Raw genomic sequence first — 288,358 nt, forward strand, 5'->3', positions numbered from 1 at the left:
CAAGCAAGGAAAGGTTCCCTGTCTGCGACTGCTAAGGAAGCATGGTATAGGGACGATGTGTGTGCTGCCAATGTCTGCCCTAACAAGTCTGTCCCGTATGTTTGGGGGTCTTTTTGTGCACATCAATGGTGGAGTCCTAAAGGACTCAATATCGGGGTATGCTTTAGCGAGAAGAGGCCAGTGTTTTCTGATGGTGACGGTACACATGTACAAAAGGGACCCTGTCTAAATGGGCTGGAGGGGAGGAAGACTGTATTATTGAGACTCTGTTAGCTTCCTGTTCTAACAAGGTTGTGGGATAGCGACTGTCCTTAAATTTTCATAACGTGTCCTGTATCCTGACAGGTAGTGTGTTATGGTCTGAGACAATAAGTGAGACTCTCTGGAATTGTGAGCTTGGGAAACAATTTTGGTTGCTTTTAGATGGCAACTGAAATAACATAGACTGTTGCAATCTGTCGGTTTGGAAAATATATCGGTAGTGGGTCGACCATGTGGATCCTTGACAAACAGTGTAACTGTGTGGATCCTTGATATAAAGAATAAATAGTGCTACATACACTATCATATCTCTTTTTTTCACTCTTATCAGCATGTACGGTATATATCACCTTGTTTATTTTTCACATCAGCATATTGTGAATTAATATTCTGTGATTATTCTCATGCATTGTATTTTCTTTTGCAGCAACATAATGATTGTGACCCAGGATGGGTCGAAACGTCTATTAATGCTATATACTGTAGCTGCTTTGCATTATAATTTTTCCTCCCCTGTTACACGGACTTGTTTCCCAATAAACTTGTGCATCATCTAAACTCAAGAGTGTGTGGTGAAGTTTTACTATGTTGTACTGGGGCGAAAGAGTCTCAGTGGGCCTCCCCCTTAACACATACCACGATTCATGATGCCCAGATACAGCAGAGAAATATAGCTATAGTACAATGCCAGATTTCACTTCTTACATGAGTGATAGCTATTGAAAATTCTGCAGTGTATATATACAGGACAGGGGGAGTGGTAGTGTGCAGTGTATATATACAGGACAGGAGGAGTGGTACTGTGCAGTGTATATATACAGGACAGGAGGAGTGGTATGTGCAGTGTATATATACAGGACACGAGGAGTGGTACTGTGCAGTGTATATATACAGGACAGGAGGAGCGGTACTGTGCAGTGTATATATACAGGACAGGAGGAGCGGTACTGTGCAATGTATATACAGGACACGAGGAGTGGTACTGTGCAGTGTATATATACAGGACAGGAGGAGTGGTACTGTGCAGTGTGTATATATATATATATATATATATATATATACATACAGGAGGAGTGGTACTGTGCAGTGTATATATACAGGACAGGAGGAGTGGTACTGTGCAGTGTATATATACAGGACAGGAGGAGTGGTACTGTGCAGTGTATATATACAGGACAGGAGGAGTGGTACTGTGCAGTGTATATATACAGGACAGGAGGAGTGGTACTGTGCAGTGTATATATACAGGACAGGAGGAGTGGTACTGTGCAGTGTATATATACAGGACAGGAGGAGTGGTACTGTGCAGTGTATATATACAGGACAGGAGGAGTGGTACTGTGCAGTGTATATATACAGGACAGGAGGAGTGGTACTGTGCAGTGTATATATACAGGACAGGAGGAGTGGTACTGTGCAGTGTATATATACAGGACAGGAGGAGTGGTACTGTGCAGTGTATATATACAGGACAGGAGGAGTGGTACTGTGCAGTGTATATATACAGGACAGGAGGAGTGGTACTGTGCAGTGTATATATACAGGACAGGAGGAGTGGTACTGTGCAGTGTATATATACAGGACAGGAGGAGTGGTACTGTGCAGTGTATATATACAGGACAGGAGGAGTGGTACTGTGCAGTGTATATATACAGGACAGGAGGAGTGGTACTGTGCAGTGTATATATACAGGACAGGAGGAGTGGTACTGTGCAGTGTATATATACAGGACAGGAGGAGTGGTACTGTGCAGTGTATATATACAGGACAGGAGGAGTGGTACTGTGCAGTGTATATATACAGGACAGGAGGAGTGGTACTGTGCAGTGTATATATACAGGACAGGAGGAGTGGTACTGTGCAGTGTATATATACAGGACAGGAGGAGTGGTACTGTGCAGTGTATATATACAGGACAGGAGGAGTGGTACTGTGCAGTGTATATATACAGGACAGGAGGAGTGGTACTGTGCAGTGTATATATACAGGACAGGAGGAGTGGTACTGTGCAGTGTATATATACAGGACAGGAGGAGTGGTACTGTGCAGTGTATATATACAGGACAGGAGGAGTGGTACTGTGCAGTGTATATATACAGGACAGGAGGAGTGGTACTGTGCAGTGTATATATACAGGACAGGAGGAGTGGTACTGTGCAGTGTATATATACAGGACAGGAGGAGTGGTACTGTGCAGTGTATATATACAGGACAGGAGGAGTGGTACTGTGCAGTGTATATATACAGGACAGGAGGAGTGGTACTGTGCAGTGTATATATACAGGACAGGAGGAGTGGTACTGTGCAGTGTATATATACAGGACAGGAGGAGTGGTACTGTGCAGTGTATATATACAGGACAGGAGGAGTGGTACTGTGCAGTGTATATATACAGGACAGGAGGAGTGGTACTGTGCAGTGTATATATACAGGACAGGAGGAGTGGTACTGTGCAGTGTATATATACAGGACAGGAGGAGTGGTACTGTGCAGTGTATATATACAGGACAGGAGGAGTGGTACTGTGCAGTGTATATATACAGGACAGGAGGAGTGGTACTGTGCAGTGTATATATACAGGACAGGAGGAGTGGTACTGTGCAGTGTATATATACAGGACAGGAGGAGTGGTACTGTGCAGTGTATATATACAGGACAGGAGGAGTGGTACTGTGCAGTGTATATATACAGGACAGGAGGAGTGGTACTGTGCAGTGTATATATACAGGACAGGAGGAGTGGTACTGTGCAGTGTATATATACAGGACAGGAGGAGTGGTACTGTGCAGTGTATATATACAGGACAGGAGGAGTGGTACTGTGCAGTGTATATATACAGGACAGGAGGAGTGGTACTGTGCAGTGTATATATACAGGACAGGAGGAGTGGTACTGTGCAGTGTATATATACAGGACAGGAGGAGTGGTACTGTGCAGTGTATATATACAGGACAGGAGGAGTGGTACTGTGCAGTGTATATATACAGGACAGGAGGAGTGGTACTGTGCAGTGTATATATACAGGACAGGAGGAGTGGTACTGTGCAGTGTATATATACAGGACAGGAGGAGTGGTACTGTGCAGTGTATATATACAGGACAGGAGGAGTGGTACTGTGCAGTGTATATATACAGGACAGGAGGAGTGGTACTGTGCAGTGTATATATACAGGACAGGAGGAGTGGTACTGTGCAGTGTATATATACAGGACAGGAGGAGTGGTACTGTGCAGTGTATATATACAGGACAGGAGGAGTGGTACTGTGCAGTGTATATATACAGGACAGGAGGAGTGGTACTGTGCAGTGTATATATACAGGACAGGAGGAGTGGTACTGTGCAGTGTATATATACAGGACAGGAGGAGTGGTACTGTGCAGTGTATATATACAGGACAGGAGGAGTGGTACTGTGCAGTGTATATATACAGGACAGGAGGAGTGGTACTGTGCAGTGTATATATACAGGACAGGAGGAGTGGTACTGTGCAGTGTATATATACAGGACAGGAGGAGTGGTACTGTGCAGTGTATATATACAGGACAGGAGGAGTGGTACTGTGCAGTGTATATATACAGGACAGGAGGAGTGGTACTGTGCAGTGTATATATACAGGACAGGAGGAGTGGTACTGTGCAGTGTATATATACAGGACAGGAGGAGTGGTACTGTGCAGTGTATATATACAGGACAGGAGGAGTGGTACTGTGCAGTGTATATATACAGGACAGGAGGAGTGGTACTGTGCAGTGTATATATACAGGACAGGAGGAGTGGTACTGTGCAGTGTATATATACAGGACAGGAGGAGTGGTACTGTGCAGTGTATATATACAGGACAGGAGGAGTGGTACTGTGCAGTGTATATATACAGGACAGGAGGAGTGGTACTGTGCAGTGTATATATACAGGACAGGAGGAGTGGTACTGTGCAGTGTATATATACAGGACAGGAGGAGTGGTACTGTGCAGTGTATATATACAGGACAGGAGGAGCGGTACTGTGCAGTGTATATATACAGGACAGGAGGAGCGGTACTGTGCAGTGTATATATACAGGACAGGAGGAGCGGTACTGTGCAGTGTATATATACAGGACAGGAGGAGCGGTACTGTGCAGTGTATATATACAGGACAGGAGGAGCGGTACTGTGCAGTGTATATATACAGGACAGGAGGAGCGGTACTGTGCAGTGTATATATACAGGACAGGAGGAGCGGTACTGTGCAGTGTATATATACAGGACAGGAGGAGCGGTACTGTGCAGTGTATATATACAGGACAGGAGGAGCGGTACTGTGCAGTGTATATATACAGGACAGGAGGAGCGGTACTGTGCAGTGTATATATACAGGACAGGAGGAGCGGTACTGTGCAGTGTATATATACAGGACAGGAGGAGCGGTACTGTGCAGTGTATATATACAGGACAGGAGGAGCGGTACTGTGCAGTGTATATATACAGGACAGGAGGAGCGGTACTGTGCAGTGTATATATACAGGACAGGAGGAGCGGTACTGTGCAGTGTATATATACAGGACAGGAGGAGCGGTACTGTGCAGTGTATATATACAGGACAGGAGGAGCGGTACTGTGCAGTGTATATATACAGGACAGGAGGAGCGGTACTGTGCAGTGTATATATACAGGACAGGAGGAGCGGTACTGTGCAGTGTATATATACAGGACAGGAGGAGCGGTACTGTGCAGTGTATATATACAGGACAGGAGGAGCGGTACTGTGCAGTGTATATATACAGGACAGGAGGAGCGGTACTGTGCAGTGTATATATACAGGACAGGAGGAGCGGTACTGTGCAGTGTATATATACAGGACAGGAGGAGCGGTACTGTGCAGTGTATATATACAGGACAGGAGGAGCGGTACTGTGCAGTGTATATATACAGGACAGGAGGAGCGGTACTGTGCAGTGTATATATACAGGACAGGAGGAGCGGTACTGTGCAGTGTATATATACAGGACAGGAGGAGCGGTACTGTGCAGTGTATATATACAGGACAGGAGGAGCGGTACTGTGCAGTGTATATATACAGGACAGGAGGAGCGGTACTGTGCAGTGTATATATACAGGACAGGAGGAGCGGTACTGTGCAGTGTATATATACAGGACAGGAGGAGCGGTACTGTGCAGTGTATATATACAGGACAGGAGGAGCGGTACTGTGCAGTGTATATATACAGGACAGGAGGAGCGGTACTGTGCAGTGTATATATACAGGACAGGAGGAGCGGTACTGTGCAGTGTATATATACAGGACAGGAGGAGCGGTACTGTGCAGTGTATATATACAGGACAGGAGGAGCGGTACTGTGCAGTGTATATATACAGGACAGGAGGAGCGGTACTGTGCAGTGTATATATACAGGACAGGAGGAGCGGTACTGTGCAGTGTATATATACAGGACAGGAGGAGCGGTACTGTGCAGTGTATATATACAGGACAGGAGGAGCGGTACTGTGCAGTGTATATATACAGGACAGGAGGAGCGGTACTGTGCAGTGTATATATACAGGACAGGAGGAGCGGTACTGTGCAGTGTATATATACAGGACAGGAGGAGCGGTACTGTGCAGTGTATATATACAGGACAGGAGGAGTGGTACTGTGCAGTGTATATATACAGGACAGGAGGAGTGGTACTGTGCAGTGTATATATACAGGACAGGAGGAGTGGTACTGTGCAGTGTATATATACAGGACAGGAGGAGTGGTACTGTGCAGTGTATATATACAGGACAGGAGGAGTGGTACTGGGCAGTGTATATATACAGGACAGGAGGAGTGGTACTGGGCAGTGTATATATACAGGACAGGAGGAGTGGTACTGGGCAGTGTATATATACAGGACAGGAGGAGTGGTACTGGGCAGTGTATATATACAGGACAGGAGGAGTGGTACTGGGCAGTGTATATATACAGGACAGGAGGAGTGGTACTGGGCAGTGTATATATACAGGACAGGAGGAGTGGTACTGGGCAGTGTATATATACAGGACAGGAGGAGTGGTACTGGGCAGTGTATATATACAGGACAGGAGGAGTGGTACTGGGCAGTGTATATATACAGGACAGGAGGAGTGGTACTGGGCAGTGTATATATACAGGACAGGAGGAGTGGTACTGGGCAGTGTATATATACAGGACAGGAGGAGTGGTACTGTGCAGTGTATATATACAGGACAGGAGGAGTGGTACTGTGCAGTGTATATATACAGGACAGGAGGAGTGGTACTGTGCAGTGTATATATACAGGACAGGAGGAGTGGTACTGTGCAGTGTATATATACAGGACAGGAGGAGTGGTACTGTGCAGTGTATATATATATACAGGAGGAGTAGTACTGTGCAGTGTATATATACAGGACAGGAGGAGTGGTACTGTGCAGTGTATATATATACAGGAGGAGTAGTACTGTGCAGTGCATATACACAGGACAGGAGGAGTGGTACTGTGCAGTGTATATACACAGGACAGGAGGAGTGGTACTGTGCAGTGTATATATACAGGACAGGATGAGTGGTACTGTGCAGTGTATATATACAGGACAGGAGGAGTGGTACTGTGCAGTGTATATATACAGGACAGGAGGAGTGGTACTGTGCAGTGTATATATACAGGACAGGAGGAGTGGTACTGTGCAGTGTATATATACAGGACAGGAGGAGTGGTACTGTGCAGTGTATATATACAGGACAGGAGAAGTGGTACTGTGCAGTGTATATATACAGGATAGGAGGAGTGGTACTGTGCAGTGTATATATACAGGACAGGAGGAGTGGTACTGTGCAGTGTATATATATATACAGGAGGAGTGGTACTGTGCAGTGTATATACACAGGACAGGAGGAGTGGTACTGTGCAGTGTATATACACAGGACAGGAGGAGTGGTACTGTGCAGTGTATATACACAGGACAGGAGGAGTGGTACTGTGCAGTGTATATATACAGGACAGGATGAGTGGTACTGTGCAGTGTATATATACAGGACAGGAGGAGTGGTACTGTGCAGTGTATATATACAGGACAGGAGGAGTGGTACTGTGCAGTGTATATATACAGGGGAGTGATGGTACTGTGCAGTGTATATATACAGGACAGGAGGAGCGGTACTGTGCAGTGTATATATACAGGACAGGAGGAGCGGTACTGTGCAGTGTATATATACAGGACAGGAGGAGCGGTACTGTGCAGTGTATATATACAGGACAGGAGGAGCGGTACTGTGCAGTGTATATACAGGACAGGAGGAGCGGTACTGTGCAGTGTATATATACAGGACAGGAGGAGCGGTACTGTGCAGTGTATATATACAGGACAGGAGGAGCGGTACTGTGCAGTGTATATATACAGGACAGGAGGAGCGGTACTGTGCAGTGTATATATACAGGACAGGAGGAGCGGTACTGTGCAGTGTATATATACAGGACAGGAGGAGCGGTACTGTGCAGTGTATATATACAGGACAGGAGGAGCGGTACTGTGCAGTGTATATACAGGACAGGAGGAGCGGTACTGTGCAGTGTATATATACAGGACAGGAGGAGCGGTACTGTGCAGTGTATATATTGTCATGATCCCAATGGCAGGGGATCACAAAAAGGACAAGCACAGATACAAACAAGCTCTAGGGCGATGGAACCTGAGCTGACCGCGACCCTGAACCTAACACACAAATAAAAGTAGCCGGGGAACGTGCCTACGATGATCCTAGACGTCTCGCTCCAGCCGAAGATCTAACTTCCCCTATCAGAAGAAACACAGACCTCTCTTGCCTCCAGAGAAATACCCCACAGCAAATAGCAGCCCCCCACATATAATGACGGTGAAATGAGAGGAAAGCACATACGTAGTATGAAAACAGTTTCAGCAAAATGAGGCCCGCTAAAGCTAGATAGCAGAGGATACAAAAGTGAACTGCGCGGTCAGCGAAAAACCCTTCAAAAAACCATCCTGAAATTACTTAAACTCATGTGCCAACTCATGGTACATGAAAAGCAATTTCAGCCCACTAGAGCAACCAGCAGCAGAGAATCATATATCTGCAGGCTGGACTAAAAACCAAATTAAGCAAAACACAAAACAGGAAAATCCAAACTTAGCTTGTCCAGAAGGTTCTAGGAGCAGGGAGCAGAGGTAACAAGACACACTGGATACATTGATAACCGGCGAGGAAATGCCAGCAAAGCCAGGTTAAATAGGAAACTCCCATATGCTGATGGAACAGGTGGAACCCAGAAACCCAGGAAAGACAAGTCACCCAGTACCATCAGTAACCACCAGAGGGAGCCCAAAAACAGAACTCACAACAGTACCCCCCCCTTGAGGAGGGGTCACCGAACCCTCACGAGAACCACCAGGGTGACCAGGATGAGCCCTATGAAAAGCGCGAACCAAATCATCAGCATGAACATCCGAGGCAACCACCCAAGAATTATCCTCCTGACCATAACCCTTCCACTTGACCAAATACTGGAGTTTCCGTCTGGAAACACGAGAATCCAAGATCTTCTCCACAACATACTCCAATTCTCCCTCCACCAGCACTGGAGCAGGAGGCTCAAGAGAAGGAACAACAGGTACCTCATACTTCCGCAACAACGACCGATGAAACACATTATGAATAGCAAACGATGCCGGGAGATCCAAACGAAACGACACAGGGTTAAGAATTTCCAAGATCCTATAGGGACCGATGAACCGAGGCTTGAACTTAGGAGAAGAGACCTTCATAGGAACAAAACGAGAAGACAACCACACCAAGTCACCAACAAGAAGTCGAGGACCCACGCGGCGACGGCGATTAGCAAACTGCTGAGCCTTCTCCTGGGACAACTTCAAATTGTCCACCACATGACTCCAAATCCGATGCAACCTATCCACCACCATGTCCACTCCAGGACAATCAGAAGGTTCCACCTGACCAGAGGAAAAACGAGGATGAAACCCCGAATTACAAAAGAAAGGAGAAACCAAGGTAGCAGAACTAGCCCGATTATTAAGCGCAAACTCGGCCAGCGGCAAAAAGGTAACCCAGTCATCCTGATCAGCAGAAACAAAACACCTTAAATAAGTTTCCAAGGTCTGATTAGTTCGTTCAGTCTGGCCATTCGTCTGAGGATGGAATGCAGACGAAAAGGACAAATCAATGCCCATCTTAGCACAGAAAGTCCGCCAAAATCTAGACACAAACTGGGATCCCCTGTCAGAAACGATGTTCTCAGGAATCCCATGCAAACGAACCACATTCTGAAAAAACAGAGGGACCAACTCAGAGGAGGAAGGCAACTTAGGCAAGGGTACCAGATGAACCATTTTAGAAAAGCGATCACACACAACCCAGATGACGGACATTTTTTGAGAGACAGGGAGATCCGAAATAAAGTCCATGGAAATGTGCGTCCAAGGCCTCTTCGGGATAGGCAAAGGTGACAACAATCCACTGGCCCGAGAACAGCAAGGCTTAGCCCGAGCACAAACCTCACAAGACTGCACAAAAGAACGCACATCCCTCGACAAGGAAGGCCACCAAAAAGACCTGGCCACCAAGTCTCTAGTACCAAATATTCCAGGATGACCTGCCAACGCAGAAGAATGGACCTCGGAGATGACTCTACTGGTCCAATTATCCGGAACAAACAGTCTCTCAGGCGGACAACGATCAGGTTTAGCCACCTGAAACTCCTGCAAAGCACGTCGCAAGTCTGGGGAGACAGCAGACAAAATCACCCCATCCCTAAGGATACCAGAGGGCTCAGAATTTCCAGGGGAGTCAGGCACAAAACTCCTAGAAAGAGCATCCGCCTTCACATTCTTTGAACCTGGCAGGTATGAAACCACAAAATTGAAACGAGAGAAAAACAGTGACCAACGAGCCTGTCTAGGATTCAGACGCCTGGCAGACTCAAGGTAAATCAAATTTTTGTGATCAGTCAAGACCACCACACGATGTCTAGCACCCTCTAGCCAATGACGCCACTCCTCAAATGCCCACTTCATGGCCAAAAGCTCCCGATTACCAACATCATAATTCCGCTCAGCCGGCGAAAACTTTCTAGAAAAAAACGCGCATGGCTTCATCACTGAGCCATCGGAGCTTCTCTGTGACAAAACCGCCCCCGCTCCAATCTCGGAAGCATCAACCTCAACCTGAAAAGGGAGCGAAACATCTGGCTGACGCAACACAGGAGCAGAAGAAAACCGGCGCTTAAGTTCCTGAAAGGCCTCCACAGCCGCAGGAGACCAGTTAGCAACATCAGCACCCTTCTTAGTCAAATCCGTCAAAGGCTTAACAACACTAGAAAAATTAGTTATAAAACGACGATAGAAATTAGCAAAGCCCAAGAACTTCTGTAGACTCTTAAGAGATGTAGGCTGCGTCCAGTCACAAATAGCCTGAACCTTGACGGGATCCATCTCAATAGTAGAAGGGGAAAAATATACCCCAAGAAAGAAATCTTCTGGACTCCAAAGAGACACTTTGAGCCTTTTACAAACAAGGAATTGGCCCGCAGGACCTGAAACACCTTCCTGACCTGCTGAACATGAGACTCCCAGTCATCAGAAAAAACCAAAATATCATCCAAATACACAATCATAAATTTATCCAGATATTCACGGAAAATATCGTGCATAAAGGACTGGAAGACTGAAGGAGCATTAGAAAGTCCAAAAGGCATTACCAAATACTCAAAATGGCCCTCAGGCGTATTAAATGCGGTTTTCCACTCATCACCTTGCTTTATTCGTATAAGATTATACGCACCCCGAAGATCAATCTTAGTGAACCATTTAGCCCCCTTAATGCGAGCAAACAAATCAGTCAACAATGGCAAAGGATACTGATATTTTACGGTAATCTTATTCAAAAGACGATAATCTATACAAGGCCTCAAGGAACCATCTTTCTTGGCCACGAAAAAAAAACCTGCTCCCAAAGGGGACAAAGATGGACGGATATGTCCCTTTTCCAAGGACTCCTTAACATAATCCCGCATAGCAGTATGCTCTGGCACTGACAGATTGAACAAACGACCTTTAGGAAATTTACTGCCCGGAATTAAATTTATAGCACAATCGCAATCCCTGTGAGGAGGAAGCGAACTGAGCTTAGGCTCCTCAAAAACATCCCGATAGTCAGACAAAAACACAGGAATCTCAGAAGGAGTAGATGAAGCGATAGAAATCGGAGGTGCATCATCATGACCCCCCTGACAACCCCAGCTTAACACAGACACTGATTTCCAGTCAAGGACTGGATTATAAGTTTGTAACCATGGCAGACCAAGTACTGGAACATCATGCAAATTATACAGTACCAGGAAGCGAATCACCTCCTGATGAACGGGAGTCATACGCATGGTCACTTGTGTCCAGTACTGAGGTTTATTCATAGCCAAAGGTGTAGAGTCAATTCCCTTCAAAGGAATAGGGACTTCCAGAGGCTCCAGACTAAACCCACAGCGATTGGCAAATGACCAATCCATACGACTCAGGGCAGCGCCTGAATCCACATAGGCATCGACGGAAATGGATGATAATGAACAAATCAGAGTCACAGACAGAATGAACTTAGACTGTAAAGTACTAATGGCAACAGACTTATCAACCTTTTTTGTGCGTTTAGAGCATGCTGATATAACATGAGCTGAATCACCACAATAAAAGCACAACCCTTTTTTCCGCCTATACTTTTGCCGTTCACTTCTGGACTGAATTCTATCACATTGCATTATCTCAGGTGACGGTTCAGACGACACCGCCAAATGATGCACAGGTTTGCACTCCCGTAAACGCCGATCAATCTGAACAGCCATAGTCATAGACTCATTCAGACCAGCAGGCGCAGGGAACCCCACCATAACATCTTTAATGGCCTCAGAAAGGCCATCTCTAAACTTTGCAGCCAGAGCGCACTCATTCCACTGAGTAAGTACCGACCACTTCCGAAATTTTTGACAATAAATTTCTGCTTCATCTTGCCCCTGAGAGAGGGCCAACAAAGATTTTTCAGACTGAATCTCTTGGTTAGGTTCCTCATAGAGCAAACCCAATGCCAGAAAAAACGCATCTGCATTAAGCAACGCAGGGTCCCCTGGTGCCAAGGCAAATGCCCAATCCTGAGGGTCACCCCGCAGGAAAGATATAATTATCTTGACTTGCTGAGCAGGGTCTCCAGAGGAGCGAGATTTCAAAGAAAGAAACAACTTGCAATTGTTCCTAAAATTCAGAAAACGAGATCTATCTCCAGAAAAAAACTCTGGGACAGGAATTCTAGGTTCAGACATAGGAGCATGTACAACAAAATCCTGTATATTTTGAACCTTAGTGGCAAGATTATTCAGGCTGGAAGCCAAACTCTGGACGTCCATGATAAACAGCTGAGATCAGAGCCATTCAAAGATTAAGAGGAGGAGGAAGTAGCCAGGCTGCAATAAGGCTAGGCAGCAAACTGAGGGGAAAAAAAAAAAAAAAAACTTCCTCAGACTACTTATCCTCCTACTTCAGCCAATACAATTAACACTTTGTGGGCCGGTTATACTGTCATGATCCCAATGGCAGGGGATCACAAAAAGGACAAGCACAGATACAAACAAGCTCTAGGGCGATGGAACCTGAGCTGACCGCGACCCTGAACCTAACACACAAATAAAAGTAGCCGGGGAACGTGCCTACGATGATCCTAGACGTCTCGCTCCAGCCGAAGATCTAACTTCCCCTATCAGAAGAAACACAGACCTCTCTTGCCTCCAGAGAAATACCCCACAGCAAATAGCAGCCCCCCACATATAATGACGGTGAAATGAGAGGAAAGCACATACGTAGTATGAAAACAGTTTCAGCAAAATGAGGCCCGCTAAAGCTAGATAGCAGAGGATACAAAAGTGAACTGCGCGGTCAGCGAAAAACCCTTCAAAAAACCATCCTGAAATTACTTAAACTCATGTGCCAACTCATGGTACATGAAAAGCAATTTCAGCCCACTAGAGCAACCAGCAGCAGAGAATCACATATCTGCAGGCTGGACTAAAAACCAAATTAAGCAAAACACAAAACAGGAAAATCCAAACTTAGCTTGTCCAGAAGGTTCTAGGAGCAGGGAGCAGAGGTAACAAGACACACTGGATACATTGATAACCGGCGAGGAAATGCCAGCAAAGCCAGGTTAAATAGGAAACTCCCATATGCTGATGGAACAGGTGGAACCCAGAAACCCAGGAAAGACAAGTCACCCAGTACCATCAGTAACCACCAGAGGGAGCCCAAAAACAGAACTCACAACAATATATACAGGACAGGAGGAGTGGTACTGTGCAGTGTATATATACAGGACAGGAGGAGTGGTACTGTGCAATGTATATATACAGGACAGGAGGAGTGGTACTGTGCAGTGTATATATACAGGACAGGAGGAGTGGTACTATGCAGTGTATATATACAGGACAGGAGGAGTGGTACTGTGCAGTGTATATACAGGACAGGAAGAGTGGTACTGTGCAGTGTATATATACAGGACAGGAGGAGCGGTACTGTGCAGTGTATATATACAGGACAGGAGGAGTGGTACTGTGCAGTGTATATATACAGGACAGGAGGAGTGGTACTGTGCAATGTATATATACAGGACAGGAGGAGTGGTACTGTGCAGTGTATATATACAGGACAGGAGGAGTAGTACCGTGCAATGTATATATACAGGACAGGAGGAGTGGTACCGTGCAGTGTATATATACAGGACAGGAGGAGTGGTACTGTGCAGTGTATATATATAGGACAGGATGAGTGGTACTGTGCAGTGTATATATACAGGAGGAGTGGTACTGTGCAGTGTATATATACAGGACAGGAGGAGTGGTACTGTGCAGTGTATATATACAGGACAGGAGGAGTGGTACTGTGCAGTGTATATATACAGGACAGGAGGAGTGGTACTGTGCAGTGTATATATACAGGAGGAGTGGTACTGTGCAGTGTATATATACAGGACAGTAGAAGTGGTACTGTGCAGTGTATATATACAGGACAGGAGGAGTGGTACTGTGCAGTGTATATATACAGGACAGGAGGAGTGGTACTGTGCAGTGTATATATACAGGACAGGAGGAGTGGTACTGTGCAGTGTATATATACAGGACAGGAGGAGTGGTACTGTGCAGTGTATATATACAGGACAGGAGGAGTGGTACTGTGCAGTGTATATATACAGGACAGGAGGAGTGGTACTGTGCAGTGTATATATACAGGACAGGAGAAGTGGTACTGTGCAGTGTATATATACAGGATAGGAGGAGTGGTACTGTGCAGTGTATATATACAGGACAGGAGGAGTGGTACTGTGCAGTGTATATATATACAGGAGGAGTGGTACTGTGCAGTGTATATACACAGGACAGGAGGAGTGGTACTGTGCAGTGTATATATACAGGACAGGATGAGTGGTACTGTGCAGTGTATATATACAGGACAGGAGGAGTGGTACTGTGCAGTGTATATATACAGGACAGGAGGAGTGGTACTGTGCAGTGTATATATATAGGACAGGAGGAGTGGTACTGTGCAGTGTATATATACAGGACAGGAGGAGTGGTACTGTGCAGTGTATATATACAGGACAGGAGGAGTGGTACTGTGCAGTGTATATATACAGGACAGGAGAAGTGGTACTGTGCAGTGTATATATACAGGATAGGAGGAGTGGTACTGTGCAGTGTATATATACAGGACAGGAGGAGTGGTACTGTGCAGTGTATATATATATATATACAAGAGGAGTGGTACTGTGCAGTGTATATATACAGGACAGGAGGAGTGGTACTGTGCAGTGTATATACACAGGACAGGAGGAGAGGTACTGTGCAGTGTATATATACAGGACAGGATGAGTGGTACTGTGCAGTGTATATATACAGGACAGGAGGAGTGGTACTGTGCAGTGTATATATACAGGACAGGAGGAGTGGTACTGTGCAGTGTATATATACAGGACAGGAGGAGTGGTACGGGGCAGTGTATATATATACAGGAGGAGTGGTACTGTGCAGTGTATATATACAGGACAGGAGGAGTGGTACTGTTCAGTGTATATATACAGGACAGGAGGAGTAGTACTGTGCAGTGTATATATACAGGGGAGTGATGGTACTGTGCAGTGTATATACAGGACAGGAGGAGTGGTACTGTGCAGTGTATATATACAGGACAGGAGGAGCGGTACTGTGCAGTGTATATATACAGGACAGGAGGAGTGGTACTGTGCAGTGTATATATACAGGACAGGAGGAGTGGTACTGTGCAATGTATATATACAGGACAGGAGGAGTGGTACTGTGCAATGTATATATACAGGACAGGAGGAGTGGTACTGTGCAGTCAGTGGCGTAGGAAGGGGGGTGCGGGGGGGGCGGTCCGCCCCGGGCGGCACAATGCTGGGGGCGGCCGGCGCTGCAGGAGAAGAAGATTAAAAAAAAAAAAAAAAAAAAAAAAAGACGCCCCTTTAAATCTTCGTGTGGCGCCGTCCGCCGCCACGACCAGGGCCAGCTCCCCCCACCCCCGGGTCCCGCCCCCGCCCCCGCCCCCCGCTCTAATACTCACCTCTCCTGGTTCCTGCGGCTTCAGCGTCCTCTGACTCTGCGACGTATCAGAGCAGAGGGCGCGATGACGTCACTACTGTGCGCGCCGCTCTGCCTCTCTGTCCTGAGCGTCGCAGAGCCGGAGAGACGCTGACTGCACCGGACCTGCGCTGGGAACGGGAGAGGTGAGGATTTTACTTTTTTTTTTTTTTTCTTTATGTCTGACTGTCTGGGGCTGGGGCAATGCTGGAGACCATGGGGCAGATTGCTGGACACACTGGGGCAGTACTGGAGACCATGGGGCAGAATGCTGGACACACTGGGGCAATACAGGAGACTATGGGGCAGATTGCTGGACACACTGGGGCAATACAGGAGACCATGGGGCAGATTGCTGGACACACTGGGGCAATACAGGAGACCATGGGGCAGATTGCTGGACACACTGGGGCAATACAGGAGACTATGGGGCAGATTGCTGGACACACTGGGGCAATACTGGAGACCATGGGGCAGAATGCTGGACACACTGGGGCAATACTGGAGACCATGGGGCAGAATGCTGGACACACTGGGGCAATACTGGAGACCATGGGGCAGAATGCTGGACACACTGGGGCAATACTGGAGACCATGGGGCAGAATGCTGGACATACTGGGGCAATACTGGAGACCATGGGGCAGATTGCTGGACACACCGGGGCAATACTGGAGACCATGGGGCAGAATGCTGGACACACTGGGGCAATACAGGAGACCATGGGGCAGATTGCTGGACACACTGGGGCAATACTGGAGACCATGGGGCAGAATGCTGGACACACTGGGGCAGTACAGGAGACTATGGGGCAGAATGCTGGACACACTGAATACTGGAGACCATGGGGCAGATTTCAGGACACATTGAGGCAATGCTGGAGACCCTGGGGCAGACTTCTGGACATACTGGGGCAATACTGGAGACCATGGGGCAGATTGCTGGACACACCGGGGCAATACTGGAGACCATGGGGCAGAATGCTGGACACACTGGGGCAATACAGGAGACCATGGGGCAGATTGCTGGACACACTGGGGCAATACTTGAGACCCTGGGGCAGATTGCTGGACACACTGGGGCAATACTGGAGACCCTGGGGCAGATTTCTGGACACATTGAGGCAATGCTGGAGACCCTGGGGCAGACTTCTGGACACACTGGGGCAGACTTCTGGACACACTGGGGCAATGCTGGACACTGGGGCAGATTGCTGGACACACTGGGGGTAATATACTGGACACACTGGGGCAATGCTGGACACTGGGGGTAATATGCTGGACACACTGGGGCAGACTGCTGGACACACTGGGGAAAGGCTGGACACTGGGGCAGATTGCTGGACACACTGAGGGCAGATTGCTGGACACACTGGGGGTAATATGCTGGACATACTGGGGCAGATTGCTGGACACACTGGGGGTAATATGCTGGACACACTGGGGCAGATTGCTGGACAACATGGGGGTAATATGCTGGACACACTGGGGCAGATTGCTGGACAACATGGGGGTAATATGCTGGACACACTGGGGGCAGGACTTGAGGCATGGGCAGAATGTAGATACGGTGCATGATTGGAGACACGGGGCAGGATTGGATCATGGGGCAGGACGGATACGATGGAGGCTGGTGGGGCAGGATGGGGAGATCATATGGGGTAGAATGGATACTCATGAGGGCAGGATACGACAACATATGGCTGGAGCCAGGAATGAGATAAACGGGGCCATGGTGGGGAATATTATTACCATAGGGGATAATTAAGGGATATTGTTACTGCAGTGATGTATTTATTTTATTTTTTGAGTATACTGTTTTAAATGGGGGGGCGGTCCTGTTACTGTGCAGAGTGACACTATATCACCTTTTTTTCTTCATGTGGTGTAATGTAGAAGTTGTGAAAAATTAAGTAATGTGTTCTGCAAGCGGAGCTCGAGATAACTGTGTTATTTCCTGCAGAAACGAGTCCTGGCTGGAAGGAATGATGGCGGTCTGTGCTGGATGAAAGATGAAGGACTTCACCTAGAGACGTCACTGGTGAGTCAGTGTTACCTATACACTGACACTATACACTGTATACTATATAGAGGTCCTGTGTATAATGTCACCAGTGATCTCTGTATTACCTCTACACAGACACTGCTTACTAAGTACAGATCTCCTGTGAATACTGGCACTTATGGTGATAGTATTGTGGTTTTTTTTTTATTACTGATCAGTATTGTAGTATTCAGTCACTATGTGGTGGTAATATGTGGTCTGGAAATGGTGCGGTGGTATTTGTCCCTTGTATGTAGTATTATTCGGTCACTGTGGCCTGGTCATGGTGTGGTGGTATTAAGTCACAGGTGTGGCATGTGGGGGTGACACCATTAGGCCCAGTTTAAGTTCTACAAAACAGGAAAACCATTTTTGGTAACCTTTGTGTGTATTGAGCTGGGGGGGGGGATGGGGGGGGGGGGGGGGGGCGCCAAACTCGGGATCAGCCCCGGGCGGCAAAAGCTCTAGCTACGCCTCTGTGTGCAGTGTATATATACAGGACAGGAGGAGTGGTACTGTGCAGTGTATATATACAGGACAGGAGGAGTGGTACTGTGCAGTGTATATACAGGACAGGAGGAGTGGTACTGTGCAGTGTATATATACAGGACAGGAGGAGCGGTACTGTGCAGTGTATATATACAGGACAGGAGGAGTGGTACTGTGCAGTGTATATATACAGGACAGGAGGAGTGGTACTGTGCAATGTATATATACAGGACAGGAGGAGTGGTACTGTGCAGTGTATATATACAGGACAGGAGGAGTAGTACCGTGCAATGTATATATACAGGACAGGAGGAGTGGTACTGTGCAGTGTATATATACAGGACAGGAGGAGTGGTACTGTGCAGTGTATATATATAGGACAGGATGAGTGGTACTGTGCAGTGTATATATACAGGAGGAGTGGTACTGTGCAGTGTATATATACAGGACAGGAGGAGTGGTACTGTGCAGTGTATATATACAGGACAGGAGAAGTGGTACTGTGCAGTGTATATATACAGGACAGGAGGAGTGGTACTGTGCAGTGTATATATACAGGACAGGAGGAGTGGTACTGTGCAGTGTATATATACAGGACAGGAGGACTGGTACTGTGCAGTGTATATATACAGGACAGGAGGAGTGGTACTGTGCAGTGTATATATACAGGACAGGAGGAGTGGTACTGTGCAGTGTATATATACAGGACAGGAGGAGTGGTACTGTGCAGTGTATATATACAGGACAGGAGGAGTGGTACTGTGCAGTGTATATATACAGGACAGGAGAAGTGGTACTGTGCAGTGTATATATACAGGATAGGAGGAGTGGTACTGTGCAGTGTATATATACAGGACAGGAGGAGTGGTACTGTGCAGTGTATATATATACAGGAGGAGTGGTACTGTGCAGTGTATATACACAGGACAGGAGGAGTGGTACTGTGCAGTGTATATACACAGGACAGGAGGAGTGGTACTGTGCAGTGTATATATACAGGACAGGATGAGTGGTACTGTGCAGTGTATATATACAGGACAGGAGGAGTGGTACTGTGCAGTGTATATATACAGGACAGGAGGAGTGGTACTGTGCAGTGTATATATATATACAGGAGGAGTGGTACTGTGCAGTGTATATATACAGGACAGGAGGAGTGGTACTGTGCAGTGTATATATACAGGACAGGAGGAGTGGTACTGTGCAGTATATATACAGGAGGAGTGGTACTGTGCAGTGTATATATACAGGACAGGAGGAGTGGTACTGTGCAGTGTGTATATACAGGACAGGAGAAGTGGTACTGTGCAGTGTATATATACAGGATAGGAGGAGTGGTACTGTGCAGTGTATATATACAGGACAGGAGGAGTGGTACTGTGCAGTGTATATATATATACAGGATGAGTGGTACTGTGCAGTGTATATATACAGGACAGGAGGAGTGGTACTGTGCAGTGTATATATACAGGACAGGAGAAGTGGTACTGTGCAATGTATATATACAGGACAGGAGGAGTGGTACTGTGCAGTGTATATATACAGGACAGGAGGAGCGGTACTGTGCAGTGTATATATACAGGACAGGAGGAGCGGTACTGTGCAGTGTATATACACAGGACAGGAGGAGTGGTACTGTGCAGTGTATATATACAGGACAGGAGGAGTGGTACTGTGCAGTGTATATATACAGGACAGGAGGAGTGGTACTGTGCAGTGTATATATACAGGACAGGAGGAGTGGTACTGTGCAGTGTATATATACAGGACAGGAGAAGTGGTACTGTGCAGTGTATATATACAGGATAGGAGGAGTGGTACTGTGCAGTGTATATATACAGGACAGGAGGAGTGGTACTGTGCAGTGTATATATATATACAGGAGGAGTGGTACTGTGCAGTGTATATGTACAGGACAGGAGGAGTGGTGCTGTGCAGTGTATATACACAGGACAGGAGGAGTGGTACTGTGCAGTGTATATATACAGGACAGGATGAGTGGTACTGTGCAGTGTATATATACAGGACAGGAGGAGTGGTACTGTGCAGTGTATATATACAGGACAGGAGGAGTGGTACTGTGCAGATGATATATACAGGACAGGAGGAGTGGTACGGGGCAGTGTATATATATACAGGAGGAATGGTACTGTGCAGTGTATATATACAGGACAGGAGGAGTGGTACTGTGCAGTGTATATGTACAGGACAGGAGGAGTGGTACTGTGCAGTGTATATATACAGGACAGGAGGAGTGGTACTGTGCAGTGTATATATAAAGGACAGGAGGAGTGGTACTATGCAGTGTATATATACAGGACAGGAGGAGTGGTACTGTGCAGTGTATATATACAGGACAGGAGGAGTGGTACTGTGCAGTGTATATACAGGACAGGAGGAGCGGTACTGTGCAGTGTATATATACAGGACAGGAGGAGTGGTACTGTGCAGTGTATATACACAGGACAGGAGGAGTGGTACTGTGCAGTGTATATATACAGGACAGGAGGAGTGGTACTGTGCAGTGTATATATACAGGACAGGAGGAGCGGTACTGTGCAGTGTATATATACAGGACAGGAGGAGTGGTACTGTGCAGTGTATATACACAGGACAGGAGGAGTGGTACTGTGCAGTGTATATATACAGGACAGGAGGAGTGGTACTGTGCAGTGTATATATACAGGACAGGAGGAGTGGTACTGTGCAGTGTATATATACAGGACAGGAGGAGTGGTACTGTGCAGTGTATATATACAGGACAGGAGAAGTGGTACTGTGCAGTGTATATATACAGGATAGGAGGAGTGGTACTGTGCAGTGTATATATACAGGACAGGAGGAGTGGTACTGTGCATTGTATATATATATATACAGGAGGAGTGGTACTGTGCAGTGTATATATACAGGACAGGAGGAGTGGTACTGTGCAGTGTATATACACAGGACAGGAGGAGTGGTACTGTGCAGTGTATATATACAGGACAGGATGAGTGGTACTGTGCAGTGTATATATATATACAGGACAGGAGGAGTGGTACTGTGCAGTGTATATATACAGGACAGGAGGAGTGGTACTGTGCAGTGTATATATACAGGAAAGGAGGAGTGGTACGGGGCAGTGTATATATATACAGGAGGAGTGGTACTGTGCAGCGTATATATACAGGACAGGAGGAGTGGTACTGTGCAGTGTATATATACAAGACAGGAGGAGTAGTACTGTGCAGTGTATATATACAGGGGAGTGATGGTACTGTGCAGTGTATATATACAGGAGGAGTGGTATTGTGCAGTGTATATATACAGGACAGGAGGAGTGGTACTGTGCAGTGTATATATACAGGACAGGAGGAGCAGTACTGTGCAGGATATATATACAGGACAGGAGGAGTGGTACTGTGCAGTGTATATATACAGGACAGGAGGAGTGGTACTGTGCAGTGTATATACAGGACAGGAGGAGCGGTACTGTGCAGTGTATATATACAGGACAGGAGGAGTGGTACTGTGAAATGTATATATACAGGACAGGAGGAGTGGTACTGTGCAGTGTATATACAGTGGGGCAAAAAAGTATTTAGTCAGTCAGCAATAGTGCAAGTTCCACCACTTAAAAAGATGAGAGGCGTCTGTAATTTACATCATAGGTAGACCTCAACTATGGGAGACAAACTGAGAAAAAAAAATCCAGAAAATCACATTGTCTGTTTTTTTATCATTTTTTTTGCATATTATGGTGGAAAATAAGTATTTGGTCAGAAACAAACAATCAAGATTTCTGGCTCTCACAGACCTGTAACTTCTTCTTTAAGAGTCTCCTCTTTCCTCCACTCATTACCTGTAGTAATGGCACCTGTTGAAACTTGTTATCAGTATAAAAAGACACCTGTGCACACCCTCAAACAGTCTGACTCCAAACTCCACTATGGTGAAGACCAAAGAGCTGTCAAAGGACACCAGAAACAAAATTGTAGCCCTGCACCAGGCTGGGAAGACTGAATCTGCAATAGCCAACCAGCTTGGAGTGAAGAAATCAACAGTGGGAGCAATAATTAGAAAATGGAAGACATACAAGACCACTGATAATCTCCCTCGATCTGGGGCTCCACGCAAAATCCCACCCCGTGGGGTCAGAATGATCACAAGGACGGTGAGCAAAAATCCCAGAACCACGCGGGGGGACCTAGTGAATGAACTGCACAGAGCTGGGACCAATGTAACAAGGCCTACCATAAGTAACACACTACGCCACTATGGACTCAGATCCTGCAGTGCCAGACGTGTCCCACTGCTTAAGCCAGTACATGTCCGGGCCCGTCTGAAGTTTGCTAGAGAGCATTTGGATGATCCAGAGGAGTTTTGGGAGAATGTCCTATGGTCTGATGAAACCAAACTGGAAATGTTTGGTAGAAACACAACTTGTCGTGTTTGGAGGAAAAAGAATACTGAGTTGCATCCATCAAACACCATACCTACTGTAAAGCATGGTGGTGGAAACATCATGCTTTGGGGCTGTTTCTCTGCAAAGGGGCCAGGACGACTGATCCGGGTACATGAAAGAATGAATGGGGCCATGTATCGTGAGATTTTGAGTGCAAACCTCCTTCCATCAGCAAGGGCATTGAAGATGAAACGTGGCTGGGTCTTTCAACATGACAATGATCCAAAGCACACCACCAGGGCAACGAAGGAGTGGCTTCGTAAGAAGCATTTCAAGGTCCTGGAGTGGCCTAGCCAGTCTCCAGATCTCAACCCTATAGAAAACCTTTGGAGGGAGTTGAAAGTCCGTGTTGCCAAGCGAAAAGCCAAAAACATCACTGCTCTAGAGGAGATCTGCATGGAGGAATGGGCCAACATACCAACAACAGTGTGTGGCAACCTTGTGAAGACTTACAGAAAACGTTTGACCTCTGTCATTGCCAACAAAGGATATATTACAAAGTATTGAGATGAAATTTTGTTTCTGACCAAATACTTATTTTCCACCATAATATGCAAATAAAATGTTAAAAAAACAGACAATGTGATTTTCTGGATTTTTTTTTCTCAGTTTGTCTCCCATAGTTGAGGTCTACCTATGATGTAAATTACAGACACCTCTCATCTTTTTAAGTGGTGGAACTTGCACTATTGCTGACTGACTAAATACTTTTTTGCCCCACTGTATATAGGACAGGAGGAGTGGTACTGTGCAGTGTATATATACAGGACAGGAGGAGTGGTACTGTGCAGTGTATATATACAGGACAGGAAGAGTGGTACTGTGCAGTGTATATATATATACAGGAGGAGTGGTACTGTGCAGTGTATATATACAGGGCAGGAGGAGTGGTACTGTGCAGTGTATATATACAGGACAGGAGGAGTGGTACTGTGCAGTGTATATACACAGGACAGGAGGAGTGGTACTGTGCAGTGTATATATACAGGACAGGATGAGTGGTACTGTGCAGTGTATATATACAGGACAGGAGGAGTGGTACTGTGCAGTGTATATATACAGGAAAGGAGGAGTGGTACGGGGCAGTGTATATATATACAGGAGGAGTGGTACTGTGCAGTGTATATATACAGGACAGGAGGAGTGGTACTGTGCAGTGTATATATACAGGACAGGAGGAGTAGTACTGTGCAGTGTATATATACAGGGGAGTGATGGTACTGTGCAGTGTATATATAAAGGACAGGAGGAGTGGTACTGTGCAGTGTATATATACAGGACAGGAGGAGTGGTACTGTGCAGTGTATATATACAGGACAGGAGGAGCAGTACTGTGCAGGATATATATACAGGACAGGAGGAGTGGTACTGTGCAGTGTATATATACAGGACAGGAGGAGTGGTACTGTGCAGTGTATATATACAGGACAGGAGGAGCGGTACTGTGCAGTGTATATATACAGGACAGGAGGAGTGGTACTGTGAAATGTATATATACAGGACAGGAGGAGTGGTACTGTGCAGTGTATATATATAGGACAGGAGGAGTGGTACTGTGCAGTGTATATATACATGACAGGAGGAGTGGTACTGTGCAGTGTATATATACATGACAGGAGGAGTGGTACTGTGCAGTGTATATATATATACAGGAGGAGTGGTACTGTGCAGTGTATATATACAGGGCAGGAGGAGTGGTACTGTGCAATGTATATATACAGGACAGGAGGAGCGGTACTGTGCAGTGTATGTATACAGGACAGGAGGAGTGGTACTGTGCAGTGTATATATACAGGACAGGAGAAGTGGTACTGTGCAGTGTATATATACAGGATAGGAGGAGTGGTACTGTGCAGTGTATATATACAGGACAGGAGGAGTGGTACTGTGCAGTGTATATATATATACAGGAGGAGTGGTACTGTGCAGTGTATATATACAGGACAGGAGGAGTGGTACTGTGCAGTGTATATATACAGGACAGGAGGAGTGGTACTGTGCAGTATATATACAGGAGGAGTGGTACTGTGCAGTGTATATATACAGGACAGGAGGAGTGGTACTGTGCAGTGTGTATATACAGGACAGGAGAAGTGGTACTGTGCAGTGTATATATACAGGATAGGAGGAGTGGTACTGTGCAGTGTATATATACAGGACAGGAGGAGTGGTACTGTGCAGTGTATATATATATACAGGATGAGTGGTACTGTGCAGTGTATATATACAGGACAGGAGGAGTGGTACTGTGCAGTGTATATATACAGGACAGGAGAAGTGGTACTGTGCAATGTATATATACAGGACAGGAGGAGTGGTACTGTGCAGTGTATATATACAGGACAGGAGGAGCGGTACTGTGCAGTGTATATATACAGGACAGGAGGAGTGGTACTGTGCAGTGTATATACACAGGACAGGAGGAGTGGTACTGTGCAGTGTATATATACAGGACAGGAGGAGTGGTACTGTGCAGTGTATATATACAGGACAGGAGGAGTGGTACTGTGCAGTGTATATATACAGGACAGGAGGAGTGGTACTGTGCAGTGTATATATACAGGACAGGAGAAGTGGTACTGTGCAGTGTATATATACAGGATAGGAGGAGTGGTACTGTGCAGTGTATATATACAGGACAGGAGGAGTGGTACTGTGCAGTGTATATATATATACAGGAGGAGTGGTACTGTGCAGTGTATATGTACAGGACAGGAGGAGTGGTGCTGTGCAGTGTATATACACAGGACAGGAGGAGTGGTACTGTGCAGTGTATATATACAGGACAGGATGAGTGGTACTGTGCAGTGTATATATACAGGACAGGAGGAGTGGTACTGTGCAGTGTATATATACAGGACAGGAGGAGTGGTACTGTGCAGATGATATATACAGGACAGGAGGAGTGGTACGGGGCAGTGTATATATATACAGGAGGAATGGTACTGTGCAGTGTATATATACAGGACAGGAGGAGTGGTACTGTGCAGTGTATATATACAGGACAGGAGGAGTGGTACTGTGCAGTGTATATATACAGGACAGGAGGAGTGGTACTGTGCAGTGTATATATACAGGACAGGAGGAGTGGTACTGTGCAGTGTATATATATATACAGGAGGAGTGGTACTGTGCAGTGTATATGTACAGGACAGGAGGAGTGGTGCTGTGCAGTGTATATACACAGGACAGGAGGAGTGGTACTGTGCAGTGTATATATACAGGACAGGATGAGTGGTACTGTGCAGTGTATATATACAGGACAGGAGGAGTGGTACTGTGCAGTGTATATATACAGGACAGGAGGAGTGGTACTGTGCAGATGATATATACAGGACAGGAGGAGTGGTACGGGGCAGTGTATATATATACAGGAGGAGTGGTACTGTGCAGTGTATATATACAGGACAGGAGGAGTAGTACTGTGCAGTGTATATATACAGGGGAGTGATGGTACTGTGCAGTGTATATATACAGGACAGGAGGAGTGGTACTGTGCAGTGTATATATAAAGGACAGGAGGAGTGGTACTATGCAGTGTATATATACAGGACAGGAGGAGTGGTACTGTGCAGTGTATATATACAGGACAGGAGGAGTGGTACTGTGCAGTGTATATACAGGACAGGAGGAGCGGTACTGTGCAGTGTATATATACAGGACAGGAGGAGTGGTACTGTGCAGTGTATATACACAGGACAGGAGGAGTGGTACTGTGCAGTGTATATATACAGGACAGGAGGAGTGGTACTGTGCAGTGTATATATACAGGACAGGAGGAGCGGTACTGTGCAGTGTATATATACAGGACAGGAGGAGTGGTACTGTGCAGTGTATATACACAGGACAGGAGGAGTGGTACTGTGCAGTGTATATATACAGGACAGGAGGAGTGGTACTGTGCAGTGTATATATACAGGACAGGAGGAGTGGTACTGTGCAGTGTATATATACAGGACAGGAGGAGTGGTACTGTGCAGTGTATATATACAGGACAGGAGAAGTGGTACTGTGCAGTGTATATATACAGGATAGGAGGAGTGGTACTGTGCAGTGTATATATACAGGACAGGAGGAGTGGTACTGTGCATTGTATATATATATATACAGGAGGAGTGGTACTGTGCAGTGTATATATACAGGACAGGAGGAGTGGTACTGTGCAGTGTATATACACAGGACAGGAGGAGTGGTACTGTGCAGTGTATATATACAGGACAGGATGAGTGGTACTGTGCAGTGTATATATATATACAGGACAGGAGGAGTGGTACTGTGCAGTGTATATATACAGGACAGGAGGAGTGGTACTGTGCAGTGTATATATACAGGAAAGGAGGAGTGGTACGGGGCAGTGTATATATATACAGGAGGAGTGGTACTGTGCAGCGTATATATACAGGACAGGAGGAGTGGTACTGTACAGTGTATATATACAAGACAGGAGGAGTAGTACTGTGCAGTGTATATATACAGGGGAGTGATGGTACTGTGCAGTGTATATATACAGGAGGAGTGGTATTGTGCAGTGTATATATACAGGACAGGAGGAGTGGTACTGTGCAGTGTATATATACAGGACAGGAGGAGCAGTACTGTGCAGGATATATATACAGGACAGGAGGAGTGGTACTGTGCAGTGTATATATACAGGACAGGAGGAGTGGTACTGTGCAGTGTATATACAGGACAGGAGGAGCGGTACTGTGCAGTGTATATATACAGGACATTAGGAGTGGTACTGTGAAATGTATATATACAGGACAGGAGGAGTGGTACTGTGCAGTGTATATACAGTGGGGCAAAAAAGTATTTAGTCAGTCAGCAATAGTGCAAGTTCCACCACTTAAAAAGATGAGAGGCGTCTGTAATTTACATCATAGGTAGACCTCAACTATGGGAGACAAACTGAGAAAAAAAAATCCAGAAAATCACATTGTCTGTTTTTTTATCATTTTCTTTGCATATTATGGTGGAAAATAAGTATTTGGTCAGAAACAAACAATCAAGATTTCTGGCTCTCACAGACCTGTAACTTCTTCTTTAAGAGTCTCCTCTTTCCTCCACTCATTACCTGTAGTAATGGCACCTGTTGAAACTTGTTATCAGTATAAAAAGACACCTGTGCACACCCTCAAACAGTCTGACTCCAAACTCCACTATGGTGAAGACCAAAGAGCTGTCAAAGGACACCAGAAACAAAATTGTAGCCCTGCACCAGGCTGGGAAGACTGAATCTGCAATAGCCAACCAGCTTGGAGTGAAGAAATCAACAGTGGGAGCAATAATTAGAAAATGGAAGACATACAAGACCACTGATAATCTCCCTCGATCTGGGGCTCCACGCAAAATCCCACCCCGTGGGGTCAGAATGATCACAAGGACGGTGAGCAAAAATCCCAGAACCACGCGGGGGGACCTAGTGAATGAACTGCACAGAGCTGGGACCAATGTAACAAGGCCTACCATAAGTAACACACTACGCCACTATGGACTCAGATCCTGCAGTGCCAGACGTGTCCCACTGCTTAAGCCAGTACATGTCCGGGCCCGTCTGAAGTTTGCTAGAGAGTATTTGGATGATCCAGAGGAGTTTTGGGAGAATGTCCTATGGTCTGATGAAACCAAACTGGAAATGTTTGGTAGAAACACAACTTGTCGTGTTTGGAGGAAAAAGAATACTGAGTTGCATCCATCAAACACCATACCTACTGTAAAGCATGGTGGTGGAAACATCATGCTTTGGGGCTGTTTCTCTGCAAAGGGGCCAGGACGACTGATCCGGGTACATGAAAGAATGAATGGGGCCATGTATCGTGAGATTTTGAGTGCAAACCTCCTTCCATCAGCAAGGGCATTGAAGATGAAACGTGGCTGGGTCTTTCAACATGACAATGATCCAAAGCACACCACCAGGGCAACGAAGGAGTGGCTTCGTAAGAAGCATTTCAAGGTCCTGGAGTGGCCTAGCCAGTCTCCAGATCTCAACCCTATAGAAAACCTTTGGAGGGAGTTGAAAGTCCGTGTTGCCAAGCGAAAAGCCAAAAACATCACTGCTCTAGAGGAGATCTGCATGGAGGAATGGGCCAACATACCAACAACAGTGTGTGGCAACCTTGTGAAGACTTACAGAAAACGTTTGACCTCTGTCATTGCCAACAAAGGATATATTACAAAGTATTGAGATGAAATTTTGTTTCTGACCAAATACTTATTTTCCACCATAATATGCAAATAAAATGTTAAAAAAACAGACAATGTGATTTTCTGGATTTTTTTTTCTCAGTTTGTCTCCCATAGTTGAGGTCTACCTATGATGTAAATTACAGACACCTCTCATCTTTTTAAGTGGTGGAACTTGCACTATTGCTGACTGACTAAATACTTTTTTGCCCCACTGTATATAGGACAGGAGGAGTGGTACTGTGCAGTGTATATATACAGGACAGGAGGAGTGGTACTGTGCAGTGTATATATACAGGACAGGAAGAGTGGTACTGTGCAGTGTATATATATATACAGGAGGAGTGGTACTGTGCAGTGTATATATACAGGGCAGGAGGAGTGGTACTGTGCAGTGTATATATACAGGACAGGAGGAGTGGTACTGTGCAGTGTATATACACAGGACAGGAGGAGTGGTACTGTGCAGTGTATATATACAGGACAGGATGAGTGGTACTGTGCAGTGTATATATACAGGACAGGAGGAGTGGTACTGTGCAGTGTATATATACAGGACAGGAGGAGTGGTACTGTGCAGTGTATATATACAGGAAAGGAGGAGTGGTACGGGGCAGTGTATATATATACAGGAGGAGTGGTACTGTGCAGTGTATATATACAGGACAGGAGGAGTGGTACTGTGCAGTGTATATATACAGGACAGGAGGAGTAGTACTGTGCAGTGTATATATACAGGGGAGTGATGGTACTGTGCAGTGTATATATAAAGGACAGGAGGAGTGGTACTGTGCAGTGTATATATACAGGACAGGAGGAGTGGTACTGTGCAGTGTATATATACAGGACAGGAGGAGCAGTACTGTGCAGGATATATATACAGGACAGGAGGAGTGGTACTGTGCAGTGTATATATACAGGACAGGAGGAGTGGTACTGTGCAGTGTATATACAGGACAGGAGGAGCGGTACTGTGCAGTGTATATATACAGGACAGGAGGAGTGGTACTGTGAAATGTATATATACAGGACAGGAGGAGTGGTACTGTGCAGTGTATATATATAGGACAGGAGGAGTGGTACTGTGCAGTGTATATATACATGACAGGAGGAGTGGTACTGTGCAGTGTATATATACATGACAGGAGGAGTGGTACTGTGCAGTGTATATATATATACAGGAGGAGTGGTACTGTGCAGTGTATATATACAGGGCAGGAGGAGTGGTACTGTGCAATGTATATATACAGGACAGGAGGAGCGGTACTGTGCAGTGTATGTATACAGGACAGGAGGAGTGGTACTGTGCAGTGTATATATACAGGACAGGAGAAGTGGTACTGTGCAGTGTATATATACAGGATAGGAGGAGTGGTACTGTGCAGTGTATATATACAGGACAGGAGGAGTGGTACTGTGCAGTGTATATATATATACAGGAGGAGTGGTACTGTGCAGTGTATATATACAGGACAGGAGGAGTGGTACTGTGCAGTGTATATATACAGGACAGGAGGAGTGGTACTGTGCAGTATATATACAGGAGGAGTGGTACTGTGCAGTGTATATATACAGGACAGGAGGAGTGGTACTGTGCAGTGTGTATATACAGGACAGGAGAAGTGGTACTGTGCAGTGTATATATACAGGATAGGAGGAGTGGTACTGTGCAGTGTATATATACAGGACAGGAGGAGTGGTACTGTGCAGTGTATATATATATACAGGATGAGTGGTACTGTGCAGTGTATATATACAGGACAGGAGGAGTGGTACTGTGCAGTGTATATATACAGGACAGGAGAAGTGGTACTGTGCAATGTATATATACAGGACAGGAGGAGTGGTACTGTGCAGTGTATATATACAGGACAGGAGGAGCGGTACTGTGCAGTGTATATATACAGGACAGGAGGAGTGGTACTGTGCAGTGTATATACACAGGACAGGAGGAGTGGTACTGTGCAGTGTATATATACAGGACAGGAGGAGTGGTACTGTGCAGTGTATATATACAGGACAGGAGGAGTGGTACTGTGCAGTGTATATATACAGGACAGGAGGAGTGGTACTGTGCAGTGTATATATACAGGACAGGAGAAGTGGTACTGTGCAGTGTATATATACAGGATAGGAGGAGTGGTACTGTGCAGTGTATATATACAGGACAGGAGGAGTGGTACTGTGCAGTGTATATATATATACAGGAGGAGTGGTACTGTGCAGTGTATATGTACAGGACAGGAGGAGTGGTGCTGTGCAGTGTATATACACAGGACAGGAGGAGTGGTACTGTGCAGTGTATATATACAGGACAGGATGAGTGGTACTGTGCAGTGTATATATACAGGACAGGAGGAGTGGTACTGTGCAGTGTATATATACAGGACAGGAGGAGTGGTACTGTGCAGATGATATATACAGGACAGGAGGAGTGGTACGGGGCAGTGTATATATATACAGGAGGAATGGTACTGTGCAGTGTATATATACAGGACAGGAGGAGTGGTACTGTGCAGTGTATATATACAGGACAGGAGGAGTAGTACTGTGCAGTGTATATATACAGGGGAGTGATGGTACTGTGCAGTGTATATATACAGGACAGGAGGAGTGGTACTGTGCAGTGTATATATAAAGGACAGGAGGAGTGGTACTATGCAGTGTATATATACAGGACAGGAGGAGTGGTACTGTGCAGTGTATATATACAGGACAGGAGGAGTGGTACTGTGCAGTGTATATACAGGACAGGAGGAGCGGTACTGTGCAGTGTATATATACAGGACAGGAGGAGTGGTACTGTGCAGTGTATATACACAGGACAGGAGGAGTGGTACTGTGCAGTGTATATATACAGGACAGGAGGAGTGGTACTGTGCAGTGTATATATACAGGACAGGAGGAGCGGTACTGTGCAGTGTATATATACAGGACAGGAGGAGTGGTACTGTGCAGTGTATATACACAGGACAGGAGGAGTGGTACTGTGCAGTGTATATATACAGGACAGGAGGAGTGGTACTGTGCAGTGTATATATACAGGACAGGAGGAGTGGTACTGTGCAGTGTATATATACAGGACAGGAGGAGTGGTACTGTGCAGTGTATATATACAGGACAGGAGAAGTGGTACTGTGCAGTGTATATATACAGGATAGGAGGAGTGGTACTGTGCAGTGTATATATACAGGACAGGAGGAGTGGTACTGTGCATTGTATATATATATATATACAGGAGGAGTGGTACTGTGCAGTGTATATATACAGGACAGGAGGAGTGGTACTGTGCAGTGTATATACACAGGACAGGAGGAGTGGTACTGTGCAGTGTATATATACAGGACAGGATGAGTGGTACTGTGCAGTGTATATATATATACAGGACAGGAGGAGTGGTACTGTGCAGTGTATATATACAGGACAGGAGGAGTGGTACTGTGCAGTGTATATATACAGGAAAGGAGGAGTGGTACGGGGCAGTGTATATATATACAGGAGGAGTGGTACTGTGCAGCGTATATATACAGGACAGGAGGAGTGGTACTGTGCAGTGTATATATACAAGACAGGAGGAGTAGTACTGTGCAGTGTATATATACAGGGGAGTGATGGTACTGTGCAGTGTATATATACAGGAGGAGTGGTATTGTGCAGTGTATATATACAGGACAGGAGGAGTGGTACTGTGCAGTGTATATATACAGGACAGGAGGAGCAGTACTGTGCAGGATATATATACAGGACAGGAGGAGTGGTACTGTGCAGTGTATATATACAGGACAGGAGGAGTGGTACTGTGCAGTGTATATACAGGACAGGAGGAGCGGTACTGTGCAGTGTATATATACAGGACAGGAGGAGTGGTACTGTGAAATGTATATATACAGGACAGGAGGAGTGGTACTGTGCAGTGTATATACAGTGGGGCAAAAAAGTATTTAGTCAGTCAGCAATAGTGCAAGTTCCACCACTTAAAAAGATGAGAGGCGTCTGTAATTTACATCATAGGTAGACCTCAACTATGGGAGACAAACTGAGAAAAAAAAATCCAGAAAATCACATTGTCTGTTTTTTTATCATTTTTTTTGCATATTATGGTGGAAAATAAGTATTTGGTCAGAAACAAACAATCAAGATTTCTGGCTCTCACAGACCTGTAACTTCTTCTTTAAGAGTCTCCTCTTTCCTCCACTCATTACCTGTAGTAATGGCACCTGTTGAAACTTGTTATCAGTATAAAAAGACACCTGTGCACACCCTCAAACAGTCTGACTCCAAACTCCACTATGGTGAAGACCAAAGAGCTGTCAAAGGACACCAGAAACAAAATTGTAGCCCTGCACCAGGCTGGGAAGACTGAATCTGCAATAGCCAACCAGCTTGGAGTGAAGAAATCAACAGTGGGAGCAATAATTAGAAAATGGAAGACATACAAGACCACTGATAATCTCCCTCGATCTGGGGCTCCACGCAAAATCCCACCCCGTGGGGTCAGAATGATCACAAGGACGGTGAGCAAAAATCCCAGAACCACGCGGGGGGACCTAGTGAATGAACTGCACAGAGCTGGGACCAATGTAACAAGGCCTACCATAAGTAACACACTACGCCACTATGGACTCAGATCCTGCAGTGCCAGACGTGTCCCACTGCTTAAGCCAGTACATGTCCGGGCCCGTCTGAAGTTTGCTAGAGAGTATTTGGATGATCCAGAGGAGTTTTGGGAGAATGTCCTATGGTCTGATGAAACCAAACTGGAAATGTTTGGTAGAAACACAACTTGTCGTGTTTGGAGGAAAAAGAATACTGAGTTGCATCCATCAAACACCATACCTACTGTAAAGCATGGTGGTGGAAACATCATGCTTTGGGGCTGTTTCTCTGCAAAGGGGCCAGGACGACTGATCCGGGTACATGAAAGAATGAATGGGGCCATGTATCGTGAGATTTTGAGTGCAAACCTCCTTCCATCAGCAAGGGCATTGAAGATGAAACGTGGCTGGGTCTTTCAACATGACAATGATCCAAAGCACACCACCAGGGCAACGAAGGAGTGGCTTCGTAAGAAGCATTTCAAGGTCCTGGAGTGGCCTAGCCAGTCTCCAGATCTCAACCCTATAGAAAACCTTTGGAGGGAGTTGAAAGTCCGTGTTGCCAAGCGAAAAGCCAAAAACATCACTGCTCTAGAGGAGATCTGCATGGAGGAATGGGCCAACATACCAACAACAGTGTGTGGCAACCTTGTGAAGACTTACAGAAAACGTTTGACCTCTGTCATTGCCAACAAAGGATATATTACAAAGTATTGAGATGAAATTTTGTTTCTGACCAAATACTTATTTTCCACCATAATATGCAAATAAAATGTTAAAAAAACAGACAATGTGATTTTCTGGATTTTTTTTTCTCAGTTTGTCTCCCATAGTTGAGGTCTACCTATGATGTAAATTACAGACACCTCTCATCTTTTTAAGTGGTGGAACTTGCACTATTGCTGACTGACTAAATACTTTTTTGCCCCACTGTATATAGGACAGGAGGAGTGGTACTGTGCAGTGTATATATACAGGACAGGAGGAGTGGTACTGTGCAGTGTATATATACAGGACAGGAGGAGTGGTACTGTGCAGTGTATATATACAGGGCAGGAGGAGTGGTACTGTGCAGTGTATATATACAGGACAGGAGGAGTGGTACTGTGCAGTGTATATACACAGGACAGGAGGAGTGGTACTGTGCAGTGTATATATACAGGACAGGATGAGTGGTACTGTGCAGTGTATATATACAGGACAGGAGGAGTGGTACTGTGCAGTGTATATATACAGGACAGGAGGAGTGGTACTGTGCAGTGTATATATACAGGAAAGGAGGAGTGGTACGGGGCAGTGTATATATATACAGGAGGAGTGGTACTGTGCAGTGTATATATACAGGACAGGAGGAGTGGTACTGTGCAGTGTATATATACAGGACAGGAGGAGTAGTACTGTGCAGTGTATATATACAGGGGAGTGATGGTACTGTGCAGTGTATATATAAAGGACAGGAGGAGTGGTACTGTGCAGTGTATATATACAGGACAGGAGGAGTGGTACTGTGCAGTGTATATATACAGGACAGGAGGAGCAGTACTGTGCAGGATATATATACAGGACAGGAGGAGTGGTACTGTGCAGTGTATATATACAGGACAGGAGGAGTGGTACTGTGCAGTGTATATACAGGACAGGAGGAGCGGTACTGTGCAGTGTATATATACAGGACAGGAGGAGTGGTACTGTGAAATGTATATATACAGGACAGGAGGAGTGGTACTGTGCAGTGTATATATATAGGACAGGAGGAGTGGTACTGTGCAGTGTATATATACATGACAGGAGGAGTGGTACTGTGCAGTGTATATATACATGACAGGAGGAGTGGTACTGTGCAGTGTATATATATATACAGGAGGAGTGGTACTGTGCAGTGTATATATACAGGGCAGGAGGAGTGGTACTGTGCAATGTATATATACAGGACAGGAGGAGCGGTACTGTGCAGTGTATGTATACAGGACAGGAGGAGTGGTACTGTGCAGTGTATATATACAGGACAGGAGAAGTGGTACTGTGCAGTGTATATATACAGGATAGGAGGAGTGGTACTGTGCAGTGTATATATACAGGACAGGAGGAGTGGTACTGTGCAGTGTATATATATATACAGGAGGAGTGGTACTGTGCAGTGTATATATACAGGACAGGAGGAGTGGTACTGTGCAGTGTATATATACAGGACAGGAGGAGTGGTACTGTGCAGTATATATACAGGAGGAGTGGTACTGTGCAGTGTATATATACAGGACAGGAGGAGTGGTACTGTGCAGTGTGTATATACAGGACAGGAGAAGTGGTACTGTGCAGTGTATATATACAGGATAGGAGGAGTGGTACTGTGCAGTGTATATATACAGGACAGGAGGAGTGGTACTGTGCAGTGTATATATATATACAGGACAGGATTAGTGGTACTGTGCAGTGTATATATACAGGACAGGATGAGTGGTACTGTGCAGTGTATATATATATACAGGACAGGAGGAGTGGTACTGTGCAGTGTATATATACAGGACAGGAGGAGTGGTGCTGTGCAGTGTATATATACAGGAAAGGAGGAGTGGTACGGGGCAGTGTATATATATACAGGAGGAGTGGTACTGTGCAGCGTATATATACAGGACAGGAGGAGTGGTACTGTGCAGTGTATATATACAAGACAGGAGGAGTAGTACTGTGCAGTGTATATATACAGGGGAGTGATGGTACTGTGCAGTGTATATATACAGGAGGAGTGGTATTGTGCAGTGTATATATACAGGACAGGAGGAGTGGTACTGTGCAGTGTATATATACAGGACAGGAGGAGCAGTACTGTGCAGGATATATATACAGGACAGGAGGAGTGGTACTGTGCAGTGTATATATACAGGACAGGAGGAGTGGTACTGTGCAGTGTATATACAGGACAGGAGGAGCGGTACTGTGCAGTGTATATATACAGGACAGGAGGAGTGGTACTGTGAAATGTATATATACAGGACAGGAGGAGTGGTACTGTGCAGTGTATATACAGTGGGGCAAAAAAGTATTTAGTCAGTCAGCAATAGTGCAAGTTCCACCACTTAAAAAGATGAGAGGCGTCTGTAATTTACATCATAGGTAGACCTCAACTATGGGAGACAAACTGAGAAAAAAAAATCCAGAAAATCACATTGTCTGTTTTTTTATCATTTTTTTTGCATATTATGGTGGAAAATAAGTATTTGGTCAGAAACAAACAATCAAGATTTCTGGCTCTCACAGACCTGTAACTTCTTCTTTAAGAGTCTCCTCTTTCCTCCACTCATTACCTGTAGTAATGGCACCTGTTGAAACTTGTTATCAGTATAAAAAGACACCTGTGCACACCCTCAAACAGTCTGACTCCAAACTCCACTATGGTGAAGACCAAAGAGCTGTCAAAGGACACCAGAAACAAAATTGTAGCCCTGCACCAGGCTGGGAAGACTGAATCTGCAATAGCCAACCAGCTTGGAGTGAAGAAATCAACAGTGGGAGCAATAATTAGAAAATGGAAGACATACAAGACCACTGATAATCTCCCTCGATCTGGGGCTCCACGCAAAATCCCACCCCGTGGGGTCAGAATGATCACAAGGACGGTGAGCAAAAATCCCAGAACCACGCGGGGGGACCTAGTGAATGAACTGCACAGAGCTGGGACCAATGTAACAAGGCCTACCATAAGTAACACACTACGCCACTATGGACTCAGATCCTGCAGTGCCAGACGTGTCCCACTGCTTAAGCCAGTACATGTCCGGGCCCGTCTGAAGTTTGCTAGAGAGTATTTGGATGATCCAGAGGAGTTTTGGGAGAATGTCCTATGGTCTGATGAAACCAAACTGGAAATGTTTGGTAGAAACACAACTTGTCGTGTTTGGAGGAAAAAGAATACTGAGTTGCATCCATCAAACACCATACCTACTGTAAAGCATGGTGGTGGAAACATCATGCTTTGGGGCTGTTTCTCTGCAAAGGGGCCAGGACGACTGATCCGGGTACATGAAAGAATGAATGGGGCCATGTATCGTGAGATTTTGAGTGCAAACCTCCTTCCATCAGCAAGGGCATTGAAGATGAAACGTGGCTGGGTCTTTCAACATGACAATGATCCAAAGCACACCACCAGGGCAACGAAGGAGTGGCTTCGTAAGAAGCATTTCAAGGTCCTGGAGTGGCCTAGCCAGTCTCCAGATCTCAACCCTATAGAAAACCTTTGGAGGGAGTTGAAAGTCCGTGTTGCCAAGCGAAAAGCCAAAAACATCACTGCTCTAGAGGAGATCTGCATGGAGGAATGGGCCAACATACCAACAACAGTGTGTGGCAACCTTGTGAAGACTTACAGAAAACGTTTGACCTCTGTCATTGCCAACAAAGGATATATTACAAAGTATTGAGATGAAATTTTGTTTCTGACCAAATACTTATTTTCCACCATAATATGCAAATAAAATGTTAAAAAAACAGACAATGTGATTTTCTGGATTTTTTTTTCTCAGTTTGTCTCCCATAGTTGAGGTCTACCTATGATGTAAATTACAGACACCTCTCATCTTTTTAAGTGGTGGAACTTGCACTATTGCTGACTGACTAAATACTTTTTTGCCCCACTGTATATAGGACAGGAGGAGTGGTACTGTGCAGTGTATATATACAGGACAGGAGGAGTGGTACTGTGCAGTGTATATATACAGGACAGGAGGAGTGGTACTGTGCAGTGTATATATACAGGGCAGGAGGAGTGGTACTGTGCAGTGTATATATACAGGACAGGAGGAGTGGTACTGTGCAGTGTATATACACAGGACAGGAGGAGTGGTACTGTGCAGTGTATATATACAGGACAGGATGAGTGGTACTGTGCAGTGTATATATACAGGACAGGAGGAGTGGTACTGTGCAGTGTATATATACAGGACAGGAGGAGTGGTACTGTGCAGTGTATATATACAGGAAAGGAGGAGTGGTACGGGGCAGTGTATATATATACAGGAGGAGTGGTACTGTGCAGTGTATATATACAGGACAGGAGGAGTGGTACTGTGCAGTGTATATATACAGGACAGGAGGAGTAGTACTGTGCAGTGTATATATACAGGGGAGTGATGGTACTGTGCAGTGTATATATAAAGGACAGGAGGAGTGGTACTGTGCAGTGTATATATACAGGACAGGAGGAGTGGTACTGTGCAGTGTATATATACAGGACAGGAGGAGCAGTACTGTGCAGGATATATATACAGGACAGGAGGAGTGGTACTGTGCAGTGTATATATACAGGACAGGAGGAGTGGTACTGTGCAGTGTATATACAGGACAGGAGGAGCGGTACTGTGCAGTGTATATATACAGGACAGGAGGAGTGGTACTGTGCAGTGTATATATACAGGACAGGAGGAGTGGTACTGTGCAGTGTATATATACAGGACAGGAGGAGTGGTACTGTGCAGTGTATATATACAGGACAGGAGGAGTGGTACTGTGCAGTGTATATATACAGGACAGGAGGAGTGGTACTGTGAAATGTATATATACAGGACAGGAGGAGTGGTACTGTGCAGTGTATATATACAGGACAGGAGGAGCAGTACTGTGCAGGATATATATACAGGACAGGAGGAGTGGTACTGTGCAGTGTATATATACAGGACAGGAGGAGTGGTACTGTGCAGTGTATATACAGGACAGGAGGAGCGGTACTGTGCAGTGTATATATACAGGACAGGAGGAGTGGTACTGTGCAGTGTATATATACAGGACAGGAGGAGTGGTACTGTGCAGTGTATATATACAGGACAGGAGGAGTGGTACTGTGCAGTGTATATATACAGGACAGGAGGAGTGGTACTGTGCAGTGTATATATACAGGACAGGAGGAGTGGTACTGTGAAATGTATATATACAGGACAGGAGGAGTGGTACTGTGCAGTGTATATATATAGGACAGGAGGAGTGGTACTGTGCAGTGTATATATACATGACAGGAGGAGTGGTACTGTGCAGTGTATATATACATGACAGGAGGAGTGGTACTGTGCAGTGTATATATATATACAGGAGGAGTGGTACTGTGCAGTGTATATATACAGGGCAGGAGGAGTGGTACTGTGCAATGTATATATACAGGACAGGAGGAGCGGTACTGTGCAGTGTATGTATACAGGACAGGAGGAGCGGTACTGTGCAGTGTATATATACAGGACAGGAGGAGTGGTACTGTGCAGTGTATATATACAGGACAGGAGGAGCGGTACTGTGCAGTGTATATATACAGGACAGGACGAATGGTACTGTGCAATGTATATATACAGGACAGGAGGAGTGGTACTGTGCAGTGTATATATACAGGACAGGAGGAGTGGTACTGTGCAGTGTGTATATACACTACAGGAGGAGTGATACTGTGCAGTGTATATATATACAGGAGGAGTGGTACTGTGCAGTGTATATATACAGGACAGGAGGAGTGGTACTGTGCAGTGTATATACACAGGACAGGAGGAGTGGTACTGTGCAGTGTATATACACAGGACAGGAGGAGTGGTACTGTGCAGTGTATATATACAGGACAGGAGGAGTGGTACTGTGCAGTGTATATATACAGGAAAGGAGGAGTGGTACTGTGCAGTGTATATATACAGGACAGGAGGAGCGGTACTGTGCAGTGTATATATACAGGACAGGAGGAGCGGTACTGTGCAGTGTATATATACAGGACAGGAGGAGTGGTACTGTGCAGGATATATATACAGGACAGGAGGAGTGGTACTGTGCAGTGTATATATACAGGTCAGGAGGAGTGGTACTGTGCAGTGTATATATACAGGACAGGAGGAGTGGTACTGTGCAGTGTATATATACAGGACAGGAGGAGTGGTACTGTGCAGTGTATATATACAGGACAGGAGGAGTGGTACTGTGCAGTGTATATATACAGTACAAGAGGAGTGGTACTGTGCAGTGTATATATACAGGACAGGAGGAGTGATACTGGGCAGTGTATATATACAGGACAGGAGGAGTGGTACTGTACAGTGTATATATACAGGACAGGAGGAGCGGTACTGTGCAGTGTATATATACAGGACAGGAGGAGCGGTACTGTGCAGTGTATATATACAGGACAGGAGGAGCGGTACTGTGCAGTGTATATATACAGGACAGGAGGAGCGGTACTGTGCAGTGTATATATACAGGACAGGAGGAGCGGTACTGTGCAATGTATATATACAGGACAGGAGGAGTGGTACTGTGCAGTGTATATATACAGGACAGGAGAAGTGGTACTGTGCAGTGTATATATACAGGGCAGGAGATGTGGTACTGTGCAGTGTATATACACAGGACAGGAGAAGTGGAACTGTGCAATGTATATATACAGGACAGGAGGAGTGGTACTGTGCAGTGTATATATACAGGACAGGAGGAGCGGTACTGTGCAGTGTATATATACAGGACAGGAGGAGTGGTACTGTGCAGTGTATATATACAGGACAGGAGGAGTGGTAATGTGCAATGTATATATACAGGACAGGAGGAGTGGTAATGTGCAATGTATATATACAGGACAGGAGGAGCGGTACTGTGCAGTCTATATATACAGGACAGGAGGAGTGGTACTGTGCAATGTATATATACAGGACAGGAGGAGTGGTAATGTGCAGTGTATATATACAGGACAGGAGGAGCGGTACTGTGCAGTGTATATATACAGGACAGGAGGAGCGGTACTGTGCAGTGTATATATACAGGACAGGAGGAGCGGTACTGTGCAGTGTATATATACAGGACAGGAGGAGCGGTACTGTGCAATGTATATATACAGGACAGGAGGAGTGGTACTGTGCAGTGTATACATACAGGACAGGAGAAGTGGTACTGTGCAGTGTATATATACAGGGCAGGAGATGTGGTACTGTGCAGTGTATATACACAGGACAGGAGAAGTGGAACTGTGCAATGTATATATACAGGACAGGAGGAATGGTAATGTGCAATGTATATATACAGGACAGGAGGAGTGGTACTGTGCAATGTATATATACAGGACAGGAGGAGTGGTACTGTGCAGTGTATATATACAGGACAGGAGGCGTGGTACTGTGCAGTGTATATATACAGGACAGGAGGAGCGGTACTGTGCAGTGTATATATACAGGACAGGAGGAGTGGTACTGTGCAGTGTATATATACAGGACAGGAGGAGTGGTAATGTGCAATGTATATATACAGGACAGGAGGAGTGGTACTGTGCAATGTATATATACAGGACAGGAGGAGTGGTACTGTGCAGTGTATATATACAGGACAGGAGGAGTGGTGCAGTGCAGTGTATATATACAGGACAGTAGGAGTGGTGCAGTGCAGTGTATATACACAGGGGAGTGGTACTGTGCTGTGTATATATACAGGACAGGAGGAGTGGTCCTGTGCAGTGTATATATACAGGACAGGAGGATTGATACTGTGTGTCACGATTCCCCTGACCGCTGTCACCACTGGGTCAGGATTCACACCGTGACCGTCACCCCTACGTCACGGATCAGGGTGACTTTAGGCCAACAGACGGCTATCACATGTGCAGGGGGGCTTATCTTAGTTATCCCTCCACTGCTAACAATGTGATGAAAAACCACACACAAGGCTATTGACCTCTTAGTTTACAGCAGGGGCTTATTCTAGGTATACCACTGCTTTTCTATATACCACGAACTGCAGGGATTTATGTATATCCCGCTTACAGTTCCACTTAACACTTGCAGCTCTCTGGCGCCCCCCTTACTCTCAGGTCAGATTAGGTACTGCACCCTGGGTAATTAGTCGCCAGAAAGGCTGCCTGCTATGTACTGGCTATTGGGCACGCTGCAGCGACGCGATAACTACTCCCACACAGGCAGGAACAATAATTATCAAACCCGCAGTTGCTTCAGCATAATCCAACCGTCAGCACACTTTCGCTGCCACCAGCTTCGATTAAACGGATCCGAAGCTAACCCAACTCAACAGTAACAGTAGCGAATTTTCCCTTCAAGAGACTTAGGGTACAGTTTAGAGCAGGAGAACGAACTAATATATAATAGTATATCCCATTCAAAATAACTAGGCAGTGCGTTATCAAAAATAGTTTATAAAGATGTTATACATGAGACAATTGCAAATATGTACAAGGGTAATTATAACATAAAGGGAATAAATGAGAAAAGATAACACTCACATATTAAAAGCATTGCAGGCATCCAGGCTAGTGCAGTTTCCATACATCCCAGTCCATGGGATGTACTCAGCTCTTCCAGGACAATAGGACAAAACAGTCCAGAAGGAGAAATCAGCAGAAAGAGACTCCTCAGAGCCTGCCAGACACTTAAAACATTAAGGCTGTGACATCACAGAAAGGCTGGCTTATCCAGACCCTCCTCTCTCTACATTCTGAGGAAACTTTAAACTATTTCCTCTGATTTCTATAACTTCACTACAAAACATGTCAGCGTCCTAAAAAGCTCATCATTCATCTCAGATTAACGTGAGCATTCTAATGAGATCAAATATGTCCTATCTGTGATACCTATTTACAGAGAAATCCCTACTTCTTTACCAGATGGAGTTAGAAACCCGAGTTTAAAGGGATGGGTACCTACACCGAGTGGGACTACGAATATATATTTTCGTATTTCTAGCTTAAATCGTTTGCCTAATATCTAACAAAAACTAAACAAAGAATCTTTCATGAATTTTTGGAGCCATTTTTCCTGTTCTAGCTGGACAAGAGCTTACACAGGAAATGCCAGTCGTAAATTCCGTTCGGCCATAAAACTTCTAACCCCCACACTCTCTGAGAAGGAAAGCCAGGAATTTGCAGCTACAAACTGTTACTCCAAGAAGGGGGGCTTAGCCCACACAGGCTAGAGAACTACTTATGATATTTCATACCATATCGTGACACCTCCCCCTTTTGGTGTGCGCTAGGGAGGCAGTACCCCACGGTATGCCTCCATGGGCACCTCAGTAGGTTCACCCTGGCGGGAGAGTCCATCTGCATTCCCATGCTCTTTGCCCGTTTTATGTTCAATGGTGAAGTCAAACTGCTGAAGGGCAAGGCTCCCGCGTAGCAACCTGCCGTTGGTTCCACACATGGCGTTTAGCCAGCGAAGAGGGTTGTGGTCGGTCACCACAGTGAAAGTGTGACCATACAAGTAGGGCTGCAAGCGCTGCAGGGCCCAGACTATGGCCAGGCACTCCTTCTCAATTGTGGAGTAGGCCACTTCCCTCGCCAAAAGTTTCCGGCTCAGGTATAACACGGGGTGCTCTTGGTCCTCCGAGTCAACCTGGCTGAGCACAGCACCAAGGCCAAACTCGCTGGCGTCGGTCTGCACCAAGAACGGTCGACTGCTGTCGACTGCTTTCAACACAGGGGCGTTGCACAGTGCGGTTTTCAACGCCTGGAAGGCCCCCTCACAGCCATCTGTCCAGTTGACAATGTGAGGTAGCTTCTTCCTGGTGAGGTCCGTCAAAGGTTTTGCCAGGCTACTATAGTGCTTTACGAAGTGCCTATAGTACCCTGCAGTGCCCAAGAAGGACATCACCTGTTTCTTGGTCACGGGAGTGGGCCAGTTCACGATCACTCCCACTTTGTCAGGCTCTGGCTTCAGGGTGTTCCCGCCTACCCTGTGCCCCAGGTAGTGAACCTCCCTCATGCCCGTCTGGCACTTTCCCGGCTTGATAGTCAGTCCTGCCTGGTGGATTCGCCTGAGCACCTCCTCGAGATGCTGCAGGTGTTCCTCCCAGGAGAGACTGAAGATGGCAATGTCATCCAAGTACGCCACGGCGTACTTCTCCAGTCCCTGAAGCAGGAGGTTGACCATCCGCTGGAAAGTGGCAGGGGCATTCTTCATGCCGAAAGGCATGACCGTGGACTCGTACAGTCCAAAGGGTGTGATAAAGGCGGACTTTTCCTGCGCCTCGGGGCTCAGGGGAATCTGCCAGTATCCTCGACTCAGATCCATTATTGTTAGGTAATTTGCGCCAGCTAACTTCTCAAGCAGCTCCTCGATGCGCGGCATTGGGTGCGCATCCGAGGCTGTGATGGCGTTGAGCCCCCTGTAGTCCACGCAGAACCGTGTGGTCCGGTCCTTCTTTGGCACGAGAACTACAGGCGATGCCCACGCGCTCTTTGACCTTCGAATCACCCCCAGCTGTAACATCTCATCGATCTCTTGGCGCATAGTCTGCTGCACCTGGTCAGAGATTCGATAGGGTGTTCGCCGTAGTGGGGCGTGATTCCCGGTGTCCACCTCGTGGACTGCTAACTCGGTCCTCCCAGGTCGGTTGGAGAACACGACCCGGAAAGGTTCCAGTGTGGTTTGCAACTGCACCCGCTGGGGTTCAGTTAACGAGGCGCTTACCTCTACATCCTCGATGGACCCATTGGCCTTGGCTTGGGCCAGCAAGTCCAGGAGGGTGTCTTCCTCACCGTCTTCGGGCAAGCTGCAGACCGGTAGAACGAAAGGTTCACGTTCGTGATGAGCCTTCATCATGTTGACGTGAAAGGCCTTTCGCCTACCCCGAGCGTGGTCAAGCGTGACCACGTAAGTGACCGGGTTGAGCTGTTGGTGGACGACGTATGGGCCCTCCCAGGCTGCCTGAAGCTTATCCGTTGGTACGGGGACCAGCACCCACACCTTTTGACCCACGTGGTAGGTCCGCTCCCGGGCGTTCTGGTCGTACCAGTGCTTCTGATCAGCCTGAGCCTGCGTCATGTTGTCATGCACCAACTGCGTCAAGGTCTGCATCTTGTCACGGAAGCGCATGACATACTCCACTATGGACACTTCAGAAGGGTTCGGCTCCTCTTCCCAGGATTCTCTTACCAACCCAAGGGGTCCCCGAACTCGCCTGCCATACAGGAGCTCGAAGGGGGAGAACCCCGTCGAGGCCTGCGGAACCTCTCGGTAAGCGAACAACAGGTGTGGGAGGTACCGCTCCCAGTCGCGCCCTTGAGTCTCAACCAGCATGCGTAGCATCTGTTTGAGGGTACCATTGAAGCGTTCACACAAGCCATTGGTCTGTGGGTGGTACGCACTCGATACCAGGTGCTTCACCTGCATTTTCTTACAGAGAGCCTCCATTAGGCGAGACATAAATTGGGTCCCTTGATCAGTAAGCATTTCCCTGGGAAATCCTACACGTGAAAAGATGGCCAACAGGGCATCCGCCACCTTATCTGCCCTAGTGGACGACAGAGCTACTGCCTCTGGGTACCGGGTAGCGTAGTCTACCACAGTAAGGATGTATTGCTTTCCAGAGCTGCTGGGGACGGCCAGCGGGCCCACAATGTCCACCGCGATCCTCTGGAAAGGCTCCTCTATCACTGGCAAAGGGATCAGGGGAGCCTTAAGAGCAGGCCCTGCCTTCCCCACTCTTTGACAGGTGACACAGGAGCGGCAGTAGTTTGACACATCTGTCCCCATCTTAGGCCAATAGAAGTGTTGAGACAGCCGGGCCTTAGTTTTGCTGATCCCCAAGTGTCCAGCTAGCGGGATCTCATGGGCAATCCGCAACAACTCACCCCGGAATTGCTGCGGGACGACCAGCTGTCTTTCCCTCAACCACTCCTTTTGTGATTCTCCGGGTACTGTCTCCCGGTACAACCTTCCTTGTTCCCAGAACACCTTCTCCTTATCAGTCTCGGAGAAGCGCGTCCCGGCGAGTTGTCTCAAACTCTCTAGGCTCGCATCTGTGTGCAGAGCGGCCTGAAACTCCTGGCTAGGGGAAGCCAAAAGCGACGTCAGGGTCCCTTCCCCACGGGAACCCTCTTGGACCTGCTCTGGGTCCACCTCTGGTTCAGTCACAGTGATGACTGAGGAGGGTCCGGAAGGCAGACAGTTATCTGCGTTCCGGGCACTCTGACTGCGGGTGACAGCAGCTACATAGGCTGTCTCCCCGGGGGTTTCTACAGGCCCATCAGCCGGCGCTGCTATGGGCTCTACCTCCCCATCCACCCCCAACACTCCAGGGGCTGTGCTACTTATGGGCCAGTTACCTTCCTCGGTGGCACTGGTCACTTTCATGGCGTCACCTTCCTCACGGTTCCCATGCATCTCCCCATTTCCTGTAGCACCGACACTTGCCCCTGTTAGGGGTTCCTCAGCCGTCTCACTCCGCAGAGCGACGTGGCTGGGCACACCTGTACCTATGGACACATTAACCTTCACAGAAAAATCATTATCAGGTTCAGCTGGCACAGGTACAACATTTTCACCATCAATCCTAGGGAAAAAATGGTTATTAGATGCATCATTACAAGATAAAGCATGGTCAGGTAACACATGCGATTTCCCATCATCATCATCATCAGGGTTAACTTTACCCTCATTAGTAGATTGGGGAGGGGTGTCAGGGACGTAGTATGCATACATCCTCCCCAAATCAGTCCCCAACAAAACATCAGTGGGCAAATTATCAGACAGCCCCACTTCCTTCACCCCGCTCCCAGCACCCCAATCAATAAAAACCCGGGCCATTGGTAAGGGACAGCTGATGCCCCCAATCCCAGTGACAGTTAGGGTTTTCCCCGGAATGATTTCTTCAGGGGCCACCAGTTCGGGTCGGATGAGGGTTCGTTCAGCCCCGGTGTCCTTGAGGCCTGTAGCAACATGGCCTCCCACAGTGACGGGCTGTACGTTGTCACACACCCTCCCAACCACACCACCCACAAAAAGAACTGCTGCATTAGGCCCTGGGGCCTTGGCTGGGGTGTTCTTCGGCCTGTCTGGACAGAAGGTACTGATATGCCCAGGCCGCTTGCAGGTGTAACACGCGCGAGGTTCGGTGGTAGGTCTGGTGCTGTTGGCCACAGTGACAGGACCTCTGGTGTGTTGGCTGGCAGGGGTACTGGCGTTGGTTGCAGGCTTACCCCCTCTCCAGCTGGTGGTGACTGGCTTCCGCACTTCCGATCTACGGTTGGCCTCATAGGCATCGGCAATCTGTGCTGCTTTCGTCACGTCTTTGGGTTCTCTGTCCATCACGAACTGTCGTACCTCAGCTGGGCAAAGATGAAAGAACTGGTCTTTGATCATCAGGTCTCGCAGCTGTGCAAAGGTGGTCACTGACAGTCCTTGGGTCCACTGGTCAAAGTGGGTCCCCAGTCCATGCACCACATCACTGTAACTGTCGTGTGGGCCACATTGGAGGGTCCGGAACTTTCTACGGTACACCTCGGGTGTAAGCTGGTACTTGGCTATCAGGGCCTGCTTGATGGCCTCATAGTCTCCATCTTGTTCTTGAGGGAGGGCAGCAAACGCCTCCAGAGCTTTACCTTTCAGCCCTGGTGTCAGGTATCGGGCCCATTCATCTGTAGGCAGCCGGTACTGTCTGCAGGCTTTCTCAAAGGCCCGCAGAAAAGTGTCCAAATCTCCGTCCTTCTCCATAACAGGAAAGTGATCAGGCCGGGGCTTCGGTGTCTGAGCGCTGCTAGGCTCACGGTTGGTCTGAGACAACCCCTGCATTTGCAGTCGGGCTAACTGCAGCTGGTACTCCCGCTCAGCTTGCCGCTCGGCTTGCTGGGCCTGTGCCTCTCTCTCAGCTCGGGCCTCTCTCTCAGCTCGGGCCTCCTGCCGGTATTGCTGAATCAGCTGCCGACGTCCCTCATGGTCGTCAATGGGGAATTCTTTCAAGGCCGCCTGCAGGTGGGGGTCCAATTCGCCCGGATTGCTAACAGGGCCAGCATTCAGTGGTTGGACCTCTGCTGCAGCACCATGTTCGCTGGTGCTGGCTTCTGCGGCCTCTGAGCTCTGAGATTGGTCTCGAGCGGCTTCCCATTGCACCAGATCTGCGACCAGTTGGGCTTTGTTTTTGCTTGCAGAGTCAATGTGCTGTGACTTGCATAAGGTGACAAGGGTGTCTCTGGTCTGCTGCTCATAGAAGGTTTCTCCCAGCACAACCATGGTTGCCAAATAAAAGATAGGATAGAAAAACGAAGAGAAAGGGAGGGGATAATTACCAGTACACAATTGTCTCACAACTAAAAAGCACTGAGTTCGTTCTCCAAACTTATTTGCGCAGAGTCCTCGCAAGAACTTTCTGCAAGTTTTTAGTGAGAGGAATGATTACTCAAACCAAATCACTAATGCTCTAAGATATCCCACCGCCTTGCCACCAATTGTCACCAATTTGTCACGATTCCCCTGACCGCTGTCACCACTGGGTCAGGATTCACACCGTGACCGTCACCCCTACGTCACGGATCAGGGTGACTTTAGGCCAACAGACGGCTATCACATGTGCAGGGGGGCTTATCTTAGTTATCCCTCCACTGCTAACAATGTGATGAAAAACCACACACAAGGCTATTGACCTCTTAGTTTACAGCAGGGGCTTATTCTAGGTATACCACTGCTTTTCTATATACCACGAACTGCAGGGATTTATGTATATCCCGCTTACAGTTCCACTTAACACTTGCAGCTCTCTGGCGCCCCCTTTACTCTCAGGTCAGATTAGGTACTGCACCCTGGGTAATTAGTCGCCAGAAAGGCTGCCTGCTATGTACTGGCTATTGGGCACGCTGCAGCGACGCGATAACTACTCCCACACAGGCAGGAACAATAATTATCAAACCCGCAGTTGCTTCAGCATAATCCAACCGTCAGCACACTTTCGCTGCCACCAGCTTCGATTAAACGGATCCGAAGCTAACCCAACTCAACAGTAACAGTAGCGAATTTTCCCTTCAAGAGACTTAGGGTACAGTTTAGAGCAGGAGAACGAACTAATATATAATAGTATATCCCATTCAAAATAACTAGGCAGTGCGTTATCAAAAATAGTTTATAAAGATGTTATACATGAGACAATTGCAAATATGTACAAGGGTAATTATAACATAAAGGGAATAAATGAGAAAAGATAACACTCACATATTAAAAGCATTGCAGGCATCCAGGCTAGTGCAGTTTCCATACATCCCAGTCCATGGGATGTACTCAGCTCTTCCAGGACAATAGGACAAAACAGTCCAGAAGGAGAAATCAGCAGAAAGAGACTCCTCAGAGCCTGCCAGACACTTAAAACATTAAGGCTGTGACATCACAGAAAGGCTGGCTTATCCAGACCCTCCTCTCTCTACATTCTGAGGAAACTTTAAACTATTTCCTCTGATTTCTATAACTTCACTACAAAACATGTCAGCGTCCTAAAAAGCTCATCATTCATCTCAGATTAACGTGAGCATTCTAATGAGATCAAATATGTCCTATCTGTGATACCTATTTACAGAGAAATCCCTACTTCTTTACCAGATGGAGTTAGAAACCCGAGTTTAAAGGGATGGGTACCTACACCGAGTGGGACTACGAATATATATTTTCGTATTTCTAGCTTAAATCGTTTGCCTAATATCTAACAAAAACTAAACAAAGAATCTTTCATGAATTTTTGGAGCCATTTTTCCTGTTCTAGCTGGACAAGAGCTTACACAGGAAATGCCAGTCGTAAATTCCGTTCGGCCATAAAACTTCTAACCCCCACACTCTCTGAGAAGGAAAGCCAGGAATTTGCAGCTACAAACTGTTACTCCAAGAAGGGGGGCTTAGCCCACACAGGCTAGAGAACTACTTATGATATTTCATACCATATCGTGACACTGTGTAGTGTATATAAACAGGACAGGAGGAGTGGTACTGTGCAGTGTATATATACAAGACAGGAGGAGCGGTGCAGTGCAGTGTATATACACAGGGGAGTGGTACTGTGCAGTGTATATATACAGGACAGGAGGAGTGGTCCTGTGCAGTGTATATATACAAGATTCAAGATTCAAGATTCAAGATTCAAAGAAGCTTTATTGGCAGGACCAAATACACATCAGTTTTGCCAAAGCAAGTGTATAGAGGCAATAGGGATAGGGACTGAGGGGATGTTGGGTAGGAGCTGTGGGGGGAGGTGGATGGGGCAGATCCAGGGTGGGGGCTATAGTCCATGGCATAGGGGAGATGGATGGGGCAGATACAGGACAGGAGGATTGATACTGTGTAGTGTATATAAACAGGACAGGAGGAGTGGTACTGTGCAGTGTATATATACAAGACAGGAGGAGTGGTGCAGTGCAGTGTATATATACAGGACAGGAGGAGTGGTGCAGTGCAGTGTATATACACAGGGGAGTTGTACTGTGCAGTGTATATATACAGGGGAGTGGTACTGTGCAGTGTATATACACAGGGGAGTGGTACTGTGCAGTGTATATATACAGGGGATTGGTACTGTGCAGTGTATATATACAGGGCAGTGGTACTGTGCAGTGTATATATTTCAACAGCCGCCCAGCCCAGGCCCCCAGCACCTGTCCTGTATATATATTATATATACTGTCATGCAGGCTGTATAGATACAGTATATATATATACATATACAGGACAGGTGCTGGGGGCCTTGCTGGCTGCTGAAGTATATAATATACAGTGTATCAGCTGTGGCCACCCCAGGTCACCCAGACTGTCAGAATACAGCGATACATCGCACTCACTCAGGGCGGGTAGGAGCTCCTCCAGAATCTGCCTGAATCTGATAAGTAGCAGTCAGTGAGTGCAGCCAGCGAGGGCCGGGAGAGCAGAGCAGGAGAAAGTGCTCTCTCCGCCCACAAACAATGTCACGCTGGCTGCGTTCTTAACCCCTATGTGCCTGGCCCTGCACTGACTGAGAAGATGCTTGTGCCAGTGCAAATTGAACAGCCAGATGGATCTATGACAGCGTGAGTGGGCCCCCCCCCCCCCATCTCGCCAGGGCCTCGGCACTTGCCCGGGTGCGCCGGGTGCTGACGCCGGCCCTTACTTAACCCATTACACCAGCACCTCCCATCTGACTGAGTGCAGGCTATAACACCTCTACAAGGCCATCAGAGTGACATGCACAGTTCAGAGGAGGAGGTCACGCTACCCCTGCTGCACAGCAAAAGAAGGAGCAGGGTGCAAACTGTGCTGACATTAAGACATGGGTTGTTTGCATGCTATGCTGACAGAGAATGAAGTAAGGCATAAAAGAGAAGCTGAATCCAAAGAGTTATCTCTTAGATTACTGCCATTCTGACACAACCAGAGCTTTTAGATTTTGCAATAAAACAGAGCTGAAAAGCTGACCCTGCCCACACCAGGCTCTGTAGATACAATGTCCATAGACTGTGATCTGCCTGGCACAGGAAATGCCAGGCAAGGAGGGTCAAACTCCCAAGTCACAGTAATGATAAGCTCCTGGTGCTAAAACAATCATTGAAGACAAACAAAACCCTGGAGATTGCTCAAGGAGGCAGTGATTGTTGAAATCTGTGTTTTAGCGGCTGCAACATGTCAGGGTGTGTGTGTCATTAGGACCTGGTAGCACCTTAACGTACAGATCTCCATTGCTAATTTTGGCACTATTCACAATGCACTTTGAGTACTACACTGAGGTTTGGTTGCTTATTTTGTGACACTGTTGCACTTTGGTTTTTGATAAGGATTTTTTTCTCCTTTTTTATACTAATGAATGTGATTCAATATTTAATTTATTGTTTTTTATTAAGTTTGTTTCACCTAAACTGTGATTTCCAATACCCTTAAGAGCCCATTCATTTCCGTCCTATGGGTCCACCATTCACTACATTTGTTCTTAATATTATTTTTTATATAATGTCTGTATAAAGTGTCTTGATACATGCACACAATTTAAGTATAACTGTTGCTATTAAATAAAGATATATATCTTGAATTATATTATCTTGTCCGGACTTTCATGGTTTAATCTAGAGTTCTGGTGGTTGGTTTCTCAAATGCTTAAAATTGAAGGGCATTTCGCTTGGTAGCAAAGGAATGCACGGAATGAAAACATTTGCTTCCTTAGAGTTTCCCATAAGAATAGTGGCTTCAATAACATTGGGCATGAGCCTCTTAATGCACAATCTTGTGCCGTTACACATTTTTGGTGAGTCAAGGTTCCGAAGCAAAATTATTGTGGCTCCTATTTTTAAAGTGAGCTTATGCTGTGGCGTTCCAGGAGGCTCCAAAGAATTCAGGAACTCCAGTGGATATATTACGGCTTCTTCACTCTCATGACTGAATCAATGGACATGTATTTGGTCGCTAGACCAGGCAGCCTTCTCTGAATTAGTAGATTTATGGAGCTGACACTATCATTTTTTAGGCGCTAGGATTGCACGTTCATAAAGCCACTGATGGTGGTTAAAATTGTTACAAATATCAGGGAAAGCTTGGTCAATACGTTCCATTACCGAAGATGTCATTTCACAAAAATTTTCTGGAAAGAAAATTAGACCAGTAGTGGAATCAGTAGGGAACCTGCCATTTCTAAGGCATAGTAGCTGGTGTGTAAATTTGTCCGCAGTTGTATTTCCCATCAAATGAAACTAGACCGCTTTCTTGTGCGCCACGGTAACTTCATCCCAAACAATTACTTTGCAAGTTTGTAATACCTTAGCTTTCCCAGAGCCCTTAGTGATATTACAGACAGGAGTTTCTGACAGCACTAGATTAAAGGGCAATCCTAGTGCTGAATGATCCATGCGCCCTCCATCTAAAAGAGTGGCCACAATCCCAGATGATGCAACAGCCAAGGCAATGTCATTGTTTGAGCGAATTTCTACAAGTGACAATTAATTAAAAATGTTTTACCAGTACCTTCTGATGCATCTAGGGAAAATAGTCCCCCATTTCTACTGGAAATCTGAGCCATAATTGCCATTTAGGCCGCTCTTTGGTCATCAACCAAAAAAGGCTTATTTAATATGACAATTTTTTTACATTTTTCCAAATCATAGCTTTTGTCTTGCAGAATATCTCTGTTCATAATATCAAAGTCTGGTCGATTTGGTGCTGATAAACCTAATTCTATTAGAGTTTTACTATTGATAGATATGCACCTTTCTTCTAACATCAAGTATTCTTTGTATTTGTCCCAAAGTGCACAAGGATTGGAAGGTGCACAGGTTGTAATTATTATAGTGAACACTTCTCTTAGTTGAGGTGGAAAGCGAGTGAGAGATGCTTCCTGCAATGTCATGTCCCAGTGTTGATCAGACCACACTTTTGGCATGCTTCCTTGTAAGTTTGACACAGCTCTCTAACCATTTTCAAATCTGTGAAAGAAGTTGGCCCACGGACAGTGTGAAGCAGTAATCGGAGGTAGTAACACTCTGTGTTTGGATGCACTGTATACACACATCCAAGAACTTCACTGGAATGTCTGTCCTTTCCTGGGACCCTTGCACCTTGTTTCCTCTTGCAAAATACTTTACTCGATTTATCCCATTTATAATATTTTGGAACATCTGAATATAATAAAGTCCTTGCAAATGGATCTGCTTCACAGAGGAGAAAGAAAGCTGTCAATGTTGTATTGGGTGATCGAGCAGCTCTTTCCTCTGCATTGTTGGGAGTAAAATAAACTCATCCATTTTCAAGATGGACACTGAGATGAACTACTGTCTTTCATGGATGGGTAAATTTAGTAATCGCCACACGGCTTCATTACTACTTGTATACCTTCCCATCTGATACAGAATAATCTCATCAGAGGTACATTTTGGATTCTCTAGCTGGAATACTGCCATATCACTGCCCTTGTTAACATATTTGCAAATGTATTTAATTGACTTAACAGAGTTACAATATTCTATTTTAATGTGTGCATCAAACATTTTTGAAAGCAGTGGAGAGTAAGGTACAATCCATCGATTATCTATTTCAATATCTGTGTTTTGTTTAACCCTTTTTAATCTGATTGTTGCAGTATATCCTCCCTGTTCAGGTTTCTGCCTTCTGTAAAGAGGATAACCATCATCTCCTGTTTGTGTTTCTACAATCAAGTTGCGAGGATACTTTTAGTACATTTTCCTTCCTTCATACATGGCGATCTTGGGTTAAGTGGCCCATATGGGCCATGGATCATATTTTTTGAAATAGTTTCAAAAAGTACAGGGTCCTCTTCTGAATTTGGAAGCTCAGCAGAAATAACTTTGTCAATTTGATCAGGGTGTATCTTATCCTTTAGGCATATCAGTAAATGAGCATGTGGAAGACCTCTTTTTTGCCACTCAATTGAATACATCCAACATTGACTTTCACCAAAAATGTAACACTTTGTAATTATGTCCATGAGCTTGATCAGTTTTTGTTTAAAAACCCTTGCTGTTAAATTTTGTTGATCAGAGGGGCCCTGACCATTCAGAAGCTCTTCCCTTATCTCTGGCCAAGTTGGATTACATGTAACTATAATAAACAAATCAGGATGACCATATATTCGAACATATGTCATGACGTCTTGAGCATACTCATATATATGTCTGGGACTTCCAGTAAATGTAGCCGGTAAATTAAACATACGCCCAATGTCAGCCACGTTGCCATCATTAGCAACAGCATCCCTTAAATTAATGTATTCATCCACTCTAAGTTTTTGTTGGTTCAATCGTATATACAAAAGACGCTCACTTTCCACCTTGGCATACATATCAACTATAAATTGATGAAAAAGTTGCCTACATTGTAAAATGTGGTTAGAAGACCCATGTCTGATCATTATTTGGTAGGCATTAAAGTCCATAGCTGATATTCTTTTATTGGTTGGCCTAGCATTCTTGGGATTAGTCTGTGTTAGATTAAAGTGATGGCCATCTTGGCCATTCCAAAATATTATTGGCTATTGCAGAGCATCATATGATCTATGTGTTTCTGCAATACATTCAAAATTGTCGCTTTGCCGCTCAATAATTATATCTCGGCTTTGAAAGTCCTGTCCAACCATTACAATAGCTACTTTGTTAACAGTGGGAGAATTAAATCGCCTTTCATGCTCACCAACCGGAGTCTTGTCTGCTCTTATTACAACTTGATATTCATCACTTGGCATTCTTTCTAAGGCTATTTTGAAAAGGTTTACTGTGCTGATGGAAAAAATCTTTGCAAATTGAACACATACTCTTTTTTTGTCTCAAGTATAGCTTCACAACGTCTATCAACTTGCGTTTGTTCATCTCCCAAAAAATACATTTGTAAAATCTTTGGATCTTCATTTTATACAGGAAACATTGAACCCATTTTGTGATACATTTGACCCTGTACCTTAAAAGTTGGCATAAATCCTGCTTCCTGGAGTACAGCTGTCATGCCAAAGGATGTAATCTGGAAAGATGAATTGTATCTCCCAATATTTTGCAGAAAATGCTTGGACTCGGGAGTTGTTCCTGACATGTATGAAAGGAGGTAGATCTAAAGGTGGCAAACTGACTTTGCCATTTGGGCAGAACATACCAAGCGATTCCAAGTTAAACTTCTTTGCTTGACAAATGTTTGCATATTATGTCCATTTTGCCAATTATGACTTTCTGATGTGACCTATAGTCTTGAATTACCCAATATCAACATGGGTTTACTAGGGACCATTCCTGTCAGACTAATCTGATCAGTTTCTATGAAGAGGTAAGTTCCGGACTGGACCAAGGGAACGCAGTGGACGTAGTGTATATGGACTTTTCAAAAGCTTTTGATATGGTGCCACACAAAAGGTTGATACATAAAATGAGAACAATTGCGATAGGGGAAAATATGTGTAAGTGGGTTAATAACTGTCCCAAGGATAGGAGCACACTCCTATTATTAATGGAGCACACTCGGACTGGGTCGTGGTTAGCAGTGGGGTACCACAGGGGTCAGTATTAGGCCCGCTTCTTTTTAACATATTTATTAATGACCTTGTAGGGGGCATTCAGAGTAGAATTTCAATATTTGCAGATGACACTAAACTCTGCAGGGTAATCAATACAGAGGAGGACAATTTTATATTACAGGATGATTTATGTAAACTAGAAGCTTGGGCTCATAAATGGCAAATGAGCTTTAATAGGGATAAATGTACGGTCATGCACTTGGGTAGAAGTAATAAGATGTATAATTATGTGCTTAATTCTAAAACTCTGGGCTAAACCGTCAATGAAAAAGACCTGGGTGTATGGGTGGATGACAAACTCATGTTCAGTGGCCAGTGTCAGGCAGCTGCTACAAAGGCAAATAAAATAATGGGATGCATTAAAAGAGGCATAGATGGTCATGAGGAGAACATAATTTTACCTCTATACAAGTCACTAGTTCGACCACACTTAGAATACTGTGCACAGTTCTGGTCTCCGGTGTATAAGAAAGACATAGCTGAACTGGAGCGGGTGCAGAGAAGAGCGACCAAGATTATTAGAGTACTTAGTACTTAGTACTTCATGATGCTCTCTGTGCTTGAAACAGAACCCTAAGGCCATGTGCACACGCTGCGGATTCCGTTGCGGAATTTTCCGCAGCGGATTTGATTAAATCCGCAGTGCAAAAAGTACTGCGGATTTATCGCGGTTTTTTGTGCGGTTTCCACTGCGGTTTTAGACACCTGCGGATTTTTAATATGGAGCAGGTGCCAAACCGCTGCTGATTCCGCACAAAGAATTGACATGCTGCGGAAAATAGACCGCAGCGTTTCCGCGCGTTTTTTTCTGCAGCATGTGCACAGCGGTTTTTGTTTTCCATAGGTTAACATTGTACTGTACACCACATGGAAAACTGCTGCGGGTCCACAGCGTCAAAACCGCTGCGGATCCGCAGCAAAAACCGCAACGTGTGCTCATACCCTGAGACTATAACAGAGCAGTTGCATTTACAGTATACGGAGACTTGATTACACACAGGTGGATTATATTTATCATTATTGGGCATTTAGGACAACATTGGATCATTCAGAGGTCTGCAATGAACTTCTGGAGTGAGTTTGCCGAAGAGGCTGAATAATATTGCATGCCCCACTTTTCAGTTTTTGATTTTCCACAAAAATTTAAAATAACCAATAAATTTTGTTCAACTTCACAATTGTGTTCCACTTGATGTTGATTCTTCACCAAAAATTTACATTTCGTATCTTTATGTTTGAAGCATGATATGTGGGAAAAGGTTGAAAAGTTCCAGGGAACTGAATACTTTCACAAGGCACTGTATATAGATTATATTATTTAATCATTGTGCGAGTCTCCTGATTGCTGCTGTACCCCTCGTCCTGTTTCCGTCCCTCATCCGTGTTTCATATGAGGCCCATTATACTGTGTGGAGCATTATATGGGTCCCATTATACTGTATGGAGCATTATGTGGTGTTAGGGCTAGCGGAACGCACCAAGTAAATAGATGAAGTTATTGGTGCGTTCGCAGCCTGGGGTCCACCGTGCAGGAGGAACCTGCTGCTAGCAAATGGCACTATATGGCGGTATAAGCGAACTCTGTTACTTCACAGAGTCGTCGACAAAAGAAAGCACTGTGCCCTGTTAGACTCACAGGAGTACACAGCTAACTGCTGAGCTGATAGTAGTCAGTGGTCTTGCACACACGCAAACTCCTCACCGGAGGTACTGGTATACTAGGGGCTTATTTCAGCCAGGACCCTGAAAACATACACACAAAACTCCTCAATGGAGGTGCCGGTATTCTAGAGGCTTATTTCAGCCTGGGCACTAAATACACACACACAAGACCACACTGGCACAAAGCACATAATATAGATTGATACTAGCGCATGGTCGTGCAGTCATGCAAACCTTTTATAGCTGCAGCACCTTCAGGACCTTCCAAGAGGGACCAATGGGAGGCTTCTACAGAACTTGAGCAACTTCAGGACCTTCCTAGAGGACTAATGGGAGTTGCTGCAGTACCTGAGCATGTGACCCTTGATCTCCAATGAGAGATCTTACCCTGGGCATGCTCAGAAGGGGAAAAGTAGGACTTAGTCCCAAAGACATCTGCTCCCCGCTGACCAGCACTGGCTACAATGGCAGAAGCTGGAAAGGTAGCAGTAACCCTTTGCACGGTATCAGACTGAGCGAGATGCTGGGACCGACGCCTCCGCTGAGCAGGCTCCACTGTTGCAGGAGAAGAATGGGAGACTGCAGCGGAGATGACTCGAGATTCCCCCTGCGCAGAGGCGGGAACTCGACCCCTAACAATGTGGGGCCCATTATCCTGCATGGAGCAATATATGGGTACCATTATTTTGTATGGGGCCAATATACTGTATAGAGCATTACATGGGGTCAATATACTGTATGTACCATTATGTGGGGCCGATAATAGTGCACACATGTGGTCAAAATTGTTGGTACCCCTTGTTTAATGACAGAAAAACCCATAATAGTCACAGAAATAACTTGAATCGGACAAAAGTAATAATAGATAAATCTATGAAAATGAACAAACGAAAGTCAGACATTGCTTTTCAACCATGCTTCCACAGAATTTAAAAAAAAATAAATCTCATGAAATAGGCCTGGACAGAAATGATGGTACCCCTGAAAATAATGTGACAAAAGGGACCTGTAAAATCAAGGTGTGTCCACTAAGGCTACTTTCACACATCAGGTTTTTGCCATCAGGCACAATCCAGCGACTAAAAAAAAAAAACGGATCCGTTTTTTTTCCGCCGGATCCGTTTTTTCTCATAGATTTGTATTAGCGCTAGATTGTGCCTAATGGCCACACATTTCATCCGTTTTTGCCGGATCCATCCAAAAAGCTATTTCTGGTGGACGGAGAAAACATTCAGAGGAACGTTTTTTCTGTCTGGCGACAAAACTGCCAGCGACTGATCCGGCAAAAAATGGTTGAAACTGACATGTGAAATGATGATTCCGGCCACCGAATCCAGTTTTCCATGGATTCTCCATCCAAATCATACATATTTTCCATTTCTTTCCCTCTCTCTCTCTCTCTCTTTCTCCTCCCTGGAACAGGAAGTCACTGAAATCCTGGGTGAAAAACAAAAAAACAGATCCAGCAAAAAACAGGATTCGTCGCATCAGTTTTTCACTATTTGCGACGGATCCAGTGTCTACAAAATGGCCGGATTGTGCCTGAAGGAAAAAACTGACATGTGAAAGTAGCCTTACTAGCATCACAGGTCTCTACAATCTTGGAGTCAGTTAGTGGGCCTGTATATAGGGCTACAGATACTGTACTCACTGTGCTGTTTGGTGATATGGTGTGTATCACACTCAAGCTGGACCAGAGGAAGTGAAGGAAACAGTTGTCTCGGGATAAGAAAAAAAATTATAGACAAACATGTTAAAGGTAAAAGTTATAAGACCATCTCCAAGCAGTTTGATGTTCCTGTGACTATAGTTGCACATATTATTAAGAAATTTGAGATCCATGGGACTGTAGCCAACCTCCCTGGACATGGCTGCAGGAGGAAAATTTATGACAAATCAAAGAGATGGATAATACAAATGGTAGCAAAAAAGCCCAGAAAAACTTCTAAACATATTAAAGGTGAACTTCAAGCTCAAGGAACATCAGTGTCAGATCGCACCATCCGCCAAAGCCAAAGTGGACTTCATGGGAGACGACCTTGGAGGACACCATTGTTGAAAAAAAAATCATAAAAAAGCCACAATGGAATTTTCCAAACTACATGTTGACAAGCCACAAAGCTTCTGGGAGAATGTCCTATGCACAGCCGAGGCACATCTATATTCTGGGGCTGCTTTTCTGCATCTGACACAGGGTTTCTAGAATGTGTGCAGGGTACAATGAAATCTCAAGACTAACGAGGGATTCTAGAGAGAAATGTGCTGCCCAGTGTCAGAAAGCTTGGTTTCAGTCGCAGTTCATGGGTCTTGCAACAGGATAATGACGCAAAATACATAGCTAAAAACACCTAAAAATGGCTAAGAGGAAAACATTGGACTATTCTGAAGTGGCCTTCTATGAGCCCTGACCTAAATTCTATCTTGCCCCCTGAAGAAGGTGTGAGAACCGAAACGCGCGTCGGGGTGGGCGCACGGACCCCGGGAGTTTTACACTCATCACTTCACTAAGAGGTAACCTTTATCTTGGATTTCTCCATAAATTTCGGGACTATGCCTCTTATGGTATTTTCTATATGCTGGACCATGACCCCATATTGGATATAGTAAGGTGTGTTCTACGGTTGTAATTATAGAAGGCATGTATTTAAATGTTTTTGCTATTTACACACACTTTCTCTATATATGGGGAGTACTAGCCTTTTTGGAGGCTTACTGATAAGTGCAGGTGTTTCTCGTCCCTGGCTCCGTGTGCCCCTGGTACATTTACCCGTCTGTGCAGTGTCTATGCACACCATGTGGCACTATACCTCACCTATTTTTTGTAATTCTCTGCATTTCCTGAATTTTAATGTTTAATAAAGGTTATTTATATATATTGTTTCATATGGACTTGATGATCGTTTTTTCTGGGCCCTTGTCACCCATATTTTTTGCCTAAATTCTATTGAGCATCTTTGGAAAGAGGGGAAATATGCTGTCTGGAAAAGACAACCTTCAAACACAAGACAACTGGAGCAGTTTGCTCTTGAGGAGTGGGCCAAGATACCTGTCGAGAGGTGCAGAAGTCTCATTGACAGTTACAGGAATAGTTTGATTCCAGTGATTTCCTCAAAAGGTTGTGCAACAAAATATTACATTAAGGGTACCATCATTTCTGTCCAGGCGTATTTCATGAGTTTTATTTTTTTTTGTGGAAGAATGGTTGAAAAGCAATTGGAGACTTTCATTCGTTCATTTTCATAGATTTTTTTAAATGTATTATTACAATTGTCAGATTCAAGTTATTTCTGTGACCATTGTGTGTTTTTCTGTCATTAACTGAGGGGTACCAACAATTTTGACCACGTGTGTATGTAGAACTATGTGGTGGCCACAATACAGTATGATCAGAACCTCCCACTCCCGTCTCCAAGACTTTACACGTGCTGCGCCGATTCTTTGGAATGCACTACCTAGGTTAATGCGATTAATCCCCAATCCCCACAGTTTTAAGCGTGCCCTAAAAACTCATTTGTTCAGACTGGCCTACCGCCTCAATGTAAGGATCCCTGTGTGGCCTATTTAAAAAAAAAAAAAAATTGTTCTCATTCACTTTATGCAGTTAATAGCCCTCTGTGTCTGTACTGTTACATACTTAGGCAGTTAACTGGTTCATGCAGCTTTACATGAACACCCGAGCCTTACACTATGGCTGGTCCGAATAACTATAGCATTTGTTACCATCCACCTCTCGTGTCTCCCCTTTTCCTCATAGTTTGTAAGCTTGCGAGCAGGGCCCTCATTCCTCCTGGTATCTGTTTTGAACTGTATTCCTGTTATGCTGTAATGTCTATTGTCTGTGCAAGTCCCCTCTATAATTTGTAAAGCGCTGCGGAATATGTTGGCGCTATATAAATAAAAATTATTATTATTATTATCATTATTATGAAAGACTATGTGGCGCCCAAAGTACTATGTAGAGGACTATGTGGTGCCCATAATACTATATGGAGGACTATGTGGTGCTCATATTACTGTACAGAGGACTATATAGTGCCCGTGCCCATAATACTGTATGGAGGACTATACTGACTATAATGTCCAGTCTAAAATGAAAATTCTGAAGTCACTCTGTGTGACTGCAGACTTTTGAATCCCCCCAGCTCACACACTGTGCGCTGCGAGGATTCACCGGTTTCTCAGCTATTGTAGAATTTACAATAGGTATCACTCATGTAATGTAAGAAGCAAGTGAAATATTTGGCATTGTACTATACCTATGTTCAGGGGTGAACCTAGCCACACTGCTGCCTGAGGCGAACTTCAAAACGGCACCCCCCAAACACCTATACAGTACAGCCCCCCTATAGGGCTCCCATCTTATTTACAGTCCCCCCCCATACATTACATGAGTGATAACTATTGTACATTCTACAATAAGTCATAAATCAGACAGTACAGTATTCTGGGCACCACAGTGCTCCTTACAGAATAATGAGCCCCATATATTGCTCCATACAGTATAATGAGCCCCATATATTGCTCCATACAGTATTGTGAGCACCGCACAGCACCCCATACAGAATAACATGCCCCATATATTGCTCCATACAGTATAATGAGCCCCACATATTGCTCCATACAGTATAATGAGCCCCACATGATGCTCCATACTGTATAATGGCCACACAGTGTTCCATACTGTATAATGGCCACACATGATGCTCCATAATGTATAATGGCCACACATGATGCTCCATACTGTATAATGGCCACACAGTGCTCCATACTGTATAATGGGCACACTGTTGTGAATTCTGTGATCAAGCTCCCTCCTGTGGTCACGAGTGGTACTGCGGCTTCTGAGTTTCCTTCCTCAGGTGATGAGGTTAAGTCGTTAGGTGCTGCTCTATTTAACTCCACCTAGTGCTTTGATCCTGGCCTCCAGTCAATGTTCCAGTATTGGTCTTGCTGCATCCTGGATCGTTCCTGTGGCCTGTCTGCTCAGCATAAGCTAAGTTCTGCTTGTGTTACTTTTGTTGCTATATTTTCTGTCCAGCTTGCTTTTTTGGTTTTGCTTGCTTGCTGGAAGCAATAACACGCAGAGGGAGCACCTCCGTACCGTTAGTCGGTGCGGAGGGTCTTTTTGCCCCTCTGCGTGGTTTGTAGGTTTTTGTGTTGACCGCAAAGCTATCTTTCCTATCCTCGGTCTATTCAGTAAGTCGGGCCTCACTTTGCTAAATCTATTTCATCCCTGTGTTTGTATTTTCATCTTAACTCACAGTCATTATATGTGGGGGGCTGCCTTTTCCTTTGGGGAATTTCTCTGAGGCAAGGTAGGCTTATTTTTCTATCTTCAGGACTAGTTAGTTTCTCAGGCTGTGCCGAGTTGCATAGGGAGCGTTAGGCGCAATCCACGGCTACCTCTAGTGTGGTTTGATAGGTTTAGGGATTGCGGTCAGCAGAGTTTCCACGTCTCAGAGCTTGTCCTATGTTTTGTGGTTTTTGTCAGGTCACTTGTGTGCTCTGAACTTCAAGGTCCATTGTGGTTCTGAATTACCTATTCATAACAGTACTGGAGGCCCAAAGTACTATGCTTCTCAATAGAGGGAAAAAAGAAGTTCTGAGACCATTTTTTTTTCTTTGCACTGTGTTTTGCCTTTTTTTTCCCTAGACATTTGGGTGGTTCAGGACACAGGTGTGGTGATGGACATTAAAGGTCTGTCTTCATGTGTGGATCTTCTCACTGCAAGAGTACAAAATATTCAAGACTTTGTGGCTCAGAATTCTATGTTAGAACCAAGAATTCCTATTCCTGATTTGTTTTCTGGAGATAGAGCTAAATTTCTGAGTTTCAATAATAATTGCAAACTGTTTTTGGCGTTGAAACCTCGCTCCTCTGGTGACCCAGTTCAACAAGTTAAGATCATTATTTCTTTATTACCTGGCGACCCTCAAGACTGGGCATTTTCCCTTGCGTCAGGAGATCCTGCATTATGTAATATTGATGCGTTTTTTCTGGCGCTCGGATTACTGTATGATGAACCTAATTCAGTGGATCAGGCAGAGAAAAATTTGCTGGCTCTGTGTCAGGGTCAGGATGAGATAGAGATTTATTGTCAGAAGTTTAGAAAGTGGTCTGTGTTCACTCAATGGAATGAATGTGGTTTGGCAGCAATCTTCAGAAAGGGTCTCTCTGAAGCCCTTAAGGATGTCATGGTGGGATTTCCTATGCCTGCTGGTCTGAATGAGTCTATGTCTTTGGCCATTCAGATCGGTCGACGCTTGCGTGAGCGTAAATCTGTGCACCATTTGGCGGTATTATCTGAGCATAAACCTGAGCCTATGCAGTGCGATAGGACTTTGACCAGAGCTGAAAGGCAGGAACACAGACGTCAGAATGGACTGTGTTTCTACTGTGGTGATTCCACTCATGCTATCTCCGATTGTCCTAAGCGCACTAAGCGGTTCGCTAAGTCTGCCACCATTGGTACGGTACAGTCGAAATTTCTTTTGTCCGTTACTTTGATCTGCTCTTTGTCTTCCTATTCTGTCATGGCATTTGTGGATTCAGGCGCTGCCCTGAATTTGATGGACTTGGAGTTTGCTAGGCGCTGTGGGTTTGTCTTGGAGCCCTTGCAGTGTCTTGTTCCATTGAGAGGAATTGATGCTACGCCTTTGGCCAAGAATAAGCCTCAGTATTGGACCCAGCTGACCATGTGCATGGCTCCTGCGCACCAGGAGGATATTCGCTTTCTGGTGTTGCAAAATCTGCATGATGTGGTCGTGTTGGGGTTGCCATGGTTACAAGTCCATAACCCAGTATTAGATTGGAAATCAATGTCTGTGTCCAGCTGGGGTTGTCAGGGGGTACATGGTGATGTTCCATTTCTGTCTATCTCATCATCCACACCTTCTGAGGTCCCAGAGTTCTTGTCTGATTACCGGGATGTATTCGATGAGCCCAAGTCCAATGCCCTACCTCCGCATAGGGATTGTGATTGTGCTATCGAGTTGATTCCTGGTAGTAAGTTTCCTAAGGGTCGCCTGTTTAATTTATCTGTACCTGAGCACGCCGCTATGCGGAGTTACGTAAAAGAATCCTTGGAGAAGGGTCATATTCGGCCGTCGTCATCGCCATTGGGAGCAGGGTTCTTTTTTGTGGCCAAGAAGGATGGTTCGCTGAGACCTTGTATTGATTACCGCCTTCTAAATAAAATCATGGTCAAATTTCAGTACGCCTTGCCGCTGCTATCTGATTTGTTTGCTCGGATTAAGGGGGCTAGTTGGTTCACCAAGATAGATCTTCGTGGTGCATATAATCTTGTGCGTATTAAACGGGGCGATGAATGGAAAACTGCATTTAATACGCCCGAGGGCCATTTTGAGTACCTAGTTATGCCATTCGGACTTGCTAATGCTCAATCAGTATTTCAGTCCTTTATGCATGACATCTTCCGAGAGTACCTGGATAAATTCCTGATTGTATACTTGGATGATATTTTGGTCTTCTCGGATGATTGGGAGTCTCATATGAAGCAGGTCAGAATGGTGTTCCAGGTCCTGCGTGCTAATTCTTTGTTTGTGAAGGGATCAAAGTGTCTCTTTGGTGTTCAGAAGGTTTCATTTTTGGGGTTCATTTTTTCCCCTTCTACCATCGAGATGGACCCTGTTAAGGTCCAGGCCATTTATGATTGGACTCAGCCGACATCTCTGAAGAGTCTGCAAAAGTTCCTTGGCTTTGCTAATTTTTATCGTCGCTTCATCTGTAATTTTTCTAGTATTGCTAAACCATTGACCGTTTTGACCAAGAAGGGTGCTGATGTGGTCAATTGGTCTTCTGCTGCTGTGGAAGCTTTTCACGAGTTAAAGCGTCGTTTTTCTTCTGCCCCTGTGTTGTGTCAACCAGATGTTTCGCTTCCGTTCCAGGTTGAGGTTGATGCTTCTGAAATTGGAGCGGGGGCTGTTTTGTCGCAAAGAGGTGCTGATTGCTCGGTGATGAAGCCATGCGCCTTCTTTTCCAGGAAGTTTTCGCCTGCTGAGCGAAATTATTATGTTGGCAATCGAGAGCTGCTGGCCATGAAGTGGGCATTTGAGGAGTGGCGTCATTGGCTTGAAGGAGCTAAGCATCGCGTGGTGGTTTTGACTGATCACAAGAACTTGACTTATCTCGAGTCTGCCAAACGGTTGAATCCTAGACAGGCTCGTTGGTCGCTGTTTTTCTCCCGTTTTGACTTTGCGGTTTCGTACCTTCCGGGCTCTAAAAATGTGAAGGCGGATGCCCTGTCTAGGAGTTTTGTGCCCGACTCTCCGGGTTTGCCTGAGCCGGCGGGTATTCTCAAAGAGGGAGTAATTGTGTCTGCCATCTCCCCTGATTTGCGGCGGGTGCTGCAAAAATTTCAGGCTAATAAACCTGATCGTTGCCCAGCAGAGAAACTGTTTGTCCCTGATAGGTGGACCAATAAAGTTATCTCTGAGGTTCATTGTTCGGTGTTGGCTGGTCATCCTGGAATCTTTGGTACCAGAGATTTGGTGGCTAGATCCTTTTGGTGGCCGTCTCTGTCGCGGGATGTGCGTTCTTTTGTGCAGTCCTGTGGGATTTGTGCTCGGGCTAAGCCCTGCTGTTCTCGTGCCAGTGGGTTGCTTTTGCCCTTGCCGATCCCGAAGAGGCCTTGGACACATATCTCTATGGATTTTATTTCGGATCTCCCCGTCTCAAAAAATGTCGGTCATTTGGGTAGTTTGTGATCGCTTCTCTAAGATGATCCATTTGGTACCCTTGTCTAAATTACCTTCCTCCTCTGATTTGGTGCCATTGTTCTTCCAGCATGTGGTTCGTTTACATGGCATTCCAGAGAACATCGTTTCTGACAGAGGTTCCCAGTTTGTTTCGAGGTTTTGGTGAGCCTTTTGTGCTAGGATGGGCATTGATTTGTCTTTTTCCTCGGCTTTCCATCCTCAGACAAATGGCCAGACTGAACGAACCAATCAGACCTTGGAAACATATCTGAGATGTTTTGTTTCTGCTGATCAGGATGATTGGGTTTCCTTTTTGCCGTTGGCTGAGTTCGCTCTTAATAATCGGGCCAGCTCGGCTACCTTGGTTTCACCGTTTTTCTGCAATTCTGGGTTCCATCCTCGTTTCTCTTCAGGGCAGGTTGAGTCTTCGGACTGTCCTGGTGTGGATACTGTGGTGGACAGGTTGCAGCGGATTTGGACTCATGTAGTGGACAATTTGACATTGTCCCAGGAGAAGGCTCAACGTTTCGCTAATCGCAGACGCGGTGTGGGTCCCCGACTTCGTGTTGGGGATTTGGTGTGGTTGTCATCTCGTTATATTCCTATGATGGTTTCCTCTCCTAAGTTTAAGCCTCGTTTCATTGGTCCGTATAGGATTTCTGAGGTTCTTAATCCTGTGTCTTTTCGTTTGACCCTTCCAGATTCTTTTTCCATCCATAACGTATTCCATAGGTCATTGTTGCGGAGATACGTGGCGCCTGTGGTTCCATCTGTTGATCCTCCTGCCCCGGTTTTGGTGGAGGGGGAGTTGGAGTATATAGTGGAGAAGATTTTGGATTCTCGTGTTTCGAGACGGAAACTCCAGTATCTGGTTAAGTGGAAGGGTTATGGTCAGGAAGATAATTCCTGGGTCTTTGCCTCTGATGTCCATGCTGCCGATCTTGTTCGTGCCTTTCATATGGCTCATCCTGGTCGGCCTGGGGGCTCTGGGGAGGGTTCGGTGACCCCTCCTCAAGGGGGGGTACTGTTGTGAATTTTGTGATCAAGCTCCCTCCTGTGGTCACGAGTGGTACTGCGGCTTCTGAGTTTCCTTCCTCAGGTGATGAGGTTAAGTCGTTAGGTGCTGCTCTATTTAACTCCACCTAGTGCTTTGATCCTGGCCTCCAGTCAATGTTCTAGTATTGGTCTTGCTTCATCCTGGATCGTTCCTGTGGCCTGTCTGCTCAGCATAAGCTAAGTTCTGCTTGTGTTACTTTTGTTGCTATATTTTCTGTCCAGCTTGCTTTTTTGGTTTTGCTTGCTTGCTGGAAGCTCTGAGACGCAGAGGGAGCACCTCCGTACCGTTAGTCGGTGCGGAGGGTCTTTTTGCCCCTCTGCATGGTTGTTTGTAGGTTTTTGTGTTGACCGCAAAGCTATCTTTCCTATCCTCGGTCTATTCAGTAAGTAGGGCCTCACTTTGCTAAATCTATTTCATCCCTGTGTTTGTATTTTCATCTTAACTCACAGTCATTATATGTGGGGGGCTGCCTTTTCCTTTGGGTAATTTCTCTGAGGCAAGGTAGGCTTATTTATCTATCTTCAGGACTAGCTAGTTTCTCAGGCTGTGCCGAGTTGCATAGGGAGCGTTAGGCGCAATCCACGGCTACCTCTAGTGTGGTTTGATAGGTTTAGGGATTGCGGTCAGCAGAGTCTCAGAGCTCGTCCTATGTTTTGTGGTTTTTGTCAGGTCACTTGTGTGCTCTGAACTTCAAGGTCCATTGTGGTTCTGAATTACCTATTCATAACAGCACACATAATGCTACATAATATATAATGGCTACACATGATGCTCCATACTGTATAATGTCCACACATGATGCTCCATACTGTATAATGGCCACACAGTGCTCCATACTGTATAAAGGCCACACATAATGCTCCATACTGTATAATGGCCACACAGTGCTCCATACTGTATAATGGCCACTCATGATGCTCCATACTGTATAATGGCCACACAGTGCTCCATACTGTATAATGGCCACACATGATGCTCCATACTGTATAATGGTCACACATGATGCTCCATACTGTTTAATGGCCACACAGTGTTCCATACTGTATAATGGCCACACATGATGCTCCATAATGTATAATGGCCACACATGATGCTCCATACTGTATAATGGCCACACAGTGCTCCATACTGTATAATGGGCACACATAATGCTCCATACTGTATAATGGTCACACATGATGCTCCATACTGTATAATGGCCACACATGATGCTCCATACTGTATAATGGTCACACATGATGCTCCATACTGTATAATGGTCACACATGATGCTCCATACTGTATAATGGCCACACAGTGTTCCATACTGTATAATGGCCACACATGATGCTCCATAATGTATAATGGCCACACATGATGCTCCATACTGTATAATGGCCACACAGTGCTCCATACTGTATAATGGGCACACATAATGCTCCATACTGTATAATGGTCACACATGATGCTCCATACTGTATAATGGCCACACATGATGCTCCATACTGTATAATGGCCACACAGTGTTCCATACTGTATAATGGCCACACATGATGCTCCATAATGTATAATGGCCACACATGATGCTCCATACTGTATAATGGCCACACAGTGCTCCATACTGTATAATGGGCACACATAATGCTACATAATATATAATGGCTACACATGATGCTCCATACTGTATAATGTCCACACATGATGCTCCATACTGTATAATGGCCACACAGTGCTCCATACTGTATAATGGCCACACATGATGCTCCATACTGTATAATGGCCACACAGTGCTCCATACTGTATAATGGCCACACATGATCCTCCATACTGTATAATGGCCACACAGTGTTCCATACTGTGTAATGGCCACACATGATGCTCCATAATGTATAATGGCCACACATGATGCTCCATACTGTATAATGGCCACACAGTGCTCCATACTGTATAATGGCCACACATAGTTACTCCTACACACGCGGCTGCGCTCCGTACACCTTGCACACACGGCTCCACTCCGTACTCACGCCGCTCCGCTCTACACCTTGCACACACCCGGCTCTGCTCTGTACACCTCATACACACCCGGCTCTGCTCCGTACACCTCATACACATTCAGCTCCGCTCCGTACACCTCATACACATTCAGCTCCGCTCCATACACCTCATACACACACGGCTCGGCTCCGTACACCTCTTACACACTCAGCTCCGCTCCATACACCTCATACACGCACAGCTCCCCTCCATACACCTCATACACGCATGGCTTCGCTCCATACACACATAGCTCCGCTCCATACATCTCTTACACACACGGCTCCGCTCCATACACCTCATACACACACGGCTCCACTCCATACACCTCATACACACATGGCTGTGCTCCATACACCTCGTACACACACGGCTCCACTCCATTCACCTCATACACATTCAGCTCCGCTCTATACACCTCATACACACGGCTCCGCTCCATTACACCTCATACACACACAGCTCCGCTCCATACACCTCAAACACACACGGCTCTGCTCCATACACTTCATACACACACGGCTACACCCCATACACTTCGTACACACTCAGCTCGGCTCCGTACATCTCATACACATATGGCTCCGTTCCATACACCTCATACACACACGGCTCGGCTCCATACACCTCATCATAGACACATTTACCATGGCAACCAGCACAGCAGAGTCCTGCAATCCATGGTCCTGATCATGTGACCTCTGACTCCTCCCCTCCTGTGACCTCATCACAGGTCCTGTTTGCACAGAGCAGCCAATATGTGGTGTGGTGTGCTGCTCTGTGGGTGCAGGGATGACCGGCTGATATTGCACACCATGGGTTGCGAGCACAGGCGCGCGCACCACACTATTGACACTCAGCAAATGTCAGGGATTATGGAGAGTCAGCACCAGGTGTTCTGACCGCCGCTCCTCCGCCCCCTGTCTTTCAGTGAGGACTGCCGCCTGAAGCAAAGGGCTCAACTTGCCCCATGATAGCGGCGCCCCTGCCTATGTTTCTTAATTGTGCATCATGAATCGTGGTATGTGTGAAATGGGTGCACTGAGACTCCTTTGCCCGGGGCCCATGAAAACCTGGAGCTGGCCTGTTTACAGGTACATAAGATTTGGACCACCTGCTCCCAGCACTGCGTTGTCAGATCACTTTTATTCTCTGTGTAAACTGCAAATTTGTTTACGGCAAATCCACCTTTGCCTTATTCTCAAAATTGCTGTGAATGTGTTGTAAAATTGTTTTTATTACTTTCAGGTTTTGCAGTGAATTTAGTTGCTGAATTATTGACGGTTTCACTCTATGAATTTCAAGATGAAGTCTGTAATGAATCTACAAAAAGAATTGAAACACAACAAAATTTGATATCACAAAAAATACAAAAACATGTTGTTGAAATGTATTTAATCTCATCTATTTTGCTATTACATTATTATGTGGCGGATTTGCTCTGGAAAATCAATCTGACAATTTTAAAATTAATATACTACGTGTACATTTATAACCCTTAGCCTAACTTCACACAACAGTGTAAAAAAATTGTCATCTCAATTTTTCATCTATTTTCACTTCAAATAGGATTCATTTTTGTAAATCTACCAGAAAAAACGTACATGATCAAATATAGCTTGCGAGGTTTATAATAGAAAAGTACAGTGGCATGTAAAAGTTTTGGCACCCTTGGTCAAAATTACTGTTATTGTGAACAGTTAAGGAAGTTGAAGATGAAATGATCTCTAAAAGGTCTAAAGTTAAAGATGACACATTTCTTCGTATTTTAGGCAATATAAATTGTGAGACAGTGAGGGGGATCATATGCGAGGATCGATATGCAACCCCCAGGATTTGCATAGAAGCGTATTGAGGCCACTGGAGGGCATTGCAGTCATAGGCATAGCTGTGGTTGCAGTGCAAAATATAAGTAAGTGTGGACCTGGTCAAATTATTTGGCCAAGGCAATGTTTAGGAAAACCCATTAAGGGCTTTTTTTTTTGGAGTGAACTACATGATGTTAGTGGTGCAGTTTGCTCCCTCCAGCCGGGTCTTACAAGTTGCCCATGGCCGCGGGTTCCATTTAAAAAACCCTGCAGCAAAGGGTTGGGTGTGTCATTGTTAGTTTGCAAACTGCAGAGCCGGTTGCGCTGCAACATCCAGCTTTTGTGAAGTAACATGGAGCCAAGGGAAGCAAAATCTCCTGGCACCCCTCAGCGTGATGGTGGTGCAGTCACCCACGGTAACAGTCTCGGATACGGACTGTCATGATGCTTTCCATTTGTGAGATTCTTTGGACAGTAAAGACATTTGCTTTGAATTCTTATGTCTTATGTGATCCCTACCTGTCTGTTGCACTGCACCAACCTTGTGCACTACTATATTCATCTTTTACATTTTAAAATTATAAAAAGGAAAATGGGCCGATGCAAGAGTTTGGGCTCCTTTGGAGAATTGTGTACTCAGATAATATTAACGATCGTTTCAGACCTTAATTAGTCTGTGAGGGTTATGGTCGTTTATTATCTTTGCTATGAAAGGCTTCTCTAAACTTGTGCCAGAAAACAGCAGCTATAGGTTCTTCTAAGTAGCTGTCTAGCACTCTGAAAATTAAAATGGTGGAGGCCCAAAAACCAGGAGAAGGCTGAAAGAAGGGATCAAAGCATTTTCAAGTTGCCCTTTCCACTGCTTGAAATGTAATTTGAAATTGCAGTTAACAGGAACAGTGGAGGTCAAGATAAGATCTGGAAGATCAAGCAAAATTTCAGTAAGGGTACCGTCACACAGTGGCATTTTGATCGCTACAACGGCACGATTCGTGACGTTCCAGCGATTTAGTTACGATCTCGCAGTGTCTGACACGCTCCTGCGATCAGGGACCCCGCTGAGAATCGTACGTCGTAGCAGATCGTTTGAAACTTTCTTTCGTCGTCTAGTGTCCCGCTGTGGCGGCATGATTGCATGGTGTAACACAGGTGTGCACGATATTGTATACGATGTGCGCATAGTAACCAACGGCTTCTACATCGCACATACGTCATGAAATTATTGCTCCAGCGTCGTACATTGCAAAGTGTGACAGCAGTCTACGACGCTGGAGCGATATTGTTACGATGCTGGAGCGTCACGAATCGTGCCGTCGTAGCGATCAAAATGCCACTGTGTGACGGTACCCTTAGAGCTGCTCATAGGATTCCTAGAGATGCAAATCAGAACCCCCGTTGTTCAGAGACATCTGTGCAAATATGGCCTTTGTGGAAGAGTCAACAGAAGAAAACCTCTCCTGGGTCCTCGCCATAAAATTCAGCATTTAAAGTATGCAAAAGAACAGCCAAACAAGCCGGATGCATTTTGGAAACAAGTCCACAATGTTCAAACTATGGGTGGAGAAAAAAACGGCACAGGATTTCAGAAAAAGAGCATCTTGCCAATCATTAAGCATGGGGAAATATCAATCATGCTTTGGGATTGTGTTGCAGCCAATGGCACAGGGAACATTTCATGGGTAGAGGGAAGAATGGATTGAATGAAATTTCAAAAATTTCTTGATGCAAACATAACACTATCTGTAAAAAAAGCTGATGTTGAAGAGAGGATGGCTTCTACAAATGGATAATGATCCTAAACACACATCAAAATCCACAATAGACTACCTCAAAAGATGCAAGATGGAGGTTTTACAATAGCCCTTACTGTCCCCAGATCTGACATCATTGAAAATCTATGACTGGACCTCAATAGCAGTGCCTGCAAGACGACCCAGGAATCTCACAGAACTGGAAGAATTTTCCAAGGAAAAATGGATGAAAATCCCCCAAACGACAAATGAAAGGCTCTTGGCTGACTATAAAAATTGTTTACAAGCTGTGATACTTGCAACAAAAGGGGGTGCTACTAGGTAATAACCATGCAGGGTGCCCAAACTTTTGCATTGGCCCATTTTCCTTTTTGTAATTTTTAAAATGTAAAAGATAAATAAATATATAATTATATATTTTTTTCTAAAATACAAAGCAAATGTGTCATCTTTAACTTTAGCCCTTTTAGAGATCATTTCATCTTCAATTTGCTTACCTGTTCACAATAACTGAAACTTTGACAAGGGGTGCTCAAACTTTTACATGCCACTGTATCTGTAAAAATCTGATGCTACACGGATATTATATGTCGGATGTGATTTTTTTTTTTCTCACAGTCGGACGAAAGAAAAATCTTTTATCTGAACATCCTATTGAATAATATTTGTCAGCTGTCCGTGTGCAATGTGATAAAAAATCAGACAGCACACGTCCAATTTTTGCTTAAGGCCGGCGTCACACTGGCGTATTGCATCCGATGCGAGATCATCGGATGCGATATGCTAATCAGAGCAGGAGCCGATTGTCATGCGTCTGTTCTCCGATTCTCTCGCACAGGGAGGATAGGAGCACAGCTGTGGAAGAGGCGGAGAATGAATTTCTCCATCTCTATTGCTGGGGTCCACTTATAACACACAGCACTTGGATGATATCCGAGTGGTGTGCGCTGTTTCACTGGCACCCATGGGCTTATATGGGTGCGAGTGAGCCGAGAGTTTTCCTCGGTCTGAGACAATCGCAGCATGCTGCGATTGTCTCGGACTGAGGAAAATGGCCGACAAAAAGTCGACTGGTAGGAGCTGCCCCATAGCTTATCATTGTTCAGAGTGCCATGAGATTTTTTATCGCATTGCACTCGGCCGTTTAAAATGCCAGTGTGACGCCGGCCTAATTTTCTGCAACTAAAGATCTGCTCCGTTCCTCTGAATGGGTTGTTTCAGATGAATGGGACACTTACAAAACTTTCTGCAACAAAATCAGCAGTATGAAAATTCACATAAAGGTGCAGATGAGCATATTTGCTGTCTAAGTGCGATCCGGCAAAACATTGGATCACACTCGGACGAAAGTTAGTCTATGGGGCTGAGCTTAGGACAGAGACTGTCTTGGGAAAAATTGCTTCATTCCTGAGTTTAATCCGATATTCGGATCGCTCTTGACCATGCAAGTCAACGAGTGTGTAGGAAACATCAGACTGCACTCGGATGATATCTGAGTGGAGTCTAATTTCCGCACACTCACAGAATTTAGAAAATGGAGATTTTTTTATCTCCATTTTCTCTTTACCTGAGAATGTCGGATCGCACTATACTCACACTCTATGCAAATTACAGTTTAATCAAATTCTGATCAATCGACGCGACTCTCTTGGAAGATAGAATCTATGGCTGCCTGCATCGGCCCAAAGGCTCCATTCACACGTGTTTGCTGCCCATTTTTTTTTTAAATAAATAGCACATAGACCCACAGGCTCATCTCTAATAATTTGCACTTCAGTGTTCCATTCATGTTTCATCTATTTTTCACTGATTCGTTTTTAAGAATCAATAAATGGGAAAAAAACAAATGCAACATGTAGGCAAAATGGTTGACACATGAGCGAAAAATGGCTCTTTTTAAAACGACCTAAAAATAAAATTGATTGAATGAATACAGCTAAAGTAATATTCCATCAGATTAACTGTTGCCGATTTGCATACAGAAAATCTTCTGTGTATTGCAGTTTAAGCTAAGAAATCTCATTCACATGTGTTGTGGGGAAAAAACTGAAGAAGTTTACCTGAAGTGTAGATTTGAAATGCAAAAGGCAAAATGTGTGGCAAATCCACAGCATAAGTACAACATAATTTTTAACAAAAAATGCACAATTTGGTAACATTTTTACTAAATGGCCGGAGTCACACTACCGTAGAATATGGACGAGTGCTACGCGAGAAGTGTTAATCTATAGGGCAGCTCACATCACTGTTTATTTTCTGGGGCGTATTAAGTGTGCGTGTAAAATCACAGCATGCTGCGATTGTCACAAGATTTGGCCGAGACTCGCCAATGCAAGCGTAAGGCTGCCGTCATGCTATCAGTACTTGGTCAGTATTTTACATCAGTATTTGTAAGCCAAAACCAGGAGTGGGTGATAAATGCAGAAGTGGTGCATATGTTTCTATTATACTTTTCCTACATAGTAACATAGTAACATAGTTAGTAAGGCCGAAAAAAGACATTTGTCCATCCAGTTCAGCCTATATTCCATCATAATAAATCCCCAGATCTACGTCCTTCTACAGAACCTAATTGTATGATACAATATTGTTCTGCTCCAGGAAGACATCCAGGCCTTTCCTCTATTTGTTCCACTGCTGGTTTTGGCTTACAAATACTGATGTAAAATACTGACAAAATACTGCTAGTGTGACGGCAGCCTAAAGGTACCGTCACACTTAGCGACGCTGCAGCGATACCGACAACGATCCGGATCGCTGCAGCGTCGCTGTTTGGTCGCTGGAGAGCTGTCACACAGACCGCTCTCCAGCGACCAACGATCCCGAGGTCCCCGGTAACCAGGGTAAACATCGGGTAACTAAGCGCAGGGCCGCGCTTAGTAACCCGATGTTTACCCTGGTTACCAGCGTAAAAAAACAAACAGTACATACTTACATTCAGCTGTCTGTCCCTTGCCGTCTGGTTCCTGCACTGACTGCTGGCCGTAAAGTGAAAGTGAAAGCACAGCACAGCGGTAAGTCACACAGCGGTGACTCACCGCTGTGGCTGTGCTCTGCTTTCACTTTACGGCCAGCAGTCAGTGCAGGAACCAGACGGCAAGGGACAGACAGCTGAATGTAAGTATGTACTGTTTGTTTTTTTACGCTGGTAACCAGGGTAAACAGCGGGTTACTAAGCGCGGCCCTGCGCTTAGTTACCCGATGTTTACCCTGGTTACCAGTGAAGACATCGCTGAATCGGTGTCACACACGCCGATTCAGCGATGTCTACGGGGAGTCCAGCGACGAAATAAAGTTCTGGACTTTCTTCCCCGACCAGCGATCTCCCAGCAGGGGCCTGATCGCTGCTGCCTGTCACACTGGACGATATCGCTAGCGAGGACGCTGCAACGTCACGGATCGCTAGCGATATCGTCTAGTGTGACAGTACCTTAAGAGTGCGAGAGAAAAAAAATAGCACAGCACTCGGACCATGTGTGTGCTGTCCGATTTTTGCGCACCAGTGTCCTTTGAAAAGCCAGCAATTCATGTGCCGCATACAGCAAAAATCACACTGACAGGTTAGAATAGAATAGATAGAATAGATACAGTACAGACCAAACGTTTGGACACACCTTCTCATTTAAAGATTTTCTGTATTTTCATGCCTATAAAAATTGTACATTCACACTGAAGGCATCAAAACTATGAATTAACACATGTGGAATTATGTACTTAACAAAAAAAGTGTGAAACAACTGAAATTATGTCTTATAATCTAGGTTCGTCAAAGTAGCCACCTTTTGCTTTGATGAATGCTTTGCACACTCTTGGCATTTTCTTGATGAGCTTCAAGAGGTAGTCACCGGGAATGGTCTTCCAACAATCTTGAAGGAGTTCCCAGAGATGCTTAGCACATGTTGGCCCTTTTTCCTTCACTCTGCGGTCCAGCTCACCCCAAACCATCTCAATTGGGTTCAGGTCTGATGACTGTGGAGGCCAGGTCATCTGGCATAGCACCCCATCACTCTCCTTCTTGGTCAAATAGCCTTTACACAGCCTGGAGGTGTGTTTGGGGTCATTGTCCTGTTGAAAAATAAATGATGGTCCAACTAAACGCTAATGGATGGAATAGCATGCCGCTGCAAGATGCTGTGGTAGCCATGCTAGTTCAGTATGCCTTCAATTTTGAATAAATCCCCAACAGTGTTACCAACAAAGCACCCCCACACCATCACACCTCCTCATCCATGTTTCACGGTGGGAACCAGGCATGTAGAGTCCATCCGTTCACCTTTTCTGCATCGCACAAAGATCTTAAATTTGGACTCATCAGACCAAAGCACAGATTTCCACTGGTCTAACGTCCATTCCTTGTGTTCTTTAGTCCAAACAAGTCTCTTCTGCTTGTTGCCTGTCCTTAGCAGTGGTTTCCTAGCAGCTATTTTACCATGAAGGCCTGCTGCACAAAGTCTCCTCTTAACAGTTGTTGTAGAGATGTGTCTGCTGCTAGAACTCTGTGTGGCATTGACCTGGTCTCTAATCTGAGCTGCTGTTAACCTGCAATTTCTGAGACTGGTGACTCGGATAAACTTATCCTCAGAAGCAGAGGTGACTCTTGGTCTTCCTTTCCCGGAGCGGTCCTCATGTGAGCTAGTTTCTTTGTAGCGCTTGATGGTTTTTGCAACTGCACTTGGGGACACTTTCAAAGTTTTTCCAATTTTTTGGATTGACTGGCCTTCATTTCTTAAAGTAATGATGGCCACTTGTTTTTCTTTACTTAGCTGCTTTTTTCTTGCCATAATAAAAATTCTAACAATCTATTCAGTAGGACTATCAGCTGTGTATCCACCAGACTTCTGCTCAAAACAACTGATGGTCCCAACCCCATTTATAAGGCAAGAAATCCCACATATTAAACCTGACAGGGCACACTTGTGAAGTGAAAACCATTTCCGGTGATTACCTCTTGAAGCTCATCAAGAGAATGCCAAGAGTGTGCAAAGCAGTCATCAAAGCAAAAGGTGGCTACTTTGAAGAAACTAGACTATAAGACATATTTTCACTTTTTTGTTAAGTATATAATTCCACATGTGTTAATTCATAGTTGTGATGCCGTCAGTGTGAATTTACAATTTTCATAGGCATAAAAATACAGAAAAATCTTTAAATGAGAAGGTGTGTCCAAACTTTTGGTCTGTACTGTATGTACACACAAAATACATAGATATATAGATGTCAGTGACACGCACATATTATATATATATATTTAAATTACATAGATACATGGATAGAAGAAAAGCCGACAAGTCATCTGCTGTGTTCTGTAAAATCACTGCAAGAGCCAATAGGATAGAAGAGATGGCTAACATACAATTAATACAAATGGAATAGGTAGATATATAGATGTCAGTGACAAATACACATGGTGCTCAGTGTCGATTGGATGACAGGCTGTATGGACGCATCATGCATCCATGCAGCCTGCCATCTAGATGTAGCACAGATGGACCCGTCGTGGAATAAATGGATTAAAAGCATCTCTGCGGAAAGGTAAGGAATACTGCTCTTTGTTTTTTTACCTCTTTTGCAGATGACAAAGGCATCAGGGGAATGGGCGAAGTTGTAAGTATGGTTTAATTAAGAATATTAAAGGAGTGTGTGTCATTCTTTCAATTAAAAGACTTTTTTCTGGGTGTATGTGTTTTCTAAAATGTCACTATGGGGTTAGTAAAGGGGCATCTTATTGACACCTCTCCATTACTAACCTCTGGTCCTGACAATACAAAGGTGACATCAACCCCCCAACTATCACCCCACTTGCCACCGCTACAGGGCAAGTGGGAAGAGCAAGGCCAAGTGACTGAATTGGGGCATTCTGGAACAGTTGAGAGGTGATGTTTTTAGCCTGGGGGGCCAGTATCCATGGCCCCTTCCTAGGCTATTAATATTAGCTTGCAGCTGTCTGCATAGCCTTTGCTGATTATTAACTATAGGGGGACCCTATGTCATTTTTTTTAGGGTCCCCCATTTTAATAGCCAGTAAAGGCTAATTATACAGCTGTGAGCTGACATTATTAGCCTGGGAAGCTCCATGGGTATTACCCCCTTCCCAGGCTATAAACAACTGCCCCGAGTCATTAGCTTTCCCTCTGCTGGCCATTTAAAAAAAAAAAAATGTAATAAATAATTACATATACAGTAAGCTGCACACGCACTGTACTAATTGTTTTTGTCACTGACATCTGTATATCTACCTATTCTATTTGTATCTACTATATGAAATCTCTTCTATCCTGTCTGCTCCTGCAGTGATTTTACAGAACATGGCAGATGAATTACCAGCTTTTCTTCTATGTATCTATGTAATTTAAATACACATTATATATATATATATATATACATATATATATACAGTGGGGCAAAAAAGTATTTAGTCAGTCAGCAATAGTGCAAGTTCCACCACTTAAAAAGATGAGAGGCGTCTGTAATTTACATCATAGGTGGACCTCAACTATGGGAGACAAACTGAGAAAAAAAATCCAGAAAATCACATTGTCTGTTTTTTTAACAATTTATTTGCATATTATGGTGGAAAATAAGTATTTGGTCAGAAACAAAATTTCATCTCAATACTTTGTAATATATCCTCTGTTGGCAATGACAGGGGTCAAACGTTTTCTGTAAGTCTTCACAAGGTTGCCACACACTGTTGTTGGTATGTTGGTCCATTCCTCCATGCAGATCTCCTCTAGAGCAGTGATGTTTTTGGCTTTTCGCTTGGCAACACGGACTTTCAACTCCCTCCAAAGGTTTTCTATAGGGTTGAGATCTGGAGACTGGCTAGGCCACTCCAGGACCTTGAAATGCTTCTTACAAAGCCACTCCTTCGTTGCCCTGGCGGTGTGCTTTGGATCATTGTCATGTTGAAAGACCCAGCCACGTTTCATCTTCAATGCCCTTGCTGATGGAAGGAGGTTTGCACTCAAAATCTCACGATACATGGCCCCATTCATTCTTTCATGTACCCGGATCAGTCGTCCTGGCCCCTTTGCAGAGAAACAGCCCCAAAGCATGATGTTTCCACCACCATGCTTTACAGTAGGTATGGTGTTTGATGGATGCAACTCAGTATTCTTTTTCCTCCAAACACGACAAGTTGTGTTTCTACCAAACAGTTCCAGTTTGGTTTCATCAGACCATAGGACATTCTCCCAAAACTCCTCTGGATCATCCAAATGCTCTCTAGCAAACTTCAGACGGGCCCGGACTTGTACTGGCTTAAGCAGTGGGACACGTCTGGCACTGCAGGATCTGAGTCCATGGTGGCGTAGTGTGTTACTTATGGTAGGCCTTGTTACATTGGTCCCAGCTCTCTGCAGTTCACTCACTAGGTCCCCCCGCGTGGTTCTGGGATTTTTGCTCACCGTTCTTGTGATCATTCTGACCCCACGGGGTGGGATTTTGCGTGGAGCCCCAGATCGAGGGAGATTATCAGTGGTCTTGTATGTCTTCCATTTTCTAATTATTGCTCCCACTGTTGATTTCTTCACTCCAAGCTGGTTGGCTATTGCAGATTCAGTCTTCCCAGCCTGGTGCAGGGCTACAATTTTGTTTCTGGTGTCCTTTGACAGCTCTTTGGTCTTCACCATAGTGGAGTTTGGAGTCAGACTGTTTGAGGGTGTGCACAGGTGTCTTTTTATACTGATAACAAGTTTAAACAGGTGCCATTACTACAGGTAATGAGTGGAGGAAAGAGGAGACTCTTAAAGAAGAAGTTACAGGTCTGTGAGAGCCAGAAATCTTGATTGTTTGTTTCTGACCAAATACTTATTTTCCACCATAATATGCAAATAAATTGTTAAAAAAACAGACAATGTGATTTTCTGGATTTTTTTTTCTCAGTTTGTCTCCCATAGTTGAGGTCTACCTATGATGTAAATTACAGACGCCTCTCATCTTTTTAAGTGGTGGAACTTGCACTATTGCTGACTGACTAAATACTTTTTTGCCCCACTGTATATATATATATATATATATATATATATATATATATACATATATATGCCACTGACATCTAAATATCTACATATTCTATGTGTATATATCTATTCCCTGTCAGTGTGATTTTACTGTACGCGTCACATGAATTGCACTAATATTTCCTTTGTAAATAATCTCTAAATGACATAGAATTGCTGTATGTAAATGCGCATGTTAGAATCAGATAGCAATCACACTGCATTCTGATGTATATCGGATGCAAGGTGTGAAAAATCGGAATGTACTCGCATGACACTCGTGCGACTCATGGCAGGGAGACTCGGACCGATTTTCCATACGTTTATTGTGACTCCGGCCTTATGTAGCATTATGAAGGTTATTATGAAGATAGCAGAACTCTAGTTTGTTGATTCTTCATCAAGGTCCCACAAAAACTTGATTGGCAGATCTCCCATCTTTTCTTTGTACACTTTATCAAACATCTCACTTTGTGCCACCGTCATGATATTTTTCCAGTCACCAACAACACCTGGTATGAAATATAAAGTGAATATAAATGCTGAGATAATGCACTGGCTTTTGCTACTAAATGAAATATCTGTGACCTTCAGCAGCTGCTAGGTAAATACTTAGTTTGATCTGACCTATTATTGCACTCCTACTATTTAAGACGCCTTCTCTCCTCCACCTTTTCCCCCCCAGATGAAGTAGGGTCAAAACATGTTGGAATGTGATGTGGGGGCTGATAGTGGTGACACACCATACCCTCCACTGTTGATAGGAAACACATGTAAAATTTTATAAAATCAGTAACATTTGGTAAAAGTGCGGGAAAATATTTGCGTTGCCACAAAAGTATTTTCAGCACTTCAGCAATGATAATGGTGGTTCATGAGCATTTGGTACGTGTTTGATGAGGAGTGGGGGTTTGCAGAGCTCAGAGGCGCCCCGTTCTTTTTTTTTTCCTAACTTTATGTCTGCACATTGCGGCTAGCCAATCAGGGCACAGGAAACACCCACAATGTCCTGACACTACGACTTGTGTCATTGGCTGCTGAAATCACATGTCCCTCTCCATATAAATAGCAGACATCTTGTTTTAGTGCCGCTTTGAAACTGTAACATGGCAGAGAGGCTGCTCCTGGAGCTGGCATTGTTAACAGCAAGATTCTAGCTAGTTAGTTAGGCGGTTGAATATCATTCAGATAGTGGAGCTAAATAATGTCAAGTATGGCAGTAAAATTTACCTTCCGTAATTTTTGGGGGGCCATTACTGAGGTCCACAGACAAAGCCGGCAGGCACATGTCCTACAAGTGTGTTGTGCACTGCTTCTATAGTGCTCCATGCACAAGTATAGCATCCTAAATAATATTTTTTCAGTAGATAAATGTGAAAAAGCCTGCTGTATCCCACATTTTAGCTAGTTAGATATACAATCACCTATCTAACCAGCAAAAATGTGGGATACAGCAGGCTTTTTTCACATTTAGCTACTGAAAAAATATTATTTACAATGCTATACTCATGCATGGAGCACTATAGAAGCAGTGCACAACACACTGGTAGGCCTTTTCCCCTTCTGGCTTTGTCTGTGGACCTCAGTAATGTCCAAAAAAGAAAAAAAAAATGCTGGAAGGTAAATTTAACAGCCACACTGGACAGTAGCTCGCTACACTATCTGACTGATATACAACAACCACCTATCAGTCAGATAGTGCAGCGAGCTACAGTTCAGTGTGGCTGTTAAATTTACCTGCCAGCATTTTTTTTTCTTTTTTGGACATTACTGAGGTCCACAGACAAAGCCAGCAGGGCACGTGTTGTGCACTGCTTCTATTGTGATCCATGAACGAGTATAGCATTCTTATTCACATGTAGCTAGTGAAAAGAAAATTAAACAACCTGCTGTATCCCACCTTGTCATTTAGTGCTGTGGTGATATAAAACTATCTGCAGACCTAAGACACATTAAAAAAAATTATAATTTTTCAGATGCAAAAAGTTAGACAACCCGCCGTATCACACGTTGCCATTTGGTTGAATTGAAATTAAGCTGTTGAGGCCTGATCCATAGGCCACAAAACTGTCTTGTATTATTAATGTCATAAAGTAAGGGACCTGACTTTAAAATAGTTTGCAGCATCTAGTGTGCTATAGAGGCCTGATTCATAGGCCACAAAAAATTCTTCTGTTCCTAGTGTTATACAGTAGGGGACCTGACTAGTGATGAGCGAGCATGCCCGCCACTACTTGTTACTCGCCCGAGCATCTCACCGCTCGAGATGCTCGAAGCTTGCATCCCCGCCCTGCATGTTTGGCAATAAACATGCAGGGATAGTCTGACACACACTGTAATGCCGCAGCCATGTTGGTTGTGGCATTAAAGTGATTGGCTGGTTGCACAGCATCATCAGGTCTATATAAGACCTGGCGCTGCCATGCTCGTCACAGTCTTCTATGGAATCAGGCAGTGTAGGGAGAGTTGCTGCTGAGCTCAGGAGAGATTTGCTTGGTTCTAACTTAGAACCAGAAACACATGGGCTACTTGCACATTGAACAAGTCTGTAGGAACCTGTTCACATCACCAAAAAAACTTGAAGACACAAAAGAGCAGTGAGGTCAAAAATACTCTGTTGTAAAAAAATCACAGACTTGTTCAATGTGCAAGTAGCCCATGTGTTTCTGGTTCTATAATTGTTCTCTTGTTTCTACAAGACTGGGGAGTCCATCACTCCTCTGTGGGTCATTTGCATTTAAGCTGTTCCATCCTGCATGTCCACATGGATATTCCTTCTCTGAACCCTGCTTATACAGGTACTATACAGATGATCAGGTTTTAAATACATCAGATAGGGATTATATACATTACATAGGACTGCTCTATAAGAGTATACCTTGACGATTGGTGGAGCAGCTTAATATACTTTTTTTGCAAAAAAAGTATCAACTAAATACCCTGTTTTTTTTACATCTTTTGACTAGCACTTGCTTATTACTGTGATTTTTTTTACAACAGAGTATTTTTTACCTCACTGTGCTCTTTTGTGGCTTTTGGCTCTTACTTAGTGTGGGTATACCATATATTATGTACATATCCATCTCAACTATCAGTCCTTCTGAGAACTAACTGCATAGATATCAGTGCTAGGCAGGCAGTGCATGTGGCAGACTGCAGTGCATATAGCAAGAGGGTCCATTCCAGTTCTGTCTGCTGCTGCTATTACAGATATTTCTAGACATAGCCCAAGGTATTAGGGGCCATGAATAATTTTTTTTTACAGGCCAGCAATTTAAAACTATGGTTTGTCCGTCACACGAATCAGAGATAAAAAATTCTGCCATTTCTGGCCTCCCTTTAAATTTTGTTGCAGTGTGTTATCAAAGTTATTGACACCAGTTTGCTGGTAAAAATAGTTACCTACAGGCCAGCTGTTTAAAACTGTGGTTTGTTCGTAACACATGGATCACATAGAAGTTTGCTTCAAATTCAGCCATTTGTAGTGAACGTGGAAAATATTGTCCTCCATTTAAAATGGGCAAGGCACGTGGCAAGGGACTGGGAACTGGACGTGATGGTGCATGCAGAGGCCGAGACCGTAGCCATGGGCAAGCTGAAATTTTGCCACAACAAACACCCACATCGTCTTGCCCAACCTCCCTGTATGAATTATTAGTGGACGCTAGCACACCACTATTGAACCCAGAGCAGTGTCAAAAGTTTGGTTTGACAGCGGATAATGGATCCATTCACTTTGTCACCACAACCACCCTGTCTTCCACATGGTCATGTCCCAGTAGCCATGAGTCTGGACCGCATATTCCTCACCCTGATCCTCCTTCCTCCCACCATGCCAAGTGCCCAGAGACAACTTATCCCACACTTGGACACTCCGAAGAGCTGTTCACTTTTCCATTTATAGATTCGGGCCTCTCGCCCGGCCCACTTGAAGCGGGGCAAGATATTTGAGCAGTCACGGTAACACAAAGGCATTGGTGGGAAAGTGTCACAAGAGGCTGACGATGATGAGACAATTGCCAGAAAGTCAGGAGGAGGACCAGGGTGTGGATATGGAAGAAGAGGTGGTGGATGATATAGTAACTGACCCAAGCTGGCAAGAGGACATGCAGAGAAAAGACAGCAGAACATAGCGGGAGGGAGGCGTAGCGCCACAACAGGCAGGAGGAAACAGTGTGGTGGCTGCATGGAGAAGGCAGGCAACCGTTCCCCATAACACCAACACGACGGAAGTTACCAGTCCAACTGTTAGGTGTTCCTGAGCCTGGTTGTCTTTTAAAGACTCTGCCAATAACCCCAAACAAGCCATTTGTGCCACCTGCCAGGCCAGCATCAGCAGGGGTAGCAAAACTACCTGCCTGACCACCACCAGCATGATCAGGTACATGGCAGCAAAGCACCCGACTTTGTGGGCCGAACCCCAGGGTCCAGGAACAGTGTGCGGGTGACACCACTGCTTCTTCCACTGTTGTGCATGCAAGCCAATCTACTGTCCATGGTGCATGCAAAGATGCCTCCTGCCTGCACGTGTCATTGCACACACTCAACTAGCACCATCAGCAAGCACGTCCACGTCTTTGTCCCAGTGCATTGTTCAGTAGTCCATACCCCAGTACATGCATGTGCATGTGCAAATACGCAGCCAATCTCACACAGGCCACGCTACTAAAATCACAAATTTCATGACTGTTTGCACTCGAAATGTTGCCTTTTAGGCTCGTGGAGATGGAAGCGGCTTTACCTTGTTACTCAGTCTCCAGTCGCCAGTATTTCTCCCAGTGTGCCGTCCCCATTACACAAGCACGTGTCCCACAACATTAGCCGTGCCCTCAATAATGCAGTTACTGGGAAAAACCACCTAACCACGGACTCGTGGACAAGTGCTTGTGGGCAAGTCCAGTACACCACATTGAAGGCACATTGGGTTAATATAGTGGAATCCGGGACCTAGTCAGACTTTGGGATCGAACACGTCCTCCCAAGGCTGAGAATTGCGGGCCCTAGGTCAATCAAAGTTGTGCCCACAGTCTACAGCTCCTGCACCTCCTCCTCCTCTTCAGCCTCCATCTCCGAAATTCCGAAATGACCACATCAGTCACAAGCTGGAAGCACTGCAGCACTGCCTTAGCCAAACGACAACAGGCTGTGCTGAAGATAATATGCTTAGGTGACAAACCGCAAAATGCTGAAGGGTTGTGGACAGGTCTGAAAGAGCAAGCAGATCTGTGGCTGACACCGCTGAACCTACAGCCAGGCATGGTCATGTGTGACAATGGCCGGAACCTGGTGGTGGCTCTGGGGTGAGTCGAGCTCACACATGCACAATGCCTGGTCCGTGTTCTTAACCTCGTGGTTCAGTGGTTTCTCAAAACCTGTGTGCCCATTTTAGAAAGTCAGCTACAGCTTCCGCCGCCCTTTCCATGCTTCAGCAGTGTTTGCATCTTCCGGCTCACAGACTGGTGTGTGATGCCCTCACACACTGGAACTCTACACTGCAGATGTTGGAAAGGATTTGTGAGCAGAAGAGAGCAGCTGTTGACTACCAGCATCAACAAGGCCATTGATATTCAGTTCCAACTCCACACGTAAGATCTCAGGAGTGTACATGGAAGTCAGACATATGTACCATCCTCCAAAACTTTGAGGTCTCCACTAAGATGGTGAGCTCTGAGCGGCAATGATGCCATATTTAGTGTCAACATCCTGCTTCTCTGTGTTCTGAAACGCTTATGTGCTCACAATCAATGAGGAAGTATTGCACGCGAAGCATGATGAGATGGAGCAAGGAACCATACAGGGTGATTACACACAGCCCAGCCTAATTTCATCCCAACTTGGATTGGGTGACAATGAGGAAGAGGAGAAGGAGGAGCAACCATAGCTAGTTTCATGTGCTATAGATGGTACTACCTGCACAACTGTCATACCATCTGTTCAGCGTGGATGGTCTGAGGACAGGGAGGAGGAGGAGGAGGAGAACATGGTCAGTCATCCTCTTGGTGAGGACACGGAAGTCTTGCCTATTAGGAGTCTGGCATGCATGGCTGAGTGTATGTTACACTGCCTTTCCAGTGACCCTCATGTTCTCAAAATTTTAGGTGACAGTCATTACTGGTAGTGACCCTTCTAGACCCATGCTACAAGGAGAACTTTCTATCTCTTATTCCCGAGGTAGACAGGTCTACTAAAATGGGACTTTACCAGAAGGCCCTTGTTGTGGAATAATTAAAAAAATTCCCATCTGAAGACGCTGGTGGCAGAGGTACAGTACAGGTGAGAGAAACACAACTCCAATCCAGCAGTAGCAGGGGAACACTTTCAAAGTTCTGGAACAGTTTTCTCAGACCCTCCCATTGCACAGGAACTGAGGCTTGGGGCACTCTCACAAGGAGTATGACGTTTAAGAAGATGCTGAGGGAGTACCTTGCTGACCGTACCAACATCCTCCATGAGTTCACTGTACCTTATAATTATTGGGTATCCAAGCTGGACATGTGGCATGAACTGGCTCTCTACGCCTTGGAGGTCCTGGCCTGCCCTGCTGCTAAAGTTTTGTCAGAGCAGGTTTTTAGTGCCGCTGGTGGAATTATCACTGATAAGCGCATCCGCCTGTCAACTGAATATGCTGACAAGCTGACTCTTATAAAAATGAACAATGGATGGATTGGGACAAACTTCTCAACACCACCGAATATTGCAGCGTAACATAAACTCAAATCCAGTGTCTTTTTTTGGGAGGTCTATTCCCATGCACCTCTTCACACCCACACATGGGTATACGCTTCCTCATCCTCCACCACATCATCAATCAGGGTGATGCAACACCCACATCATTTTTTTAAAAAGGTGTTGATGATGCCCACAAAAAAAATGGTATACAGTATGTTCATGTATACCCCCCCCCCCCCGGGGTAAATGTTTGTCAGCCTATACACTTAGTGCATGGGCATTTCAAGTATAGGAGACCCGCTCCTTTCTAAAGGGAACATTTCTTATGAGGCCCTCCTCCATGTCTCTTCCAAGGGGCATTGGAGTGCCTCCAAATTTTTTTCACTGCATAGACAATGATTATGGGAGACCCACTTCCCAATAATGGGAACTTTGTTTTCAGGAGGCCCTCCTGTGCATCTCTTCAAAGGGGCATTGGGGTGCATCCAAATTTTGGGCAGCCCTGCCACTCAATGCATATGCGACTGAATAGGAGACCCACTGTTTTATAATGGGAACAACAAAGCACAGCCGGCAGATGGCTAATAATAGTGAGGGCTGACTGCTGGCCCTTTGAGAATAGTGAAGGTTGCCTGATGGCGCTATAAAAATAGGCTTTGTGACTTTCAGAGTCCATCCTTCATAAATGAAACAGGATGTGTCTGATGATGTGTCACACACTACATGGCCAGATAAAGTTGTAAAATGTTAAAATGACATTTCCCAGTGAATACATTTGTCTTGGTTGAAAGCAATGCTAAAGTTCAAAAACACATCAAAAACGCTACGTGTGAGGGAGAATTTTTGTTTTTGGTTATTGATTTTGACTTATATACAAGTCATTACCCTGGAAAAGATGTTCCTTAACATATTTCCCAGGAAAATCCATTTTGGTTTCGTTTTTGTCATGGGTCTTCCCCATGCTGTTCCCATGTCATTTGAGCACTGTTCCCATCAATTTCTGCAATTTCTAGTCCCTCTAAAGACTGTCAGTGGGGCTGCGGTAAAAATGCTTAAGTTTTTACATTGGGCTCGTTGCTCAGGTCGAGCACTCAAGCTTTGCAGATTGCTTGACCTGAACAACGAGCACCCGAGCATTTTAGCGCTCGCCCATCACTAGACCTGACTTTAAAATACTTTGTAGCATTTAGTGTGCTATAGAGGCCTAATCCATAGGCCACAAAAAATTCTTCTGTTATTAATGTCAGAGTAATGGACCTGACTTATCATGTATCCCACTTACTAGGCTCAATTTTCTCCCTTGAGTTCTGCCTAACTCTGCACTTGCAGCTCCTTTAGGTGCCTACTGGGCTTTATGTTATTTATTTTGTCAATCTCTATGGGAAATAAATGAGTGCCCGTGCATGTGTTTTTTTGGGGGGATTTGCCTTGTTTATTATAATTTTCAATTCCTATTGGCTCACAGTTCATTTGTTTGTGCTATTTATTGCTAATTTCCACCCCTCCATTTGGAGGCCATTCCCTGGCCATTCTTTTGCCTTGTCTTTTTAATATGTTCTCTTAATTTTTTGATATTAATAAAGATATATTTTCAACCTTATTCCTTCTAGTTTTCTTCACTTCTATCATTCTGGCACCTTTCATAATAGATTGCATTTGTGTCTAGTATCCTGAAGTGTCTTTAGCCTTTATAAATTTAGGGCTATGGGAATATTTATAAATAATCTGTAGCATCTAGTGTGTTATAGAGGCCTCATCCATAGTCCACAAAAAAGTCTTGTGTTATTAACATCATACAGTAATGGATCTGACTTTAAAATTGTTTGTAGCATAACTTTTGTCATACAGGACTCATCCAGAATCAAACATTTCTTTTTTTCTGAGACTATCACCAGCATGCCATATTTCAACTTTGAATTTACTGCGGTAAATCAAATTTTTTGTTGCTAATACTGTGCTCCTACCACACTATTTGAGCAACATGACAGGGAAAAAGCAAGGCAGTGGAGGAAGAGAAATTAGGCTTGATATTCAAGGTATATGTGGGGTAGGTGGTAATGTTTGTGAATGCACTAGTGAAGCAATGCCCCATCCTATGTAAAGACAACTGATAACTTATGTTACTGGACAGGCTACACCACTACCTTTCTTTTGCAGACACACAGTGGTACGCCTTATCAAGTGCAGCTTCAAGTGGCCTCTTTTCCCCTTCCTCCATCTCAACATCACACTCAGTGCAGTCCACAGATGTGGCACCAAAATTCCCCTTGACTGTACGGAACCACAGATGGGTGAGTTTGAAGAGCTGTTCACGCATTCTATGTCATGGTCATCAGGAGTGTACTGAAAAGCTTCGCAGGGTCAAGAGGAGGAAATCTGCACCGATGCCCAAAACTTTTTTAGCTTGGATCCGGGGCAGGAAGAAGTAAGGTCCGAACAGCATCCTGACCCTCCTCGTCAGATGTTAACCCCTGGGGGGAGGTGATCCTGATGAGACTTATATCTGAGGCTCACGCGGACTGTACTGTGCTATCAGGGCAAGAAAAGGAGGAGGTTGACTCCAGTGGTAAGGAATGTGATAACACAGAGGATGAAGAATATAAGGTGTTAGATTTCAGTTGGCATGAACATAGAGGCACACAGCTGAGTAGGTCATCTGAGGAGGAAGACAAGGAGGTTACATTGTGCCGTACATTGCAGACACGTAGTGAGGCAGCCATGATGAGCAATGCATTCTCAGCCACAACTGCAGCTCCCAGGGGTGGCAAGAGTTGCCTAGCATTGCCTAGCCTTGGCCTTTTTTGACACTGCAAACGATGAGCCAAATCAAGTAATCTGCCAACTTTGCAAAAAAAAAACTGAGTCAAGGTAAAAAGTGCAATAATTTGACTACTACATGCATGAACCTTCACATACGCAATCAACATGCTTTGCTGTGGGAATCCCACTGCGCAAAAATGCGGACCAGCAGACTTTAACAACCATCCCATTATCATTAATAACCGCCCCATCAATCCCATCTGCTGCTTCTTCCTCCTCCTCTGTTACCGTGCCAGTTCTTGAGAAGCAGGTCTTAATCTGCAGAATCTCGGGTTCTTTACCCGCTCCAGTCATGCTGACTGAGAGATCTCCTTCAGCTGTAACAGAAGTGGGCTTGCCTGCTGTTTTTGACCGATCTTAGAGAATGATCACACCACAAGTTTCTCAATCCACAGTAACAACTCTGCCTGCACCTCTGTCAAGGTCCAGCAGTTTGTCGGGTTCACCGTACTATGCCGTCTCAAAGCACTGCATTCAGCCCACAGTTCCACAGTTGTGGTCACATGAAATTTCCTCCTACGCATGACAAAGCTAAGAGGTTGAACTCCACCATCTCCAATTTGTTGGCCACGGAAATGCTGCCTTTCCGCCTAGGAGATAAAGACAGTTTCCGTAACCTGATTGCCATCACAGTCCTCCAGTACCAATTACCCAGTCATCATTACTTTTCTAAGAAAGCTTATGCCTGCGCTACGCCAGCATGTTGCAGACAATATCACCCATTCCTTGACAATATTTCTGTCTGCAATGGTGCATTTCACCATCTGAGCATCACCTCTATGAAGCAGAGGCAATTGAGTTGTGCCAGCTTCTAGCCTCCCATAGAGGCTATTGAAGCATGGCAAGAGTAAAAAAAAGTTTTAAAAAATATGAAAAAAATAAAAAATATATAAAAGTTTAAATCACCCCCCTTTCGCCCCATTCAAAACAAAACAATTAAAAAATCAAATATACACATATTTGGTATCACCGCATTTAGAATCGCCCGATCTATGAATGAAAAAAAGGATTAACCTGATCGCTAAACAGCCTAGCGAGAAAAAATTTTGAAACGCCAGAATTACTTTTTTTGGTCGCCGCAACATTGCATTAAAATGCAATAACGGGCGATCAAAATAACGTATCTGCACCAAAATGGTATCATTAAAAACGACAGCTCAGCACGCAAAAAATAAGCCCTCACCTAACCCGAGATCACGAAAAATGGAGACGCTACAGGATCGGAATATTGCGCAATTTATTTTTTTTGGCAAAGTTTGGAACTTTTTTTTACCGGATAGGGGGATCGTTCCTAATTGAAAAAATTGCCTGATAGCCTGGGCCCAAAATAGACAAGTGATGCTGAAAATAATAGATTGAAGCTCAGCTATCTACATAATTAGTAGTGAGTGTGTATATTCATCCGAGAATATTTTCACTATTACTTCTATATCAAAGGTACTGTCAATAGCTTTGAGGTATTTTTCTGGGCATACCCCTGTTTACCCTTATTATGACAGGGGTCTGTTTAGTATTCCAACGGTTTGGTTACTAATTATGTAGATAGCTGAGCTTCAATCTATTATTCTCAGCATCACTTGTCGTCTTTTGGGCCCAGGTTATCAGGCAATTTTTTCAATTAGGAACTATCCCCCTTTTTAGGGTTTTTTTTAGCATTGGTATATTTAATTAAGATATTTACATTTTAGGTGGGTTTTTTTTAGGTAAGCAGTTAGACATTCACCTGTTTACATATTAAGTTGTAAGATACTTTTTTTTTACCACTTAGATAAAAAAGAACCTATACATGTTTGGTGTCCATGAACTCATAATGACCTGGAGAATCAAAATAGCTGGTCAGTTTTAGCATTTAGTGAACTTAGCAAAAAAGCCACACAGAAAACCAGTGTGGGATTGCATTTTTTCTGCAATTTCAACACACTTGGAATTTATTTCCCGTTTCCTAGTACACTTACTAAAACCAATAATGTTAATCAAAAGTACAACTTGTTTCGCAAAAAATAAGCTGTCACATGGCCATATTGACAGAAAAGTAAAAAAGTTATGGCTCTGGGAAGGAGGGGAGAGAAAAATGAAAACGAAAAAATGAAAATACCCAGGGTCATGAAGGGGTTAAAAAAAATAGGCAAAGCTGGCGAATACAATATTCAAAAGATTCACTCGTTGCCATCAGCAGGTCATCATAAGGAAAGCTAGTGTTAGGACTGGTGGAACGCACCAAGAAAGATGTTATAGATGCGTTCGCAGTCCGGGGTCCACCGTGCAGGAGAAACCCTGCTGCTAGTAAATAGCAGACTATATGGCGGTACACTAAAGTATATACACGTGGGTTCAACCTCACCCAGCGTGAAGGGAGCAATCCTGCTGCGTCACAGGATCGCAGCACCGCACCTAAAGCGCGAGCGAGCAGTTAGCGTACTTAACCCCAACTGGGATTGAAGTCCGATTAGACCCTCGCTGGCACTACACCACAATTGGGTGTGTAAGGAAACTAAGAATAAATATATAAATGCACAGGAGTGCGAGCAATGCCGCACTGATGGACGCCACCAACCACACTGGCTTGGGTATGGAAAGCGCAAGGCAAGCGCACGGCGCCGTACAGGCGGACACAGCAAAAGGACGCTGCAATGTGTGTTTCGTGCTGTTGGACAAGTCGGGCGCTAGATAGCAAACATACACCTTCCGCGAACAGACATTCAATAGGGAGGGTTATTTAAAGAGCGACTTTCACTCACAACACACACACATATTTACAAGACAATACTAGCGCATGGCCGTGCGGTCATGCGCAATTTATATAGTTGCAGCACAGGAAGTGGCCACAGGACTTTTGCCCTTCCAAGACCTGTCAAGAGGACCAATGGAATGTGCCGCAGAGCCTGAGCACATGACCCTCGATCTCCAACGGGAGATCTTACCCTGGGCATGCTCAGTATGCGCAGACAAGGACTTAGTCCCAGAGAAGTCCGCTCGCTATTGACCAGTACTGGCTTTAATGGCATAGACTGGAGAAACAGCAGTAAATCTCAGAACAGAGTGAGAATGAGCAAGACGCTGGGACCGACGTCTTTGCTGAGCAGACTCCACTGCGGCTGGATAAGAATGGGAGACCGCAGCGGAGGTGGCTCGAGATTCCCCCTGTGCAGAAGCGGGAACTCGACCCCTAACATTACCCCCCCTCCTAGGGCCCCCCCCTCCTTGGGCCTCGCTACGCTCGAAGGCAGCAATGAGCTGCGGAGCCCGGATGTGCTCAGCAGGCTCCCAGGATCTATCCTTAGGACCGTAACCCCTCCAGTCCACCAAATAAAATTTTTTGCCACGAACCACCTTGAACCCCAAGATAGCGTTCACCTCGTAATCGTCCGTAGACGAACCCGACGTCCCAGTAGAAGACTCAGAAAACCGGGACATGTAGACAGGCTTAAGGAGGGACACATGAAAGGTGTCGGTGATACCAAGGCGTGGAGGAAGGGCCAGACGGTAAACCACAGGATTAACCTGTTCGAGGACCTTAAAAGGACCTAAGTAGCGAGGTGCAAACTTGGTAGACTCAACTCGCAGCCTGATGTTACGGGCGGAGAGCCACACCAAATCGCCAGGAGCAAAGGTTGGAGCGGGGCGCCGATGTGCGTCGGCGGAGGACCTCATTCTTTCCTTGGAAGCCCGAATGGCATCCTGAGTGCGATCCCAAATGTCCCGTGCCTCCACAGCCAGCCACCCTGGAATCGGCGGAAGACACGGGCATGGGCACAGGTACCCGCGGATGCTGACCATAGTTAAGGAGGAATGGGGTCTGTCCAGTGGAGTCAGCTACAGCATTGTTAAGAGCAAACTCCGCCCACGGTAGCAAAGATGCCCAGTCATCTTGCTTAGCAGAGACAAAATGTCGCAGATATGTGACCAAGGTCTGGTTGGCTCTCTCCACCAACCCATTCGTCTCGGGATGATATGCCGAAGAGAGATTTAACTCAATAGTGAGAAGATGACAAAGCTCTCTCCAGAACCGAGACGCAAACTGGGGACCCCGATCACTGACAATTTTGTCTGGCATACCGTGAAGACGGAAGATGTGTTTAATAAACAACACTGCCAAGGCCCGTGCAGAAGGTAGCCGAGGAAGCGGCACCAAATGCACCATTTTAGAAAAATGGTCGGTGATTACCCAAATAATGGTACAGCCACGAGACTTGGGCAGACCCACCACAAAGTCCATCCCGACCATCTCCCAGGGCCTGTCTGCCACCAGCAGAGGGTGTAACAAACCAGCTGGCCGTTGACGGAGAGACTTATTCTTGGCACAAGAGACACATGCCCGAACGTAGTCTCCGATGTCACGAACCATATGTGGCCACCAGTACATTCTCGCCAGCAACTCTGATGTCCTCTTTGCCCCAAAGTGTCCACCCACTCTGGACGAATGAGCCCAGGAGAGAACCTCCGGTCGCAAATTGCTGGGAACAAAAGTCTTGCCCGGAGGCACAGACTCAAGCGAAACCGGAGCTACGGTTCTCAGACTCTCCGAAGGGACAATGAGCCGAGGCTCGTCCTCCTCCTCCTCAGTTGACACAAGGGAGCGAGAGAGAGCGTCAGCACGAATGTTCTTCTCCCTGGCGAGATAATGTAGAGTAAAGTGGAACCGAGAGAAAAACAAGGACCATCTGGCCTGACGAGAATTCAGCCGCTGGGCTGTCTGCAATTAGACCAAATTCTTGTGGTCCGTGAAGACTTGGAATGGGAACCGAGCACCCTCCAAGAGATGTCTCCACTCCGAAAAGGCCAACTTCATTGCCAGCAACTCCCTATCCCCGATGGAGTAATTTCTCTCCGCTGGTGTGAAGGTCTTTGAGAAGAAGAAGCATGGGTGCTTCCGACCTTGAGCATCCTTTTGATAGAGGACTGCTCCAGCACCAACGGATGAGGCATCCACCTCCATAAGGAATGGCTTATCTACATCGGGACGATGTAAGATGGGAGCGCTAGCAAAATGGGACTTTATAGAAGCAAAGGCCTTGGAGACCCCTTCGGACCACAATTTGGGATTCGCTCCCTTCTTGGTGAGGGATACCAAGGGAGCTACCAAAGTTGAGAAGTGGGGGATGAACTGGCGATAGTAATTTATGAACCCCATAAAGCGCTGCACCGCTTTAAGAGAATGGGGTTCCTGCCAGTCCATCACTGCCTGTAGTTTGGCAGGATCCATAGCCAATCCCTGGGCCGAGATGATATAGCCCAGGAAAGGTAAGGACTCCTGCTCAAACACACACTTCTCCAACTTTGCATATAAGGAATTCGCCCGTAGGAGTTCGAAGACTCTGCCAACATCTCTCCGGTGGGAGTCAATATCTGGAGAGAAGATGAGAATATCATCCAGATAGACTACAACCGAGGTGGAAAGCATATCCCGGAAGATATCGTTGACAAAGTCCTGAAAAACGGCTGGGGCATTACAGAGCCCGAAGGGCATCACCAGGTACTCATAGTGCCCATCCCTGGTATTGAAAGCCGTTTTCCATTCGTCCCCCTCACGGATACGAATCAGATTATAGGCACCCCGCAGATCTAATTTGGTGAATATCTTAGCTCCCCTTAGCCTGTCAAAGAGCTCCGATATCAGGGGCAACGGGTATTTATTTTTAATGGTGATAGCATTGAGACCCCTGTAATCGATGCAAGGACGTAACTCCCCGTTCTTCTTCTGTACGAAGAAGAATCCCGCCCCTGCCGGAGACACCGACTTCCTTATAAACCCTCTTGCCAAATTCTCCTGAATGTATTGAGACATAGCCTCCGTCTCTGGGAGAGAGAGGGGATATACTCTTCCCCGAGGAGGTTCAGCTCCAGGCAAGAGGTCTATAGGACAGTCGTAGGGGCGATGAGGCGGTAGGGTCTCAGCAGCCTTCTTAGAGAATACGTCTGCATAGCACCAATAGCACCTAGGAAGAGATGAAAGGTCTGCGGGTACCTCAGTAGTAGAAACCTGTAGACACTCACTCACACACCTGCCCATACAAGACTTACTCCAACCCAATATTCTCCCTGAGGACCACTCAATATGTGGAGAGTGGAAACGGAGCCAGGGTATTCCCAGCAAAATCTCATCCATTCCCTCGGGAAGAACAAGAAGGGAAATAATCTCCTGGTGGGAAGGGGACATGGACAGCGTGAACGGAACTGTCTGGTGTGTGATCTGCAGTGGAAGTGTCGCCCCATTCACAACTCTAACTGTAACTGGTTTGGCGAGCATGACTAGTGGTATAGCATGGCGTAGAGCAAAAGCAGAGGACATGAAGTTTCCCTCTGCTCCTGAATCCACACAAAGCTCGACTGTTAGAGTGGAGGAGCCTAACAGGATTGTCCCTTTAAAGGACAGTTTGGAGGAAAATGCTGCTGTGTCTAGTGAACCTCCCCCAATGGTTACTAGACGCGATCGTCTTCCCGACCGCCGCGGACATTTATTGGCGTAATGTCCAAGTTGATGACAGTTTTTACAAACCACGGGTACTCGAGCGTCCTGAGACTTAGGCCCCGCTCGAGAAACCTCCATGGCCTCATGGGAATCTGACGCCAAGACAGGAGATTCAAGAGGTCTGGCGAAGGTAGGAGCCTGCCGAAACCTCTGCCTACACTGGGTCCGCTCCAACCTCCGCTCGTGAAAACGGAGGTCGATGCGGGTAGATACTGAAATAAGTTCCTCCAGTGTGGCGGGTATCTCCCTGGTGGCCAAGGCGTCCTTCACATGGTCTGCCAGTCCCCTCCAGAACACCGGAATAAGAACTTTGTCTGGCCACTCTAACTCAGAAGCTAGAGTCCGGAACTGGATGGCAAACTGGCTGACCACGGACGTGCCCTGAATAATAGTCAACAACTGGAGCGCGGTATCGTGGGTAACACGAGGTCCTAAAAAGACCTGCTTCAGAGTGTCCAAGAAGAGAGGAGCACTCTGTACCACACGATCATCTCGCTCCCAAAGTGGCGTTGCCCACTCCAACGCCCTGCCCGACAAGAGAGATAGAATAAATCCCACTCTCGCCCGTTCCGTAGGGAAACGTGACGCCAGGAGCTCAAGATGTATGGAGCACTGGCTCACGAATCCGCGACATTGTTTACTGTCGCCAGCAAACTTGTCAGGAAGCGGGAGACGGGATAAAGTCGGAGCAGGGGTGGCAGCGGACAAACTGGCTGCGGCTACACTAGCAACCTGAATAGCTACAGCAGTGACATCCACAGCTGAGGTTGTACGCTCAAGAGCTGCCAACCTTCCCTCCAGCTGCTGGATGTACCTCTGTAAACGCTGGTCGTCCGCCATTTACTAGCCAGACCCTGGCGCTAGTATTCTGTTAGGACTGGCGGAACGCACCAAGAAAGATGTTATAGATGCGTTCGCAGTCCGGGGTCCACCGTGCAGGAGAAACCCTGCTGCTAGTAAATAGCAGACTATATGGCGGTACACTAAAGTATATACACGTGGGTTCAACCTCACCCAGCGTGAAGGGAGCAATCCTGCTGCGTCACAGGATCGCGGCACCGCACCTAAAGCGCGAGCGAACAGTCAGCGTACTTAACCCCAACTGGGATTGAAGTCCGATTAGACCCTCGCTGGCACTACACCACAATTGGGTGTGTAAGGAAACTAAGAATAAATATATAAATGCACAGGAGTGCGAGCAATGCCGCACTGACGGACGCCACCAACCACACTGGCTTGGGTATGGAAAGCGCAAGGCAAGCGCGCGGCGCCGTACAGGCGGACACAGCAAAAGGACGCTGCAATGTGTGTTTCGTGCTGTTGGACAAGTCGGGCGCTAGATAGCAAACATACACCTTCCGCGAACAGACATTCAATAGGGAGGGTTATTTAAAGAGCGACTTTCACTCACAACACACACACATATTTACAAGACAATACTAGCGCATGGCCGTGCGGTCATGCGCAGTTTATATAGTTGCAGCACAGGAAGTGGCCACAGGACTTTTGCCCTTCCAAGACCTGTCAAGAGGATCAATGGAATGTGCCGCAGAGCCTGAGCACATGACCCTCGATCTCCAACGGGAGATCTTACCCTGGGCATGCTCAGTATGCGCAGACAAGGACTTAGTCCCAGAGAAGTCCGCTCGCTGCTGACCAGTACTGGCTTTAATGGCATAGACTGGAGAAACAGCAGTAACTCTCAGAACAGAGTGAGAATGAGCAAGACGCTGGGACCGACGTCTTTGCTGAGCAGACTCCACTGCGAATGGATAAGAATGGGAGACCGCAGCGGAGGTGGCTCGAGATTCCCCCTGTGCAGAAGCGGGAACTCGACCCCTAACAGCTAGTTCCAAATTTTTTATTTATAGAAATATTTAGGGTATGTGCACACGTTGCGGATTAGTGTGCAAATTTTTTCGGTGCAGATTCTGAAAAATCCGCAGGTAAAACGCCCCGTGTTTTACTTGTGGGTTACCTGCGGAATTATCGCGGATTTTGTGCGGTTTTCACGTGTTTTTACACATGTGGATTCCAATTATGGAGCAGGTGCAAAAGCTGCGGAATCCGCACAAAGAATTGACATCCTGTGGAAAATAAACCTTGGTATTTTCTGCAGCATGTGCACTGCGGATTTGGTTTTCCTTAGGTTTACATGGTACTGTAAACCGCATGGAATACTGCTGCAAATCCGCAGCGTCAAATCCGCTGCAGATCCACAGCCAAATCCGCACCGTGTGCACATACTCTTAGTCCTTTCAAAGAAGTAAAAATTTGGATTTGAGTTCCAAGGCAATATAATTTTATGTATCTTATACGAAAACATTTTATGCTACAGAAAAACGGTATGTACATAAATCTTTAAAAGTAAAGTTGTATATAAACGGGAGTGCATATAGATGTAAATTACTGAGTTTAGATAAATATTAACCCCTTCACCTTTACGAAGAAATCCATTTTCACTGGCTTCTATAAGCTCAGCTGGGTAAAATGCATAATTGGCATCTGGATCATCTTTCATGCTTCTAAACGTTGCTTTTTCCACTACAATGTCAACTGCTTTCTCATCAAGACTTTTGTCTACAAATTTACATATTTTCAGCACAGCAGATCTAAGGTCCTGAAATGAAAAGGAAAAGTTACAAGAATACATAAAGAGGGAACAGTTAATTTAATTGGCTATATTTTCATTAGGATTGTAGCATAAGCCATCCTTAATCTCATGTATGTGCGAGAGAACATACTCCATTTTGAATGTGTATCTATGCTGAATCATGACTCTTGTTTCAGGGGATCAATTAGATAAACCTGCTGTGTAGGTAAGTTTCACATTTCTGTTCACACTATTGGATGATTATTGTAATCGAAGCCAGGGTGGAGTATTTTACCTTTCAGCGGTAAGTTTTCTTTGTGTGTGACAGTATAAACCCCTTGCCAGTACCTTTAATAAAGGAGAAATCATTCTTTTGTGCATCAAACTTAGGTTGTGCTGTTTTTTTTCCTGAGGGCTTGCTAAGGCTACGTTCAGACTAGCGTTGTGCGCCGCTGCGTAGGCGACGCAACGCACAACGCACGCAAAAACGCGGCAAAACGCAGGCAAAAACGCTGCGTTTTGCGACGCGTGCGTCGTTTTTTGCCGAAAATTGGACGCAAGAAAAATGCAACTTGTTGCGTTTTCTTGGTCCGACGCTTGCGGCAAAAAAGACGCATGCGTCGCACAACGCAACAAACAAAAACGCATGCGTCCCCCATGTTAAACATAGGGGCGCATGACGCGTGCGTCGCCGCTGCGTCGCCCGACGCTAACCCGACGCACACTAGCACAATGCTAGTCTGAACGTAGCCTAACATATCTTACTATTTGTAGTTCAAAAGGCAGTTGAAGAGAGTTGTGTTCTGTCCTCACTAGCTGAGGCAGGCTCATACGTAGCTATACAGTCAGCTAAACCGCTATACCGGGGTCCAATAAGAAGACTGTCATTGAGTCTGTGCTTTATTAAACGTAGTGGTATATTGATGCGGTGAAACTGTGAACAATGATATACATAGAATCAGTGCAGGGTATAGAACAAATACATAATACACATGATATACATTATGCATAACATTAGAAGGCTAGTAACTGAACTGGGAGTACAACTGGCTAGGCTAGGCTAATATGGAGCAGAAATATCTACAGAAAGGATAAAGACATACCGGCAATGCAATCGCAAGGGGGATGAAGTGAAGCGTCTTTCCTTGAAGGCAAACTGAAGAAAGTGAAAGGAAAAATGGAGGGAAATGGAGGCTGAGCTACCATAATGCATTGCAAAGGAGGAGGAGAATCAGACATGGATAATACAAACACAGAAGATTGAACTGTCAACATAACTCTGACCGCTAGAGGGAGCCAAAGCACTAAAAATAAATAAAGATATGAACATCCATACTGAGAAACCTGCAATTAGGCAAACAGATAATCAGGGTAACAATATTAGATGGCGGAGACAGAACAAGTTGATTTCACTTACATACGAGATATAAAATATGTAGGAGGTGGGATGAGTATTTTGCCGCATTGGACAGTAAATCTTGTAACAATTGTGTCGTCAGCTAGCTGCTCCACAACTTTCTCAGAAAGACCGCATGCTACTTTTAGCCTGCAGCTTGTTGGAGGCAGAGTCATGCCGGACATGTCAGGCGTTGCGATTAAATAACTTCATTGCTCCGCCAGCTTTGACTCATCGCTAGTCAAGCCAGAAGGGATGATGGATGCTTCAGTTGACAAGGAGACAGGAGTAAAGTTCTCCTATGTGATATATACTGTATGTGTGTCTCCTATGTGATATATGCAGAATAATATAGTATAACGCTGTCTTAATATAGTGTATAATGTAGGATTGTGCAAATATAGTATATAGTCTACAGATGTTTATATATTGTGATGCTGTGTGTATAGTATATAGTGTGGAATCCACACTTTATACACTGCCATTTCTCTACATTATATAGTATATACACAGCTCCACTCTATAATCCTTAACACAGTATATAGTGTGGAGCTGTGTATATAATTGATTGTAGCATACATTGCTACATTGTAGCTATGTACACTTCTCCTGTCTTGTATGCATGGTGTAAATCTCAATATCTGCTCTAATTATATGTGTGTATATTATACCTCTCTCTATATATGTATAGATCTATATGTATATGGGGTGTATGGGGTATCTAGATGGAGGTAGCACCTCTGGTAGAGGGCTTGCCGAGCCTTTCTGGACAGCTCTTCCATCTTTGGTCCTCATCTGATGCTCAACTCTCACCTGTACCTCCAAGTAGCTGCTAGCATGTGGCAGCGGGTACACCCCAGAACACCGCCTCGGCAGGCGGACCAAACCAAGTGAGGTTAGCTGTTGGGTTTCTTTGAGACCTACAGTGATTTTCAAGGGTTTGCCTACCCTTGCATGTGAAGACTGGATATGGCAGACTGTGCGGAAGAAACCATTCAAGTTTCTATGGACAGGCAAGCGATTCCCAGCACTGCGTTTTGAAGCGCTGAGAGGGTGCAGCGAGGCACATATAGGACACTGCTGGCCATCCACTGCACCCTGACCTATCTCCAGTTGTCTCGCCTAGTTCTTGCCACTGGGGCTAGATAGGTATGGGCGAGAGAGTGAGGTTGACAACTGCGCAACTCTTCCTCACTTTAATCCAAGTCAAGCGCAAGTCATGATTTCAACCACTGCGTATCTAAAGTCTAGTGGCAATGGGAGAGTGGGAAAGCAGCAGGTGTGGAATCACTGGAAGCTGTAGTCACGAACCTGTACGCTGGCAGCCCAGGCCATATGGTCACTCCCCAGAAAAGGTGCCTCAAACATAGTCTGCTTCATTTCACCTGGCCAGCCTATCGCAGCTGGTGGGTTTCCCATAAAGCGGTCGACACACAATAAAGAAAAAGAAAATGATGGTACTCAACCTTGGCACATGGAATGTGAGAACTCTGCTGGATAATACTAAGGCAGACAGACCAGAGAGAAGAACGGCATTGGTTGCTAGGGAGCTAGCTCGTTACAACATTGATATAGCAGTTCTCAGTGAAACATGCCTGGCGGACAAGGGTCAATTGACAGAGCATAGTGGTGGATATACTTTTTTCTAGAGTGGTCGAGGCAGCACTGAAAAACGAGAAGCAGGCGTGGGATTTGCTATCAAAACTAATCTTGTTCGTAAACTTACTAGGAGGGCATCAATGACCGTCTGATGACATTTCAGCTCCCATTTACAAACAAGAAACATGCAACTCTGATCAGCGCCTATGCTCCCACTATGACTAACCCAGATGATATTAAAGATAAGTTCTATGATGAACTTGACACACTTACTGTATTTCAGCATTCCCACATGCAGACAAGCTCATTATACTTGGAGACTTTAATGCCAGGGTGGGAACAGACCATCAAAACTGGGAAGGGGTCATTGGGAGACATGGCACTGGCAAGTGTAACAGTAATGGCCTGCTGCTCCTCAAGATGTGTGCCACACATGACCTCATCACCAACACCCTATTCTGCTTACCCACATGCAAGAAGACATCATGGATGCTCGAGGCATTGTCATCTCATTGATTATATCATTGCCAGGAAAAGGGATGAGATGGACTTTAGAGTGACGAGGGCCATGTGCGGTGCAGACTGCTAGACTGACCATCGCCTCATTGTGTCTAAGTGCAGGCTCTGCATCCTGCCTGCGAGGAGGCCCCAAGGGCAGAAAACTACAAGGAGGCTGAATGTTTATAAGCTGCAATATAGAATTGCAGGGGAATTTGCCAATGACCTTGATGGCAGACTGTTAAATATTCTGCAGGTAGAGGAGACCAGCGTTGAGGAACAGTGAACGATTCTGAGAGATGCTGTTTATAATACTGCTCTGGAGCATCTCGGATCAGTAGTCATAAATAATCAAGATTGGTTTGATGAAAATGTCGAGGAAATAAAGACACTCCTAGAAGAGAAACATCAGCGGTACAATGTGTATCAAAATGACCCCACATCATTAACTAAGAAAGATGCCTTTACCAACATAAAAAGAAAGGTACAGATCAAGCTATGTGAGATGCAGGATAACTGGTTTAGCAAGAAGGCTGATGAAATTCAGGGCTATGCAGATACCCATGACCAGAAACGCTTCTACGATGAACTCAAAGCTATATATGGACCCAGTCATCAATCTCTTCATCTCTGCTTAACACAGATGGAACTAAGCTGCTGACAGAAAAAAAACAAATTCTGGAACGGTGGGCTCAGCACTTTAATAATATTCTTAATTGCCCTGCCAATATCAATGATGAGGCTATTGCTCGCTTGCCTCATGTAGAAATCAACAAGGACCTTGATGTTCTTCCAAGTGGAGATGAAGTCAGGAAAGCAGTAAAACAACTTTCTTGTGGAAAAGCACCCGGAAATGATGCAATGCCTGCTGAGGTATATAAAGCTGGCGGCCCTGCTCTGATGCAAACGGTGACCAAACTATTCCAGTATATGTGGAAAAAGGAACAGGTTCCGCAACAGATGAAAGATGCCAGCATAATTCACATATACAAGAGGAAAGGTAATCGCCAATCTTGTGACAACCATTGAGGCATCTCCCTTCTGTCCACTGCAGGAAAGATATTGGCTCGTCTCTTGCTCAACCGCCTTTTACATCACCTTGAGCAAGGCCTATTACCCGAAAGCCAATGTGGTTTCGGTGATAAACGCGGAACAGTAGATATGGTCTTTGCAGCATGTCAACTTCAGGAAAAGTGCCAGGAGCAAAACCGTTACCTTTATGTAACTTTTGTTGATTTGACCAAGGCTTTCGACACAGTCAGTAGATATGGCCTGTGGAAGATCATGGCAAAATTCGGCTGCCCGAGCAAGTTCATCTCAATCATCCGGCAGTTTCATGATGGCATGATGGTGAAGGTTCTGAACGATGGGGACGAATTTGAGGCTTTCCCAGTAACAAACGGCATAAAACAAGGCGGTGTGCTTACTCTAACCCTGTTCAGTATGTTATTCTCTGCAATGTTAAGTGATGCCTTTAACAACTGTGAAGATGGAATACAGGTTAGGTACAGGACTGATGGCAAGCTATTCAGCCCAAAACGCTTGAAGGCGGTTCCGAAAGTGCATGAAACTGTTATCCGTGAATTATTATTTGCTGATGACTGTGCATTTAAAGCTAGCACGGAACAGCAGATGCAGCATGAAATGGACTGTTTTTCGCAAGCCTGCGACAGTTTTGGTCTCGAGATCAACATTAGAAAAACCGAAGTCATCTATCAGCCTGTTCCAGGGAAACTATACAAGGAGCCACGTATCATGGTGAAGGAGCAAAATCTCAAAGCACCAACTTCACCTTCTTAGGCAGCACACATTCCGTGAAGTAACCATAGACGCAGAGGTTAACCCCTATCTGACCTCCGACGGGATAGTACGTCCGAGGTCAGATCCCCTGCTTTGATGCAGGGCTCCGCGGTGAGCCCGCATCAAAGCCGGGACATGTCAGCTGTTTTGAACAGCTGACATGTGCCCGCACCTATTAACTAGTTAAATGCCGCTGTCAAACGCAGACAGCGGCATTTAACTAACGCTTCCGGCCGGGCGGCCGGAAATGACGTCATCAACGACCCCCGTCACGTGATCGGGGGTCGGTGATGCGTCTGAATGGTAACCATAGAGGTGTTAGAGACCTCTATGGTTACTGATGACCGGTGGCTGTGAGCGCCACCCTGTGGTCGGCGCTCACAGCACACCTCCATTTCTGCTACATAGCAGCGATCAGCAGATCGCTGCTATGTAGCAGAGCTGATCGCGTTGTGCCTGCTTCTAGCCTCCCATGGAGGCTATTGAAGCATGGCAAAAGTTAAAAAAAAGTTAAAAAAAATGTGAAAAAAATAAAAAAAATATAAAAGTTTAAATCACCCCCCTTTCGCCCCAATCAAAATAAATCAATTAAAAAAAAATCAAATCTACACATATTTGGTATCGCCGCGCTCAGAATCGCCCGATCTATCAATTAAAAAAAAGCATTAACCTGATCGCTAAATGGCGTAGCGAGGAAAAAAATTCGAAACGCCAGAATTACGTTTTTTAGGTCGCCGCGACATTGCATTAAAATGCAATAACGGGCGATCAAAAGAACGTATCTGCACCAAAATGCTATCATTAAAAACGCCAGCTTGGCACGCAAAAAATAAGCCCTAAACCGACCCCAGATCACGAAAAATGGAGACGCTACGAGTATCATAAAATGGCGCAATTTTTTTTTTTTTTTTTTTTTTTTAGCAAAGTTTGGAATTTTTTTTCACCACTTAGATAAAAAATAACCGAGTCATGTTAGGTGTCTATGAACTCGTACTGACCTGGAGAATCATAATGGCAGGTCAGTTTTAGCATTTAGTGAACCTAGCAAAAAAGCCAAACAAAAAACAAGTGTGGGATTGCACTTTTTTTGCAATTTCACCGCACTTGGAATTTTTTTCCCGTTTTCTAGTACACGACATGCTAAAACCAATGATGTCGTTCAAAAGTACAACTCGTCCTGCAAAAAATAAGCCCTCACATGGCCAAATTGACGGAAAAATAAAAAAGTTATGGCTCTGGGAAGGAGGGGAGTGAGAAACGAACACAGAAAAACGAAAAATCCCAAGGTCATGAAGGGGTTAAAAACAGAATTGTCAAAGCCAGTGCCGCCTTTAAGAGACTGCATAAGAACATCTGGGAATGAAGGGGACTCAGCTTTACCACTAAGCTGAAGGTTTACTGTGCGGGGGTCCTGAATGTCCGGTCTGTTAGGTGTGATGAGATCCAGGATAGGGCCAAGTCTGTGATGCCAAGGGATGAGAGGGTCTGTAATAATAGGGAATGGTCCACTGTGTCAAAGGCAGCAGACAGGTCCAGGAGGAGGAGGAAAGAGTAGTGACGCTTGTTCTTGGCGGTTAAGAGGTCATTGGTGACCTTAGTTAGGGCAGTTTCAGTGGAGTGGTGTGACCGGAAGCCAGATTGTAAGTGGTCGAAGAGAGAGCAAGAAGAGAGATGGGAGGACAGTTCAAGGTAGACATGTTGTTCCAGTAGCTTGGAGGCATAGGGGAGAAGTGATATAGGGCAAAAGCTAAATACAGAGGATGGGTCAAGAGAGAGCTTTTTGAGGATAGGTGTGATGGAGGCATGTTTAAAGCTTGAGGAGAAAACACCAGTTGTTAGTGATAGGTTTAAGAGATGGGTTAGGGATGGGATGAAGACTGTGGTGAGGTTTGGGATGAATTGGGATGGGATCGGGTCAAGTGCACAGGTGGTGAGATGTGATCTTGAGAGTAGAGTGGAGAGTCGATCTTCTGTAATGGTGGAGAAGTTGGTTTTGGAGGTGGAGGGCTGGGAAGTCGGGAGGAAGGGCTCTGGGGGTTGTTGACCAAAACTGTCTCTGATTTTATCAATCTTCTGCTTGAAAAATGAGGCAAAGTCTTCAGCTGAGATGAGTGGGGAGGGAAGAGGTGCTGGGGGACGGAGGAGAGAATTGAAGGTGTTGAATAACTGTTTAGGGCTGTGAGACAGGGGGGATATGAGAGATGAGAAGTAGGTTTGTTTAGCTGTGGCGAGTGTGGTCTTATAAGTAGTGAGGGACTGTTTGAATGCGATGAAGTGCTCGTTGTAGTGGGATCTTTTCCATCGTGCTGGAACCAGGCTGGGCAGGAGGGATTACCTGTGCCAAAGACACTGCCAGGAAACAGCTGGCGGTGCTGGAGCCCAGGGTAAATACTAGAAATAGAGTGGAGGCAGAGGCCTAATTGGAGCAAGTTTAAAATCAGTAGTAGTGTGAATGTGGACAGAGCAGAAGTAATTGCCGGACACACAGCAGGGGATCAGCTGATGTTTCTGAACCCCAATAACACTGGAGCATGTGTTGACTGTGCAGACGGCACTTCTGAGCAGCAACTGGCGGTGTTGGAGCCCCGGGTAAATACTAGAAACAGAGTGGAGGCAGAGGCCTAATTGGAGCAAGTTTAAAATTAGTAGTAGTGTGAATGTGGACAGAGCAGGAGAAATTGCCGGACACACAGCAGGGGATCAGCTGACGTTACTGAACCCCAATAACACAGGAGCAAGTGTTGACTGTGCAGACAGCATTTCTGAGCTGCAACTGGCGGTGTTGGAGCCCAGGGTAAGTACCAGAAACAAAGTGGAGGCAAATGCCTAATTGGAGCAAGTTTAAAATCAGAAGTAGTGTGAATGTGGACAGAGCAAGAGAAATTGCTGGACACACAGCAGGGGATCAGCTGACGTTACTGAACCCCAATAACACAGGACCAAGTGTTGACTGTGCAGACGGCACTTCTGAGCAGCAACTGGCGGTGCTGGAGCCAGGGTAAATATTAGAAACAGAGTGGAGGCAGAGGCCAAATTTGAGCAAGTTTAAAATCAGTAGTAGTGTGAATGTGGACAGAGCAGGAGAAATTGCCGGACACACAGCAGGGGATCAGCTGACGTTACTGAACCCCAATAACTAAGGGCCAATGTTGACTGTGCAGACGGCACTTCTGAGCAGCAACTGGTGGTGTTGGAGCCCAGGGTAAATACCAAAAGCATAGTGGAGGCAGAGGCCTAATTGGAGCAAGTTTAAAATCAGTAGTAGTGTGAATGTGGACAGAGCAGGACAAATTGCCGGACACACAGCAGGGGATCAGCTGACGTTACTGAACCCCAATAACACAGGAGCAAGTGTTGACTGTGCAGACGGCACTTCTGAGCAGCAACTGGCGGTGTTCGAGCCCATGGTAAATACTAGAAACAGAGTGGAGGCAGAGGCCTAATTGGAGCAAGTTTAAAATCAGTAGTAATGTGAATGTGGACAGAGCAGGTGAAATTGCCGGACACACAGCAGGGGATCAGCTGACGTTACTGAACCCCAATTACACAGGAGCAAGTATTGACTGTGCAGATGGCACTTCTGAGCAACTGGCGGTGTTGGAACCCAGGGTAAATACTAGAAACAGAGTGGAGGCAGAGGCCTAATTGAAGCAAGTTTAAAATCAGTAGTAGTGTGAATGTGGACAGAGCAGGACAAATTGCCGGACACACAGCAGGGGATCAGCTGACGTTACTGAACCACAATAGCACAGGACCAATGTTGACTGTGCAGACGGCACTTCTGAGCAGCAACTGGTGGTGTTGGAGCCCAGGGTAAATACCAAAAGCATAGTGGAGGCAGAGGCCTAATTGGAGCAAGTTTAAAATCAGTAAAAGTGTGAATGTGGACAGAGCAGGAGAACCTGCAGGACACACAGCAGGGGATCAGCTGACGTTACTGAACCCCAATAACACAGGAGCAAGTGTTGACTGTGAAGATGGCACTTCTGAGCAGCAGCTAGCAGTATTGGAGCCCAGGGATTACGGTTTAGGTGGTAGAAACATGAACACAACAGGAGACCTGGATACTGTTGCCAACCAATTATTTAATCTGGAAGAGGACTGGCAATTTCTGGCGAGATCCAGGCCTTGTTCATTTTCAGAAAAGTAAGCTGGTAAATGTTATTGTAGTATAGTCACATCCGACGGTCTGTTAGTACACCACCTGCGGCACTAAAGACGCATTCCGATAATACACTAGCAGCAGGGCAAGACAGCACCTCCAATGCATACTTGCTAAGCTCTGGCCATGTATCCTGCTTAGAGACCCAAAACTTGTCGGGGGAAGAGCCGTCTGGGAGTACATTGAGAGGGCAAGACATGTAGTCTGTCACCATCTGACGGAAACGTTGCCTCCTGCTGAATGGAGCCGACTGTGATGGTGTAGACATTTGTGGCGGGGACACAAAACTTTGCCACATTTGGGCCATACTGGTCTTGCCTTGTGCTGAGGCGCTGCTTCTGCTCCCTCTTTGTGCAGAGCTTCCTCCACTGCCTCGACGCACTGAGCTGCTTTGTAAAGCACTAGCAGCACTGCTCTCGGGTGGAATGGAGAACATGATGGATTGCACCAGTGCGTCCTTGTACTCCCGCATTTTACGTTCCCGGATCAACGGTGTTATGAAGCTTTGTAAGTTGTCCAGGTAGCGAGGATCTAGGAGGGTGGACACCCAATAATCAGCCATGTTGAGAATGTGGGCGATGCGGCGGTCGTTTCTCAGGCACTGTAGCATTAAATCAACCATGTGCTGCAGACTGCCAACTGGCCAAGAAATGCTGTCCCCTGCTTGAGGCGTGATCTCTGCCTGCTCTGCATCACCCCACCCTCGCTCTACATACTGACCACTAGAGCATTGTGTACCTCCCTCCTCTGGACAGATGTCTTCCTCCTCCATTGACTCCTCCTCATCTTCCTCACAAAGTGTCTGCTGCCTAGGCCTTTGTGAGGAACCACGTTGCGCAGACTGTCCAGAAGCAGATGGCATTTGTGACTCCTCATCCTCCACCTCTTCCAAAACCTCCTCCCTTAGTGCTTGCAGTGTTTTTTCAAGCAGGCAGATAAGGGGGATAGTCATGCTGACTAGTGCATCATCTGCAATCGCCATCCACGTGGAATCATCGAAGGCACGCAAAACGTGGCAGATGTCCTTCATAGAGGCCCACTCAGTGGTGGTGAAGTGTGAACGGTGCGCAGTGCGACTTGTTTGTGCCTGATGCAGCTGGTACTCCATTACTGCTGCCTGCTGCTCACACAACCGCTCCAACATATGTAGCGTTGAATTCCACCTGGTGGGTAGGTCGCATATGATGCAATGTTCCGGAAGAGCTGCAATGCGCGATCTTGCCATGCTGGAACGCCGCAAGTGAGTGCACTCTATGCAGACCTTGTGCAGCAGTGCATCAAGATCCGGATAGTCACTCAAAAAACTCTGCACGACCAAGTAGAGCACATGTGCCAGACAAGGGATGTGAGTGAGGTTGCCTAGACCCAGAGCTGCCACCAGATTTCGACCATTGTCACACACAACCATGCCTGGCAGGAGATTTGCTGGCACAAACCACACATCGCTCTGCTGCTTGATGGCATTCCAGAGCTCCTGCGCTATTTGTGGCTTTGATTCCCCAAAGAAATTCATTTCAATATGGCCTGTTGATGTTTGGCCACGGCTGTGCTCATATCGGTCATAACAGGTAAGCGTTCACGGGTCCATGTGGAGGTAGACCGTGACGGCTCCTGCAGCGCTGATTCAGAGGAACTGGAGCATGAGGAGGAGTCAATGTGTACTGACTGGATTCCTGCAATCCTTGGAGTTGCCAGAACACGTACAGCGCCACTCTCAAGATCTGTACCCGGCTCCACAACATTTACCCAATGGGCAGTGAGGGAAAGGTATCGTCCCTGTCCATGCTTACTGGTCCACGCATCGGTGGTCAGGTGGATCTTGCTACTGATGGCGTTTAGTAGCGCATGTTTAATTTTTCCCTCCACATGCTTTTGCAGGGCAGGGACGGCTTGCCTGCTGAAATAAAAGCGGCTGGGCACGTTGCATTGTGGGACTGCCAATGCCATGAAGTTACAGAAGGTGTCAATCTCCACCAGTCTGAATGATAGCATTTCAAGGGACAGTAGTTTTGCAATGCCAGCATTCAGAGCTTGTGCTCGGGGGTGGTTTGCCGAGTATGGGCACCTTTTCTCCCATGCCTGTGCTACCAATGGCTGTAGACTGGCCTGGGAGTGTGAGGATGACAGGGAACGTGGTGCTGTGGGTGGAATGACACTGTGTCTCTGTACAACAGTGCCAGAGGTTCTTCCATGGCGATCCTGTGAGGAAGCCGAACCAGCTGTGTGTGAGCTGGAGGAAGAGGCTACAACACGAGCTGAAGAGGTGGTAGGTGGTGCTGTAGGTTGGCCTAGGTCTTCAGTGTATCTTTGTAACTCCACCACGTGCTTGGTCCGCACATGTTTCCACATATTTGTGGTATTCAGGTTGCTGACACTTTTCCCTCTTTTCACTTTCTGATTACACAGCTTGCATTTGACAAAGCAAATGTCATCTGCAACTGTGTCAAATAAGGACGAGGCACTGCAAGTCTTGGGAGCGCCCGTTTTGGGTTTTGGAAGATGCATGCTCCTAATGGGTGCCGAAGTGGAGGCTACAGGCAACCGAGTCTGCCCCCTCCCTCTCCCTCCATTTTTGGCCGCTCGGGGAATCTCTTCCTCAGAGCTGCTCCCACCACTTTCCTGTATCTCACGCCATGATGGGTCAAGGACCTCATCATCTACACTACCCTCTTCAAACAACTGCTTCTCCTGGGTAGTCTCAACAGTACAGTACGCACCAGAAAATGGCACCTGAGTCTCATCATCAGATGCTTACTGAGGTGTGCTGACCATAGACACTGGCCCACCCTCCTCTTCAGATTCAGAGGGACAAAGCTGTTGCGCATCATTGCATACTACCTCTTCTTCAACTTCTAGAATGCTGCTTGGCTGGCCCCCTCTTTCCAAGCCAACAGATTCAGAGAACAGAAGTAGAGATGGCTTCTGTCCAGAACTCTCTGACTGACTGGGCAATTTGGCAGGTGGTGAAGAGACAGATGGGTGCTCTTCAGTGCTCAGGACCTGAGAGGATCTGGAACTAATTGAAGTCGATGCGTTAGCTGCCATCCATCTGACAACGGCTTCAATTTGGTTCTCCCGCAGCAGTGGGCTACGGCGAGCTCCTACAAAGCTGCGCATAAAGGACTGTTCCCTGGTAAAACTGGGGGATGCTGAGTCACTGGTGCCCACAGCAGGCACAGAATCCCCACGTCCTCTTTCTGCAGAACCTCCACACCCACGACCACATGCCTTACTCACTGCCTTCTTCATCTTGGTAGACTGATAAAGATAGGCAGAAAAGTACTAAGGGCTTAGTGTGTTTATTCCTGAACAGCTGCTAACAGGTATAAGGCCTCTTTCACACGTCAGTGTCTCCGGTACGTGTAGTGTCAGTTTTCTCACATACCGGAAACACTGACACATGTAGACCCATTAGGATCTATGTATTTCTGCACATGTGCGTGTTTTCACACGGACCGTGTGTCTGTGTGCAAAACACGTAGACATGTCCATTTTTTACCGGCAGCACGGACCACAATAGAACAGTGTGCACTCTGCTCCGTGTGCACGTACCGCCCGTAGGAGAGACAGCGCTACAGTAAGCGCTGTCCCCGCCGTGCGGTGCTGAAGCCGGTATTCATCCCTTCTCCCCAGCAGTTCGCTGGAGAGAAGGAATGAAAAATCTATGTTTTTTTATTTATTTTCCCATAAAAATAAAGTTTGTGCATCCCCTCCCGCCTCCCATCTCCTGTGCGCCCCAAAACACCCCCCCCCCCCCCGCTTGCCTGCCGGGAAATACTCACCCAGCTCCCGAGATGTCTCCCCTCAGGTCCTGTGTGAGCAGTCACATGGTCCCGCTCATTACAGTGATGAATATGCGCATATTCATCACTGTAATCCTCAGTCGGCACACGGGCGGCACACGGCTGCCGCACGTGTGCCACACTGATGTGCTACGTGAGCACACGGACACACGGACACGGATAATTCCGGTACCGATTTCTCCAGTACCGGAATTATCTGGACGTGTGAAAGAGGCCTCAGAAACAGTAATTTTTTAAAGTGTGGACTAGACCAGAGGTCCCCAACTCCAGTCCTCAAGGCCCACCAACGTCATGTTTTCAGGATTTCCTTAGTCTTGCCCAGGTAATAATTGCATCACCTGTGCAATGCAAAGGAAATCCTGAAAACATGACCTGTTGGTGGGCCTTGAGGACTGGAGTTGGGGACCTCTGGACTAGACTTTAATATGAGCTAATGTGGCCTACACAACTGTAAAGTGGAGTGTTTGGTGAACTTTGTTTCCTTTTTTTTTCACAAAAAGACACTGGATGTGCCCAAAGATGTAAAACCGATAGTATCACAAACTTTTTGTAGCTATTACAATGCAGGAAGGTAACCTAAAATGCAATAGATGAGGCTCCAAAAAATAGGCTAATACTAATTTGGCTGTGGCTGCAGGGCACAAGCCAGCAGAAAGGCTCCTCTATCTACTCCTATATAGTGTTTGCAAGCAATCTAGCTGGATACGGATGGAACCACACTAATAGGAGAAATCAGGAAAAATGAGCAGCACTAATGCAAAAAAGGACAATGTATGAAGCAGTGACGCACGCTGAGCGGACTACAACCGAAGGTGGCTGCAGAACACACTACAGCGTGAGCTTCACTCACACACAGAGACCTCACAGACAGCCGTGAACAGTGCAGAGAACTGTGCACTAGCGCTGCAAGGCTGCAGAAAGGCTCCTCTATCTACTCCTATATAGTGTTTGCAAGCAATCTAGCTGGATACGGATGGAACCACACTAATAGGAGAAATCAGGAAAAATGAGCAGCACTAATGCAAAAAAGGACAATGTATGCGGCAGTGACGCACGCTGAGCGGACTACAACCGGAGGTGGCTGCAGAACACACTACAGCGTGAGCTGCACTCACACACAGAGAAAAGTTTGTAGCCAGCTCACCAGTAATCACCGCAGGTGCACGGAACTCCGCTGCAGGTAGACGTGACGATCATCAGGGAGAACAAAAAGATTGAGTTCCAGCTCCTTAAAACAATCCGTTTATTGAATCCAAGCATAAAATCCAAATGTCCATAGTGTACAGACTCCCATCGGTAAGTGCCCAAGGTGACAGAGACTAACGGCAACGCGTTTTGATGGTAAGAAATGGCAGGTGAACTATTCCTGGCTCTGCTGCGACGTTATATCCCTATACACATGCATTCCACATGATCTGGCAATACGAGCGATACAATATCACCTTGAGAAATTTAGTAATTACTCTGCGGATCTGATTGAATATTTGGTGATGGTGATACATTTCTTGTTAAATAGTAATTTCTTTTCATTTGATGGTCAGTTTTATGCACAGCAGGCGGGAGTGGCCATGGGTGCAAAATATTCTCCTTCCCTTGCAAATTTGGTTATGTCCTTTTGGGAAATGGAGTTTGTGTTTTCCGTGGCTAATCCATATCTGGAATATGTGGCGTGGTATGGCAGATACATAGATGATACCCTCATTATTCGGGAGGGGGGGGTGTCTGCCATACCACACTTCATGGAATACCTTGATCATAATGAATATGGTATCAGATTTACGCATAGGGTTAATAACAAAAATATTTCTTTCTTGGATCTGGAACTTACAGGGCATAAAGATCTAAATATTATTACCAGAACACATCATAAACCAGTGAGGGGCAATACAATATTGCATGCTAAAAGCAGCCATAGTAGGCACACGATCAAATCAATCCCGGTGGGTGAGTTCACCAGGATAAAGCGAAACTGTAGTCTGGAAGGAGATCTCAAAGGTGAATTTGACCAGATAGAGAAAAAATTGAAATGTCGCAAATACCCACAATGGACAATCAATCGGGTGAAAAGAATTGTAGATGGAAGGGATCGCAGAGAGCTAGTTACGGTACAAAAAAATAGTAACACACAGATGGAACAAAAGCCATACATATGTTTCCAATATAGCCCCCAATTCACTAAAATTAAAGATATCATTAATAGGTATTTACCCATCCTATATGAAGACCCACAATTGTATGACATATTGAATTCTGGTGTAAATGTGGTATCCAGAAGGGCCCCGACAATCGGCAACAAAATAGCCCCCAGTATGTTCTGTTCAAAAACTAAACCAATAACAACCTGGTTAAATTACCCAGGGTTCTTTAGATGTGGTACACATAATTGCAGCACCTGTAAATTTGCTAGTATTGAAAAAACTTTCTACAATGCAGATGAATCAATTAAATTTGATATAAAGCAGTACATTAACTGTAACTCATTTAATGCGGTGTATAAAGTAAAATGTACAGAGTGCAACCTATCATATGTGGGCTGCAAGTCCAGAAAACTAAAAACACGCATTAGAGAACATTTGTATGATATAGGTAATACCCTCAGTGAAAATAGGAACATGTCGGCAGCGTCCAAACATTTTGTAATGCACCATGCACGTAGTACTGTAAGTCTCAAGGTCCAGGGAATAGAACGGGTTAATGCGTCTCCCCACGGTGGCGATATTAGACGCCGGCTTCTCACACGAGAAGCATATTGGATTTTCCAACTAAATACCCGTGTCCCAACAGGATTGAACAAAAGACATGAAACTATGCTACACTATTGCTGATTGTGAGTTGATTATTTTCATTTTTTATGTTGTTATATTGTTAATAATGATTTTAGAGAGGGGAAAAAAAATAAAAAATAAAGGACCTTTCAAATTGTCATGTGATCCACATAAGTGATCTGGTTGGGTGAGTCTCCTCATATAGAGGAAGCGGTACCAGATCCAGGTATGGCTTTGATAAAGATCATCTTGATCGAAACGCGTTGCCGTTAGTCTCTGTCACCTTGGGCACTTACCGATGGGAGTCTGTACACTATGGACATTTGGATTTTATGCTTGGATTCAATAAACGGATTGTTTTAAGGAGCTGGAACTCAATCTGCATGAACAGTGCAGAGAACTGTGCACTAGCGCTGCAAGGCTGCAGAAAGGCTCCTCTATCTACTCCTATATAGTGTTTGCAAGCAATCTAGCTGGGTACGGTTGGAATCACACTAATAGGAGAAATCAGGAAAAATGAGCAGCACTAATGCAAAAAAGGACAATGTGTTGTGAATTATGTGGCTGAATTCACTCCTGTGGTCACAAGTGGTACTGCAGCTTCTGAGCTCCCTCCCTCAGGTGTTCTGGTGAGCTCGTTAACTGCTTCATTACTTAACTCCGCCTGATGCTGCTATCCTTGCTCCTTGTCAATGTTTCAGTGTTGGATCTGAGCTTCTCCTGATTGTTCCTGTGACCTGCTGCTCTGTATAGCTAAGTGCTTTTTGCTTTTTGTTGCTTTTTTTCTGTCCAGCTTGTCTTTTGTTTTGCTGGAAGCTCTGAGACGCAAAGGGTGTACCGCCGTGCCGTTAGTTCGGCACGGTGGTTTTTTTTTGCCCCCTTTGCGTGGTTTTGCTTTAGGGTTTTTTGTAGACTGCAAAGTTCGCTTTACTGTCCTCGCTCTGTCCTAGAATATCGGGCCCCACTTTGCTGAATCTATATCATCCCTACGTTTTGTCTTTTCATCTTACTCACAGTCATTATATGTGGGGGGCTGCCTTTTCCTTTGGGGAATTTCTCTGGGGCAAGTCAGGCCTATTTTTCTATCTTCAGGCTAGCTAGTTTCTTAGGCTGTGCCGAGTTGCCTAGGTAGTTGTTAGGCGCAATCCACAGCCGCTTTTAGTTGTGTTTAGGATAGGATCAGGTATGCAGTCTACAGAGTTTCCACGTCTCAGAGCTCGTTCTTGTATTTTTGGGTATTTGTCAGATCACTGTGTGCGCTCTGATTGCTAAGCACACTGTGTTTCTGGATTGCCTTCATAACACCTGTCATTAGCAAACATAACAGTACAAGGAGCCAAACTAATGATTCTCAATAGAGGGAAAGAAAAAGTTCTGACATCATTTTTTTTTTTTTCTGCTCTGTGTTCACTTTTTTTTTTTCCCCTAGACATTTGGGTGATTCTGGACACAGGTGTGGACATGGATATTCAGGGTCTGTGCTCTTCAATGGATAATCTCGTTATAAATGTACAAAAAATTCAAGATACTATTGATCAGAAATCTATGTTAGAACCAAGAATTCCTATTCCTGATTTGTTTTTTGGAGATAGAACTAAGTTTCTAAGTTTCAAAAATAATTGTAAGCTATTTCTGGCCTTGAAACCTCATTCTTCTGGTAATCCTATTCAACAGGTTTTGATTATTATTTCTTTTTTGCGCGGCGACCCTCAAGACTGGGCATTTTCTCTTGCGCCAGGAGACCCTGCATTGAGTAGTGTCGATGCGTTTTTCCTGGCGCTCGGATTGCTGTACGATGAGCCTAATTCAGTGGATCAGGCTGAGAAAAATTTGCTGGCTTTGTGCCAGGGTCAGGATGATATAGAAGTATATTGTCAGAAATTTAGGAAATGGTCAGTACTCACTCAGTGGAATGAATCTGCGCTGGCAGCTTTGTTCAGAAAGGGTCTCTCTGAGGCTCTTAAGGATGTCATGGTGGGATTTCCTATGCCTGCTGGTTTGAATGAGTCTTTGTCTTTGGCCATTCAGATCGGTCGACGCTTGCGCGAGCGTAAATCTGTGCACCATTTGGCGGTACTGCCTGAGGTTAAACCTGAGCCTATGCGATAGGATTATGACTAGAGTTGAACGGCAGGAATACAGACGTCTGAATGGTCTGTGTTTCTACTGTGGTGATTCCACTCATGCTATTTCTGATTGTCCTAAGCGCACTAAGCGGTCCGCTAGGTCTGCCGTCATTGGTACTGTACAGTCCAAATTCCTTCTGTCCATTACCTTGATATGCTCTTTGTCGTCGTTTTCTGTCATGGCGTTTGTGGATTCGGGCGCTGCCCTGAATCTGATGGATTTGGATTATGCTAAACGTTGTGGGTTTTTCTTGGAGCCTTTGCGGTGTCCTATTCCATTGAGAGGAATTGATGCTACACCTTTGGCCAAGAATAAACCTCAATACTGGGCCCAGCTGACCATGTGCATGGCTCCTGCACATCAGGAAGTTATTCGCTTTCTGGTGTTGCATAATCTGCATGATGTGGTCGTGTTGGTGTTGCCATGGCTACAAACCCATAATCCAGTATTGGATTGGAATTCCATGTCGGTATCCAGCTGGGGTTGTCAGGGGGTACATGGTGATGTTCCATTTTTGTCGATTTCGTCATCCACCCCTTCTGAGGTCCCAGAGTTCTTGTCTGATTATCAGGATGTATTTGAAGAGCCCAAGTCCGATGCTCTACCTCCGCATAGGGATTGTGATTGTGCTATCAATTTGATTCCTGGTAGTAAATTCCCTAAAGGTCGATTATTTAATTTATCCGTGCCCGAACACGCCGCTATGCGCAGTTATGTGAAGGAATCCCTGGAGAAGGGACATATTCGCCCATCGTCATCACCACTGGGAGCAGGGTTCTTCTTTGTAGCCAAGAAGGATGGTTCGCTGAGACCGTGTATTGATTACCGCCTTCTTAATAAGATCACTGTTAAATTTCAGTATCCCTTGCCATTGTTATCTGACTTGTTTGCTCGGATTAAGGGGGCTAGTTGGTTCACTAAGATAGATCTTCGTGGTGCGTATAATCTGGTGAGAATCAGGCAAGGAGATGAATGGAAAACTGCATTCAATACGCCCGAGGGTCATTTTGAGTATCTAGTGATGCCGTTCGGACTTGCCAATGCTCCATCTGTGTTTCAGTCTTTTATGCATGACATCTTCCGTGAATATCTGGATAAATTCCTGATTGTTTACTTGGATGACATTTTGATCTTCTCAGATGATTGGGAGTCTCATGTGAAGCAGGTCAGAATGGTTTTTCAGGTCCTGCGTGCTAACTCTTTGTTTGTGAAGGGATCAAAGTGTCTCTTCGGTGTGCAGAAAGTTTCATTTTTGGGGTTCATCTTTACCCCTTCTACTATCGAGATGGATCCAGTTAAGGTCCAAGCCATCCAGGATTGGATTCAGCCGACATCTCTGAAAAGTCTGCAAAAGTTCCTGGGCTTTGCTAATTTTTATCGTCGCTTCATCTGTAATTTTTCTAGCATTGCCAAACCATTGACCAATTTGACCAAGAAGGGTGCTGATTTGGTTAATTGGTCTTCTGCTGCTGTGGAAGCTTTTCAGGAGTTGAAGCGTCGTTTTTGTTCTGCCCCTGTGTTGTGTCAGCCAGATGTTTCTCTTCCTTTCCAGGTCGAGGTTGATGCTTCTGAGATTGGAGCAGGGGCGGTTTTGTCACAGAGAGGTTCTGATTGCTCAGTGATGAAACCATGTGCTTTCTTTTCCAGGAAGTTTTCGCCCGCTGAGCGTAATTATGATGTGGGCAATCGAGAGTTGCTGGCCATGAAGTGGGCATTCGAGGAGTGGCGTCATTGGCTTGAAGGAGCTAAGCATCGCGTGGTGGTATTGACTGATCATAAGAACTTGACTTATCTCGAGTCTGCCAAGCGCTTGAATCCTAGACAGGCCCGTTGGTCGTTATTTTTTGCCCGCTTCGACTTTGTGATTTCGTACCTTCCGGGCTCTAAAAATGTGAAGGCGGATGCTCTGTCTAGGAGTTTTGTGCCCGACTCTCCGGGTTTATCTGAGCCAGCGGGTATCCTCAAGGAAGGAGTCATTGTGTCTGCCATCTCCCCTGATTTGCGGCGGGTGCTGCAAAAATTTCAGGCGAATAAACCTGATCGTTGTCCAGCAGAGAAACTGTTCGTCCCTGATAGGTGGACTAATAAACTTATCTCTGAACTTCATTGTTCGGTGTTGGCTGGTCATCCTGGAATCTTTGGTACCAGAGAGTTAGTGGCTAGATCCTTCTGGTGGCCATCTCTGTCACGGGATGTACGTACTTTTGTGCAGTCCTGTGGGATTTGTGCTAGGGCTAAGCCCTGCTGTTCTCGTGCCAGTGGGTTGCTTTTGCCCTTGCCGGTCCCAAAGAGGCCTTGGACACATATTTCGATGGATTTCATTTCTGACCTTCCCGTTTCTCAAAAGATGTCAGTCATTTGGGTGGTCTGTGATCGCTTTTCTAAAATGGTCCATCTGGTGCCCTTGGCTAAATTGCCTTCCTCCTCTGATTTGGTACCTTTGTTCTTTCAGCATGTGGTTCGGTTGCATGGCATTCCTGAGAATATTGTTTCTGACAGAGGTTCCCAGTTTGTTTCAAGGTTTTGGCGAGCCTTTTGTGGTAGGATGGGCATTGACCTATCCTTTTCCTCGGCTTTCCATCCTCAGACTAATGGCCAGACCGAACGAACCAATCAGACCTTGGAAACATATCTGAGATGTTTTGTTTCTGCAGACCAGGATGATTGGGTGTCCTTTTTGCCGTTGGCTGAGTTCGCCCTTAATAATCGGGCCAGCTCGGCTACCTTGGTTTCTCCATTTTTTTGAAATTCTGGGTTCCATCCTCGTTTCTCTTCAGGACAGGTTGAGTCTTCGGACTGTCCTGGTGTGGATTCTGTGGTGGATAGGTTGCAGCAGATCTGGACTCAGGTAGTGGACAATTTGATCTTGTCCCAGGAGAAAGCTCAACTTTTCGCTAATCGCAGACGCCGTGTGGGTCCCCGACTTCGTGTTGGGGATCTGGTTTGGTTATCTTCTCGTCATATTCCTATGAAGGTTTCCTCTCCTAAATTTAAACCTCGTTTTATTGGTCCGTATAGGATTTCTGAGGTTCTCAATCCTGTGTCTTTTCGTTTGACCCTCCCAGACTCCTTTTCCATACATAATGTATTCCATAGGTCGTTGTTGCGGAGATACGTGGCACCTATGGTTCCATCTGTTGAGCCTCCTGCCCCGGTTTTGGTGGAGGGGGAATTGGAGTATATTGTGGAGAAGATTTTGGATTCTCGTGTTTCTAGACGGAAACTCCAGTATCTGGTTAAATGGAAGGGTTATGCTCAGGAAGATAATTCCTGGGTTTTTGCCTCTGATGTTCATGCTTCCGATCTTGTTCGTGCCTTTCATGCGGCTCATCCTGGTCGGCCTGGGGGCTCTGGTGAGGGTTCGGTGACCCCTCCTCAAGGGGGGGGTACTGTTGTGAATTCTGTGGCTGAATTCAATCCTGTGGTCACAAGTGGTACTGCAGCTTCTGAGCTCCCTCCCTCAGGTGTTCTGGTGAGCTCGTTAACTGCTTCATTACTTAACTCCGCCTGATGCTGCTATCCTTGCTCCTTGTCAATGTTTCAGTGTTGGATCTGAGCTTCTCCTGATTGTTCCTGTGACCTGCTGCTCTGTATAGCTAAGTGCTTTTTGCTTTTTGTTGCTTTTTTTCTGTCCAGCTTGTCTTTTGTTTTGCTGGAAGCTCTGAGACGCAAAGGGTGTACCGCCGTGCCGTTAGTTCGGCACGGTGGGTTTTTTTTGCCCCCTTTGCGTGGTTTTGCTTTAGGGTTTTTTGTAGACTGCAAAGTTCGCTTTACTGTCCTCGCTCTGTCCTAGAATATCGGGCCCCACTTTGCTGAATCTATTTCATCCCTACGTTTTGTCTTTTCATCTTACTCACAGTCATTATATGTGGGGGGCTGCCTTTTCCTTTGGGGAATTTCTCTGGGGCAAGTCAGGCCTATTTTTCTATCTTCAGGCTAGCTAGTTTCTTAGGCTGTGCCGAGTTGCCTAGGTAGTTGTTAGGCACAATCCACAGCCGCTTTTAGTTGTGTTTAGGATAGGATCAGGTGTGCAGTCTACAGAGTTTCCACGTCTCAGAGCTCGTTCTTGTATTTTTGGGTATTTGTCAGATCACTGTGTGCGCTCTGATCGCTAAGCACACTGTGTTTCTGGATTGCCTTCATAACACCTGTCATTAGCAAACATAACAACAATGTATGAGGCAGTGACGCATGCTGAGCGGAATACAACCGGAGGTGGCTGCAGAATACACTACAGCGTGAGCTGCACTCACACACAGAGACCTCGAAGACAGCCGTGAACAGTGCTGCAAGGCAAAAGAAAGCTTCTCACACAGCGGTTGCTAAAGTAGCCTGGTTAAAGCACAATAAAGCAAATCACTAGCTCAAACTGTCCCTCAGAGTCAGAACAGCAGCGTCCTGTCCCTAAGTAAATTCACAGCAGAGTGAACCCAAAATGTTGACGGCTTTTATAGTGCTATAAACATAAGGATGAATGACCTCGGGGAGATCAAAACATCCAAAACCGTGGAGACACCATCACTTGCTTCTCAATGCAGTGATCCAGAACACTGCTCCCATCCCTTATGGGAAATGCAAATGCATGTAGAAAAGCCGCGGAGACACCATCACGTGTTTCTCAATGCAAGCAATAAATAGCCAGGTCTTTCACCGGGAAGGAACAACCACGGGAAGGGCAGCATCCAAAAAGGAAAACCAAACATGGTATCCATCCACAGACAGCTGTTTCGGGGAATTGGCCCCACATCAGTGTGGAGTAGGAAACTGGCTATTAGGAACAGTGCCTAGTAAAAGGACTATAAACATAAGGATGAATGACCTCGGGGAGATCAAAACATCCAACACCGCGGAGGCACCATCACGTGTTTCTCATAGTGCATCATGACATCATTTCAGCAGCCAATCACAGCCATGCCATTAGTTAACATGTCTAACATGCCCAACAGGATGTGCCCATACTTCTTAGGATCCTCATTGGCTGAATAAAATCAAACTGGCTCATTGCATTATGGGAACTTCCGATTCCGGTATTCGATATTCTAAAAGTATCGGAACTCAGTAACCGAACTCCGATACAGCGAATATCGGTCGATACCCGATATTTCAGTCTCGGAATGCTTAACACTGCACTACCTGAGCCACTTGTGTGGGTTGTAGAGTCCGTCTCATGCTACCACGAGTGTGAAAGCACAACCAGCATTCAAAAGTTACCAAAACATCAGCCAGAAAGCATTGGTATTGAGATGTGGTCTGTGGTCCCCACCTGCAGAACCACTCCTTTATTGAGTGTGTCTTGATAATTAGCAATAATTTCCATCTGTTTTCTATTCCATTTCCACAACAGCATGTGAAATTGATTGTGAAACAGTGTTGCTTCCTAAGTGGACCGTTTCATTTCACAGAAGTTTGATTTACTTGGAGTTATATTCTGTTGTTTAAGTGTTCGCTTTTTTTTTTTGAGCAGTGTATATACCGTATATACTCAAGTATAAGCCGACCCGAGTATAAGCCGACCCCCGTAATTTTGCCACAAAAAAATGGGAAAACTTATTGACTCGAATATAAGCCTAGGGTAGGAAATGCAGCAGCTAGCGGTGAATTTCAAAAATAAAAATAGATACCAATAAAAGTAAAATTATATATATAATGCTCTGCACCGTTCATTATTGCCCCATAGATGTGCCATAGAAAGCTGTGCCCCATATACAATGCTCTGCACCGTTCATTTTTGTCCCATAGCTGTGCCATATAGTGCTCTGCACCGTTCATTATTGCCCCATAGCTGTGCCCCATATAGTGCTCTGCACCGTTCATTATTGCCCCATAGCTGTGCCCCATATAGTGCTCTGCACCGTTCATTATTTCCCCATAGATGCTCTGTATAAATCTGTGCCATTGCTGCTGCTGCTGCAATAAAAACAAACAAACACATACTCACCTCTTGCTTGCAGCTCCCCAGCGTCCGGTCCCGGCGTCTCTCCGCACTGACTGATCAGGCAGAGGGCGCCGCGCACACTAGTGCGTCATCGCGCCCTCTAACCTGCACAGTCAGTGCAGATAGACGCCGGGAAGATGGAGCGGCGCCCGGCGGCTGGAACGGGGACAGGTAAATATGCGATACTTACCTGGTCCTGGTCTTCGGTGCCGCAGCTTCTTCCTCTATCAGCGGTCACCGTTACCGCTGATTAGAGAAATGAATATGTGGCTCCACCCCTATGGGAGGTGGAGCCACATATTCATTTCTCTAATGAGCGGTCCCACGTGACCACAACAGCATGTGAAATTGATTGTGAAACAGTGTTGCTTCCTAAGTGGACCGTTTCATTTCACAGAAGTTTGATTTACTTGGAGTTATATTCTGTTGTTTAAGTGTTCGCTTTATTTTTTTGAGCAGTGTATATACCGTATAAACTCGAGTATAAGCCGACCCGAGTATAAGCCGACCCCCCTAATTTTGCCACAAAAAAATGGGAAAACTTATTGACTCGAATATAAGCCTAGGGTAGGAAATGCAGCAGCTAGCGGTGAATTTCAAAAATAAAAATAGATACCAATAAAAGTAAAATTATATATATAATGCTCTGCACCGTTCATTATTGCCCCATAGATGTGCCATAGAAAGCTGTGCCCCATATACAATGCTCTGCACCGTTCATTTTTGTCCCATAGCTGTGCCATATAGTGCTCTGCACCGTTCATTATCGCCCCATAGCTGGGCCATATAGTGCTCTGCACCGTTCATTATTGCCCCATAGCTGTGCCATATAGTGCTCTGCACTGTTCATTATTTCCCCATAGCCGTGCCATATAGTGCTCTGCACCGTTCATTATTGCCCCATAGCTGTGCCATATAGTGCTCTGCACTGTTCATTATTTCCCCATAGCTGTGCCATATAGTGCTCTGCACCATTCATTATTGTCCCATAGCTGTGCCATATAGTGCTCTGCACCGTTCATTATTGTCCCATAGCTGTGCCATATAGTGCTCTGCACCGTTCATTCTTGCCCCATAGTTCTGCCATATAGTGCTCTGCACTGTTCATTATTGCCCCATAGCTGTGCCATATAGTGCTCTGCACTGTTCATTATTTCCCCATAGCTGTGCCATATAGTGCTCTGCACCGTTCATTATTGCCCCACAGCTGTGCCATATAGTGCTCTGCACCGTTCATTATTGCCCCATAGCTGTGTCATATAGTGCTCTGCACCGTTCATTATTGCCCCATAGCTGTGCCATATAGTGCTCTGCACCGTTCATTATTTCCCCATAGCTGTGCCACATAGTGCTCTGCACCGTTCATTTTTGTCCCATAGCTGTGACCCATATAGTGCTCTGCACCGTTCATTTTTGTCCCATAGCTGTGCCCCATATAGTGCTCTGCACCGTTCATTTTTGTCCCATAGCTGTGCCCCATATAGTGCTCTGCACCGTTCATTATTTCCCCATAGATGCTCTGTATAAATCTGTGCCATTGCTGCTGCTGCTGCTGCAATAAAAACAAACAAACACATACTCACCTCTTGCTTGCAGCTCCCCAGCGTCCGGTCCCGGCGTCTCTCCGCACTGACTGATCAGGCAGAGGGCGCCGCGCACACTAGTGCGTCATCGCGCCCTCTGACCTGCACAGTCAGTGCAGATAGACGCCGGGAAGATGGAGCGGCGCCCGGCGGCTGGAACAGGGACAGGTAAATATGCGATACTTACCTGGTCCTGGTCTTCGGTGCCGCAGCTTCTTCCTCTATCAGCGGTCACCGTTACCGCTGATTAGAGAAATGAATATGTGGCTCCACCCCTATGGGAGGTGGAGCCACATATTCATTTCTCTAATGAGCGGTCCCACGTGACCACTGAACAGGGGAAGAACTGCAGCACCGAAGACCGTTGGACAGGCGGGGAGCGCCAGGATTGCTGGAAGCAGGTAAGTATGCCTCAGCGCCCTCACCCCCTCACCCGCCGACCCTGCCACCCACCTTGACTCGAGTATAAGCCGAGAGGGGCACTTTCAGCCCAAAAATTTGGGCTGAAAATCTCGGCTTATACTCGAGTATATACAGTATATACATGTCAGTAACACACATATATATTGTATATGTATGTATATTGCACAGAAAGATAGAAGAAAAGCCGGAAATACATCTGCCAGCTTCTGTAAAATCATTGCAGAAGCCAACAGGATAGAAGAGATGGATTACATACAGTAAATACAAATAGAATAGGTAGATATATAGATGTCAGTGACAAATACAATTAGTACAGTGTGTGTGCAAATTACCGGACATGTATTTAATTAATAAAAGATTATTTTACAGAAAAAAGGGCGTGGGCTCCCACTTTTTTTTTTTTGCAGAGGGAAAGCCAGCAACTGGGGCCAGATGTTTATAGCCTGAGAAGGGGTAATACCCATGGAGCTTCTCAGGCTATTAATATCAGCTCACAGTTGTATACTTAGCCTTTACTGGCTTTTAAAATAGGGGAGCCCCCCAAAAAATGACCTGGGGTCCCCCTAGAATTAATAACCATCAAAGGCTTTGCAGACAGATGCGGGCTGATATTAATAATCTAGGAAGGGGCCTTGGATATTTGCCACCCCTGGCTAAAAACATCAGCACTCTGCCACCCCAGAAAAGGTGAATCTGGCTAAAAGCATCAGGTCTCAGCTGCCTCAGAAAAGAAGCATCTTTATGATGCGCCAATTCTGGAACTTAGCCTTGCTCTTCCCACTTGCCCTGTAGTGGTGGCAAGTGGGGTAACAGTTTTGGGGGTTGATGTCACTTTTGACAGACTCCTTTAATATTCTTAATTGAATACAACCACACTTAATTCCTACGAAGCCCTCGATCTCCTGTAATAAAAGTAAAATAATAAACCAACAATAAACCCATACCTGTCCGTCGTTGTGTCCCACACAGTAATCCATATCAGGGGGATATACAGTTTTCAACCTGGACAGTGCCAAGATGTGACTGTCCCGGCTGATACCCACTGGTTAATGAGCTGCTGAGTGCAGCTTCAGTGACTAGCGGTGACGTCACTGAGGCTGCGCTTCCTCACAACCTGAGCTGCGCTGAACTCTGGACCGTGGGAAAAAGTGTATTTGTGTAAATGACAGAGAACTGCTGTATGTAAAAGCTCATGTTAAAATTGCATTGCATACGGATTGCATACGGATGTCATATGATACATAGAAGCTAGGAAGTCGCATCATCGCATTGCAAACGGATTTCACGTGGATGACCATACGGAGAACACTCGTGCGACTCTCGGCCGAGAGAATCAGACCGATTTTTAATACTTAAGTGTGACGCCAGCCTTACACTTTTTCGCTGGTTGTTACACTCCTGGTTTGGGCTTACAAATAATGAGGTAAAATACTAACCAAATACTGAAGGTCAGATGTGGCCTTATTCTGTATATACACACTACACAGTACCACTTATTCTGTCCTGTTGTTGGAGAGGTGGCATTGGACTTCGGGTCATTATTGGTTTATTATTTTCTACATTCCTATGGTCAAATAAAAATAAATCTTGAAAAACTTTTTAATCCCTTCACCCCAAGGCCTGCTTTTACATTTATGAACAGGCCAAATTATATAATTCTGACCAGTGTCATTTTATGAGATAATAACTTTGGAACGATTCAACAGATCCCATTGATTCTGAGACTGTTTTTTTTCTTGACTTATTGTACTTCATTACAGTGGTAACATTTCTTTGATATGGCTCACATTTATTTGTGAATAAATAGGAAATTTGGCAAAAATATTGAAAATTTCTCAATTTTCAAACTTTTTTTTTATGCCCTTAAATCGGAGAGATGTGTCACAAAATTGGTAATAAATAAAATTTCCCACATGTCTACTTTGGATCAGCACAATTTTTGAAACATGTTTTTTGTTAGGAAGTTATAAGGGTTGAAAGTTTACCAGAAATTTCTCATATTTTCAACAATATTTACAAAACCATGTTTTTTAGAGACCACATCACATTTAAAGTGACTTTGGGGAGCCTATAAGACAGAAAATACCCAAAATAGACACTATTCTAAAAGCTACACCACTCAAAGTTCTCAAAACCACATTCAAGAAGTTTATTAACCATTCAGGTACTTCACAGGAATTAATGTAATGTGGATGGAAAATATGAACATTTAACTTTTTTTAACAAAAATTTAACTTTAGGCTCAAATTTTGTATTTTCACAAGGGTAACAGCAGAAAATGGACCACAAACATTGTTGTGCAATTTCTCCTGAGTATGCCGATATCCCACTTATGGGGGAAACCAGTGTTTGGGCACATTGTAGGGCTCGGAAAGGAAGGAGCACCGTTTGACTTTTTGAACATTGACTGGAATTGAGAGCGGACTCCATGTCACGTTTGGAGAGACCCTGATGTGCCTAAAAAGAGGAAAGCCTCCACAAGTGACCCCATTTTATAAACTAAACCCCTCAAATAACTTATCTAGATGTGTGGTGAGCACCTGAACCCCCATGTGCTTCACAGAAGATTATAACATAGAGCTGTGAAAATTTTTTATCACATTTTTTCCATAAAAATGTATTTTTGCCCCAATTTTTTTTATCTTAAAAAGGGTAACATGAAAAAATAGCCTTTAAAAATTGTTGTGCAATTTCTCCTGAGTATGCAGATACACCATATGTGAGGGAAAACCATTATTTGACTTTTTGAACCCAAAATTGGCTGGAACTAAAAGCGGACCCCTTGTTGCATTTGGACAGTCACTGATGTGGCTAAACAGTGAAAATCTTCCACAAGTGAGCCCATTTTGGAAAATAAACTCCTCAAGTAACTTATCTAGATCAGTGGTGAGCACTTTGAACCCCCAGGTACTTCACAGAATTTTATAACATAGAGCCATGAAAATAAAAAAAAAATCATATTTTTTTTCACATAAATGAGCGTTTTTCCCCAGTTTTTTAGATTTTCACTAGTGTAACAAGAAAAAATGGACCTCAAAATTGGTTATGCAATTTCCCCTGTGTACACTGATACCTCATATGTGGGAGAAAACAACTGCTTGGGCACTTGTCAGGGCTCGGTAGTAAAAGAGTGACATTTTTGAATGCAGACTTTGATGGAACGTTCTGCAGGCGTCATATCGTGTTTGCAGAACCCCTCATTTGCCTAAACAGTAGAAACTCCTCACAAGTGACCCTATATTGTAATTGATTTAGTGTCTGCCTGGTATGTGAATTTTATGTGTAAGCATATATGTAAATTGTGTGAAGTGCATCAGGTTGGTACACGTGAGTTTTGTTGTGCACATCAGGTTGGCATAGGTGAGTTGTGTAAGTCAAAAAAGAATTTAGTAGTCTATGGATGTGTGGCACAGTTTGTAGCATTCATTTACACACAGGCCAGGTTTGTTAGGGCAAGTGTTGCATTACCATATGATGTCCTTGCATAGCCCCATTTTGTAACACACTTGATATTTATTATTATTATTATTATTACTATATCTTTTTTGTGACCTTCCTTTCTTTGAAGTTTGAGGGACTTCACTGACGAAATAATGACTTGGTACGATATGGCTACCTTCAGTTCCAGAAATACTGGGGACCGAATCTTTCTGACTGGCAAATATTGGTGCTTTAATCACTGCCTCCTGGAGCTGCAGGTACGTACTGGTCTGGTCTGCACATAGTGATAGCATGAAAGCATTGTACATAGCCATCTGTACTATGTGCATGGCCAACTTCTTTTGTGGCAACCCAGGAGTTCCTTCCTGTCGGGGAGGGTGATGCCTTGCCTGGAAACGAGGAGGATCTCTTTGACAGGTAATCTGTACATGCAATTTTCTGACTCCAGGCCAGAAGGGGGAGCTCTAAACCTGGTTTCAGTGGAGCTTCCCTAGATAGATATACATTCTGGTCTGGAGGAAGAGTTAGGTAGTCAGTAGCAGACAAGTAACAGTGAAGGAGCACAGGAGAAGTCAGGAGCTGGAGGAGAGCTGTGACTGGGCTCCCTCCAAGCTGAAGCACAGAAACCGGGCACCGAGAGCCCGAGGCTGTGTGGAAATACATGTCCCGTTGCAGAACCGGAGGGCAAGAAATTGAAAGTGACTTGCCTACATTACACCCTGAGGTACAGCAACATCCAGAGCCAAGAGTCACCATGGATAGAGACCCCAATGAAACGGCTCGTATGGCCTACCATGCAAGAACTGTCCAAGGACAGAGAGTAAGAGAGGACCTTGAAGGAAGCCATAGGCAGCAAGGGACTATTATTTAGTGCATAGTGGAAGGCTCCCAATCTGACCTGGCAAAGGGAATTCTATTCGTTTTCAGGCTGCCTGTTGCTGGTACCTTGGATTGTGGCTGTCTACCACCAGTAAACCAGGTAAAGAGACTGCAACTTTGCGTCCTCTTCTTATTTCTGGCATCACACCATTCTTGCCAAATGCATCGGGAGCCATGGGGATCCAGCTTCACCTGTTGGAAGCCATTCCATCTTTACTGCAGTACCATCACCCCCAGAGGACCCCTTTTAGCAGTGTCGGTCACCCCTGATCGAGTACTACAGGTGGCGTCACGAACATTTCTTATTTTACAAACTTTATTCAAAACCCCTTTAAAGACCGTCCCTTTTATTTGGAATCCCAGGGCCACGGACTGGGTCACTGCCACTGTGACTTCCCCTTTAATGACCACCGGACCCAGTACCGAGTGCCCCTAGGCCCTGGCGGGCGCTCCACTTGTACCACACATTGGCTTTTCTCATGGCATTGTATGGCTAGAGGACTTGATCAGGGAGATCAAATCCCACTATGTTCTTGTGGTACCCCAGTATACAGTCTGGTTTGGTGACCTGTGTAGATGTACCCTCATACAGTGGTGGGGGTGCTGCCATCACCATGTATGGTGGTCAAGAAAAGGACACCCCACTTGTCCTTGTACTTTACCACCAGAGTCCTGTAGCTACATTGGGCTTTGCTCTCACCCTTTCTTAGCAGCTGCCCAATTAGCATCTTAGGGAGGCCTTTCTGATTTTTGAGGACAGTACCGCAGGCTACAGTAGCTTGTGCATAGAGGGACTAAAAGAGAGGGCTATGCTGGTATAAAAGCTATTGATGTAGAAGTGATAACCTTGATCCAGCAGTGGATGCACCAAACTTGTTGGTGAAGTGATCAATGTCCGGCCAAACTTTTAAAACTCAAATTTGGGGCCATATTGGGGAGGACATTGTGCAATATAATCGTAATGCAAAAATTTGTGAATGGCCTCAAAACTTTTATGGGTCATAGCCAATAGGAATAGTGTTGTATAAGACATCAATACTACAATATTGCTGAAGTTCTAGCTTCTTCACTAACCCCATGTGAAGAACCAGGTCCCAGAATGTCATAATTTCTACTGCGTCTACAGGAGTCTAGTTAGAATATCATGAAGGGTGGTTTTGTCCGAATAATTGCTGGGTGTACAAATTTGTGTGAAAAAGTCTATTTATGTGAGGCCGATGGTGTCAAATTGGATTTCTGATTGTGCCACAAAATCAGGAATCTGTGGCTTATAGTCTTTGGGGGGTGAGGTCTATGCGGGTCAGTAACGGTGAGTGTCTACGTAGCGGTTCGGTATCACTTGAGGAAGAGGATGAGTCGGAAAAATAAATGAAGGTGGAATCCTCTCTATCACTGAAACTTACCTAATTCAGTAAATAATACTGTAGTAAGCAACAATTGCTAGAGCATATTTTTACTGTCCCTTATCTACTTCTTTCAACTAACCTAAATTATGTTTTACTCGATTCTATTTTCACAAAAAAAAACAACCAGAGGCCAGTCAGTGATATTCGTCACCATCCGACCATAAGACGCATTCATTGATGTGGTGCAAAAATGAGACAAAAAAATAGACAGGAAAAAAAAGTCCTTGCCAAAAGTGAACGCTGGTGCCAATCAGTGGTGTGCGTCTGATCAGCTGCTTGGTGGAATGGTGCAAAGTGGTGGGAGTTGAATAAATAATAAGGGGTGAAAAGTTGTGGCAAAAAGCAAGCATGAGAGCAGACCAGTGATTTGTGTCACTGATCACCCCTCGGCGGCTGTAGGACATATGCACGAAGGTGATGAAGGTAATGCAAAAGGAAAGAGAAAAAGCGACAGTGACAAAAAAAGTCCTGGAAAACAGAGAGCACAAATATTGATCATTGATTTGCATCACTGATCAGTGCTCTACAGCTGCAGGACGCACAAAAAAGAAAAAACTGCCAAAAATATGAGCGATACAAGTCTGTTATGATCTGGTGACCTTGTAGCAGCATGAAAACCTTCACTGGAGTAGGTGGCAACTATACTGACCGCAAATCCTGATCTTAACACCGCAACTAGAAGTAGCCGTGGGATGTACCTAACAAAACCTAGACACCTCGTCACAGCCGGAGGACTAAATACCCCTAAAGATGGAAAAAGGAATACTATCTTGCCTCAGAGCAGAACCCCAAAGGATAGGCAGCCCCCCACAAATATTGGCGGTGAGTAGGAGAGGAAAAACATACACAGGCAGAAAAACAGGATTTAGCACAAGAGGCCACACTAGCTAAAATAGGAAAGGATAGGACAGAGTTCTGTGCGGTCAGTAATAAAACCCTTCAAAAAATATCCACAGCAGATATACAAAAAATCCCACCATCTAACTAAAGACGTGGGAACGTATATCTGCAACTCCAGAGAATCCTACATTCAGAGCAGGAATACATTCAAAAAACAAGCACACAGCTTGTGTGCTATAGAAAAAGAAACAAACACTTATCTTTGCTGAAATGGCAGCAAGCAGGAGAAGCCAGACAGAGATCCATCACATTCCAAAAAACATTGACAACTGGCAAGGACTAAAGAGTCCTGCAAACTTAAATACCCCAGTCAGAACTGCAATTAGCAGATACACCTGTCCAAGACTGCAGCCCAGGGACAACTGCATTCCCCTCTACAACCACCGGAGGGAGCCCAAAAGCAGAATTCACAACAGTACCCCACCTTGAGGAGGGGTCACCGAACCCTCACCAGAGCCCCCAGGATGATCAGGATGAGCCAGATGAAAGGCACGAACCAAATCAGCAGCATGGACATCAGAGGCAAAAACCCAAGAATTATCCTCCTGGCCATAACCCTTCCATTTGACAAGGTACTGAAGCTTCCACCTCGAAAAACGGGAATCCAAAATCTTCTCAACAACATATTCCAAATCCCCATCAACCAACACAGGGGCCGGAGGATCAACAGAAGGAACAACGGGCTCCACATATTTCCGCAATAAAGATCTATGGAAGACATTATTGATAGCAAAAGAGGCCGGAAGCGCCAGTCGAAAAGACACCGGATTAAGAATCTCAGAAATCCTATAAGGACCAATAAACCGAGGCTTAAACTTAGGAGAAGAAACCTTCATAGGAACATGACGGGAAGACAACCAGACCAAATCCCCAACCCGAAGCCGGGAACCAATACACCGACGACGGTTAGCAAAACGTTGAGCCTCCTCCTGAGACAACACCAAATTGTCCACCACATGAGCCCAAATCTGCTGCAACCTGTCCACCACAGAATCCACACCAGGACAGTCAGAAGGCTCAACCTGCCCAGAAGAAAAACGAGGATGCAAACCAAAATTACAAAAGAAAGGCGAAACCAAGGTAGCCGAACTAGCCCGATTATTAAGGGCAAACTCGGCCAATGGCAAGAAAGCCACCCAATCATCCTGATCAGCAGACACAAAGCATCTCAAATAAGTCTCCAAAGTCTGATTAGTTCGCTCGGTCTGACCATTTGTCTGAGGATGAAACGCAGAAGAAAAAGGCAAATCAATACCCAGCCTAGCACAAAAGGCCCGCCAAAATCTAGAAACAAACTGGGAACCTCTGTCGGACACAATATTCTCCGGAATACCATGCAAACGGACCACATGCTGAAAAAACAACTGAACCAAATCCGAAGAGGAAGGCAATTTAGGCAAAGGCACCAAATGAACCATTTTAGAGAACCGGTCACAAACAACCCAGATAACCGACATCCTCTGGGAAACCGGAAGATCGGAAATAAAATCCAAAGAAATATGCGTCCAGGGCCTCTCAGGGATCGGCAATGGCAAAAGCAACCCACTAGCACGGGAACAACAAGGCTTGGCCCGCGCACAAGTCCCACAGGACTGTACAAAAGAATGCACATCACGCGACAAAGAAGGCCACCAAAAGGACCTACCAACCAAGTCTCTGGTACCAAAAATGCCAGGATGACCAGCCAACACGGAACAGTGAACCTCAGAAATCACTCTATTAGTCCATCTGTCAGGAACAAACAGTTTCCCCACAGGGCAGCGGTCAGGTTTATCAGCCTGAAATTCCTGAAGAACCCGTCATAAATCAGGGGAGATGGCAGAAAGGACCACCACCTCTTTCAGAATACCGACCGGTTCCAAGACCTCAGGAGAATCAGGCAAAAAACTCCTAGAGAGGGCATCAGCCTTAATGTTCTTAGAACCCGGAAGGTACGAGACCACAAAATCAAAACGGGAAAAAAACAATCCCTGTCTGGGATTCAACCGTTTGGCAGACTCGAGGTAAATCAAATTCTTATGATCAGTGAAGACCACAATACGGTGCTTAGCTCCCTTAAGCCAATGTCGCCACTCCTCAAATGCCCACTTCATAGCCAACAACTCCCGATTGCCGACATCATAATTGCGTTCAGCAGGCGAAAACTTACGGGAAAAGAAGGCATACGGTTTCATTAAGGAACCAACAGGATCCCTCTGAGACAAAACGGCCCCTGCCCCAATCTCAGAAGCGTCAACCTCAACCTGAAACGGAAGAGAAACATCTGGTTGGCGCAACACCGAAGCAGAAGTAAATCAACGTTTAAGCTCCTGAAAGGCAGAGACAGCCGCAGAGGACCAATTCGCCACATCAGCGCCTTTCTTCGTCAAATCGGTCAAGGGTTTAACCACACTGGAATAATTAGCAATGAAACGGCGATAAAAATTTGCAAAACCCAAAAATTTCTGAAGGCTCTTCACAGATGTGGGCTGAATCCAATCATGAATGGCCTGAACCTTAACCGGATCCATCTCTATAGACGAGGGAGAAAAAATAAATCCCAAAAAAGAGACCTTCTGCACCCCAAAGAGACACTTAGACCCTTTCACAAACAGGGCATTGTCACGAAGGATCTGAAATACCATCCTGACCTGTTCCACATGAGACTCCCAATCATCGGAAAAAATCAAAATATCGTCCAAATATACAATCAAGAACTTATCAATATAAGACCGGAAGATATCATGCATGAAGGACTGAAAAACAGATGGAGCATTAGTGAGTCCGAATGGCATCACAAGGTATTCAAAATGGCCTTCGGGCATATTAAACGCAGTTTTCCATTCATCACACTGCTTAATATGAACAAGATTATATGTCCCCCGAAGGTCAATCTTCGTAAACCAACTAGCTCCCTTAGGGTACCATCACACAGTGGCATTTTGATCGCTACGACGGCACGATCCGTGATGCTCCAGCATCGTAACAATATCGCTCCAGCGTCGTAGACTGCTGTCACACTTTGCAATGTACGACGCTGGAGCGATAATTTCATGACGTATGTGCGATGTAGAAGCCGTTGGTTACTATGCGTACATCGTATACAATATCGTGCACACCTTTGTTACACCATGCGATCATGCCGCCACAGCGGGACACTAGACGATGAAAGAACGTTTCAAACGATCTGCTACGACGTACGATTCTCAGCAGGGTTCCTGATCGCAGGAGCGTGTCAGACACAGCGAGATCGCTGGAACGTCATGGATATATCGCTGGAACGTCACAAATCGTGCCGTCGTAGCGATCAAAATGCCACTGTGTGACGGTACCCTTAATCCTAGCAAACAAATCTGTAAGCAAAGGTAAAGGGTATTGAAACTTGACCGTGATTTTATTCAAGAGGCGATAATTAGGGTTGAGCGAAACGGGTCGGCCATTTTCAGAAGTCGACGACTTTTGGCAAAGTCGGGTTTCATGAAACTCGACCCGACCCCTGTGTGGGGTCGGCCATGAGGTCGGCGATCTTCTGATCTGGTATCGGAACTCCGATACCGAGTTCCGATATGTTTAAGATATCGAGAATCGGTATCGGAATCCATATTTAAGTGTAAAATAAAGAATAAAAATAAAAAATATTGATATATTCACCCTCGGACGCGCCCTGGTTCTAACCGACAGCCTTCCTTCCTAAGAATGAGCGCCTGAAGGACCTTCGATGACGTCGCGGCTTGTGATTGGTCGCGTGAGCGGTCACATGGGTGGTCACGCGACCAATCACAAGCCGCGACGTCATCTAAGGTCCTTCAGGCGCTCATTCTTAGGAAGGAAGCGTCCGAGGGCGCGTCCGAGGGTGAGTATATTCCTAACAGGAATATACTCACCCTCGGACGCGCCCTGGTTCTAACTGGCAGCCTTCCTTCCTAAGAATGAGCGCTTGAAGGACCTTAGATGACGTCGCGGCTTGTGATTGGTCGCATGACCGCCCATGTGACCGCTAACACGACCAATCACAAGCCGCGACGTCATCGAAGGTCCTTCAGGCGCTCATTCTTAGGAAGGAAGGCTGCCGGTTAGAACCAGGGCGCGTCCGAGGGTAAGTATATCAATATTTTTTATTTTGATTCTTTATTTTACACTTAAATATGGATCCCAGGGCCTGAAGAAGAGTTTCCTCTCCTTCAGACCCTGGGAACCATTAGTATCCCATTGCACTGCATTGGGTTTCGTGTTTCGGCCGACCCCGACCCTGACTTTTCTATAGGATTGGCAGATTTCACTCGACCCGACTTTTGAGAAAGTCGGGTTTTGTGAAACCCGACCCGATCCTATAAAAAGAAAAGTCACTCAACCCTAGCGATAATCAATACAGGGTCTCAAGGAACCATCTTTTTTAGCAACAAAAAAGAACCCCGCTCCCAACGGTGAAGAAGATGGCCGAATATGCCCTTTCTCCAAAGACTCCTTAATATAGCTCCGCATGGCGGTATGTTCAGGCACAGACAGGTTGAAAAGTCGACCCTTAGGAAACTTACAGCCTGGAATCAAGTCAATAGCACAATTGCAGTCCCTGTGCGGTGGAAGGAAACTGGACTTGGGCTCATCGAATACATCCTGAAAATCAGACAAAAACTCTGGAACTTCAGAAGAGGAAGAAGAGGAGATTGACATCAAAGGAACATCATTATGAACCCCCTGACAACCCCAACTAGTCACAGACATGGACTTCCAATCCAACACAGGATTATGTACCTGCAACCACGGAAAACCCAGCACGATAGCATCATGCAAATTATGCAACACCAGAAATCGACAATCTTCCTGATGGGCTGGCGCCATGCGCATGGTCACCTGTGTCCAAATCTGGGGCTTATTTTTAGCCAAGGGTGTAGCATCAATGCCCCTTAAAGGAAAAGGGTTCTGCAAAGGCTGCAAGGGAAAACCACAACGCCTGGCAAACCCAATGTCCATTAAGTTCAAGGTGGCGCCTGAATCCACAAACCAAATGACAGAAAATGATGACAATGAGCAGATCAAGGACACAGATAACAGAAATTTAGGTTGTACAGTACTGATGGTAAATGAACTAGCGATCCTCTTTGTCCGCTTAGGACAGACTGAAATGACATGAGAAGCGTCGCCACAATAATAACACAACCCATTCTGACGTCTGAATCCTTGTCGTTCCGTTCTAGACAGAATCCTATCACACTGCATTGGTTCAGGAATCTGTTCTGTGGACAACACCACAGCGCGCACAGCCCTGCCCTCCCTCAAGCGCCGGTCAATCTGAATGGCCAGAGACATAGAATCACTCAGACCAGAAGGCGTGGGAAACCCCACCATAACATCTTTAACGGATTCAGAAAGACCCTTTCTGAAAATTGCCGCCAAAGCATCATTATTCCATTTAGTCAACACAGACCATTTTCTGAATTTCTGACAATACAATTCTGCCGCCTCTTGACCCTGAAACAGGGCCAACAAGGTCTTCTCAGCTTGATCCACAGAATTAGGTTCATCATATAATAATCCCAAAGCCTGAAAAAAGGAGTAAATATTAAGCAAAGCCGGATTCCCAGATTCCAGGGAAAACGCCCAATCCTGCGGGTCGCCACGCAGCAGGGAGATTACGATTTTTACCTGCTGAATGGAATCACCGGAGGATCGAGGTCTCAGAGCAAAAAACAGTTTACAGTTGTTTTTAAAACTCAAAAATTTGGACCTGTCACCAAAAAACAAATCAGGAGTAGGAATCTTCGGTTCTAAAGCAGGAGTCTGAACAATATAATCTGAAATACCCTGTACCCTAGCAGCAAGCTGGTCTACACGAGAAGCTATTTCCTGAACATTCATGCTAGCACAAAGCTCCTCAGCCACCCAGAGATTAAGAGGGAGTAGAAGACAAAACAGACTGAAGAAAAAAAAAATGGCTCAACACCTTTCTTCCCTTCTTCGGAGAGGCATTTAACTCATTATGGGCCAGTTGTACTGTTATGATCTGGTGACCTTGGAGCAGCATGAAAACCTTCACTGGAGTAGGTGGCAACTATACTGACCGCAAATCCTGATCTTAACACTGCAACTAGAAGTAGCCGTGGGATGTACCTAACAAAACCTAGACACCTTGTCACAGCCGGAGGACTAAATACCCCTAAAGATGGAAAAAGGAATACTATCTTGCCTCAGAGCAGAACCCCAAAGGATAGGCAGCCCCCCACAAATATTGGCGGTGAGTAGGAGAGGAAAAACATACACAGGCAGAAAAACAGGATTTAGCACAAGAGGCCACACTAGCTAAAATAGGAAAGGATAGGACAGAGTTCTGTGCGGTCAGTAATAAAACCCTTCAAAAAATATCCACAGCAGATATACAAAAAATCCCACCATCTAACTAAAGACGTGGGAACGTATATCTGCAACTCCAGAGAATCCTACATTCAGAGCAGGAATACATTCAAAAAACAAGCACACAGCTTGTGTGCTATAGAAAAAGAAACAAACACTTATCTTTGCTGAAATGGCAGCAAGCAGGAGAAGCCAGACAGAGATCCATCACATTCCAAAAAACATTGACAACTGGCAAGAACTAAAGAGTCCTGCAAACCTAAATACCCCAGTCAGAACTGCAATTAGCAGATACACCTGTCCAAGACTGCAGCCCAGGGACAACTGCATTCCCCTCTACAACCACCGGAGGGAGCCCAAAAGCAGAATTCACAACAGTACCCCCCCCTTGAGGAGGGGTCACCGAACCCTCACCAGAGCCCCCAGGATGATCAGGATGAGCCAGATGAAAGGCACGAACCAAATCAGCAGCATGGACATCAGAGGCAAAAACCCAAGAATTATCCTCCTGGCCATAACCCTTCCATTTGACAAGGTACTGAAGCTTCCGTCTCGAAAAACGGGAATCCAAAATCTTCTCAACAACATATTCCAACTCCCCATTAACCAACACAGGGGCCGGAGGATCAACAGAGGGAACAACGGGCTCCACATATTTCCGCAATAAAGATCTACGGAAGACATTATGGATAGCAAAAGAGGCCGGAAGCGCCAGTCGAAAAAACCTCTATAGCTCCGCATGGCGGTATGTTCAGGCACAGACAGGTTGAAAAGTCGACCCTTAGGAAACTTACAGCCTGGAATCAAGTCAATAGCACAATTGCAGTCCCTGTGCGGTGGAAGGAAACTGGACTTGGGCTCATCGAATACATCCTGAAAATCAGACAAAAACTCTGGAACTTCAGAAGAGGAAGAAGAGGAGATTGACATCAAAGGAACATCATTATGAACCCCCTTTCAACCCCAACTAGTCACAGACATGGACTTCCAATCCAACACAGGATTATGTACCTGCAACCACGGAAAACCCAGCATGATAGCATCATGCAAATTATGCAACACCAGAAATCGACAATCTTCCTGATGGGCTGGCGCCATGCGCATGGTCACCTGTGTCCAAAACTGGGGCTTATTTTTAGCCAAGGGTGTAGCATCAATGCCCCTTAAAGGAATAGGGTTCTGCAAAGGCTGCAAGGGAAAACCACAACGCCTGGCAAACCCAAAGTCCATTAAGTTCAAGGTGGCGCCTGAATCCACAAACCAAATGACAGAAAATGATGACAATGAGCAGATCAAGGACACAGATAACAGAAATTTAGGTTGTAAAGTACTGATGGTAAATGAACTAGCGATCCTCTTTGTCCGCTTAAGACAGACTGAAATGACATGAGAAGCGTCGCCACAATAATAACACAACCCATTCTGACGTCTGAATCCTTGTTGTTCCGTTCTAGACAGAATCCTATCACACTGCATTGGCTCAGGAATCTGTTCTGTGGACAACACCACAGCGCGCACAGCCCTGCCCTCCCTCAAGCGCCGGTCAATCTGAATGGCCAGAGACATAGAATCACTCAGACCAGAAGGCGTGGGAAACCCCACCATTACATCTTTAACGGATTCAGAAAGACCCTTTCTGAAAATTGCCGCCAAAGCATCATTATTCCATTTAGTCAACACAGACCATTTTCTGAATTTCTGATAATACAATTCTGCCGCCTCTTGACCCTGAGACAGGGCCAACAAGGTCTTCTCAGCTTGATCCACAGAATTAGGTTCATCATATAATAATCCCAAAGCCTGAAAAAAGGAGTCAATATTAAGCAAAGCCGGATTCCCAGATTCCAGGGAAAACGCCCAATCCTGCGGGTCGCCACGCAGCAGGGAGATTACGATTTTTACCTGCTGAATGGAATCACCGGAGGATCGAGGTCTCAGAGCAAAAAACAGTTTACAGTTGTTTTTAAAACTGAAAAATTTGGACCTGTCACCAAAAAACAAATCAGGAGTAGGAATCTTCGGTTCTAAAGCAGGAGTCTGAACAATATAATCTGAAATACCCTGTACCCTAGCAGCAAGCTGGTCTAAACGAGAAGCTATTTCCTAAACATTCATGCTAGCACAAAGCTCCTCAGCCACCCAGAGATTAAGAGGGAGGAGAAGACAAAACAGACTGAAGAAAAAAAAAATGGCTCAACACCTTTCTTCCCTTCTTCTGAGAGGCATTTAACTCATTATGGGCCAGTTGTACTGTTATGATCTGGTGACCTTGGAGCAGCATGAAAACCTTCACTGGAGTAGGTGGCAACTATACTGACCGCAAATCCTGATCTTAACACCGCAACTAGAAGTAGCCATGGGATGTACCTAACAAAACCTAGACACTTTGTCACAGCCGGAGGACTAAATACCTTTAAAGATGGAAAAAGGAATACTATCTTGCCTCAGAGCAGAACCCCAAAGGATAGGCAGCCCCCCACAAATATTGGCGGTGAGTAGGAGAGGAAAAACATACACAGGCAGAAAAACAGGATTTAGCACAAGAGGCCACACTAGCTAAAATAGGAAAGGATAGGACAGAGTTCTGTGCGGTCAGTAATGAAACCCTTCAAAAAATATCCACAGCAGATATACAAAAAATCCCACCATCTAAATAAAGACTTGGGATTGTATATCTGCAACTCCAGAGAATCCTACATTCAGAGCAGGAATACATTCATAAAACAAGCACACAGCTTGTGTGCCATAGAAAAAGAAACAAACACTTATCTTTGCTGAAATGGCAGCAAGCAGGAGAAGCCAGACAGAGATCCATCACATTCCAAAAAACATTGACAACTGGCAAGGACTAAAGAGTCCTGCAAACCTAAATACCCCAGTCAGAACTGCAATTAGCAGATACACCTGTCCAAGACTGCAGCCCAGGGACAACTGCATTCCGTTCTACAACCACCGGAGGGAGCCCAAAAGCAGAATTCACAACACAAGTCCTGATCAGCAATAAAGTACTAGTCAGTGCTCGGCAGCAAAGGGGAGGTGTGGGAAGGGTGGGAGAGGGGGTAAAAGGGAAAATGGGTGAATGGGGCAGAGTAGGAAAGATCAGGCGAGGATCAAGGAGGGACCAGGAACTCTTCTTTCTTCAGCAGCAGGAGCAAGAGCACTAACACCAGCAATGATTCAAAGGATTCAAAAAGTCTCTGGCACCACAAGGTCAGCACAGCACACCAGATCAGTATGGTGACTGTTCTGTAACATCCCCAAGATGGAATTAGGAAGTTCAGAGTGGTCAATATGGGATGAGATAGCGTCTGTGCACTCTGATTGGTACGATCGACGTGTTTGGAGAAAAAAGAAGGATAAGGACAACCTCAAGAACACATCCCAACCATGAAGCATGGTGGGGGACACATCATTCTTTAGGGGTGCAAAGGTAACAGGACGACTGCACAGTATTGAAGGAAATATGGATGGGGACTTGTATCACAAGATTTGGGCTAATAAGCTCCTTCCCTCAATTAGAGCATTAACCCCTTTACCCCCAAGGGTGGTTTGCACGTTAATGACCGGGCCAATTTTTACAATTCTGACCACTGTCCCTTTATGAGGTTATAACTCTGGAACGCTTCAACGGATCCCAGTGAATCTGACATTGTTTTCTCGTGACATATTGTACTTCATGACAATGGTAAAAATTCTTTGATAGTACCTGCGTTTATTTGTGAAAAAAACGGAAATTTGGCGAAAATTATGAAAATTTCGCAATTTTCCAACTTTGAATTTTTATGCAATTAAATCACAGATATATGTCACACAAAATACTTAATAAGTAACATTTCCCACATGTCTACTTTACATCAGCACAATTTTGGAACCAAAATTTTTTTTTGTTAGGGAGTTATAAGGGTGAAAAGTTGACCAGCAATTTCTCATTTCTACAACACCATTTTTTTTTAGGGACCACATCTCATTTGAAGTCATTTTGAGGGGTCTATATGATAGAAAATACCCAAGTGTGACACCATTCTAAAAACTACACCCCTCAAGGTGCTTAAAACCACATTCAAGAAGTTTATTAACCCTTCTGGTGCTTCACAGGAATTTTTTGAATGTTTAAATAAAAATGAACATTTAACTTTTTTTCACAAAAAATTTAATTCAGCTCCAATTTGTTTTATTTTACCAAGGGTAACAGGAGAAAATGGACCGCAATCATTGTTGTACAATTTGTCCTGAGTACGCCAATACCCCACATGTGGGGGTAAACCACTGTTTGGGCGCATGGCACAGCTCGGAAGCGAAGGAGCGCCATTTGACTTTTCAATGCAAAATTGACAGGAATTGAGATGGGACACCATGTTTCGTTTGGAGAGCCCCTGATGTGCCTAAACATTGAAACCCCCCACAAGTGACACCATTTTGGAAAGTAGACCCCCTAAGGAACTTATATAGAGGTGTGGTGAGCTCTTTCACCCACCAAGTGCTTCACAGAAGTTTATAATGTAGAACCGTAAAAATAAAAAATCATATTTTTTCACACAAATTATCTTTTCGCCCCCAATTTTTTATTTTTCCAAGGGTAAGAGAAGAAATTGGACCCCAATAGTTGTTGTACAATTTGTCCTGAGTAAGCTGATATCCCATATGTGGGGGTAAACCACTGTTTGGGCGGATGGGAGAGCTCGGAAGGGAAGGAGCGCCGTTTGACTTTTCAATGCAAAATTGACAGGAATTGAGATGGGATGCCATGTTGCGTTTGGAAAGCCACTGATGTGCCTAAACATTGAAACCCCCCACAAGTGACACCATTTTGGAAAGTAGACCCCCTAAGGAACTTATCTAGAGGTGTGGTGAGCACTTTGACCCACCCAGTGCTTCACAGAAGTTTATAATGCAGAACCGTAAAAATAAAAAAATCATATTTTTTCACAAAAATTATCTTTTCGCCCCCAATTTTTTATTTTTCCAAGGGTAAGAGAAGAAATTGGACCCCAATAGTTGTTGTACAATTTGTCCTGAGTGCGCTGATACCCCATATGTGGGGGTAAACCACTGTTTGGGCGGATGGGAGAGCTCGGAAAGGAAGGAGCGCCGTTTGACTTTTCAATGCAAAATTGACAGGAATTGAGATGAGACGCCATGTTGCGTTTGCAGAGCCCCTAATGTACCTAAATAGTAGAAACCACTCACAAGTGACACCATTTTGGAAAGTAGACCCCCTAAGGAACTTATCTAGATGTGTGGTGAGCGCTTTGACCCACCAAGGGCTTCACAGAGGTTTATAATGGAGAGCCGTAAAAATAAAACAAAATTTTTTTCCCACAAAAATTATTTTTTAGCCCCCAGTTTTGTATTTTCCCGAGGGTAACAGGAGAAATTGGACCCAAAAATGTGTTGTCCAATTTGTCCTGAGTGCGCTGATACCCCATATGTGGGGGGAAACCACTGTTTGGGCGCATGGGAGGGCTCGGAAGGGAAGGAGTGCCATTTGAATGCAGACTTAGATGGAATGGTCTGCAGGCGTCACATTGCGTTTGCAGAGCCCCTAATGTACCTAAACAGTAGAAACCCCCCACAAGTGACCCCATATTAGAAACTAGACCCCCCCGGGAACTTATCTAGATGTGTTGTGAGAACTTTGAACCCCAAGTGTTTCACTACAGTTTATAACGCAGAGCCGTAAAAATAAAAAATCTTTTTTTTCCCACAAAAATTATTTTTTAGCCCCCAGTTTTGTATTTTCCCAAGGGTAACAGGAGAAATTGGACCCCAACAGTTGTTGTCCTATTTGTCCTGAGTACGCTGATACCCCATATGTTGGGGTAAACCCCTGTTTGGGCACACGGGTGAGCTCGGAAGGAAAGAAGCACTGTTTTACTTTTTCAACGCAGAATTGGCTGGAATTGAGATCGGACGCCATGTCGCTTTTGGAGAGCCCCTGATGTGCCTAAACAGTGGAAACCCCCCAATTATAACTGAAACCCTAATCCAAACACTCCCCTAACCCTAATTCCAACGGTAACCCTAACCACACCTCTAACCCTGACACACCCCTAACCCTAATCCCAACCCTATTCCCAACTGTAAATGTAATCTAAACCCTAACTGTAACTTTAGCCCCAACCCTAACTGTAGCCCTAACCCTAGCCCTAACCCTAGCCCTAACCCTAGCCCCAACCCTAACCCTAGCCCTAACCCTAGCCCTAACCCTAGCCCTAACCCTAGCCCTAACCCTAACCCTAGCCCTAACCCTAGCCCTAACCCTAACCCTAGCCCTAACCCTAACCCTAGCCCTAACCCTAGCCCTAACCCTAGCCCTAACCCTAGCCCTAACCCTAGCCCTAACCCTAGCCCTAACCCTAACACTAGCCCTAACCCTAGCCCTAACCCTAGCCCTAACCCTAACCCTAGCCCTAACCCTAGCCCTAACCCTAGCCCTAACCCTAACCCTAACCCTAGCCCTAACCCTAACCCTAGCCCTAACCCTAACCCTAGCCCTAGCCCTAACCCTAGCCCTAACCCTAACCCTAGCCCTAACCCTAGCCCTAACCCTAGCCCTAATGGGAAAATGGAAATAAATACATTTTTTTATTTTTCCCTAACTAAGGGGGTGATGAAGGGGGGTTTGATTTACTTTTATAGCGGGTTTTTTAGCGGATTTTTATGATTGGCAGCCGTCACACACTGAAAGACGCTTTTTATTGCAAAAAATATTTTTTGCGTTACCACATTTTGAGAGCTATAATTTTTCCATATTTTGGTCCACACAGTCATGTGAGGTCTTGTTTTTTACGCGACGAGTTGACGTTTTTATTGGTAACATTTTCGGGCACGTGACATTTTTTGATCGCTTTTTATTCCGATTTTTGTGAGACAGAATGACCAAAAACCAGCTATTCATGAATTTCTTTTGGGGGAGGCGTTTATACCGTTCCGCGTTTGGTAAAATTGATAAAGCAGTTTTATTCTTCGGGTCAGTACGATTACAGCGACATCTCATTTATATCATTTTTTTATGTTTTGGCGCTTTTATACGATAAAAACTATTTTATAGAAAAAATAATTATTTTGGCATCGCTTTATTCTCAGGACTATAACTTTTTCATTTTTTTGCTGATGATGCTGTATGGTGGCTCGTTTTTTGCGGGACAAGATGACGCTTTCAGCGGTACCATGGTTGTTTATATCTGTCTTTTTGATCACGTGTTATTCCACTTTTTGTTCGGCGGTATGATAATAAAGCGTCGTTTTTTGCCTCGTTTTTTTTTTTTTTTTCTTACGGTGTTTACTGAAGGGGTTAACTAGTGTGCCAGTTTTATAGGGCGAGTCGATACGGACGCGGCGATACTAAATATGTGTACTTTTATTGTTTTGTTTTTTTTTTATTTAGATGAAGAAATGTATTTATGGGAATATTTTTTTTTTTTTTTCATTATTTAGGAATATTTTTTTTTAATTTTTTTTACACATTTGGAAAATTTTTTTTTTACTTTTTTACTTTGTCCCAGGGGGGGACATCACAGATCAGTGATCTGACAGTTTGCACAGCACTCTGTCAGATCACTGATCTGACATGCAGCAGTGCAGGCTTCACAGTGCCTGCTCTGAGCAGGCTCTGTGAAGCCACCTCCCTCCCTGCAGGACCCGGATCCGCGGCCATCTTGGATCCGGGACCTGGAGCAGGGAGGGAGGGCGGCAAGACCCTCGCAGCAACGCGATCACATCGCGTTGCTGCGGGGGGCTCAGGGAAGCCCGCAGGGAGCCCCCCTCCCTGCGCGGTGCTTCCCTGTACCGCCGGCACATCGCGATCATCTTTGATCGCGGTGTGCCGGGGGTTAATGTGCCGGGGGCGGTCCGTGACCGCTCCTGGCACATAGTGCCGGATGTCAGCTGCGATAGGCAGCTGACACCCGGCCGCGATCGGCGCCGCTCCCCCCGTGAGCGCTGCCGATCGCATATGACGTACTATTGCGTCCTTGGGAAGTAGGGCCCACCCCCCATGGACGCAATAGTACGTCTGATGGCAGAAAGGGGTTAAAGATGGGCTGTGGCTGGGTCTTCCAGTATGACTATGACCCGAAACACATTGCTCCATTGCTCCATAAGAAGCATTTCAAGGTCCTGGAGTGGCCTAGCCATTCTCCAGATTTAAACCCAATAGAAAATCTTGAGAGGGAGCTGAAACTAAATGTTGCCCAAAAGCAGGCCCAAAACCTGAAAGATCTGGAGAAGCTCTGCATGGAGGAATGGACAAAATCCCTGCTGTAGTGTGTGCAAACTTGGTCAAGAGCTACACGAAACATCTGACCTCTGAAATTGCAAACAAAAGTTTCTGTACCAAATATTAAAGGGACTCTGTCACCCCCTCCAGCCGTTATAAACTAAAAGAGCCACCTTGTGCAGCAGTAATGCTACATTCTAACAAGGTGGCTCTTTTAGTTTTTGGTGCAGTTATTGCCAAAATAAAGCGCTTTATAATTTCACCAAAATACCTTTCTTTAGACAAGGAAGCAGGTCTTAACCCCCCTGCTGCAAACGCCACACTGCCGTCACTCAAATCTTCTTCGGCACCGGGCGCCGCCCCCTCCGCGCTGTTTTCCAATGAAATCTGGCGCCTGCGCTGTTTAGTACTGGCCGCACAGGCGCAGTCTGCAAAACTGCATGTGAGGTCAGATGGCCAGAGTTCACTGCGCCTACCCCAGTCAGTACTAAACAGCGCAGGTGCCGGATTTCACTGGAAAACAGCGCGAGGGGTGGCGCCCGGCACCGAAGAAGATTTGAGTGACGGCAGTGTGGCGTTTGCAGCAGGGGGGTTAAGACCTGCCTCCCTGTCTAAAGAAAGGTATTTTGGCGAAATTATAAAACGCTTTATTTTGGCAATAGCTGCACCAAAAACTAAAAGAGCCACCTTGTTAGGCCGGCCTTACACTAGCGAGTTTTACGGACGTAAGAGCGCAGAAACTACGTCCGTAAAACTCGCATAAAATACGGCACAATTATTCTCTATGCCCCTGCTCCTATCTGCCGTATTTTCCTGATCAGTATTATACGGCTTTCTACGGCCGTAGAAAATCGCAGCATGCTGCGTTTGTCACCGTATTGCGCAAATAAAACGTCAATGAAAGTCTATGGAAGCCCCAAAAATACGGATTACACACGGACCAGCAGTGTGACTTGCGAGGAATACGCAGCGGTGTTAGAGAGAAAAGCCGGTAATTCAGTGCGGTGTACAGTAAAATCACACTGACAGCTTACAGTAGAATAGGTAGAATAAATGTGTACACATAGAATAGGTATATATATATATATATGTCAGTGAAACACATATATGTATATATATTAATATTTCATCCAGCGCGATATAGCAGAAAGCCGGTAATTCAATTACCGGCTTTTGCTATCTCCTTCCTAAACTCGACATGATATGAGACATGGTTTACACACAGTAAACCATCTCATATCCCCATTTTTTTGCATATTCCACACTACTAATGTCAGTAGTGTGTCTATGCAAAATTTGGCCATTCTAGCTAGTAAATTAAAGGGTTAAATGGCGGAAAAAATTGGCGTGGGCTCCCGCACAATTTTCTCCGCCAGAGTAGTAAAGCCAGTGACTGAGGGCAGATATTAATAGCCTGGAGAGGGTCCATGGTTATTGCCCCCCCCCCCCTGGCTAAAAACACCTGCCCCCAGCCACCCCAGAAAAGGCACATCTGGAAGCTGCGCCTATTCTGGCACTTGGCCACTCTCTTCCCATTCCCGTGTAGCGGTGGGATATGGGGTAATGAAGGGTTAATGTCACCTTGCTATTGAAAGGTGACATTAAGCCAAATTAATAATGGAGAGTAGGGTTGAGTGAAACGGATCGTTCATTTTCAAAAGTCGCCGACTTTTGGCAAAGTCGGGGAGAGAGAGAGAGAGAGAGTCAAATAGTGCCTGCCGAGAAGAGCTGGGCAGATTCCAAATAGCGCCTGCCGAGCAGAGCTGGGCAGATTCCCACTACACATCGCAATAAAGAAGAAGGCGCTGTCATTCAAGGCTCATCTACAAAGTAGCAGTCCCAGCTCCTACCATCACAAAGCCTTCCTACACCAGGAAGCCTCAGGAAGCCTCCCAAGAAAAAGTACCCAAAGCCAGTCTGACCAAGCCATCAACCTACATGGCATGACAAAAGGTGAAATCCAGAAAATGGTATACAAAGTCAAAGAGGAATATCTCAGCATCTTGAGGAACGACATAAACAAATCCCAGAAACTGACAATATACCGGAATCTACAGAGGGAGTACAAACTGGCCCCATATCTAGAGAAACTAGAAAACCCCAAAGATCGACAGATTCTGAGCCGGTACAGACTGAGCGCCCACAGCCTACTCATCGAATCCGGGCAGCACCGACAGAACTACAAGCCTCGAGAGAGCAGACTTTGCCAGCAGTGCCCCCAGGAGGCCGTGGAGGATGAGGCTCACTTCCTGCTGAGGTGCCCCAAATACTCCGCATTGAGGGACACTAACTTCAAGAGACTGTCTGATCTCCTCCCAGACTTCACCTCCAAGGAGGAGGAAGAGAAACTGCCGATAATACTGGGGGAAGAGGAAAGTGCAGTGGCCGTAGCAGCGGAATATGTCAGTGCCTGCCACAGACTAAGAGGAGCCTGATATGTCATGGACTCCTGTATCCCAACACTGGACAAATCCCTATCCCCCGACTAAAGAGCCTGATATGTCATGGACTCCTATACCCCACCCTGGAAACATCCCCTATCCTCTAAAAGGAATTTGATATTCCCTGGACCTCTATATACCCCCCTCCCCCACCCCTGCATTTTTACCATATGCTTTGGCAATGCTAACATGTACTTAGTCCTGCCAATAAAGCTCATTTGAATTGAATTGGAGAGAGAGAGAGAGAGAGAGAGACTGCCGATAATACTGGGGGAAGAGGAAAGTGCAGTGGCCGTAGCAGCGGAATATGTCAGTGCCTGCCACAGACTAAGAGGAGCCTGATATGTCATGGACTCCTGTATCCCAACATTGGACAAATCCCTATCCCCCGAATAAAGAGCCCGATATGTCATGGACTCCTATACCCCACCCTGGAAACATTCCCTATCCTCTAAAAGGAATTTGATATTCCCTGGACCTCTATATGCCCCCCTCCCCCACCCCCGTATTTTTACCATATGCTTTGGCAATGCTAGCATGTACTTAGTCCTGCCAATAAAGCTCATTTGAATTTGAGAGAGAAAGAGAGAGAGAGAGAGAGATTTGACAAAGAATGCAAGACCATACGGAAGGCCCTAAGAATGGACTCAAATAAAAAACACAGAGACCCCAATAACCCCACTCTGAGAGAAGCCTACCACACCGTACAACGAAATTACAAAGCCATCCTCAGAAAGAAAAAGCAAAACGACATCTCTAACAAACTCCTCCAACTCCAAGATGCCCTTGAAGACAACAAATTTTGGGAACTGTGGAATCACCTTGGATCCAACCAGAAAAGCAACAGCCTCCACATCCAGAGCGGCAACAACTGGTTCCAGTACTTCAAGGACCTCTACAATGACATCCCAAGTGAAGACCTGAACCTGGCACAAAAAGAGCTTGTGAAAAAACTGAAAAATATGGAGGAAAAGTTCAAAGATTTCCAAAATCCTCTGGATACACCAATCACACTGACAGAAATAACAGAAAGGATCACACTGATAAAAGGTAAAAAAGCCAGTGGTCCAGATGGGATCCTCCCAGAAATGCTGAAATACAGCCCTCCAGACATCCAGTCTGCGATAACAAAACTATTTAATATTGTACTGCAGGCCGGCTGCTTCCCCAAAAACTGGAACCAAGGCCTCATAACCCCTATACACACAAGTGGGGACAAGTACGACCCAGCAAACTACCGAGGGATTGGTGTTCCAGAAAAGAAAGCAGAAACCCACTGGCAATCCTACCTTTATGATAGACAACCGTCCACTTACTGAAACCAACAGGTACACCTACCTGGGCCTAGAACTCAGCCAGTCAGGGAGCTTCAAGCAAGCCATAGAGTCACTAAAAGACAAGGCATCCAAAGCCTTCTATGCCATCAGAAGGCGTCTGTACCACCTCAAGGCACCAGTAACCGTATGGCTAAAAATTTTTGACTCCATCATTGCCCCAATTCTTCTATACGGTAGTGAGGTCTGGGGCCCAGTCTCATACCCAAACTGGTCAAAGTGGGACGCTGGGCCGACAGAAATATTCCACCTAGAGTTCTGCAAGCACCTTCTCCAAGTCCATCGGAGCACATCAAATAGTGCCTGCCGAGCAGAGCTGGGCAGATTCCCACTACACATCGCAATAAAGAAGAAGGCGCTGTCATTCAAGGCTCATCTACAAAGTAGCAGTCCCAGCTCCTACCCCACCCTGGAAACATCCCTTATCCTCTAAAAGGAATTTGATATTCCCTGGACCTCTATATGCCCCCACTCCCCCACCCCCGTATTTTTACCATATGCTTTGGCAATGCTAACATGTACTTAGTCCTGCCAATATAGCTCATTTGAATTTGAATTTGAGAGAGAGAGAGAGAGAGAGAGAGAAAAAAAAAATCCCATTGACTTTGCATTGGGTTTCGTGTTTCGGTCGATCCCCGACTTTTCGCCATAATCGACCGATTTCACTCGACTCGACTTTAGAGATAGTCAAAACCTGACTCGACCCTAAAAAAGTAAAAGTCGCTCAACCCTAATGGAGAGGCGTCAATTATGACACCTATCCATTATTAATCCAATACTAGTAAAGGGTTAAAAAATAACACACACATTATTAAAAATTAATTTAATGAAAAAAATCACAAAGGTTGTTGTATTAATTTATTCTACTCTCAATCCACTCACTGAAGACCCTCGATCTGTAAAGAAAAAAAAAAAAATAAACCAACAATATACATACCTTCCGAGGATCTGTCACGTCCAACGATGTAAATCCATCTGAAGGGGTTAAAATATTTTGCAGCCACGAGCTTTGCTAATGCAACGTTGCTCATGTCTGCAAAACCCCGGGGAATGTAGTTAAAGTAGGTCATTGACCTATATTTACCTGCATTTGCGGTGAGGCGCCCTCTGCTGGCTGTTCCTAGATCGTGGGAACTTTCCTAGAAAGCTCCCTGGCTCGAGTTCATATGAGGACAACCAGCAGAGGGCGCCTCTTATGATCTCGAGTTTATTAGGAATAAACATGATTAATTAAGAATGATCTCATATGTAATAAACAGCTGATTTGCACACGAACATGATGTATACGCCTACTCAAAAGTGTATATAACTGAATGTCCTTGTTGAAATAAACTTTATGGCTTGATCAGATATCACATCTGTCCATGTCCATCATTCTCCGGAGAAACCTCACCCATTTGGCAGCCATCCAATATCCCTGAGGGTCTGACTTGCAGACCACCCTAACATTTTTGGCGTCCCGGTGGGTGGGCGGCCACAACGGCAGATCACCAATATCTGATGCCCGGCACATCGCAGACCTGAGACCAAGGACACACAAGGACATTCCGCGGAAAAAGGTAAGAACCATTAGATTCTTACAAAATCTCTCTGTGTCTCCATCTGTCTCATTATCTGCTGCCGAGCATTAGGTATGTTATAGAAAAGATCTGCTTACAAGGCCGTCCATATTGTTTGGCAAAGAACCATAGAATATCCACGTGATATATAAAAGGCATATTGGATTGGTCAATTTTATGTGCTGCTATCTCTGTTATATGTATTGTTATATGTCTAGCATATGACTGAAGAGTGCATGAGTGTGTGAATTCACCCATGAGGATACGTCCTTTTGGGTGGGTAAAAGAGATACGTGACGCCCGCAGCTCCTGTTATCGCACGCATTGAGTTGTGTGTGCAATGGAGAAAGATATGCAGGGGGAGAGGAGTACATAGGAGAGGATTAGATACACGGTTCACCAGACAGTATCACACAGGAGAGGATTAGATACACGGCTCAGCAGTCAGTATTCCACAGGATTAGATACACAGGTCAGCACAGGATAGGATTAGATACCCGGTTCACCAGACAATATCACACAGGAGAGGATTAGATACACGGCTCAGCAGACAGTATCACACAGGAGAGGATTAGATACACGGCTCAGCATACAGTATCACACAGGAGAGGATTAGATACACGGCTCAGCATTCAGTATTCCACAGGAGGACTAGATACACAGGTCAGCACAGGATAAGATTAGATACACGGTTCACCAGACAGTATCACAGAGGAGAGGATTAGATACACGGATCAGCAGACATTATCACACAGGAGAGGATTAGATACACGGATCAGCAGTCAGTATTCCACAGGAGGATTAGATACACAGTTCAGCACAGGATAGGATTAGATACACGGTTCACCAGACAGTATCACACAGGAGAGGATTAGATACACGGCTCAGCAGTCAGTATTCCCAAGGAGGATTAGATACACAGGTCAGCACAGGATAGGATTAGATACACGGTTCACCAGACAGTATTACACAGGAGAGGATTAGATACACGGCTCAGCAGTCAGTATTCCACAGGATTAGATACAGAGGTCAGCACAGGATAGGATTAGATACACGGTTCACCAGACAGTATCACACAGGAGAGGATTAGATACTTGGCTCAGCACAGTATAGTGATAGATGCACGGTCTGATGTCCTGTGAGGAGCTGCAGTGAGAGGTCGAGCAGCACAGAGCCTCCCCCATTCCCCCTCTGTTACCTCTCTGCAGCTCCTCATAGAGGACATCAGACCGCAGCCCTTCACCCTCTCTAGCGATTCTAGAGATTACAGCCACACACCAGGCAGCAGAGGACAGGGAACGGCCGCTGACAGTGTGAGGGGAGCAGCTCTCAGTCACATTGGAGCAGCTCACAGGTACACTCCACTGTGGGCTGAAGCAAGATGGCGCCGATCTCCTGCCTCTGCTGTGATGTGGAGACAGCCCAGGGGGCGTGGCCACATCAGAGCAAAGAGCAGCTGAGCTCATAATGCATTACTAGCTATGGGGTCGCCTCCCGACTGCATATGTCTATGTCCAGGGCTGCAGTATTTGCAGACTGTAAGTGTCGTGCAGCTATATTTACAGTCCTGCAAATGAAAATGGCGGCGCCCAGTGGCAGAAAAAAAAATGAATAAAAAAAAAACAATAAATACTATGCACTTGAAAATAACATAAAAATAAGGAATTAAAGAGGTTTTTTTTTTACAATATTAAAACGCGGCACCTTCCCTTTAAGCTCTGTTTTTCTATTGTATCAAATAATTATTTCATGCAATAAAATGCAAAGTAATAATGTAAAAATTATGCAATGTGATTTTCTGTTTTTTTTTAGAGATTTTGTCTTTCACATTTGAAGTTTACCTACAATAAAAATTACAGACCTCTCCATTCTCTGTAGGTGGGAAAACTTGCAAAAGTGGCAGGGTATCAAATAATTATTTTCCCCATTGTATATATATCACAAAGGAGACACTGATTTTATATATCATATAGGAGACAATGGGATACTATTGGCTGTATACAGTATATCACATAGCATTTGTTTATATATACACAGCACTATACTATCCAACTAGACAGATCCATACATTATACATTTAGCATATTCACAGCGCCAGTTTTTCTCTACTCATAGTTAGTGGTTGAGTGAAGTCATTTGTTGTCAAACTAATGTGTTTTCTCTTTTGAAATCATAATGGCTACCCAAAACATCCAAATGACCCTGATCAAAAGTTCACATACCCTATTACTTAATACCGTGTATTATCCCCTCTAACATCAATGACAGCTTGAAGTCATTTGCGGTAGTTGTGGATGAGGTTCTTTATTTTCTCATATGGTAATGCTGCCCACTCTTCTTTGTAAAAAGTCTCCAGTTCCTGTAAATTCCTAGGCTATCTAGCATGAACTGCATGTGTGAGATCTCCCCAGAGTGGCTCAGTGATACTGAGGTCAGGCGACTGAGATGGCCACTCCAGAATCTTCACTTTGTTCTGCTGCAGCCAATGACAGGTCGACTTGGCATTGTGTTTTGAATTGTTGTCATGTGGGAACGTCCAAGTAAGTCCCATGCACAGCTTCTGGGCTGATGATTGCAAATTTGCCTCCAGTATTTGCTGATAACATGCTGCATTCATCTTTCATTCACCTTTGACCAAGTTTCCTGTGCCTTTGAATATCACACATCCACAAAACATCATTGATCCACCTCCATGCTTTACAGTAGGTATGGTGTTCCTTTCATCGTAGGCCTTGTTGACGTTGACCTCTCTCCAAATGTAATGTTTATGATTGTGGCCAAAATGTTCAATTTTGGCTTCTTCACTCCAAATTACCTTGTTCCAGAAGTTTTGAGGCTTATTTCTGTGCTGTTTTGCGTATTGTAGGCAAGATACTTTGTGGCATTTGTGCAGTAACGGCTTTCTTCTGGCGACTCGACCATGCAGCCCATTTTTCTTCAAGTGCCTCCTTATTGTGCATCTTGAAACAGCCACACCGCTAGTTTTCAGTGAGTCATGTATTTCAGCTGATGTTATTTGTGAGTTTTTCTTTACATCACGAACAATTTTCCTGGCAGTTGCAGACAAAATCTTTTTTGGTCTACCTGACCATGGTTTTGTTTTTACAGAGCCCATGATTTTCCAGTTGTTAATCACAGTTTGAATGATGCTGCCTGCTATTATCAATTCCTTGAATATCTTCTTGTATCCCTTTCCTGTTTTATACAGTTCAACCACCTTTTCCCATAGATCAGTTGACAATTATTTTGCTTTCCACATGGCTCACAAACAACTTCCAGTTTGTGGCACATTAGTATATGGGAGGGGGAAAACTTTTCAAGATGGGTGGTGACCATGATGGCCATTTTGAAGTCGGTCATTTTGGATCCTATTTTATCTTTTCCAATGGGAAGAGGGTCATGTGACACATCAAACTTATTGAGAATTTCACAAGAAAAACAATGGTGTGCTTGGTTTTAACATAACTTTATTCTTTAATGAGTTATTTACAAGTTTCTCTTTGTTTACAGTCATTTACATGTCACAGAGATTAACATGTGAGCAGCGGATAGAAATTGTGTTGATGTCTGGAGAACACAGTACCCGGGTCATTGCAGCAGATTTCAAGAAAAAGCATTATTGGTGCACTAAACATGCGATTATGCTGCAGAGCAGGTGCCACGGCTGGCACCTGCCTGCTGAAGCGTTTTTTGTCTCTTTCTTCAATATGCTGAGTATGCATTATGCAAAATAGAGGGCAGGATACTGAAGGATTAGACAGTGACATGTCAGCAGTCTGCATTAGGAATATCTAATCTGAGCACCACATACACCAACCTTGCCTTAGGACACGAGAATCTCATTAACTACAAACTGAAAATGAAGATTAAAGAACAACCATAATATGGATTTCATGAATCAAGGTACCATTTTAATCAGTATAACAGTGCCGACTAGACACTGTGTGTAGGTTACTGAGCACAATGCTACTTTCAGGTTCCCTTTAAGCCTTAACTTGGGAAGGGGCCAGGAATATTGCCCCCCTTCCCTGGCTAACAAGATCAGCCCTCACCTGTCCAGAAATGGCGCATCCATAAGCATCGCTTTCCCACTTGCTCTGGTGCAGTGGCAAGTGGAGTAATAGGGTTGGGGTTGATTTCAGATGTTTTATGGCTGCTGGAATCAAGGCGAGGTTTTGGCAAAGGAGAGGTGTCTATAAGACATCTCCATCACTAACCCCACAGTCATATTGGCAGAAATACACAGTAAGAATAAAGCCCTTTACTTGAAAGACACAGACTCCTTTATTTGAAATAAACTCACCGCACCCTCTTTTTCCCATTTATCACTATAAAAATTAAAATATTAAAATTTCATATTCTTCACCTGTATAACGGCAATTCATTTGTCCCATGAAGAACTCCAGCTCTGCTTCACCTGGATTACATGGCTGAGCAGTGGCATGATGCGGCCTCTCAGTCATGAATCCAAGACATACTAAGCTGAGCTTGGGTCATAGCTTCAATGATGAGCCGTGGCTGATATTAATCATTAACACAGCTACCTGTTTAGCCTTTACTGGCTAGAATTTATAGGGGGGCCCCTATATCATTTTTTTCTGTGGTCCCCTGTAAACTAACCATTAAATGCTAAGTAAACAGCTGGGAGCTGCTGATATTAGCCTGGGAACCTTTTGGGATATTGTCCCCTTTTCCAGATTTATTATTATTATTTATATAGCACCATTGATTCCATGGCACTGTACATGAGAAGGGATTACATACAAATTACAGATATCACTTACACTAAGCAAACTAACAATGACAGACTGATACAGAGGGGCGAGGACCCTGCCCTTGGGCTTACATTCTACAGGATGGTGGGGAAGGAGACAGTAGGTTGGCGGGAAACAGCAGCTCTGGTGTTGGTGAGGAGGCAGCGGGGTCATTGTAGGCTGTAAGCTTTCTTGAAAAGGTGGGTTTTCAAGTTCCGTCTGAAGGATCCGAATGTGGTTGATAGTCGGACGTGTTGGGGCACAGAATTCCACAGGATAGGGGATATTCAAGAGAAGTCTTGGAGATGATTGGATGAGGAGCGAATAAGTGTGGAGGAGAGGAGGAGGTCTTGGGAGGACTGGAGGTTAAATGAGGGAAGATATCGGGAGATTAGATCAGAGATATATGGAGGAGACAGGTTATGCATGGCTTTTTATGCCAGTATTAGTAATTTGAACTGTATATGCTGAGGGAATGGGAGCCAGTGAAGAGATTTGTAGAGGGGAGAAGTTTAGGAGTAGCGAGGAGAGAGATAAATTAGTAGGGCAGCAGGATTAAGGATGGACTGTATTGGTGCAAGAGTGTTAGCAGAGAGGCTACAGAAAAGGATATTGCCATAGTCAAGGTGGGAGATGATGAGGGCATGCACAAGCATTTTAGTAGATTGAGTGTTGAGGAAAGGATGAATTCTGGAAATATGTTTGAGCTGGAGACGACAGGAGGTGGAAAGAGCTTGGATGTGCAGGACAGAGCAGAGTCAAGGGTTACTCCAAGGCAGCAGAATTCTGGTATGGGGAAAAGTGTGATGTCATTTATTGTCCACACTGAGTTTGAGGAAGGGAGAGGAGAACAAGGAGGACATGGTTGATAGACACTCCAGGATTCTGGACAGCAGAGGGGACGTCTGGGCCAGAGAGGTAGATCTGAGTGTCATCAGCATAAAGGTGGTACTGGAATCCATGGGACTTTATGAGTTGTCCCAGGCCAAGTGTATAGATTGAGAAGAGTAGGTAAGTAGGTGAGGTATGATTTGCAAAGGAGACAATTAAGGTCCCCTAACCCCCTTCAGTGATGTTGGAGAGGGAGGTTATGGGGGAAGAGCATTGGTCTGGTATACAAAGGGGTTGTGGTGGTTGAGAATAAAAACTTGCCTTGTTTGATCGATGTTATTTATGAAGTGTATGGCAAAGTCCTCAGCAGAGATGAGGGAGGTTGGAGGGGGCAGTGGTGGGTGGAGGAGGGATTTAAAACATTTGAATAACTGTTTGGGGTTGTAGAATAGGGAAGATATGAGGGCTGTGAAGTAGGTATGTTTAGCAGAAGTGAGGGCAGATTTGAAAGCAAGTGTTGCTTGTTTGAGTGCAGTGAAATTGTCTTGTGAATTTGCTTTCTTCCAACGCTGCTCTGCAACCCTGGACACTTGCCGGAGCTTTTTAGTGATGTTATTGTGCCAGGGTTGTCTATTGATTCGTCGCACTCTGCCATGAACAAGAGGGGCGATCGTGTCAATAGCTAATGCGAGAGTGGCATTGTAGAAAGCAGTGGCACTGTCTGTGTCTTGATCAGGTCTAATTTATGTCCATCTGTGTGGGTGGCTAAGGAGGACTACTGAGTAAGTCCAAAAGATGACGTAAGGGACATGAGTTTGGATGCAATTGACTGAAGGGTATCAGTAGGGATGCTGAAGTCACCCATGATGATAGTGGGAATATCAGTGGAAAGAAAGTGAAGAAGCTAGGTAGAGAATTGGTCAATAAAGGCAGTGGCCGGGCCCGAAGGTTGGTATATGATGGCCACTTGGAGGTTGGAGGGAGAGTACATGTGGACAGAGTGGACTTCAAAAGAGGGGAGGATAAGGGAGGGTAGAGGTGGGATTGGGTTAAAGGTGCAGTCAGTAGAAATGAGAAGACCCACTCCTCCACCATGTCTGTTGTCGGGGTGAGAAGTGTGGGTGAAGTGGAAGCCGCCATAACACAGCGCAGCAGGGGAGGTGCTGTTGGAGGGTGTCAGCCATGCTTCTGTGGGGCTGAGGAAAGCAAGCTTGCGAGAGAGAAAGAGGTCATTAATAACATCAGACTCCAGTAGTGGGCTTTACCCCTGCTGGTTATGAAAATTACGAGGGAACCAATGCTTTTTTTAATTATTAATTTTATACACAGCATGTGCTGAATACAACTCCTATCATTGTCGCCTGGTCACGCTGACCTCATGGAGACCACACAACAATCATCTGAGCTGTACCACTTTTTCTACAGTGCAGGTATGTGTCACACAGCTGACTGTTGTGAATTCTGTGGCAGAGTTCACTCCTGTGGTCACAAGTGGTACTTTGGCTTATTCTCTCTGGGATCTTCCGTTTGTGGAGGAAAGTGGTACTGCAGCTTCTGAGTTTCCTCCCTCAGGTGATCTGGTGAGCTCGTTAGCTTCTTCTCTACTTAACTCCACCTGATGCTTTGATCCATGCTTCCTGTCAATGTTCCAGTGTAGGACTTGTTTTTTCCCTGGATCATTCCTGTGGCCTGCTGCTCTGCAAAGCTAAGTTTAGCTTATGTTATTTTGTTGCTATTTTTCAGTCCAGCTTGCTTAATTGGTTTTTCTCGCCTGCTGGAAGCTCTGAGACGCAGAGGGACCACCTCCGTACTGTTAGTCGGTGCGGAGGGTCTTTTTGTCCCCTCTGCGTGGTTATTTATAGGTTTTTGTGCTGACCGCAAAGTTATCTTCCCTATCCTCGTTCTGTTCAGCTAGTCGGGCCTCACTTTGCTAAATCTGTTTCATCTCTATGTTTGTGTTTTCATCTTACTCACAGTCATTATATGTGGGGGGCTGCCTTTTCCTTTGGGGAATTTCTCTGAGGCAAGGTAGGCTTATTTTTCTATCTTCAGGACTAGCTAGTTTCTCCGGCTGTGACGAGGCGCCTAGGTTCTGGTCAGGAGCGCTCCACGGCTACCTTTAGTGTGGTTTGATAGGATTAGGGTTTGCGGTCTGCAGAGTTCCCACGTCTCAGAGCTCGTTCTATTATTTTGGGTTATTGTCAGATCACTGTATGTGCTCTGACCTCCATGTCCATTGTGATTCTGAATTGCCTTTCATAACAGCTGACACACAGATGTCATCCATGTGTCATCAGTGTGTACGTATGCGGAACGGTTTGCAACCCGTGCTGCTGATAAAAAATGGACATGTCAGCGTCTTTTGCCCAGAGACACACGGACTGTGAGAAAACACTGACGTGTGCGGATCCATTCATTTGAACGGGTCTACGTGTGTAATTGTCTCCGGTACGTTTGAAATAGGATATTAGAACGTTTGAGTCAGTTCAAAGGCGGACAACTAGGTTCTTACATGGGATGGAAGGCCTTTCATATGATGAAAGGATGGAAAAATTGTGCCTATTTAGCTAAAAAAATTGATGCCTGACAGGTAATCTCATTTATATGTATAAATACATGTGTGAGCAATACAAAGAACTAGCACGTGATTTTATGATTCATTACATATGGAGTCAGGATTCTGTCAGGTAAAGGGGAAAAGGTTCTTTATAGTTAGAGAGCAGTCAAACTGTGAAATGTCCTACCAGAAGAAGCAGTAATGGCAGACACTATAACAGCATTTCAAAAAGTACTGGTACTTTTCTCACTACAGATGGCATTGTGGGAAATAAATAATCTAGCCATAGAGAATGTATAACTAGAGGAGAAAGCTTGAACTTGATGGGCCCAGAGGTGAATCTGGGTTTTCCAGCACCCAAGGCAAAAATTCAGTTTGGCAACACCACCCAGCTCAAATGGTTTGTGTAGTTGTCATGTGACCACTTAAATGCAATTTGCACACTTAGGCCATGTTCACACGTTGCGGATTTTACTGCAGATCTGCAGCGTTTTTGATGCTGCAGATCTGCAGCAATTTCCCATGTGGTTTACTGTTGTGAATTCTGTGGCTGAATTCACTCCTGTGGTCACAAGTGGTACTGCAGCTTCTGAGCTTCCTCCCTCAGGTGTTCTGGTGAGCTCGTTAACTGCTTCATTACTTAACTCCGCCTGATGCTGCTATCCTTGCTCCTTGTCAATGTTTCAGTGTTGGATCTGAGCTTCTCCTGATTGTTCCTGTGACCTGCTGCTCTGTATAGCTAAGTGCTTTTTGCTTTTTTGTTGCTTTTTTTCTGTCCAGCTTGTCTTTTGTTTTGCTGGAAGCTCTGAGACGCAAAGGGTGTACCGCCGTGCCGTTAGTTCGGCACGGTGGGTTTTTTTTGCCACCTTTGCGTGGTTTTGCTTTAGGGTTTTTTGTAGACTGCAAAGTTCGCTTTACTGTCCTCGCTCTGTCCTAGAATATCGGGCCCCACTTTGCTGAATCTATTTCATCCCTACGTTTTGTCTTTTCATCTTACTCACAGTCATTATATGTGGGGGGCTGCCTTTTCCTTTGGGGAATTTCTCTGGGGCAAGTCAGGCCTATTTTTCTATCTTCAGGCTAGCTAGTTTCTTAGGCTGTGCCGAGTTGCCTAGGTAGTTGTTAGGCGCAATCCACAGCCGCTTTTAGTTGTGTTTAGGATAGGATCAGGTGTGCAGTCTACAGAGTTTCCACGTCTCAGAGCTCGTTCTTGTATTTTTGGGTATTTGTCAGATCACTGTGTGCGCTCTGATTGCTAAGCACACTGTGTTTCTGGATTGCCTTCATAACACCTGTCATTAGCAAACATAACAGTACAAGGAGCCTAACTAATGATTCTCAATAGAGGGAAAGAAAAAGTTCTGACATCATTTTTTTTTTTTTTCTGCTCTGTGTTCACTTTTTTTTTTTTTTTCCCCTAGACATTTGGGTGATTCTGGACACAGGTGTGGACATGGATATTCAGGGTCTGTGCTCTTCAATGGATAATCTCGTTATAAATGTACAAAAAATTCAAGATACTATTGATCAGAAATCTATGTTAGAACCAAGAATTCCTATTCCTGATTTGTTTTTTGGAGATAGAACTAAGTTTCTAAGTTTCAAAAATAATTGTAAGCTATTTCTGGCCTTGAAACCTCATTCTTCTGGTAATCCTATTCAACAGGTTTTGATTATTATTTCTTTTTTGCGCGGCGACCCTCAAGACTGGGCATTTTCTCTTGCGCCAGGAGACCCTGCATTGAGTAGTGTCGATGCGTTTTTCCTGGCGCTCGGATTGCTGTACGATGAGCCTAATTCAGTGGATCAGGCTGAGAAAAATTTGCTGGCTTTGTGCCAGGGTCAGGATGATATAGAAGTATATTGTCAGAAATTTAGGAAATGGTCAGTACTCACTCAGTGGAATGAATCTGCGCTGGCAGCTTTGTTCAGAAAGGGTCTCTCTGAGGCTCTTAAGGATGTCATGGTGGGATTTCCTATGCCTGCTGGTTTGAATGAGTCTTTGTCCTTGGCCATTCAGATCGGTCGACGCTTGCGCGAGCGTAAATCTGTGCACCATTTGGCGGTACTGCCTGAGGTTAAACCTGAGCCTATGCAGTGCGATAGGACTATGACCAGAGTTGAACGGCAGGAATACAGACGTCTGAATGGTCTGTGTTTCTACTGTGGTGATTCCACTCATGCTATTTCTGATTGTCCTAAGCGCACTAAGCGGTCCGCTAGGTCTGCCGTCATTGGTACTGTACAGTCCAAATTCCTTCTGTCCATTACCTTGATATGCTCTTTGTCGTCGTTTTCTGTCATGGCGTTTGTGGATTCGGGCGCTGCCCTGAATCTGATGGATTTGGATTATGCTAAACGTTGTGGGTTTTTCTTGGAGCCTTTGCGGTGTCCTATTCCATTGAGAGGAATTGATGCTACACCTTTGGCCAAGAATAAACCTCAATACTGGGCCCAGCTGACCATGTGCATGGCTCCTGCACATCAGGAAGTTATTCGCTTTCTGGTGTTGCATAATCTGCATGATGTGGTCGTGTTGGGGTTGCCATGGCTACAAACCCATAATCCAGTATTGGATTGGAATTCCATGTCGGTATCCACCTGGGGTTGTCAGGGGGTACATGGTGATGTTCCATTTTTGTCGATTTCGTCATCCACCCCTTCTGAAGTCCCAGAGTTCTTGTCTGATTATCAGGATGTATTTGAAGAGCCCAAGTCCGATGCTCTACCTCCGCATAGGGATTGTGATTGTGCTATCAATTTGATTCCTGGTAGTAAATTCCCTAAAGGTCGATTATTTAATTTATCCGTGCCCGAACACGCCGCTATGCGCAGTTATGTGAAGGAATCCCTGGAGAAGGGACATATTCGCCCATCGTCATCACCACTGGGAGCAGGGTTCTTCTTTGTAGCCAAGAAGGATGGTTCGCTGAGACCGTGTATTGATTACCGCCTTCTTAATAAGATCACTGTTAAATTTCAGTATCCCTTGCCATTGTTATCTGACTTGTTTGCTCGGATTAAGGGGGCTAGTTGGTTCACTAAGATAGATCTTCGTGGTGCGTATAATCTGGTGAGAATCAGGCAAGGAGATGAATGGAAAACTGCATTCAATACGCCCGAGGGTCATTTTGAGTATCTAGTGATGCCGTTCGGACTTGCCAATGCTCCATCTGTGTTTCAGTCTTTTATGCATGACATCTTCCGTGAGTATCTGGATAAATTCCTGATTGTTTACTTGGATGACATTTTGATCTTCTCAGATGATTGGGAGTCTCATGTGAAGCAGGTCAGAATGGTTTTTCAGGTCCTGCGTGCTAACTCTTTGTTTGTGAAGGGATCAAAGTGTCTCTTCGGTGTGCAGAAAGTTTCATTTTTGGGGTTCATCTTTACCCCTTCTACTATCGAGATGGATCCAGTTAAGGTCCAAGCCATCCAGGATTGGATTCAGCCGACATCTCTGAAAAGTCTGCAAAAGTTCCTGGGCTTTGCTAATTTTTATCGTCGCTTCATCTGTAATTTTTCTAGCATTGCCAAACCATTGACCGATTTGACCAAGAAGGTTGCTGATTTGGTTAATTGGTCTTCTGCTGCTGTGGAAGCTTTTCAGGAGTTGAAGCGTCGTTTTTGTTCTGCCCCTGTGTTGTGTCAGCCAGATGTTTCTCTTCCGTTCCAGGTCGAGGTTGATGCTTCTGAGATTGGAGCAGGGGCGGTTTTGTCACAGAGAGGTTCTGATTGCGCAGTGATGAAACCATGTGCTTTCTTTTCCAGGAAGTTTTCGCCCGCTGAGCGTAATTATGATGTGGGCAATCGAGAGTTGCTGGCCATGAAGTGGGCATTCGAGGAGTGGCGTCATTGGCTTGAAGGAGCTAAGCATCGCGTGGTGGTATTGACTGATCATAAGAACTTGACTTATCTCGAGTCTGCCAAGCGCTTGAATCCTAGACAGGCCCGTTGGTCGTTATTTTTTGCCCGCTTCGACTTTGTGATTTCGTACCTTCCGGGCTCTAAAAATGTGAAGGCGGATGCTCTGTCTAGGAGTTTTGTGCCCGACTCTCCGGGTTTATCTGAGCCAGCGGGTATCCTCAAGGAAGGAGTCATTGTGTCTGCCATCTCCCCTGATTTGCGGCGGGTGCTGCAAAAATTTCAGGCGAATAAACCTGATCGTTGTCCAGCAGAGAAACTGTTCGTCCCTGATAGGTGGACTAATAAACTTATCTCTGAACTTCATTGTTCGGTGTTGGCTGGTCATCCTGGAATCTTTGGTACCAGAGAGTTAGTGGCTAGATCCTTCTGGTGGCCATCTCTGTCACGGGATGTACGTACTTTTGTGCAGTCCTGTGGGATTTGTGCTAGGGCTAAGCCCTGCTGTTCTCGTGCCAGTGGGTTGCTTTTGCCCTTGCCGGTCCCAAAGAGGCCTTGGACACATATTTCGATGGATTTCATTTCTGACCTTCCCGTTTCTCAAAAGATGTCAGTCATTTGGGTGGTCTGTGATCGCTTTTCTAAAATGGTCCATCTGGTGCCCTTGGCTAAATTGCCTTCCTCCTCTGATTTGGTACCTTTGTTCTTTCCGCATGTGGTTCGGTTGCATGGCATTCCTGAGAATATTGTTTCTGACAGAGGTTCCCAGTTTGTTTCAAGGTTTTGGCGAGCCTTTTGTGGTAGGATGGGCATTGACCTATCCTTTTCCTCGGCTTTCCATCCTCAGACTAATGGCCAGACCGAACGAACCAATCAGACCTTGGAAACATATCTGAGATGTTTTGTTTCTGCAGACCAGGATGATTGGGTGTCCTTTTTGCCGTTGGCTGAGTTCGCCCTTAATAATCGGGCCAGCTCGGCTACCTTGGTTTCTCCATTTTTTTGCAATTCTGGGTTCCATCCTCGTTTCTCTTCAGGACAGGTTGAGTCTTTGGACTGTCCTGGTGTGGATTCTGTGGTGGATAGGTTGCAGCAGATCTGGACTCAGGTAGTGGACAATTTGATCTTGTCCCAGGAGAAAGCTCAACTTTTCGCTAATCGCAGATGCCGTGTGGGTCCCCGACTTCGTGTTGGGGATCTGGTTTGGTTATCTTCTCGTCATATTCCTATGAAGGTTTCCTCTCCTAAATTTAAACCTCGTTTTATTGGTCCGTATAGGATTTCTGAGGTTCTCAATCCTGTGTCTTTTCGTTTGACCCTCCCAGACTCCTTTTCCATACATAATGTATTCCATAGGTCGTTGTTGCGGAGATACGTGGCACCTATGGTTCCATCTGTTGAGCCTCCTGCCCCGGTTTTGGTGGAGGGGGAATTGGAGTATATTGTGGAGAAGATTTTGGATTCTCGTGTTTCTAGACGGAAACTCCAGTATCTGGTTAAATGGAAGGGTTATGCTCAGGAAGATAATTCCTGGGTTTTTGCCTCTGATGTTCATGCTTCCGATCTTGTTCGTGCCTTTCATGCGGCTCATCCTGGTCGGCCTGGGGGCTCTGGTGAGGGTTCGGTGACCCCTCCTCAAGGGGGGGGGTACTGTTGTGAATTCTGTGGCTGAATTCACTCCTGTGGTCACAAGTGGTACTGCAGCTTCTGAGCTTCCTCCCTCAGGTGTTCTGGTGAGCTCGTTAACTGCTTCATTACTTAACTCCGCCTGATGCTGCTATCCTTGCTCCTTGTCAATGTTTCAGTGTTGGATCTGAGCTTCTCCTGATTGTTCCTGTGACCTGCTGCTCTGTATAGCTAAGTGCTTTTTGCTTTTTTGTTGCTTTTTTTCTGTCCAGCTTGTCTTTTGTTTTGCTGGAAGCTCTGAGACGCAAAGGGTGTACCGCCGTGCCGTTAGTTCGGCACGGTGGGTTTTTTTTGCCCCCTTTGCGTGGTTTTGCTTTAGGGTTTTTTGTAGACTGCAAAGTTCGCTTTACTGTCCTCGCTCTGTCCTAGAATATCGGGCCCCACTTTGCTGAATCTATTTCATCCCTACGTTTTGTCTTTTCATCTTACTCACAGTCATTATATGTGGGGGGCTGCCTTTTCCTTTGGGGAATTTCTCTGGGGCAAGTCAGGCCTATTTTTCTATCTTCAGGCTAGCTAGTTTCTTAGGCTGTGCCGAGTTGCCTAGGTAGTTGTTAGGCGCAATCCACAGCCGCTTTTAGTTGTGTTTAGGATAGGATCAGGTGTGCAGTCTACAGAGTTTCCACGTCTCAGAGCTCGTTCTTGTATTTTTGGGTATTTGTCAGATCACTGTGTGCGCTCTGATCGCTAAGCACACTGTGTTTCTGGATTGCCTTCATAACACCTGTCATTAGCAAACATAACAGTTTACAGTACCATGTAAACCTATGGAAAACCCCATCTGCTGTGCACATGCTGCGCAAAAAAACGGGCAGAAACGCAGCGCTGTTTTTTCCACAGCAGGTCAATTCTTTGTGTGGATCTGCAGCATTTCTGCACCCATTGACTTGCATTGAGTCGGGCACATCCACAGCAAAACCGCAGATGTAAAAAAGATCTGCAGCTTTGCTGCGGATGTGGGTCAGAGAAACGCTGCAGCTCAGGAGGAGGGAAGTGTGTGGGCGAAGAGTGGGTGGTGACGGTGTGTGTGTATATGTGTGCGGGCGGGGTCTGTGGGCTGTTTAAGGTTCTGCATGGGCATCTGTGGGGCTGTCCGGGGGGTCTGTGGGCTGTCTGGGGCTGTGCGGGGCTGTTTGGGTGTGTGTGAGTGTGTGCGGGGCTGTCCAGGTGTGTGCGGGTGTGTGCGGGGCTGTCCGGGTGTGAGCAGGGCTGTCCGGGTGTGGGCGGGTGTGCGGGGCTGTCCGGGTGTGTGCGGCCCTGTCCTGGTGTGTTCGGGGGTCTTTGGTGTGTGTGTGTTTTGTGCAGGCATCGTACGATGAGACTACAAGTCTCATCGGGCTATGCCTGCTACAGTGAGGCCAGCGTCACACTAGGCGTATGAAAATACGGTCCATCTTTTACGGCCGTAATACGCAGAAATGTTCCCAAAATAGTGATCCGTATGTCATCCATAGGCAGGGTGTGGCAGAGTATTTTGCGCATGTCATCCTCTGTATGTAATCCGTATGGCATCCGTACAGCAAGATTTTCTCGCCGGCTTGCAAAACGGACATACAATGGATCCATGGGCTCAAATATTCGTTAAAACATATATACAGTATATATATTTATATATATATACAGTATATATATATATATATATATATATATATATATATATATAATTCATACAGCGCTAGATAGCAGAAAAGCCGGTAATTTAATTGCCGGCTTTTGCTATCTCCTTCCCAAACTCGACATGATATGAGACATGATTTACATACAGTAAACCTTTTCATATACCTTTTTTTTGCATATTCCTCTCTACTAATGTTATTAGTGTGCATGTGCAAAATTTGGGGACTCTAGCTGTTAAAATAAAGGGTTAAATTGTGGAAAAAAATGGCGTGGGCTCCTGCGCAATTTTCTCCGCCAGAATGGTAAAGCCAGTGACTGAGGGCAGATATTAATAGCCTAGAGAGGGACCAAGGTTATTGGCCCCCCCTGGCTAAAAACATCTGCCCCCAGCCACCCCAGAAAAGGCACATCTGTAAGATGCGCCTATTCTGGCACTTGGCCACTCTCTTCCCACTCCCCTGTAGAGGTAGGATATGGGGTAAAAAAAGGGTTAATGCCACCTTGCTATTGTAAGGTGACATTAAGCCAGGTTAATAATGGAGAGGCGTCAATAAGACACTCCATTAATCCAATAGTAGTAAATGGTTAATAAAACACACATATTATGAAAAAAGTATATTGAAATAAAGACACAGGGTGTTGTAATAGTTTATTATACTCTCAATTCAATTGAAGACCCTTGTCACCTGAAACAAAGTTAAAATAAAAAATCAACAATATCTCATACCTTCCGTCGTTCAGTCTTGTCCCACGCTGTAAATCCATCTGAAGGGGTTAAATAACTTTACAAGCAGGAGCCTGCTAATGCAGCCACCCCTGCCTGTAAAAATTGGGAAATGAACAGAAAGCAGGGGAACGTAGCTACCTAGACTTGCGGTGCTGCGTCCCCTGCTGGCATAACTTCAGATGAACTCGAGCGTGAGAAAATATTCAGAAAAATTCCACGCTCGAGTCTTACAGATGGTCCCTCTCTAGGCTATGAATATCAGCCTGCAGCTGTCTGAGTAGCCTTTCTGGCTATAAAATATAGAGGGACTCCACGTCATTTTTTTGGGGGGTCCCCCTATTTTAATAGCCAGTAAAAACTACGCAGACAGCTGCAGGCTGATATTCATAGCCTAGGATGGGGCCATGGTAATACCCCCTTCCCAGGCTACAAATATTGGCCCCCGGCTGTCAGCTTTCCCCCTCCAGCACAGAAAATTGCACGAGATCCCACGCCATTTTTTTTCATTATTTAATTAAACATGTTCATTAATCAACATTGTCCTTGCTAGTATACAGGTCCTTCTCAAAAAATTAGCATATAGTGTTAACTTTCATTATTTACCATAATGTAATGATTACAATTAAACTTTCATATATTATAGATTCATTATCCACCAACTGAAATTTGTCAGGTCTTTTATTGTTTTAATACTGATGATTTTGGCATACAACTCCTGATAACCCAAAAAACCTGTCTCAATAAATTAGCATATCAAGAAAAGGTTCTCTAAACGACCTATTACCCTAATCTTCTGAATCAACTAATTAACTCTAAACACATGCAAAAGATACCTGAGGCTTTTATAAACTCCCTGCCTGGTTCATTACTCAAAACCCCCATCATGGGTAAGACTAGCGACCTGACAGATGTCAAGAAGGCCATCATTGACACCCTCAAGCAAGAGGGTAAGACCCAGAAAGAAATTTCTCAACAAATAAGCTGTTCCCAGAGTGCTGTATCAAGGCACCTCAATGGTAAGTCTGTTGGAAGGAAACAATGTGGCAGAAAACGCTGTACAACGAGAAGAGGAGACCGGACCCTGAGGAAGATTGTGGAGAAGGACCGATTCCAGACCTTGGGGAACCTGAGGAAGCAGTGGACTGAGTCTGGTGTGGAAACATCCAGAGCCACCGTGCACAGGCGTGTGCAGGAAATGGGCTACAGGTGCCGCATTCCCCAGGTAAAGCCACTTTTGAACCATAAACAGCGGCAGAGACGCCTGACCTGGGCTACAGAGAAGCAGCACTGGTCTGTTGCTAAGTGGTCCCAAGTACTTTTTTCTGATGAAAGCAAATTTTGCATGTCATTCGGAAATCAAGGTGCCAGAGTCTGGAGGAAGACTGGGGAGAAGGAAATGCCAAAATGCCTGAAGTCCAGTGTCAAGTACCCACAGTCAGTGATGGTGTGGGGTGCCATGTCAGCTGCTGGTGTTGGTCCACTGTGTTTCATCAAGGGCAGGGTCAATGCAGCTAGCTATCAGGAGATTTTGGAGCACTTCATGCTTCCATCGGCTGAAATGCTTTATGGAGATGAAGATTTCATTTTTCAGCACGACCTGGCACCTGCTCACAGTGCCAAAACCACTGGTAAATGGTTTACTGACCATGGCATTACTGTGCTCAATTGGCCTGCCAACTCTCCTGACCTGAACCCCATAGAGAATCTGTGGGATATTGTGAAGAGAAAGTTGAGAGACGCAAGACCCAACACTCTGGATGAGCTTAAGGCCGCTATTGAAGCATCCTGGGCCTCCATAACATCTCAGCAGTGTCACAGGCTGATTGCCTCCATGCCACGCCGCATTGAAGCAGTCATTTCTGCCAAAGGATTCCCGACCAAGTATTGAGTGCATAACTGAACATTATTATTTGTTGGTTTTTTTGTTTGTTATTAAAAAACACTTTTATTTGATTGGATGGGTGAAATATGCTAATTTATTGAGACAGGTTTTTTGGGTTATCAGGAGTTGTATGCCAAAATCATCAGTATTAAAACAATAAAAGACCTGACAAATTTCAGTTGGTGGATAATGAATCTATAATATATGAAAGTTTAATTGTAATCATTACATTATGGTAAATAATGAAATTTAACACTATATGCTAATTTTTTTTAGAAGGACCTGTATATCTATGGATATATCTATAGATAAACCTATATATCTATAGATGGATATCTATGGATATATCCATAGATATACAGTATCTATAGATATAACTATGGATATATCTATAGATATAACTATGGCTATATCTATCTATAGATATATTTATAGATAGATAGATACAGTTAGGGCCAGAAATATTTGGACAGTGACACAAGTTTTGTTATTTTAGCTGTTTACAAAAACATGTTCAGAAATACAATTATATATATAATATGGGCTGAAAGTGCACACTCCCAGCTGCAATATGATAGTTTCCACATCCAAATCGGAGAAAGGGTTTAGGAATCATAGCTCTGTAATGCATAGCGTCCTCTTTTTCAAGGGACCAAAAGTAATTGGACAATGGACTCTAAGGGCTGCAATTAACTCTGAAGGCGTCTCCCTCGTTAACCTGTAATCAATGAAGTAGTTAAAAGGTCAGGGGTGGATTCCAGGTGTGTGGTTTTGCATTTGGAAGCTGTTGCTGTGAGCAGACAACATGCGGTCAAAGGAACTCTCAATTGAGGTGAAGCAGAACATCCTGAGGCTGAAAAAAAAGAAAAAATCCATCAGAGAGATAGCAGACATGCTTGGAGTAGCAAAATCAACAGTCGGGTACATTCTGAGAAAAAAGGAATTGACTGGTGAGCTTGGGAACTCAAAAAGGCCTGAGCGTCCACGGATGACAACAGTGGTGGATGATCGCCGCATACTTAATTTGGTGAAGAAGAACCCGTTCACAGCATCAACTGAAGTCCAGAACACTCTCAGTGAAGTAGGTGTATCTGTCTCTAAGTCAACAGTAAAGAGAAGACTCCATGACAGTAAATACAAAGGGTTCACATCTAGATGCAAACCATTCATCAATACCAAAAATAGACAGGCCAGAGTTAAATTTGCAGAAAAACACCTCAAGAAGCCAGCTCAGTTCTGGAAAAGTATTCTGTGGACAGATGAGACAAAGATCAACCTGTACCAGAATGATGGGAAGAAAAAAGTTTGGAGAAGAAAGGGAACGGCACATGATCTAAGGCACACCACATCCTCTGTAAAACATGGTGGAGGCAACGTGATGGCATGGGCATGCATGGCTTTCAATGGCACTGGGTCACTTGTGTTTATTGATGACATAAGAGCAGACAAGAGTAGCCGGATGAATTCTGAAGTGTACCGGGATATACTTTCAGCCCAGATTCAGCCAAATGCTGCAAAGTTGATTGGACGGCGCTTCATAGTACAGATGGACAATGACCCCAAGCATACATCCAAAGCTACCCAGGAGTTCATGAGTGCCAAAAAGAGGAACATTCTGCAATGGCCAAGTCAATCTCCAGATCTAAACCCAATTGAGCATGCATTTCACTTGCTCAAATCCAGACTTAAGACGGAAAGACCCACAAACAAGCAAGACCTGAAGGCTGCGGCTGTAAAGGCCTGGCAAAGCATTAAGAAGGAGGAAACCCAGCGTTTGGTGATGTCCATGGGTTCCAAACTTAAGGCAGTGATTGCCTCCAAAGGATTTGCAACAAAATATTGAAAATAAAAATATTTTGTTTGGGTTATGTTTATTTGTCCAATTACTTTTGACCTCCTAAAATGTGGAGTGTTTGTAAAGAAATGTGTACAACAATTCCTACATTTTCTATCAGATATTTTTGTTCAACCCTTCAAATTAAACGTTACAATCTGCACTTGAATTCTGTTGTAGAGGTTTCATTTCAAATCCAATGTGGTGGCATGCAGAGCCCAACTCGCGAAAATTGTGTCACTGTCCAAATATTTCTGGCCCTAACTGTATATCTATAGATACATAGATATATCTATCCATATACAGTATCTATCTGGCTAATTTCACAAATTAGGTTTTTGCCGTCAGGCACAATATGGCGAGTTTTGAAAATAACGGATATGTTTTTTGTTACGCCGGATCCGTTTTTTCTCATAGAGTTGTATTAGCACCGGATAGCGCCTGATGGCCACACGTTTCATCCGTTTTTTGCCGCATCCGTCAAAAAAGCTGTTTCCGGCGGACGGAGAAAACGTACAGAGGAACCTTTTTTCTGTCCGGCGAAAAAACGCCCAGCGACTGATCTGGCAAAAAACGTATGAAACTGAGATGTGAAATAATGAATATGGCCTCCGAATCTGTTTTTTCATGCATTTTTACATTCAAATCATGCACATTTTCCGTTCTCTCTCTCAAAAAAAAAGGATCAGTTGCATCAGTTTTTCACTATTTGCAATGGATCCGTTTTTAAAAATTCGCCGGATCCTGCCTGACGGAAAAAAACTGATGTGTGAAAGTAGCCATATATCTATCTACATCTATCCATAGATATATCTATCCATACATATATCTATAGATACATACATAGATCTATCTATTCATATATCTATAAATCTATATATCTAGATTTAAATCTATCTATTATCTATTTATTTATCTATGTGTGTAATGGAGTGTGGGTTGGACAAATGTAAAAGAGGAGGTTGGACAAGAAATGACACAACAATTTTTTTTTTTTGCTTAATAATACATCTTTATTTAGCTTTCAAAAACGCATACAAAAGCACATCAAAAATGCACCTGCGGTTTCTGCCAAGTGCTGAGGATAGTGTGCAGAAAAATCCGCAGGCAAATCTGCAACGTGTGCACATACCCTTACAGTCACACGCCAATGAGCTGCTCTTCCTAATTCTTTCAATGATCAGTGAAGTACTATAGCTGTGGCATGGCACTATACTAAATAGTCTGTATGTACAGTACAGACCAAAAGTTTGGACACACCTTCTCATTTAAGAATTTTTCTGTATTTTCATGACTATGAAAATTTTACATTCACACCGAAGGCATCAAAACTATGAATCAACACATGTGGAATTATATACTTAACAAAAAAGTGTTAAACAACTGAAATTATGTCTTATATTCTAGGTTCTTCAAAGTAGCCACCTTTTGCTTTGATGACTGCTTTGCACACTCTTGGCGTTCTCTTGATGAGCTTCAAAAGGTAGTCACCGGGAATTGTCTTCCAACAATCTTGAAGGAGTTCCCAGAGATGCTTAGCACTTGTTGGCCCGTTTGCCTTCACTCTGCAGTCCAGCTCACCCCAAACCATCTCGATTGGGTTCTGGTCTTGTGACTGTGGAGGCCAGGTCATCTGGCGTAGCACCCCATCACTCTCCTTTTTGGTCAAATAGCCCTTACACAGCCTGGAGGTGTGTTTGGGGTCATTGTCCTGTTGAAAATAAATGATGGTCCAACTAAACGCAAACCGGATGGAATAGCATGCCGCTGCAAGATGCTGTGGTAGCCATGCTGGTTCAGTATGCCTTCAATTTTGAATAAATCCCAAAGAGTGTAACCAGCAAAGCACCCCCACACCATCACACCTCCTCCTCCATGCTTCACGGTGGGAACCAGGCATGTAGAGTCCATTCCGTTCACCTTTTCTGCATCGCACAAAGACACAGTGGTTAGAACCAAAGATCTCAAATTTGGACTCATCAGACCAAAGCACAGATTTCCACTGGTCTAATGTCCATTCCTTGTGTTCTTCAGTTCAAACTAGTCTCTTCTGCTTGTTGCCTGTCCTTAGCAGTGGTTTCCTAGCAGCTATTTTACCATGAAGGCCTGCTGCACAAAGTCTCCTCTTAACAGTTTTTGTAGAGATGTGTCTGCTGCTAGAACTCTGTGTGGCATTGACCTGGTTTCTAATCTGAGCTGCTGTTAACCTGCGATTTCTGAGGCTGGTGACTCAGTTAAACTTATCCTCAGAAACAGAGGCAACTCTTGGTCTTCCTTTCCTGGGGCGGTCCTCATGTGAGCCAGTTTCTTTGTAGCACTTGATGGTTTTTTGCCACTGCACTTGGGGACACTTTCAAAGTTTTCCCAATTTTTTGGACTGACTGACCTTCATTTCTTAAAGTAATGATGGTCACTCGTTTTTCTTTGCTTAGCTGCTTTTTTCTTGCCATAATACAAATTCTAACAGTCTATTCAGTAGGACTATCAGCATTGTATCCACCAGACTTCTGCACAACACAACTGATGGTCCCAACCCCATTTATAAGGCAAGAAATTCCACTTATTAAACTTGACAGGGCACACCTGTGAAGTGAAAACCATTCCCGGTGACTACCTCTTGAAGCTCATCAAGAGAATGCCAAGAGTGTGCAAAGCAGTCATCAAAGCAAAAGGTGGCTACTTTGAAGAACCTAGAATATAAGACATATTTTCAGTTGTTTCACACTTATTTTTGTTAAGTATATAATTCCACATGTGCTAATTCATAGTTTTGATGACTTCAGTGTGAATGTACAATTTTCATAGTCATAAAAGTACAGAAAAATCTTTATATGAGAAGGTGTGTACAAACTTTTGGTCTGTACTGTATGTATAGATATGAGAGTGGGTAAGGAGGGGCCCAAGATTAAATATAACAATTTGGCATTCTAAGCAAGATTTTGTTTCTTCTCTAAGAAACTTGTGAAGTGTAGTAATCTGTAGCAAAAATGCATCAAAACTTGTGTTACTTTTTTGTATAACAATTGCACCTAACTACATTCAATTTAATTAGTTTTGAGTAAATTACAAATCAACTTTAAATTCCTCAGCCATTTAGAGTGTATGCACAGTTTAGTTTATTTTTTTCCACAAAATATTTTTTAAACTGGAACAAAAAATACTATAAAACCTGCAGGACTGAATGCACCTTAAATAAGTATATTTATTACCTTAACCATTTCCTCATACGTCACAAAAAGAATGTTGAATTCATGTCTGTGTGTATACCATTCTTTGATATGATCAAACCACAAGCCACCTAGGACTGTAAAAAGATGAGTTACTTTTATAGAATATTAATAGAATATATACATATATATATATATACATATATACACACACAGCTCTGGCAACATGTTTCCAAACTTCCAAGCATTAAAGTTTGTTTAATATTTCCAAAAAGGAGAAATGATCAAAGTTTAAAAAAAAAATTCAGTGCTTTCAGACCACAAATATGCAAAGAATGCAAAGAAAACAAGTTCATAATCATTCAGAAACAACAATACTAATGTTTTAACTCAGGAAGAGTTCATAAATCAATATTTTATGGAATAACCATTATTTTTAATCACAGCTTTCATGCGTCTTGGCATGCTTTCCACCAGTCTTTCACACTGATTCTGGCGCAAAAATGTAAGCAGTTCTTTGTTTGATGGCTTGTGACTGTCAACCATCCTCTTGATTACATTCCAGAGCTTTTCAATGGGGCTCAGGTCTGGAGATTTGGCTGCCCATGACATGGTTTTGATGTGGTGGTCTCTTAATTTTTGCCAGAGCTGTATATAAACATTACAATTTGAGCTGTTAAGTTATTGCATTACCAATCGGTTACAACTTTATGAAGAAACAATAAAAAGTGGAGTTTTCCAAGTGTACTTAATCAATTAAAGGAAAATTATAATCAGAAAATGACCTTTTGATTAAATGAGGTTTTCTTTTACATGTATTTAAAAATGGTAATTATCAATCTTTATTTAAAAGAAACAATCAAAAATACTAAATTAGTAATTGTACAATGCTCTCAGTGGCCAATGGGGATTATTTAGATTCATGTTTCCCGTCCTTTAAGGAAGATTTTTATTCCTATCAACAGAGGTAGATTAATAATGACAAGTAACACCTCTATACACAGCAGATAATAAAGCATCTACCATTCATAAAGTGCAATTTCACAGCTGATCCTGCTTCCCTTTCCTTTTCAACTGCCCTTGCAGTGATTCATTAGACACTTAATATTAAAGATAGGGTTTGGATACAACCATTGTGGCAATGTACATGTGTTGTTTCCTTAGTTTAGAAAGATCCAAAGTGGACCGTGTAAAAAATACAAGATACATTTTTCACAGTTTTAATACAGATTGGTAAATATAAAAAAAAATGATAAAAATATTTAGAAAGACATTTAACCCCTTCTTGACGTTGAGATTTAGATGGAAACCCCAAAGTAAGTGCTCAGCATAGAGCCATGGATAAATGTCATCCTAAATGTTAAGTAAAATGTACCTAACAAAAGCTTCAACTCAATCAACAAAAAAAGCAAGACCCCACTCAGGGCCATGATCTGTCAATGGAAATATAGGGGGCTTCCACGTTACTGGTAGCACAAAGGATCTGAAAAAGCAAAATGGCTCCTCGCCCCTCAAAAGAAATTCAGCAAATTCTGAGCTCCCAAATCCAAATGCCCCCCTCCCTTCTGAGCCCCGCAGTGTAACTAAACCACTTATAGCTTCCACGTTTCGCATTTCTGTAGTGATCAGATCCCACTTAACTTAAGGATGTGTGTCTCCAGAAGCATGAGCTGGGCATAACGTACTGGCCACTACTAGTGATGAGCGAGTATACTCATTGCTCGGGTTTTCCCGATTTTCCCGGTTTACCCGAGTATGCTCGGGTGATCTCTAAGTATTTGTTAGTGCTCCGAGATTTCGTTTTCGTCGCCTCAGCTGCATGATTTACGGCTGCTGGACAGGCTGAATACATGTGGGAATTCCCTAACAAACCAGCATTCCTCACATTTATTCAGCCTGTCTAGCAGCCGTTAATCATGCAACTGTGGGGATGAAAACTAAATCTCCGAGCACTAACAAATACTCGGAGACCACCCAAGCATGCTCAGGAAAACCCAAGCAACGAGTATACTCACTCATCACTAGTCACTACCGATCTGAAGAATAAAGCTGCCTAATCAATTTTACCACACATGGAACAGCATAAAAAACCCAATAAACAGTTCCTGAATGGCTGTTTTTTTGTTCATTCTGCTTCCCAAAAATAAGAGTAGAAAGCAAAAAAAAAAATGGCATGTACCCAAAAATGGTACCAATAAAAACATCCCAGTGACACTTTTGAGGGTTTTCCCACAAAGTCACTTAAAATGTGAAATGTGATGTAGTCCGTAAAAAATGGTTTTGTAAATTTTGTTGGAAAAATTAGATCGTTTGTCAACTTTTAACCTTTATAATTAGATAACAAAAAAATATGTTTCAAAAATTGTGCTGATGTAAAGTAGACATGTTGGAAAAGTTATTTATTAACAATTTTGTGTGACATGACTCATTTAAAGGCATGAAATTTAAAAGTTTGAAAATTACAACATTTTTCAAATTTTCTCCAAATTTTTTATATTTTCACAAATAATTGCAAAACATATCAAACAAATTTTACCACTATCATGAAGTACAATAAGTCATGAGAAAACATTCTCAGAATCAGTGGGATTAATTGAAGCGTTATAGAGTTATTACACTGGTCAGAATTGTGAAATTGGGCCTGGGCAGGCAGGTGAAAGAAGGCTCAGGGTGATGGGTTTAACACAAAAACTTGATTTAATAGGTCATGTTCTGATGACATCTTCTCTTTAATGAGCCTTTAAGTGTCTCTAATATAATCTGTATCAAGAAACTGACATTGGAACTTTCTTTTGTTTAGGTAAGACCTTGACTAGGAAACATTTACTGCTGAAGATTTCACTATAAAATCACAACAATGTTGGCATGCACATTTTTTTCTGACATTTTTGCAGCAAAATCAGATCTTCACATAGATTGGCAAGACCCGGACCTTTAGGAGAGAAATGCATGGCATTACCAGGCCATTGTATTCCTTCATATAATGCGTTAAAATTTTGGCGGGAATTGCATTTCCCGGTATTTTAGCAAGTTTAATCTCCGGGGATTGGCTATAGCTTTTAGGCAGTCAGCGGTAAGTCGCTGGGAAAAGTTTAAATTCTTTCCTGGTGATGTCCGCTGATAGGGCAATTTATTTGTAAATGGCAGGGACTGGAAGTGATAAGAGGGAGCAGTGAAGAGAGCAGGCTTGTTCAATCCTCATCACTGCCATACCAGAAATGTTGCCCCATCTGACTTACCTATATATCATGGAGACTGTCCTGGAGGAGCTGCAATGGATGCTGGGTGAGGAAGACGCGCATGATTGCAGCGCTGCCTGAGAGAACCGCTGGGTAATGTTGCTGGGCCGAGCGCTGGATACAGACTGACCATGAAACAAGAAGCGCAAGCAGAAGGCGTCATGGGGGAAACACCAGAAATCGCATTGACACCATCCCAGGGCTCGGGCATATGCTCCGGCTCCCGGAAAACAAAAGATGGAAAGTTGTGTACTCTCTTTCCCGATGCATGGACAGACGACCTCTGGGAGATGGCCGGGGCGCAGAGGGACATCCAATGCCCTGCGTGCAGAAAGCACACTCCAATGTGATGCAAAAAAGGTGGGTATTTAATATACATACAGTAACCACAAACGTTTCGGTCTGCAATGGACTTTCATCAGTGTGCTACAGAAAAAAATAATACAAATGTGCATAAACATATACATAAGGACAAATAATAAAAAATAAATGACAACAAACGTATATACATCAGAGAAAAGGGTCATGAATGATACTAAGAAAACAACCATATAGTACTACCAACAACACATCTAAGCTCAAGATGTACAAAAGAGTATATATGCAAAAGGAGTATACAAGCACAAGCTGGTTCATACAAATGTGTGCATAAAGGGACATCTCTTAAGACCACGGTGACTGTGGGAGGCAAGATACACGGGGATGGGTGCCCACAGGGGTGGTCTTGCAAGTTGGTATAAAAAGATTACATACCTAAATGTAGCATGAATGGTATATATAGTGTACAGGTCTTTCACGTCAAAAGGAACTAAAATGGTATCTGGAGGTATAGGAGTAATGTTTTTAATAGTTTCAAGGAAGGCTCCTGTATCGAGATACCATTTTAGTTTCTTTCGACGTGAAAGACCTGTACACAATATATACCATTCATGCTACATTTAGGTATGTAATCTTTTTATACCAACTTGCTAGACCAACCCTGTACGCACCCATCCCCGTGTATCTTGCCTCCCACAGTCACCGTTGACTTCAGAGATGTCCCTTTATGCACTTTATGCACACATTTGTATGAACCAGCTTGTGCTTGTATACTCATTTTGCGTATATATACTCTTTTGTACATCTTGACCTTAGATGTGTTGTTCGTAGTACTATGCAGTTGTTTTCTTAGTATCATTCATGACCCTTTTCTCTGATGTATATACTTTTGTTTTCATTTATTTTTTGTCCTTATGTATATGTTTATGCACATTTATATTATTTTTTTCTGCAGCACACTGATGAAGGTCCATTGCAGACCGAAACGTTGGTGGTTACTGTATGTATATTAAATACCCCCCTTTTTTGCATCACATTGGAGTGTGCTAGTTGTAACTATTCCACGTATTAAGGTTTGGGAACCTATATCTATGCACCTCCCCTTTTAGGCTGTACTGAACATTTTCTATATCCTGCGTGCAGAAAGGACCAAGCTGGACTCAGTAGAACACCAACCAGACGTGCTGGTCTTGGGGCTGCTGGTCCTCAAGCTGAAGGACTAGCCAAGGGAGAGGTCTTCATGTGAAAGCAGATCCAGAACAATATATCAGAGGGCGGTGAGTTTGGCCCTCAAAATGCACACATTCCATACAATTTAGACTAGTTTTCACATGTACTGTCTTCATTAAGGGTGTTACTCCAGCCCCCAGCCGCTAGTACACGCTCAGCCAGCATATCCTCAAGGGCCCCAGGGGTAGCAGAAGTATTGAGGCACCTGGATGATGGCCTGGAGGGGGGACAAGGGGAATAGGAGTCTACAGTTACACCTATAGCTTCTGGCGTTAAACAGGTGGGGGACTATTGTTATGAAGATGCACTAGTTTGTACAGTCTCACCCTTAGGATAGCACTTGTCTACAGCAATTAAAGAGATAATATGGCATAATGATTTTATATATATCCTATCCTTGCTGCCAGCCTCTAAGGTCATTTAATAATTGGCTGCAAGCATTTTGAATTTATGCAAGTGATATGGGGGAAAAGTTCCCTAACAAATGCTCCAGGTTATTTCATCATATAGAGATAATGCTAGAAGCTTACAAGAATTTTGGTAGTTTGAGCTGGTGTTTTGATGAAAATTTTAGACAAAAGTTAGCTATATATCCATCTTTGAAATGGGGTGTAAAAGTCGTAAGTCTGAGGCTTAACCTAATGCTACCAAGCAAGCCATCTAATGTACAACATTAAGCACCAGCTCAAAATACCTTGAGAAAAGGAACATGTTTTGCATTCAATGAGGCACAGTGTAAGTGACCGAATTCTTGCAAATACAAACACAAATGTTCCTTTTGTGGAGGGTCGCACCCGATGGCTAGGTGTTTTAAAAATGCAAATCTGGCAGGACACCCTCAACAAAAGAGTACTTTAATAAAGTAGAAGTGGAGAGAATGCAAAAGTGGCTAGAGCTTTACCCAAACCACAGGATGGCTAGATTGTTAATTCATGGTTTTTAAGATGGTTTTTTAATCACACAGTTTATTGGTGAAGGTTGTGTTTGGGTTAACAATTTAAAATCAGCAGAACTGCATCCAGAGGTGGAGAAGAGGAAATAACTTTTAGCTGGAAGGGTGGCAGGTCCATTTGCAGTGCCACCGTTCGTTAATTTGTCTAACACCTCTGGGGGTAGTTAGAAAAAAGGATCCATCATTTATCTTACCCTTATGGTGCATCGTTAAATGATAGATGATAATTGATAAAAAAAATTAATATCAGTTACTTATACTTCATTTGATAAAGCTGTTGAGATTGTTAGAGGATTTGGGCTGAGAGCTACTTCATGATGGCCAAAGCCAACATTGAATCAGCATTTAGATTGTAGCCTATTCATCCCCATGTTTTCAATTTGATGGTTGTCTTTAATTTGACAAATTTTTACCAATGGGTTGCTCTGTTTCCTGTTTTTATTTTGAAGCTTTTGCCTCATTTGTTGAATGAGTAACAGCGTTGCAATGTATGACAGGAGGTATAGCACATTATCTTGATGATTTTTTGTTTGTAGGACCTAAGGATTCAGCAGTTTGTGAGGAAATTCTGCATACCTTCCAGGTTATTTGTAATGATTTTGGTAGCTAAAAACAAAACAGTTGCCCCAGTTAGTTGTAATAAGTTTTTAGAAATTACTATAGATACAGTTAAAGAACTTTGTCTGCCATGAGCTAAAATTGACAAATGCAGATAGAAAAATATTAAGAATTGAGAGTCCTCAGTGGTTGATACCTTTTAATGGCTAACTGAAAAGATGGTAACAAATTGCAAGCTTTCAAAAACTACACAGGTCTCTTCATCAGGCAAAGACTAAAACAAATTCTGAAGAAGCACATATTTATGCACAACATAGCACAGAAAAAAAAGGGAAAAACCATGGATAAGACAGGTGACATGAAGCAGAATTACCATGAGTGATAAACAGTTATGTCCATAAATATTGGGCCGACATGCATTGGGCAGACATGCATTGGGCAGACATGCATTGTGGACTCTGGGGAGTAAGAAGAAAGCTTCATAAATGAAGTGGAGTCGTTTTTGTGTTTATTAGCTTTCCCAAGTAGAATAATGCCGATGGGCAGGGTTTTTGTAGTTGTTTGGCCTCACGCATAGCAGGCATTAGGAACCTATTCTTCCATGATTGAGTATTCAGGGAAATAAAAGAAGATTTAGAAGTGTGGACAGAATTCTTAGAATTTTTTAACGGCCAGTCTCTTTGGCGTTATCCTTTCATTACAGATAAAGAGTTGTTTTTCTTTACAGATGCAGTTGACAGTGGTTTTGGCTTGGCCTGGATGCAGCGTGATGTGCAGAAAGGTGGCATCGGACATCGATAGATAGAGGTGTTACCCAAAATGGTGTTTTATTAGAATTATTTCCTATCTTGGTTGCAGTAGTCATTTGGGGTAGGAGGTTGGCTAACAAAAATATTCTTATCAGGTCAGGCAGAAGAGGTGTTATATATGCTGTGAATTGTTTATCCAGTAAATGTAAATGAATGGTTAAAGTGCTGAGAAACTGTATTTGGTGATTTTATGTCTAAAATTGAATATCTGGCTTAAAGCTGTGCAATTTGAGGAGAAATGCAATTTAATCGCTGAATTGGTTTCTCATTTTCAGTATGTTAAAAAAGTGCTTATCAGTGCTAAGTCTTGGTGATAGATACTTCTCATCTTATTCTTTCAGAATTGGAGCAGTGACGGAGGCGGACAGAATTGGTTTAAATGAAGCATTGATTAAAAAGTGGGGGAGATGGGGCTCGAAATGTTACAAATTATACATTCGGAAATAAAATAGAACTAACATTTGGTTATAGTTTTCTTAGGTGTCACTGTGTTTATCCTGGGTCATTCATTCATTCACTGGGCAGAAAGGAGAGCCAAGCACGTCAATGTTTGAACCTGTCTGTGTCTTCTGAGTTTGTCAGGTTTTTTGGTTTGGCATTAGAGGACAGAAATGGATTGGCCTGATGGATCAAGCGACAGGGCTCCATCGCCCCAAATTATCATCATCCATCTTGGCGGAAACAACATCAGAAAGCTCAGCACTGAGTTATTGTTTCAGATAAAAAAAGTTTGTTAGAATTGAGAAATATGTTTCCAGGTGTTACGTTAATATTTTCAGAAATAATGCCAAGGCTAATCTGGGTGGAATCTTTAGATTTAAAATTTTGTGAGAAGATCCATGAGATTGAATAGATCCATGAGTAAGTTTATGCCATCGTATCAGTGTTTTTGCTTTCAGGCATGTTGATTTGAAAGGTGGAATACTAGGCCTTTTTATTCATCTATTGGTGATAGGCACTGATATTTTTAAACTTAGTTTGCAGGCGATGGTGGAATTGGCCCTTGGTGGGGTGGAGCCACTCTTGCCTAATGTTATTTAGGCAAGGTGGACTATGGCTAAGTTATTCAGGGAGCTGTAAGTCATTTACAGGTATTGTAATGGTAAGCAAGATTGAGCTTACGCTAAGCTGCAGTTATGTTTATAAGATTTTTAGAATTATGTGTTAAAATTTAGTAAAGACTGGGCCAAGATCTTTCCAAAAAGTCAATGTGTCCTTTCTGATTTGTATTAATATTTTGGTATTTAATATTTTGATAAGTTGGGTGTAAGTTTACTGATCATATACTGTGTATTGCCATGGCAAGCCCGGACTTTTAGGAGAGGAATGCATGGCATTACCAGGCCATTGTATTCCTTCCTTTAAAGGGTTAAAATTTTCTTGAGAATTGCATTTCCCACCGAGGTTTTCCCAGTATTTTAGTAATTTTAATGTCCGAGAATTGGCTACAGCCTTTAACCAATCAACAGTATGTTGCTGGGAGAAGTTTAGATTCTTCTCAGGCAATGTACACTGATAGGGCAATCTATTTGTAAATAGTAAGGGCTGGAGGTGATAAGAGGGTGCATGTTATGAAAAGGTAATTCAGTACCACAATGGACATAGAGGTCAGAGCACATACAGTGACCTGACAATAACCCAAAAACATAGAACGAGCTCTGAGACGTGGGAACTCTGCTGACCGCAATCCCTAATCCTCTCCAACCACACTAGAGGCAGCCGTGGATTGCGCCTAACGCTCCCTATGCAACTCGGCACAGCCTGAGAAACTAGCTAGCCTGAAGATAGAAAATAAGCCTACCTTGCCTCAGAGAAATACCCCAAAGGAAAAGGCAGCCCCCACATATAATGACTGTGAGTTAAGATGAAAAGACAAACGTAGAGATGAAATAGATTTAGCAAAGTGAGGCCCGACTTTCTGAACAGAGCGAGGATAGGAAAGGTAACTTTGCGGTCAACACTAAACCCTACAAAAACCACGCAAAGGGGGCAAAAAGACCCTCCGTACCGAACTAACGGCACGGAGGTACACCCTCTGCGTCCCAGAGCTTCCAGCAAGCAGGAAAAAACAAATAGACAAGCTGGACAGAAAAAAAAAAGCAAACAAAATAGCAAAGCGGAACTTAGCTATGCAGAGCAGCAGGCCACAGGAACGATCCAGGAGGAAACAGGTCCAATACTAGAACATTGACTGGAGGCCAGGATCAAAGCACTAGGTAGAGTTAGATAGAGCAGCACCTAACGACTTCACCACATCACCTGAGGAAGGAAACTCAGAAGCCGCAGTACCACTTTCCTCCACCAACGGAAGCTCACAGAGAGAATCAGCCGAAGTACCACTTGTGACCATAGGAGGGAGCTCTGCCACAGAATTCACAACAGTACCCCCCCCTTGAGGAGGGGTCACCGAACCCTCACCAGAGCCCCCAGGATGACCAGGATGAGCCAAATGAAAGGCACGAACAAGATCGGGAGCATGGACATCAGAGGCAAAGACCCAGGAATTATCTTCCTGAGCATAACCCTTCCACTTAACCAGATACTGGAGTTTCCGTCTTGAAACACGAGAATCCAAAATCTTCTCCACAATATACTCCAACTCCCCCTCCACCAAAACCGGGGCAGGAGGATCAACAGATGGAACCATAGGTGCCACGTATCTCCGCAACAATGACCTATGGAATACGTTATGTATGGAAAAAGAATCTGGAAGGGTCAGACGAAAAGACACAGGATTAAGAACCTCAGAAATCCTATACGGACCAATGAAACGAGGTTTAAACTTAGGAGAGGAAACCTTCATAGGAATATGACGAGAAGATAACCAAACCAAATCCCCAACACGAAGTCGGGGACCCACACAGCGTCTGCGATTAGCGAAACGTTGAGCCTTCTCCTGGGACAAGGTCAAATTGTCCACTACATGAGTCCAAATCTGCTGCAACCTGTCCACCACAGTATCCACACCAGGACAGTCCGAAGACTCAACCTGCCCTGAAGAGATACGAGGATGGAATCCAGAGTTGCAGAAAAATGGCGAAACCAAGGTAGCCGAGCTGGCCCGATTATTAAGGGCGAACTCAGCCAAAGGCAAAAAGGACACCCAGTCATCCTGATCAGCAGAAACAAAGCATCTCAGATATGTTTCCAAGGTCTGATTGGTTCGTTCGGTCTGGCCATTAGTCTGAGGATGGAAAGCCGAGGAAAAAGACAAGTCAATGCCCATCCTACCACAAAAGGCTCGCCAAAACCTCGAAACAAACTGGGAACCTCTGTCAGAAACGATATTCTCTGGAATGCCATGTAAACAAACCACATGCTGGAAGAACAATGGCACCAAATCAGAGGAGGAAGGCAATTTAGACAAGGGTACCAAATGGACCATCTTAGAGAAGCGATCACAGACCACCCAAATGACTGACATCTTTTGAGAGATGGGAAGATCTGAAATAAAATCCATAGAGATATGTGTCCAAGGCCTCTTCGGGACCGGCAAGGGCAAAAGCAACCCACTGGCACGAGAACAGCAGGGCTTAGCCCGAGCACAAATCCCACAGGACTGCACAAAAGAACGCACATCCCGCAAAAGAGATGGCCACCAAAAGGATCTAGCCACTAACTCTCTGGTACCAAAGATTCCAGGATGACCGGCCAACACCGAACAATGAACCTCAGAGATAACTTTATTCGTCCACCTATCAGGGACAAACAGTTTCTCCGCTGGGCAACGATCAGGTTTATTAGCCTGAAATTTTTGCAGCACCCGCCGCAAATCAGGGGAGATGGCAGACACAATTACTCCCTCTTTGAGGATACCCGCCGGCTCAGATAAACCCGGAGATTCGGGCACAAAACTCCTAGACAGAGCATCCGCCTTCACATTTTTAGAGCCCGGAAGGTACAAAATCACAAAGTCAAAATGGGCAAAAAACAGCGACCAACGAGCCTGTCTAGGATTCAACCGCTTGGCAGACTCGAGATAAGTCAAATTCTTATGATCAGTCAAGACCACCACGCGATGCTTAGGTCCTTCAAGCCAATGACGCCACTCCTCGAATGCCCACTTCATGGCCAGCAACTCTCGATTGCCCACATCATAATTTCGCTCAGCAGGCGAAAACTTCCTGGAAAAGAAGGCGCATGGTTTCATCACCGAGCAATCAGAACTTCTCTGCGACAAAACAGCCCCTGCTCCAATCTCAGAAGCATCAACCTCGACCTGGAACGGAAGCGAAACATCTGGTTGACACAGCACAGGGGCAGAAGAAAAACAACGCTTCAACTCTTGAAAAGCTTCCACAGCAGCAGAAGACCAATTGACCACATCAGCACCCTTCTTGGTCAAATCGGTCAATGGTTTAGCAATACTAGAAAAATTACAGATGAAGCGACGATAAAAATTAGCAAAGCCCAGGAACTTTTGCAGACTTTTCAGAGATGTCGGCTGAGTCCAATCATGGATGGCTTGGACCTTAACAGGGACAATCTCGATAGTAGAAGGGGAAAAGATGAACCCCAAAAATGAAACCTTCTGAACACCAAAGAAACACTTTGATCCCTTCACAAACAAAGAATTAGCACGCAGGACCTGAAATACCGTTCTGACCTGCTTCACATGAGACTCCCAATCATCCGAGAAGATCAAAATGTCATCCAAGTACACAATCAGGAATTTATCCAGGTACTCTCGGAAGATGTCATGCATAAAGGACTGAAACACTGATGGAGCATTGGCAAGTCCGAATGGCATTACTAGATACTCAAAATGGCCCTCGGGCGTATTAAATGCAGTTTTCCATTCATCGCCTCGCTTAATACGCACAAGATTATACGCACCACAAAGATCTATCTTGGTGAACCAACTAGCCCCCTTAATCTGAGCAAACAAATCAGATAACAACGGCAAGGGGTACTGAAATTTAACCGTGATCTTATTTAGAAGGCGGTAATCTATACAAGGTCTCAGTGAACCATCCTTCTTGGCTACAAAAAAGAACCCTGCTCCTAATGGCGACCATGACGGGCGAATATGCCCCTTCTCCAAGGACTCCTTCACATAACTCCGCATAGCAGCATGCTCAGGCACAGATAAATTAAACAGTCGACCTTTTGGGAATTTACTACCAGGAATCAAATCGATAGCACAATCACAATCCCTATGCGGAGGTAGGGTATCGGACTTGGGCTCATCAAATACATCCCGGTAATCAGACAAGAACTCTGGAACCTCAGAAGGGGTGGATGACGAAATAGTCAGAAATGGGACATCACCATGTACCCCCTGACAACCCCAGCTGGACACAGACATGGATTTCCAATCTAATACTGGATTATGGACTTGTAGCCATGGCAACCCCAACACGACCACATCATGCAGATTATGCAACACCAGAAAGCGAATAACCTCCTGATGTGCAGGAGCCATGCACATGGTCAGCTGGGTCCAGTACTGAGGCTTATTCTTGGCCAAAGGCATAGCATCAATTCCTCTCAATGGAATAGGACACTGCAAGGGCTATAAGAAAAACCCACAACGCCTAGCATACTCCAAGTCCATCAAATTCAGGGCAGCGCCTGAATCCACAAATGCCATGACAGAATACGATGAAAAAGAGCAGATCAAGGTAACGGACAGAAGAAATTTTGACTGTACCGTACCAATGGTGGCAGACCTAGCGAACCGCTTAGTGCGCTTAGGACAATCAGAGATAGCATGAGTGGAATCACCACAGTAGAAACACAGCCCATTCAGACGTCTGTGTTCTTGCCGTTCAACTCTGGTCAAAGTCCTATCGCACTGCATAGGCTCAGGTTTAAGCTCAGGTAATACCGCCAAATGGTGCACAGATTTACGCTCACGCAAGCGTCGACCGATCTGAATGGCCAAAGACATAGACTCATTCAGACCAGCAGGCATAGGAAATCCCACCATGACATCCTTAAGGGCTTCAGAGAGACCCTTTCTGAAAATAGCTGCGAGCGCACCTTCATTCCATTGAGTGAGTACGGACCACTTTCTAAATTTCTGACAATATACCTCTATCTCATCCTGACCCTGACACAGAGCCAGCAAGTTTTTCTCTGCCTGATCCACTGAATTAGGTTCATTGTACAGCAATCCGAGCGCCAGGAAAAACGCATCGATATTACTTAATGCAGGATCTCCTGACGCAAGAGAAAATGCCCAGTCCTGAGGGTCGCCGCGTAAAAAAGAAATAATGATCCTAACTTGTTGAACTGGGTCACCAGAGGAGCGAGGTTTCAAAGCCAGAAATAGTTTACAATTATTTTTGAAACTCAGAAATTTAGTTCTATCTCCAAAAAACAAATCAGGAATAGGAATTCTCAGTTCTAACATAGAATTCTGAACCACAAAGTCTTGAATATTTTGTACTCTTGCCGTGAGCTGATCCACACATGAAGACAGACCTTTAATGTCCATCGCTATACCTGTGTCCTGAACCACCCAAATGTCTAGGGGAAAAAAAGGCAAAACACGGTGCAGAGAAAAAAAAATGGTCTCAGAACTTCTTTTTTCCCTCTATTGAGAATCATTAGTACTTTGGGCCTCCAGTACTGTTATGAAAAGGTAATTCAGTACCACAATGGACATAGAGGTCAGAGCACATACAGTGACCTGACAATAACCCAAAAACATAGAACGAGCTCTGAGACGTGGGAACTCTGCTGACCGCAATCCCTAATCCTCTCCAACCACACTAGAGGCAGCCGTGGATTGCGACTAACGCTCCCTATGCAACTCGGCACAGCCTGAGAAACTAGCTAGCCTGAAGATAGAAAATAAGCCTACTTTGCCTCAGAGAAATACCCCAAAGGAAAAGGCAGCCCCCACATATAATGACTGTGAGTTAAGATGAAAAGACAAACGTAGAGATGAAATAGATTTAGCAAAGTGAGGCCCGACTTTCTGAACAGAGCGAGGATAGGAAAGGTAACTTTGCGGTCAACACAAAACCCTACAAAAACCACGCAAAGGGGGCAAAAAGACCCTCCGTACCGAACTAACGGCACGGAGGTACACCCTCTGCGTCCCAGAGCTTCCAGCAAGCAGGAAAAAACAAATAGACAAGCTGGACAGAAAAAAAAAAGCAAACAAAATAGCAAAGCGGAACTTAGCTATGCAGAGCAGCAGGCCACAGGAACGATCCAGGAGGAAACAGGTCCAATACTAGAACATTGACTGGAGGCCAGGATCAAAGCACTAGGTGGAGTTAAATAGAGCAGCACCTAACGACTTCACCACATCACCTGAGGAAGGAAACTCAGAAGCCGCAGTACCACTTTCCTCCACCAACAGAAGCTCACAGAGAGAATCAGCCGAAGTACCACTTGTGACCACAGGAGGGAGCTCTGCCACAGAATTCACAACAGGTGCAACAATGAGGGGGCAACTGTTCAATCCTCATCACTGCCATACTAGAAGAGCTTCCTTCCCCTTGGCTTATACGGTTTTTAGAGTTATGTGTTAAAATTTAATAAAGGTTGTGGCCAAGATCTTTCCAACAAAGTCAACGTGTCCTTTTTAATTTGCATTAATTTTTTGGTATTTAATATTTTGATATGTTTGGTGTAAGTTTACTGGTCATAAACTGTGTAATGCCTTGTTTCTACTACATACATATGTGTTGTACTGTCTGAATGTGACCTCAGAAGAAGCATTGCCAATTACAGGCAGTTCATGTCCATTGTAGTGTAATGTGTTGGTTTTTATTAAAGCATTTACCCAATCTAAGGCAGCATTGGAAGAGGAATGGTGCAGAATTGGTCAGATATTAAAGATGAGCGGATCGGTCAGGGTAGGATTGAGTTTGAGTTTAATTTCCAAATATCACATCACATGATCTAGGTCACCCAATCAGGGAAGGGGGCTATCATAGACAGTATAAGAGAAAGGTGCCAGACAGGAAGAACCATTTCATGCTTGTACAGTGTAAGACTAGGAGATCAAAGGGCACAACTCATTCCACCTACAGTATGTAAACTGTTGTGAATTCCGCTCTTGGGCTCCCTCTGGTGGTTGTAAGTGGCACTTTTGTGAGTTCTGCTCTTGGGCTCCCTCCGGTGGTTTTAAGTGGAATGGCTGCTCCTTGGATTTAGCAGTCAGCAGCTGCTTCCACTAATTGTCTATTCTGCTTGGCTATTTAGCCTGGCTCTCCCCTTCAGCTTGTGCCACTTGTCAATGGTTCCTGGTTGGATTCACATCTCTCTTGGTTTTCCCTGATATCCTGACCAGTTCAGCAAAGATAAGTCCTTGCTTGCTCTTTTCTGTCCACATGTTGTGGACTTCATTGTTCGGTACATTCTAAGTTTTTGTCCAGCTTGTCAGTATGGATTAATTCGGTTAAGCTGGAAGCTCTGGGAAGCAGATTTACCCTCCACACCTTTAGTCAGGTGTGGAGATTTTTGTAAACTCTGTGTGGATTTTTTGTAGTTTTTATACTGACCGCACAGTATCCTGTCCTGTCCTATCTATCTAGCTAGTATGGCCTCCTATGCTAAAATCTGATTTAATTTCTGCGTATGTTATTTCCCTCTCCTCTCACCGTCAATATTTGTGGGGGGCTATCTTTCCTTTGGGGATTTTCTCTGAGGCAAGATAGGTTTCCTGTTTCTGTCTTTAGGGGAAGTCAGATCTTAGGCTGTGCCGAGGGGTCTAGGGAGTGTCAGGTACCCCCCACGGCTATTTATAGTTGCGCTGCTAGGTTCAGGGTTTGCGGTCAGTACAGATACCACTTCCTTCAGAGCTCGTCCCATGTTGCTCCTAAACCACCAGATCATAACAGTACAAGTGGCCAAAAATGAATTAAATGCATCTCAAAAGAAGGAAAAGGAAATTCTGAGCCATTTTTTTTTTGCACTCTGTTTTGTCTTTTTTTTCCTCTTGACTTCTGGGTGGTTCAGGATTTTGGCGCTGGCATGGATGTTCAGGGTTTGTTTTCTCGTGTGGATCAACTTGCTGCAAGAGTACAGAGTATCCAAGATTATGTTGTCCAGACTCCGGCTTTGGAGCCTAGAATTCCTACTCCTGATTTGTTTTTTGGGGACAGATCCAAGTTTTTGAACTTTAAAAATAACTGCAAATTGTTTTTTGCTTTGAAACCCCGTTCTTCTGGTGATCCCATTCAGCAAGTTAAAATCATCATATCCTTGCTGCGTGGTGACCCTCAGGACTGGGCATTTTCCCTTGAATCAGGGGATCCAGCATTGCTGAATGTAGACGCATTTTTTCAAGTGCTCGGATTATTGTATGACGAACCTAATTCTGTGGATCATGCAGAAAAAACCCTGTTGGCCCTGTGTCAAGGTCAGGAAGCGGCAGAATTATACTGCCAGAAATTTAGAAAATGGTCTGTGCTCACTAAATGGAATGAGGATGCTCTGGCTGCAATTTTCAGAAAAGGTCTTTCTGAAGCCCTTAAAGATGTTATGGTGGGCTTCCCTACGCCCGCTGGTTTGAGCAAATCTATGTCTCTAGCCATTCAGGTTGATCGGCGTCTGCGCGAGCGCAAAGCTGTGCACCATATGGCAGTGTCCTCTGAGCAGAGTCCTGAGCCTATGCAATGTGATAGGTGTTATGATAAGGTAATTCAGTACCACAATGGACATAGAGGTCAGAGCACATACAGTAACCTGACAATTACCCAAAAACATTGAACGAGCTCTGAGACGTGGGAACTCTGCTGACCGCAATCCCTAATCCTCTCCAACCACACTAGAGGCAGCCGTGGATTGCGCCTAACGCTCCCTATGCAACTCGGCATAGCCTGAGAAACTAGCTAGCCTGAAGATAGAAAATAAGCCTACCTTGCCTCAGAGAAATACCCCAAAGGAAAAGGCAGCCCCCACATATAATGACTGTGAGTTAAGATGAAAAGACAAACGTAGAGATGAAATAGATTTAGCAAAGTGAGGCCCGACTTTCTGAACAGAGCGAGGATAGGAAAGGTAACTTTGCGGTCAACACAAAACCCTACAAAAACCACGCAAAGGGGGCAAAAAGACCCTCTGTACCGAACTAACGGCACGGAGGTACACCCTCTGCGTCCCAGAGCTTCCAGCAAGCAGGAAAAAACAAATAGACAAGCTGGACAGAAAAAAACAGCAAACAAAATAGCAAAGCAGAACTTAGCTATGCAGAGCAGCAGGCCACAGGAACGATCCAGGAGGAAACAGGTCCAATACTAGAACATTGACTGGAGGCCAGGATCAAAGCACTAGGTGGAGTTAAATAGAGCAGCACCTAACGGCTTCACCACTTCACCTGAGGAAGGAAACTCAGAAGCCGCAGTACCACTTTCCTCCACCAACGGAAGCTCACAGAGAGAATCAGCCAAAGTACCACTTGTGACCACAGGAGGGAGCTCTGCCACAGAATTCACAACAGTACCCCCCCTTGAGGAGGGGTCACCGAACCCTCACCAGAGACCCCAGGACGACCAGGATGAGCCATATGAAAGGCACGAACAAGATCGGGGGCATGGACATCAGAGGCAAAGACCCAGGAATTATCTTCCTGAGCATAACCCTTCCACTTAACCAGATACTGGAGTTTCCGCCTTGAAACACGAGAATCCAAGATCTTCTCCACAATATACTCCAACTCCCCCTCCACCAAAACCGGGGCAGGAGGATCAACAGATAGAACCATAGGTGCCACGTATCTCCGCAACAATGACCTATGAAATACGTTATGTATGGAAAAAGAATCTGGAAGGGTCAGACGAAAAGACACAGGATTAAGAACCTCAGAAATCCTATACGGACCAATGAAACGAGGTTTAAACTTAGGAGAGGAAACCTTCATAGGAATATGACGAGAAGATAACCAAACAGCACACAGCGTCTGCGATTAGCGAAACGTTGAGCCTTCTCCTGGGACAAGGTCAAATTGTCCACTACATGAGTCCAAATCTGCTGCATCCTGTCCACCACAGTATCCACACCAGGACAGTCCGAAGACTCAACCTGCCCTGAAGAGAAACGAGGATGGAACCCAGAGTTGCAGAAAAACGGCGAAACCAAGGTAGCCGAGCTGGCCCGATTATTAAGGGCAAACTCAGCCAAAGGCAAAAAGGACACCCAGTCATCCTGATCAGCAGAAACAAAGCATCTCAGATATGTTTCCAAGGTCTGATTGGTTCGTTCGGTCTGGCCATTAGTCTGAGGATGGAAAGCCGAGGAAAAAGACAAGTCAATGCCCATCCTACCACAAAAGGCTCGCCAAAACCTCGAAACAAACTGGGAACCTCTGTCAGAAACGATATTCTCTGGAATGCCATGTAAACGAACCACATGCTGGAAGAACAATGGCACCAAATCAGAGGAGGAAGGTAATTTTGACAAGGGTACCAAATGGACCATCTTAGAGAAGCGATCACAGACCATCCAAATGACTGACATCTTTTGAGAGACGGGAAGATCTGAAATAAAATCCATAGAGATATGTGTCCAAGACCTCTTCGGGACCGGCAAGGGCAAAAGCAACCCACTGGCACGAGAACAGCAGGGCTTAGCCCGAGCACAAATCCCACAGGACTGCACAAAAGAACGCACATCCCGCGACAGAGATGGCCACCAAAAGGATCTAGCCACTAACTCTCTGGTACCAAAGATTCCAGGATGACCGGCCAACACCGAACAATGAACCTCAGAGATAACTTTATTCGTCCACCTATCAGGGACAAACAGTTTCTCCGCTGGGCAACGATCAGGTTTATTAGCCTGAAATTTTTGCAGCACCCGCCGCAAATCAGGGGAGATGGCAGACACAATTACTCCCTCTTTGAGGATACCCGCCGGCTCAGATAAACCCGGAGATTCGGGCACAAAACTCCTAGACAGAGCATCCGCCTTCACATTTTTAGAGCCCAGAAGGTACGAAATCACAAAGTCAAAACGGGCAAAAAACAGCGACCAACGAGCCTGTCTGGGATTCAACCGCTTGGCAGACTCGAGATAAGTCAAGTTCTTATGATCAGTCAAGACCACCACGCGATGCTTAGCTCCTTCAAGCCAATGACGCCACTCCTCGAATGCCCACTTCATGGCCAGCAACTCTAGATTACCCACATCATAATTTCGCTCAGCAGGCGAAAACTTCCTGGAAAAGAAGGCGCATGGTTTCATCACCGAGCAATCAGAACTTCTCTGCGACAAAACAGCCCCTGCTCCAATCTCAGAAGCATCAATCTCGACCTGGAATGGAAGCGAAACATCTGGTTGACACAATACAGGGGCAGAAGAAAAACGACGCTTCAACTCATGAAAAGCTTCCACAGCAGCAGAAGACCAATTGACCACATCAGCACCCTTCTTGGTCACATCGGTCAATGGTTTAGCAATACTAGAAAAATTGCAGATGAAGCGACGATAAAAATTAGCAAAGCCCAGGAACTTTTGCAGACTTTTCAGAGATGTCGGCTGAGTCCAATCATGGATGGCGTGGACCTTAACAGGGACAATCTCGATAGTAGAAGGGGAAAAGATGAACCCCAAAAATGAAACCTTCTGAACACCAAAAAGACACTTTGATCCCTTCACAAACAAAGAATTAGCACGCAGGACCTGAAACACCGTTCTGACCTGCTTCACATGAGACTCCCAATCATCCGAGAAGATCAAAATGTCATCCAAGTACACAATCAGGAATTTATCCAGGTATTCTCGGAAGATGTCATGCATTAAGGACTGAAACACTGATGGAGCATTGGCAAGTCCGAATGGCATTACAAGTTACTCAAAATGGCCCTCGGGCGTATTAAATGCAGTTTTCCATTCATCGCCTCGCTTAATACGCACAAGATTATACGCACCACGAAGATCTATCTTGGTGAACCAACTAGCCCCCTTAATCCGAGCAAACAAATCAGATAACGGCAAGGGGTACTGAAATTTAACCGTGATCTTATTTAGAAGGCGGTAATCTATACAAGGTCTCAGCGAACCATCCTTCTTGGCTACAAAAAAGAACCCTGCTCCTATTGGCGACGATGACGGGCGAATATGCCCCTTCTCCAAGGACTCCTTCACATAACTCCGCATAGCGGCGTGCTCAGGCACAGATAAATTAAACAGTCGACCTTTTGGGAATTTACTACCAGGAATCAAATCGATAGCACAATCACAATCCCTATGAGGAGGTAGGGTATCGGACTTGGGCTCATCAAATACATCCCGGTAATCAGACAAGAACTCTGGAACCTCAGAAGGGGTGGATGACGAAATAGTCAGAAATGGGACATCACCATGTACCCCCTGACAACCCCAGCTGGACACAGACATGGATTTCCAATCTAATACTGGATTATGGACTTGTAGCCATGGCAACCCCAACACGACCACATCATGCAGATTATGCAACACCAGAAAGCGAATAACCTCCTGATGTGCAGGAGCCATGCACATGGTCAGCTGGGTCCAGTACTGAGACTTATTCTTGGCCAAAGGCGTAGCATCAATTCCTCTCAATGGAATAGGACACTGCAAGGGCTCCAAGAAAAACCCACAACGCCTAGCATACTCCAAGTCCATCAAATTCAGGGCAGCGCCTGAATCCACAAATGCCATGACAGAATACGATGACAAAGAGCAGATCAAGGTAACGGACAGAAGAAATTTTGACTGTACCGTACCAATGGTGGCAGACCTAGCGAACCGCTTAGTGCGCTTAGGACAATCAGAGATAGCATGAGTGGAATCACCACAGTAGAAACACAGCCCATTCAGACATCTGTGTTCTTGCCGTTCAACTCTGGTCAAAGTCCTATCGCACTGCATAGGCTCAGGTTTAAGCTTAGGTAATACCGCCAAATGGTGCACAGATTTACGCTCACGCAAGCGTCGACCGATCTGAATGGCCAAAGACATAGACTCATTCAGACCAGCAGGCATAGGAAATCCCACCATAACATCCTTAAGGGCTTCAGAGAGACCCTTTCTGAAAATAGCTGCGAGCGCACCTTCATTCCATTGAGTGAGTACGGACCACTTTCTAAATTTCTGACAATATACCTCTATCTCATCCTGACCTTGACACAGAGCCAGCAAATTTCCACTGAATTAGGTTCATCGTACAGCAATCCGAGAGCCAGGAAAAACGCATCGATATTACTTAATGCAGGATCTCCTGACGCAAGAGAAAATGCCCAGTCCTGAGGGTCGCCACGTAAAAAAGAAATAATGATCCTAACTTGTTGAACTGGGTCACCAGAGGAGCGAGGTTTCAAAGAAAGAAATAGTTTACAATTATTTTTGAAACTCAGAAATTTAGTTCTATCTCCAAAAAACAAATCAGGAATAGGAATTCTCGGTTCTAACATAGAATTCTGAACCACAAAGTCTTGAATATTTTGTACTCTTGCCGTGAGCTGATCCACACATGAAGACAGACCTTTAATGTCCATCGCTACACCTGTGTCCTGAACCACCCAAATGTCTAGGGGAAAAAAATGGCAAAACACAGTGCAGAGAAAAAAAAATGGTCTCAGAACTTCTTTTTTCCCTCTATTGAGAATCATTAGTACTTTCGGCCTCCAGTACTGTTATGATAAGGTAATTCAGTACCACAATGGACATAGAGGTCAGAGCACATACAGTGACCTGACAATTACCCAAAAACATTGAACGAGCTCTGAGACGTGGGAACTCTGCTGACCGCAATCCCTAATCCTCTCCAACCACACTAGAGGCAGCCGTGGATTGCGCCTAACGCTCCCTATGCAACTCAGCACAGCCTGAGAAACTAGCTAGCCTGAAGATAGAAAATAAGCCTACCTTGCCTCAGAGAAATACCCCAAAGGAAAAGGCAGCCCCCACACATAATGACTGTGAGTTAAGATGAAAAGACAAACGTAGAGATGAAATAGATTTAGCAAAGTGAGGCCCGACTTTCTGAACAGAGCGAGGATAGGAAAGGTAACTTTGCGGTCAACACAAAATCCTACAAAAACCACGCAAAGGGGGCAAAAAGACCCTCCGTACTGAACTAACGGCACGGAGGTACACCCTCTGCGTCCCAGAGCTTCCAGCAAGCAGGAAAAAACAAATAGACAAGCTGGACAGAAAAAAACAGCAAACAAAATAGCAAAGCAGAACTTAGATATGCAGAGCAGCAGGCCACAGGAACGATCCAGGAGGAAACAGGTCCAATACTAGAACATTGACTGGAGGCCAGGATCAAAGCACTAGGTGGAGTTAAATAGAGCAGCACCTAACGGCTTCACCACATCACCTGAGGAAGGAAACTCAGAAGCCGCAGTACCACTTTCCTCCACCAACGGAAGCTCACAGAGAGAATCAGCCGAAGTACCACTTGTGACCACAGGAGGGAGCTCTGCCACAGAATTCACAACAGATAGGATTTTGACTAGAACAGAACGGCAGTAATTCAGACGTCAGAATAGTCTGTGTTTTTACTGTGGTGATTCTGCTCATGTTATTTCTGATTGCCCTAAGCGTACTAAGAGGGTCGCTAGGTCTGTTACCATCAGTACTATACAGCCTAAATTTCTCTTATCTGTGACCCTGATTTGCTCATTATCGTCCTTTTCTGTCATGGCATTTGTGGATTCAGGCGCTGCCCTGAACTTAATGGACTTAGAATTCGCCAGGCGCTGTGGCTTTTCCTTGCAGCCTTTGCAGAGCCCTATTCCTTTGAGGTGCATTGATGCTACACAATTGGCCAAGGATAAACCTCAGTACTGGACGCAAATGACCATGTACATGGCTCCAGCACATCAGGAAGATTGCCGTTTTCTGGTGTTGCATAACTTGCATGATGTTGTTGTACTGGGTTTTCCGTGATTACAGGAACATAATCCGGTGCTGGATTGGAAAACTATGTCTGTGACTAGTTGGGGTTGTCAAGGGGTGCATAGTGACGTTCCTTTGATGTTAATTTCCTCTTCCCCCTCTTCTGAGGTCCCTGAGTTTTTGTCGGATTTCCAGGATGTATTTGATGAGCCCAAGTCCAGTTCCCTTCCACCGCACAGGGACTGTGATTGTGCTATTGACTTGATTCCTGGCTGCAAGTTCCCTAAGGGCCGACTTTTCAATCTGTCTGTGCCAGTGCATGCCGCCATGTGGAGTAATGTTAAGGAGTCTTTGGAGAAGGGGCATATTCGTCCGTCTTCGTCACCATTGGGAGCGGGTTTCTTTTTTGTTGCTAAGAAGGATGGCTCCTTGAGACCCTGTATAGATTATCGTCTTCTTAATAAGATCACGGTCAAATTCCAATACCCCTTGCCTTTGCTTTCTGATTTGTTTGCTCGGATTAAGGGGGCTAGTTGGTTTACTAAGACTGACCTTCGAGGGGCATATAATCTTGTTCGTATTAAACAGGGTGACGAATGGAAAACTGCATTTAATACGCCCGAAGGCCATTTTGAATACCTTGTGATGCCATTCGGGCTCTCTAATGCTCCATCTTTGTTCCAATCCTTCATGCATGATATTTTCCGCAATTATCTTGATAAATTCATGGTTGTATATTTGGATGATATTTTGATTTTTTTCAATGATTGGGAGTCTCATGTGAAGCAGGTCAGGATGGTATTCCAGATCCTTCGTGATAATGATTTGTTTGTGAAGGGGTCTAAGTGCCTATTCGGAGTTCAGAAGGTCTCTTTTTTGGGTTTTATTTTTTCCCCCTCGTCTATGGAAATGGATTCTGTTAAGGTCCAAGCCATTCATGACTGGATTCAACCCACATCTGTGAAGAGCCTTCAGAAATTTTTGGCCTTTGCTAATTTCTATCGCCGTTTCATTGCCAACTTTTCCAGTGTGGTTAAGTCCCTTACTGATTTGACGAAGAAAGGCGCTGATGTCACTAATTGGTCCTCGGAGGCTGTTGAGGCCTTTCAGGAGCTTAAACGCCGATTTACTTCTGCCCCTGTCTTGCGTCAGCCGGATGTTTCTCTTCCCTTTCAGGTTGAGGTTGACGCTTCTGAGATTGGGGCAGGGGCTGTTTTGTCGCAGAGGAATTCTGATGGTTCCTTGATGAAGCCATGTGCCTTCTTTTCCCGAAAGTTTTCGCCTGCGGAACGCAATTATGATGTTGGCAATCGGGAGTTGTTGGCTATGAAGTGGGCATTTGAGGAGTGGCGACATTGGCTTGAGGGAGCCAAGCACCGCATTGTGGTCTTGACCGATCATAAGAATCTGATTTACCTTGAGTCGGCCAAGCGGCTGAACCCTAGACAGGCTCGGTGGTCCCTGTTTTTCTCCCGTTTTGATTTTGTGGTCTCATATCTTCCAGGATCTAAGAATGTTAAAGCGGATGCCCTCTCTAGGAGTTTTTTGCCGGATTCTCCTGGAGTTCTTGAGCCGGTTGGCATTCTTAGGGAAGGGGTGATTCTGTCTGCCATCTCCCCTGATTTGCGGCGGGCGCTTCGGGAGTTTCAGGCTGATAAACCTGACCGCTGTCCTGTGGGGAAGTTGTTTGTTCCTGATAGATGGACAAGTAAGGTAATTTCTGAGGTTCATTGTTCTGTGTTGGCCGGTCATCCTGGGATTTTTGGTACCAGAGATTTGGTTGCTAGGTCCTTTTGGTGGCCTTCCTTGTCGTGGGATGTACGTTCTTTTGTGCAGTCCTGTGGGACTTGTGCCCGGGCTAAGCCTTGCTGTTCCCGTGTTAGTGGGTTGCTTTTGCCCGTCCCGGAGAGGCCTTGGACGCATATTTCCATGGATTTTATTTCGGAGCTTCCTGTGTCCCAGAGGATGTCTGTTATCTGGGTGGTTTGTGACCGGTTCTCTAAAATGGTCCATTTGGTACTTTGGCCTAAATTGCCTTCCTCCTCCGATTTGGTTCCATTGTTTTTTCAACATGTGGTTCGTTTGCATGGCATTCCTGAGAATATTGTGTCTGACAGAGGTTCCCAGTTTGTTTCCAGGTTTTGGCGGGCCTTTTGTGCTAAGATGGGTATTGATTTGTCTTTTTCTTCGGCGTTCCATCCTCAGACAAATGGTCAAACTGAGTGAACTAATCAAACCTTGGAGACCTATTTGAGATGCTTTGTGTCTGCTGATCAGGATGATTGGGTGACCTTCTTGCCGTTGGCCGAGTTTGCCCTTAATAATCGGGCCAGTTCGGCTACTTTGGTTTCTCTTTTCTTTTGTAATTTTGGTTTCCATCCTCGTTTTTCTTCAGGGCAGGTTGAGCCTTCTGATTGTCCTGGTGTAGATTCTGTGATGGACAGGTTACAGCGGATTTGGACTCATGTGGTGGACAATTTGACGTTGTCCCAGGAAAAGGCTCAGCGTTTTGCTAACCGCCGTCGGTGTGTTGGTCCTCGGCTTCGTGTGGGGGATTTGGTCTGGTTGTCCTCTCGTCATGTTCCTATGAAGGTTTCTTCCCCTAAGTTCAAGCCTCGATTTATTGGTCCTTATAAGATTTCTGAGATTATCAATCCTGTGTCTTTTCGTTTGGCCCTTCCAGCCTCTTTTGCCATCCACAATGTTTTCCATAGATCTTTGTTGCAGAGATATGTGGTGCCCGTTGTTCCATCCGTTGATCCTCCTGCTCCGGTGTTGGTTGAGGGGGAGTTGGAATATGTGGTTGAGAAAATTTTGGATTCTCGTTTTTCAAGGCGGAAGCTTCAGTATCTTGTCAAGTGGAAGGGTTATGGCCAGGAAGATAATTCTTGGGTTGTTGCCTCCGATGTTCATGCCGCCGATTTGGTTCGTGCTTTTCATTTGGCTCGTCCTGATCGGCCTGGGGGCTCTGGAGAGTGTTCGGTGACCCCTCCTCAAGGGGGGGTACTGTTGTGAATTCCGTTCTTGGGCTCCCTCCTGTGGTTTTGAGTGGTATGGCTGCTTCTTGGATTTAGCTTCAGCAGCTGTTTTCACTGATCGTCTTTCTGGCTCGGCTATATTAGTCTGGCCTTTTCCCTCATTCAATGCCAGTTGTCATTGTTCCTGCCTGGAGTCTTTGCTCCTAGGATTTTCCTGACTTTCTGACCAATTCAGCAAAAGCTAAGTCCTTGCTTGTTCTTTTGCAGTTACTTGTTGTTTTCTATTTTCTATGTTTTGTTCATTTGTCCAGCTTATCTGTATTGATCGTTTCTGCTAGGCTGGAAGCTCTGGGCTGCAGAGTTTGCCCTCCACACCTTTAGTCAGGTGTGGAGATTTTTGCATTTCTCTGCAGTGGACTTTTTTCTAGTTTTTTTTTACTGACCGCACAGCTCTCTGTCCTGTACTTTTTCCTATCTAGCTAGAAGTGGCCTCCTGTGCTAAATCTTGTTTCATACTACGTATGTCATTTCCTTCTCCTCTCACAGTCATTATTTGTGGGGGGCTAATCTATCCTTTGGGAAATTTCTCTGAGGCAAGATAGGTTTCCTGCTTCTATCTTTAGGGTTAGTTAGTTCTCCGGCTGTGACGAGATGCATAGGCAGCGTTAGGAGCATTCCACGGCTGCTTGTAGTGTTGTGTTGAGCTTAGGGACTGTGGTCAGTATTGTTACCACCTGCTCAGAGCTAGACGCATGTCGCTCCTTAATCACCAGACCATAACACTTCTGTGAACTCAGACTGTGAACTTAGGAAGAACACTGGTTGACAATCCATTTCACATGCTGTTGTGCAAATGGGATAGACAACAGATGGAAATTATTGGCAATTATCAAGACACCCTCAACAAAGGAGTGGCTCTGCAGGTGGGGACCACAGACCACATTTCGGTACCAATACTTTCTGGCTGATGTTTTGGTCACTTTTGAAGGTTGTGCTTTCACACTCGTGGTAGCATGAGACGGACTCTAAACCCCACTCAAGTGGCTCGGGTAGTGCAGCTCATCCAGGATGGCACATCAATGCAACCTGTGGCAAGAAGGTTTGCTGTGTCTGTCAGCGTAGTGTCCAGAGGCTGGAGGCACTACCAGGAGACAGGCCAGTACACCAGTAGACATGGATGGGGCAGTAGGAGGGCAACAACCCAGCAGCAGGGCCGCTACCTCGGCCTTTGTGCAAGGAAGAACAGGAGGAGCACTGCCAGAGCCCTGCGAAATGACCTCCAGCAGGCCACAAATGTGCATGTGTCTGCACAAATGGTTAGAAACTGACTCCATGAGGATGCTCTGAGTGCCCGACGTCCACAGATGGGGGTTGTGCTCACAGCCCAACATCATGCAGGACGCTTTGCATTTGCCACAGAACACCAGGATTGGCAAATTCGCCACTGGTGCCCTGTGCTCTTCACAGAAGAAAGCAGGTTCACACTGAGTACATGTGACAGACATGACAGAGACTGGAGATGCCGTGGAGAGCGATCTGCTGCCTGCAACATCCTTCAACATGACCGGTTTGGCAGTGGTTCAGTAATGGTGTGGGGTGACATTTTTTTGGAGGGCCGTACAGCCCTCCATGTGCTCGTCAGAGGTAGCCTGACTGCCATTAGGTACCGAAATGAGATCCACAGACCTGCTGCGGTTGGCCCTGGGTTCCTCCTAATGCATGACAATGCCAGACCTCATGTGGCTGGAGTGTGTCAGCAGTTCCTGCAAAATGAAGGCATTGAAGCTACAGACTGGACCACCCTTTCCGCAGACCTAAATCTGATTGAGCACATCTGGGACATCATGTCTTGCTCCATCCACCAAAGTCACGTTGCACCACAGACTGTCCAGGAGTTGGCAGATGCTTTAGTCCAAGTCTGGGAGGAGATCCCTCAGGAGACCATCCACCGCCTCATCAGGAGCATGCCCAGGCGTTTTACAGTAGGGAGGTCATACAGGCACGTGGAGGCCACACACAATACTGAACATCATTTCCTTGTCTTGAGACATTTCCACTGAAGTTGGATAAGCTGCAATTTGATTTTCCACTTTGATTTTGACTATCATTCCAACTCCAGACCTCCATGGGATATTCATTTTGATTTACATTGATAATTGTTATGTTTTATTGTTCTGAACACATTCCACTATGCAATGAATAAAAATTTGCAACTGGAATATTTAATTCGAAGATATTTAGGATGTGGTATTTTAGTGTTCCCTTTATTTTTTTAAGCAGTGTACTTTATTGATACATAATAAAAAATTCAAAAAAGGTAAAAAAGTGTACAAATGACAAAAAACCTGAGTGCCCTAACCAGAGGGGACACTGTGCTGTATTCTTATGCCATAAACAATACTGAGAAGAAGAATTGTACAGAAGCCATAAAGTAATGTAACCAATATTCAGATCAGTGATCACTTGTGGAAACACTGCACAAACTACCTTGATTACTCAGTAAGGCAAAAGTACTGTAATGGTCAATAAATGTAATTAAAATATATTACCAGAAAGAAGAGTACAGAGCGCAGCCGTGGAATCACCTCAGTGTCCCTCCTCACCCCGATGCACGTTTTGCATCCAGCTTCTTCTGGGGGCATGTATTAGACGATGATCATGGGGCTTTTATATTGCTCTGCACCAATGGGAGAATAGTGAGTGAATGGTATCACCTGGTCCTAAATATCTGATTGGTGCGCCAGATGCTTGCGGAGCATGAAGCTCCACTATACTCCCTCATTCTGACGTCGCTTCCGGGATTGAGCTCCCTGGACAGCACGCTGGAACGCATGCAGTCTGGCGATGGAGCGCTCCTGAAAGCGTGTGAGGGAGGAGGGGAGCGCATGTGCACCATCCTGAGCCAAGCAGGCTGAGAACATAGCCACAGTACAGAGAAAAGAAGTGTAAGTGACTAAATATAGGAAGAACTGAGATGCCAGCATCATAGATGATTATAAAACTTAACCTTACACCTTTAAATTATGTGAGCAGAAGACAATAAATAAGTGATAATAGTGACATTATTGTTCACCAATCAAAACTGCTGTTAACGCAGCGCCATCTTGGGACCTGCCACACTGCTAGGAGAGCTGCTTCACTGAGGTATCAACTACAGCACGCTGACCTCGCTACCCCCACCCCAGCTTACGACACGTCGGTGCCTGAGCCCGCCTAATAAGACCGAGACCCAGACCTCGCGGGTACGTCCGCCGCCACCACCTACGGTCTCCTCCATCACCCACCTCATTTCCCTGTGCTGGTGATTCCGGCAGGGTCTGTGGCTCACGGGCGGGCGGGGTGCAGGTCCGGCTGCTTTCTCACTGCAGCGCTCGGTGCCTCTTCGGTCCCAGCACTGAGTCCCGGCCTGGAGTGTCTTCGCGGGCACTTGGTGGTCCCGCCCTTTTCCCAACATCTGTTGCCATTTTGGACTTGCTCCGGCAGCTGGGGCTGCAGGACTTGCCATTTACGAGAGAGGGAGACGTGTTTTCCTCCCCTGAGCCTTCTTGGTCTCCTGGGCCTGGTGTTTACCTCCTGCTGCCCCATACCCAATAAGGCCAGTCTCACACATCCAGATAATTCCGGTACCGGAAAAATCGGTACCGGAATTATCCGTGTCCGTGTGCTGGTGCGTTTCTTGGACTACCTCGCCTATGTTTGGGTTCCTATATCCCCCCCTCCGCGTTAGGCGTGCTAATGTTTGTAAAAAGTTTATTGTTTATTTTGTTCTCTTCCATTTTCAGGTTTTCAGCTGATTATTCCAATAGTCCTATTAAATGACGGCCAAGTCACTTCAATAACATATGATAAACATGGTCTCTTGTGAGAAAGTGCTACAAAAGACACAAAGAAGTGAAATAGAGCAAAAGAAATTCTAATTTACAATAATAATTTTTATTTATACAAGGTAAAAAAGTTCAATAATAAAACAGACAGGGGTAAGGGACCTCCTCCTTTCTTTTGAGCATGCTCAGAAGAAGAAAAGCAGGACTTAGTCCCAGGACTGCCTCCTCGCCGCTGATCAGTACTGGTTACGATGGCTCAGCCTGGAAAGACAGCATTAACCAGCTGCACATTATCAGCTTGAGTCAGATGCTGGGACCGACGTCTCTGCAGAGCAGGATCCACTGTGGCTGGAGGAGAATGGGAGACCGCAGCGGAGATGGTTCGAGATTCCCCCAATGCAGCGGCGGGAACTCGACACCTAGCAGATATAACTTGCGTTTATTTATATAAAAAAATAGAAATATGGCGAAAATTTTGAAAATTTTCCATGTTTCAACTTTGAATTTTTATTCCCTTAAATCAGAGAGATATATCACACAAAATACTTAAAAAATAAAACAACATTTCCCATATGTCTACTTTACATCAGCACAATTTTGGAAACAAAATGTTTTTTTGTTAGGAAGTTATAAGGGTTAAAAGTTGACCAGCGATTTCTCATTTTTACAACAAAATTTGCAAACGCAAACGCAGGGCCGTGGGTTACTCGGTACCATTCCTCTCTGTCTCGGTTCTGGGGACCCTGCTAAGGGGCGTCCAATAAAAGGTGATAAGAGTCTGTCAAGGTTTCGTGACGCCACCTGTGGTATTCAGTCAGGGTGACCGACGCTGCTTGGGGTCCACTGGGGTGATGTGATGGCAGCTAGATGGTAAACCTTCCCACAGGTGAAGTATGTCCCCAGGGCTTCCCAGTAAGTTGGATGGTGATGGTGTGAGGTGCAGGCAATAACGAGGACACAGGGTTGCAGTCTCTTTACCTCTTTACTGAAGACTTCAGGATCCTCAATCCAGAGCACGATTAACCAGGCTGTCAGAGACCGGCCGGTCCGATGGCACATCCAGAGTTCCCCTTGCAGGTGGAAATCGTTGCCTACCAATAGCGCCTGTGTGTTGTAGTGCTAATTCATTACTTAAATTTAAGAGGGGACTGGATACCTTTCTGGAAAAGTATAATGTTACAGGGTATATACACGAGATTCCTTGATAGGGCGTTGATCCAGGAAACTAGTCTGATTGCAGTATGTGGAGTCGGGAAGAAATTTTTTTCCCCAATGTGGAGCTTACTCTTTGCCACATGGGTGTTTTTTGCTTTCCTCTGGATCAACATGTTAGGGCATTTTAGGTTAGGCTATGGGTTGAACTAGATGGACTTATAGTCTTCCTTCAACCTTAATAACTATGTAACTATGTTACCCTGCTGAGCATTCGTTATAGTCCTCACAACTTCTGTTCTAGTTCGTTCGTTCTTTCTCTTTCTTTCTATTTCATTCCAGATGTTACTAGTTTCTCGTCCCCCAGGTATGTTATGGCTAGGACGCACCCGTATGACGGGAAGGCTCGGAGCTCTTCCGGGACCCTAGAGATGCCCCTCTCCACGCGTTGTCCCCTATGTCTTCGTAGGAAATTTAAGGTAGACAGCCAACCTATAATTAACTGTCCTGCGGAGTTTGAAGTAAGGCATAGAGTCAGTTACTTCCTCGGTGTTCCGGTCACCGGATACGCGCCTCAGTTGGATGTTGCCGTTCTCTGGGCACGACTCCTACTGGATTTCCTTTGTGCTGATCTCGTTTCTCACTGTTCCACAATATCCTTCGCTTCGTGTCTCTTTCTTAGGATACCGCCGCAAGGAAGTGCAGGCGCGGTTCCGTAATGTTCTGTTCTGTTCGCTAGGTACCTGCCAGGTGCCCACGCCTGACAGGGACCCCCCTGAATCTTCTCCCTGCAGCACCCCGGCAGAGGGAAGCTGCCTGAATCCAACCCAGTCAGCTTCTGATCTCACTTCCTATCCAACCCCTAGTTTTACCAGTGTGAGGAGTGGCCCAATAAATAACGCCTTATTCTCCCCCTAGTGGCCGGAGTGTGAAGTGTAATGTGTGCTGGTGATACCTGGTTAAAGAACTCCTTTAGTGCCATCAGACGTACCATCACTCCCCTTAGTGGCAGAGCGACGTCACTGCAACGACCAGATCTCTGGGGCGCTGCACTCCCCCCCGGTTAAATCCAATACTCCTGGACTGGGAAGAAGAACAACAATACATGATAGCAAAAGACATACAAAATTTTGAAATGCTTGAAACAAATAAATATAACAATGCTTCCCTTTATGGGAGGTGAGGACACTTGAACGTTACAAAGAAAACAAGGTTAAATATTTTTAAATAACATTTTTGACTATAAATAACTTATGGTACCCTTCCGGGTATTCTACTAAGTGCAAATTCTGAACAATAATTTAACTTTTCCTTTAAGGGCGTATAGCTGATCCCACTAAAGACCTACTATAAAGTACTACAAGATAACTCAACTTTTTCTTTTCTTTCTAGCTTCACCAATGCAGGACCGCCTAGCTCTTTGGCCGGGCCTACTGTCATTGTCTCTCTTTCAGCAACCAACTATCGTTCTACAGTTCTCAGGAGGACTATCTAACCCCTACGGGTTCACTCTGTTGAAATTCAGCTTCCAACTTTTCATGTCCTCAATCACTAGCAACATTATCAAACTTTTCTAAATCACAACATTATTAACGTTTCAACTTTTCATTTCTTAAGGCAACATTAAAACAAGTGCAACATGTGGACATTCCCTTTAAGAGGGAACCAAGTCTCTTTGAGGTAGTGCAGATTCTCTCTGTCTGCAAGTCTATTGAAAGCAAGACCTTCTGTTCTGTATCCAAGCAGTCTCTTCGCAAAGTCTTCTTTCGATGTAAAACCAGTAGAGGGCGCCTTTAATAAGGCGCGAACTATATACAAACACAGTTTTGGAATCATTCACTGTTCATGATCCGGCAGTCTTTGAAAACAATGATGAACAAACAAAAGGCAGAGGGATCCCGGGTAAACAAAGGGATCCCTAGGAGTTAACCCTGGACGGGTTCAAGTAGGAAAAGGAGTAGGGAAAACAAAGAGTTAACTATATACAATCTCAGGCTTCCGAGGTTTATTTCCTCGGCATGGGTGGTTGTGGCCGTAACTCACAGACCACCCCTCTCGATCAGGAACGGGTGGATTCCACCGTTGCACGAGGGGCCTGGTCGGTCGGACGGTCCGTGGTGGAGGCTTCTCCTTCTGGAGTTTCAGCTGCGACCTGGAGAACTCCACACCGCTGGATGCCTCTGGCCATCCAGCCGGTCCCCCTCTGCCATCGGGTGTAGGTCACGGCATCTTCAGGCTTTAGGTCACGGTCCTCATCGTCCGCTCCATAGCAGGGCTCCACCTCGCCCCTGGTAACATGGACCTGCAGGGGCTCTCCAATCTCCTGTATGACTCCCCTCTCTTCCTTGGTGTTGAAGAGGACCACTACCCCCCCAGTGCGATGATGGGACCTTCACCTCCTCTGTGAGGTCAATCATGGTCACAGGTCGTGGCTGCTTACTCCATGCCGCCACCAGGCGTCGCTGGTGTTCTGTCACCGGCAGGATTCTCAGGTCCGGCTCTCGCGGCGCACGATCCCCTGGCCGGGTGCGGGGGTCTGCCGCGGTCGGAGCGGGTAAAGGAGGGGATGCAGGTGAAAGACGGATCTCCGTCGGGTAACCCAACCGGGTACTCACACGGGCGCAGGCCTCTCGGTAATGTGCCAGCCACCGTGCTTCGGCTGCGGCCACTCAGCCGTCAGGCATCATCCTCCTGCCGGGTATCTCCCTAGATGGCTCCGCAACTGTCAACCCCTGCAGCGTCGGTGGTTCCGGGGTTGGTACGGGTACTGTAGCCCCGCGCTGGGCCGAGACGTCGCCATGCGGGGTCCTGGAAGTCGCCATCTTTGTCCCCTCCTCTGGATCTTCTTCCCGGGCTTTTTTTCGGGGGCGGCTCTGTCCCCATTGTCCCCACCCTCCATAAAGGTTGAGAAGGCGGACCTCAGCGGCTGACGGGCACGCCCTCAGAATGCAGCAACACTTAGACTGGGCAGCCATTATCTTTCGCGCTCTGCAGCTCTTTCACGCCCACTTCCATGCCCTTCTTCTTCTCCTGTGCTCCTTGTGGCGCTCTAATGGCGGCGATTTTGGCATGAATCTTGTGGCAATCAGCAATACACAGTCCTTGCAACAAATCACGGTTCAAGCACAATTCAATCACAGTTCCAAAGCTCACATGACCTGCTTCTTCAGGCTTAAGTACAATCCTGTTCGTGACGCCAAGTTGGATCGCCCCCAGACGCAGGGCCGCGGGTTACTCGGTACCGGTCCTCTCTGTCTCGGTTCTGGGGATGTCACGGTGGCTGGACCCGGTCTGTGACCCTGCTAAGGGGCGTCCAATAAAAGGTGATAAGAGTCTGTCAAGGTTTCGTGACGCCACCTGTGATATTCAGTCAGGGTGACCGACGCTGCTTGGGGTCCACTGGGGTGATGTGATGGCAGCTAGATGGTAAACCTTCCCACAGGTGAAGTATGTCCCCAGGGCTTCCCAGTAAGGTGGATGGTGATGGTGTGAGGTGCAGGCAATAACAAGGACACAGGGTTGCAATCTCTTTACCTCTTTACTGAAGACTTCAGGATCCTCAATCCAGAGCATGATTAACCAGGCTGTCAGAGACCGGCCGGTCCGATGGCACATCCAGAGTTGCCCTTGCAGGTGGAAATCGTTGCCTACCAATAGTGCCTGTGTGTTGTAGTGCTACCCTGCTGAGCATTCGGTATAGTCCTCACAACTTCTGTTCTAGTTCATTCGTTCGTTCTTGTTCTTTCTCTTTCTCTCTATTTCGTTCCAGATGTTACTAGTTTCTCGTCCCCCAGGTATGTTATGGCTAGGACGCACCCGTATGACGGGAAGGCTCGGAGCTCTTCCGGGACCCTAGAGACGCCCCTCTCCATGCGTTGCCCCCTATGTCTTTGTAGGAAATTTAAGGTAGACAGCCAACCTATAATTAACTGTCCTGCGGAGTTTGAAGTAAGGCATAGAGTCAGTTACATCCTCGGTGTTTCGGCCACCGGCTACGCGCCTCAGTAGGATGTTGCCGTTCTCGGGGCACGACTCCTACTGGATCTCCTTTGTACTGATCTCATTTCTCACTGTTCCACAATATCCTTCGCTTCGTGTCTCTTTCTTAGGATACTGCCGCAAGGAAGTGCAGGCGCGGTTCCGTAACGTTCTGTTCTGTTCGCTAGGTACCTGCCAGGTTCCCACGCCTGACAGGGACCCCCCTGAATCTTCTCCCTGCAGCACCCCGGCAGAGGGATGCTGCCTGAATCCAACCCAGTCAGCTTCTGATCTCACTTCCTATCCAACCCCTAGTTTTACCAGTGTAAGGAGTGGCCCAATAAATAAAGCCTTTTTCTCCCCCTAGTGGCCGGAGTGTGAAGTGTATTGTGTGCTGGTGATACCTGGTCAAAGAACTCCTTTAGTGCCATCAGACATACCATCACTCCCCTTAGTGGCAGAGCGACGTCACTGCAACGACCAGATCTCTGGGGCGCTGCACTCCCCCCTGGTTAAATCCAGTACTCCTGGACTGGGAAGAAGAACAACAATACATGTTAGGAAAAGACATACAAAATTTTGAAATGCTTGAAACAAGTAAATATAACAATGCTTCCCTTTATGGGAGGTGAGGACACTTGAACGTTACAAACAAAACAAGGTAAAATATTTTTAAATAACATTTTTGACTATAAATAACTTATGGTACCCTTCCGGGTATTCCACTAAGTGCAAATTCTGAACAATAACTTAACTTTTCCTTTAAGGGCGTATAGCTGAACCCACTAAAGGCCTACAATAAAGTACTACAAGATAACTCAACTTTTTCTTTTCTTTCTAGCTTCACCAATGCAGGACCGCCTAGCTCTTTGGCCGGGCCTACTGTCATTGTCTAACTTTCAACACCCAACTATCGTTCTACAGTTCTCAGGAGGACTATCTAACCCCTACGGGTTCAAGTAGGAAAAGGAGTAGGGAAAACAAAGAGTTAACTATATACAATCTCAGGCTTCCGAGGTTTATTTCCTTGGCATGGGTGGTTGTGGCCGTACCTCACAGACCACCCCTCTCGATCGGGAACGGGTGGATTCCACCGTTGCACGAGGGGCCTGGTCGGTCGGATGGTCCATGGTGGAGGCTTCTCCTTCTGGAGTTTCAGCTGCGACCTGGAGAACTGCACACCGCTGGACGCCTCTGGCCATCCAGCCGGTCCCCCTCTGCCATCGGGTGTAGGTCACGGCATCTCCAGGCTTCAGGTCACGATCCTCATCGTCCGATCCATAGCAGGGCTCCACCTCGCCCCTGGTAACATGGACCTGCAGGGGCTCTCCAATCTCCTGTATGACTCCCCTCTCTTCCTTGGGGTTGAAGAGGACCACTACCCCCCCAGTGCGATGATGGGACCTTCACCTCCTCTGTGAGGTCAATCATGGTCACAGGTTGTGGCTGCTTCCTCCATGCCGCCACCAGGCATCGCTGTTGTTCTGTCACCGGCAGGATCCTCAGGTCCGGCTCTTGCGGCGCACGATCCCCTGGCCGGGTGCGGGGTCTGCCGCGGTCGGAGCGGGTAAAGGAGGGGATGCAGGCGAAAGACGGATCTCCGTCGGGTGACCCAACCGGGTACTCACATGGGCGCAGGCCTCTCGGTAATGCGCCAGCCGCCAGGCTTCGGCTGCGGCCACCCAGCCGTCAGGCATCATCCTCCTGCCGGGTATCTCCCTAGACGGCTCCGCAACTGTCAACCCCTGCAGCGTCGGTGGTTCCGGGGTTGGTACGGGTACTGTAGCCCCGCGCTGGGCCGGGACATCGCCATGCGGGGTCCTGGAAGTCGCCATCTTTGTCCCCTCCCCTGGATGTTCTTCCCGGGCTCTTTTTCGGGGGCGGCTCTGTCCCCATTGTCCCCACCCTCCATAGAGGATGAGAAGGCGGACCTCAGCGGCTGACAGGCACGCCCTCAGAATGCAGCAACACTTAGATTGGGCGGCCATTATCTTTCGCGCTCTGCAGCTTTTTCACGCCCACTTCCACGCCCTTCTTCTTCTCCTGCGCTCCTCGTGGCGCTGTAATGGCGGCGGTTTTGGCAGGAATCTTGCGGCAATCAGCAATACACAGTCCTTGCAACAAATCACGGTTCAAGCACAATTCAATCACAGTTCCAAAGCTCACATGACCTGCTTCTTCAGGCTTAAGTACAATCCTGTTCGTGACGCCAAGTTGGATCGCCCCCAGACGCAGGGCCGCGGGTTACTCAGTACCGGTCCTCTCTGTCTCGGTTCTGGGGATGTCACGGTGGCTGGACCCGGTCTGTGACCCTGCTAAGGGGCGTCCAATAAAAGGTGATAAGAGTCTGTCAAGGTTTCGTGACGCCACCTGTGATATTCAGTCAGGGTGACCGACGCTGCTTGGGGTCCACTGGGGTGATGTGATGGCAGCTAGATGGTAAACCTTCCCACAGGTGAAGTATGTCCCCAGGGCTTCCCAGTAAGGTGGATGGTGATGGTGTGAGGTGCAGGCAATAACAAGGACACAGGGTTGCAATCTCTTTACCTCTTTACTGAAGACTTCAGGATCCTCAATCCAGAGCATGATTAACCAGGCTGTCAGAGACCGGCCGGTCCGATGGCACATCCAGAGTTGCCCTTGCAGGTGGAAATCGTTGCCTACCAATAGTGCCTGTGTGTTGTAGTGCTACCCTGCTGAGCATTCGGTATAGTCCTCACAACTTCTGTTCTAGTTCGTTCGTTCTTTCTAGTTCTTTCTCTTTCTTTCTATTTCGTTCCAGATGTTACTAGTTTCTCGTCCCCCAGGTATGTTATGGCTAGGACGCACCCGTATGACGGGAAGGCTCGGAGCTCTTCCGGGACCCTAGAGACGCCCCTCTCCACGCGTTGCCCCCTATGTCTTCGTAGGAAATTTAAGGTAGACAGCCAACCTATAATTAACTGTCCTGCGGAGTTTGAAGTAAGGCATAGAGTCAGTTACTTCCTCGGTGTTCCGGCCACCGGCTACGCGCCTCAGTAGGATGTTGCCGTTCTCGGGGCACGACTCCTACTGGATCTCCTTTGTGCTGATCTCATTTCTCACTGTTCCACAATATCCTTTGCTTCGTGTCTCTTTCTTAGGATACCGCCGCAAGGAAGTGCAGGCGCGGTTCCGTAACGTTCTGTTCTGTTCGCTAGGTACCTGCCAGGTTCCCACACCTGACAGGGACCCCCCTGAATCTTCTCCCTGCAGCACCCCAGCAGAGGGATGCTGCCTGAATCCAACCCAGTCAGCTTCTGATCTCACTTCCTATCCAACCCCTAGTTTTACCAGTGTAAGGAGTGGCCCAATAAATAAAGCCTTTTTCTCCCCCTAGTGGCCGGAGTGTGAAGTGTAATGTGTGCTGGTGATACCTGGTCAAAGAACTCCTTTAGTGCCATCAGACGTACCATCACTCCCATTAGTGGCAGAGCGATGTCACTGCAACGACCAGATCTCTGGGGCGCTGCATGTACATGACAGTAAATACCCAAATGTGACACCATTATAAAAACTGCACCCCCCAAGGTGCTCAAAACCAGATTCAAGAAGTTTATTGACCGTCTATGTGCTTCACAGGAACTGAAGCAATGTGGAAGGAAAAATGAACATTTACCGTAACTTTTTTTCACAAACATTTTACTTCTGAACCAATTCTTTTTATTTTCACAAGTGTGAAAAGAGAAAATGAACCACAAAATTTGTTGTGCAATTTCTCCTGAATACCCTAATAACCCATATGTGGAAGTAAAGCACTGTTTGGGCAAAAGGCAAAGCTCTGAAGGGAGCAAGCGCCTTTTGACTTTTTCAATGCAAAATTGGCTGCAATTTAGATGGGACGCCGTGTCGCTTTTGGAGAGCTTCTGATGTGCCTAAACAATGAAAACCCCCCACAAGTGACATCATTTTAGGAACTAGACCCTCGATGGAACTTATCTAGAGCTGTGGTGAGCACTTTGAACTCCCAAGTGCTTCACAGAAGTTTATAACATAGAGCTGTAAAAATAAAAAATCATATTTTTTCCACAAAAATGATTTTTTTGCCCCCAAATTTTTGTTTTGCCAAGGATAACAGGAGAAATTAGACATCCAATGTTGTTGCGCAATTTGTCCTGAGTATGCTGATGGTGGTGCCATGTCACGTTTGGAGACCCCCTGACATACCTAAACAGTGGAAACCCCCCAATTCTAACTCCAACCCTAACCCCAACACACCCTTTACAATAATCCCATCCCTAACCATAACCCTATCCATAAACTTAACCTGCACACACCCCTAACCCTAATCCCAACCCTAACCATAATCCCAACCCTAACCCTAGCCCTAACTCTAGTTCTAACTATAGCCCTAACTTTAGCCCAACTCACATTAGCCCAACCCTAACCCTAGCTTCAGACCAACCCTAACCCTAGCCCAACTCACTTTAGCCCACCTCTAACCCTAATGGAAAAATGGAAATAAATGTATATTTTTTATTTTATTATTTTTCCTTAACTTAACAGGGGGTGATAAAGGGGGGGTTTATTTACTATTTTTAAAATTTTGATCACTGTGATAGGGTCCGACTCTGGGGGGCACTTACACTTAAACCTCAGCGCAATTAAAAAGTGGTGCTATGGTTTAAGTACCCTTAATTGCCGCTGTTAAAAGGCATATCGGAGGTCATTAAGGGGTTAAGGTGAAAGGTTACGTTTTATAATCATCTATAATCATCTATGATGCAGGCATCTCAGTTCTTCCTATATTTGGTCACTTACACAACTTTTCTCTGCACTGCGGCTATGTTCTTGGCCCGCTTGGCTCCAGATGGTGTGCATGCACTCCCCTCTTCCCTCACACGCTTCCGGGAGTGCTCCATCACTGGATTGCATGCGTTCCAGCAAGCATTCTTGGGATCGCGATCCCGTAAGCGACGCCACAATGAGGAAGTGTTGTGGAGCTTCATGCGCTGTAAGCATTTGGCGCACCAATCGGATCTTATGATCAGGTGACACCATCCACTCACTCTACTCCCATTGATGTGGCGCAATATAAAAACCCCATTATTACCCTCTAATACACGCCCCCAGAAGAAGCTGGAAGCAAAACGTGCGTCGGGGTGAGGATGGGCACTGAGGTGGTTCCACGGCTGTGCTCTGTATTCTTACTTCTGGTAATATGTTTTAATTACATTTATTGACCTTTACAGTACTTTTGTTTGACTGACCTTTACAGTACTTTTGCCTTACTGAGTAATCAATGTAGTTTGAGCAGCATATCCACAAGTGATCACTGATCTGCATATTGTTTATTACATTACATTATGGCTTCTGTACAATTCTTCATCTCAGTATTGATTATGGCATAAGAACACAGCACAGTGTCCCTCCCTGGTTAGGGCGCTCAGGTTCTTTGTGATTTGTTCACTTTTTGTTACCTTTTTTTAAATTTTTTATTATGTATCAATAAAGTTTAATCATTTTAGTTTATCAATCTGGTTCTCTTCATTTGGCCCTTTGGATAAGTCCAGAATTGTGTTTATTTATCTTTGAAGTGCCACCCACTATTTGCCATTAGGAAAACTTTTGTGTGTATTAAGCCATGTTTTAGCCTACTAAAAACATCTTCATGATTCAATAGGTGGTGCTATAGAGTTCACATCCTTTTCCCCTCTGAAAAGGCAATTTCCATAGTCCATAATCAAGAAATTAGAAAACAATTGTCTATCTCACAAACTTTGTGCATTTTAAAAAAAAAATTTAAAACATTTTTTTTTTAACACTACATTGTTGATACACCACCTGTATATAACTGTTAAATACTAGCAGTTACCATTATTTTCCTCTAGCCAAATTTGTTGAGGTCACTTGGACATTAAGGGCTAGCTCACATGAACGTATAAATTGGTGGAGTGCAATCCAATTAAAAAGATCAATATTATACTATGGGCCAGTGCAGATTTGCGGTTATTTTCTCATACCACTGTACCATGATCTGAAGAGAACCTGAAGGGGTGCGACTAGGTGCCTCACCAAGTCTGACCTCAGACGCATGGCAGATGACAATACAGCGATCTGAGGAGGGATGAGGGAGGCAAGACCAGGTGCTACACCAGGACTGACATTGGGTGGATGTCAGCTGACCCCCAAGGGGCAAGAGGCAGGAAGGGCAAAGAATGCTAGACTAGGCAAGTACTGGCCATGCCGGCTGGCATACAGGCAGGCGGTTATGGCTGATAGACAGGCATGTATGGTTAATAGACATGCAAGAAGGTGGGCATGGCTGGTAAACACACAGATGGGCATGACGGATAGACAGACAGGCTGGCACAGCTAATAGGCAGACGGGCATGACTGATATGCTGGCAGACAGATGCTGGCAGGCACAGCAGGTACACAGACAGACAGATATGACTGTTACACAGGTAGGCACTGCAGATGTGATATACAGGACAGGTATGCTGGGATACGGGAACTTGGGACCTCGGTACTAGCAAGCATGTAAGGCTAAACTAACATTTTTGTCAGGCTCCTGCCATCAGGTGGAAGTGCTTTAATTAATAAGTGTTTCCCAATTATTGGCTGGAGACACTTTAGGATGGCACGAGTTGGCCCTTTAGAGGGCAGGACCAAGCATGCACGTGCTTGTGATCAGTGCATAGACCCCTGAAAGTAGCAGCAGCTGACAGTGGAGGGAGTGCGGGGCAGCAGCATTGAGTGAGTCGGCGTCTCTGCTGATGGAGGGTGGCAGAGTGCAGAGACGCCGGCGTTACACCATTCACATGATTTTTTTACCTATTAGTGCTATTGCACTGATTGTGGAACAGTTTTTGTTTTTTCTTAATTCCGCTCCATTCCAAAGTTATGGCCCCCAAAAATAAAGATGAAAATTGTCCTTCAACCAACTGGGTATATTCCACAGAACCTCCCTGTGGGTGATGTTGTGTTTTGATTGACAGCAACATCGGCAAAAAAGTAAGCATGCTCAGAGAAGTTCTGTGCTTTAACTCAGCTGACTGAAGGGAAAATTTGCATACTTATTACTGAGGAGCACAACTTTGAATTGGATGGGCACAGAAGAAAAGTTGCCTTAGAATAAGTATAAGGCCACGTTCACATGTTTAGTATTTGCTCAGTATTTGTAAGCCAAAACCAGGAGTGGAACAAACAAAGGAAGAGTAATAATGAAAAAACGTCACCACTTCTGTATTTATCACCCACTTCTGGTTTTGCCTTACAGATACTGATGTAAAATACTGACCAAATACTGAACGTGTGCACGTGGCCTAACAGTGGAAAATAGAGAAGTCTAAATTGAAAATGCAGTGAAAAATCCTCTCTAAAATGAACATGTCAGCAGATTCATTCTGCTCAAACCATACATTCCAATGACCAGTGTGGTTATATGACCTGTGTGGTTATATGACCTTTGTGTACTTGGATAAATGTATATTTTTTCATATCTTCAAAATTCTTGTAATAAAACTCAACAAGATGTGATAATTACCTCTCCCTGATGTGAAGAGGTCCATAAATTGTCCAATATTCATTCTAAAATTAAATGAAGTTAATTTTTTGTAGAATTGATGAAAAGACACAAGGCAATCTTTTGGATTTCGACACACATAGACAATCTGAAAGAAATAAGGATATCTTAAGTGTGCTAAGCTAAGCATTGCTTTTTTAATCAGCATTTAGAAAGCTCCTAACAAGTAAAACACAGAATAGGCATCTGTTATACCCTTCCAGGCCAGGTATTTGCAATTTGTGACATTTTGCATTCATCTTTCTTCCATGGTTTTTTAAACTAGTATGCATTGTTCCATCTATGACCACAAAAACTCTGCTAGGCAGCAAGTCTTAGGGCTCGCTCACCCAAATGAATAAATCGGACAAATGCAATCAGATAAAAATCAGAGAGCACAAGGCCCAGTGCTATAATATGTCACAGTGCACATATGTGATTATTTTCCCAAATTGATTCTCCATGTGAAAACAATCACAGCATGCTGTGAATGGCTGCGAAAATTGGCTCACTCGCACCCATACAAATCTATGGGTGTATGTAAAACATCAAACTGCACTCGTATTTCACCTGAGTGCAATGTGATTCCCATGGATGAGGGCAATGGAGGAGATGGAGATATTACTTTCTCCATTTCCTCCGCACCTGTGCTGTGATTCTCTGATGCAAGAGCATCAGAGCACAGCATACTGACTCTCAGCTCATGTTCGAAGCAGAGCAGGAGCCGAGGATCATTAGCATATCGCATTCTATGCTATTGCATCACATGTTATACACTAATGTGACTCGGGCATTATTGGGGTTACTTTGAGAAAAAAAATGTTTTATTATCAAAATTAACATTAATGCCCCTTATAGGGACATATGGATGTTGCAGAAGCACTTGCCCAGCTTGGGACCTGCTTTTATTAGCTAGACCAAAGGGCAGTCGTTAACAATGCCACAACCATGCATCACAATCATATGATTGCTTATTTACAGTGGGGAATAAAGTATTTAGTCAGCGACTAATTTTGCAAGTTCTCCCACTTAAAAAGATGAGAGAGGCCTGTAATTGACATCATAAATAGACCACAACTATGAGAGTCAAAATGAGAAAACAAATCCAGAAAATCACCTTATCTGATTTGGCAAAATTTATTTAGCAAATTATGGTGGAAAATAGTTATTTGGTCACCTAAAAACATGCAAGATTTCTGGCCCTCACAGACCTGTAACTTCTTCTTTAAGAGGCTACTCTATCCTCCACTCATTACCTGTTGTAATGGCTACTGTTTGAACTTGTTATCAGTAAAGAAAGACACAACCTCAAACAGTCAAGTAAATAAGGCAGCACACTGCAGCGCTGAAACATGCAAACATGAAACACGAAAATTGAACTGCATTACTGCACTAGAAATATGAAAAATGAGAGCGTTTAGCGCATAAAAATGGCCAATTTTATGTGTACCTGGTAGCCACTTTAGGGCATCTCTCTTATACCAGGTCCTACACTTTCCTTTCCTCGCTGAGAATAAACGTCTCCATCTGAATGGGTACCTGTGAAACCTCTTCTTAGACTAAAATTCTCTCTCTCTGTGGAGGGGTAATGGACCTGCTGTGTTGTGAATTCTGTGGCAGAGCTCCCTCCTGTGGTCACAAGTGGTACTTCGGCTGATTCTCTCTGTGAGCTTCCGTTGGTGGAGGAAAGTGGTACTGCGGCTTCTGAGTTTCCTTCCTCAGGTGATGTGGTGAAGTCGTTAGGTGCTGCTCTATTTAACTCCACCTAGTGCTTTGATCCTGGCCTCCAGTCAATGTTCCAGTATTGGACTTGTTTCCTCCTGGATCTTTCCTGTGGCCTGCTGCTCTGCATAGCTAAGTTCCACTTTTGCTATTTTGATTGCTGTTTTTTCTGTCCAGCTTGTCTATTTGTTTTTTCCTGCTTGCTGGAAGCTCTGGGACGCAGAGGGTGTACCGTTAGTTCGGTACGGAGGGTCTTTTTGCCCCCTTTGCGTGGTGTTTGTAGGGTTTTGTGTTGACCGCAAAGTTACCTTTCCTATCCTCGCTCTGTTCAGAAAGTTGGGCCTCACTTTGCTAAATCTATTTCATCTCTACGTTTATCTTTTCATCTTAACTCACAGTCATTATATGTGGGGGCTGCCTTTTCCTTTGGGGTATTTCTCTGAGGCAAGGTAGGCTTATTTTCTATCTTCAGGCTAGCTAGTTTCTCAGGCCGTGCCGAGTTGCATAGGGAGCGTTAGGCGCAATCCACGGCTGCCTTTAGTGTGGTTGGAGAGGATTAGGGATTGCGGTCAACAGAGCTCCCACGTCTCAGAGCTCGTTCTTGTTTTTTGGGTTATTGCCAGGTCACTATATGTGCGTGGACCTCTATGTCCATTGTGGTACTGAATTACCTTTCATAACAGTACTGGAGGCCCAAAGTACTAATGATTCTCAATAGAGGGAAAAAAGAAGTTCTGAGACCATTTTTTTTTCTTTGCACTGTGTTTTGCCTTTTTTTTCCCCTAGACATTTGGGTGGTTCAGGACACAGGTGTAGCAATGGACATTAAAGGTCTGTCTTCATGTGTGGATCAGCTCACGGCAAGAGTACAAAGTATTCAAGACTTTGTGGTTCAGAATTCTATGTTAGAACCGAGAATTCCTATTCCTGATTTGTTTTTTGGAGATAGAACTAAATTTCTGAGTTTCAAAAATAATTGTAAACTATTTCTGGCTTTGAAACCTCGTTCCTCTGGTGACCCAGTTCAACAAGTTAGGATCGTTATTTCTTTTTTGCGTGGCGACCCTCAGGACTGGGCATTTTCTCTTGCGTCAGGAGATCCTGCATTAAGTAATATCGATGAGTTTTTCCTGGCGCTCGGATTGCTGTACGATGAGCCTAATTCTGTGGATCAGGCAGGGAAGGATTTGCTGGCTCTGTGTCAGGGTCAGGATGAAACAGAGGTATATTGTCAGAAATTTAGAAAGTGGTCCGTACTCACTCAGTGGAATGAAGGTGCGCTCGCAGCTATTTTCAGAAAAGGTCTCTCTGAAGCCCTTAAGGATGTCATGGTGGGATTTCCTATGCCTGCTGGTCTGAATGAGTCTATGTCTTTGGCCATTCAGATCGGTCGACGCTTGCGCGAGCGTAAATCTGTGCACCATTTGGCGGTATTACCTGAGCTTAAACCTGAGCCTATGCAGTGCGATAGGACTTTGACCAGAGTTGAACGGCAAGAACACAGACGTCAGAATGGGCTGTGTTTCTACTGTGGTGATTCCACTCATGCTATCTCTGATTGTCCTAAGCGCACTAAGCGGTTCGCTAGGTCTGCCACCATTGGTACTGTACAGTCAAAATTTCTTCTGTCCGTTACCTTGATCTGCTCTTTGTCATCATAATCTGTCATGGCATTTGTGGACTCAGGCGCTGCTCTGAATTTGATGGACTTGGAGTATGCTAGGCGTTGTGGGTTTTTCTTGGAGCCCTTGCAGTGTCCTATTCCATTGAGAGGAATTGATGCTACGCCTTTGGCCAAGAATAAGCCTCAGTACTGGACCCAGCTGACCATGTGCATGGCTCCTGCACATCGGGAGGTTATTCGCTTTCTGGTGTTGCATAATCTGCATGATGTGGTCGTGTTGGGGTTGCCATGGCTACAAGTCCATAATCCAGTATTAGATTGGAAATCCATGTCTGTGTCCAGCTGGGGTTGTCAGGGGGTACATGGTGATGTCCCATTTCTGACTATTTCGTCATCCATCCCTTCTGAGGCTCCTGAGTTCTTGTCTGATTACCGGGATTTATTTGATGAGCCCAAGTCCGATACCCTACCTCCGCATAGGGATTGTGATTGTGCTATCGATTTGATTCCTGGTAGTAAATTCCCAAAAGGTCGACTGTTTAATTTATCTGTGCCTGAGCACGCCGCTATGCGGAGTTATGTGAAGGAGTCTTTGGAGAAGGGGCATATTCGCCCGTCATCGTCGCCATTAGGAGCAGGGTTCTTTTTTGTAGCCAAGAAGGATGGTTCACTGAGACCTTGTATAGATTACCGCCTTCTAAATAAGATCACGGTTAAATTTCAGTACCCCTTGCCATTGTTATCTGATTTGTTTGCTCGGATTAAGGGGGCTAGTTGGTTCACCAAGATAGATCTTCGTGGTGCGTATAATCTTGTGCGTATTAAGCGAGGCGATGAGTGGAAAACTGCATTTAATACGCCCGAGGGCCATTTTGAGTATCTAGTAATGCCATTCGGACTTGCCAATGCTCCATCAGTGTTTCAGTCCTTTATGCATGACATCTTCCGAGAGTACCTGGATAAATTCCTGATTGTGTACTTGCATGACATTTTGATCTTCTCGGATGATTGGGAGTCTCATGTGAAGCAGGTCAGAACGGTGTTTCAGGTCCTGCGTGCTAATTCTTTGTTTGTGAAGGGATCAAAGTGTCTCTTTGGTGTTCAGAAGGTTTCATTTTTGGGGTTCATCTTTTCCCCTTCTACTATCGAGATGGACCCTGTTGAGGTCCAAGCCATCCATAATTGGACTCAGCCGACATCTCTGAAAAGTCTGCAAAAGTTCCTGGGCTTTGCTAATTTTTATCGTCGCTTCATCTGCAATTTTTCTAGTATTGCTAAACCATTGACCGATTTGACCAAGAAAGGTGCTGATGTGGTCAATTGGTCTTCTGCTGCTGTGGAAGCTTTTCAAGAGTTGAAGCATCGTTTTTCTTCTGCCCCTGTGTTGTGTCAACCAGATGTTTTGCTTCCGTTCCAGGTCGAGGTTGATACTTCTGAGATTGGAGCAGGGGCTGTTTTGTCGCAGAGAAGTTCTGATTGCTCGGTGATGAAACCATGCGCCTTCTTTTCCAGGAAGTTTTCGCCTGCTGAGCGAAATTATGATGTGGGCAATCGAGAGTTGCTGGCCATGAAGTGGGCATTCGAGGAGTGGCGTCATTGGCTTGAAGGAGCTAAGCATCACCTGGTGGTCTTGACTGATCATAAGAACTTGACTTATCTCGAGTCCGCCAAGCGGTTGAATCCTAGACAAGCTCGTTGGTCGTTGTTTTTTGCCCGTTTTGACTTTGTGATTTCATACCTTCCGGGCTCTAAAAATGTGAAGGCGGATGCTCTGTCTAGGAGTTTTGTGCCCGACTCTCCGGGTGTATCTGAGCCGGCGGGTATCCTCAAAGAGGGAGTAATTGTGTCTGCCATCTCCCCTGATTTGCGGCGGGTGCTGCAGAAATTTCAGGCTAATAAACCTGATCGTTGCCCAGCGGAGAAACTGTTTGTCCCTGATAGGTGGACGAATAAAGTTATCTCTGAGGTTCATTGTTCGGTGTTGGCTGGTCATCCTGGAATCTTTGGTACCAGAGAGTTAGTGGCTAGATCCTTTTGGTGGCCATCTCTGTCGCGGGATGTGCGTACTTTTGTGCAGTCCTGTGGGATTTGTGCTCTGGCTAAGCCCTGCTGTTCTCGTGCCAGTGGGTTGCTTTTGCCCTTGCCGGTCCCGAAGAGGCCTTGGACACATATCTCTATGGATTTTATTTCAGATCTTCCCGTTTCTCAAAAGATGTCAGTGATTTGGGTGGTCTGTGATCGCTTCTCTAAGATGGTCCATTTGGTACCCTTGTCTAAATTACCTTCCTCCTCTGATTTGGTGCCTTTGTTTTTCCAGCATGTGGTTCGTTTACATGGCATTCCAGAGAATATCGTTTCTGACAGAGGTTCCCAGTTTGTTTCGAGGTTTTGGCGAGCCTTTTGTGGTAGGATGGGCATTGACTTGTCTTTTTCCTCGGCTTTCCATCCTCAGACTAATGGCCAGACCGAACGAACCAATCAGACCTTGGAAACATATCTGAGATGCTTTGTTTCTGCTGATCAGGATGACTGGGTGTCCTTTTTTGCCTTTGGCTGAGTTCGCCCTTAATAATCGGGCCAGCTCGGCTACCTTGGTTTCACCGTTTTTCTGCAACTCTGGGTTCCATCCTCGTTTCTCTTTAGGGCAGGTTGAGTCTTCGGATTGTCCTGGTGTGGATACTATGGTGGACAGGTTGCAGCAGATTTGGACTCATGTGGTGGACAATTTGACTTTGTCCCAGGAGAAGGCTCAACGCTTCGCTAATCGCAGACGCTGTGTGGGTCCCCGACTTCGGGTTGGGGACTTGGTTTGGTTATCTTCTCGTCATATTCCTATGAAGGTTTCCTCTCCTAAGTTTAAACCTCGTTTTATTGGTCCATATAGGATTAATGAGGTTCTTAATCCTGTGTCTTTTCGTCTGACCCTTCCAGAGCCTTTTTCCATACATAACGTATTCCATAGGTCGTTGTTGCGGAGATACGTGGCACCTATGGTTCCATCTGTTGATCCTCCTGCCCCGGTTTTGGTGGAGGGGGAGTTGGAGTATATTGTGGAGAAGATTTTGGATTCTCGTGTTTCAAGGCGGAAACTCCAGTATCTGGTTATGTGGAAGGGTTATGCTCAGGAAGATAATTCCTGGGTCTTTGCCTCTGATGTCCATGCTCCCGATCTTGTTCGTGCCTTTCATATGGCTCATCCTGGTCGTCCTGGGAGCTCTGCTGAGGGTTCGGTGACCCCTCCTCAAGGGGGGGTACTGTTGTGAATTCTGTGGCAGAGCTCCCTCCTGTGGTCACAAGTGGTACTTCGGCTGATTCTCTCTGTGAGCTTCCGTTGGTGGAGGATGTGGTACTGCGGCTTCTGAGTTTCCTTCCTCAGGTGATGTGGTGAAGTCGTTAGGTGCTGCTCTATTTAACTCCACCTAGTGTTTTGATCCTGGCCTCCAGTCAATGTTCCAGTATTGGACTTGTTTCCTCCTGGATCTTTCCTGTGGCCTGCTGCTCTGCATAGCTAAGTTCCACTTTTGCTATTTTGATTGCTGTTTTTTCTGTTCAGCTTGTCTATTTGTTTTTTCCTGCTTGCTGGAAGCTCTGGGACGCAGAGGGTGTACCTCCGTGCCGTTAGTTCGGTACGGAGGGTCTTTTTGCCCCCTTTGCGTTGTGTTTGTAGGGTTTTGTGTTGACCGCAAAGTTACCTTTCCTATCCTCGCTCTGTTCAGAAAGTTGTGCCTCACTTTGCTAAATCTATTTCATCTCTACGTTTGTCTTTTCATCTTAACTCACAGTCATTATATGTGGGGGCTGCCTTTTCCTTTGGGGTATTTCTCTGAGGCAAGGTAGGCTTATTTTCTATCTTCAGGCTAGCTACAGGCGGCATTGCTTTGTTCAGTGGAGAACAACTGTAATGAGTGGCAGACACAGTTCGTAGGCCCAAATAGTAAAGTAGGCTACATGCAGTTCAAAACTGGTAAGAGGCCTAAACAGGCAGCATTGCTTTGTTCAGAGGAGGACAACTGAAATGAGTGGCAGACACAGTTAGTAGGCCCAAAAATTAAAGTAGGCTAAATGCAGTTCAAAACTGGTAACAGGACTAAACAGGCGGCATTGCTTTGTTCAGTGGAGGACAACTGTAATGAGTGGCAGACACAGTTAGTAGTCCAAAATAAGAAAGTGGGCTAAAAGCAGTTCAAAATTGGAAACAGGACTAAACAGGCAGCATTGCTTTGTTCAGTGGAGGACAACTGTAATGAGTGGCAGACACAGTTAGTAGGCCCAAATAAGAAAGTAGGCTAAAAGCAGTTCAAAATTGGTAACAGGACTAAACAGGCGGCATTGCTTTGTTTAGTGGAGGACAACTGTAATGAGTGGCAGACACAGTTAGTGGGCCCAAATAGTAAAGTAGGCTAAATGCAGTTCTAAATTGATAACAGGACTAAACAGGCGGCATTGCTTTGTTCAGTGGAGGACAACTGTAACGAGTGGCAGACACAGTTAGGCCCAAATTAGAAAGTGGGCTAAATGCAGTTTAAAACTGGTAACAGGACTAAACAGGCGGCATTGCTTTGTTCAGTGAAGGACAACTGAAATGAGTGGCAGACACAGTTAGTAGGCCCAAATAAGAAAGTAGGCTAAATGCAGTTCTAAATTGGTAACAGGACTAAACAGGTGGCATTGCTTTGTTCAGTGGAGGACAACTGAAATGAGTGGCAGACACAGTTAGTAGGCCCAAATATTACAGTAGGCTAAATGCAGTTCAAAACTGGTAACAGGACTAAACAGGCGGCATTGCTTTGTTCAGGGGAGTGCAACTGTAATGAGTGGCACACACAGTCAATAGGCCCAAATAGTAAAGAAGGCTAAATGCAGTTCAAAACTGGTACCAGGACTAAACAGGCGGCATTGCTATGTTGAGTGGAGGACAACTGAAATGAGTGGCAGACAGTTAGTAGGCCCAAATATTAAAGTAGGCTAAATGCAGTTCAAAACTGGTAACAGGACTAAACCGGTGACATTGATTTGTTCAGGGGAGGACAACTGTAATGAGTGGCAGACACAATTAGTAGGCCAAATATTACAGTGGGCTAAATACAGTTCAAAACTGGTAACAGCACTAAACAAGCGGCATTGCTTTGTTCAGTGGAGGACAACTGTAATGAGTGGCAGACACAGATAGTATGCCCAAATAAGAAAGAAGGCTAAATGCAGTTCAAAATTGTTAACAGGACTAAACAGGCTGCATTGCTTTGTTCAGTGGAGGACAACTGTAATGAATGGCAGACACAGTTAGTAGGCCCCAATAAGAAAGAAGGCTAAATGCAGTTCAAAATTGGTAACAGGACTAAACAGGCTGCATTGCTTTGTTCAGTGGAGGACAACTGTAATGAATGGCAGACACAGTTAGTAGGCCCAAATAAGAAAGTGTGCTAAAGGTCTGCCAAAAAATTGTTCATAAATAAACAGGTGGCATAGCTAGGTACAGGGGTGGGCTCCTCTGCCGAGTAGCAGACAGTGGTAGTAGGCGCAAAGTATTAACTTGTCTAAATGGAGGCCAGGGCCCCGGTATATTTTAACTATCATCTATCATTACAACAAATTTGTATTGGCAGTGCCATTGAAGGATTTAACAGCACAGACTACACAGTGGTGGAGCAGGGAGAGGTAAGTATTGCAAGTGGTAGAGCACTGTTCGAGCTGGGGGGGGAACACTCTCTCGTGGGCATCGGTACTGGCACAGGGCCCCCCACATTACAATGGTGTGTCTGACGTTGGTTGTGCACCACCACCGTCAGAGACACTTCATTGTACTATGAGGGACCCTGTGCCAGTGCTGTCACCCAAGAGTGGGTACACCCACCTTTCCAGGCAAACGCACTCACACGGGTGCTTGCACCAGGTGGTGACCACGGCCCTGTGGGGGGAGTCAACCCATTTAGGGAGCTATAAAAATGGCCTATGGTAGACATTCAGCAGCTGCAAAAGGAGGAATTGGAGAAGTCAGTAAGAGGAGGCCAAAAGCAAGACATTTTTCAGGCAAGCTACGTGTCAGCAGGGTAAGGTGGGGTAAAAATAATTTGAAATCCATGATTGGTTCATTTTTAAGAAGATTAGATCATCAACATTCTGGGTAGCCAGATGTGTCCTTTTTTCGGTCAGTATTGAACCAGCAGAACTGAAGACTCTTTCTGATAGCACGCTAGCAGCAGGGCAAGCGAGCTCCTGTAATGCATATTCTGCCAATTCAGGCTAGGTGTCTATTTAAGATGCCCAGTAATCAAAGGGGAATGACCTGTGAGGGAGAACATCGATAAGGGAGGAAAAGTAGTTTGTAACCATACTGGACAAATGCTGTCTCCTGTCACTTTGAATCGATGCAGCAGTACCTGTCGTGTCAGCGGTCATTGCGAAATCACTCCACAACCTGGTCATGAAACCTCTCTGTCTAACGCAACTTCGGATTTGTGCACCTCTAACACCTCTGCCATATTGCCCCCTACGGCTCATGCGAGAACCATCACCGCCGCTGTGTGCTGGGAATGCCTAAACCAAACGGTCTACAAGAGTTGCTTGTTTGGTAGCCAATATTTGCTCAAGGCTCTCATGTGGCATGATATTTTGTAATTTGCCTTTATATCGTGGATCCAGGAGGCGGGCCAACCATTAATCATCATCGGTCATCATTTTGATAATGCGGGGGTCCCTTTTAGGATACGCAAGGCATACTCAGCCATGTGGGCCAATGTTCCAGGTGTCAATTCACTGCTTGTGCTGGGTTGAGGAGCATTTTCTTGCAAATCAACATCACTTTTGTCCGGCAAAAACCCTGTACCTGACCTTGCAATGCCACCAGTTTCTATTGCCCCCTGAGAAGCATCCTCCTCCTATAATTATTCATCCCCATCATCCTCCTCCTCCTCCTCTTTGTCCACCACCTCGTCCCGGAGAGTTCACTGAGCAGACAATGGCTGACTGTCATCAAGCCTTCCCTCCTCTTCGGCTGCAGACGCCAGCTCTTTAATGTGCATCAAACTTTGCATCAGCAGACACATTAGTGGTATGCTCATGCTTATGATGGTGTTGTCTGCACTTACCAGCCGTGTGCATTCCTCAAAACACTGAAGGACTTGACAGAGGTCTTGTAGCTTCGACCACTGCACACCAGACAACTCCATGTCTGCCATCCAAGGGCCTGCCCATGTATGTGTATCCTCCCACAAATTAATTACAGCATGCCTCTGTTCGCACAGCCTCTGAACCATGTGCAGTGTGGAGTTCCACCTTGTTGCAACGTTGATTATTAGGTAGTGCTGGGGAAGATTCAACAATCGCTGATGGTTCAGCATACGGCTGGAGTGTACGGGCGACCGGCGGATGTGCGAGCAAAGTCTTCGCACCTTCAGGAGCAGGGCTGGTAACTCCGGATAAGTTTTGAGGAAGCACTGCACCACCAGGTTCAAGGTGTGAGCCAGGCAAGGTATGTGTTTAAGTTCTGAAAGGGCTATCGCAGCAATAAAATTCCTTCCATTATCACGGACTACATTGCCTGCCCAGCCATGACTTAGTTTCTTGCTGCAAGTACTCGGCCAATACTTCCGTGGTAAGTCTGTTGTCACCCAAACACTTCATTTGTAACACAGCCTGCTAACGCTTACTAGCTGTTCAATAATGGGACACCTCGTGTGCAACACTGGCAGCTGCGGATGGAGTGGTCATGCGACTGCGCTCTGTGGACGAGCTTTCGCTTCTGGAGGAGGAGGAGGGGTGGTGAACGCCTACAGCCAACTGTTTCCTAGACCGTGGGCTAGGCAGAACTGTCCCACTATGGCTGTCCCCTGTGGACCCTGCATCCACCACATTAATCCAGTGCGCCATGATGGACACGTAATGTCCCTGGCCATGCCTACTGGTCCATGCATCTGTTGTGAGGTGCATCTTTCCACTGACTGATTGCCTCAGTGCATGGACAATGCGGTCTTTGATATGCTGGTGGAGGGCTGCGATGGCTTTTCTCGCAAAGAAGTGCCGACTGGGTAGGTCATAGCGTGGTACTGCATAGGCCATCAGGTCTTTGAAAGCTTCGCTAACGAGATTAGTCTAGCAATGTGGGCGTGCAAACCCTGTGTACGTGGATGAGAGGATGAGTACTTTCTTTTCCTAACGAGAGTCTCTTGTAGGGTGAGCTGGACTGGAGAGCTGCATATGGTGGAACTAGCGGGGGTGGTGGTGGACATGGCGGATTGAGACAGGGTTGGTGATGGAATTCTTGATGTTGGCCTACATTCAGTGTTTCCTACTAAGAACTTTGTGATTCCCTGACAGCTTCGGCCTTGCGACGATACCTCCACATTTGTTGCTGGTGGTGTCCTAACCGGTGGGCTTACAGTGAGGGAAGCAATGTAGCGTTGCTGACTACCTTCATTCTGAGCAGGTGCACCAACAGTATGGGACGATTGGTAGTTAGTCCAGGCTTGCAAGTGCATGCTGGTTAAATGTCTAAGCATGCACGTTGTATTTAAATTTTGAAGATTCTTCCCTCTGCTGAAGGTCTTTGAGCATTTCTTACAGATAACTTTTGACTAATCATTCAGATCTTGGTTAAAAAAATTACCACACTGCACTCTTCCTACTATGGAATACCTTTTCAGGCATTGCACGCTGTGCTACTTTAACGGGATGGCCACGCTGTGCTAATACTGTTTTTGTTTTTGACAAATGTTTTTGGCCTGAAACGGGCCTGCCAGATGATAGCTCTTGAGATGTAGATGGCTGCTGCGGATCATCCTCCTCCGCTTCTGAGCTACTGGCAGCTGCACCCTTTTCCCCCAATGGCTGCCAATCTGAGTCAACAACTGGGTCATCTATCACCTCCTCTTCAATGTCATGTGCACCTTCCTCTGTGTCACCGTGTAAGGTGCTATAGCATTCGGGACAGGGCACCATAGTCTCATCAGGGTCAGATTCTGGCTCAGTACACTGCGAGGGCAATGTAGTGATCTGAGTCAATGGAACAGCATAATAATCTAGCTGTGGCTGTGCATTAGTGCACTCCATGTCCGATTCATCTTGTAATGGGCAGTTAATTTCCCTTTCTAACCCAGGCACGGTATGTGTAAAGAGCTCCATGGAGTAACCTGTAGTGTCGCCTGACGCATCCTTCACTTTTGGTTTGGGTGAAGGACACAAGGAAACATCTTGTTCGTGACCGGGAGCATCCACTGACGACTCGCTGCTTTTATATTTGGAACTTTCTGAAGAGGAGGCGAAAGAGCTAGAGGCTGAGTCAGCAAGGAAAGCCAAAACTTTTTCCTGCTGCTCCGGCTTTAAAAGCTGTTTTCCTACTCCCAGATAAGAGAGCCTTCGAGGCCTTGTGTAGCCAGACGATGATGCTGGCTCAACACCTCCAGCCTTTGGTGCTATTGTGCTTTTGGCACTACCACCAGATGCACCACAACCATCAGTACCAGCTGGGAACCTCTGCCCACGGGCTCTTCCACCAGACTTCCTCATTTTTTGGAAAATCTAACCAAAATAACAACCATTATATGGTACTGTAAAACAAGGTAGAAGATGTATATAAACTTGTTGAGAATTTAAATCTCCCTTTTTTTTGGGAGACTGAACCAAAACTCAGGCCCAGTGTATAAAACAACGCAATGTAAGTGGCAGACATTGGCTGGCTGATATACGAAAAACTAACAGGACTGAAGTACATCCACTTTGTGAGAATTTGAATCTCTTTCTTACTTTCTTTCTTTTTTTTTTATATAGCGCTAACATATTCCGCAGCGCTTTACAGTTTTGCACACATTATCATCACTGTCCCCGATGGGGCTCACAATCTAGAATCCCTATCAGTATGTCTTTGGAATGTGGGAGGAAACCGGAGTGCCCGGAAGAAACAAACGCAAACACGGAGAGAACATAAAAACTCTCTGCAGATGTTGTCCTGGGTGGGATTAGAACCCAGGACTCCAGCGCTGCAAGGCTGCAGTGCTAACCACTGCGCCACCGTGTTGCCCCATTAGTGATGAGCTTATAAATATATTCGGCACTAGGGTTGAGCAAAACGGATCGGACAAATTAAAAAATCATATATCTGCCAGCCACGTTCTGCCACTTACATTGTGCTGTATTATACACAGGGCCTGAGTTTTGGTTCAGTCTCCCCCCCAAAAAAGGGAGATTCAAATTCTCACAAAGTGGATATACTTCAGTCCTGTTAGTTTCTCGTATATCAGCCAGCCACTTTCATTGCGTTGTTTTATACACTGGGCCTGAGTTTTGGTTCAGTCTCCCCCCCAAAAAAAGGGAGATTTAAATTCTCAACAAGTTTATATACACCTTCTACCTTGTTTTACAGTACCATATAACGGTTGTTATTTTGGTTAGATTTTCCAAAAAATGAGGAAGTCTGGTGGAAGAGCCCGTGAGCGGAGGTTGCCAGCTGGTACTGATGGTGGTGGTGGTGGTTCATCTGGTGGTAGTGCCAAAACCACAATAGCACCAAATGCTTTAGGTGTTGAGCCAGCATCATCGTCTGGCTACACAAGGCCTCGAAGGCCTGGGAGTAGGAAAACAGCTTTTAAAGCCGGAGCAGCAGGAAAAAGTTTTGGCTTTCCTTGGTGACTCAGCCTCTAGCTCTTTTGCCTCCTCTTCAGAAAATTGCAAATATAAAAGCAGCGAGTCGTCAGTGGATGCTCCCGGTCAGGAACAAGACGTTTCCTTGTAAAAGTGAAGGATGCGTCAGGCGACACTACAGGTTACTCCATGGAGCTCTTTACACATACCGTGCCTGGGTTAGAACGGGAAATTGTTAACTGCCCATTACAAGATGAATCGGACATGGAGTGCACTGATGCACAGCCACAGCTAGATTATTATGCTATTCCATTGACTCAGATCACTACATTGCCCTCGCAGTGTACTGAGCCACAATCTGACACTGATGAGACTATGGTTCCCCCGTCCCGAACGCTATAGCACCTTACATGGTGATACAGAGGAAGGGGCACATGACATTGAAGAGGGGGTGACAGATGACCCAGTTGTTGACCCAGATTCCATAGTAGGAAGAGTGCAGTGTGGCAATTTTTTTAACCAAGATCTGAATGATTAGTCAAAAGTTATCTGTAAGAAATGCTCAAAGACCTTTAGCAGAGGGAAGAATCTTCAAAATTTAAATACAACGTGCATGCTTAGACATTTAACCAGCATGCACTTGCAAGCCTGGACTAACTACCAATCGTCCCATACCGTTGGTGCACCTGCTCAGAATGAAGGTAGTCAGCAACGCTACATTGCTTCCCTCACTGTAAGCCCGCCGGTTAGGACACCACCAGCAGCAAATGTGGAGGTATCGTCGCAAGGCCGAAGCTGTCAGGGAATCACAAGGTTCTTGGTAGGAAACACTGTACGTAGGTCAACATCAAGAATACCATCACCAACCCTTTCTCAATCCGCCATGTCCACCACCACCCCCGCTAGTTCCACCATATGCAGCTCTCCAGTCCAGCTCACCCTACAAGAGACTCTCATTAGGAAAAGAAAGTACTCATCCTCTCATCCGCGTACACAGGGTTTGAACGCCCACATTGCTAGACTAATCTCGTTAGAGATGATGCCCTACCGGTTGGTTGAATGCGAAGCTTTCAAAGACCTGATGGCCTACGCAGTACCACGCTATGACCTACCTAGTCGGCACTTCTTTGCGAGAAAAGCCATCCCAGCCCTCCACCAGCATGTCAAAGACCGCATTGTCCATGCAATGAGGCAATCAGTCAGTGAAAAAGTGCACCTCACAACAGATGCATGGACCAGTAGGCATGGCCAGGGACGTTACGTGTCCATCACGGCGCACTGGGTTAATGTGGTGGATGCAGGGTCCACAGGGGACAGCCATAGTGGGACAGTTCTGCGTAGCCCACGGTCTAGGAAACAGTTGGCTGTAGGCGTTCGCCACTCCTCCTCCTCCTCCAGAAGCGAAAGCTCGTCCACAGAGCACAGTCGCATGACCACTCCATCCGCAGCTGCCAGTGTTGCACACGAGGTGTCCCATTATCGAACAGCTAGTGGTAAGCTTCAGCAGGCTGTGTTACAAATGAAGTGTTTGGGCGACAACAGACACACCGCGGAAGTTCTGGCCGAGTACTTGCAGCAACTAACTCAGTCATGGCTGGGCAGTGTACATCTTGAGGCAGGCATCCGCGTACACAGGGTTTGAACGCCCACAATGCTAGACTAATCTCGTTAGAGATGATGCCCTACCGGTTAGTTAAATGCGAAGCTTTCAAAGACCTGATGGCCTACGCAGTACCACGCTATGACCTACCTAGTCGGCACTTCTTTGTAGTCAGTGATAACGGAAGGAATTTTAGGGCTGCCATAGCCCTTTCAGACCTTAAACACATACCTTGCCTGGCTCACACCTTGAACCTGGTGGTGCAGTGCTTTCTCAAAACTTATCCGGAGTTACCAGCCCTGCTCCTGAAGGTGCGAAAACTTTGCTCGCACATCTGCCGGTCACCCGTACACTCCAGCCGTATGCTGAACCATCTGCAATCGCTGAATCTTCCCCAGCACCGCCTAATAATCGGCGTTGCAACAAGGTGGAACTCCACACTGCACATAGTTCAGAGGCTGTGCGAACAGAGGCGTGCTGTAATTAATTTACTGGAGGATACACATACACGGGCAGGCACTTGGATGGCAGACATGGAGTTGTCTGGTGTGCCGCGGTCGAAGCTACAAAACCTCAGTCAAGTCCTTCAGTGTTTTGAGGAATGCACACGGCTGGTAAGTGCAGACGACGCCATCATATGCAAGAGCATCCCACTAATGCGTCTGCTGATGCAAAGTTTGACGCACATTAAGGAGCTGGCGTCTGCAGCAGAGGAGGAGGGAAGGGTTGATGACAGTCAGCCACTGTCTGCTCAGGGAACTCTCCGGGACGAGATGGCAGATGAAGAGGAGGAGGATGATGGGGATGAATATTTATGGGAGGAGGATGCTTCTCAGGGTGCAATAGAAACTGGTGGCGTTGCAAGGTCAGGTACAGGGTTTTTGCCGGACACAAGTGATGTTGATTTGCAAGAAAGTGCTCCTCAACCCAGCACAAGCAGTGAATTGACACCTGGAACATTGGCCCACATGGCTGAGTATGCCTTGCGTATCCTAAAAAGGGACCCCCGCATTATCAAAATGATGACCGATGACGATTACTGGTTGGCCTGCCTCCTGGATCCACGATATAAAGGAAAATTACAAAATATCATGCCACATGAGAACCTTGAGCAAATATTTGCTACCAAACAAGCAACTCTTGTAGACCATTTGGTTCAGGCATTCCCAGCACACAGCGGCGGTGATGGTGCTCACATGAGCCGTAGGGGGCAACATGGCAGAGGTGTTATAGGTGCACAAATCCGAAGTGGCGTTGGACAGAGGGGTTTAATGACCAGGTTGTGGAGCGATTTCGCAATGACCGCTGACACGGCAGGTACTGCTGCATCGATTCAAAGCGACAGGAGACAGCATTTGTCCAGTATGGTTATGAACTACTTTTCCTCCCTTATTGATGTTCTCCCTCACAGGTCATTCCTCTTTGATTACTGGGCATCTAAAATAGACACCTGGCCTGAATTGGCAGAATATGCATTACAGGAGCTCGCTTGCCCTGCTTCTAGTGTGCTATCAGATAGTCTTCAGTGCTGCTGGTTCAATACTGACCGAAAAAAGGAAACGTCTGGCTACCCAGAATGTTGATGATCTAACCTTCATAAAAATGAACCAATCATGGATTTCAAATTATTTTTCCCCACCTTCCCCTGCTGACATGTAGCTTGCCTGAAGAATGTCTTGCTTTTGGCCTCCTTTTACTGACTTCTCCAATTCCTCCATTTGCAGCTGCTGAATGTATACCATACGCCATTTTTATACCTCCCTAAATGGGCTGACCCCCCCCTCCCCCACAGGGCTGTGGTCACCACCTGGCGCAAGCACCCGTGCGAGTGCAGTTTGCCTGGACAGGTGGGTGTGCCCACTCTTGGGCGACGGCACTGGTACAGGGTCCCTCATGGTACAATGAAGTGTCTCTGACGGTGGTGGTGCACAACCAACGTCAGACACACCGTCGTAATATGAAGGGCCCTGTGCCAGTACCGCCGCCCACGAGAGAGTGTTCCCCCAGCTCGAAAAGTGCTCTACCACTTGCAATACTTATCTCACCCTGCTCCACCACTGTGTAGTCTGTGCTTTTAAATCCTTCAATGGCACTGCCAATACAAATTTGTTGAAATGATAGATGATAGTTAAAATATACAGGGGCTCTGGCCTCCATTTAGACCAGTTAATACTTTGCGTCTACTACCACTGTCTGCTACTTAGCAGAGGAGACCACCCCTGTACCTAGCTATGCCACCTGTTTATTTATGAACAATTTTTTGGCAGACATTTAGCCCATTTTCCTATTTGGGCCTACTAACTGTGTCTGCCAGTCATTACAGTTGTCCTCCACTGAACAAAGCAATGCCGCCTGGTTAGTCCTGTTACCAGTTTTGAACTGCATTTAGCCCATTTTCTTATTTGGGCCTACTAACTGTGTCTGTCACTCATTACAGTTGTCCTCCACTGAACAAAGCAATGCCCCCTGTTTAGTACTGTTACCAATTTTGAACTGCATTTAGCTCACTTTCTTATTTGGGCCTACTAACTGTGTCTGCCACTCATTACAGTTGTCCTCCACTGAACAAAGCAATACCGCCTGTTTAGTCCTGTTACCAATTTAGAACTGCATTTAGCCTACTTTCTTATTTGGGCCTACTAACTGTGTCTGCCAGTCATCACAATTGTCCTCCACTGAACAAAGCAATGCCACCTGTTTAGTCCTGTTAACAATTTAGAACTGCATTTAGCCTACTTTCTTATTTGGGCCTACTAACTGTGTCTGCCACTCATTACAGTTGTCCTCCACTGAACAAAGCAATGCCACCTGTTTAGTCCTGTTACGAATTTTGAACTGTATTTAGTCCACTTTCTTATTTGGGCCTGCTAACTGTGTCTGCCACTCATTACAGTTGTCCTCCACTGAACAAAGCAATGCCGCCTGTTTAGTCCTGTTACCAGTTTTGAACTGCATTTAGCCTACTTTAATATTTGGGTCTACTAACTGTGTCTGCTAGGGTTGAGCGACTTTTACTTTTATATGATCAGGTCGGGTTTCACGAAACCCGACTTTTTCAAAAGTCGGGTCGAGTGAAATCGGCCGATCCTATAAAAAAGTTGGGGTCGGGGTCGGCCGAAACACGAAACCCAATGCAGTGCATTGGGTTTCCAATGGTTCCCAGGGTCTGAAGGAGAGGAAAAAAAAAAAAAAAAAACCTCTTTAATTCCTTATTTTTGTAAGTTATTTTCAAGTGCATAGTATTTATTGTTTTTTTTTTATTCATTTTTTTTTCTGCCACTGGGCGCCTCCATTTTCATTTGCAGGACTGTAAGTGTAGCTGCACGACACTTACAGTCTTCACATACGGCTGCTCTGGACATAGACAGCTGTAGTCGGAAGGCGACCCCATAGCTAGTAATGTATTATGAGCTCAGCTGCTCTCTGCTCTGATGTGGCCACGCCCCCTGGGCTGTCTCCACATCACGGCAGAGGCAGGAGATCGGCGCCATCTTGCTTCAGCCTACAGTGGAGTGTACCTGACTGTGAGCTCCACTGTGACTGAGAGCTGCGCTGTTGGAGGAGCAGCTACATCTGTCTCCCCTCACACTCAGCGGCCATTCCCTGTCCTCTGCTGCCTGGTGTGTCGCTGAATCTCTAGAGAGGGTGAAGTGCTGTGGTCTTATGTCCTCTATCAGGAGCTGCAGAGAGGTAACAGAGGGGGATGGAGGAGACTCTGTGCTGCTCCAACCTCACTGCAGCTCCTCACAGGACATCAGACCCTGCATCTATCACTATACTGTGCTGATCCATGTATCTAATCCTCTCCTGTGTGATACTGTATGCTGAGCAGTGTATCTAATCCTATCCTGTGCTGACCTGTGTATCTAATCCTGTGGAATACTGACTGCTGAGCCGTGTATCTAATCCTCTCCTGTGTGAAACTGTCTGGTGAGCCGTGTATCTAATCCTATCCTGTGTGATACTGACTGCTGAGCCGTGTATCTAATCCTCTCCTGTGTAATACTGTCTGCTGAGCCGTGTATCTAATCCTATCCTGTGCTGACCTGTGTATCTAATCCTCCTGTGGAATACTGACTGCTGAGCCGTGTATCTAATCCTCTCGTGTGATACTGTCTGCTGAGCTGTGTATCTAATCCTCTCCTGTGTGATATTATGCTGAGCTGTGTATCTAATCCTCTCTTGTGTGATACTGTCTGGTGAACCGTGTATCTAATCCTATCCTGTGTAATACTGTCTGCTGAGCCGTGTATCTAATCCTATCCTGTGTGATACTGTCTGCTGAGCCGTGTATCTAATCCTCTCCTGTGTAATACTGTCTGCTGAGCCTTGTATCTAATCCTATCCTGTGCTGACCTGTGTATCTAATCCTCCTGTGGAATACTGACTGCTGAGCCGTGTATCTAATCCTCTCGTGTGATACTGTCTGCTGAGCTGTGTATCTAATCCTCTCCTGTGTGATATTATGCTGAGCTGTGTATCTAATCCTCTCTTGTGTGATACTGTCTGGTGAACCGTGTATCTAATCCTATCCTGTGTGATACTGTCTGGTGAGCCGTGTATCTAATCCTCTCCTGTGTAATACTGTCTGCTGAGCCGTGTATCTAATCCTATCCTGTGTGATACTGTCTGCTGAGCCGTGTATCTAATCCTCTCCTGTGTAATACTGTCTGCTGAGCCGTGTATCTAATCCTATCCTGTGCTGACCTGTGTATCTAATCCTCCTGTGGAATACTGACTGCTGAGCCGTGTATCTAATCCTCTCGTGTGATACTGTCTGCTGAGCTGTGTATCTAATCCTCTCCTGTGTGATATTATGCTGAGCCGTATATCTAATCATTTCCTGTGTGATACTGACTGCTGAGCCGTGTATCTAATCCTATCCTGCTTGATACTGACTGCTGAGCTGTATCTAATCCTATCCTGCGTGATACTGACTGCTGAGCCGTGTATCTAATCCTATCCTGTGCTGACCTGTGTATCTAATCCTCCTGTGGAATACTGACTGCTGAGCCGTGTATCTAATCCTCTCCTGTGTGATACTGTCTGCTGAGCCGTGTATCTAATCCTCTCCTGTGTGATATTATGCTGAGCTGTGTAGCTAATCCTCTCTTGTGTGATACTGTCTGGTGAACCGTGTATCTAATCCTCTCCTGTGTGATACTGTCTGGTGAGCCGTGTATCTAATCCTCTCCTGTGTGATACTCTCTGCTGAGCCATGTATCTAATCCTCTCCTGTGTAATACTGTCTGCTGAGCCGTGTATCTAATCCTATCCTGTGCTGACCTGTGTATCTAATCCTCCTGTGGAATACTGTCTGCTGAGCTGTGTATCTAATCCTCTCCTGTGTGATACTGTCTGCTGAGCCGTGTATCTAATCCTCTCTTGTGTGATACTGTGTGGTGAACCGTGTATCTAATCCACTCCTATGCACTCCTCTCCCCCCTGCATATCTTTCCCCATTGCACACACAACTTAATGTGTACGATAACAGGAGCTGCGGGCGTCATGCTGTATTATGGCATTATGTGAGATCTATATGACGGTATTATGTGATCTGTATGGTGGTATTATGCTTGATCAGTATTGTGAGAATTATATGGTGGTATTGTGTGTGATCTATATGGCGGTATTATGTGAGAACACTGGCAGCATTATGTGTGATTTATATGGCGGTATGTGAGAACACTGGCGGTATTATGTGTGATTTATATGGCAGTATGTGAGAACACTGGCGGTATTATGTGTGATCTATATGGTGGTATGTGAGAACACTGGCGGTATTATGTGTGATCTATATGGCGGTATGTGAGAACACTGGCGGTATTATGTGTGATCTATATGGCGGTATGTGAGAACACTGGCGGTATTATGTGTGATCTATATGGTGGTTTTATGTGAGAACTGTATGACAGTATTGTGTGATCTATTTGATAGTATTGTGTGTGATCTATATGGCGGTATTATGTGAGAACACTATGGCAGTATTATCTTCAGAAAGGGGACCCATTCTATGGTGGTTCTGGCTGAGCACCTGCACGCGGGTCTGGGGTAATAGAGGGGGCAGCATGACCTCCAGTTAGGTGCAGTCAGGGCTGGTGAGGCAGCTGAAGAGAGGGGTCTTATTTTTATCGTTACTATATGGCTACATTTCCTTCCCAGCGTCACCCCAGACTGCGCCTGTCGCCTCGCTTTCACACATTGCCAGGACAGGATGGGGAAGACAGGATCTGAGGAGGGGAATGGGGTCTGCATGCAAAGTATGGATCAGAACAGGCCATCAATCCGCAGAAATGTTTCCTGGATTTCTGTGGAGCAAACAAGCAGATGGTCCATCCATGTGTATAAAAGACAGCGCTCTATGTACAATCCCTGGCTGCTCCGCGCACCAAACAGGGGGACCCTATAGGCCAGCACACTGCTCTCCTGAAATACTCTGTGCTGCTGTCACCCTGCTCCCTCCACCACATATCTCCCAGAATCCTTGCTGCCTGCCATCCTCGGTGACCGTCTACTTGTCAGTATAAGGCTGCTTTCACACTAGCGTCGGTACGGGCCCGTCGCAGTGCGTCGTACCGACGCATGCTGTGAAAGAAATGCCCGACGTGGGCAGCGGAAGCAGTTTTACGACGCTTCTGCTGCCCCATTGTAAGGTCTGGGGAGGATGGGGCGGAGTTTCGGCCGTGCATGTGCGGTCGAAAATGGTGGACTCGATGCACAAACGTTACATGTAACTTTTTTTGTGGCGGCGGTCCACCAAAACATGACGCAACCGTCGCACGACAGTTACGACGTGTGGCAATACGTCGCAATGCGTCGGTAATGTTAGTCTATGGGAAAAAACGCATCCTGCAGACAACTTTGCAGGATGTGTGTTTTCTCCTCAACGACGTATTGCAATGTACAGCCAAAAACGCTAGTGTGAAAGTAGCCTAAGGCTGCCGTCCACTATCAGTATTTGGTCAGTATTTTACCTCAGTATTTGTGGCCAAAACCAGGAGTGGGTGATAAATACAGAAGTGGTGAATATGTTTCTATTATACTTTTCCTCTAATTGTTCCACTCCTGGTTTTGTCTTACAAATACTGAGGTAAAATACTGACCAAATACTGCTAGTGTGACAGCAGCTATACTCTGCAGTCACCAACAAAATGGCTGCTCACTGGGTTCCTGAATTTCATCCTCTCTAATCCCTTAGCAAACACCCAGAAGGGGAGGAGAGGAGACATCACACACGTCAGCAGACTCCGCCCATAATTACTGCAGTGCAGTAATGTGAGCTATTTGTACACTAGGTTTGTCTGAAATTTCAGCAGCTGCTCCCCCTAGTGTTGAAAAGTGGAAATTCCAAAACTTTTCAAATTATTTTTCATATTTTACTAAATTATAAACAAATGATAATATTTTTTAAGAAAATGTAATCATTAATTCTTTACATTTTTACAATTTCTGAAAAAAAAATTTTTTTGATGGCACCTTCCCTTTAAGTGTAAAATAAAGAATATATTGCTATACTCACCCTCTGATGCGCCCTGGTACTAACCGGCAGCGAAGGAATCAGCGCGTGAAGGGCCTTAGATGACGTCGCGGCTTGTGTTTGGTCGCGCGACCGCCCATGTGACCGCTCGTGCGACCAATCACAAGCCGCGACGTCACCGAAGGTCCTTCAAGTGCTGATTCTTAGGAAGGAAGGCTGCCGGAAAGAAGCAGGGCGCGTCCGAGGGTGAGTATATTCCTATTAGGAAGGAAGGAAGGCTGCCGGTTAGTACCAGGGCGCGTCAGAGGGTGAGTATAGCAATATTTTTTATTTGAATTCTTTATTTTACACTTAAATATGGATTCCGATACCGATTTCCGATATTGCAAACATATCGGAACTCGGTATCGGAATTCCGATACCAGATTCAGAAGATCGCCGACCTCATGGCCGACCCCACACAGGGGTCGGGTCGGGTTTCATGACTTTGCCAAAAGTCGGCGACTTCTGAAAATGGCCGACCCGTTTCGCTCAACCCTAGTGTCTGCCACTCATTTCACTTGTCCTCCACTGATCAAAGCAATGCCGCCTGTTTAGTCCTGTTACTAGTTTTGAACTGCATTTAGCCCACTTTCTTATTTGGGCCTTCTAACTGTCTGCCAGTCATTACAGTTGTCCTCCACTGAACAAAGCAATGCCGCCTGTTTAGTCCTGTTACCAATTTTGAACAGTATTTAGCCTATTTTCTTATTTGGGCCTACTAACTGTGTCTGCCAGTCATTACAGTTGTCTTCCACTGAACAAAGCAATGCTGCCTGTTTAGTCCTGGTACCAATTTTGAACTGCATGTAGCCTACTTTAGTATTTGGGCCTATATCTGTGTTTCCTCCTCATCCTGCCCATTGCCCAGCCACTGCAAGATGAATCTGCTGGTACATTGACCCAGACCACTACATTCCCCTTGCACTCTACACAGCCAGAATCTGACCCTGCTGAAAGTCATGTTCCCCTTCCAGCATACTATACCTTACACGGGGACAAAGAGGAAGGTGCAGATGAAAGTGCAGGTTCCTTTATCAGGTGGGGGGCATACTCGTTGGCGACGTCACTGCCACAGGGCCCCTCATAGTACGCAAAAGTGTCTCTGGCAGTGGGAGGCGCCACCCGCCGTCAAACACACCGCCGTATTCTGAGTGACCCTGTGCCAGTGCCAATGCCAATGAGTGCCCCCCCCCCTGCTTGCTTAGGAGCACAGCACTTGCAAAGTTGAAATACTTACCTCTCCCTGCTCCACCGCCATGACGTATTCCGCGTTTCCTGGGCCCGCGAAAATCTTGAGCCAGCCCTACCCCCTCACAACTTTAGCCAAATGACCCCCAGTTTTCAATGCCAAACTATTATTATAAAGTGAATTAAGATTGACAAGCTTCAGTAATACGAATTGATGTGTTTGGCATTGAAATGGGCACTGTAGGTGTTTTCCTGTCCTCCACTCACTGCCGACTTTGATTCCCCATTGACTTGCATTGGGTTTCGTGTTTCAGTCGGCCCCCGACTTTTCGCAATAATTGGCCGATTTCACCCGACCCGACTTTTGACAAACCCGACTCGATCCTAAAAAGTAAAAGTCGCTCAACTCTATTCGGCACTATTCTTTACTCGCATGAATAGTACAGTATTCGGGCTATTCGTTACTATGCAAGTAATTTTCTATTTGCCTCAGTATATTCGAGTGACACACCCAGCATGTTTGGAGCTCTATTTGCAGCCAACGAACTTACTGGGCTTGCTTGCTAATCATAGTCATTCTGGCACCATCTTTGGTGTGGCATTAGTGTGATTGGCTGCTCGAACACTGGGTGTTTGTCACGCTATCATGTGAATGACAGCCCGGCAAACACCACTTCTGATTTGCGGTGAAATGATCCCCTCCGGTCAGAGAGCCGCGGTTCCCACGCTGTCAAAAGACAGTGTGAGCTCGCAGCTGTGATTGGAGGTATAAAGTTCACCTCGTGTCACTAGTGTCAGCTGATGGGACTACAGCTCCCATCACCTGATGCCTGCAGCCGCTAATAACAGTGAGAGCAGGAGCCGCTGATGGGATTATTCATCAGCTGGCTCAAACGCTGTAAATAAATATTAAAGTAAAACCCGGCGTGGGTTTCTCTGTATTTTTGATAACCAGCCAGACAAAGCTCACAGCTGGAGGCTCCAATCCTCAGCTGTCAGCAAGACTGGTTATCAAGAATAGAGGGGTCCCCACGCCATACTTTTTAATTTTTTATTAAATAATGGGTTCCCCCAATTTTTGACAGCCAGCCTTGCTAAAGCAGACACCTGGGGCCTGGTACATTCAGGCTGGTAAGGAGCCATGAATATTTCCCCCCCCCAGACTAAAAAGAGCAGCCTGCGACCGCCCAGAAATGGCAGATCTAATAAATGTGCCAATTCTTGCCCTTTGCCCAGCTCTTACGTGAGTATAACTGTGTTTGTTATTTTTAAATAAAAATGGAAAACTGTGTTTTTTTATTTCTAATAAAGGACTTTATTCTGGATGCGTCTTTATTTACAATATAACTATTGGATTAGTAATAGACAGGTGTCTTATAGATGCTTCTCCATTACTAATCTGTGAGCTTGATGTCACCAGACAATACCAAGGTGACATCTACCCCACAAATATGGACCCCACTTGCCACCACTACAGGGCAAGTGGAAAGAGCAGGGCAAAGTGCCAGAAATGGTGCATCTGGTGCCTTTTCTGTGCAGCTGTAGGCTGCTAGTTTTAGGCTGGGGAGAGGGTCAATATCCATGGCCCCTTACCAGCCTGAGAATACCAGCCCCCAGCTGTCTGCTTTAGCAAGGATGGTTGTCAAAAATGGGGGGACCGCTTGCCATTTTTTAAAATATTTAAAAAAATAGGGCGTGGGGACCCCTCTATTCTTGATAAACAACCTTGCCAACACTGACAGCTGAGGGTTGCAGCCCCCAGATGTGAGTTTTGCCTGGCTGGAAATAGAATATACGGAGGAACCCATGCCGTTTTTTTCATTTATTTATAACGCAGGTTGCGGGTAATGAATACTCCCATCAGCAGCTCCTGCTGTTACTGTTATTAGCGGTAGCAGGTGTAGGCAGGTGGGAGTATTAGTCCCAAAAGCTGACACCTGCTGTCCTTGTTATAACTTGAATATAACTCCTCATTCTCCCCTGCACGTTCTGATCATCGGCAGAGCAGGGGGGAATGATGAGGTTCGTCTTTCGCACCAGGGAACAGCACTTACTGCACCACTGCTTCCCTGGCATCCGCTGTGTGGTACTGATGCTGCACATGGGTGGCACACATATTACAAACACGGACACTGACATCTTCCGTATCGATTTGATGTTAGAGCCAGCGCCATGGGAAAATTTCTATCGACGCTTACATCAGATTGGTGAAGTGAGTTCATTGGCTGTGAACTCCAAGGACCTCTGTGATGGCACTGGGAGCGTGAGAGCTTTCTCATGTTCACGGTGACGTCAGACAGGACCTACGAGTTCACCATGAAACACTGGGCAGTGGTAGCAGAGTCTCTGCTGGATGGCAGGCTTTATGGTTACATCATGCAACCATGCAGTCTGCCATTTAGATGTAGTAGAGCTGGACCTGTCATGGGACAAATGAATTATCTTCTGTGCAGAAAAGTGGGGAATATTCTTGTTTTTTTATTTTAACTCTTTTGCAGAAAACAATGGTGTCAGTGGAATGGGTGATGTCGTATGTATGGTTTAATTAAATGTGAGATAGTGCTCCCTGCGTGTGTTGGGGGACACTCGCTTGGCAACAGGATGAAGGCACACAAGCATATTTTTCTCACAAAACAGTCTATTTGGTTTATTTAGATATCAGAAACCGCACGGTAGGCCATGTTGCACATCACATGCCTACACATAGTCCATAGCACTATACAGTATATTATTATTATTATTATTTATTGTTATAGCGCCATTTATTCCATGGCGCTTTACATGTAAGGAGGGGTATACATAATAAAAACAAGTACAATAATTTTAAACAATACAAGTCATGACTGGTACAGGAGGAATGAGGACCCTGCCCGCAAAGGCTCACAATCTACAAGGGTGGGTGAGAATACAGTAGGTGAGGATAGAGCTGGTCATGCAGTGGTTTGGTCAATCGGTGGTTACTGCAGGTTGTAAGCTTGTCGGAAGAGGTGGGTCTTCAGGCTCTTTTTGAAGGTTTCGATGGTAGGTGAGAGTCTGATATGTTGTGGTAGAGGGTTCCAGAGTAGGGGTGATGTGCGAGAGAAATCTTGTATGCGGTTGTGGGAAGAGGAGATAAGAGGGGAGTAGAGAAGGAGATCTTGTGAGGATCGGAGGTTGCGTGTAAGTAAGTACCGGGAGACGAGGTCACAGATGTATGGAAGAGACAGGTTGTGGATGGCTTTGTACTTCATGGTTAGGGTTTTGTAGTGGAGTCTCTGGGCAATGGGGAGCCAGTGAAGGGATTGACAGAGGGGAGAAGCTGGGGAATAGCGGGGAGACAGGTGGATTAGTCAGGCAGCAGAGTTTAGAATAGATTGGAGGGGTGCGAGAGTGTTAGAGGGGAGGCCACAGAGCAGGAGGTTGCAGTAGTCAAGGCGAGAGATGATGAGGGCATGGACTAGGGTTTTTGCAGATTCATGGTGGAGGAATGAACGGATTCGTGAATTATTTTTGAGTTGAAGTTGGCAGGAAGTGGAAAGGGCTTGGATATATGGTTTGAAGGAGAGATCAGCATCAAGGACTACCCCGAGGCAGCGAGCTTGTGGGACTGGGGAGAGTGGGCAGCCATTTACTGTAATGGATAGGTTCATTGGGGGGGGTCGTGTGAGATGGGGGAAAGATGATGAATTCTGTTATATAGGTTTAACTCGCAGTCACTAAACACGCCGGACTTCTCACTTTGTCCCGTTATCGTGGGTGATCACATGCCGAACAGTTCATTAACATCCACGGAACACAACAAACATCAACAGTTTGATCCAATGGTAGATACTTGTCTGCAGTTTTCAAATCCCCTTTGTGTGGAGTTACCTTCCTGGAGCTCCTGCTCCACATGCTGACTCCTTGTCAGTCCTCTCTCCTGTGGAAGCTGCCTTACTGGGATCACCTTCCTTGTGACTAGGGCACTCCTGACCCTCAGAAGGACGGTAGCTTCCCCAATGCAGTGCTGTCACAGACTCTGCACATACACGACCTCTCCATGTGCTCTTCAGGAAGTCCACTCCTTGTACATTGCAACACACAGGCCTGTCCTTTCTTGCAGGAACTTAGAACACAGACCATGTGACCCAAACCAAGGTCACATTATGTAGCTGTAACCACCTCCATAGGTGGGAGGTATGGGTGTGGTTAGCCAGTCCCGCCCATCTCTCCGACTAACCCTGTAAGCCCCCACTTATAACTAAACAAACACTTGTGGAACTACAAGTCCCAGAACAAAGACATTTTATTAGCTTACAGCACAGAAGACAACCTCTGTCTCTGCGACATATACCGGCCATTCACAATGACACCGGTCACTGTCTCACATAAGATTTATTAAAGGAGTCTGTGTCATTCTTTCAGTTAAAGGACTTTTTTTGGGGTGTGTGGTATTTTTATACAATATGACTATGGAGTTAGTAATGGGGGCATTTTATTGACGCCTCTCCATTACTAACCACGGGGCTTGATGTCACCGGACAATACAAAGGTGACATCAACTCGCCCAACTATCACCCCAATTTGCCACCGCTATAGGGCAAGTGGGAAGAGAGAGGGTAAGTCCCAAAATTGGCACATCTTATTGATGCGCCTTTTCGGTGTGGCTGAGAGCTGATGTTTTTAGCATGGGGGCAGTATCCATGGACCCTTCCTAGGCTATTAATATCAGGCCACAGCTGTCTACAAAGCCTTTGCTGGTTATTAATTATAGGGGGACCCCATGTCATTTTTGGGAGGTCCCCCATTTTAATAGCCAATAAAGGCTAAGTATACAGCTGTGCGCTAATATTAACAGCCTGTGAAGCTCCATGGGTATTACTCCCTTCCCAGGCTATAAATATCTGCCCCCAGCTGTGAGTTTTGCCTGGCTGGTTATAGAAAATACAGGGGAACCCACACTTTTTTATGTATTTATTGCGCAGGTGGCGACTGATGAATTCCCCCAACCACCGCTCCTGCTGTCAGTTATTATCAGCAGCAGGGGTAGGCTGATGGGAGTAATAGTCCCATCAGCCGCCACCTGCTGTTTCTTTTATCACTTAAATGTAACTCATTTACATTTAACTCATGTCCTGATTCTGCATTGAAGCATTACAATGAAACCCTGCAAAGTGCTCTGGATGAAGCTGCTCCTCCTATACATAAAACAACTCGGCACAGACGGCAACATCCGTGGCACACGCTGCAAACACGTTTCCTGCAGCGGTGCTCCAGGTGCGCAGAACGTCTGTGGAGAAAATCTAATCTACCCGAAGATTTCATCCATTATAAGTTCATGCTAAAGACATACAATTCTGCCCTTCACCTCTCCAAACAAACCTACTTCAACACCCTCATCACCTCCCTGTCCAATAACCCTAAACGTCTCTTTGACACGTTCCAGTCCCTACTCAACCCAAGAGAGCAGGCCCCAACCACGGATCTCCGTGCTGACGATCTGGCCAATTACTTCAAAGAAAAAATTGACCACATTCGACAGGAAATCATCTCCCAATCTCTTCATACCATGCACTGTCCTCCCTCCCCCACTGCATCTAGTTCACTCTCTGACTTTGAAGCAGTTACAGAAGAAGAAGTAAGCAGGCTCCTTGCATCTTCTCGCCCGACCACTTGCACCAGTGACCCCATTCCGTCACATCTCCTCCAGTCCCTTTCCCCGGCTATCACCTCTCACCTAACAAAAATATTCAACCTTTCCCTCACTTCCGGTATTTTTCCCTCCTCATTTAAGCATGCCATCATACATCCATTACTTAAAAAACCATCCCTCGATCAAAACTGTGCCGCTAATTATAGACCTGTCTCTAATCTTCCCTTCATCTCTAAACTCCTCGAACGCCTGGTCCACTCCCGTCTTACCCGCTATCTCTCAGATAACTCTCTTCTCGACCCTCTTCAATCTGGCTTCCGCTCTTTACACTCTACTGAAACTGCCCTCATTAAAGTCTCTAATGACCTACTAACAGCTAAATCTAATGGTCACTACTCCATGCTAATTCTCTTGGATCTCTCTGCAGCATTCGACACTGTGGATCATCAGCTCCTCCTCACTATGCTCCGCTCCATCGGCCTCAAGGACACCGTTCTCTCCTGGTTCTCCTCCTATCTCTCTGACCGATCCTTCACTGTATGTTTTGCTGGTTCCTCCTCCTCTCACCTTCCCCTTACTGTTGGGGTTCCTCAAGGATCAGTCCTAGGCCCCCTACTCTTCTCGTTGTATACTGCCCCTATTGGACAAACAATCAGTAGATTTGGTTTCCAGTACCATCTCTATGCTGACGACACCCAATTATACACTTCTGCTCCCGATATCACACCGTCCTTTTTAGAAAACACCATTGATTGTCTTACCGCTGTCTCTAACATCATGTCCTCCCTCTATCTGAAACTAAACCTGTCAAAAACTGAACTCCTCGTGTTCTCTCCCTCTACTAACCTACCTTTGCCTGACATTGCCATCTCCGTGTGCGGTTCCACCATTACTCCAAAGCAACATGCCCGCTGCCTTGGGGTCATCCTTGATTCTGACCTTTCATTCACCCCCTACATCCGATCACTGGCTCGCTCTTCTTACCTGCATCTCAAAAACATTTCTAGAATTCGCCCTTTTCTTAATTTCGACTCTGCAAAAACTCTGACTGTTTCACTTATTCATTCTCGTCTGGACTATTGTAACTCTCTACTAATCGGTCTCCCTCTTGCAAAACTCTCCCCGCTCCAATCTGTCCTGAATGCTGCAGCCAGGATCATATTCCTCACCAACCGTTACACCGATGCCTCTACCCTGTGCCAGTCATTACACTGGCTACCCATCCACTCCAGAATCCAGTACAAAACTACTACCCTCATCCACAAAGCACTCCATGGCTCAGCACCACCCTACATCTCCTCCCTGGTATCAGTCTACCACCCTACCCGTGCCCTCCGCTCCGCTAATGACCTCAGGTTAGCATCCTCAATAATCAGAACCTCCCACTCCCGTCTCCAAGACTTTACACGTGCTGCGCCGATTCTTTGGAATGCACTACCTAGGTTAATACGATTAATCCCCAATCCCCACAGTTTTAAGCGTGCCCTAAAAACTCATTTGTTCAGACTGGCCTACCGCCTCAATGCATTAACCTAACAATCCCTGTGTGGCCTATTTATAATAAAAAAAAAAAAAAAAAAAAAAAAGGTTCCTCGCATCATGTTCTCATACACTTTATGCAGTATTAGCCCTCTGTGTCTGTACTGCTACATACTTAGGCAGGTAACTGGTTCATGCAGCTTTACATGAACACCTGAGCCTTACACTATAGCTGGTCCGAATAACTAAAGCAATTGTTACCATCCACCTCTCGTGTCTCCCCTTTTCCCCATAGTTTGTAAGCTTGCGAGCAGGGCCCTCACTCCTCCTGGTATCTGTTTTGAACTGTATTTCTGTTATGCTGTAATGTCTATTGTCTGTACAAGTCCCCTCTATAATTTGTAAAGCGCTGCGGAATATGTTGGCGCCATATAAATAAAATTATTATTATTATTTATTATTAACTCATTATTCTCCCCGTCTTGTGACAATCATCGGCAGAGCAGAGGAGAATGATGAGAGCCATGTTAAGCACCCGGCGCCGGGAAACATTGCTTACTGTAACGATTCTTCCCTGGCGCCGATGCATGTCACATGGATGACATCCATGTGTATTATGCGTATGCACGTGTGCAGGACGTTTTGTTGTCCGTGCTGACATTAAAAAACAGACAAGTCAGCGTGTTTTGCCCACAGACACACGGTCCGTGGAGACACCCGGTCCGTGGAGACACCCTGGCATATGAACAGAGCCATTCACTTGAATAGGCAAATAGCGCGCCGTTCCTCCTGAGTCTCTCCGTATGGCTAAGTAGTACTGTACAATCACACATTGGGTATTGCCACCTCCAGTAGAAATTGTGGGCCAAATTTTGGTGCCATTTTTACCCACTTATTGTGTGAAAATTTAAAATCTTTGGCTAAAACAAAATTTTAGTGGTAAAAATGTAGAGATTTTGTCTTCACTGCCCAATGGTATAAAATTCTGTGACACACCCATGGTGTCAATATGATCACTGCACTACTAGATGAATTCATTGAGAGGTGTAGTTCATAAAATGGGGTCACTTACTGGGGGATTCTGCTGTTCTGGCACCTCATGGGCTCTCCCAGTGGGTCATGGCACCTGCAAACCATAACAGTAAAATCTGGCACTCCTTGCCTTCTGTGCCTTGCACTGTGCCTGAAAAATATTTCCCAATTACAAGTAGGGTATTGGCATACTCAGGAAAAATTGGACCTCAGGTTGTTGTAAAAAAAAAATCCTATTAGCCATTAGAAAAATTTAAAACTTGGGGCTAAATCAACATTTTCGTGGTAAAAATGCAATTTATTCTTTCCTCACCACTCAGTGGTACAAAATTCTGTGAGGCACATGTGGTGTTAATATGATCACTACACCCTAGATGAATTCATTGTGGAGTGTAGTTTGTAAAATAAGTTCACATATAGGGGTTTCTGTTGTTCTGGCACCTCAGGGGCTCTGCCAATGTGACATGGCACCTTCAATGTCACTTGTGGGGGTTTTACACTGTTTAGGCACATCAGGGGCTCTCCAAAGGCGACATGGCCTCCAATCTCTATTCCAGCCAATTTTGTGTTGAAAATGTAAAACGGCCCTCCTTCCCTTCCGAGCTTTGCCATGCGCCCAGACAGTGGTTTACTCCCACATATGGGGTATCAGCGTACTCAGGACAAATTGCACAACAATTTTTGGGGTACAATTTCTCCTAATACCCTTGGTAAAATGAAAAAATTTTGATCTGAAAAAAAAGTTAAATGTTCATTTTCTTAAATATTCCAATTATTCCTGTGAAGCACCTGAAGGGTTAATAAATTTCTTGAATGTGGTTTAGAGCACCGTGAGGGGTGCAGTTTTTAAAAATGTGTCACTTTTGGGTATTTTCTATCATATAGTGGATTTAAGGCTGTCGTCACACTAGCAGTATTTGGTCAGTATTTTGTAACAGTATTTGTAAGCCAAAACCAGGAGTGGGTGATAAATGCAGAAGTGGTGCATATTTTTCTGTTATACTTTTCCTCTATTTGTTCCACTCCTGGTTTTGGCTTACAAATAGTGTTGAGCGATACCTTCCGATATCGGAAAGTATCGGTATCGGATTGGATCGGCCGATATTCAAAAAATATCAGATATCGCCGATACCGATACCCGATCCCAATGCAAGTCAATGGGACCAAAATATCGGAATTAAAATAAACCCTTTCTTTCCTTGTAGGTTCATTCTACATGAAGGAAAACAACTAAGAATAATGTAGGATGTATTGGGGGAGGTGGCGGAGACATTAAAGGCATAGAGGTTTAGCCCAATCAAATAGAATAGCAGGAATTTTTTTTTTTTTAAGACGTTCGGAGTTACAAAGATATTGACTATGTTGAGATATTTTTTATTTTGGCAGATATTGATGTGTGAAACTTCCACGCCCTTCACCTTTTTTTTTTACTTTTCCCACACTTTCTTCTTCATCATCATCAGCATCTTTGACATCAACTTCTTCTTCACCTTATTCATCTTCTTCTTCATCTTCTACCTATTTTTTTGTTACATTTTTCATATTCTTTTTATTCAACTATTATTATTCTTCCTATTCTACTTCTTCATCATATTCTTATTTGTGACAGGCATTCCCGTAGTTGTTATCTATAAAAGTTTGAAGATTACACCTTCCGTTCTGCCTGTCACAAAAGAGTTACATTTGCCCGCATTCAGTTTGGCCTGCAGCATCAAGCTTTATCCAGGGGCACCACGAGGAGGAACGGACTCACCCCCATACACTGCTTAGTCTTCTTCTGCATATAATTTAGATAATATCTTTTGCTCTGATATTAAGTGTTATGCTTAATGTTCTTCTGCTCTTTGTTCTGCAGCCTTTTGTTCTTCTGCTTCTCGGTCTTCCATGTCGTCGTCTCCAGGGTCGTCGTCTCCAGGGTCATCGTTGTCGTTGTCTTTAGTCGGGTCGTCGTCATCTCAGTGGTTGTCGTCACTGGTGTCATCGTCATCTTAGGGGTGGTCATCCGGGTCGTCGTCTTTAGGGTCTTGAACTTGGAAATGTAGCAGAAGGTACAAGAAGGCTGAGAAAATGCCGAGAACCAGCTGATGGAACTGGAACTCGGATGGGTAGCCGAAGGTCCAAGAGCCAATGGAACTACCGAGGACCAGCTGACGTTACTGGAACCCGGTTACTAAGCAGGAGGTACCTGTGCCTGAAAGCACTACCAAGGACCACCTGACGTTGGTGGAACTCTGATACCCAGAAGGAGGCACCTAAGCCAAAGGCTCTGCCCGAAACCAGCTGACGGTACTGGAACCAGGATGGGGAGCAGAAAGTACAAGAGCAAAAGACACTGCCGAGAACCAGCTGACGGTACTGGAACCCGGATGCGTTGGCCAACTGTGCAAGAGCCAATGGCACGACCGAGGAACAGCTGACGGTGCTGGAACCCGGTTACTAAGCAGGAGGTACCCGTGCTAAAAAGCACTACCAAGGACTGCCTGACGTTGGTGGAACTCGGATACCCAGAAGGAGGCACCTAAGTCAAAGGCTCTGCCCGGAACCAGCTGACGGTGCTGGAACCAGGATGTGGACCAGAAGGTCCACAGGAGAGGAGAGAACAGCTAGGCCGCGAGGCAGCCGCAGTTACCGAACACCAACAGTTCTACAGGGGGAGCTTGGCCTACTGGCACTACAGAACCAGCTTTGATTGCCAATTTCCGCAGCCCACATAGGAAGCTCCTAAACTGGAGGCACAATGGAGTTGGCTAACCCGACCGCAACACGACGGGACAATGTATTGGAGTCTAAGTGACATTAGAATTTAAAGAGGCGGAGGGCACCACTAGATATATAAATATAAATATTGGGGCTCACCATGGACTGAAAAACTACCATAATATCAAAAGAGAAAAAAGATCATGTCCACAAAAATGGGAGCACCTCAAACAAATATCGAAAAATTACAAAGTTTTTATTGATAAATATGACAATACATCACACAAAAACAAGACTAAAAGCATTTAAAAGTGCATTATGCACAGAACAAACATACACAACAGTCATATCCTAATATGGGGAAAATGACTAACCACACACCTTTTCCCTTCCCAAAAATAGAGATAAATACATACAACGTAATGGCCTATGGTATGGCCATATACCCATATGCAATATAAACAATAACACAAAATAAAGAATAACCATATAGAACTCTCAAACCCCAACTGACAAGGTGCAGTACATGCATATATATAGACCCACTGATATCACAGTACCATATAGTCCTAGGAAAATAGAAACCAAGGAAAAAATGATGACAGGCATGTAATAGTCAATGCCTGGACGGCCGCTGAAAAAAGATTTCCAACACATAAATGCACAAAGCGCTAGACGTGATGGTCTTATACATGCCTGATTTCAGCATATACCTGCGCCCAAGAAGAGCCGCATGCATGCGGTAGATTAAGGTCTAATGCAGACTGGCTAAGGGAGAGAGACAAGAGAGGGAAAAAGGAATGTGTGGTGCGGACCCACGCGTATCGCCGCAACTACGGCGGCTTCATCAGGGAAAGAAAATAGCAGTAATGCTATTAGTCTAAGTGACCTTGACACTACCCGGAACCAGCTGACGGTGCTGGAACCAGGCTGGGCAGGAGGGAATACCCGTGACAAAGACACTGCCGAGAACCAGCTGACGGTACTGGAACCCGGATGCGTTGGCCAAGTATGCAAGAGCCAATGGCACGACCGAGGACCAGCTGAAGGTGCTGGAACCCGGATGCTAAGCAGGAGGTACCCATGCTAAAAAGCACTACCAAGGACCGCCTGACGTTGGCGGAACTCGGATACCCAGAAGGAGGCACCTAAGCCAAAGGCTCTGCCCGGAACCAGCTGACGGTGCTGGAACCAGGATGTGGACCAGAAGGTCCACAGGAGAGGAGAGAACAGCTAGGCCGCGAGGCTGCCACAGTTACCGAACACCAACAGTCCTGCAGGGGGAGCTTGGCCTCCTGGCACTACAGAACCAGCCTTGATTGCCAATTCCCACAGCGCACATAGGAAGCTCCTAAACTGGAGGCACCATGGAGTTGGCTAACCCGACCGCAACACGACGGGACAACGTATTAGAGTCTAAGTGACCTTGACACTACCCGGAACCAGTTGACGGTGCTGGAACCAGGCTGGGCAGGAGGGAGTACCCGTGACAAAGACACTGCCGAGAACCAACTGACGGTACTGGAACCCGGATGTGTTGGCCAAGTATACAAGAGCCAATGGCACGACCGAGGACCAGCTGACAGTGCTGGAACCCGGATGCTAAGCAGGAGGTACCCATGCTAAAAAGCACTACCAAGGACCGCCTGACGTTGGCAGAACTCGGATACCCAGAAGGAGGCACCTAAGCCAAAGGCTCTGCCCGGAACCAGCTGACAGTGCTGGAACCAGGATGTGGACCAGAAGGTCCACAGGAGAGGAGAGAACAGCTAGGCCGCGAGGCAGCCGCAGTTACCGAACACCAACAGTCCTACAGGGGGAGCTTGGCCTACTGGCACTACAGAACCAGCTTTGATTGCCAATTTCCGCAGCCCACATAGGAAGCTCCTAAACTGGAGGCACAATGGAGTTGGCTAACCCGACCGCAACACGACGGGACAATGTATTGGAGTCTAAGTGACATTAGAATTTAAAGAGGCGGAGGGCACCACTAGATATATAAATATAAATATTGGGGCTCACCATGGACTGAAAAACTACCATAATATCAAAAGAGAAAAAAGATCATGTCCACAAAAATGGGAGCACCTCAAACAAATATCGAAAAATTACAAAGTTTTTATTGATAAATATGACAATACATCACACAAAAACAAGACTAAAAGCATTTAAAAGTGCATTATGCACAGAACAAACATACACAACAGTCATATCCTAATATGGGGAAAATGACTAACCACACACCTTTTCCCTTCCCAAAAATAGAGATAAATACATACAACGTAATGGCCTATGGTATGGCCATATACCCATATGCAATATAAACAATAACACAAAATAAAGAATAACCATATAGAACTCTCAAACCCCAACTGACAAGGTGCAGTACATGCATATATATAGACCCACTGATATCACAGTACCATATAGTCCTAGGAAAATAGAAACCAAGGAAAAAATGATGACAGGCATGTAATAGTCAATGCCTGGACGGCCGCTGAAAAAAGATTTCCAACACATAAATGCACAAAGCGCTAGACGTGATGGTCTTATACATGCCTGATTTCAGCATATACCTGCGCCCAAGAAGAGCCGCATGCATGCGGTAGATTAAGGTCTAATGCAGACTGGCTAAGGGAGAGAGACAAGAGAGGGAAAAAGGAATGTGTGGTGCGGACCCACGCGTATCGCCGCAACTACGGCGGCTTCATCAGGGAAAGAAAATAGCAGTAATGCTATTAGTCTAAGTGACCTTGACACTACCCGGAACCAGCTGACGGTGCTGGAACCAGGCTGGGCAGGAGGGAATACCCGTGACAAAGACACTGCCGAGAACCAGCTGACGGTACTGGAACCCGGATGCGTTGGCCAAGTATGCAAGAGCCAATGGCACGACCGAGGACCAGCTGAAGGTGCTGGAACCCGGATGCTAAGCAGGAGGTACCCATGCTAAAAAGCACTACCAAGGACCGCCTGACGTTGGCGGAACTCGGATACCCAGAAGGAGGCACCTAAGCCAAAGGCTCTGCCCGGAACCAGCTGACGGTGCTGGAACCAGGATGTGGACCAGAAGGTCCACAGGAGAGGAGAGAACAGCTAGGCCGCGAGGCTGCCACAGTTACCGAACACCAACAGTCCTGCAGGGGGAGCTTGGCCTCCTGGCACTACAGAACCAGCCTTGATTGCCAATTCCCACAGCGCACATAGGAAGCTCCTAAACTGGAGGCACCATGGAGTTGGCTAACCCGACCGCAACACGACGGGACAACGTATTAGAGTCTAAGTGACCTTGACACTACCCGGAACCAGTTGACGGTGCTGGAACCAGGCTGGGCAGGAGGGAGTACCCGTGACAAAGACACTGCCGAGAACCAACTGACGGTACTGGAACCCGGATGTGTTGGCCAAGTATACAAGAGCCAATGGCACGACCGAGGACCAGCTGACAGTGCTGGAACCCGGATGCTAAGCAGGAGGTACCCATGCTAAAAAGCACTACCAAGGACCGCCTGACGTTGGCAGAACTCGGATACCCAGAAGGAGGCACCTAAGCCAAAGGCTCTGCCCGGAACCAGCTGACAGTGCTGGAACCAGGATGTGGACCAGAAGGTCCACAGGAGAGGAGAGAACAGCTAGGCCGCAAGGCTACCGCAGTTACCGAACACCAACAGTCCTACAGGGGGAGATTGGCCTACTGGCACTACAGAACCAGCCTTGATTGCCAATTCCCGCAGCCCACATTGGAAGCTCCTAAACTGGAGGCATCATGGAGTTGGCTAACCCGACCGCAACACGACGGGACAACGTATTAGAGTCTAAGTGACCTTGACATCACCCAGAACCAGCTGACGGTGCTGGAACCAGGATGTGTACCTATTGAAGATTGTCTTCCTAGAGCCCCAACTAGCGGTGTTGGAGCAAAGGGTCAGCAGGGGGAGCAGAGTGTAGGCCGAAGCCTGCACTGGAGGCAGCTTTGTGTCTGCGTGGCGTTTGCAGGACACGTTACCGGCTACACAGCAGGGGAACAGCTGGCGTTGCTGAACTACACTGACACATTGGTGGGTGCTTTGCTCTGTGCAGCCAGCACTTCCAGGCACCAACTGGCGGTGTTAGAGCCCAGGGTCAGCAGGAGGAGCAGAGTGTAGGCCGAAGCCTAATTGAACCAATTTCAAAGGTAACCTTTAACACCCCCTCAGGTGTTACAAAGTAGAAGAGCCACACCTTGTGCAGCAGTAATGCTGCACAAGTAAAAGGTTGCTCTTTAAATTTTACTCCTTGCACACGCTGAATGAAACACGTATACAAATTAGTCCATTATACAGTCAAACTGTCTTGAAGGCGTGCCTTGCCTTTTTAATGAGACGCAGCACAGGTGTCAAAAATAACGCCTTGGTGCTGGGCGCAGCCTCCTGAGTGTCGTTATTTGCTGTACAGGAGTCTGCGCTGTTGTGTTATCCCTTGGCCATGCGCTGTTAGCGCTGCCCGTCTTCTGACCTCATTTCATGTCGGCCGGTGCGGTTAGCGATGCCCATGAATCCCAGACCCGGTGTCTTTTCATAAATTCACACTGCGGGGCTGTGATTCATGGCCTTGCGCAGTAAATATGTTCGCCTCTCACACATGTCCTTACACCTGCTTCAGACTGGGCGGCCTCAGCTGATCCCTTATCGCATGCCACGGCCATGAGGCCGAAGGAGATGAGTGAAGACAGGCGAAGATATGCACTGCTCATGCCCATCAATCACACCCTCGCAGTCAGAATAAATAAAACAACGAGGGGCGTTGTGTCGGACAGGGCGGACGCATAGGCGCAGCCAGCCAACCAATGATGTCAGAAGACGGGCAGCGCTACCAAGGGGGTTGCTGCGTGGCATTAAATAAGAAAGTCACACCTCAGGGACGGTGTAATGGTCACAGGGGACACATTTTTTATGCGTTGAGTTCAACGTGTGCAAGGAGAAAAAGTGAGCCACCTTGTACAAATGCAGCAATACTGCTGTACAAGGTGGCTATTATACATAGAAACGCCTGGGGGGGTAGGTTCCCTTTGATTTCTGTTCAGGTGTCTGCGTGGCGTTTGCAGGACACATTGCCGGCTACACAGCAGGGGAACAGCTGGCGTTGCTGAACCCCACTGACACATTGGCTGGTGTTTTGCTCTGTGCAGCTAGCACTTCCGGGCACCAACTGGTGGTGTTAGAGCCCAGGGTCAGCAGGAGGAGGAGAGGAGCAGAGTGTAGGCCGAAGCCTGCACTGGTGGCAGCTTTAGGTCTGTTGTGTCTGCGTGGCGTTTGCAGGACACGTTGCCGGCTACACAGCAGGGGAACAGCTGGCTTTGCTGAACCCCACTGACACATTGGCAGGTGTTTTTCTCTGTGCAGCTAGCACTTCCGGGCACCACCTGGCGGTGTTAGAGCCCAGAGTCTGCAGTAGGAGCAGAGTGTAGGCCGAAGCCTGCACTGGAGCAAGTTGAAAGGGAACCTTTAACCCCCCCCAGGCGTTTGTTGCTGAAAGAGCCATCTTGTACAGCACTAATACTGCAAAAGGAAAAGGTGGCTCTTTAAATTATGCTCCTTGCAAACGCTGAAGTACACACTCATGTAATGTGTCCCCTCACACCGTTAAACCGTCCCGGAGGTGGGACTTTCCTTTGTAATGTGACGCAGCACAGCCATCATTCCTACCCCTTTGGTGCCATGCGCCGCCTCCTCAGCGTTGTTTGATTCTGTCACGGAGCCTGCGCTGTAATGTTATCCCTTGGCCATGCACACTTGGCGCTGCCAGTCTTCTGACATCATTTAGGTGTCAGGCCGGCAGTGCCTGTGTGTCCACGCTGCCCGAGATCCCACCTCGCAGTGTTGTCTAATGTAATCCCACTGCGGGCCTGGGATACATGGGCATGCGCAGTGCATATCCTCGCCTCCCACTCCCCTCCTTCCTGCTTCTTCAGACTGTGCGCCGTCACGGCCGTGGCATGCTATTAGGGATCAGCTGACACCGCCTAGTCTGAAGAAGCAGGAAGGAGGGGAGTGAGAGGCGAGGATATGCACTGCGCATGGCCATGGATCCCAGGCCCACTGTGGGATCACATTAGATGACACTGTGAGGTGGGATTTCGGGCAGCGTGGACGCACAGGCGCAGCCAGCCCGACAACAAATGATGTCAGAGGACGGGCAGCGCAAACTGTGCATGGCCAAGGGATAACATAACAGCGCAGGGTCCGTGACAGAATCAAACAACGCTAAGGAGGCGGCGCACGGAAGGGGGTAGGAATGACGGCTGTGCTGCATCACATTACAAAGGAAAGTCCCACCTCCGGGACGGTTTGACGGTGTGAGGGGAGCATAATTTAAAGAGCCACCTTTTCCTTGTGCAGTATTAGTGCTGCACAAGGTGGCTCTTTCAGTAACAAACGCCTGGGGGGGGGGACAGGTTCCCTTACATTTTAGTTGTGCCAGCGTGGTGGTCGCATGACACGTTGCCGGATACACAGCTGGGAATCAGCTGACGTTACTGAAACCCAATAACACGGCAGCAAGTGTTAACTGTGCAGCCAGTACTTCCAGGCACCAACTGGCGGTGTTAGAGCCCAGGGACAGCGGCATGAGCAGATTGGAGGTATTGCCGCACACACAGCTGGGGATCAGCTGACGTTACTGAACCCCAATAACAGAGGAGCAACTGTTGACTGTGCAGACAGCACTTCCAGGCACCAACTAGCGGTATTAGAGCCCAGGGACAGCACGAGTACCAGAGGAACAGAGTGTAGGCCAAAGCCTGATTGGAGCAAGTTGAAAGGGAACCTTTAAACCCCCCCCCCCCAAGGCGTTTGTAGCTGAAAGAGCCATCTTGTGCAGCACTAAGGATGCAAAAGGAAAAGGTTGCTCTTTTAATTATGCTCCTTGCAAACACAGAACTAAACACTTATAAAATGTGTCCCCTGATACCGTTAAACTGTCCCGGAGGTGGGAATTTCCTTCGTAATGGGACGCAGCACAGCCGTCATTCCTACCCCCTTGGTGCGCTGCCTTCTCAGCGTTGTTTTAAGCTGTCACGGAGCCTGAGCTGTAATGTTATCCCTTGGCCATGCACACTTAACGCTGTCCGTCTTCTGACATCATTTAGGTGTCAGGCTGGCAGTGCCTGTGCGTCCACGCTGCTCGAGATCCCACCTCGCAGTGTCGTCTAATGTAATCCCACTGCGGGCCTGGGATCCATGGGCATGCGCAGTGCATATCCTCGCCTCTAACTCCCCTCCTTCCCTCTTCTTCAGACTGTGCGGCGTCACGGCCGTGGCATGCTATTAGGGATCAGCTGACAGCGTACAGTCTGAAGAAGGCGGAGGGAGATGAGCGAGAGCCTGAGGTGAAGATATGCACTGCGCATGCCCATGGATCCCAGGCCCGCAGTGTGATTCAATCAGAAGACACTGCGAGGCGGGATCTCGGTCAGCGCGTCCGCACAGGCGCAGCAAGCCTGACACCAAATTATGTCAGAAGACAGGCAGCGCTAAGTGGGCATGGCCAAGGGATAACAGAACAGCGCAGGCTCCGTGACAGCTTAAAACAACGCTGATGAGGCGGCGCACGGCACCAAGGGAGTAGGAATGACGGCTGTGCTGCGTCACATTACGAAGGAAAGTCCCACCTCTGGGACGGTGTAACGGTATCAGTGGACACATTTTATAAGTGTTAAGTTCTGCGTGTGCAAGGAGCTAAACTAAAAGAGCTACCTTCTCCTTGTGCAGCATTACTGCTGCAGAAGGTGGCTCTTTCAGTAACAAATGCCTGGGGGGGGGACAGGTTTCCTTACATTACAGTTGTTGTGTTGCCGGCTACACAGCTGGGGATCAGCTGACGTTACTGAAACCCAATAACACTGGGTCATATGTTTTGACTGTGCAGCCTGCACTTCTGAGCCTCAACTGGCGGTGTTGGAGCCCAGGAATTGCAGTTCAGGTGGTAGAAAGATGAACACATCAGGAGACCTGGATGACACCCAATTACTTAATCAGGCAGAGGTGTGGCAAATTCCTGCGAGATCCAGGCCTGGTTCATTTTCAGAAAATTAAGCTGGTCAACGTTATCGGAGGATAGTCGCATGCGACGGTCTGTTAGTACACCACCTGCGGCACTAAAGATGCGTTCCGATAAGACACTAGCCGCAGGGCAAGCCAGCACCTCCAATGCATACTGGTTTAGCTCTGGCCATGTATCCAGCTTAGAGACCCAAAACTTGAAAGGGGAAGAGCCGTCTGGGAGTACAGTAAGAGGGCAAGACATGTAGTCTGTCACCATCTGATGGAACCGTTGCCTCCTGCTGACTGGAGCCGCCGGTGATGGTGTAGACATTTGGGGCGGGCACACAAAAGTTTGCCACAATTGGGCCATACTGGTCTTGCCTTGGGCAGAGGCACTGCTTCTGCTCCCTCTTTGTGCAGAGCCTCCTCCACTGCCTCGACGCACTGAGCTGCTTTGTAAAGCACTAGCAGCACTCCTCTCAGTTGGACTGGAGAAGATGATGGAATTCACCAGTGTGTCTTGGTACTCCCGCATTTTACGCTCCCGGGTCAACGGTGGGATGAGGTTTTGGACGTTGTCCCGGTAGCGAGGATCGAGGAGGGTGTACACCCAATAATCAGGCATGTTGAGAATGTGGTCGATGCGGCGGTCGTCTCTCAGGCACTGCAGCATGAAATCAACCATGTGCTGCAGACTGCCAACTGGCCCAGAAACGCTGTCCCCTGCTTGAGACATGATCTCTGCCCGCTCTTCATCACCCCACCCTCGCTGTACACACTGACTACTGGACAATTGTGTAACTCCCTCCTCTGGACGGAGGTCTTCCTCCTCCATTGACTCCTCCTCATCCTCCTCACAAAGTGTCCCCTGCCTACGCCTTTGTGAGGAACCATGTGGCGCTGATTGTCCAGAAGCTGATGGAAATGGTGACTCCTCATCCTCCACCTCTTCCACAACATCATCCCTTAGCGCTTGCAGTGTTTGTTGAAGCAGGCAGATAACGGGGACAGTCATGCTGACTAGTGCATCATCTGCACTTGCCATCCATGTGGAATAATCGAAGGGACGCAAAACCTGGCAGACGTCCTTCATAGTGGCCCACTCTGTGGTTGTGAAGTCTGAACGGCGCGGAGTGCGACTTCTTTGTGCCTGATGCAGCTGGTGCTCCATTACTGCTTGCTGCTGCTCCAACATATGTAACGTGGAATTCCACCTGGTAGGTAGGTCACATATGATGCGATGTTCCGGAAGGCGGAATCGGCGCTGCAGAGCAGCAATGCGCGATCTTGCCGTGCTGGAATGCCGCAAGTGAGCACACTCTAGGTGTGCCTTGTGCAGCAGTGCATCAAGATCAGGATAGTCCCTCAGAAAACTCTGCACAATCAAATTGAGCACATGTGCCAGACATGGGATGTAAATGAGGTTGCCAAGGGCCAAAGCTGCCACCAGATTTTGGCCATTGTCACACACTACCATGCCTGGCTGGAGATTCGCTGGCACAAACCACACATCACTCTCCTGCTTGATGGCATTCCAGAGCTCCTGCGCGGTGTGGCTTCGATTCCCCAAAGAAACTAATTTCAAGACGGCCTGTTGACGTTTGGCCACGGCTGTGCTCATGTCGGTCGTAACAGGTAAACGTTCACGGGTCCATGTGGAGGTGGACTGTGACGGCTCCTGCAGCGATGATTCTGAGGAACTGGTGTAAGAGGAGGAGTCAATGCGTACAGACTGGATTCCTGCAATCCTTGGAGTGGGCAGGACAGGTCCTGCGCCACTCGCATGATCTGTACCCGGCTCAACAACATTAACCCAATGGGCAGTGAGGGAAAGGTATCGCCCCTGTCCATGTTGACTGGTCCACGCATCGGTGGTGAGGTGGACCTTGTTACTGACGGCGTTCAGTAGCGTGTGTTTTATGTGGCCCTCCACATGCTTGTGCAGGGCAGGGACGGCTTGCCTGCTGAAATAAAAGCGGCTGGGCACCTTGTACTGTGGGATTGCCAATGCCATCAAGTCACGGAAGCTGTCAGTCTCCACTAGCCTGAATGAGAGCATTTCAAGTGACAGAAGTTTGGCAATGCCTGCATTCAGAGCCTGTGCTCGGGGGTGGTTTGCCGAGAATGCCCGCCTTTTCTTCCATGCCTGTACTACCGATGGCTGTAGACTGGGCTGGGAGTGTGAGGATGACTGGGAAGGTGGTGCTGTGGGTGGAATTACACAAGGTCTCTGGACAACAGTGCCAGAGGTTCTTCCATGGCGATCCTGGGAGGAAGCCGAACCAGCTGTGTGTGAGCTGGAGGAAGAGGCAACACGAGCTGAAGAGGTGGTAGCTGCCGCTGTTGGTTGGCCTAGGTCTTCAGTGTGTTTTTGTAACTCCACCGCTTGCCTGGTCCGCACATGTTTCCACATATTTGTGGTATTGAGGTTGCTGACACTTTTCCCTCTTTTGAATTTCTGATGACACAGCTTGCATTTGACAAAGCAAATGTCATCTGCAACTGTGTCAAAAAAGGACCAGGCACTGCAAGTCTTGGGAGCGCCCTTTTTGGCTTTTGGAAGAGACAAGCTCTTAACGGGTGCCAAAGTGGAGGCTACAGGCTCCGCAGTCTTCCCCCTCCCTCTCCCTCTTTGGCCCATTCGGGTAATCTCTTCCTCAGAGCTGCTCCCACCACCTTCCTGTACCTTACGCCACGATGGGTCAAGGACCTCATCATCTCCACTACCCTCTGCCACAAACTGCTCCTCATGGGTAGTCTCGGCAGCACAGTATGCACCAGAAAGCGGCACCTGAGTTTCATCATCAGATGCGTACTGCGCTGTGGTGACCGGAGGCACTGGCCCACCCGCCTCTTCAGAGTCAGATTGACAAAGCTGTTGGGCATCACTGCACACTGCCTCTTCTTCCATTTCTCCAATGCTGCTTGGCTGGCCCCCTGTTTCCAAGCCAAGAGATTCAGAGAACAGAAGTAGAGACGGCTCCTGTCCTGGGCTCTCTGACTGCCAATTTGTCAGGTGGTGAAGAGACAGATGGCTGGTCTCCAGTGCTCTGTGCCTGAGAGGATGTGGCACTAATTGAAGTCGATGCGTTAGTTGCCATGCATCCAACAACGGCTTCAATTTGATCTTCACGCAGCAGCGGTGTACGGTGCTCTCCTACAAAGCTGCGCATGAAGGACTGTTCCCTGCTGAAACTGGGTGATGATGAGTCACCGATGCCCGCAGCAGGCACAGAATCACCAAGTCCTCTCCCTGCTCCTCTCCCTGCTCTGCGCCCACGCCCACGTGCCTTACTCCCTGCCCTCTTCATCTTGGTTGACAGATAAAGATAAGCAGAAAAGTACTAAGGCCTTAGTGTGCTTATTCCAGAACAGCTCCTCCTAACAGGTATAAGAAACACTAATTTTCTAAAGTGTGGAGTAGACTTTATTATAAGTTAATGTGGCCTACACAACTGTTAAGTGGTGTGTTTGGTGAACTTTACTTTTTTTTTTTGGGGGGGCAGATCGGACTACAGAGCGAGTTTCACTCACACGGAGACCGTGCAGACAGCCGTAAACGGCGCTGCAAGGCCCAAAAACCCTCCTCTATGTTATCCTATGTAGTGTTTTTCCACAATTTTGCTGTAGACGGGTGGAAAGCCACTAATAGGAAATTTTTGAAAAAATGTGCAGCAGGCTGCACTATTAGCAAACAAGGACAATTTATTTTATGATATGAGGCAGTGACGCACCCCTAGCTGAATACAACCGGCTGTGGCTGCACACAGACTACAGGGTGAGCTGCACTCACACGGAGACTGTGCAGACAGCCGTAAACGGCGCTGCAAGGCCCAAAAAACCTCCTCTATGTTATCCTATGTAGTGTTTTTCCACATTTTTGCTGTAGACGGGTGGAAAGCCACTAATAGGAAATTTTTGAAAAAATGTGAAGCAGGCTGCACTATTAGCAAAAAAGGACAATTTATTTTACGGTATGAGGCAGTGACGCACCCTGAGCTGAATACAACCGGCTATGGCTGCACACAGACTACAGAGTGAGCTGCACACACACACACACACACACAGAGACCTTGCAGAACGCTGTTAAAACAGCGCTGCAAAGCAAAAGCAAGGTGAACACACAGCGGTTGCTAAATTAGCCTGGGAAAAGCGCAATGAAGCATTTCGCTATCTCAACTGGCCCTCAGTCAGAACACAGCGTCCCGTCCCTAACTGAATTCACAGCAGAGTGAGCGCAAAATGGCGGCAGCGTTTTTTATAGTGCATCATGACATCATTTCAGCAGCCAATCACAGCCTTGCCAGTAGTTACATACCCACCATGCTAAACAGGATGTGCCCACACTTCCAATCATTCCTCATTGGCTGCATGCGTGCAGTTTGAATTCTGGGAACTTCCGATTCCGGTATCTGATATGTGGTATCGGAAATCGGTATCGGAATTCCGATACCGCAAATATCGGCCGATACCCGATACTTGCGGTATCGGAATGCTCAACACTACTTACAAATACTGATGCAAAATACTGACCAAATACTGCTAATGTGACAGCAGCCTAAGGCCAGCGTCACACTACCGTGTTTAACGGACGTAAGAGAGGTGCAGAAAATACGGATTGCATACGGTACAATGCTTCTCTATGCCCCTGCTCCTATCAGCCGTATTTTACTGATCCGTATTATACGGTCTTCTACGGCCGTAGAAAATCGCAGCATGCTGCGTTTGTCACCGTATTGCGCAAACAATCCGCCAATGAAAGTCTATGGGGGCGAGAAAAATACGGATTACACACGGACCAACAGTGTGACTTGCGAGAAATACGCAGCGGTGTTAGAGAGAAAAGCCGGCAATTGATTTACCGGCTTTAAAGCTATCTCGCGCTGGATGAAATATTAATATATATACATATATGTGTCTACTGACATCTATCTATATATATAATTGTCTTAGGCCATGTTCACACAGTGCGTTTTTTACTGCGGAACCGCAGCGGTATTGCCGCTGCGGTTCCGCAGCAGTTTTCCATGCAGGGTACATAACAATGTAACCCTATGGAAAACAGTCACTGCTGTGCACATGGTCCGTAATTTCGTTTAAAAAGCCGCGCAGAATAGCTGCGGCAAAAAAGAAGGAGCATGTCACTTCTTTTTCCTGAACCGCAGCGGTTCTGCACCCATAGACCTCCATTGTGAGGTCAAAATCGCAGTAAAACCCGCAGATCAAAAATATATCTGCGGGTTTTACTGCGATTTGATGTGCAGAACCGCTGCAGCAGGAAGTGCGGGGGAGCGGGCGGAAGTGCGTGGGCGGAGTGTGGCTGCCCCCCCGTGCTCCGATCCCGCCCCCCCGTGCTCCGATGCCCCCCCCGTGCTCCGATGCCCCCCCCAGTGCTCCGATGCCCCCCCGTGCCCTAATCTCCCCCCCTTATACTTACCCGGCGTCCCGGTGTCCGTCCGGCCGTCTTCTCCCTGGGCGCCGCCATCTTGCAAAATGGCGGGCGCATGCGCAGTGCGCCCGCCGAATCTGCCGGCCGGCAGATTCGCTCCAAAGTGCATTTTGATCACTGAGATATAACCTATCTCAGTGATCAAAATAAAAAAATAGTAAATGACACCCCCCCCACTTTGTCACCCCCATTGGTAGGGACAATAAAAAAATTAAGAATTTTTTTTTTTTTTTCACTAAGGTTAGAATAGGGGTAGGGGTAGGGTTAGGGGTAGGGTTAGGGTTAGGGGTAGGGTTAGGGTTAGGGGTAGGGTTAGGGTTAGGGTTAGGGGTAGGGTTAGGGGTAGGGTTAGGGTATTTTCAGCCATTTTAGCCCTAAAAAGCTTCCTAGGAAACACACAGTCTCTGCATAGAAAACTGCATAAAAAAAGGATAAAAAAACGCATCAAAAAACGCATCAAAAAACGCATCAAAAAAGGACAAAAAAAGGACCAAAAAAAGGACCTGCGTTTTCTGCCAAGAGCTGCAGTTTTTTAAAAAAACTGTCCTGAAAAAAAAAGGATGGAAATCCTGAACGTGTGAACATACCCTAAGGGTTTTTCCGTCTGTCTGTCTTTCTGTCTGTCTGTCCTGGAAATCCCGCGTCTCTGATTGGTCGAGGCCGCTAGGCCTCGACCAATCAGCGACGGGCACAGCGACGATGATGTCATAATGGTTGCCATGGCGACGATGATGTCATAAAGGTTGCCTCGACCAATCAGCGATGGGCACAGCGACGATGATGTCATAATGGTTGCCATGGCGACGATGATGTCATAAAGGTTGCCTCGACCAATCAGCGACGGGCACAGCGACGATGATGTCATAATGGTTGCCATGGCAACGATGATGTCAAAGGTTGCCTCGACCAATAAGCGACGGGCACAGTCTGCCGCGAATTCTGGAATCATCATTGTCCATATACTACGTGGACATGCATATTCTAGAATACCCGATGCGTTAGAATCGGGCCACAATCTAGTCTATATATATAATTGTCTAAGGGTTTTTCCGTCTGTCTGTCTGTCCTGGAAATCCCGCGTCTGATTGGTCGAGGCCGCCAGGCCTCGACCAAGCAGCATCGGGCACAGTATCGACCCAGAAACCCGCGTCTCTGATTGGTCGAGGCCGCCAGGCACAGCGACGATGATGTCATAAAGGACGTAGATATCCCGCGTCAATCATCAACGGGCACAGTATCGACGTAGATGTCATAATGGTTGCCATGGCGACGATGATGTCATAAAGGTTGCCTCGACCAATTAGCGACGGGCACAGTCTGCCGCGAATTCTGGAATCATCATTGTCCATATACTACGGGGACATGCATATTCTAGAATACCCGATGCGTTAGAATCGGGCCACAATCTAGATATATATATATATATATATATATATATATATATATATATATATATATATATATATATATATATATATATACAGTGGGGCAAAAAAGTATTTAGTCAGTCAGCAATAGTGCAAGTTCCACCACTTAAAAAGATGAGAGGCGTCTGTAATTTACATCATAGGTAGACCTCAACTATGGGAGACAAACTGAGAAAAAAAAAATCCAGAAAATCACATTGTCTGTTTTTTTAACATTTTATTTGCATATTATGGTGGAAAATAAGTATTTGGTCAGAAACAAAATTTCATCTCAATACTTTGTAATATATCCTTTGTTGGCAATGACAGAGGTCAAACGTTTTCTGTAAGTCTTCGCAAGGTTGCCACACACTGTTGTTGGTATGTTGGCCCATTCCTCCATGCAGATCTCCTCTAGAGCAGTGATGTTTTTGGCTTTTCGCTTGGCAACACGGACTTTCAACTCCCTCCAAAGGTTTTCTATAGGGTTGAGATCTGGAGACTGGCTAGGCCACTCCAGGACCTTGAAATGCTTCTTACGAAGCCACTCCTTCGTTGCCCTGGCGGTGTGCTTTGGATCATTGTCATGTTGAAAGACCCAGCCACGTTTCATCTTCAATGCCCTTGCTGATGGAAGGAGGTTTGCACTCAAAATCTCACGATACATGGCCCCATTCATTCTTTCATGTACCCGGATCAGTCGTCCTGGCCCCTTTGCAGAGAAACAGCCCCAAAGCATGATGTTTCCACCAGCATGCTTTACAGTAGGTATGGTGTTTGATGGATGCAACTCAGTATTCTTTTTCCTCCAAACACGACAAGTTGTGTTTCTACCAAACAGTTCCAGTTTGGTTTCATCAGACCATAGGACATTCTCCCAAAACTCCTCTGGATCATCCAAATGCTCTCTAGCAAACTTCAGACGGGCCCGGAGATGTACTGGCTTAAGCAGTGGGACACGTCTGGCACTGCAGGATCTGAGTCCATGGTGGCGTAGTGTGTTACTTATGGTAGGCCTTGTTACATTGGTCCCAGCTCTCTGCAGTTCATTCACTAGGTCCCCCCGCGTGGTTCAGGGATTTTTGCTCACCGTTCTTGTGATCATTCTGACCCCACGGGGTGGGATTTTGCGTGGAGCCCCAGATCGAGGGAGATTATCAGTGGTCTTGTATGTCTTCCATTTTCTAATTATTGCTCCCACTGTTGATTTCTTCACTCCAAGCTGGTTGGCTATTGCAGATTCAGTCTTCCCAGCCTGGTGCAGGGCTACAATTTTGTTTCTGGTGTCCTTTGACAGCTCTTTGGTCTTCACCATAGTGGAGTTTGGAGTAAGACTGTTTGAGGGTGTGCACAGGTGTCTTTTTATACTGATAACAAGTTTAAACAGGTGCCATTACTACAGGTAATGAGTGGAGGAAAGAGGAGACTCTTAAAGAAGAAGTTACAGGTCTGTGAGAGCCAGAAATCTTGATTGTTTGTTTTTGACCAAATACTTATTTTCCACCATAATATGCAAATAAAATGTTAAAAAAACAGACAATGTGATTTTCTGGATTTTTTTTTCTCAGTTTGTCTCCCATAGTTGAGGTCTACCTATGATGTAAATTACAGACGCCTCTCATCTTTTTAAGTGGTGGAACTTGCACTATTGCTGACTGACTAAATACTTTTTTGCCCCACTGTATGTATATATATATATATATATATATATATATATATATATATATATATATATATATATATATATATATATATATATATATAGACAGTATATATGTTTTTATGATTTTTTGAGCCCATGGATCCATTGTATGTCCGTATGTCGGTTTTGCAAGCCTGCGAGAAAAACACGCAGTACGGATGCCATACGGATTACATACGGAGGATGCCATGCGCAAAATACGCTGACACACCCTGCCTACGGAGGAGATACGGACCACTATTTTGGGGACTTTTCTGCGTATTACGGCCGTAATTTACGGACCGTATTTTTATACGCTGAGTGTGAGGCCGGCCTAAATGTAATGTGGTCCCTAAATAAATGGTGATGTTAAAATGAGAAATCCCTGTTTAGCTTTTAAACCCTTTTAACTTCATAACAAATAAAAATTTGGTTCCAAAATTGTGCTGATGTAAAGTAGACATGTGGGAAATGTTACTTATTAACTATTTTGTGTGACACATCTCTGTCATTTAAGGGCATGAAAATTCTAAGTTGGAAAATTGTGAAATTTTTGCCAAATTTCCATTACAAATTAACGCAAGTCATATCAAATAAATTTTACCACTATCATGAAGTAATATATGTCACGAGAAAAAAATCTCAGAATCACTGGGATCCATGGAAGCGTTCCAGAGTTATTACCTCATAAAGGGACAGTGGTCAGAATTGTAAAAATTGGCCTGGTCATTAACATGCAACCACCCTTATGGGTAAAGGGGTTAAATGTCATCAATCTGACATCAGCAGAGGTCCAATAACCAGCATTCCTACTGACCAGCTGCTATTTGCAATACTGACCACCAGATGTAAACACCTTGACTAAAGCAGAAACATTCAGCTCCATTCATTATATAACAGCTGCTGCTGGATGATGCAGAACATCTCATATTCAAAAGAATTCTGAATCATAGGTGTACATCTTTGATATCCATTCCTTTAATTGTTTAATACTCTCCTCCACTGCATTCAAAATGGGCTCAATAGTCCCATTCTCAAGACTGCCAAAGATTTTAGAATTCAAATCTTCAATTATTAACATAAAATGCACTATTCTGTGGGAGGTGGATAACTCTTTAATGGTTAACTAGCTGTAAGTTAAGTATGAATAAAATATTAACCCCTAACGGAATAGTACATCAGCTGGCAGTATCCCCCGCTTTGAGGTGGGCTCCGGCGGTGAGCCCACCTCAAAGCCGCAACATGTCAGCTGTTTTGAACAGCTGACATGTGCGCGCAATGGGCGCGAGCGAAATCGTGATCCGCCCGCGCCCATTAACTAAAATTAAATGCCGCTGTCAAACTCTGACAGCGACATTTAACAAAAGCTGCCAGATGCGCGGGTAGAAGTACTCGCACCACTGACCCCCGTCACGTGATCGGTGGTCATCGGTGCCCTGCCATCACAACCAGAGATCTCCTTGAGACCTCTATGGTTGTTGATGGCAGATTGCTATGAGCTCCACCCTGTGGTCGGTGCTCATAGCAAGCCTGCAACTCTGCTGCATAGAGGTGTTCTTTGCATCACCTCTATGTAGCAGAGGCGATCGAGTAGTTAAAAAATTGAAAAAAAAAACTGTTTAAAAATATAAAAAAAAATAAAAGTTCAAATCACCCCCCTTTTGCCCCAATCAAAATAAAACAATAAAAAAATTATCAAACCTACACATATTTGGTATCGCCGCGTTCAGAATCGCCCAATCTATCAATAAATAAAAGGATTAATCTGATCGCTTAACGGCGTAGCGAGAAAAAAAATCAAAACGCTAAAATTATGTTTTTTTGGTCGCCGCAACATTGCATTAAAATGCAATAACGAGCGATCAAAAGAACGTATCTGCACCAAAATGTTATCATTAAAAACATTAGCTCGGCACGCAAAAAATAATCCCTCACCTCACCCCAGATCACGAAAAATGGAGACACTTCCGTTATCGGAATATTGCGCAATTATTTTTTTTAGCAAACTTTGGAATTTTTTTTTACCAGTTTATTAAAAGAGAACATAGACATGTTTGGTGTCTATGAACTCATAATCACCTGGAGAATCATAATGGCAGGCCAAACAAAAAACAAGTGTGGGATTGCACCTTTTTTGCAATTTCATTGCACTTGGAATTTTTTTCCCGTTTTCTGTTACACGACATGGTAAAACCAATGATATCGTTCAAAAGTACAACTCGTCCTGCAAAAAATAAGCCCCCACATGGCCATATTGACAGAAAAATACAAATGTTATGGCTCTAGAAAGAAGGGGAGCGGAAAACGAAAACGAAAAACGCTTCGGCGGTGAAGGGGTTAAAATACATACATACTTTAGGTAATGATAAAAATAAATATGTCTATGCATATAGATCTTTTTGCTTTTTAAGATATATGCAGCGGGTGAAATTAGTATTGAACATGTCACCAATTTTCAAAGTAAATATATTTCTAAAGGTGCTTTTGACATGAAATTCTCACCGGATGTCGGTAACAACCCATCCAATCCACACAAGCAAAGAAATCAAACTATAAATGCTCATAAATTAAGTAATGTGTAATAATGACAAATGACAGAGGGAAAAAGTATTGAACATGCTTACGGAAATTCAATTAATACTTCGTACAAAGGCCTTTGTTCCATGGGCTCCTTCTATGAACTCTGAGCTTTAGTTCCTTCCATTAATTTTGTGTTGGATTCAGGTCAGGTGATTGGCTGGCCCATTCTAGCAGCTTTATTTTCGTTCTCTAAAACCAATTGAGAGTTTCCTTGGTGTTGTGTTTTGGATCATTTTCTTGCTGAAATGCCCACCCTCGTTTCATCTTCATCATCCGGGTAGATGGCAGCAGATTATCATCAAGAAGGTCTTGGTACATTTGTCCCTTCAGCCTTCCTTCAATTATATGAAGTTTGCCAGTGCCATATGCTGAACAGCCCCACACCATGATGTTTCCACATCCAAACTTCAATGTTGGCATGGTGTGTTTGGGGTGATATGCAGTGCCTTTTTGCCTTCAACTATGGAGGGTATTATGGCATCCAAAGAGTTTAATTTTGATCTCACCTGACCAGATTATATTCTTACACAGACTTGTCTAAATGTTGTTGAGAAAACTTTAAAAATGCTTGAACATGCTTTTTTTTCGGCAATTGAGTCTTGCGTGGTGAGCGTGGTGGAGTTGACTGCATTACTTATAATTTTCTTTGAAACAATTGTACCTGCTTTTTCCAGGCCGTTCTGTAGCTCTCCATGGGTGGTCCTGTAGAGGTGTGGAGAAATGATGTGGTTTCCACTTCTGGATTATGTAATTCACAGTGCTCAGTGGAACCATCAGTAGTTTTGAAATTCTCCTGTAACCAATGTCAGTATGCTTTGCAATTCTGTCCAACCCATTTTGAGGTTTTGTGTGAAAATACGGTATGTTCAATTTGACATTTTTTCTGGGTTTTTTTTGTGTTGTTTCCATACACATAAAGGAAATAAACATGTGTATAACAAAACATGTATTTGCAATAATTGTCTGGGAAAAATACTTCATTTTCTAGAACAATTTCAAGCGTGCAAACACTTTCGGCCTTGACTGTTAGTACCCTGTGTTATTTACATGTACTATTACTATTTACTTATTTGCACACTGCAGGGTATTTGCTCATTTTGTTTTTATCTTAGGTTATACATTTCGTTAGTCAAAGCTACAGAAACAATTGTATTATGCTACGTGATTTAAAAAGTCATTACACATTATATAATCAACATTAATCCCTTCACGACCTTGACGTATCAATATAGGTACGTCATGGAGATTGTCACAGCTAGGCTCCATAACTTTTGCAATCAATGAATCTCAGGATTTGGGAGGCTAGGGGAGGGGCTCCCTCTCCAAAGCAATCAACATCAGCACAACATCATCATGGGCTGCCGATTGTTATCATGGGATCGTCATGACAACCTCCAGATCTGCCAGCAACAGTATCCTGTTTAGAACATGCCAGGAGCATGGTCAAAAAAGGCTTCTGTTGGTGTCACACTGACAGCTATGGTGCACTGCTATGTATTATGCCTGCAATCAGACGATCATGGCTTCAAGTCCCATAAGAAGACTTGAAACCCCCAGAACTACATTTTTTCCCCTCTGCACCATTACAATAAAATGCAATAAGAGGTGATCAAAACATCATATCTAGTGATGAGCGAGTATACTCGTTGCTCGGGTGATCTCTGAGTATTTGTTACACACAGCCCTATATTCTAAAAATTTAAAGCGTTATAAGTCTCGGAAAATGGCAACATGCTAATTTTTTTTTCTTCACAAATTTAGAGTTTTATAGTGAACATGGTAAATAAAAAACAAAACAAAAGAACAACTGCGAAATAAAATTAATGGGGTCATTTAAAAGTGCAACTTGTCTTGCAAAGCACAAGCCCTCACATAGCTATGGGGGATGGAAAAACAAGAAAGTTAGGGCTTTTGGAAAAAGGGGAGGAAAAAATAAAAGTGAAAAAATGGAAAATCACCCAGATGTTAAAATGGTTAAATTAAGTCAGCATAAAGAGAAAATAGCGGGCACCACAAATATAAATGAATAAGGGATCAACCATATGCATATAAAGAGAATCAGTCAAAAAACCAAGAGAAAATTGATATGCATAACACTACAAAAAGTAACAATTTTATTAGGTACAAAAAAGACACAGCAAAGCAAGACATACATTTAAAAACATTTAAAAGACCAAAAGGAACAGCACATGGCTAATAAGCCACATGCAACCCCCAAGACAAGTGGAAACAAATACCATTAAGCACCTGATAATTTTGAATACGTAAATAACAAGAAAATATATGTGTACATATTCAAGCAATTGCACTAATATATAACCGTATGTTATCAGCTATACTCCACTGGCATCAAACAATATGGAAAGGAAGAGAACCAAGATTATTAAGGTTAAATCTAGATTATACCTCTTCCCAGACCCGTTGGTTCTACTGTATAGGAACAATTACAATACATAAGATGCTACCTAAAAACCAGGGAACAAGATAACCACATCATAAGTGCATGTCTGACATACCACATGATAACCACATAATAAGGGTATGCCTAACAAAAATAGAAGTCACCAGGTCAAAAAGGGATATATCACCCAAGGGACCAAGAGCAAGGCGGATAGCAAACTCCAGGGAGCCTCAAGGTGCAAAAAGTGCCAAATAGAGTTGCAATAGCTCAGTATCAGGTGCTGGTGCTGGGGGGGACTTGAGCCCCACGCGTATCGATGCTACAGGGGAGTGAGCGTGACGGTCTTTTTGACTCCGTAAACACTTCCCTGACTCCATGTGTGCTCCTTTTCTAACTTTACTATACAGCATGTTAATTTAGTTTTGTGCTTAGGATAACTTCTTATGTTGACATCTTTTTTATGCCGGCCTTTGTACAGGCTAGTGCACTGTGCATGAGCTTGATATTTGGACTCTTGATCACTGGAGGTCCTTTGGATATACCTACTTTAGTCCGTGGTATGTACATCTCTCCCTTTGATATTATTCATTCATCAATTGGGTATCCCTATTTAGTTCAACATTTTGTGCGATCTCATATACAGGCATAGATATATTCACTGAGTGATTATGATGCACTGCGCAGGCGCCAACTTTTGGACTCTCTAACTGATGGAAGTCTGCGTCTTAGTGTTTGGTAGATTGGCGCAAAAGTGGCTTTTGGCTTATGCGGTGTTCCTCAAAATTAGGACTGCAATTTTTGTTGGCGGCCTGCAAAGTATAGCAGGCATAACTCTTTTGCCCATATTCCAACTACACCGCCTTTTGGGATATTTTCCCCCCAGTCGGTGAATTATGCTATACTGGTGCTTGCTTCCTGGTCGCTTTTTTCGCATATGCGCCATCGTATTGGAATACATTTATTTTCACTTAGTAAGTGCGCCGCACTGCGCAGGCGCTTGTCCTTCTGACTTCTTGGAGTCTGGTTTCTGCCTGGTTTATGTTCACTCATTGAGAGACTATTATGCACTGCGCAGGCGCTTATTTTTGGGCTCTCGAAGTGATGGGAGTCTGTTTCTCACGGTCTGGTATACTTGCGCAAAAGCGGCTTTTGATTGTTGTGGTACTATTATATACTTCTGGCGGTCCTTAATTTGAGACCGCTTTTTCTATTCGCCATATAGGTAGTATAGTGGGAATAATTTCATTGCCTGTATTTCAACTGTACCGTCTTGTGTGATTATTTTGTTAGTCAGCAAATAACGCTGCATTGGTGCTTGCCACCTAGCCTTTTCTCTCTGTGTGTTTTCCTACTCTCGTTCTATGTGCCTCGTATGGTATTGAAATACACATATCTTTATTTAGCAAGCACGCCGCATTGCGCAGGCGCTTGTCGTACGTCCTCTTTGACTCCCTTTTGGGAGTCTGCTCTCTGCCTGGTTCATCTGCGCAGGCGCCTCTTTCGATCGATCCAGCGTCACTGCTCCTATGGCAACCCGCAGACCGTGTTTACGCTTATCTCTTTAAGGCCTTGACAATACAGCAGCGATAACCTTCTGCGCAAGCGCGGTAGGGTAAATCTTCTGAACCGGAAGCTCTCGCCTGTTTTCCCATGCCACCAGAGGACCGCACGCCACTGCATTCTCACAGGTGATGTCTATTACACTTCAGTACTTGGCTATATTAGAGCGAGCATAGACTGTGCACTTTACATTTCCCCTGATGAAGATGTGCTTGTAGCATCGATACGCGTGGGGCTCAAGTTCCCCCCAGCACCAGCACCTGATACTGAGCTATTGCAACTCTATTTGGCACTTTTTGCACCTTGAGGCTCCCTGGAGTTTGCTATCCGCCTTGCTCTTGATCTCTTAGGTGATACATACCTTTTTAACCTGGTGACTTCTATTTTTGTTAGGCATACCCTTATTATGTGGTTATGTGGTTATCATGTGGTATGTCAGACATGCACTTATGATGTGGTTATCTTGCTCCCAGGTTTTTAGGTAGCATCTTATGTATTGTAATTATTCCTATAGAACCAACGGGTCTGGGAAGAAGTATAATCTAGATTTAACCTTAATAATCTTGGTTCTCTTTCTTTCCATATTGTTTGATGCCAGTGGAGTATAGCTGATAACATACGGTTATATATTAGTGCAATTGCTTGAATATGTATACATGTATTTTCTTGTTATTTACGTATTCAAAATTATCAGGTGCTTAATGGTATTTGTTTCCAATTGTCTGGGGGGGTTGCAGGAGGCTTATTAGCCATGTGCTGTTCCTTTTGGTCTTTTAAATGTTTTTAAATGTATGTCTTGATTTGCTGTGTCTTTTTTGTACGTAATAAAATTGTTACTTTTTGTAGGTTGATCCCAGTGTTATGCATATCTCTTTTCTCTTGGTTTTTTGGTTAAATTAAGTCAGCTGCACACGGACTATTGGCTAAATGATGGCATCATAGTGGCTGCTTTACAGCGCTGTGGTTCTGGGTTCGAATCCCAAAGAAATCATCTGCTGCATGCTCTACCAGCATCCAAGCTCTGAATCCTTGGAAACCAAAAACATAGAACAATACACCAGTTGGGTACAAAAAACACTAGAGAACTATTTTTTTGACACAGTTAACATAAGCAACATACAAAAAAAAGCGGCAAAAACAAATTATCTGAACTAAATGTGAAGCATTTCCCAAGACCTAATCGATTTACATTGATAAAGAAAAGCAAGAAGCACAAGCATATAAAAACAGCTCACCTGTCTCACATCCTCATATAGTCTTTTTGCACATAATGTTTTTATGGTAAAATAAGCTATAGTTTTCCAAATGTCTAAGTTAGTCCAGCACTCGAAAGTTTAAAATCTATAATAAATCTTTGGGAATACTTTACTGCCATGGAATAAAGAACCAACCGCTGATGTGTTTTTAGCCCCAATGAGTCATAGTGATAGCCAACATTGACTATGGTATTTAAAGAGTACCGCTAGAGACGTTAGCTGTATATTTTAAGCAAAAGATTGGGAGGGGACTCTGTAAACTGTAACAGTCAATGATTAATTTTTTTGTCTATGGTGAATGCTGCAATCCTGGTGCTGATAATCTTTGAACATGAAGTCACTAAACGGTATATTTAGGTACAGAGCACTGATTACAGTACCTTGCAGAAGTATTTGCCCCTTGGCTTTTTACATATTTTGTTACATTACAACCTGTTTTAAATATTTTTGTAATCCGATTTGCGTGTGATGCATCTGCACTAAATAGTCCAAGTTGGTGAAGTGAGAAAAATATAGGCATAAAGTAAATTTATGGGATCAAATAACTAAAACTGTAATGTGCATATGTATTCACCTCTTTTCCTATGAAGCCCCTAAAAAATGTTGGCGCAAGCAATTATCTTCATAAGTCACATGCTTAGTGAAAGGAAGTCCACCTGTGTGCAATGTAAGTGTCACATGGTCTGTCAGTACATACTGTACACACCTTTTCTGAAAGACCACAAAGGCTGCAACACCATTAAGCAAAGAGGCACCACTGACCAAACACCATGAAGACAAAGCAGATCTTCAAACAAGTCAAGGAAAAAGTTGCTGAGAAGTACATGTCAGGATTGGATTATTAAAAAATATCCAAATCTCTGTTATTCTCCAGAGCACCGTCAAATCCATTATTATAAAATAGAAAGAACATGGTATCACAACAAACCGGCCAAGACAGGGACACCCACCAAAACTCTGAGCCTTTGGCAGGAGGGATTAATCAGAGGCAGCACAGAGACCACATGCATCTCTGAAGTAGCTGCAACGTTCCCAAGCAGAGACTGGAGTATCAGTCCATATGACCACAATAAACCATAATCTACATAGAGGTGGAATTATGGAAGATTGGCCAAAAAAGCTTTTATTTAAGAACAAAAACTGTAAGGCTCGGTTTGAATTTGCCAAAAGACATTTGAGAAACTCCTCTAATATATTGGAGAAGGCGCTGTGGTCAGAGGAGACTAAAATTGAATTTTTTAGCCAGCAATGTAAACACTATGTCTGGCGCCAAACAAACACAATGCATCACCCCAAGAACACCATCCCCACAGGGAAACATAGTGGTGAGAGCATCATGATGTGGCAATGTTTTTCTTCAGCAGGGACAAGGTAAATTATCCGAATTGAGAGGAAGGTGGATTGCACGAAGTACAGGGATTGTCTGTCAGCGATTTGAGACTGAGGTTCACCTTCCAACAAGACAATGACCCAAAGCATAGCACTAAATCAACACTCAAGTGGTTTAAGGGGAAAAGTGTAAATGTTTTGGCGTGGCCTAGTCAAAGCCCAAACCTTAATCCAATTGAGAACCTGTGGTCAGACTTGTACATTGCTGTTAACCAGAGGAAATAAATTGAATTGAAGGATCTAGAGCAGTTCTGCCTGGGCAAAAATCCATGTGGCCAGGAGTGGAAACTCACAGAGACGCATCCAAAGTGATTTGCAGTTATAATTGTCATAAAAGAAGGCTCTACAAAATACTGAATTTAGAGGGGTGAAGTTTCAGTTATGTTGTTGTATTTGTTGTTTTCTTCACAATATAAAGAACACCAAATGTTCACAGTTGTAAGCATGGTCTTTAAATTATCTGATTCAAACCCTAAAAAAAGGCGACCAAGCAAAGAAAACAGTGAAATTCCAGGTTGTGAGGTAGCAAAACATGAAAAATGGCAAGGGAGTTAATATTTTCACACGCCACTGTAGACATATTGCTCATCTCACTTTTTTGGGGAGAATTTTTTTACCCCTTCCCGACCTCCGCCATATTGAGCTGTGGGAACTGCATTTCTGCCCGGAGCAGTACTATTACGGAGGCACGATCACCGCGGCCTCAGGCTGATCGCCGCGGTGATCGCATGCAGGTGTCAGCTGTGACAGCTTACACCCTGGCGCAATGCCCACGATCGGTGCTAGCACCGATTGCAGGCATTTAACCCCTCTGATGCTGCTGTCAGTACTGACAGCGGCAGAGAGGACAATCACGCATGGACGGGGGCTCCCTGCGCTCTCCCACCGGAACAACGCGATCATCGCGTTGTTCCTGTGGTCTCCATGGAGACCCCCGGCTCCAAGATGGCCACGGGCCCTGGAGTGAGGTGGCTTGCGAGCGCCTGCTAAGAGCAGGTGCCGGCAAGCCTCCTACACTGCCTAACGTCTCCTAGCGAAAAGCCCAACATATGATCACTGAGTGATCCCTTCAACTCTAGCTATATGCACCAATAGAGGACAATAGAAGGTACACATATGTTAACAATATATAAATTTATTAAATATCCTTTGTACAAATATAAATTCAACAGTATAAAACACCTATAACACACAAACATATAGACATAACAATACCCTAAACCTAGGGGAGGAAGTAGGACCGGCTATGTATAGTGGAAAAACCGATGAGACCACATAACCACCCAGCACAACACACCACGTCTGTGGGTAGAGTAAAGAATAACATGTAGGTACAATAATGCCTACCAGGAGTTATATATGACTAAGCAGTGGATAAAGATGGCACATCAAACTAATATGTCGGGGCTGACTCACAATATAGCGTATATACAGATAACAATGTCTACACAAGACAAATATGAATAACTACAGCCCGCAATCCTGTACCATCCACATAAAATACGACCTAAAAGGCAACTAGCTGGAAGAAAACTCACCCTAAGGCATATACAGAGCTATTACCTAATGCTAAAATACTAATGGTGCCTCCAGATAGCAACAAAACATAGCAAGAGAGGATACCATAATATGCTCAGTATATACCTGCTGCCATGGTGAAGTGTGGGTGATGATAGTGGTCCCGTAGCGCACCTCGACGCGCGTTTCACTGCCCCCGCAGTTTCGTCAGGAGGTTGACTTTGCAAAGTGTCATATCAGCGATCTGACCTTATATAGTGATGTCCCAACCTGGGTCAATGCAATAAAGTTTTAAAAAAATATGATGAGTAAAAATATTTTTTTTAAATCCCCAAATAAAATAAATATTTTACCAATAAATCCATTTATGCAAATAATAAAAAAACAATAAAAGTACACATATTTGGTATCGCCGCATCCGTAACGACTAGTGTTGAGCATTCCGATACCGCAAGTATCGGGTATCGGCCGATACTTGCGGTATCGGAATTCTGATACCGAGTTCCGATACTTTTGTGGTATCGGGAATCGGTATCGGATCCATATTAATGTGTAAAATAAAGAATTAAAATAAAAAATATTGATATACTCACCTCTCCGAAGGCCCCTGGACATCACCGCTGGTAACCGGCAGCCTTCTTTGTTTAAAATGAGCGCGTTTAGGGACTTCCATGACGTCACGGCTTCTGATTGGTCGCGTGCCGCTCATGTGACCGCCACGCGACCAATCAGAAGCCGCGACGTCATTCTCAGGCCCTAAACTCCTCATTCTAGGAATTTAGGACCTGAGAATGACGTTGCGGCTTCTGATTGGTCACGTGGCGGTCACATGAGCGGCACGCGACCAATCAGAAGCCGCGACGTCATTCTCAGGTCCTAAACGCGCTCATTTTAAGCAAAGAAGGCTGCCGGTTACCAGCGGTGATGTCCAGGGGCCTCCGGAGAGGTAATTATATCAATATTTTTTATTTTAATTCTTTATTTTACACATTAATATGGATCCCAGGGCCTGAAGGAGAGTTTCCTCTCCTTCAGACCCTGGGAACCATCAGGATACCTTCCGATACTTGGTGTCCCATTGACTTGTGTTGGTATCGGGTATCGGTATCGGCGATATCCGATACTTTTCGGGTATCGGCCGATACTATCCGATACCGATACTTTCAAGTATTGGACGGTATCGCTCAACACTAGTAACGACCCGACCTATAAAACTGTCCCACTAGTTAACCCCTTTAGTGAACACCATTAAAAAAAAAAAAAACAATGCAAACAAAAAGCTTTATTATCATACTGCCGAACAAAAAGTGGAATAACACTCGATCAAAAAGAGACATATAAATAAACATGGTACCACTGATCACGTCAACTTGTCCCGCAAAAAACAAGCCATCACACAGCATCATCAGCAAAAAAATAAAAAAGTTATAGCTCTCAGAATAAAGCAATACAAAATAATTATTTTTTCTATAAAATAGTTTTTATTGTATAAAAGTGCCAAAACATAAAAAAATATAAATGAGGCATAGCTGTAATCGTACTGACCCGAAGAATAAAACTGCTTTATCAATTTTACCAAACGCGGAACGGTATAAACGCGCCTCCCAAAAATATATTCATGAATTGCTGGTTTTTGTTCATTCTGCCTCACAAAATTCGGAATATAAAGCGATCAAAAAATGTCATGTGCCTGAAAATGATGCCAATAAAAATGTCAACTCGTCCCGCAAAAAAACAAGACCTCACATAACTCTGTGGACCAAAATATGGAATAATTATAGCTCTCAAAATGTGGTGATGCAAAAACTATTTTTTGAAAACAAAAGTCTTTTAGTGAGTGACACATGCCAAACATAAAAACCATCTATAAAAACCTGCTGTAAATAGTAAATCAAACCCACCTTTATCAACCCCTTAGTTAGAGAAAAATAATAAAATAAAAAATATATATTTATTTCAATTTTCCCTTTAGGGTTAGGGCTAAAGTTACTGTTAAGGCACGGATGATTGACCTCGTGGAGACCAAAACATCCAACACCGCGGAGACACCATCACGTGTTTCTCAGCGCAGTGGTCCAGAACACTGCCCCCAAATATGCAAATGCATGTAGAGGAGCTGCGGAGACACCATCACGTGTTTCTCAACGCAGGCAGTGGTCTCCACGAGGTTAATCATCCGTGCCTTTATAGACTTTCTACTAGGCACTGCTCCTGATAGCCAGTTTCCTACTCCACACTGATGAGGGGCAAAAACCCCGAAACAGCTGTCTGTGGATGGATACCATGCTTGGCATAGGTGGTTTTCCTTTATTGGATGCTGCCCTTCCCTTGGTTGTTCCTTTCTGGGGAAAGGCCTGGCTATTCACTGCCTGCGTTGAGAAACACGTGATGGTGTCTCCGCAGCTCCTCTACATGCATTTGCATATTTGGGGACAGTGTTCTGGATCACTGCATTGAGAAACACGTGATGGTGTCTCCGCGGTGTTGGATGTTTTGGTCTCCATGAGGTCAATCACCCGTGCCTTTATAGACTTTCTACTAGGCACTGCTCCTGATAGCCAGTTTCCTATTCCACATTGATGAGGGGCAAAAACCCTGAAACAGCTGTCTGTGGATGGATACCATGCTTGGCATAGGTGGTTTTCCTTTATTGGATGTTTTCCTTTATTGGATGCTGCCCTTCTCTTGGTTGTTCCTTTTCGGGGAAAGGCCTGGCTAATCACTGCCTGCGTTGAGAAACACGTGATGGTGTCTCCACAGCTCCTCTACATAAAGTTACTGTTAGGCTGGGATCACACATGCGAGAAATACGTCCGAGTCTCGCATGGTAATACCCGGCATTGCCGCTGTCTCTCTGGAGCGGAGCGTTAGGCTGCATGTATTGCTATGCAGCCTCACGTTCCACTCCTGAGTGACGGCGGCAATGCCCGGTATTACCATGCGAGACTCGGACGTATTTCTCGCATGTGTAATCCCGGCCTTAGGGTTGGGGCTAAAGTTAGGCATAGGGTTGGGGCTAAAGTAAGGGTTAAGGTTGGGGCTAGAGTTGGGGTAAGGGTTTGGATTACTTTTAAGGTTGGGATTAGGGTTAGGGTTGGGATTAGGTTTGGGGTGTGTTAGAGCTAGGGATGTGGTTAGGGCTATGGTTAGGGTTGGGATTAGGGGTGTATTGGGGTTAGGGGTGTGGTTAAGGTTGGGATTAGGGTTAGGGGTGTGTTGGGGAAGGTTGTGGTTAAGGTTGGGATTAGGGCTAGGGGCATGTTCGGGTTAGGGGTATGGTTATAGTTGGGACTAGGGTTAGGGGTGTGCTGGGGTTAGTGTTAGAGTTAGAATTGGGGGGTTTCCACTGTTTTGGCACATCAGGGGGTCTCCAAACACGACATGGCATCCGATTTCAATTCCAGCCAATTCTGCATTGAAAAAGTAAAACGGTGCTCCTTACCTTCCGAGCTCTGCCATGCGCCCAAACGGTGGTTTACCCCCACATATGGGGTATCATCATACTCAAGACAAATTGGACAACTTTTGCAGTCCACTTTCTTTTGCTGCCCTTGAGAAAATAAAAATTTGTGGGATAAAAAAATCATTTTTGTTGGAAAAAAGTGATTTTTTATTTTCCCGGCTTCGCATTATAAATTTTAGTTAAACACTTGTGGGTTCAAAGTTCTCACAACACATCTAGATAAGTTCCTTGGTGTGTCTAGTTTCCAAAATGGGGTCACTTGTGGGGGGTTTCCATTGTTTAGGTACATCAGGGGCTTTGCAAACGCAACGTGATACCCGCAGACCATTCCATCAAAGTCTGCATTCCAAAACGGCGCTCTTTCCCTTCCGAGCCCTGCCATTAGCCTAAACTGTGGTTCCACCCCACATATGGGGTATCAGCATACTCAGGGCAACTTGTACGAAAACTTTTGGGGTCCAAGTTCTCCTGTTACCCTTGGAAAAATAAAAAATTGGGGGCAAAAACCATTTTTGTGAAAAAAAATTAGATTTTTTATTTTTATGGCATTACATTATAAACTTCTGCGAAACACTTGGGGGTTCAAAGTGCTCACCACACATCTAGATAAGTTCCTTAGGCGGTCTACTTTCCAAAATGGTGTCACTTGTGGGATTTTCCACTGTTTAGGCACATCAGGGGCTATCCAAACATGACATGGTGTCCGATCTCAATTCCAGCTAATTTTGCATTGAAAAAGTCAAACGGCATTCCTTCCATTCTGAGCTCTGCAATGTGCCCGAACAGTGGTTTACCCCCACATAAGCAGTATCAGCGTACTCAGGACAAATTGTACAACAACTTTTGGGGTCCAACTTCTCCTGTTACCCTTGGTAAAATAAAACAAATTGGATCAGAAGTAAATTTTTTGTGAAAAAAGTTAAATGTTCTTTTTTTTTTTTTTTTTTAAACATTCCAAAAATTCCTGTGAATCACCTGAAGGGTTAATAAACTTCTTGAATGTGGTTTTGTGTACTTTGAGGGGTGCAGTTTTTAGAATGGTGTCACTTTGGGGCATTTTCTATCATATAGACCCCTCAAAGTGACTTCAAATGTGTCAAATTTTAACCCTTATAATTTCCAAACAAAAAAACATTTGGTTCCAAAATTGTGCTGATGTAAAGTAGACATGTGAGAAATGTTATTTATTAACTATTTTGTGCGATATAACTCTCTAATTTAAGGGCATAAAAATTAAAATTTGGATAATTGCGAAATTTTTAACATTTTCGCCAAATTTGTTTTTTCACAAAAAAAGCAAGTCATGTCAAGGAAATTTTACTGCTATCAAAGTACAATATGTCATGAGAAAACAGTCTCAGAATCAGTGGGATCCGTTGAAGCGTTCCAGAGTTATTACCTCATAAAGGGACAGTGGTCAGAATTGTAAAAATTGGCCGGGTCAGAAAGGTGAAAACAGGCTGGGTCTTGATGGGGTTAATGTTATTAAAGGGGATGTCCAGTACTTTAAATATTGATGGCCACCCAGCACCCCTGAAGATCAGTTGTTCCATTGCCAGCAGTGGCCAGATGGACTAAGCTGCACAGCAGATAAGCACAGCTACGTCAACTACATAGTGGCTTAGCTCGATTGTGAAGATCCACCCTTATTTTTCAAAATAGGGGTGGATCTGCAGGACCCTCGTAATTTTAATGAGGCTAGGAAATAGTCATGATTATTGGGGTTCTCTGGCATTTGTGAAATTGGCTGCGTCAAGCCTCAACTCTTTCGGTGACTGCTGGGAGGTGGAGAAATGGAGTGGACAACAGTATTTATTTTACATTACGATTTGGACTTTGTCTCAAAATTTCTGGTACCACTGGACATAAAGGCATGTCACATTAATCCCTTGACGCCGCAGCCCTTTTTTGTTTCTGTTTTTCGCTCCCCTTCTTCCCAGAGCAATAAAAAAATTTATTTCTCATTTAATATGGCCATGTGAGGGCTTGTTTTTGCGCAAAGAGTTGTACTTCTGAAAGACACTATTGGTTTTACCATGTTGTGTTCTTGAAAACTGGAAAAAAAACTCCAAATGCAGTGAAATTGCAAAAATAGTGCAATTCCACAAATGTTTCTCAGATTTTTTTTTTAACCATGTTCACCAAATGCTAAAGCTCACCTGCCATTAGGATTCTCCAAGTCATTACAAATTTGTAGACACCAAACATGTATATATTGTTTTTTAACTAAATTGGCGAAAAAAATCCAAAGTTTGCTAAAAAAATAAATAAAACAATTGCGTCATTTTCCGGGACATGTAGCGTCTCCATTTTTCGCGATCTGGGGCTGGGTGAGGGCTTATTTTTTGAGTGCTGAGCTGACGTTTTTAACAATACCATGTTGGTCTGAATACGATCTTTTGATAACCCGTTATTGCATTTTAACCCCTTTCTGACCTTAGACGTACTATCCCGTCGAGGTGCCCTGGGCCTATCTGACCCTCGACGGGATAGTACGTCATATGCGATCGGCAGCGCTCACGGGGGGAGCGCCGCCGATTGCGGCCGGGTGTCAGCTGCCTATCGCAGCTGACATCCGGCACTATGTGCCAGGAGCGAGCGGTCACGGACCGCCCCCGCCACATTAACCCATGGCACACCGCGATCAAACATGATCGCGATGTGCCGGCGGTGCAGGGAAGCATCGCGCAGGGAGGGGGCTCCCTGCGGGCTTCCCTGAGCCCCCCGCAGCAACGCGATGTGATCGCGTTGCTGCAAGGGTCTCCTACCTCCTTTCTCACTGCAGGCGCCGGATCCAAGATGGCCGCGGCATCCGGGTCCTGCAGGGAGGGAGGTGGCTTCACAGAGCCTGCTCAGAGCAGGCACTGTGAAGCCTGCAGTGCTGCATGTCAGATCAGTGATCTGACAAGAGTGCTGTGCAAACTGTCAGATCATCGATCTGTGATGTCCCCCCCATGGGACAAAGTAAAAAAGTTAAAAAAATTTATTCCAAATGTGTAAAAAAAAAAATAAAATATTCCTAAATAATGAAAAAAAAAAATATTATTCCCATAAATAAATTTCTTTATCTAAATAATAAAAAAAATAATAAAAGTACACATATTTAGTATCGCCGCGTCCGCAACAACCCCACCTATAAAACTGGCCCACTAGTTAACCCCTTCAGTAAACACCGCAAGAAAAAAAAAAAACGAGTCAAAAAACAACGCTTTATTGTCATACCGCCGAACAAAAAGTGGAATAACACGCGATCAAAAAGACAGATATAAATAACCATGATACCGCTGAAAACTTCATCTTTTCCCGCAAAAAACGAGCCACTATACAGCATCATCAGCGAAAAAATAAAAAAGTTATAGTCCTGAGAATAAAGCGATGCAAAAATAATTATTTTTTCTTTAAAATAGTTTTTATCGTATAAAAGCGCCAAAACATAAAAATATGATATAAATGAGGTATCGCTGTAATCGTACTGACCCGAAGAATAAAACTGCTTTATCAATTTTACCAAACGCGGAATGGTATAAACGCCTCCCCCAAAAGAAATTCATGAATAGCTGGTTTTTGGTCATTCTGCCTCACAAAAATCGTAATAAAAAGCGATCAAAAAATGTCACGTGCCCGAAAATGTTACCAATAAAAACGTCCACTCGTCCCACAGAAAAACAAGACCTCACATGACTCTGTGGACTAAAATATGGAAAAATTATAGCTCTCAAAATGTGGTAACGCAAAAAATATTTTTTGCAATAAAAAGCGTCTTTCAGTGTGTGAAGGCTGTCAATCATAAAAATCCGCTAAAAAACCCGCTATAAAAGTAAATCAAATGCCCCTTTATCACCCCCTTAGTTAGGGAAAAATTTAAAAAATGTATTTATTTCCATTTTCCCATTAGGGCGAGGGCTAGGGCTAGGGATTCAAGCTTCAGGAGGCTAATTTGCATATTCCAGGTGCCTTCTGGGAGAAGCGAAGTCTCCCTAAGCTAGAAGATCGTTGGGTACAGCCGGGACCAGCTGCTTCGAAAGCATCACCAAACCAGGGATTCAAGCTTCAGGAGGCTAATTTGCATATTCCAGGTGCCTTCTGGGAGAAGCGAAGTCTCCCTAAGCTAGAAGATCGTTGGGTACAGCCGGGACCAGCTGCTTCGAAAGCATCACCAAACCAGGGATTCAAGCTTCAGGAGGCTAATTTGCATATTCCAGGTGCCTTCTGGGAGAAGCGAAGTCTCCCTAAGCTAGAAGATCGTTGGGTACAGCCGGGACCAGCTGCTTCGAAAGCATCACCAAACCAGGGATTCAAGCTTCAGGAGGCTAATTTGCATATTCCAGGTGCCTTCTGGGAGAAGCGAAGTCTCCCTAAGCTAGAAGATCGTTGGGTACAGCCGGGACCAGCTGCTTCGAAAGCATCACCAAACCAGGGATTCAAGCTTCAGGAGGCTAATTTGCATATTCCAGGTGCCTTCTGGGAGAAGCGAAGTCTCCCTAAGCTAGAAGATCGTTGGGTACAGCCGGGACCAGCTGCTTCGAAAGCATCACCAAACCAGGGATTCAAGCTTCAGGAGGCTAATTTGCATATTCCAGGTGCCTTCTGGGAGAAGCGAAGTCTCCCTAAGCTAGAAGATCGTTGGGTACAGCCGGGACCAGCTGCTTCGAAAGCATCACCAAACCAGGGATTCAAGCTTCAGGAGGCTAATTTGCATATTCCAGGTGCCTTCTGGGAGAAGCGAAGTCTCCCTAAGCTAGAAGATCGTTGGGTACAGCCGGGACCAGCTGCTTCGAAAGCATCACCAAACCAGGGATTCAAGCTTC

General features: G+C 45.3%; 1 protein-coding gene across 1 annotated transcript; it reads right to left on the reverse strand.

The window, feature by feature from the left end:
* Nucleotides 1-81,763: 81,763 nt before the first annotated feature.
* LOC138637732 (amine sulfotransferase-like) lies at nucleotides 81,764-218,530 on the reverse strand. Its single transcript, XM_069726645.1, has 5 exons — nucleotides 218,408-218,530; nucleotides 217,765-217,891; nucleotides 175,491-175,585; nucleotides 99,780-99,960; nucleotides 81,764-81,894 (listed from the first exon to the last, which is right to left on the reverse strand). The coding sequence occupies exons 1-5, from the start codon at nucleotides 218,528-218,530 to the stop codon at nucleotides 81,764-81,766; spliced, it is 657 nt and encodes a 218-aa protein (XP_069582746.1).
* Between the last annotated feature and the right edge of the window lie 69,828 nt (nucleotides 218,531-288,358).

This window comes from Ranitomeya imitator, chromosome 5 (genome assembly GCF_032444005.1).
Source record: "Ranitomeya imitator isolate aRanImi1 chromosome 5, aRanImi1.pri, whole genome shotgun sequence".
NCBI classification, from domain to species: domain Eukaryota; kingdom Metazoa; phylum Chordata; class Amphibia; order Anura; family Dendrobatidae; genus Ranitomeya; species Ranitomeya imitator.

Coding starts and splice junctions, on each gene's coding strand:
- LOC138637732 (XM_069726645.1), bottom strand. CDS start 218,530: ATGCGATATGCTAATGATCCTCGGCTCCTGCTCTGCTTCGAACATGAG. Junction 217,892..218,407: donor GTGCGGAGGAAATGGAGAAA/GTAATATCTCCA, acceptor TATTTCTTTCAG/ATTGTCTATGTGTGTCGAAA. Junction 81,895..99,779: donor AAATGGATTTCTTCGTAAAG/GTGAAGGGGTTA, acceptor ATTTCATACCAG/GTGTTGTTGGTGACTGGAAA.